At 41.5% G+C, this 288,004-nt stretch overlaps 5 protein-coding genes, 1 long non-coding RNA gene and 2 pseudogenes across 9 annotated transcripts; 5 read left to right on the forward strand and 3 right to left on the reverse strand.

Moving 5' to 3' along the window:
- Positions 1–8,765: 8,765 nt before the first annotated feature.
- On the reverse strand, positions 8,766–85,541 carry PPME1 (protein phosphatase methylesterase 1). The gene is made up of 14 exons (XM_068554915.1): positions 85,201–85,541; positions 51,206–51,300; positions 50,397–50,488; positions 40,934–40,991; positions 40,432–40,483; positions 34,064–34,218; positions 33,080–33,170; positions 28,678–28,743; positions 23,029–23,152; positions 17,058–17,187; positions 16,111–16,155; positions 12,027–12,091; positions 11,328–11,395; positions 8,766–9,990 (listed from the first exon to the last, which is right to left on the reverse strand). The coding sequence occupies exons 1-14, from the start codon at positions 85,299–85,301 to the stop codon at positions 9,972–9,974; spliced, it is 1,161 nt and encodes a 386-aa protein (XP_068411016.1). The 5' UTR covers positions 85,302–85,541; the 3' UTR covers positions 8,766–9,971.
- Positions 85,542–85,733: 192 nt separating this feature from the next.
- Positions 85,734–210,641, forward strand: C2CD3 (C2 domain containing 3 centriole elongation regulator). The gene is made up of 33 exons (XM_068556350.1): positions 85,734–85,975; positions 88,704–88,973; positions 91,481–91,638; positions 97,660–97,883; positions 98,485–98,732; positions 108,256–108,388; positions 108,828–108,956; positions 127,179–127,326; positions 130,561–130,715; positions 131,894–132,100; positions 132,646–132,758; positions 135,919–136,037; positions 137,925–138,047; positions 141,943–142,437; positions 144,146–144,297; positions 146,548–146,794; positions 148,529–148,709; positions 150,463–150,646; positions 151,620–151,792; positions 152,888–153,011; positions 155,711–155,979; positions 156,482–156,571; positions 159,524–160,126; positions 162,192–162,530; positions 173,515–173,653; positions 175,976–176,040; positions 176,892–177,097; positions 178,505–178,638; positions 183,241–183,402; positions 187,464–187,684; positions 189,647–190,568; positions 194,703–194,814; positions 209,854–210,641. Exons 1-33 carry the CDS (start codon positions 85,921–85,923, stop codon positions 209,992–209,994), a joined length of 7,041 nt encoding a protein of 2,346 aa, XP_068412451.1. The 5' UTR covers positions 85,734–85,920; the 3' UTR covers positions 209,995–210,641.
- An 8,382-nt stretch (positions 210,642–219,023) lies between these two features.
- Positions 219,024–224,874, forward strand: UCP3 (uncoupling protein 3). 4 transcript variants are annotated; one of them, XM_068554902.1, is made up of 6 exons: positions 219,024–219,149; positions 219,676–219,881; positions 220,146–220,339; positions 221,490–221,591; positions 222,085–222,265; positions 224,760–224,874. In XM_068554902.1, the coding sequence occupies exons 1-6, from the start codon at positions 219,024–219,026 to the stop codon at positions 224,872–224,874; spliced, it is 924 nt and encodes a 307-aa protein (XP_068411003.1). The 4 variants fall into 4 exon arrangements, with proteins under 4 accessions (XP_068411003.1, XP_068411002.1, XP_068411004.1 ...); XM_068554901.1 differs by having other exon boundaries at positions 219,676–219,877; positions 220,139–220,339; XM_068554903.1 differs by lacking the exon at positions 221,490–221,591 and having other exon boundaries at positions 219,676–219,877; positions 220,139–220,339.
- Positions 224,875–232,657: 7,783 nt separating this feature from the next.
- On the reverse strand, positions 232,658–248,084 carry LOC137772438 (uncharacterized). Its single transcript, XR_011075474.1, has 4 exons — positions 247,806–248,084; positions 246,530–246,598; positions 244,655–244,758; positions 232,658–232,835 (listed from the first exon to the last, which is right to left on the reverse strand). It is a non-coding gene; the product is annotated as an uncharacterized lncRNA (long non-coding RNA).
- LOC137771328 (protein FAM91A1 pseudogene) lies at positions 233,659–235,460 on the forward strand (annotated as a pseudogene).
- Positions 235,820–237,203, forward strand: LOC137771332 (protein FAM91A1 pseudogene; annotated as a pseudogene).
- On the forward strand, positions 247,526–254,260 carry UCP2 (uncoupling protein 2). Its single transcript, XM_068556351.1, has 8 exons — positions 247,526–247,675; positions 248,481–248,637; positions 251,039–251,258; positions 251,416–251,626; positions 252,572–252,766; positions 252,848–252,949; positions 253,290–253,470; positions 253,818–254,260. The coding sequence occupies exons 3-8, from the start codon at positions 251,133–251,135 to the stop codon at positions 253,930–253,932; spliced, it is 930 nt and encodes a 309-aa protein (XP_068412452.1). The 5' UTR covers positions 247,526–247,675; positions 248,481–248,637; positions 251,039–251,132; the 3' UTR covers positions 253,933–254,260.
- A 1,748-nt stretch (positions 254,261–256,008) lies between these two features.
- Positions 256,009–281,898, reverse strand: DNAJB13 (DnaJ heat shock protein family (Hsp40) member B13). Its single transcript, XM_068556085.1, has 10 exons — positions 281,868–281,898; positions 280,554–280,602; positions 266,638–266,741; positions 265,404–265,565; positions 262,019–262,176; positions 260,867–260,980; positions 259,659–259,772; positions 258,607–258,683; positions 257,876–258,057; positions 256,009–256,071 (listed from the first exon to the last, which is right to left on the reverse strand). Exons 1-9 carry the CDS (start codon positions 281,896–281,898, stop codon positions 257,904–257,906), a joined length of 963 nt encoding a protein of 320 aa, XP_068412186.1. The 3' UTR covers positions 256,009–256,071; positions 257,876–257,903.
- Between the last annotated feature and the right edge of the window lie 6,106 nt (positions 281,899–288,004).

The raw sequence follows: 288,004 nt of genomic DNA on the forward strand, positions 1-288,004 counted from the left end.
GGGAAAAAGGAACCCTCCTACACTGTTGGTAGGAATGTAAATTGGTGCAGCCACTATGGAGGTTCCTTAAAAAACTAAAAATAGAGTTACCATATGATCCAGTGATCCTACTCCTGGGCATATATCCAGAGAAAACTCTAATTCGAAAAGATATATGCACCCCAACATTCACTGCAGCACTATTTACAATAGCCAAGACATGGAAGCAACCTAAATGTCCATCAGCAGATGAATGGATAAAGAAGATGTGGTATATATATACAATATAATATTACTCAGCCATCAAAAAGAATGTCTGTCTCTAAAGATCTTAACTAGCCCTCTGTTGTCTGAATTACATGTTATTTTGCTGTGGTTGCTTTGCTCCCATTAGCAATTAGGTCTTTTGGAGCCAACAATTTTTGAAAGGAGTCTCCAGCCTTTTCCCAGGCATTGAAAAGATCTATCCTTTGTGCCTCTAATGCCTAATGGCTAAGAGCCCTGTCAGATGTAGGTACTGAATACACAAACAAATCACCTCAATTCCACAGATATAAAGAGAACACCTATGTGTGACCAGCCCCATGCTTGGTGCCCCATGAGATTCCAATAAAATGAGGAGGTCTGCTCACTGCCCTTAAGGCAAAATTAGCACATGCCCAAATATAAGGATAGAGAATTATATATAATCAAATAGAAAGCTGTGGGCTGCTCACCCTAAGGATCACAGGAGTTGGGAGAAAGGGGAGAACCCTATGGCTGGAGTGGGATGAGAGGGCTTCCACACTGGGACCCCAGGAACACAGAAAGAGTGAGAATGTGCCTGTAGAGGGCGGGGAGCAGCTGCCACCTCAACTGTCCCCCATTCACGCACAAGGGGGCAGGGAGAGCTGTCTGGAAGGAGGAAGTGAGAGGGTGTTGATTCTGGGGGGCCCTTGTCCAGCAATGCCAAGAGGAGCCAGCACAAACTGCCCTTTCATGGAACCACTCAAAGAGTCCCCTGTTCGGGGGCCTTGGTTGCTCAAGCTGGGAGAAGCCAAAGGAGAGGGGGTGAGGTGGGGACAGAGGGACATTTGCCTGCAGACTGCTGTATACTCAGAAAAATGAAATCAGCTAAGGGCTGGGGGAGGAGACAAACATTTATGCCTACTCTGTGCCGGCTATTTTATCTCCCTTATCTTATTCACAACAATTATCATCCCTTTTGGCAAGACAGGAAAGGAGGCTCAAAGAAAAGACCTCTGCTAGAAGCAGAGCCGGATTTGGAGCTAGGGAGGTCTCCCGCCATCAGCTACTTCTAACCTCTCCTTCCTCATGTTGGGATCCCCACAACTTTCTCCCCCTTAGGAAGTAGAGCCTGCCTCTTTCTCTTCTTCCCCTCTGCCCCATCCTCTTTTATTCCCTTTCTTCATCATGTGACCCTTCCCATCAAATGCTTGATAGGCCTGCTCCCCCTAAGGTCTGAGTGACAGGGTCCTTCTGTCCCTGCCAGGGGCATATTTGCATTTTAAATGGGTAGCCCATGGTGAAATCAAATATAATCTCAAAGGAATGAGGTGTCTTCTTGGTTAAGGATTTAAGGGCATGGATCAGATGGCTCCCCATAGACTACTGTCTCTCTCACCACATTTTTGAGATGGGGCATAACTAAAATAATGACCATCACGCCTCCTGTCCAACTGCTTATCATCTTATGGGACCAGAGGGCGGCAGTTACTTTTCCTGGCCCAGAAAGGTGAAGTGACTTGTCCGTAGTTAAACAGTGTGTCAGTGGCAGAGCCAAGACTAGAAGGCAGATTTCTGGGCTCAGAGACCCGTGCCTGTCCGCTTCTTGGAACAGGAGCACAGTGGGCAGATGATGGAATCAACCAACCCCTGATGGTGTTTTCATGGGCACAGATTTCATGTGTGGCTGTCACTCATTCATTCAACTAAGCTTTACTGATGTTGCCTCTGTGCCTGGCCCTTTGCTGGGGCTGGAGACGGACTCTGACTGTCTATCCTTGAAGAGCTCCCAGAGAAGAAAACCCACACAATGACGATACTAGTGGAAAGGGGACACGCAACATGTTATATGTCCGGAAGGGGTATCACTACATCTCTGGTATGATGGGCTCATGTGACACTTGATTTAGGCCTTGAACAATAAGGAGGTTCGTGTGTGTGTGTGTGTGTGTGTGTGTGTGTGTGTTATGGAGATGTGGGAGCTTATCTCCCTAACTCACAAGTGTATAAAAAAACTCAAAAAATCCATACCCTTCTGATAAATCTAAAAATTTCTTTAGTCTTGAAAATTCAGACACATCATTCAGGAGAGATTTTCTCTCACTCTGTGTTCTTTAATCTGTTTCAGAAAACAGATTTTTTTCCCCCTTACCATATCAAAAATTATATTAAATATTCTTTTAAAAATTACACATTGTCCCCTAGGGGATGCCATCAGCCTAGAAATTCCCACAATGCTCTCCAGGTTCTAGAGTTCTGGAATTTCTATTTTTAACCCTCTTGCAACAAAAAAGGAAATAGGAATTGTCAGTGGGCTCATCCTGGAGGAGCAAGGCAATCTATCCTGCTGCCTCTGCTCAGTCAATTCTTTTCTCTGGTTGCCACTGAGCCTGTTAGTCCTCTGGTGCTTGAGGCCAGAGAAAGCCATCCTCTCTATCAGTTCCCTGAGTCCCTCTGGCTCTTGGGGTTGTGGGCCTGGGGACAGGCAGGGCCAGCCTCCAGTGCCTGGGCCAGCCAGCATCAGCCCACATTCCTAATTCCAGAGCCCTCTATGGGGGCTCTGCCCGGGGTCACCCCACGCACTCTCTCCCGCATCTAGCTGTTTTGGAATACAAAAACTACAGAATCACAATGAAGTACCACTTCACACTTAGTAGTATGGCTATAATTTTTTTTTTTAAAAAAAAGGAAAAATACTAAGTGTTAGAGAGGATGTGGAGAAATTGGAACCCTCATGCATTGCTGATGTTGCAGCTGCTGTGAAAAATGGTTTGTCAGTTCCTCAAAAAGTTAAACATGGAAATACCATAGAACCCAGTAATACCTCTCCTAGGTATATACCCAAAAGAACTGAGAGCAGGGACTTCAAAATAAATATTTATAGACCCATGCTCACAGCAGCATTATTCACAATAGCCAAAAGGTGGAAACAACCCAAGTATGTATAACAACAGATGAATGGATAAACAAAATGTGGCATGTACATGCGATGGAATACTATTCAGCCACAAAGAGGAATGAAATTTTGATACATGATTTAACACGGATGGATCTTGAAAACATTATGCTAAGTGAAATAAACCAGACACAGAAGAACAATTATTGTATGATTCCACCTATATAAGGTACCTCGAATAGACAAACTCACAGAGACAGAAAGTAAAATAGAGGTTCCCAGGAGCCGGGGGCAGGGAGAAAGGGGGAGCTGTTGTGTGACCTTGGGCAAATCACTTTCCTTACCAGAGCTCTCATTTCCTCATCTGTAGGGTGGCATTGCTAATCTGTCTGCCTTACCCACTCCACAGAGTTGTGAGGTCTCAAATGCTGTAAATGTGCTCTGTAAATGGCACATACTGTATTGTGTCAATTATTCTAAGTTTACATTTGATTAGCCATTGATATGCGGTATCATCATTGATCATCAGGAAAAAACTTTCTCCTCCCATTGCTCAGCTAACTACCCAGTTAACTGTTCCCTCCATCCACCTGTAAGAGGCCAGCCACTTGACTAGTCTCAGGTTCCAAGGTTTCACCTGGCTACAGGCTGGGGTTTCTAGCAAACTGCTGGGAGAGGAAGCCAGCTCTAGGAATATCGGAGCCTCTTGAGTTTACATAACTTTCTGAGCCCGGGACCCAGACTGAGAATGTGTTGACTCTGGCCGCTGATGGGGCAGCCAGCTGGGGCAAGAGAAGAGTTGGCTCGAAGATTACAAACAAAACACTGTCTCTGCAGGAAAGAGTATGATTGCTGTTTGCTTTCTCTACTCCTGTTGTAGATTCTCTTCTTGCTTTCCCCTTGTTAAAAGTCGTGACCTTTTAACTCCCCACCCCCAGTTCTGATGGCAGGCCCTTGAATCCAGCTTAAGGGTCCTTGGAACCTCACTGTCCAAATCAGTTTGTCTTGTTCATTCCATCTCTAAAATACTGAGCCTTTCTCCTTCTCTCACCCTGCAGCCACTGTAAGTATACCTTTGCCTTTTACCTAGACGACCACTGCCTCTTTACTGCTCTCCCTGCCTCTAGTCTGGTGCCTGCCAGTCCCTCTACACGGATACCAGAGTGACTTTCCTTAACTTCTGGCAACTCCCCATCTTGCCACTCAAGGCCTTTATATCCTGCCTCCTGCAGCCTCTCCTGTTACAGCTTTTACTCCAGCCATACTAATCGTACTAATCTACCAGCTGTATCAGACTGACTTGCAAGTCTCCTGGGCTTGTGTACGCTGCCCCCTCTTCCTGCAATGTATTTCCCTTCTTTCTCCACCTCCATTTTGTGATGATGCTTCAAAGCTCAACTCAGATGCTACCTACTTTGTGAAACTATCCCTGACCTGTTTCCAAAGAGGTTTACCTGTCCCTTTCTCTTTATACAATGTGGGCAGTGTTTCTATAATGGTCTCTCTAGACTATGAGCTCACTTGAAGGGTCTCATTATTTATCTCTGTCTCCAGAGTCCACTGGAGGCTTGGCACAGAATAACTGCTCAGGTTTGCTTAATCAGCAAATAAATGTTCATAACTGCAGATTTAGAAGAGGATAACACCAACAAGTCATGCCCAGCTCTCCTCATGCCTTTGAGTCTTCTCAATCTCAAGATTCTCCGACCTCAACATTAGATCTGTGTCTACCCATTTGCCTACCTTCTTCTTTCGGGCATTTCTCCTTGGACACTCTTTAGAGTGTGTGTCTGACAGAACGGCCCCTGATTTGACCGAAATAAGTTCCTTCTGGCTCTGTAGAACTCCTTCATTCAAAGGGTCCGAGGGTCTCCTTTATTTTCTTCCTGAGTATGGAGTGCTGATCTGTAGGCTTCACAAGGATGTTGTTACATCCAGAACATAGCAGGTGCTCCTTAAAGATACGTTATGTGAACATATGAATGGTCCCTTCTCTGCTGGGGTATAGTGGACCACTCAAAGATGCTGCCATCTCCTAGCCATGTCTGTGGGCAAGTCATTTCACATCTCTGAAATTCAATTTCCTTGCCTTAGAGGGAGGAGATATGGGGATATATGTATATGTATAGCTGATTAACTTTGTTACAAAGCAGAAACTAACACACCATTGTAAAGCAATTATACTCCAATAAAGATGTTAAAAAAAAAATTTCCTTGCCTTTAAATTGGGGAAAAACTGGACACCTACATGTAAAAGACTGAAATTAGAACATTCTCTAACACCTCAAAATGGATTAAAGACCTAATAAGATAAACTCAAAATGGATTAAAGACCTAAATGTAAGACCAGATACTATGAAGCTCCTGTAGGAAAACATAGAACACTCTTTGACATAAGTCACAGCAATATTTTTTTGGATCTGTCTCCTAGAGTAATGGAAATAAAAGCAAAAATAAACAAATGGGGCTTCCCTGGTGGCACAGTGGTTAAGAATCCACCTGCCAATGCAGGGGACATGGGTTCGATCCCTGGTCCGGGAAGATCCCACATGCCGCGGAGCAACTAAGCCCATGCACCACAACTACTGAGCCTGCGTGCCGCAACTATTGAAGCCCGTGCGCCGAGAGCCCGTGCTCCACAATGAGAAGTCACCACAATGAGAAGCCCACACACCTCAACGAAGAGTAGCCCCTGCTCACGGCAACTATAGAAAGCCCGCGCGCAGCAACAAAGACCCAATGCAGCCAAAAATAAATAAATAAATTTATTAAAAATAAAATAAACAAATGGGACCTAATTAAACTTAAAAGCTTTTGCACAACAAAGGAAACCATAAACAAAACGAAAAGATAACCTATGGAATGGGGAAAATATTTGCAAACAATGCAACCGACAAGGGATTAATTTTCAAAATATACAAACAGCTCATAGAGCTCAATATCAAAAAAACAAACAACCCAATCCAAAAATGGACAGAAAATCTAAATAGACATTTCTCCAAAGAAGACATACAGATGGCCAACAGGCACATGGAAAGATGCTCAAGGTCACTAACTATTCGAGAAATACAAATCAAAACTACAGTGAGGTATCACACACCAGTCAGAATGGCCATCATCAAAAAAGTCGACAGATAATAAATGCTGGAGAGGGTGTGGGGAAAAAGGAACCCTCCTACACTGTTGGTAGGAATGTAAATTGGTACAGCCACTATGGAAGACAGTATGGAGGTTCCTTAAGAAACTAAAAACGGAGTTACCGTATGATCCAGCGATCCCACTCCTGGGCATATATCTGGAAAAGACAAAAACTCTAATTCGAAAAGATACATGCACCCCAATGTTCACTGCAGCACTATTTACAACAGCCAAGATATGGAAGCAACCTAAATGTCCATCAGCAGATAAATGGATAAAGATGTGGTATATATATATATATATATGTGTGTGTGTGTGTATGTGTATACAATGGAATATTACTTAGCCATAAAAAAGGAATGAAGTAATGCCATTTGCAGCAACATGGATGGACCTAGAGATTATCACATTAAGTCAGACAAAGACAAATATCATATGATATCACTTATATGTGTAATCTAAAAAAGAAAATGATACAAATGAACTTATTTACAAGACAGAAATAGACTCACAGATATAGAAAACAAATTTATGGTTACCAAAGGGGAAAGGTGGGGGTGGGGAGGGATAAATTAGGAGTTTGGGATTAAAAGATACACACTACTGTATGTAAAATAGAAAATAACAAGGACCTACTGCATAGCACAGGGAACTATATTCAATATCTTGTAATAACCTATAATGGAAAAGAATCTGAACAAGAATACATATATATGTGTGTATAACCGAATCACTTTACTGTACACCTGAAACTAACACAATGCTGTAAATCAACTATACTTCAACTTAAAAATATAATTTATGTGAACTTTAAAAAAATAATAATAATAATAAATAAACTGGGGATAATGCCCATACTTCACAAGGATACAAAGGACAAAGATGTAAGTAACTAGCACAGTATCTAACACAAAGCTCAATGAACATTTCATTCATTCTCAGTCTCCATCCATCAAGGCTGGTCATCATCCTCTTGCCAGGTATCTGCACCAAAAAGAACTCTGACCAGGGTCCCCTATATTGTGTGAAGCGTGAAGAGGAAGCAACCTAGGTTTGAATTCTGACACCACCACTTCTGAGCTATATAAATTTGGACCTAATGCCTACCTGTAAAAGGAACATAACATCACTTACCTCATAGGGTTGTCATGAGGATTAAATAGATATGTGTAAAGTGAATTAGCTGATGATCAACTTTGATGACTATTATGACTTGCCTGGTGAACAAAAGTGTCTGATGTGTGTCCCTGAAAACCGTGCATTTGACTATGCTGCCCCCCTGTAGAGAGTGCACACAGCCCAGCAAAGAGACCTTGGCCCGCTCCTTTCCCCACCCCACCCCCACAGGGCTTGGTGGGAGGATGCAGATCACACACAAGGCACTTTTCTTCTCTGCTAGGGAGCTCATGCTTTACTCAAATATTTAGTGAACATCTAAACCAGAACTTCTCAGGATTAATGTGCCTGTTGGAATGCAGATGAGTACCGACTCAATAGGTCTGGGGTAGGGACAAAATCTTTAACAAGCTTCCAGATGATACTGATGCTACTGGCCCACAAACCACTCTGAGTAAATAAGGTCTTAAATATAATATGGGATTGACATGACAGGAACTATTTATTAAGTGCCTACCCTGTGTCAGTTACTGAGAGAGCCACTTAACCTATATTTACTTGCATAGTCCTCAAGACTCCCTGGCGTAAATACTATTGATCTCCATTTTTCCCATGAGGAAACTGTAGCACAAAGAGAGAGAGTACGCAGCTATCTCATAGAGCCAGTAAGGGATGGGCCTTAGGTTCTAATTTAGGCAGCCTGGCTCCAAAGCCTACTAGGAAGAGGACTCCAACAGTATGTAGAGGATAACCAGGGGAAGGGCTGAGGCAAGGAAAGGAGACATCATAGAACAGAGAATGGACAGGGTTTGGTCGTAGACTGGATATGGATGTAAGAGAGGGTGCCATCTAGGGCACTTTGGCTGCCTGGTTTGGACAAGTGGAGAGATGGTGGTATCTATCACTACTGAGCTAGGAAACGTGGGTGGAAGAACAAGTTTTAGGGGGAAGGTGAGTTCGGTTTTAGGAATGGTCAATATGAGTGGCTTTTGGACATCTGGGAGATATGGAGAAGTAGATGGACCTAGAGTATCTAGGTATCTAGTAACTCTAGAAGTATCCAGAGTTCAGGAGATATCTAGGTTGTAGACAAAGTTTGGGTGTTGGCAGATTTGAAGCCCTGAGTGCCTGAGGTCATGTGGACGGTGTACAGACTGTCCTGTTCTGGGCCAAAGTCAACACAGCAAATAACTGGAAGAGATGGGACTGGCATATAGTCTCCTGGGCTGCAGTGGAGGCTGGTCTGTCCATTCCACTGGGCATTACGGATCTGGGGAGCAGGCAGAGCATAAGATGTTGATAGGCTGCAGGAAAGAGGTTTTTCTGGTGCTCTATGGTGACTAAATCCAGTGAAATGTTCCCTGCCCCCAGATCAACAGAAATAAGGACAACTCCATAAAGACCAGATAGATAAAGGTTAGGAGATTTATTTTCTTTAAACAAGATCATAAATAACAAAGAAACAAAGTAGGTCCCAGACTTCAGACCCTGCAGCAGGACAGGGATAGGAAGTTGTTGGGTCGAAAGGTGGAGGGGGCTACGCATCACCTAAGACAGTCACAGAAAAGATGGGCTGCAGGAGACTGCCCCTCCCTGCCCTTGGGAATGGCGTGCCTGGGCAGCAGGGGGAGGCTGAAGTGCTGTGATGAGGCAGCTGGAAGAGGGCAAATATTGAGGATGCTGGGCTGTACTGTTTCTATGAAGAGTAACATGGAAACCACAAATGGCTAAGATAAGCTGTGGGTCTAGAAAAGGCAAGCGGGCACTCTGCACACCTCCAGGGACCAATTATGAAAATGGTTCAATTTGATTCTTAAAAACAACTCCACGGGCCTTAGCCTGTGGCTTTGTGCGTGGGCTGTGTTCAACCTGGGTTGCCCTGTGGCAACCAGATGAGGGCTCAAGAGACCCCTGGAGCAGCCTGGCCTCAGCCCAGGGCAGGTGCCCAGACATGTGGGAGAGGGACCGTGGGCCCTCCCCAGATGGGAGGCCATGTGCTTGGACTGGCTGGGCCTGATTTTCAGGCTGGTTTCTTGTGATGCTATCCACCCCCAACCCCTGTACCTAAGGATGAGATCCTGGCCTCTCTGGGTCTTCCAAGCCTAGAATAGTAAGACGGGGATAAAAAGGTACCTGACTGGTATTTTATTTAAAAGGGAAAAATAAGGACCATCCCGCACGTGGTCCATCCCCATGAGGTAGGGCAGGACCATGGCAAGAACAATCTCAAGGAATGGAGGTCCCTGAGCCTGGGAAACATATGGACGCAGGTGCATTGCCTAATGCCAGGAATAGGGGCCCAGGGTGGCAGTTCTGATGGAGGCTTCACCCTAGGCAAGGCAGGGAGGACAGGCAGGGGCTACCCCTGAACAGGGAAGGGATAGGAGCTGGGGAGCCTTAAACTGGGGAGACCAATTTTGGTCAAAGGCCCTGGAAAACAATGCTTTCGGCAGGAATACACGAAAGGGTTTGTACATCTGGGGATGCCCGTCTATAGGGAGCCGGTGTCACATGGTCGGGCAGGATGGTGAGGAGGAGACAGCGGCATCACAGTGGCCTCTGGTGCGATGTATTTACAACAGAGCTCAGTGTTGAGGGAGGGAAGGAGAGCAGGTCACTAACAGCCAGGAAACACACTGTGAAGAGTAGAAAGAGAATGGAAAACAAATGTGACCATCACTAGCTTTCCCCCTGCTTACCCTGTCTCATTCAGGAAACCCTCCCTAATGATCACCAAGGCCTTTGTAGATCTCTCCCACCTCTTCTCAGCCCCATCCAGGGCTAGACACAGGGTCTGCTCTCAGGATACTGCCGATTTGACCACAGCTCCAAATGGGCCAGGGGCCCCAAACACTGCTTATTAAGCGAAACTAAGTCTTTATTTTGATACCTGGGATCCATCAATGGTCAGCTGCTTGAGGGGTGGTTTGGCATAAGGGAATCACTTGTGTAGCTCACTGTACCAGGCTCCTGTCCTCATTTCCAATGCCTACCCTGCTCTGTCATCCACACCTCCTAGGCCCTGGCATTCAGAACTCCCTAATGCAGAAACCCTTTCTTTTTCTTCAACATTTTTTCTTCTTCAAACTTCCTGAGGGTGGGGAACAAGTTCCCCTAGACCATCATCAAAATCAGATAAGAGACTTCCCAACTGGCAGGTGTGACTCTTCATTAGGACTGTGGGCTGAGGATCAGGGGCCTTCTGTAGCAAAGACTGGGAGCTCCCTGAGGTGGGGCCGGGACCGTGTGGTTTGGGTCACCATGCCTCTTTTCCTCCTCCTCAACAAAGAGACCTACTATGTCTGCCTAATCACACGGAGAGCTTCCCAGGATGAGGGGCATCCTTGTTCCTCTAGACCCAGTGGTTCTCAACTGGGAATGACTTTGCCTCTCCTGAGACACTTGGTAAAATCTAGAAACATTTTTGCCTGTCACAGCTGTGTGTGTTCGGGGGTGCTACCGGCTTCTGGTACGTAAAGGCCAGGGATGTTGTTCAACATGCTACAGTGCACAGAACAGCCCGCACCACAAAGGATTACCCACCCCAAATGTTACTAGTGCTGGAGTTGGAACCCCTGCTCCGGATCTCTACACAGCCTCAAGGCCTGCCCCACCTTCCTTGGCAGCAGGGCAGGAGAAGGCATATAGAACTTCTCTAAGAGCCTGGAAAAGGACGGATTCCCATCCCAGCCTCCACAGGAAGGGGCATCTCAAGAAGAAGTACGCATCACAGTGAGGGTGGGGGACTAGGCATCATTTGATGTCAGCTAGGCAACAACTCACTGAACCAGAGCACATGGAAAGAACCAACCATGGCTTTGCAGAAACACACACGCTGGGCTCTGTGTTGAAGAGGAAGAAGAAAGGCAAGGTGACCTAAACCAGGCAGGGGTAAGGCAGAGATATCTAGAACCTCGCAAATATCTCTTTGTTGGAGCACTGCTGGGCTCCTTAAACCTTTGTACTTCCTTACCACTGGAATCCACCGATGGGCTCTGCAAACCTGTGCCGAATCAGGAAAGTGGCAACAGCTTCAGCTACCTGGAAGAGGGAGAGATATTCCAGGCCATGTTAAGGGTAGCAACGGGGTTCATCCTTGGAGGTCTGGTGGGCTTCTGTTGGAAGGTAAGGCTCTCTGGTGGACTCATGGGTCCTACCTACAGTTCTGAGGAGCCTGAAATCAAAAGGACCTGGGTCCTGGCAGGGCTGGGAGACTCCTTCCCACCATTTGCCAGGGATGGGTCCAGAGAAGTCAAGAGGAATGATATGAAGGCTTATTTATCCCCTTAGAGTTACAAAGCACTTTTTTCCTACAGGAGGAGCACATATTAATTCCTAACTGTGACTGTGGTTTAGGGAGCAGTTTCTACCCCAATTATCCCTTCTACCATCTGGCTTTCGGGGGCAATGGAGAAGTAGAGCTTAAGATCTTAACCATAGGGCCCTGGGTGAAATAGCAGGGTGCCAGTAACTCCTCAGCCCATACACACAAAGCCAAGACCAGAAGCAGCTGCCAGGGAGAGGTCTGGGGAGCTGGTGGAGTCCCATCTGTGTAGGCCCCACAGCAGCTGCTGCAGGCGACAGAGGCTGACTCAGAGGCTGGTTCCATCTTCTGTGAGATCCACAGTTATTCTCACGTTGTCCTTTTACAGTCATCAAGCACCAGACTCACCTTGTCTGGAGCGTCCTCATGGACTGCATGGCCACACTGGGGTAGGACCTGCATCTGGAACTTCCCTGGGGAAGATACAAACCAAAGCCACCTCAGGGACTAAAATGGTCCTCTCCTTACCATCTCTGCAGCCTCACAGGTCACTCCAGGAGGCCAGGACTCCCCCATCCCCTCCCTGCCAAAACTCTGGACCCAATTACACCTAGCCTTTGAGGAGGATGGTAATACTTGAAATTGTAACCTTGAGCAAATCATTTTCCCTTCACTTTTTCTTTCTGCATCTATTTAGTATGCATTTACTTTGGGCCAGACACATAGAAACAGTTCCTGTATACACTACAGTCTAGTGGGAGAGCAAAACATAAAAACCAACATTTTAATGCAGCATGCAGTTCCTATGATAACACAGAGCATATGGAACTGGAAAAACACAGGAAGAGGGGCTTTGCAATCAAGTAGGGATCCAGGAAGGCTTCCCACACAGAAAAAATAACTTACACAAAGAAAGAAGGATGAAATGGTATTTGCTCCTGAAAAGAAAAACTTTGGCATGGTGCTCATGAGAGTTAACAATGAGGCTGGAGAGGTAAGCAGGGACCATACCATTAAGGGGTTTGTAGGCTATGTTAAGGACTTTGAGATTTATTATTACAATAATAAGTTACCATTTGAGTGCTTAACTATGTGCCAGACATGGTACTAGGCACTTTCTCACACTGTCCTGTAGAACACTGTAAGCTCACAACTAATGTGATAGTTATTAAGAATGAACAGAAATGATTGATAAAGCAAGATCTCTAAGGAGACTAAAGAATATGGGACCCAGAGCTCCCATAGGTAGAGAGAGCAGACTCTCAGAGCCTCAGTGTCTCCATTTACAAAATAAGGGAGTAAGCTCTGGAAGTCCTTCTGGTTTTCACATTCTGGGATTCTTACCCCAGTTACACAGTGCTTTAAAATTTTTTTTTCAAAATACTCACCTATCCATTTTTTAAGTTGATTCTCAAATTTACCCTATAAAATTAAGCAGGACAAATACTGAAATTCTTTTTTGAGATGATGAAACCAAGGCCATGATTAGTGAAGTGATTTGCCCAAGGCCACTTAATTAGTCAGCAGAGGAACTAAGACCATTCCCTCCAGTAAGGTCCTGCTTATGCCCCTCTTCCTGCAGTAAGCTGCCTCTGGGTGCTCCAGCCTAGTCCCCTCTCCACTGTGTCTCCTAATGTACTACTGTTAATGCATTTAATGGATCCAAACACAGAGCAGCTTGTGCCCCTGTTGTTCTGTAAGCTAATATCTATATGCCACTGGTGCTTGCCTCCCCAGGAGTGTGTCATTTCTGTAAGAACAGGGCTAATATCACTACTTGCTCTATATCCCTAATAGGGCCCAAGCCAGGGCTAGATATTAAATAAGTGCTTAGTAAGTCTTGGATGAATGAACGATTGAGCAAATAACCTGATAAACCTTACAACTCAAACCTTGATGACTGGCGGTGCATTTTTCACTCCTCTTTGGAAGAGTGGGTATAAGGAATCAGGGAGAACTCACATATACTAACAATACTGTACCCAGTACACATAAAATAACATAATCATGGGTAATCCTCACAATTATTCTATGAGGTGGGCATATTTCCAACTCCCTGACAATTTTTTTTTTTTAATTTATTTTTGCCTGCGTTGGGTCTTCGTTGCTGCACGCAGGCTTTCTCTAGTTGCTGCGAGCGGAGGCTACTCTTCATTGCGGTGCGTGGGCTTCTCATTGCGGTGGCTTCTCTTGTTGCGGAGCATGGGCTCTAGGCACGCGGGCTTCAGTAGTTGTGGCATGTGGGCTCAGTAGTTGTGGCTCGCAGGCTCAGTAGTTGTAGCACATGGGCTTAGTTGCGATCTTCCGGGACCAGGGCTCGAACCTGTGTCCCCTGCATTGGCAGGTGGATTCTTAACCACTGTGCCACCAGGGAAGCCCCTCCCTGCCAATCTTACAGATGAGGAACTTTAGGTTCAGAGAGCCTAAATCATTCACCTAAGTTGCACCATAAATGAGTGCTGGATTTCTAGGATTCAGTAACTAATTCAGCTGGTTTAAACAGTGCTGGGAAGGCTGTGGTTTGGAATCCGTGGTGATTTAGCCATTTCCTTTTGTTTTATGGATGTCATCCCTCATCCCAGCCATTTACTCTCTATACATACTCATGGGATGCTTTGAAAGAGAAGGTGGTCTTGGCATAAACCTTACTGGGGAAACAGGAGGGATTTAATGAGGTATCAGGAGTGCCTCCTGGACACAATGAAGCCATCATTTATTTTACTTCACCCACATTTTCTCATTTAAACCTCACACAGTTGAATTGAGATATTTCATTATCTCCATTTGATACGTGAAGAAACTCAGAATTAAGGAAGTTAGCAATCCACTCAGGCCACAAAACCAGTAAGAGTGATTCAAACCCAGGACTGTCTGCTTCCAAGGCTGGTGATCAACACTGATTCCAAATGCTATTCTAGTCGAGATTAACTGCTTTCAGATAGTATCAAGAGCTATGTCTGATTCTTCTGTGTGCCCAGCATCAAGCACAGGTCTTACACAGAAAGAGTGCTTAGAAAAGGTTTGCTTAATTGAATTTAAGGAAAAATGTCTAAGCTCAGAATAACCAACATCAGGACTTCTCTGGTGGCACAGTGGTTAAGAATCCGCCTGCCAATGCAGGGGACTGGGGTTTGAGCCCTGGTCCGGGAAGATCCCACATGCCGCGGAGCAACTAAGCCCATGCGCCACAACTACTGAGCCTGCACTCTAGAGCCCATGAGCCACAACTAGTGAGCCCACGTGCCACAACTACTGAAGCCCACGCGCCTAGAGCCCGTGCTCCGCAACAAGAGAAGCCAACGAAATGAAAAGCCCATGCACCACAACGAAGAGTAGCCTCCGCTTGCCGCAACTAGAGAAAGCCCATGTGCAGCAACAAAGACCTGACGCAGCCAAAAATAAATTTAAAAATTAACTAATTAAAAAAAAAAACCAGAATTACCAACATCAGTGCCAAAAAAATTATATAGTCCCAGCCCATGGTTCTGCTCAAGGCCTCGGGACACTATGTAGTTGGGGGAAGGGAAGGGTATGCTATGAGGGTCTAAGGCCAGAGTTTGATAAATCATTCAGAGGCCTTTGAACAACTATTATCAAGGAAAACAGCCCCCTTCTCTGTGGAGAGCTTGAGGACAGCTCAAGGAACAGTTTGAGGGGCCCATGAGACATCCAAGTAGAGATGTCCAGCAGGTTTGATACATGGAGAGGTATGAGTCAGATGTTTAGCTTTGGGAGTTATCAGGGTATAAATGGGAGCCATGACACTGCCCAGGAAGAGTAAGTAGAAAAGAAGGAAGGTCAAGAACAGAATCTGCTTAAGCTCGAAACCTTGGCCTTGGAGTTGGCACCTCTTCTTCCTATATCCCAAAGTTGCCAGTGCCTACTGACTTCACCTTCACCAGGCCTTTCATCTGTTCTAAAGCCAAAAGCTTCCATGAAATTGGTTCCACTACCTCCACAGTCATCTAGCCAACACACCTGGACCTAAGCACAACATGTCACTTTCCTACTCATTATACCTCACGATCCTTGTGAGGTTGCCATCAATTTTCTCATTTTATATATTGAGAAAACTAAAGCTAAGGCAGGTCAAGTAACTTGCCCAAGGTCAAAAAAATTAGTAGGAAGGAAGCAATACTGAAACGCAGTTCTCAGAGTCCTTGCTTTTACCACCTCATTATGCTGTCTTCTAAATAGAGTTCAACCTTTTTGTATCTGGGTTATCTTGGACCTTTCACTTTCCTAAGAATTCTAACAATAATAAAAATACTGATCAGTATTCAGAATATCTCCTTTCACAATATTGTATATTTACACAGAGTACTTTATAGTTTATAATGCCTCTTTCAAAGACATTGCCTCACTTTAATCCTTACAACTCTGAGGCATATGTGGTAGTATAATTCCCATTTTTAGATGGAAAATTTCCACATGACTCTGCCCATTCCTCTGCCCTCAGGGGACCTAGGAACATAATTTCTTCACGGTTTACCTTGCATTTGGCCAATAGTCAGATCTTTATCCAATCTATCAACACCTAGAACAAAATAAGAGAATCCATAAGTAGCTTACTAGAAAAAAGCTGTGTGAAATAGGCTTTGCTGTTCAATAATGAAGTAAAAATTGCTACAGAGTTGTAAACATGATGACATTCTCAATTCATGTTAATGCCAATCCTAACTCCCTGAGGGTATATTCTCACCACATGAAGCTTTCTAGGCTGAGGTTCCCTATAACCACTTTGCTTGTTTAAGCTGGTTTCTGAAAATAGGGTTTTACTTTTCAAATTTCCATTATACTCAGAATATCCTTATACCACTCAAGGAGAAGGACTTGGGCTTGACCAGGCAGAGGCCAGGCCAGAATTCGGCCATCCCAGGTGGATGCTTATGCTTAGTTAGGTTTAGGGATTTGGCAAAGGGAGGAGAAAGGGCACAAATGAGTGAGGATGGTACTTCACTTTGGAAGTCGCTACCCATTTGGTAAATAGTTTTAACAAAGACATGCTGAGATGACAATATACCTACACTGCTAGGGACTCAACTGTGTTCCCCCAAAATTTATATGATGAAGGCCTAATTCACAATGTGACCATATTTGGAGATATGGAAGTAATTAAGGTTAAATGAGGAAGTAATTAAGGTTAAATGCAGTCATAAGGGTAGGGCCCTCATAGGACAGGATTAGTGTCCTTATAAGAATAAACACCAGAGAGCTAGCTTGTTCTCGCTCTCTCTGCCATGTAAGAACACAGTAAAAAGGTGGTTGTTTGCAAGTCAGTAAGAAAGCTCTTAGCAGAACTCGACCAGTCTGCAACCCTTATCTCAGACTTCCAGCCTCCAGAACTGTGGGAAAATTAATCTGTTGTTTAAGCCACCCAGTCTATTGTATTTTGTTATGGCAGCCCAAGCCGACTAATAAAAACACATACACACTTACCAGCCAGGAGCAGCAATTTAGGAATAGGACAACTAAGAAAGAGATTGGATAAGCCTCGGAACCAGCCATCCCAGTATTTTTCTGTTTTTGCCAGTTCAATTCTCCAAGTGTAAGGATGGTCTTTCTTGGTCTGGAGGAATAAGAGCAAGTTTTGAGTCTCTGAGAGCAACCCATGGAGGAACAGGATAAAAACTAGGTCCCTGGGAAAAGGAAAGGGAAGGAAACTAGCACATGTTAAGAGCTTACCATGTCCCTGACATTTTAATATACATTTAATCCTTATAACAGCCTTGTGACAAAGGTTATTGTTGTAATTTCCATGTTTAGATAATTAGAAGTTTACTTTTTACTTCTATTTGTTTCAGTGAACCTAGGAAACTTTCTTAAGATCACAAAGCTAGTAAATGGTAAGGCCAAGATTGAGCTTCTTATACTCATTTGGCAAAAAGAACACATCATCAGAAGAAAAACTACAAAAACTCATTGTAGTATGAAAAATGCTCACAATATAATATTAAGTGAAAGAAGCAGAGTACAACATGTCATCTAAGTTAGGATTACTACTGGAAAAATATGGTATACTTTGGGAAAGAACTGGAAGGGAAAACTGAAAATATGTTGATTTGTTCGTAGAACATGTTTTCTTATATTTTTATTTATGACAATGATATAATGTTCCTGCAACAGTAATTTAAAAAAGGAAATCTGACACAAATATGACAAAATGCCAATATCTGTTAAATCTCGATATAAAAGTAGATGGCACAGAGTATGCACTCATTAAATACAAGCTGAACAAATAAAAGGTTCTCTATACTTTTCCGCATCAAAATTTTGAAATATTATAACTGAAATAAATAATTAGACGACCACATATCAACCAAAATATGAAAATCTAGAAGTGAGCATGAGACAGCATATATTGTATTAAAGATCACCACATGGTTAAGATGTTCATACTACCCAAATGATCTGCAGATTTAACACAATATCAAAATCCCAATGGCATTTTTTGCAAAAACAGAAAAATTATTCCTAAAATTCATATAGAATCTCAAGGGACCCCAAATAGCCAAAACAATTTTAATAAAGAAGAACAAAATTGGAGGACTCATGCTCTCTGATTTCAAAATATAGTACAAAGTTACAGTAATCAAAACAGCATACTACTGATATAAAGACAAATACAGCAACGGAATAAAAACTTCGAGAGCCCAGAAATAAACTCTCACATATATAGTCGAATGATCTTTGATAAGGATGCTGAGACCACTCAATGGGGAAAGGACAGTCTTTTCAACAAATGGTGCTGGGGAAACTGGATATCCACAAGCAAAAGAATGAAGTTGGACCACATACAAAAATTAACTCAAATGGATTAAAACCTAAATATAAAAACCTACAACTATAAAACTTCTAGAAGAAAGCGTCATGAAACTTTTCACGACATTGGACTTAGCAATGATTTCTTGGTTATGGAACCAAAAGCAGAGGCAACAAAAGTAAAAATAGATAAATGGACTACATCAAACTTAAAAACGTTTGTGCATCAAAGAACTCAATCAATAGAGTGAAAAGGCATACCACTGAATGGGAGAAAATATCTGCATGTCATGTATCTCATAAAGAGTTAATATCCAAAGGATATAAAGAATTCCTGTAACTCAACAACAAAAAAATCAAATAACCTCATTTAAAAATGGGCATAGGACTTGAACAGACATTTCTCCAAAGAAGATGTACAAACAGCCAATAAGTACATGAAAAGATGTTCCAACAGCACTTATTAAGAGATCAGCTGCTATGAACATGGGTGTGCAAATATCTATTCAAGACCCTGCTTTCATTTCTTTTGGCTATATACCCAAAAGTGAGATTGCTGGATCATAAGGTAGTTCTATTTTTAATTTTTTGAGTAACTGCCATACAATTTTTAATAGTGATTGTACCATTTTGTAATCCCACCAATAGTGCAGAAGTGTTCCAATTTCTCCACGTCCTTGCCAATACTTGTTGTTTTGGGTTTTTTTTTTGGCAGTTGCCACCCTAATGGGTACAAAGTGATATTTATGGTTTTGATTTGCATTTGATTTGATTTGCATTGATCATTAATGATCACAAATGCTATATGAGTCCACTTATATGAGGTATCTAAAGTATAGTGAAATGCACAGAAACAGAATGTAGAATGGTGATTATTAGGGGTTGGGGGAAGCAGGAAAGGGGAGTTGTTGTTTAATGGGTACAGAGTTTCAGTTTTGCAAGATAAGAAAATTCTGGAGACTGGTTGCACAACAGTGTGAATATATTTAATATTACTGAACTATACACTTTAAAATGGTTAAGATGGTAAATTTTATGTTTGTGTGTTTTTTTACCACAATTTAAAAAAAAAGAAAAAGATCACTGGATGGGGAGTCAGGAAACTTGGATCTTCCAGATCTCATTAAACAACTCATTCTATTCTCTTCTATTAATATTTTCCAGGCACAGGACACTTTGAAATGAACACTAACTGTCATTTCAACTTGGAACCTCAGCCTGTCCTATTGCATGCAGTGCTTCCCATTTATGAGTCATTTATAAGAGATCAGCTCCACAGAGACAGCATAATCTCACAAGCCCCTCCCAAATGCATACTAGATTTCATCTGCAAAAGCAACTCAATAATAAAAAGACAAATAACCCTATTTAAAAATGGGCAAAAGATATGAAGAGATATTTCTCCAGAGAAGATACAGAAATGGCCAATAAGCACATGAAAAGATGCTCAACATCAATAGTCATTAGAAAAATGTAAATCAAAACCACAGATATGAGATTCCACTTCATACCCACTAGGATGGCTATTATCAAAAAGAAAGACAGTAACAAGTGCTGGCAAGGATGCAGAAAAACTGGATCCCTCATACACTGCTGCTGCAAATATGAAATGATGCAGGCACTCTGGAAAACAGAATGGCTGTTCCTCAAATGAGTTACCATCTGGCAATTCCACTCACAGGTATACACCCAAGAGAATAAAAACCTATGCCCACGCAAAAATCTGTACTCGAATGTTTATATCAGCATTATTCCTAATAGACAAAAAGTGAAAATAACCCACATGTCCATTAACTGATGAATGGATTAAAAGTGTGGTCTATCAAAGTGGTTACCAGGATAGGGGCTGGAAGGTAGAAGAATAGATAGAAGTTGGTAAAAGGGTATAAACTTTCAGTTATAAGATGAATAAGGTCTGAGGATCTAATTAATATAAAACACAATTATAGTGACTACAGTTGAAAATAATGTAATGTATAACTGAAATCTGCTAAGAGAGTAAACTTAAATGTCCTCAAAAACACACACAAAAAAGGTAAATCTGTGAGGTGATGGATGTGTTAACTCATTGAGGAGTATCCTTTCACAATGCATCTGTTCATCACATTGTACACTTTAAATATCTTACAATTTTAATTGGCAATTATACCTCAATAAATCTGAAAAAAAAGTCTATCTATACAATGGAATATTATTCAGCCATAAATAGGAATGAAGTACTGATACATGCTACAGCGAGAATGAACCTGGAAAACACTATGCGAAGGTGAAAGAAGCCAGTCATGGAAGATCACATATTGTGTAATTCCACTTATATTAAACGCTCAGATTAGGCAAATCTGTGGAGACGGAAAGTAGATTAGTGATTGCCTAGATCTGGAAAGGTTGGAGAGAAATGGGAAGTGACTGCAAATGAGTATGACATTTCTTTTAAAAGTGACACAAATGTTCTAAGGTTAGATTGTTGTGATGGTTGCACAACTGTGACTGTACTAAAAATCACTGAATGGTATACTTTGGATGAGTTACCTTTCAATAAAGCAGTCTGAAAAAGAGAGAGACTTAGGCATAAAGGAATATCTCCTGGACAAGTGAAGTTTATTCCTTTAAGGATCAAAGCTTAAATGTTTTCCCTTTCTTTTCTGTATTTTAACCATTTTGTATTAGATTCTCCCTATCCCCAATAAAAATGTATAGCTTGTTTTCTTTTACAGAGCAGAGTGGATGCAACTGACCTCTTATGTATGCCTCAGGGTCATTTGAAACACAATTTTTTGTATTGTGCTAAACAGAGATGCCCCTACGAAGCTGTGCCCGGTTTTTTTGTGTTGTTGTTGTTAAGTTTAATTGGCATTATTAACATTTTCTCCATCATTTTTATTTATTTATTTTTCCGTTATTGAGATATAACTGACATACAACATTGTTTAAGTTTACGGCGTACAACATGTTGATTTGATACATTTATATATTGCAATATGATTACCACCATAGTGTTACCTAACACCTCTAACATGTCACATAATTATCATTTTTTTGTGGTGGGAACAATTAAGATCTAGTCTCTTAGCAACTTTGAAGTTTATAATACAGTGTTGTTGCCTATAATTACTGTGCTGTGCATCAGATCTCCAGGACTTATGTACTAGTTGCAAGAAGTTGTGACTACTGGAGTGTCTCTGTGTCCTTCCTCAGGTGGAGACTGTTTAGCTATGCCCCTCACTGACTGATATGCCTCAGTCTGTCCTCCTAACAAAACTGCTGGAGTTCATAAAACCCCATATAATAGGCCCTATAAAAAATTATACGGAAAAAATGAGTTGGAATTAAAAATCAGAGGATCTAGATGTGTTTCAGCACTAACATTTATATGTGACCATAAGCAAGTATCTGCATCTGAGTTGTAAAACAGTGCTAATATCTACAATGCAGAGGCAAAATGAGAACCAGAGATATTAATGTGAAGCATTCAGTATAGATCCTAGCACATAAAAGGTAAAACGTAACTGATAGTTTGTATCAGTCTCAAATCTACTAAACACTACTTGATTACCTTGAACAAATCTCTGAGTCTCAGTTTCTATAGTGTTAACATGTGAGAAAAGGTCTCCCCTCGCCTCACAGAGTGTTGGAGGGCAAATTGATCATGCATTATTTATAATTTTGTAAACTCCAAAGAGGTACAAAGTATTATTCATTGATCTTAAGGATGACAAGAAGATCCTCATTAAATTAAAAATACTGTTTAAAAAAAATGCACTCTCCTCCTTGCTAACACTAGCATCTCCAAATGCAAAGGAATATGTGGTATACACCAAGTATACATAAGTAAGATTAGTAACATCTTACTAATTCCCTGTCATTAGTAAGATGTTCATAATCCATCCCAGAAAGTCTGTGGCTCACACTCACTCATCATTTCCCAGAAAAAGCACCCCTTCCCACTGCTGTCCTCAAATCAGTTGCTCAGCAAGTTCTCACAGAACACTCACTATGCACACAACCCTGAGCTATACGCTGAAGGAAATTCACACAGAACATCAGTTCCTGCCCTCAAAATACATAGATTATTTTTGTTGGGAGACAATTCTTATGTTATTAGAGGTCACTGAATCTGTATTCTAGGGATGACTATCAGAAAACCATAATATTTTGAATGTGGCTTATGAAAATCAGTTCTATGACTTGGTCACAACTTCAGAAAAGAAAGTGCTAAGGTGTGTCCTACAGACTCTCAGTGCTGTACTGCAGAGGGACTAATATAAACTGGGGTCAGAAAGCTTCCCCAAGGAGATACACCTTGAAAGATGGGCAGGATCTGGATAAGTTTAGGGTAGACTGGTACGAAATGGGATCTTCTCATGAGATAAATCACAGGAACAGAAGCACAGAGGTGAGAAAGGGCCTGATGAGAAAGCAGTCTGCTTGAGGGTAGGGTAGTACTGTAAGTTTTATGTTCCAATTTGTCAGAGCCATCAACAGTGCTTTATATCTTATAGTTAAATCTAAGTATCTATTACGATGGTATCTTTGTCTCCTAAAATATCTAACGATGGACAAAAAGAACAATGTTACCTCCCTTTCGCACCTTACACACTTTTGAACCATTCCCTACCCCATCCTTCCAAGAATACAGGCCTTCACCCACCTCCATGTCATCTTCCTTTTTCCTTTTGTTTACTGACTCACTTCCTTCTTCGTCTTCTTCTTCTTCCTCTATGATTCCTTCTACTATAGATTTTGAGCCTTCTGGACTTGTAATTCCTTCACACCTATGTTTTTAAAAAAAAAAAAAGTGTTATCACACACCTCTCTTCTACACACAAATTACCTTAGAGATGCTGATATTTATGGCCTTTTATAATCAAATATTAGTTAAAACTTAACAGTGCTCCTGGGAGAAGGAGGGTGTGAAGAATGTGCATTTTAAAATGTACAAAAGTTGACCAGGACTGTGGAAGTCATCACCAATGTTTGACTATACTCCAAGGGCTGGTTTCCAGTTCCTGCAGCGTATATACTGACCCACAGAAGGGAGTAACCGTTTCCTGAGGCATGGTCACAAGAGTTTTATTGGCGTTATCTTATATAATCCTCATAGTAATCCTATAAAGTAGCTCTGAAGAGTTAAAAAACTTGTCCAGGATCACTTAGCTCATGAGTAGATGAGGCTGGGAGGCAGATCCAGGCCCAATTAACTCTAAAGCATAGTGCTTTTCTACTGTACCCTGCCTGTAGTAGAACAAGGCTCAAACAGATTGGTAAAAGGCCCCCACTTTTAATGAGCTGACAGAAACTGGCAATTACAATAACCAGGGCCACTGGTGGTGCAGTGGTTGAGAGTCTGCCTGCCAATGCAGGGGACACGGGCTCGAGCCCTGGTCCGGGAAGATCGCACATGCCACGGAGCAACTAGGCCCATGCACCACAACTACTGAGCCTGCGCTCTAGAGTCTGCGAGCCACAACTGCTGAGCCTGCATGCTGCAACTACTGAAGCCCATACTCTGCAATGAGAAGCCACCACAATGAGGAGCCCCTGCTCGATGCAACTAGAGAAAGCCCGTGTGCAGCAATGAAGACCCAATGCAGCCAAAAATAAAAATAAGTAAATAAATTAATAAAAAATAAATAACCAGGGCCAGATAAACCTTAGAGATTAGCACATCTGATGCAACCAATTATTGTTGTTTTTCATCTAAAAATATTATCTCTATTATGTAATTAGGTAGAAAAATTATTATAGGAATAGCTGGTACCATAATTCCTTTTAAAGAGAACTCGGGGCTTCCCTGGTGGCGCAGTGGTTAAGAATCTGCCTGCCAATGCAGGGGACGCGGGTTTGAGCCCTGGTCCGGGAAGATCCCACATGCCGCGGAGCCACTAGGCCCGTGAGCCACAACTACTGAGCCTGCGCATCTGGAGCCTGTGCTCCACAACGGGAGAGGCCGCGACAGTGAGAGGACCGTGCACCGCAATGAAGAGTGGCCCACGCTCGCTGCAACTGGAGAAAGCCCTTGCACAGAAACGAAGACCCAACACAGCCATAAATAAATAAATAAATAAATAAAAATAAATTAAAAAAAAAAAAAGAGAACTGGGAAAAAAATACATTGACAAGTGTTAAAGGTAAAGCCTCAACAGCCTATGCAGCAGCTAGGGCCAAGGTCTGCTCTGCATGATAATTTGTTATTTTGCCCTTGAAAAGGGAGAGAGAAGGGAGGAAAGGAGAGAGAACAAGCAAGACAAAAAGAGACTGGGATAAATTCAAGGGTCAGTCAAGCTTCAGTGGTGGATTTTTAAGAATAACTTCTCCTTCTCTCTCTCCTCTACCAAACCTTCAGTGACCTGTATGTTCACAAGTGTTTTGTTAAGTGGGGGTTTTCTTAGGAACTTGGGGTGTCAAGTTTCACATCTAGGTCAAAGTATCAAAGAAACAACATGTGCTTTGGGAGTGGATTGGGAGGTCCAAGAGAATTATACCTAGATCAAGAAGGGCAAGAAGGTTCCAGCAGATATCTATGTCACAATTAAAACACAGAGACTCTTACATACATAGGTTTACATATTTAGAGAAAACACCACTTGAAGTAAAAATTTACAAATCAGCGAACTACCTGCATACAAGCCATGTAAATTAACTCCCTTTCAAAATGCTTTACCACTGCTTAGACAAGTCAGATCTCAAAATATTTAAGCATTGAAAAGTGAGCAGCCTCACAGCTTATTTAAAACCTCTGCATTGTGCCTGCCAGATATTACTACTCAAATTTCCCTTTCCCTTTTTATATATTATGGATATAAAATCCGTAATATAGGCCTTGAAGTCAAAAACACGGGAATTTGAATATGAGCTCTATCATTCATTAGCTATGTGATCCCGGGAAAGTCACTTTACCTTTCTGAACTTCCATTTCCTCCCCTATAAAACAATAGTTACCTTGAAGAGGTATGGTAAGGATTAAATGAGATAGTGCAAATGAATGAATGAATGAATGAATCTAGGTAGTGATCATCAATGGCTACTAACATTAAAAAAATAAAAGAGACAACCAGACCATTATGTGCCTCCTGATGGCAGTATACAATATCACCTATACTTGCAAACAAATAAAAAAACCAAAATAACAACAAACAAACCTAAGAATGATCAAACCTCTGATCTAACAATTTACAGAAAATACAGGGAATAAAGGAACATGTTAAATTACACCTTGAGGAATCAATCAGCAAATCCAGATTGTGGGAAGTTCTACAGGGCAAACAACTAGATTTCCTCAACAAATAAATTGCCAGGAAAAAAAAAAGAGAGAGTGAGAAGTGGAACCTATAGATTAAAAGATACTTAAGAGATTTATCAATCAATTGCTATGTATTTACCTTATTATAATTCTGGTTTGAACTAAAAAAATTTATGAGATAATCAGGTAAGTGAATACTAAAGACCTTTGATGATATTAAGGAAATGTTAATTTTTTTAGGTGTGACAGCGGTCTTGTGACTGTGCTTAAAGTGTCCTTACCTTTTAGAGCATACCAAAATCTTACAGAGGAAATTATGTTTATCTGAAATTTCCTTCAAAATATTTTGTCCTTAGGGGAATAGGGGCACAGATGAAACAAGACTTTCCGTGAGTTCATAACTGTTGAAGATGGGCAATGGGTACATTGGGGTTCATTATATTATTCTACTTGTGTACGTTTGAAAGATTTCCATTACACAAGGTTTTAAATTTTACATAGTGTATATAAAATACCTTGCACAGTGCCTGGCAAATAGCAGGCATTCAATAATGCCATTATCATTTTCATCAACTCTTGTGCTGTTTGTCCTGGTGGGCAACATTTTCCCAATTCACCTAAAGTTTATTTTGTGACTATATAGCAATACCCAGGACTGATGTAACCCTATCCAGGAGGATCAATTGGGCTAAATAATCTTAGCTCACCCTTAAAATCTGGCTTTCACTCAGGCTATGCCAAAGCTTTTATAATATAATTTCCTCACAACCAGGTTTGGCTTAGAAGGAGACTCTTATCAGAATAAAACCATATACTGGCACAAAAAACAGAAATATAGATCAATGGAACAGGATAGAAAGCCCAAAGATAAACCCACACAGATATGGTCACCTCATCTTTGATAAAGGAGGCAAGAATATACAATGGAGAAAAGACAGCCTCTTCAATAAGTGGTGCTGGGAAAACGGGACAGCTACGTGTAAAAGAATGAAATTAGAACACTTTCTAACACCATACACAAAAATAAACTCAAAATGGATTAAAGACCTAAATGTAAGGCCAGACACTATCAAACTCTTAGAGGAAAACATAGGCAGAACACTCTATGACATAAATCACAGCAAGGTCCTTTTTGACCCACCTCCTAGAGAAATGGAAATAAAAACAAAAATAAACAAATGGAACTTAATGAGACTTAAAAGCTTTTGCACAGCAAAGGAAACCAAAAACAAGACGAAAAGACAACCCTCAGAATGGGAGAAAATATTTGTAAATGAAGCAACTGACAAAGGATTAATCTCCAAAATATACAAGCAGCTCATGCAGCTCAATATCAAAAAAAAAACCCAATCCAAAAATGGGCAGAAGACCTAAAAAGACATTTCTCCAAAGAAGATATACAGATTGCCAACAAACACATGAAAGGACACTCAACATCACTAATCATTAGTGAAATGCAAATCAAAACTACAATGAGGGCTTCCCTGGTGGCACAGTGGTTAAGAATCTGCCTGCCAATGCAGGGAATACGGGTTTGAGCCCTGGTCCGGGAAGATCCCACATGCCGCAGAGCAACTAAGCCCGTGTGCCACAACTACTGAGCCTGCGCTCTAGAGCCCGCGAGCCACAACTACTGAGCCCACGTGCCACAACTACTGAAGCTTGCGTGCCTAGAGCCTGGGCTCCGCAACAAGAGAAGCCACCCCAGTGAGAGGCCCGCGCACCGCAACGAAGAGTAGCCCCCACTCAAAGCAACTAGAGAAAGCCCGTGCGCAGCAACGAATACGCAACGCAGTCAAAAATAAATAAATTAAAACAAAACAAAACAAAACTACAATGAGGTATCTATCACCTTACACCGGTCAGAATGGCCATCATCCAAAAATCTACAAACAATAAATGCTGGAGAGGGTGTGGAGAAAAGGGAACCCTCTTACACTGTTGGTGGGAATGTAAACTGATACAGCCACTATGGAGAACAGTATGGAGATTCCTTAAAAAACTAAAAATAGAACTACCATATGACCCAGCAATCCCACTACTGGGCATATACCCTGAGAAAACCATAATTCAGAAAGAGACATGTAACACATTGTTCACTGCAGCACTATTTACAATAGCCAGGACATGGAAGCAACCTAAGTGTCCATCGACAGATGAATGGATAAAGAAGATGTGGCACATATATACAATGGAATATTACTCAGCCATAAAAAGAAATGAAATTGAACTATTGGTAGTGAGGTGGATGGACCTAGAGTCTGTCATACAGAGTGAAGTAAGTCAGAAAGAGAAAAACAAATACCATATGCTAACACATATATATGGAATCTTAAAAAAAAAAAAAGTTCTGCAGAACCTAGGGGCAGGACAGGAATAAAGATGTAGACGTAGAGGATGGACTTGAGGACAAGGGGAGTGGGAAGGGTAAGCTGGGACGAAGTGAGACAGTGGCATGGACATATATACACTACCAAACGTAAAACAGATAGCTAGTGGGAAGCAGCCGCACAGCACAGGGAGATCAGCTCGGTGCTTTGTGACCACCTAGAGGGGTGGGATAGGGAGAGTGGGAGGGAGACGCAAGAGGAAGGAGATATGGGGATATATGTATACATATAGCTGATTCACTTCGGTATACAGCAGAAACTAACACACCATTGTAAAGCAATTATACTCCAATAAAGATGTTAAAAAAAAAGAATGAAACCATAGCTGCCAGCACTGGAGTGAACACTTAATTTAACGTCCTTTCTCTGGTATTCTTCACCTTTTAACACCTACAGTTGTGCTAATAAGGTAATCCAGTATTATACAGAAGACATTATTTGGCTTTGGGATTTCTTCAAAAAAGAAGAAAAAAAGAAAATCTATGTAGCTGGCCCTAATGAGCTCACTTATAAAAATTATCTAAAATAATGAAGGCATTCACCAAGATGGTAGAATAGGTATATGACAATAAAAGCAATCTGGATGTTAAAAAAAAAAAAAGCAATCTGTAATTCCCTCACCATGTTTCAGCCTCTAACCAGCCCAAGGGGGCAAAATAAGACCTACTGTTTGACTTGGCCAACCATTGAGACACGGGCAGACTCCAGATTTCGAATCTGGCCGCTCTTCACACTAGAAGAGAAAAGTGAGACAGGAGAGAGGAGGTTATTCAGCATCCATCTTATCATGTCACCAGTGTCAAATCAATAATTCTGCAGATTCTGTGCGATCTACTAAAAAGGTGTGGTTACCAATGTAGCTTACCATGGAGACTACCACTACTTCTCACTTGGTTATTATGGCTATAAGCCAAGCAGTAAAAATTAAGTAAAGGCATTAAAATCACTTCAGTTCTGCAAATATTTACCAGTAGGATACTATGTGCCAGGCCTGCGCTCAAGAAGCACATAATTCAGTGGGGGAAAGAAACACAACAAATAATTTTAATATAATAAAGCAAGGTTCAAAGGAACCACTTTATTCTAAATGAGGTTAGAGAAAGCTTCCCAAATGTCTTGCCTAAACTGAGGACTGAAGATAAGTTAAGCGGAAGGTAAAAGCTGGGGGTCAGAGCAAAACAGGCAGAAGGCACGTTGTGAATGAAGACACCGTGATGTGAAAAAGTCAGGAGGAGGATGATTTTAGAAGGCAGAGTGCAAGGAGGAGCAGAGGAGAGTAAAGGAGTAGTGTGACAGAATAAGGATAGGCATGCAGGGGCTAGCTCCTAGAGGGTCTTGCATGCCATGATAGAACTTAGGAGCTTTGACTCTATAAATATAGATTAGTCTTCTCAGAGTTGGCTAAGGCCCAAGCAAAAAGACATGTCCCAGGGGGAACTGAAAACACCACCTGAAGCAGGCCCACAAGAACACATTTCTTCAAATCTCATTTTTTAGCTTAAAACAAACAAAAAAAATCACATAAAATTTTAGTGTACCCCCCCTTAGATAATGACTTTGTTTCTTATTTTAATGATAAACAGAGGCAATGAGAACTACTACGTCGTTTTTCCACCACAAACTGAATCTACAAATCCACTAGTATTTATAATCATATACTCTGCCTTTGAAGACTGTTTAATAGGTGAAATATCTCTGTTCCTATTCAAGGCCAATGTTGGGCACTGGTTTCCCATCCTCTCTTGTTTATGAAGACCTCGTTTCCTTTACTTATCCTGTCTCTTTCTTATGTTGTTATTTCTTTCTCTAGTGAATACTATAAAACATCCTTTAAAAACATCCTCTAGGGGACTTCCCTGGTGGTCCAGTGGCTAACACTGCGCTCCCAATGCAGGGGGCCCGGGTTCCATCCCTGGTCAGGGAACTAGGTCCCACATGCCACAACTGAGAGTTTGTATGCCGCAGCTAAAGATCCCGGCACAGGTAGCTAGCTAGCTAAATGAATGAATGAATTTTAATGAATGAATGAATATTTTTAAAAAATGATCCACATCAAAAAATAAATAAAAATAAAAACCTTCTCTAGCCTTTTAAAAACATTTTCAACCCCATATTCACTTCTAGATACTACCCCATTTCTCTGCTCTCCTATACAACAAAACTTCTCAAAAAAGTTATCTTACATGCTTTCTCCACTTTGTCACCTCCCATCCTTTCCTCAACCAATATCCCCAACTTATATCAGGTTTTTATCTCCTACTTTCTGAGATTTCCTTTGTCAAGGTCACCTCCATCATGCCAATCCTAATGGTCATTTCTTAGTCTTTACCTTACTTGATCTCTCAGCAGCATTTGACCTAGATCCCCTCTCCTTCTTTCTATAAACACTTGCTATGCTGCTCTCTTGCTTTCCTTCTATCTCACCAACTGTGTCTTTTCAGTTTCTTTTGTTGGATCTTCCTTTCCTTCCCAAGCTCTCAATATTGTAGAGTAACCCAAGGCTCAGTTCTTGGATCGTTTTCTATCAACTAGGTAACTGCATTCAATATTTTGGCTTTAAATGTTATCTATGTGATGATGATTCTCCAATTTATCTCTAGCTCAACCTCTTCTAACTAGTGTATACAAGTGCCTATTTAACATTTTCACTTAGATGTATAATAAGCATTTCAGCTTATCCAAACAAAAATCCTGATACCCTGCCCCTTGCCTGCTCTCAAATCTGCTGTTCTTTGTCTCTACCATTCACCAATTGCTTAGGCTAAAAACCTAGAAGTCATCCTTGAATACTGCATCTCCCCCAACCCCCTCTCCCAACACACTATCCATAAGGTAGTTCTGTCAGCTCTACCTTCAAAATACATTCCAAATATGACCACATAACTTCCTCTGTTGCCATCATAGTCTATGATTACCATTGTTACTCTTTTCTACAACTATGATTATATCCTAACCAATTTCTCACTTTTGTCATCACCCCTACTCTCCCCACTCCTTCCCCTATTCTGTCTTCCTCAGAACAGCCAGGTGGTGGAACCAAGATGAAATCCATATGTGACCTCAAAGCCCAGGCTCTTTTTTTTTTTTTTTTAACTTTTTATTTTAATTTGGGGTATAGTTGATTAACAATGTTGTGTTAGTTTCAGGTGTACAGCAAAGTGATTCAGCTATACATACACCTGTATCTATTCTTTTTCAAATTTCAAAGCCCAGGCTCTTAATGACTACACCCTACTGCCTCTCATTTGGATGACCAAGAGGGCAAAAGCAGAAATTCACTTTGCTTTAAATCTTTACTGAATTTAAATAGATTGGTCTTGTATTTCAACACCTTTTTTTTTCAAAAGAAAATTATCTAGAATAACCAAAATGGCCATGAGTCATAAACTTGATTCAGATATCCAGCAGACACAAAACAAAATTACCAAAAACTTCACTGTATTCTTTCTGATTCTTAGGCTCAGAAAGTATCTAGAAATCAGTGGCTCTCATAGAACCCAGAATACTTTAACATTCAACAAATGGAATGCCTATTCTACCCTACATCTGGCACTAGAATCAAGACTCTATCTCCCCTTAACAAAAGGTTCATCATGACCCCTGGGCTGGTTTGGGTGCCTGTCTTCTGTACCTTCTTCATTGTATTGTGTTTATGCATTTACTTGTATGTATGTTCCCAGTTTTTTGATGACAGGAACTAAGCCTGATTCATCCCCAGTTCTTAGATCAGACACTGACACATCTTAGGTACTAAAAAAAAAAATGTTTACTGAATAAATTTTAAGTTATTTGGAATAATTTTCTCACTAGTTGTTACTGAGGAAGCAGGCAGAGTGCCCAAGGTTCATGCTGAGCTGGCAGCAGCCGCATTCTCAGTGTGGCTGCTCAAGATGGAGCGATTTTTGGTGCTTCCAAGAGTACATCTTGCATCACAGTAGTGAACAGGGGAGGCAAAAGCAACCATATCAAACACAAATATCATTCTGGCAAGCCATATTTGGCATGAGATCCTCTGTCCTAGGAGGAATCCCTAGGATATATTTACCAGGTCCTTAATTTCCACTTGATATCTCTGACTCAGTAAATAGATACGTTCTGCCTGCTAAAGCAGCCAGCAGTATGCTATATGCTATATGAAAGTACAAAAGAAATAGAGAATAGCTTCTGACCTTATGATGCAGGAAGGGCATTAAGACAGAAATGAAAATTAACTATATAAGCATATCCCTTAAAGGAGGATTAGAAGACTTAAGGGGTAAACAGTACAATATAATACAGACTTAAAGGTCTTTAGCAATTTTGCTGAAGGAGGGACCTGGGTGGTTTGTAGGAGTTATAGGAAGGGTTCTGGAGAGGGGACTAGAAATGGATTTTGAGGGATAGGTAGGAAGACAGGACACTGAAGATATTTTATCCCAAGACTGATATCCTAGGGGGAGGGACAGTGCTTTACTCATCTTTGAATCACTACCCTTTAGCACAAAGTGTTCAATAAATATAAACACATTTAATAAATATTCAAATAATTGATTGAATTAGTGTATAATTAATGACTGAACAGCCTTTACTTAAGTGGAAGCCATAGCCAATTCTGTCAGTAATTTTTACGAGAACCATTTAGCCAAAGGGTTTTTATTTATGCAAAAACCAAATAAAAACTGAGAAGGGAACCCACAACCATCTGTTTCTCCATCTTCTCTGGAACACAGAAAGTGAATCTAGAACCATGGAGTGTCAGAGATGGAAAAGGCCTTAGAATCTCATTTAGTCTAAACTCCCACCTCAGAGATGGGAACAGCTAGACAGCAGATGATCCATAATTATTAAGATTCTAGGAGGTACTACAGTGTATTGGAAAAAGGATGGGTTTTAGAGAACTGAGCCAAGTCAAACATTTAAAATATATTTTTAAAAATCTGCTCCTTATGTAAATGTTTCCATACATGATACTACAATAAAGCTAAGGCATGGGAACTAAAATATTCCTTTCAACTTGGTGCTTGAGCTGATGAAAAAGGAAAGCTACAATCTAACATTTAAAATATAGACGATATAGATTTGTGGGTTACCTCCATTCAACGGCATTCTCCAGAGACTTGAAGGTTTTAGGACGACCACGTAAGAAATTCTGCATGCTATTAAGTGCATCCATGGCTGTACCTAGATGTTAAACAAAAAAATTTAACCACAGCACTTAAGATATTCTGAGCATTTATACTTAATGAGTCAACTGTATACATCTCCCCTCAATGACAGCAGAATTAAGTGGCACTTGGGGGGAAAAAAAGAAGCAGTTTAAGAAAATTCAGAAGACTGATGTGATAGCCAGCTTCCAAGACGGCCTTCAATGGTTTTTGTCTCCTGGTATTCAACAGTCCCTCCACACTGAATAGGGCTGGCTGACTTATATGAGCAATAGTGTGACTTCTGATGCTGGGTCATAGAAGACATGGCAGTTTCTTTTTAGATGTTAAATAAAATTATGGGTCATACATACAACTGAAATATTATGCAGCCATAAAAGATGTTTATGAAGAGTTTTTGATGACATGTAAAATTATTACATAATGTGGGGTGTGGGCAAAATGGGTGAAGGTGTGAAAAGTACGAACGTCCAGTTATAAAATAAATAAGTCCTAGGGATGTAACATACAGCATGGTGACTATAGTTAATACTGTACTGCATATTTGAAAGTTGCTAAGAGAATAGATCTTAAAAGTTCTCATCACAAGAAAAAAAATATGTAAGTACGTGTGGCGATAGATGTTAACTAGACATATTGTGGTGATCATTTCACAATATATACATATATCAAATCATTATTTTGTACATCTGAAACTAATGCAAAGTTATATGTCAATTGTATCCCAATAAAAAAATACTGGGAATGCCTCTGCCACAAAATAACATTAAAAAAAAGATATAAAAGACAGAGGAACATACTTCGAGATGAGAGAAGTCAATAATAAATAAAAACAAGATAACAATAATCTACCATGGATGTCTTTGGTAAGTCAAAGATTTTGATTTGCTCAGCACTAACAAAACTTACCTTCCACAACATCGATCATGCACAGACCCAAGAGGCTTGGCACCAGGTTGGATGATGCTGTGTGGACTGCAATAGCACCACCCATGCTATGTCCAATGAGCATAATTGGAGGAGGAAGGTCCCCATACATGGCTTCAACCACATTGCCAACATCTCTGCAAAGAGAAGGAAAAAAAGCATGGAATGTACTCTGACAACACTGTAAAGATAGTTTTCTTTCCTAACTCTCTCCTTTGATCTGTAACTAACAGTCCTAGGACTGTAAAGGTCTACTGGACCATCTTGCAAATGTACCTATGTAAACCTCCTAACACCCCCCGCGCAGGGTAGCCTCACAGCTAGCTCTTCTGATAAATGGAAGTTTAAGGACTAAGAACCAAATGTTCTAATTTTCCTTTACATCACACCTTCACTATTCCACACATTTAGTACAATTACATAAACATATACCTTTATTTTAAACCTAAGCTTGAAACTCTGGACAAATCATTTAACTGCTCTATGCCTCAGTTTCCCCATCCGTAAAACAGGAAAACAATTTTAAGCATTATAATGTAGTGAAGTTTGACATCACAAGATGAATTGCAGCCCCAGTTTATTATTTACTATGTGGACTTGGATTAGCTACTTAATCTCTCAGATGAAGTTTCAACATCTATAAAATGAAGATAAGAATATCAGTTACTATTCTGGATTGCTCTGAGGATTAACTGAGACACTGAATGTAAAACTACTTTGAAAAGAGTAAAGTGCTATTCAAACGTTAACTATTATTTACAATTTGTTATGTAAAGTTGTTTGAAGTATGAACACAAATTTAGTGTTCTGAGAAACTAGAAAGATGTTCAGAGCTAATTTTTATTGGCTTCTGTTCCAGTCTTTATGAGTGGATCTATTCAACAAAGTCAAACCTCAAAGCTTTGAAAATGAGAAGTAAAGCAGGAACTTTGGTTTTTATTTGCATACGGGCCTTCTATGCTATAGCAATAGGTAAGTAAGGTGTGTTTCTACAGACCACTGCCTCTACTGTCTTCTTTTGTGAGTGGGTGAGTCAGTCAACTTCAAAAGACAGTTTTGTCTTGCTGAGTGTCACTACATATCTCAGGCACTCACACAATGTTAGCCAAATACAGCAGTTGTGAATGTAGGGACACAGCCATTCAGATATGGTCTCCACAGTATTCAGAATGGCAAAGGTAAATGTTATTAATTATTTATGAAGGAATTAATCTTAAAAATCTCATACAACAATTACAGATGTGAATAGGGTAGTGTTAGCATCTGCAGACAATCTAAATGGGAGATAAAGCCATGCAATTTTATAAGCGAAAACAAATAATAGTTTAATATTCCTTTGGAGTTAAAGTTAAGGCTAAAATTTTTGGTTCATAACAGAAATAATGAGTAAAATAAAAGGATGCTATGAAAGATTATCTAGTCAGTAACTGAATGTACCACAATTTTGGTAGATGACTTCTAGGGGGATTCTATCATATTTATTAATACTAGCTCATTTCCTGAGAAGCAGTATAGCATATCACAGACATAACAGAAAAAGGAGTATCAGAGTAACTCAAATCTTGGCTCTTCCACTTTCAGTGGAGTTGCATTTTATGTAGGGTTTAGGTTCTGAAGTTGATGTCAAAGGCAAAAATCATGCTGTCAGTGCTACTTGAAAACCCCTCTAATTGCCCATTAAGATGTCCATTTTGAGATTTTTGTTTCACAGAATGATTGAACTCAGAAACAATATAAATGTTTTATTGCTTCAACTATTTCAGCAAGAATCCAACTTGTTGGCTCTTCTGATTCTTAGTAATTATCTTCATCTATTATAGAAGTTTTAATCATTTATTTTCTTTTTAACTTTTTGTGTGAGTTAGCAACTTACTGTCTCTTAGCTCTCATTCACCCTTTATTTCATGTTCTGCAAAACTGGATGAGGCCTTTAAATAGTTTTCCTTTGCCAGCCAGCAAGATGTTAAGCTATGCCAACAGAGGGCAAAGGAGAGATACTGCAGAAAAAGAGGGTTTTGTTCCTGGTTTGCACTGACTCCACAAGCTCCTGTAGTTTGTCTAGCACCCAAGACCTGAAGCACACACAGCTTCCCCAGGGCCCAGGTCCTGAAACACAGGAGGCGTCTCCAAGCACTCCAGCCTTCCATCCCCAATGTTCCTTTCTCTCCTCTAGCTTTTTTTTTTTTTGTAGTAGGACTCACTTCCACTTATTAAGTCACTGTCTGTTGAGTTTCTACACAGGCCAGGTACTGTGGCAGGTCTGGGGGTACAGTGGTAAAAAGGGCCGACAAGTCCCCTTCTTCATGGAGTTAACATTTGCAGGGAGGGAAAGTGAGCAAAGAGGTACTGAAAATCCAAGTATAAACTGGGATAAAACTATGAAGGAGGGGTATAGGGAGCTGTTCGAACCTAATGGGAGGTTCATCTTTGTTTTTGTTTTTTTTAACATCTTTTTTTTTTTCTAACGTTTAGCAAAATGTCTTTTTTTTTTTTTTAAACATCTTTCTTGGAGTATAATTGCCTTACAATGTTGTGTTAGTTTCTGCTGTATAACAAAGTGAATCAGCTATACATATGCATATATCCCCATATCTCCCCCCTCTTGGGTCTCCCTCCCATCCTCCCTATCCCACCCCTCTAGGTGGTCACAAAGCACCAAGCTGATCTCCCTGTGCTATGTGGCTGCTTCCCACTAGCTACCTATTTTACATTTGGTAGTGTATATATGTCCATGACACTGTCTCACTTCGTCCCAGCTTACCCTCCCCACTCCCTGTGTCCTCAAGTCCATTCTCTATGTCTGTGTCTTTATTTCAGTCCTACCCCTAGGTTCTTCAGAACCATTTTCTTTTTTGAGATTCCATATATATGCGTTAGCATATGGTATTTATTTTTCTCTTTCTGACTTACTTCACTCTGTATGACGGACTCTAGGTCCATCCACCTCACTACCAATAGTTCAATTTCGTTTTTTTTAATGGCTGAGTAATATTCCATTGTATATATGTGGCACATCTTCTTTATCCATTCATCTGTCGATGGACACTTAGGTTGCTTCCATGTCCTGGCTGTTGTAAACAGTGCTACAGTCAACACTGTGGTACATGTCTCTTTTTGAATTATGGTTTTCTCAGGGTATATGCCCAGTAGTGGGATTGCTGGGTCATATGGTAGTTCTATCTTTAGTTTTTTTAAGAAACTTCCATACTGTTCTCCATAGTGGCTGTATCAATTTACATTCCCACCAACAATGTAAGAGGGTTCCCTTTTCTCCACACCCTCTCCAGCATTTATTGTTTATAGATTTTTTGATGATGGCCATTCTGACTGGTGTGAGGTCATACCTCATTGTAGTTTTGATTTGCATTTCTCTAATGATTAGTGATATTGAGCATCCTTTCATGTGTTTGTTGGTCCCTTCTAGCTTCATTGAAGTATAATTGGTATATTAAAAATGGTGCATAATTGGGACTTCCCTGGTGGCAAAGTGGTTAAGAATCCTCCTGCCAATGCAGGGGACACGGGTTCAAGCCCTGGGCCGGGAAGACCCCACATGCCGTGGAGCAACTAAGCCTGTGCACCACAACTACTGAAGCCCACGTGCCTAGAGCCCGTGCTCCACAACAAGAGAAGCCACCGCAATAAGAAGCCTGTGCACTACAACGAAGAGTAGCCCCCGCTCACCACAACTAGAGAAAGCCCACGTGCAGCAACAAAGAACCAACACAGCCCAAAATTAAATAAGTAAATAAATTTATTTTAAAAATGGTGCATAATTAATATATACAATTTGGTAAGTTTGGGTATATATATATACACTCTTGTCACCATAACCACGATCAAGGAAATAAACACATCCGTCACCTCCAAAAGAGTCCTTGCATTTCTTTTGTGTTTGTGTGTGTGTGTGGTGGGGGGGTGTATGTATGCATGGTAAAAACACTTAACATGAGATCTACCCTCTTAACAAACTTTTAAGTACACAGTATCTTATCATTAACTATAGGCATTATGGGGACGTCCCGGTGGTGCAGTGGTTAAGAATCCGCCTGCCAATGCAGGGGACATGGGATTGAGCCCTGGTCCAGGAAGATCCCACATGCCGCAGAGCAGCTAAGCCCGTGCGCCACAACTACTGAGCTTGCGCTCTAGAGCCTGCAAGCCACAGCTACTGAGCCCGCGCGCCACAACTACTGAAGCCCATGCACCTAGAGCCAGCTCTGCAACAAGAGAAGCCACCACAATGAGAAGCACTCGCACCACAACGAAGAGTAGCCCCCGCTCACTGCAACTAGAGAAAGCAGCAACAAAGACCCAAAGCAGCCAAAAATAAATAAATTAAATAAATAAAATAAAAAAAAGAACCAAACTGTAGGCATTATGTTGTACAGCAGATCTCTGGAACACCCCCAATATTTTTGTTGCAAAGTGCCACTGGTGAGATACCTCCCTGTGAACAGCTTCTCCTGCACCCTAAAGGTCAGATTTCTGACAAGTTCTGCCATGTAACATAGTATCCAAGTGACTTCTCTGCCTTCAGTAAGCCACCATTGTGCCCTCTCCAACAAGGTCTGGATCTCAACCTCTTCCACTCAGGTTCTATCTCAGTCTGAGGGGAAATATGAAGTGGCTGCTTCTTACATCTGCTATTCCTAGTCTTCTCTCTGTTTTTCAAGTTTTTTTCCAGCTTTCTGAGATATAACTGATAAGTAAAATTGTAATATATTTAAAGTATACAGTGTGATGATTTGACATACGTATACACTGTGACATGATTCCCACAATCAAGTTAATTAACCCTGTATTCTTTACTTCTTACTAGCCAATTCCTCATTACTCCAATCCCGTGTTACAGTTAACAAATCTTTATATTAAACTTTCCTTGCTTAAATTACTATGTGGTTTCTCTCTCCTGATTGTCCCAGACTGATACATTATTAGGCAATGTTTCCTTAAGGTCATCAATTAATTCTTTAATTTCTTCTTGAATGTCAGTCAAGCCATCATCACCCTTGTCTGGCTGCCTGGCCACTTAGATGATGTATTTCACTTTTTTGTCAACAGTCAAGAAATGCTTTAAAAATTATTCACAAATCTTTCTATAGGTACCACTAACAAGCTTGATTATTTTGGGGCTTTATTGTTCTTACATTACAAAGGAACAATTGAGGGAGCAGATTCTTGGCTCTCTTTTCATGGTTTCTCAGGCACATGTTCATTGAGTGGAATGGTCCTCCCACAGTGTTGTTTCTCTCTCTCTGCCAAGCACTATGGTTGAATGATCACAATTCTGGTCTATTAACTGTGTGACCTCATGCAGTTATTCACCCCATCCGAGCCAGTTTTCTCATTGGTAAAAAATAGTGATAATATTTACACTACAGACTAATTAAAATAATTAATTTATTCTTAACAAATGTTTAATTTACACTTAATGAAGCACATAAATAGCACCTACTATACAATACATAAATAACACCTACTATAACAATACAATTATGGTCATATGACTGGGTTCTGAAGGAAAAATAGTTTACTCATGGATTAAAGCTGCTAAAGTAAAAAGGGACAAGATATTTTTGGTGCCAAAAATACACTTGAGAGAGCATGCATTAAGCACATGAGAGAGTACGTATTAAAAGCAGGGTAGTTGGAAAAATCCTGTTTACAATATAGAATAGTGGTCTCCAAACACCAGTCATGGGACTGGCTGCATCAGATTCCTTTATAGAAATTTATCAAAATCTAAATGCCCAGACCCACTGGTAGAAGCACTAATTCAATAGGTCTGGGGTAGGGCCAAATCATCTGTACTTTAATCACTTCTCAGATGATTCTGATGAGTGGCCAGGTGTGAGAGCCACTGCATGTGCTATACTCATCTTTTACTTTGAGGCCCAGGGTATAATCAGTTATTCTTTAATACCCTGTTTTTGTCTTACTATAATGCTTGACAAAGAATGTGGGCAGGATATCTTAAGAACATCTTACAGAGCCTTTTGTATACAACTACTTTTCAAGCATGGGTCCCCAATAGATATTCAGATTTTATTCAACTCTGTCAACAGAAGAAAACTCTTCAAAAGCCAACACAAACTAAACTGTGCCTTGAAGAATTTTCAAGTGCTTTAAGTGATGACCATCACATTGAATATACCAAGGAAGATGGAGGTTTCTTTCAATATTAAATAGTAAAGAAACACCAGATATAGAGGAAAGAGAAAAGAAGTAAAATTTTCTCTGTGTTACTTGTTGTTCAACAATCTCACCAGGAGAGCGATAAAGATATACTATTATTTATAATAGTAATGGAAGCCAGGTGATTGTATAAACAGTATTAGATTACTTACTTTGCCATGGTTTCTGCAGACAGGTCTTCAGAATTCTTGACTTTTGTTTCACCTAAAAAGAAAGTATTTTAAAAATAAAATTCCCATGAAGATAAATCATAAAAGCAAGAGTACTTGCTTTCAAAAAAATCTCACCTTGGGATAATGAAATTGGAATTTTATAAAGGTATATGATGGGCATAGCAAGGATTTTCTGTTACAGACATATCTTTATAGTTGGCCATCTGAAGAAGGATAATTACAGTAGCAAAGATTTTTCCACATTCCTCATACATCACCAGCATCAGAATTTGGTTACGTTAGTGGACATTTTCTTAGCTAAACAACAATAAATATATATGTGTGTGTATAAAAATATTTATGAAAACTGAAAGCTAGGACTTCCCTCCAAATGCACAAATGGAACAGCCCAGGACACAATGAAATCTGTAATATTTAACACTATTCAAAGGGCTTGGCAAATATATCATTGAATCAGTGACTAATTAAGAACTTCACTCACCATGACCTCGAAGATCCAAAGCCACAATCCTACATTGAACCCTACTAATGATTGCTGCCTAGGAGGAAGAGGAAAAGGAAAAGTATTCAGATACATCTGGGTTAGCAAACCTTTCCCCATTACCAATAACTTTGTCGGATGAACTGCCATCAGAATTCAAGGATCTCAAGAGAATCAAGAGACTTTCCACTTTAAAGCAAAATTTTAAAAATAATGATTCTCTGCTTTTTGTGTGCATATTATGGTTATATCCCAACTTCAAAATATGGCTTTCTCCACCTAAATCCCTCTTTAAAACTTAACTCTTCCTAGCTTTTCATAAAACAGAATAAGCACCTTTATACAATGACCCTCTGAGCTCTGCTATTACTTATGATTTTCATCCATACTCACTGGTTATCTTTTCCCTAATCTGGAAGGGAAATTCTCTAGATAAGGACCATGAGTCAGTTTATATCTAGGCTCAGGATATCACACAAATGTGACACTCAGATCATGAAATAACCTTGAAAGCAGCACAAGTCATGAAATCTACCAAAGATTCACTTAAGCCAGAGAAGGAGTACACATAAGTTTGTACCAGTTAAACAAAAATATATTGAAAAAGAAATCATAATATCATGAGGAAGTATAATTTCAGAGGTTTAAACAAACCTGAAATAATTGAGGATCTTCTTCCTCAAATGAACTAGCTTCTTTGACAATAATATATCACAATTAGTGTTAGTAAATGTCATCAACACTTTTTTAACTTTTAAGAATAAGATAGGAAAACTAGGCTAACTCTTACATTTTATGAATGAGGAAACTGAAGTCAAGAGAAAGGAAATTATTTGCTCAGGGTCATGCAACTAGTAGCAAAAATAAGACCAGAATCAAGGTAAGTTACTAACATAACAGTCAATGTATACCATGAAACAAATCAGAGCTCTTAAATCACATTTTCCCCTCATTTTATTTTTAACTGATTAAACATATTTTGAATACATTCACATTATAAAAATGTTGAACATTTAGAAAATTAATAAGAGAGGAGAAAAAACTCCTCTGATTTGCCATCCGTATGTCATCTCTTTGGATATTTCCTATGATCATTTTCCCCAGCTCTGTCAAAATATTATTGATTTATAACATATGTAAGTTTAAGGTGTTCAATGGGATAATTTGATATATGTGTATATGCAAAATGGTTACCACAATAATCTCCATCCCCTCACAGAATTACCATTTGTGTGTGTGTGTGTGTGGACACAACATTTAAGATCTACTCTCTTAACAACTTTCAAGTATTAATACTGTATAATTAATTACAGTCACCATCCTGTACATTAGATCCCCAGAACTAATTCATCTTATAGCTGGGAGTTTGTACCCTTTCACCGACATCTCCCCATTTCCCCCACCTCCCAGCCCTTGACAACCACCATTCTAATCTCTATTTCATGAATTCAGCGTTTTTAGGTTCCACATATACATTTTAGATTCCACAATAACATTATTTGTCTTCCTCTATCTTATTTCACCTAGCATAATGCCCTCAAGGTCCATGTTATTGCAAAAGGCAGGATTCCCTTTTTCATGGCTGAATATTCCAGTGTGTGTGTGTGTATGTGTGTGTGTGACATTTTCTTTATCCATTCATCCACTGATTGATGCTTAGGTTGTTTCCATGTTGTGGTTATTGCAAATGACACTGCTGTGAACATGGAGGTGCAGGTATCTCTTCAAGGTCATTTTTTCATTTCCTGCGGATATACAGAAGTGGAATTGCTGGATCTTATGGGAGTTCTATTTTTAATTTTTTGAAGAAACTCCATACTGTTTTCCATAGTTTGGCTATACCAATTTACATTCCCATCAACAGTGCAGAAGGGTTCCTTTTTCTCTACAGGCTCATCAACACTTCTTTCTTGCCTTTTTAATAGCCATTTTAATAGGTGTGAGGTGATATCTCATTGTGGTTTTGATTTGCATTTTCCTGATGATTAGTGATAGTGACCATCTTTTCATTCACCTGGTGGCCATTTGTATGTCTTCTTTGGAAAAATGTCTATTCAAGTCTTGTGTCCACTTTTAAATTGGATTGGTTTTTTTTGCTATTGAATTGTATGAGTCCCTTATATATTTTGGATATTAATCCCTTATCAGATAAATGGTTTGCAAATATTTTCTCCCATTCTGTAGGCTGCATTTTTATTTTGCTGACTTTTTCTTTTTTCTTTCTTTTTTTTTTCTGTGCAGAAGCTTTTTAGCTTGATGTAGTCCCAACTTGTTTATTACTGCTTTTGTTGCTTGCACTTTTGGTGCCATATCTAAAAATCACTGCCACAGGGCTTTCTCCTTGTTTTCTTTCAGTAGTTTTATAGGTTCAGGTCTTACATTTATGTCTTTAATCCATTTCAAGGTAATTTTTGTGAGTGATGTAAGATAGGGGTCTAATTTCATTCTTCTGCATGGAGTTATTCAGTTTTCCCAATACCATTTATCTTAGAGATTATCTTTTCCTCATTAAGTCTTCTTGGATCCCTTGTCAATTATTAGTTGATTGTATATGTGTGGGTTTATCCCTGAGGTTTCAATTCTGTTCCATTGGCCTATGTTTCTATTTTCATGCCAGTACAATATTATTTTGACTACTATAACTTTGTAATAAAGTTTGAAATCAGGAATTGTGTTGTCTCTAGCTTTGTTCTTTCTCAGGATTGCTTTGGCTACCTGGGGTCTTTTGTTGTTCCACAGAAATGTTAGGATTGTTTTTTCTATTTCTGTGAAAAATGTCATTGGAATTTTGAAAGGGATTGCATTGAATCTGTAGATGGTTTTGGGTAGTACAGACATTTTAACAATATTCTCATGATCCATGAACATGGGCTATCTTTCTATTTGTTTGTGTCTTCAATTTCTTTCATCAATGTCTTATAATTTTCAATGTACAGATCTTTCCCCTCCTTGGTTAAATTTATTCCTAAGCATTTTATTTTTTGATGCTATTGTAAATGGGATTGTTTTCTTTATTTCTTTTCCAGATAATTCATTGTTAGTGTATTTAATCATATTTTAAAAATCACCTAGAAAATCAAGTCTGTTTCTACTTCCATTACTCTAACTAATGAATATCTTTAAAGAGAACAAAGGACTAAAATTCTAATATACTTTGCTATTTGCTCCTGAAAGCTAATTTACGGGAGTTATTTAATGCATTATGGTGGTACTAAAGCTTTTAATGCCAAAAACAAATATGTATTTTGGAAATAAAATTAAGTGGCAAAGATAGTGTCAAATTTGCTTGATTGCTCTACATTTAAAAAAAAAAGGTGAAACTAGGTCCAGAAAACAGCAACAAAATATTCAATTGAAGGCAGTAAATGTCAATTCCAATTTTAACTTGAAAGCAAGAATTCACAATCTTATGTGCCTGTCAGAAAACACTGACAATAATACTAAAAACAGATTTTTCACTCACTTATTTAACAAATCTAAAGTACATCTGCTAAAAGTCTGGCACCAACTGAGTAATGGGGTTACAGTATGAAAGAGACAGTCAATGTTCCTGCTCCCATGACGTTTACATTCTAGTTTGGTGGAGGAAGACTAGAAACCAATAAATGAGCAAAGTAAATTCAGAAAGTAATAAATTTTATAGAAAATTGTGAGAGCATGTCTATGGTGGGTAGCCACTCTAGATCTCGCTTCAAATAGTACAACTTTGCCACTTCTGGAATGGTTGAGTAAAAAGCAGCTATTTAAGAACTAGACTTATCCAACCATTTTCTCAATAGAAGTTGCGGTGTTAGCAATAACAGTAGCACATAATTTTTATTAAATCTTACTATGTATCAGGCACCAATCTAATCGCTTCAAATGAATTATCTTTCTCCTCACAACTCTTTTATTTAGATACAATTTTCATCATGTTACAAGTGAGAACATTTTACAGAGAGGTTTGGTAACTTGCCCAGGGTCAAACAGCTAATAAGTGGTGAGGCCAAAATTAAAATCCAAACAGCCTGATTCCATGCGGTTCACAACCCTGGCTGCATAACAGAATCACATAAGGAGCTTCAGGAAATACTGCTCCCCAGGTACTAACCCACCAGAAATTCTGATTTAAGTGATCTGGGTAGGGGTCCAGGATATCAACGCATTTTAGAGTTCCCCAAGTGATTCTAATTTACAAAGTTTAGCCTAGCTCTAGAGAATAAGAGTCAAGACTGGAAGTTAGATCTGGGTATTCTGTATCACTTTATTATCTCACTAAATTATCTCCCTGAGAAGTAGGCTGGGAAAATATTAGCCCAAATTTTGTTGCTGACAAAACAGGTTCTGAGAGGTATTGGTAAAGGTGTGGAGAAATAGGTAGCCTTACAAACACATAAAATCCTCAAACTTTATAATGTTGGCTAATCTGATAAGTGAAAAGTGGTATTCTTTTATTTTAGCTTATATTTTACTCATTAATAGTAAGGTAGAGATATGGGGATATATGTATATGTATAACTGATTCACTTTGTTATACAGCAGAAACTAACACACCATAGTAAAGCAATTATACTCCAATAAAAACATTAAAAAAAAATAGTAAGGTAGACCCATTTTTATAAGTTTATCAGTTATTTATATTTCCTCTTCTGTGAACTGCCACTTCATATCTCTTGCTCATTTTTCTACTGGATTATCTTTTTCTTACTGCTTTTTGGGAGGGTTTTTTTTTTTAATGTTTATTTATTTGGCTGTGTGGGGTCTTCGTTGTGGCGCGCAGGCTCTTCATTGCGACGCACGGGCTTCTCTCTAGTTGTGGCGCGCAGGCTCTAGAGAGCGCGGGCTCAGGAGTTGCAGCGTGCGGGCTCTCTAGTTGTGGCACACGGGCTCCAGAGCATGCGGGCACAGTAGTTGCAGCGTGTGGGCTCCAGAGCACGTGGGCTCGCGGGCTCTCTAGTTGTGGCATGCGAGCTCTAGAGCGCACAGGCTTAGTTGCCCCACAGCGTGTGGGATCTTAGTTCCCCGACCAGGAATCAAACCCATGTCCCCTGCACTGGAAGGCGGATTCTTAACCACTGGACCACCAGGGAAGTCCCGGGAGTTTTTTTTAATATAATGAAACTGTTAACCCTTTGTCTGTTATTCATATTGCACATATTTCAAATACTTTTTACCTAGCACATAGCTTGTGTTTTAATTTTAAGATATCTTGTCTAGGAGTTTTTCATTTTGGTAAAGTTGAATTTATCAGCCTTTCTTTTATGGCTTTTTCTTCTTCTGGATGCTCCAAGGTCATATATGAATGTTCTTACAGTTTGTTTTTTAAATTCAGTAGTTTAATCCATTTGGGTTTTTTTATATTAACTTATTTTTTAACATGGGCCTATTTCTTGATTCTTTCTGCCAATAACCATACTATTGATAGAGTTTTAGAATATGTTCTGATATATGAGAGGGCAAGTCTCTTCCCTCTTGCTCTTTTTCAAAATTATCTCAGCAATCACTGGGCATTTATTCTGTGTGAATTTTACAGTCTCATGAAAAATCCCATTGAGATTTAGGGGAGTTAGTCAGATTCATACAGGAACATGATTTATTTCTCTATTCAGGTTTTCCTTTATATTCTTCTGTACTATTTCCTCCATAAATGTCTTATAAGTTAAAAAAAAAAGACTTATTCCCAGTTATTTTATAGTTTTGTCACTTTTATGGATAGAATAATTTTTCCTCTTATATTTCCAAATCTAGTAAGTGCTAATATTTAGGAGAAGTAGATTTTTTAATATTTACTTTGTAAACTATGGCTTCGCTAGTAGTTTGCCAGTTGATTTTCTTTGGTTTTCTAGAGAGACAGTATTTACAAGTAATGACAGTCCTCACTCTTTTCAAAACTTTAAAACTCATTTTTCCTTCTTGTTTTATTGTTTGGCTAGAAGCTACAGTATACGGTTGAAAATAGCACCCCTATCTTGTCTCTGACTTTAAAAGTGTCTGTTTTACCACTAGGTATAGTTATGTAATTTTCTGGTATATAAACTTAATAAAGTTAAGAAAGTTTTTCATCTATTCCTAATTGCCAAGAGTTTTCAACATACTCGGTGTTGTACTTGGTCAAGTCCTTTTTTCGTATCAAATGAGGCGAGAGATTAATTACACTGATAGATTTTCTAATGCTGGACCATTCTCACATTCCTGGGATAAAACGTAGTTGGTCAATGTATTACTATTTTACTACACTACTGGAGTCGATCTGCTGTTATTTTATTTAGGATTTTGCATCTATTTTATAACCGAAATTGGCTCACAGTTTTCTTGCAGTCATTGCCTGGTTTTGGTATTAGACTGATGCTACCTTCACAAATGAATTGGGTAACTTAAAACGGTACTACTCTAAGTAGTATTTTTACGTGGTGAAAAATTTTAATTAAACTTTCTCCTTTGGAGAAGAAACTAACATTCCATAAGATATCAAATATTTAGAATTAAGTAATAAAAGAGACAGCCTTTTAACTAGTCTCGCTGTCTCCATTTGTGTCTCCTGCCCAACCCATCATCTATACTAGCATCCTGATTATTCTAAAGCTCTTCAATGACTTCCCATTGCCTAAAACAGTGACACTCAATTACACAAGTAGGTAGATGTGTATCATAATGCTCAGTTTCCCAGAACTTTACAATCTGGGTGTGTCTGCAATTGTTTCAAGCAAATCAGACTTTCCATACCCCTTCTCTAATTCTGACATGCCTAAAATCCGTTTATGGACAGGAGAAGTTTTGTGTTAAAAAATAGCTCCCTCTACTATTACCCTGAACTAAAGGATAGGGGTGCAATTCCCTAGCCAGGCATACAAGACCCTCCCATAATTTTGTTCCTGTGATCTCTCTAGTCACATCTTTCCCTGCTCCCTACCCTTATACTTTATACTCGAGCTACTTATAACTTCCAAAACATACTTCACTGTTATACTCTTCACTGCCTTTGTACTCATCTCTCCTGGAAATGCCTCTCTACTAATCTAACTTCTATTCAGTCTTTAAAGCCCAGATGTCCCTTCTCTTATGAAACTTTCTTTAATCTCCCCCCTCAACCATCATCAGAGTTAATAATTCCCTCCTCTGTTACTTTTGTGTCTTGTACAGATGCTATAAACTCATCTAACAACTGAGTGCTTTTTTAAAAAAATATTTATTTATTTGGCTGCGTCGGGTCTTAGTTGTGGCGCGCTGGCTCCAGAGTGTGTGGGCTTAGTTGCCCTGTGGCATGTGGGATGTTAGTTCCCTGACCAGGGATCTAACCTGCATCCCCTGCATTGGAAGGCGGATTCTTAACCACTGGACCACCAGGGCAGTCCTGACAACTGAGTGCTTGAGTCAAGCACTTTATCAAGAACCTCACATCTTTTGTTCATTCTCATAACCACTCTATTAACTAGGTAGTATTATATCCATTTTACAAATTAAGAAACTAAAGCATGATAGATTAAGTTGTGTTGAGATTCAAATCCCAGTCTGTCTGAGATAAAAGCTTCTTAAAATTTTTGCTGTATTATCTATATATATGTGTTACCTCCATTTTTCCTATTTTCCCCATTAGACTTAAAACATCATATAAAAACAAGAGGATACATTTAATTCTCCAATGTATCTATAGCACCTAGCATAATGCCTGGCACAAAGTAGCGGTTTAAGTATTTGCTGATTGGCTGATCTTATTAAAGAGTGAACTCTCATTTCTCTGTCCTTAGTAACCCAGCACAAAACCTGAAATACAGAATACATTCATAAATATTTGCTAACATGAATTGAATTAACTGGGAAAAGAAACAGAAATCAGCAGATACTACAGATTCAATTCTTGGCTTCAATCAGTTCATACTTGGTCCCAGGTCCTTCAGAGGTACCAAAACTGAAAAGGACTGAAGGCTGATTTTCACTACTTTTTAAATGTTTACTATTGATACTATAGTTGCTACATTAGGAACAGGCACATGTTGCTGTTACTTGTTCACTCAAAAAACATTCCTTGAGTATACAATATGTTCCCAGAATAAATAAACCCTGGTCTTTGCCTCCAAAAAAACTCACAATCTAGTTGAGGGATGTCAATGACTAAAGCCATGCTACTAAGGACTTGAAATGTGGCTAGTCCAAACTGATATGTGTTATAAGTATAAAATACACACTGGATTTCAAAGACAGTACAAAAAATAATGTGAAATATCTCAACAGTAATTTTTATATTGATTATCTGTTGAAATTATAATATTTGGGGTACAATGGGTAAAATAAAATATATATTAAAAATTATTTCACATGTTTCTTTTTACCTATTTAATGTCCCTATTAGGAAATTTAAAATTACATGTGTGGCTCACATTATATTTCTACCGGATAACACAGGTCTACAGACATGAAAGAGTCTAGCACTTACGGGCAAATCATACAGCTACATTCCACAGTAAGAGAAAGGAAGTAGCAAACAAGACAAGGGCCAAATCATTCAATAATTTAATAATGGTTAAGTAAGTGCCTATGTGTCAAGAACTGTTTCAGGAATTTGGGAAACAAAAGAAGTAAGACATTATCCCTGTTCTCAAGGAATTCATGGTCTAATAGAAGACATGAGAAGGCACCTTTATACTTAATTCCAATAATCCTGCTTCCAAGAACGAAATGATATATTCAGAGCCCTCCTCAACTCCACAGCTATCTGGCTCCAGGTATATAGTGCTGCATTCCCACTTGCTCCCACTTTCTGTCCTTCAGACTCACTAGTGGTAAGTAGAAGACATATGTATATCTGCTTGATACATACAAGAAGAGATGACAATTTCATTTTAGATAGGAATGTTGCCAGTATCTTCCTCAACAGTATCTCCCCTTATATATGGGCTACCTTACCCCAGAGTCAAGAATATCGGGAAGATCTACAACTGGCAGTATTCACATAGACACATATTCTGTACTCTAGACCAGGGTATCATCAACCAAATATTACTTCCTAGTAGCTCACTAGTACCATTAAAATATAAACATTATTTAAAAAAGAAGGAACACTTTCCAAATATATATGGGACATTTCGATGTGTTAAGTACTACAGCAGGCTCTATTAGGGAGGCAAAGGACAGACATTATCGAAAGCACCCAAATAGACTGTCTGCTTATCCATTACTTAAATCACTGAGACACAGTCCCCCACTTTGGAGAATTCCATCCCCTTCATCCCAGTGCAATATATATAGAACATTTTATAAACTGAAGAATTCTTGTGCTAAAGCTCACTCCAGTTAAAATCTTCTAGTTTAAAGAACACATGATTTTGGCCTACAATGATAAATGTTTGAAATCGACTTACATCCCTAACCATCTTATATGAAGCTAAGTGAGTGAGCACAGAAGAAAGTTAGGCTAGTCAAATTCATCCCCAAGTAAATAATGATTGTGCTAACTAACATTAACTTCCACTATCAACTGCTTACTTACCGTGAACACAGCCCAAGAAAGGGCAGAATGGCCTCCTCCATGCAGAAGAAGTAGGACTGGACCCTCTGAGCCACTCTTGTAAACTCGAAAAGTGTATGAATAGTTAAAGATAACATATCTAAGCTTTTGCTCATTGAAGTTTTTGACTACTTAGTCATAATGACTGGATCAGAAAACTCAGTCAGCACCAAGCTATAAGCAAAGCTGCAGACTTCCAAATCTAAGAGGCACTCAAGCAGAAGTTTCTGAGACACCAAACCTGTTTTTGAGGCATGGAGCCAATATGACCACGTTTTTTTTCCCACTTTTTTTTTTAATTATTTTTTTTTATTTTGACCGTACCACACGGCTTGTGGGATCTTAGTTCCCTGACCAGGGACTGAACCCAGGCCCTCCGCAGTGAAAGTGCTGAGTCCTAACCACTGGACCACCAGGGAATGCCCATGACCACTTTTTCAATGGGAAAAAAAACTATTCCCTTTGCCCTAATGAGGACACAGTCCCTGGTTTCTAGACACTAAACCGGTTCAACTCACTTGACTCATGAAACCTTCCCCTCAAAACCTGGGCCCTCAAAAGATGTATCAGTTTTAAGAATTTAATTCTTAATCCCTTCCCCATGCATGAGACAACTATAGCCAAATAAGATATTGGCACAGTCTTACAAGAAATATTCCATGTTGTACAAGGAACAGGTAGAGAATGAAAATGAAATAAATAGCAGGAATAAAGAACATTTTAGAAACTACACAAATCTTCTTAGACAACGTTATAAGCCTACTAAAGAATAAGCCATTTTACAAAGGATATATCCTTGCCAGTTTCATTCTCTACTTCTACATCTTCCATGGACTCAAAGTACTGACTCCACGGAACAGGAGAAAAGTCCCGCTTTCTTCCAGGGCTGAGGGAAAAAAAAGAGAGAGATTTCAAGTAAAAAATAGTTATGCATGAAAAGGTAAAATCTTCATCAACAAATCTTAAACGTAAATCTGAAATGAAAATAGCAAGATATTTTCTCGTAAAGATATGAAGAGTTTTCATACACAAAGTATTACATTAAACCGTTTTAAAAAGCTCAAATATGTATAAAATTTTAGGATTTTAGGAAATTCATTAGTATGTTTTAGTCACAAATATATTGTGTGTATATACACACAACAAAACCTGCTAGTTCTCTCACCTTGTTGTTGGCTATAGGCTCATTCCTATCCTCTCAATCCACTTTAATATTGTTCCTGCTACAATAATTTTTGGTCACTATTGCTTCTTCATACCTTTAATCCTTCACATTTTTTCATGCTTCTTTGTCATTTCCCAACCAATCAATATACAAGCTTCATAGAAGGCAAACTGTCCATATCAATACCTTGAATTTCTGGGCATTTATCTGAAGAGAAGCTCACACAGAAGTGAAATGACTTATCTATTCAATGTAGCATTGCTTGTAATAGAGAAAAATTGGAAATAACCTAAATATCAACAGGTGACTAATTAAAATAAATTTTGGTACACAGAGAAATAATATTTCGTTGTAAAAAGAAGGAAGCGATTATGTATTGATAAAATTCCTTATTTATGGATAAGATACACTGTTAAGTAAACAAAGGAACAAACATGATGCACATAGTACCATTTGAGTAAAAATGAGAAATATGCATAAATGTAATTGCTTATATATATTTAGAATATCTCTGGATGAATACTGATATAACACTGATGGTAACCTGGGAGGGGAACTGTGACTGGGAGGTGAGAGGGACAATTTTCATTGTACATCCCTTTCTATCTTTTGATCTTTGAACCATGTATTATTTTAAATTATTATTTAAATTATTGTTATTTTAAATTATTATATTAAATTATTTTGAAACAAAACAAAAATAATCGATAAATATCTGTTTACAACCTATGTCTTCAACCTTGGATGGAACACAAGAAAGAAACCCTGAGTCTTCCTCTATTTCCACACAGATTCTTTCCAGTAATGTAGGAAATTTAGAATTCCATCAGCAGCAAAACATTAACTCCTGCCTGACAACTTCTTGTATATGCTATGGGACCGAATTGAGACTATGTACAAAGCATAATACAAAGCTACTTTTAAAAACTTAAGTTAAGGGGCTTCCTGGTGGCGCAATGGTTGAGAATCCGCCTGCCAGTGCAGGGAACACGGGTTCGATCCCTGGTCCGGGAAGATCCCACATGCCGCGGAGCAACTAAGCTCGTGCGCCACAACTACTGAGCCTGTGCTCTAGAGCCCGTGAGCTACAACTACTGAGCCCACATGCTGCAACTACTGAAGCCCACGCGCCTAGAGCCCGTGCTCTGCAGCAAGAGAAGCCACCGCAATGAGAAGCCCGCGCACTGCAATGAAGAGTAGCCCCCGCTTGCCACAATTAGAGAAAGCCTGCATGCAGCAACACAGACCCAACACAGACAAAATAAATAAATAAAATTAATTAATTAAAAAAAAAAACAACTTAAGTTAATACAAAAGCACTCTAGGTTGACTATAATACTGGAAAGAATTACAGTGGGGCAGCTGGGCAGTAAGGAATGTATTCTCTCAACAGTCAAGTATTTATTGAATATCTACCTTCTACTAGGCATTGAAACAGGTCAGTAGGTCTCAATCCATGTAACAATAAAATCACCTGGGGAGCTTTTAAAAATACTGATGTTTGGATCTCACCTCTAGAAATTGATTTAAATGGTCTGGGATGTGGCCTAGGTACTGATAATTTTTAAAGCTCCCCAAGTTGAGAGAGAGGTGCTAGAAATACAAAGGTAGAGTATATGATTTGGAATGAGAGAGGAGTTCAAATTCCTCACAGTTCATACCATTTCCCTATAATTCCTAACACTTGCGGTATGGACTTGGGCAAATTCAAATTATCTAAATTCTTTCTGCCTTGGATTATAATGACTAAGTAAAATAAGATATCCTTTAAAATAATCTAATACATCTGGCATTTGGTAGTTGCTCAGTAAATGGGTAAACCTATCTTCTGATAGAAAAACTCCCTCTGTGGAAGTAAACTACTTTAGCCTAGACCTATTTTTTGGTTTGCTGGTTGTACTTGAATTCCTACTGCAAAACTAAAATCAGACCTTTTTTTTTTTTTCAGTCAGTTATTTATTTTTATTGAAGTATAGTTGATTTACAATATTAGTTTCAGGTGTACAGCATAATGATTCAGCATTTTTGCAGATTATACTTCATTATAAGTTATTACAAAATAATGGCCATAATTTCCTGTGCTATACAATATATCCTTGTTGCTTATTTATTTTATACACAGTAGTTTGTATCTGTTAATCCCATACCCCTAATTTGTCCCTCCCCCTTCCTGCTCCCCTTTGGTAACCACTAGTTTGTTTTCTATATCTGTGAGTCTGTTTCTATTTTGCATATACATTCATCTGTATTATTTTTTAGATTCCATATATAAGTGATACCATACAGTATTTGTCTTTGTCTGACATTTCACTAAGCATAATATTCTCTAGGTTCATCCACATTGCTACAAATGGCAGAATTTCATTCTAAAAGCAGAACTCTTAATTCTTCTTATGTCACTCACAAACTCATCTATGCATATACTAAAATCTGAGTACATATAACAATCATAACATAGCATGCCAAACCTATTATAATAGATTCTAAGAATCCATGCATGAAATTTTGATGTCTAGAGCTAGGATATCGTCGTAATAGTACCTAACATTTACTGTACGCAACAGTGAGTCACTGTGCCAATTTACAGGCATGATTCTATTTAATTCTGACAAAACTTTGAGTTGTTTTTATCCCCATTTCTCAGATTAAAAAACAGATTTAGAGATACAAAGCAACTTGCCAAAGGTTCTACAACTACTAAGTGGCAGTGACAGGACTCAAATCCAGTTCCATCACTCTTCAAAGTCTCTGTTCTTTACTCCAATGCTACATTAATTCTCAGATTTTTTTTGTCTCTCCCTCTCTCATTTATACTTCTGAAAAGTAATAAGGCTTTATGTAGGGCATATTATCAGAGGTCTCCTTTTCAGAGTCTAAATATGACTGACTTTGCCAAGGCCACAGAAACTTTCCAAGTTGGCCAGGCACTAGTTAAAGAAAAATTACTTCCTACCATCAGCAATCATTCCTAGGAAAACAGCCTCCACTTCCAATCTTCATTTAAAAAAAAAATTTTCAGGGACTACCCAACTTATACAACATATGAGTAATTCCCATTTAGTTACAAAACCAATAATCTGTACCTCAAACTGTTGCTCCTACTCCCACGGAGATTTTTCTGGCATACTCCTAGCATCTGCATTTGAACACATAATTGTTTATACACTCCATGACTTCAGGAAATTTTTCACAAGGTTAGATAAGAAGTAGAATATCTTTATATTCTAGTCAGAAAGAATACTCTGTATTTTAGAGATGAAGTTTTGGTTCTTTTAAAAAATAGTTTCTTATTCTTTTATGCCTAGCTACTTTATGGTCATTACAGCCTGTGTAGGCTCTTTTTAGTTATAATTTTTTATTTTATTATTTACTTATTTATTTAGCCGCACCACATGGCTTGCAGGATCTTAGTTCCCAACAAAGGGTTGAACCCAGGCCACGGCAGTGAAAGCGTTGAGTCCTAACCACTGGACCACCAGGGAATTCCCTACTTATAATTGTTTTAAATGAATTAATTACTGACTTTTTTCTCCATGGAGTCATAATGAAAGAATTCTGAAATAAGAAAAGAACTTTCAAAAGCATAACAAGGTTAAGTTATACTTTAAAAATAAGGATTTATTCACCAAGAACCTATTATATGTATCAGGCTTGTGACTGAGGTGGGGTGGTAGGAGATGCTGGGATTACCATAAAACTAGTGAGACAATGCCTCTGCTCTCAAGAAGCTAATATCAAATACCTAAATATCTAACATAATGTACAGATAAATACTTTAAATAGCCTAAGAGGTACAGCTACAGTGCTGTGAATGTTCAGAGGGAATAAAGATTACTTTCAGCTTGGGAAATAGAGACTTCAAAGAAAAAATAATATTTAAGCTATGCATTAAAGGACAAATAGAATTTGGACTGATGATGGAAGCAGGGAAATAGGGAGGGGTAAGGCAGACATTTCAGGGAGCGAGAAGGGCACAAATAAGGAGCCGGTATGATGCCTATCATGGGGATACTATTAAAAAACAAAGTAAAAAAATAAATGCAATAAGGTGGGAATAAGTATAGCAGTTTTGAAAACTAAGAGCTGATACAAGTAAAAGCAGATAGTGGAGAAAGAATAATAAAGTACAAAATATATGATCTTTTTCTGTTATTTGTGTGTTAGGATCCCAAAGGCCAGATAGGGTTTGAATGGTATTGTAGAAAATGAGCAGCCAATAAAATGCACAGATTAAAGTATTTCAGAAAGATCAATGTGGCGAGAGGTACAAGATGGACTTGATTCTGGAAAAAAATATGTTGCAATAACCTGGGTAGGAAAAGATGGGAGTATAGACTGACAATGGAATTTAAAAGGAGGAAAACACAGAAAGAACTTTCAAAAAGGCAATCAACAAATCTCAGGAATGTTCAAGATCTGGAAGATGACTGACAGTAGAATCAAAGTCAGTTCTAAAGTTCTGAACTAACAGATGAATTATTAAGTCCAACAATTTATAAATAAAAATCTACTTTGGGGGACTTTGCTGGTGACACAGTGGTTAAGACTCAGTGCTCCCAATGCAGGGGGCCCAGGTTCGATCCCTGGTCAGGGAACTAGACCCCACATGCATGCTGCAACTAAGAGTTCACATGCCACAACTAAGGAGCCCGCATGCCGCAACTAACGAGCCTGCTGGCCGCAACTAAGACACAGCACAACCAAATAAATAAATAAAAATAAGAAAAAAATTTTTTTAAAAAAATCTACTTTGGGAGGTAAATGTATACAAAATTTTTGATGTCAGAAAAAAGTTTATTTCAAACCTAACAAAATAAATGTATCATTTCCTCCCATCTCCTGCTACCAGAGGAAGGAGTTCGGCAGCCAAGGAACAAAATAGTACTATAAGAGACACACAGGAAATATGGCTTCTACCTAAACCACATGAATCAAGTGTGTTTATGGACCCTTTGCTATTCTCATAGACCCTGTTCGGAATCTGATGACCGATGAGCCCTCACTCTAGAAAAAAATGCATACACATATATTTCGTATACAATTCCCTAGCTTCAAGAAACCCATCTATGAATCTCAAATTAAGAACCCTTGGCCTAACATGAAAAGATGCTCATCATCGCTAATATTAGAGAAAAGCAAATTAAAACTACAGTGAGGTACCACCTCACACCAGTGAGAATAGCCATCATTAAAAAGTCTACAAATAATAAATGTTGGAGAGGGTGTGGAGAAAGGGAACCCTCTTACACTGTTGCTGGGAATGTAAATTGGGACAGTCATTATGTAAAACAGTATGGAAATTACTCAAAAAAGTAAAAATAGAGGTGCCATATGATCCAGCAATCCCACTCCTGGGCATATACCCGGACAAAACTATAATATGAAAAGATACAAGCACCCCTATGCTCACAGCAGCACTATTTACAATAGTCAAGACATGGAGACAACTTAAATGTCCCTTGACAGATGAATGGATAAAGAAGATGTGGTACATATATACAATGGAATATTACTCAGCCATTAAAAGGAATGAAATAATGTCATTTGCAGCAACATGGATGGACCTAGAGATTATCATACTAAGCAAAGTAAGTCAGAAAGAGAAAGACAAATACCATATGATATCACTTATATGTGGAATCTAAAATACAACACAAATGAATATATCTATGAAACAGAAACAGACTCACAAACATAGACAACAGACTTGTGGTTGTCAAGGGTGTGGGCCTGGGGGAGAAAAGGATTTTCAGTTTGGGATTAGCAGATGCAAACTAGTATATATAGGACGGATAAACAACAAGGTCCTACTGTATAGCAGAGGGAACTATATTCAATATCTCATGATAAACCATAATGGAAAAGAATATGAAAAAATATATATATTTATAATTGAGTGACTGCTGTACAGCAGAAATTAACACAACACTGTAAATCAACTATACTTCAAGAAAATTTTTAAAAAAAGAACCCTTGGCCTATATGTTGACCTTAACAATCTATTTCCAGCAGAAAGAGGAAAATTTTTAAAGAGGAAGAAAAGAATGAGGGGCTACTCCACCCTTAAAACTTTCTAAATCTAAATTAATTTTCCATTTGCTAGAGACTAAAGATTTGTTTTCATAACCTATTTCTGCCTTTATTAATTGTGTGACCTTGGGCAAGTCACTTAACTTCTCCAGGCCTGAGTTTCTTCACGTCAGATAGGGTTATATCATCAGTTTTACACGCTTTGTTATGAGGATTAAAGTAGTCTTCTTATCCCTTGGTTACCCTCAAATTAGCCTGTTCTATTTTTGTCACAGAACTAGTCATTGTCTAAAATTAGTTTGTTCCTGTATTTGTTATTATCTTTCAGTCACTCCACCTAATTTGCTATTGTTTGAGATCCATGAGAGCAAGAATGTTCTCCATCTGTTCACCAGTGTACTCTCAAAGCCTGACACATTGATGATTATCTGTTGACAGTACGAAATAAGCTAATGTGCATAAAGTACTTAGCTTGGTGTATTATTATTATTATTACTATTATTATTATGCTTTGAGGCTAATAAACAGAATCCTCCTTACTGAATCCTGACAAGGCTTCCAATGAAAGGAAATAGGACACTACAAAGCTACACTAATCAAGACTGTAGTACAAGCATGAGAGTAGACATACAGATTAACTGAACAGAATTCAAAGTCCAGAAATAAACTCTAACCTTTACATCAATAGTGGTTCAACAAAGGGGCCAAGACAATTCACTGGGGAAAGAATAGTCTTTCCAACAAATGAAGTTAGGACAACTGCAAAAGTATTCATGCAGAAGTATGAGAATCTAGACCCTTTTCCTCTTACTATATACATAATTAAATCAAAGTGGATCACAAACCTAAATGTAAGAGCTAAAACTATAAAACTCTAAGAAGAAAACATAGGAGTAAATATTGTGATCTTGGGTTAAGCAACAATTTCTTAGATACAACACCAAAAGCAGAAATGATAAAAGAGAAGATTTGGATTTCACCAAAATTAAAACTATTTATTAAAACTATAAGGACTGGGCTCCACTGGTGGCGCAGTGGTTAAGAATCCGCCTGCCAAAGCAGGGGACGCGGGTTTGAGCCCTGGTCCGGGAAGATCCCACATGCCACGGAGCTACTAAGCCCGTATGCCACAACTACTGAGCCTGCACTCTAGACCCACGAGCCACAGCTATTGAGCCCTCGTGCCACAACTACTGAAGCCCGCACGCCTAGAGCCCATGCTGTGCAACAAGAAAAGCCACTGCAATGAGAAGCCCGCGCACCACAACGAAGAGTAGCCCCCACTCGCCGCAACTAAACAAAGCCCACGCAGCAACAAAGACCCAATGCAGCCAAAACAAACAAACAAACAAACGAACTATAGAGACTTTCCTGGTGGTGCAGTGGTTAAGAATCTGCCTGCCAATGCAGGGGACAGGGATTCGAGCCCTGATCCGGGAAGATCCCACATACCGCGGAGCAACTAAGCCCGTGCGCCACAACTACTGAGCCTGCGCTCCAGAGCCCACAAACCACAACTACTAAGCCCACATGCCACAACTACTGAAGCCCGCGTGCCTAGAGCCAGTGCTCTGCAACAAGAGAAGCCACTGCAAGGAGAAGCCCGTGCACTGCAATGAAGAGTAGCCCCCGCTCGCCACAACTAGAGAAAGCCCACATGCAGCAACAAAGACCCAACGCAGCCAAAAATAAATAAATAAATTTAATTAATTAAAAAAACACTATATATATTTTTACAGTATGGCTATGTACAGATTACCTCAGGTTAAATTTTATTTCCAATAATTATAAGCTTTGTGACCATTATTAAGTTATTTCTGCCTTAATTTCCTCAACTGTAAGCTCTGAAATGTGATTACAAGCAGGCATATAAGTACTTCATAAATGTTAGTTATTATAGAAATACTGTTCATAGCTAAGCCACATAGTATACTGATATTTTCTTTTCTTGTAAAACTTTTGTCCAGAATTAATAACTGTCTTTTATTTTGTTTACTGAGGTTTCTATTAAACTATCACTAATTGCTTCCCAAAACCTTTTAATAGACAAAAGACATTAATAGGCATTTCACAAAAGAGGAAACACAAATAGCCTATAGACACGTTAAAAGGTTCCCAATTTCATTCATAGTCAAGAGACATAATTTTTTTTAAAACAGGAGAAAATCAAACTTTAACAACATGTATATAGAGGAGAGACCAGGAAAACTGACTCACTCCAAAAGACATAAAATTTTAAATCACAGTAAGGTATAATTTCACACCCAGCATGTTGACAAAATATAAGAAGCCAAACATTACCACATCCTGGGGAGGATACGGATCAGATGGAACTGTCATCCACTGCTGGTGGGAGTGTAAATGGGGAAAACTGTTTGGAAAACAGTGAGGCATCACCTGGTAAAACTGAACAGGTGTCATTCAATCTAGTAGTTTCAGTTTACAGAGAAACGCCTGTACTTAAGTACTAAGATACACATAAAAGGATGTTCACAGAAGCATTTCCATAAAAGCAAAGAATAACAAGCAAGCTAAATGTTCACTATCAGTGGAATATACAAATTGTAATATATTCAGACAGCTGAATATGGCACTGATGTGAAAATGGATGTGCTAGAATCATATGCAATAACATGGATGAATCGCAGAAGTATATTTGGAAAACGATATAAGCACAGAAGAGTAAATGCAGTATGATTCCATTAGTAATAAAGTTCAAAAACAGGCAAAACGAAATAATACATTTTTATGAATATATGAATAGGTGGTAAATATATAAAGAAAAGCAAGGGAATGATAAACATGCAATTCAAGGCTGTGGAGGTGGAAATGCTCTTGCGGCGAGGCAATGAGCTTCTAAAGTGCTGACAAAGAAACTAACACAACATTGTAAAGCAATTATGCTCCAATAAACATGTTAAAAAAAATTTTTTTAATTAAAAAAAAGGTTCTATGTCATAAGCTAGGTGGTGAATACATGGGAATTTATTTTATTCTTCTTTAAACTGTACATATTTTTTAAACTTTACATATTTTTTAAACTTATATTTATTAAACTTATATTTTTTAAACTGTACATATTTTTTAAACTTATATTTCATAATTAAACATTTAACTTAAAAGAAATTTATAAATCTATAAAATTTATATAAATTTACAATTTGAGAAATCTATAAAACTTCTCTTAATATGGTCAACCACATTAAATGATCAGGTTCATTTTTTTCTTTGGAAACTCCCTTTTCTGGCACCTTTTATTTATCTGCTCCAAATGGGACTGCTTGCTCCCTGGAAAGAATGAATTCCTGTCATTTCATCATCATCCTGGGAATTCCCCTTGCCTTTCTTCTGTGTTGAATCCCTGATTCCCATATCCCACATTTTTCTTGATGCATTTTTTTTTTTGTTAACTCCATTTTCGGCTGTGTTGGGTCTTCGTTGCTGCATGCAAGCTTTCTCTAGTTGCGGCGAGCAGGGGCTACTCTTTGTTGTGGTGCGTGGGCTTCTCACTGCAGTGGCTTCTCTTGTTGCGGAGCACGGGCTCTAGGCGTGCAAGCTTCAGTAGTTGTGGTGCGCAGGCTCAGTAGTTGTGGTGTGCAGGCTCAGTAGTTGTGGCGCACAGGCTTAGTTGCTCTGCGGCATGTGGGATATTCCTAGACCAGGGCTCAAACCCGTGTCCCCTGCATTGGCAGGCGGATTCTTAACCACTGTGCCACGAGGGAAGCCTGATGCACTCTCTTATTTGATGGAACACATCCTCCATTAGCTTTCTGAGAAAGACGGATTAATTTTGAAACTCTGCATGTCAGGAAATGCTGTTACCCATTTTTACACTTGACTGACAGCTTTCTCTGGTATAGAAATTTTGTCAGGGACTGTTTCCGTCAACGATAACTAGGTGCCTTGGTAGATCCAACTTGGGAAATGTTAGCTAAAATTATATGTATGTGTGTATAAAAATATATGAATATATAAAAATAATTATATATATTTATATAATTATACTAATTATATTTTTAAAATATACATAGGGAATTTCCTGGCAGTCCAGTGGTTAGGACTTGGCAGTTTCACTGTCGTGGCCCAGGTTCAATCCCTGGTCAGGGAACTAAGATCCCACAGGCTGTGCAGCCAAAAGAAAATAAATAAATAAATGGTCTTATATTCATTCCTTCTTTTTAAATGCATAGATGAGGCTGGCAAGAAAGTAAGGAATATGGAACACTGAGGCCAAAAGTTAAGTGTAGGTGGGAACTCAGAGAGGCATTCAGTCCATTAAAGCTGGCTTTTATCTTGATGGCATTTGCCAACCAGCTGAACCTGAGGTTTTGGGGGTTTCCTGGGGCACACAGAACAAGACACAAAGCACAAGGTGGGAATCCTTGGTGGAGAGGCCAGTAGAAGTTATTTTTCCCATAAAGCTGAGATGTCAAAGGATCGTATCGTCAGTGAAAGGGTAAAATAGTAATGCTCTCCTCCCTACTCTGATCCCAGGACTAAAAGAAAAAAAAAAATACATGTCTTGAAACTTGGCATTGAATGAACGGGAGAAGAGAGAAAAAAAAAACAAAAAGTCCTTCTCTGATGAAACTGTAGCCACAGACAACTCTTAAACTGATTTTAGCTAAATTCATACACTTAAATATTCAAATAAGTTTCAAGTTGAGAATTTAGTTTAAAGTAAACCCAGACCAGCAGTGCCCTCAGGAGCCCAACAGAAACAAAGGCAAATCCTCTCTGAAGGAATCAACCTTCATTCCAGGACCAAGAACTCCCATGGATAAAGTTCCAAAGCACATGACCATCTCACAGTCAAAAACCATAAAACATGTGAGGAAACAGATGTATAAAGGCTTCATATATTGAAATTATAAGGTAGAATATAAAATAACTGTTTCATATGTTTAAAAAATAATAGAAACTTGAAACAAATACAACTTCTAAAATGAAAAGAATAGAATTAAAAAGAAAATGATCAGTTTAACAGCTAAGGAGAAAGGTAGACTAATACATTTGTTCAGGTATATCTGGATACATCTAGAATGCAACATAAAAACAAAAGATGAAAAATATGGAAGAAGTTAAGAGATATGCAGGAAACAGAAATACGTTTTACATATGTCAAATCAGAGTTATAACAGGAAATTAGAGAATGGATAAAGGTTTGAAGAGTAGTAGCTGAAGTTTTCATAACTGAAACTACCAATCACAGATTCCTGAAGGTCAACAAAACACAAGATTTTAAGAGAATTACCATATTATGGTAAAAGTACACAACATTAAAGACAATTATGTTAAAATCAGTCCCTACTCCCCGAAATGCAAAATGACGTATACATTAATTTGTTCATTTCAGTACTATTTGAAATAGAAAACGATAAAAAGAACCCAACATCCATCAATAGGGAAACTGGTTGAATAAACTGTGTTATATTCACACAATAGAGTTCTATGCAGCTGCAGAAAAAAAAAAGAATAAGAAATCTTTATATACTGTTAAGGAGTGATTAGGATATATTAAATTTTAAAAAGTAATATGCAGGGACTTCCCTGGTGGCGCAGTGGTTAAGAATCCGCCTGCCGGGGCTCCCCTGGTGGCACAGTGCTTAAGAATCCACCTGCCAATGCAGGGGACACGGGTTCGAGCCCTGGTCCAGGAAGATCCCACATGCCGTGGAGCAACTAAGCCCGTGCGCCACAACTATTGAGCCTGCGCTCTAGAGTCCACAATCCACAACTACTGAAGCCCGCGTACCTAGAGCCCATGCTCTGCAACAAGAGAAGCCACCGCAATGAGAAGCGCATGCACCACAATGAAGAGTAGCCCCCACTCGCCACAACTAGAGAAAGCCCGCACACAGCAACAAAGACCTAATGCAGCCAAAAATAAATAAATAAATAAATAAATTAAAAAAAAAAAAAAGTAAAGCAGAATGGTATATATGTTATCTTTTATCTAAGAAAGAAGGGGATATAAATATATACACTTTTTTTAAGTGGAAGGATTAAATAAAAAATAATGAAAATAGTTATCTGTAGGGTACTGGAGGGAAAAAGGACAGATGCTATACTTTTCTGAATACACTATTATAGTTCCAATTTTGTAGTCATGTAAATAATTTTACTTTTGTTTTGCAAATATGTTTAAAAGTTTGTAAAAACCAATCACCACCAACAACAAAAAAGGGAACAAATTAACCTAATGGTATACTAACAATTATTCCAAGTGACTTTAAAACATAATTATTTGACTATGTATCTCTGGTGGGATATACCTTAAGGGAAAAAAAACAACTGAATAGAAGTCTTAAACAGTATTCAGTAATCACATTGTTACTAGCTTTTTAAAAAATTTAATTTAATTAATTAATTAATTAATTTATTTGGTTGTGCCAGGTCTTAGTTGCCGCCGGCAGGCTCCTTAGTTGCGGCTCGCTGGCTCCTTGGTTGTGGCATGCATGTGGGATCTAGTTCCCTGACCAGGGACCGAACCCGGGCCCCCTGAACTGGGAGCGAGGAGTCTTAACCACTGAGCCACCAGAGAAGTCCCTGTTAGTAGCTTTTATTGGTGGTATAATTGGTTATTTTGAACATCACATAAGTGCATATTTATATACATATATAAAGCAAGTAGGTCGTTAGGTTAATATCATGAGGAACCAAAATTCCCACTGTAAGAGAAAAGAGATGATATAAAGTCAAAGAATTTAAAAACCCCGTAATTTTTTTTTTTTTTTTTTGACCATGCTGTGTGCCTTGCAGGATCTTAGCTCCCTGACCAGGGATTGAACCCACACCCTCAGCAGTGAAAGCACAGAGTCCTAACCACTGGACCACCAGGAAATTCCCAAAAACCCTGTAATCTTAATTTTGAATCGGAAATATCAACATGAACTAATGATTCCTTTTGTGTTAAAAAAAATATGCTACCTCTGCCATTGTAAAGGCCTATAGCAATAATCAACCTAGTAGCAATGAGTTCCTCTAGTGCCTAAACTGAGATATTTAAATACCATTTCCAGCTTCTAGAAGCTGCCTGTATTACTTGGCTCACAGGTTCTTCCTCCATTTTCAAAGCCAGCAAGCAATGCGGCATCTTCAAATTTCTCTCAGATTTTGGCCTACTCTTCTGCCTCCCTCTTCTTTAAACAGTTGTGATTACATGGGACCCACTCAAATAATCCAGGATAATCTCTTTATTTTAATGTCAGCTGATTAGCAACCTTAATTCCATCTGCAACCTTAATTCTCCTCTGCCATGTAAAATAATCCAGTCACAGGTTCCTGTGATAGGACTTGAGCATCTTTGGGATATCATTGTTTTGTCTGCCACAGATTTCTAAAGTCTTTGTATTATTTCAGAAGAATGGCAGAAATATTGATTCAACTTGCACTTTTTAAAAATTTTTATTTATTTATTTTTGGTTGCATTGGGTCTTCATTGCTGCACACAGGCTTTCTCTAGTTGCAGCGAGCGGGGGTTACTCTTCATTGCGGTGAGCTGGCCTCTCATTGCGGTGGCTTCTCTTATTGCACAGCATGGGCTCTAGGCGCACGGGCTTCAGTAGTTGTGGCACACAGGCACAGTAGTTGCGGCTTGCGGGCTGTAGAGCACAGGCTCAGTAGTTGTGGCACATGGGCTTAGCTGCTCCACGGCATGTGGGATCTTCCTGGACCAGGGATTGAACCTGTGTCCCCTGCGTTGGCAGGCAAATTCTTCTTTTTTTTTTTTAATTGGAGTAAAATTGCTTTACAATGTTGTGTTAGTTTCTGTTGTACAATGAAGTGAATCAGCTATATCTTTACCTATATTCCCTCCCTCTTGGTCCTCCCTCCCACCCCCCCATCCCAGTCATCACAGAGCACCGAGCTGAGCTCCTGTGCTATACAGCAGGTTCCCGTTAACTATTTTACATTTGGTAGTGTATTTATGTCAAACCTAATCTCCCCATTCGTCCCACCCTCCCCTTCCCCATCTGTGTCCACATGTCCGTTCTCTACATCTACATCTCTATTCCTGCCCTACAAATAGGTTCACCTGTACGATTTTTCTAGATTCACATATATGCATTAATATACGATATTTGTTTTTCTCTTTCTGGCTTACTTCACTCTGTATGACAGACTCTAGGTCCATCCACATCTCTACAAATGACCCAATTTCGTTCTTTTTTATGGCTGAGTAATATTCCACTGTATATTATGTACCACAACTTCTTTATCCATTCATCTATCATTGGACATTTAGGTTGTTTTCATGTCCTGGCTACTGTAAATAGTGCTGCAATGAACACTGGGGTACAAGTGTCCTTTTGAATTATGGTTTTCTCAGTGTATATGCCCAGTAGCGGGATTGCTGGATCATATGGTAATTCTGTTTTTAGTTTTTTAAGGAATCTCCATACTGTTCTCCATAGTGGCTGTATCAATTTACATTCCCACCAACACTGCAAGAGGGTTCCCTTTTCTCCACACCCTCTCCAGCATTTATTGCCTGTAGATTTTTTGATGATAGCCATTCTGACTGGTGTGAGGTGATACCTCATTGTAGTTTTGATTTGCATTTCTCTAATAATTAGTGATGTTGAGCAACTTTTCATGTGGCAGGCAGATTCTTAACCACTGCGCCACCAGGGAAGTCCCTCAACTTGCACTTTTATATATTAAGTATGCATGTTAAAATGTCTAAGGCAAAATCCTACATTATCCGTTAAAAAACTATAAGAACTAGTACATGTCAGTAAAGTTGCAGAATACAAGATCAATATACAAAAATCAATTGTATTTATATATACTTGAAATAAACAATCCAAAAATGAAATTAAGAAAACAATTCCATTTATAATAGCATTGATATAACATTGCTGAAAGTAATTTAAAAAGATATACATAAATAGAAAGGCATCCCATATTCATGGATTAGAAGATTTATTATTACTAAAATGGCAATATTCCCCAAACTGATTTACAGATTCAAAGTAATAACTAACAAAACTGTATCTAACTTCCTTGCAGAAATTGACAAGCTAATCCTAAAATTAACATGGAAATTCAAGGGACACAGAAGTGTCAAAACAAATTTTAACAAAAGACATGGTTGTAAGACTCATACTTCCTGATTTCAAAACTTGCTACAAAGCTACAGCAATAAATAGTGTGATCCTGGTATATAGGCAAATATATAAATCAATGGTATAGAATTGAGAGTTAAAAAATAAACCCATACATTTATGGTCAATTGATTTTTGACCAGAGTGCCAAAATAATGCAAGGAGGAAAGAGGAGTCTTTTCATTAAATGGTGTTGGGAGGGCTTCCCTGGTGGCACAGTGGTTGAGAATCTGCCTGCCAACGCAGGGGACACGGGTTCGATCCCTGGTCTGGGAAGATCCCACATGCCGCGGAGCAACTAAGCCCGTGTGCCACAACTACTGAGCCTGCGCATCTGGAGCCTGTGCCCCGCAACAAGAGAGGCCCCCACAGTGAAAGGCCCACGCACCGCGATGAAGAGCAGCCCCCGCTTGCCTCAACTAGAGAAAGCCCTCACACAGAAACGAAGACCCAACACAGCCATAAATAAATAAATTAATTTAAAAAAAAATGGTGTTGGGACAATGGATATCCACATGCAAAAGAACAAAGCTGAACCCATTCCTCACATCATATATAAAAATTAACTTAAAATGGATCATAAACCTCTATGTAAGAGCTAAAACTATAAAACTCTAAGAAGAAAACATAGGCATAAATCTTCATGACCCTAGGTTAGGGAAAGGCTTCTTAGATATGATACTAAAAGCATGAGAAAAAAAATAAATTGAACTTTATCAAACTTAAAAATGTTTGCTTCAAAGGACACCATTAAAGGGAATTCCCTGGCAGTCCAGTAGTTAGGACTTGGCACTTTCACTGCCCAGGCTGGGGTTCAATCCCTGGTTGGGGAACTGAGATCCCACAAGCCTTGCTGCGCAGCCGAAATAAAAACAAAAACAAAGGACACCATTAAAACCATGAAGGATAACCCACAGAATGGGAAAAAATACCCACAAATCATAAATCTGATAAGGAACTTGTATCTAGAATATATAAAGAACTCATAACTCAATACAAAGACAACCCATTTTTTTAATGAGCAAAGGATTTGAATAGACATTCCTCCAGAGAAGGTATACAAATGGTCAATAAGGACATGAAAAGATATTCAGCATCATTAGTTATTAGGGAAATGCAAATCAAAACCACACAAAGACCCACTTCACACCACTAAGATGGCTATAAACAAAAAGACTGGCAATGACAAGTGTTGGCAAGAATGTAGAGAATTAGAACCCACATACGTTGCTGATGATAATATAAAATGGTACACCTGCTTTGGAAAACAGTTTGTCAGTTCCTCAAAAGGTTAAACAGAGAGATGCCATATGATCTAGCAATTCCACTCCTAGGTATACCCAAAAGACATGAAAACATATTTCTACATAAAAACTTGTATACGAATGTTCATATCAGCATTGTTCATAATAGTTAAAAAGTAGGAGCAACTCAAATGTCCATCAATTGTTGAATGGATAAATAAAATTTGGTATATATCCATACAATGGAATATTATTCAGCAATAAAAGGAATGAAATATTACAACATGCCACAATATAGATGAACCTTGAAAATATTATGGTAAGCAAAAAAAGTCAGTCACAAAAGAGCACATATATTGTTTAATTCCATTTATTGTAAATGTCCAGATTAGGTATATCTATAGAGAAAGAAAACAGATTGGTTGGTTTGGGGGAAAGTGAGGGCTAACTGCTCATGGCTATAAAGTTTCTTTCTGGGGTGCTGAACATGTTCCAAATTGTGGTAATGGTTGCAGAACTCTGGGAATATGCTTAAAAAAACATTGATTGTACACTCTAAATGACTCAGTTGTATGGTATGTGAATTCTATCTCAATAAAGTTGTTACCAAAAAATGATGGGCAACATTCAAAGAATAGATTATATCATTAGTACACTAATAGAGAAAAAAATGGAATGAGAAAAAGGAACACAGGTCAGATGAAACAAAATACAAAATAAGATGGCAGAAATAAATCCAAATATATCAAGGGTAGACTAAATACTCTAGGTCTGAAATACCCTCAGATGAGATTTTTTTTTTTAAATTCCAGCTATATACTACTTAAAAAGAGACAAAAAGTTCCAAAATTTAAAAAATGGACAAAGACACAGTAGGCAAATATTAGCCAAAACCATTTTAGGTTAGATGTTCTTTCTCAAACTTTAGGGCATTCTTCTATCAACTTCTAATTGAGGTACTGCTGTGGAGATGTTTTTTTTTTAATTTATAGGGGGTTTTTTTGTCATCTCTTACCACTTTTAAAAAATTTTTATTTTATATTAGAGTATAGCTTTTGAGATTTCTTTTTAAGAATCTTTTTATCCCTCATATTTCTAAATTTTAATCTTAATGTAGAACAAGCTTCTTCCTAGGAGAGTCCTTAAACTTTCTCTTCTATTGAATTTATATCTACTATACATGTTTTCATTCCCAACATTTACATTTTGTTCTCTGAAACAAGGTTCCTTTTTTTGTAAAAGAGCATCCTGTTCTTGTTTCACAGATGCCATACTGTCTCTTGTCTCTGACGAGAGATATTAGGTTTTTTAGTATTTTCTTTTGTTCTACGCATTATTGTTTCCTTTTCCCATTTTGTTTTTGCCTGTCTTTTGTGTTAGAGGATTTCCCTTGATGGCTGGTGATTCTATGAAAAAGCAGGGTTTGTTGACTATTGAATATCCCTGTACAGTTATCAAGTAGAGACCCAGCCTTTTAAATGGGGGACTCTTCCACCAAATATCAATATCTGCGTGTCTTTTCTCTTAGGCCAGTCATTGCTCCAGAGAGGAATCCTCCAATCTCCTGCCTGGGGACATAAGACTAGCTGTGAGCCTTCGGGAAAAGAAACTGAATAGTCTCATTTGTTCATTCACTCAACAGATACTCACTGAGCACCTATGAGATACTATTTTAGGCACTGGGAATACTGAAGTGAACAAAAGACAAAACCCGCTACTCTTGTGTTAACACTCAGTAGAAGGAGACATAGCAAAAATTTTCAAGGTAGCAATAAGTGCCACGCAAAGCCAGGAAGGGGGACAATGAATATCAGGTTGGGAAGGAATGTAATTTTAAATCAGTGATCAGGAAAGGCATCTTTAAGCAAAGACCTGAGGGAGGTAAAGGAGAAAGCCATGAACATATTTAGAAGACACAACACACACCTTCACTTAATACCTGTTTCATCCAGTTGCTTTATCTTTGCCCGCATAAGCCTACTGAGTCCAGAGCCATCTGGTTCAATTCCTCCAAAAGTTAACCTGTCTCCCATTACTGAGAAATTTATTTTCAATAAATTGAGGGAAAGGAAAAAATCTGGGAGTCTAATAGTCAATCAATCCTCCTGTTTTTAGTGCCCTTTCAGAGGTACCTAGCACCTATTATTCCTGAGCATTTATGGGGCTGTGATATGGATTAGTCTGCACTTTCTCCTTCTGCGGGTAGTTTTCAGTTTGCTCTTCTCTGTTAGTGAGTTAACATTCTTCAACTTGCTATCTTCCTAAATCTTGGTATCTTATCTTCCCTCCTCTTCTTTGTCCTTTGATCATATTCTTTTTTCCAAATTACTTTACTATAATTTCATGGGGTTTGGGGAGAAAATGGAGATGAATTAATGAATTAATTTCAACAACAACTCTCTAGGGTAGCTACTATTATTCCTTTTTTGCAAATGAGAAAAGTAAAGCCAAGGGAGGTTAAATATCAATAACTTATCCAGCAGCATAGAAGGCAGATCAGCTAGAATCTTATTCTTAGGGTCACTTCCTTATCAGTTTTCAATACTACCCTCAAAATAATACTAGGTTCTCTCTCCATTCTTAAAATCATCAAAGCTAAGAATGAGCACCCAGAAAACCCCAGGAAGAGGTGAAAGAGGATTGGTTCCTGCTGTAGGGAAAATGATTGGTAGAGGACCCTTACAGCAAGCCGAAGTACCATGGAGACTAAGAAGAAAGTCAAGGTTTACAACTGTAATGAATGATGGGAGAAAGCAGAAGGGCGGAGTGGAAAGGAAGAATCAAAGACAATTCTTAAGTTTTTCTGATGTCATTCACAAAGAAAGAACAGAGGAGACCTTTTAAAAGAGTTCCAACTTACTATATACTGATTTACCATGTGCTTGAAAATCCTACATCCTATCCCTAACACTTTTCTCTGTTGGCCATTGATGAGAGTGTTAATGTTAATTGGGCATCATGGAATCCAAAAATGGAAATAGTGGCATTTCACACAGTTCTGCATTAGACATTGGCCCAACATACAACGTGGTTTCAAGCAAATGAATGAAACCTAACCTCACTTACAACCATTTTCAGATAAGATACTTAGTGTATGGGAACTTCCAACCTGCTGAGTCAGATCACACAAAAACATACTTTGTTTTATTTTTTTATTTTTATTTTTCTTGGAATTTTATTTTATTCAAGATAATACAAGAGAAGAAGGGTGAACAGAAATGAGCACTGGCAGGGGTTGGGAGGATGGTGAGTGTTAAGCCATCATTATTTTGGAGTTAGGTTTAATCTTAGTACCTCTCAAACTTTTCCCTCAAAATAACATCCATGACAAAGGAGCATGTTTAAATATCTAGGCGTGTGGTTACCAAATTTTTTAAATCTGTAGTGGACACCATATTCTCTATGCTTTTTCTTTACTGTTGGCCTCTCCCCATGAGAATATCAGCTCCATAAGAGGCACATGATTGTTTTATTACTATATCCCCATGCTTTGTTTTAAATGGATGTGGACAGACTGCTGCAGCACAAGAAGAACTGTAATCTTATACCTCCGATAATAAAGAATTCTGCTTTACTCAAGTTAGAAAATTTTATAAATTTTATTTCTACCATTCACCTAACATCAGAACAGCATAATTAATAACTTCTTCTTCCAAAACTCTAAAAGTAAATAGAAAAAAGGATATAATGACAATTCTACTAAAATGATCTGGCCTCAAACAAAAATACAACCAGTGAGACATCAGTAATGAAAGCAAAAAAGCAGACAGAATACAAGGTTTTTTGATATTTTGCAAGGACCAAATGGAGCTGTTCACTCTCTTAATGTGTGTGGCGATATTCAGTCATCAGAACGCATGTAAGTTACTATAGTGCTTAGACATATCACAATAGGAAGCAAGCAAGCAGGTTTGAGGTCAGAGTTTAAAAGCCAATAAAATCCATACAGAAAATCCTAATGAAGTATATTTCAGAACCAATGGCCACATAACACCTTCCCCAGACTCATCTGAATGCCATAATGATCCAGGAAAAAAGACAAAGAGCAAATATCTTTAGGGCAATTATTTGAGAGATTCTTTCCAGTCACAACTTGCTTATATATAAACAGGTAACTTAATTCCAATTAAACAGACATTTGGCTATGCCCTGTATTGTAGGCCCTGATACACTTCCTAGGCACTAGGGAAATCAGCAGGCCCGAAATTCCCATTGATGAATAAAACTTGGTTCTTGACCTCAAAGAGCTCATGTCTGGAGGGAAATAAGAAGTAAACAGTCACTGTATACTATAGCTATGACAGAAATAAGCCTAGCATACCATGAGAGCTCACAGATGGGACACTCAATCTTGCTCAGGACACTTACAGGGAGGGAACCAGGTCAGAGAAGGATTCACAAAGATTATGTCTGGTGTGAAGATTTTGTTAAACCAAATGCTATAAAAATTTGAAGTACTATTTTTATTAAACAATGACCTGGATAGGGAAGAGGCAAAAGTACAAATCCTCTAATTACCAGTAAAGAATACAATTTCCCAATATTCAGTGAAAAAACAAATGTCAGCACATTCTCCAACTTAAAAATGGGTTTATATTCCAAACGTTTGTAAAACAGGTTGTTGGAAAACTGAAGTACATTTCCCCTGATTAACAGTATAATGAAATATTGGTAGATTCTCTGGGAAGTTCCATTCCCAAGTCTATTTAGCCATAATACACTAAAATGCTATTTGTGATGAAATTCAGCTAATAATAATGATGTAGTTCAGGTGATTAACACAGAAAACTAAATTTAAAGTGATATTGGGCTTCCCTGGTGGCACAGTGGTTAAGAATCCGCCTGCCAATGCAGGGGACACGGGTTTGAGCCCTGGTTCAGAAAGATCCCACATGTTGCGGAGCAACTAAGCCCATGTGCCACGACTACTGAGCCTGTGCTCTAGAGCCCGTGAGCCACAACTACTGAAGCCTGAGCGCCTAGAGCCCGTGCTCCGCAACAAGAGAAGCCACGGCAATGAGAAGCCGGCGCACCACAACGAAGAGTAGCCACCGCTCGCCACAACTAAAGAAAGACAGCGTGCAGCAATGAAGGCCCAATGCGGCCAAAAATAAATAAATAAATAAATAAATTTATTTTAAAAATAGTAAAAATAAAGTGATATTAATATATCTAGAACCATGGTTCTTATGCTTAAGGAAAAGCTGGTTTAATTAAAAGGATGAGAAGAATTAAATGAAACAAACCAGACACACATGTATTTATGCTGGGCACTTTACAAGCATTATCTAAATCTAATCCTCACAACAACCTGGGCTATATTTTCTTAGTAGGATAAAGATAGAGGGATATAAATATGGAATCACAGAAGGATATAAATATACTGTTAATAATCACAGTTTTAAAATTTCACTTCTGGGGACTTCCCTGGCGGCACAGTGGTTAAGAATCCGCCTGCCAATGCAGGGGACACGGATTCGAGTCCTGGTCTGGGAAGATCCCACATGCCGCGGAGCAACTAAACCCATGCGCCACAACTACTGAGCCTGTGCTCTAGAGCCCGTGCTCCGCAACAAGAGAAGCCACCGCAATGAGAAGCCCGCGCAATGCAACGAAGAGTAGCCCCCGCTCACCGCAACTAGAGAAAGCCTGCGCGCAGCAACGAAGACCCAGTGCAGCCAAAAGTAAATAAATAAAATAAATAAATTTTAAAAAAGGAATATATATATGTATTATGTATAACTGAATCACTTTGCTGTACAGCAGAAATTAACACATTGTAAATCAACTGTACTTCAATAATTAAAAAAAAAAACTAAATACCGGCTCATATGCTGACTTTACCATTATGTAGGAAGACCTATCTTACTTTTGACTCTCACTTTAGGAATATTATTTAACTCATCTGATTGAACACCCACCCTCCTCACAGCCATTCAGCTCTTAGTGATTGAAAGAGTGCTCCACTTTTGTCTCCAGGATTTTCTTCCAAGCTGCCAACACCTATTTTGTAAGTTTTGATACTGGTCTTGGTGTTCCCTCATGTACAGGCAATGAGAACCAAGTTACAGCTTACCTGACCAAGAGAAATTATTAAGAAGCTATCATTTCAAATATGAAAAGAAATGTATCTTAGAATTTATGAAAAACAGTAAATAAGTTTCCACTACACAGCTTTACTATTTAAATAATAATTCCACATATGTATATCTTGCTCCTCAAAAACAACACTGTGAGGTTACTATTACACACATTTTAATAATAGTCAAGCTTATAAGCAGTATGTAGTAAAGCCCGGAAGAGAATTTTATTTTGCTGATTTAAAACCTACATTCTTTCTACTACAAGACAACAGAAGTACAGAGCTAATCATACTGACATGGGGTTGGCAAACTATGGCAACTATGGGGTTGGCCTGTGTGCAAATCCAGCCACCCCCTGTTTTTGTGTGGCTCATGAGCTGCAAATGGTCTTTATATTTTTAAAGGTTGTGGAGGGGAAAAACAAAGAAGAGAGGAGTATTTAAAGACATGAGAAAATTACATAAAATTCAAATTTCAGTGACACCAAAAAAAATGTAGTTGGAATACAATTACATTCATTTACATATTGTCTATGGCTGCTTTCACCTTACAATGGCAGAATTGAGTAGTTGCCACAAAAACTATGGCCTGCAAAGCATAAAATACTTACAGAAAAAGTTTGCCAAGCCCTGGTATAAATGATAGGTGCTACAAAAGGACAGAAAATGGAAAGATCAGTGCAGGCTGGATGATCAGGAAAAGCTTCAGGATCTCATTTTATATGAATGTTGTGTGCCACATGTCTATTAAATCAAACCTTATGAGAACATTTTTTAAACTGTGCTACTGTAGAATACACAAAGAAATAAAAACAAAGGTTCCTGTACTCTGGGACCTCCAATTTTATTGGGGAAACTAAAAAAGACCAAAAACACAAAAACAAAATAAAAACATGAAATATAAATTATGATGTTTATGGTAATCACCCATTTAAATTACCATAATAAATTTGACATAACAATTAAAAAACACAATACCAAGTAGTAACGCACAACAATTGGCAAATAAGACGAAATGACATAAAGTGCTACAGATGCTCAGAGGAGGGACAGAGCAAATGAATGAGCTAGAATAGTCTGAAAGAGCTTCATGGATTTTAGAGGATGGGAAGGACTTGAAAAAGTGATATGGGAGGCCTCAAAAGTAAAATAAACTTGGCAGTTGGTAAGTACAAGAAACATTTAGAAAATTGACATTGCCTGGGACATGACTATGGAGAACTTTTAATGCTACTTTTAACAGTAGACTTCTTGCTCTCATCCCCACACTTGTTAGAGTCACCAGCGTGTAGATACAGCCTCATTGGAAAATAGGCTTCTCTCTTAGGGAGTAAGAGAGAAATTGAGTAAGGGCAGAAAACCCCAATCCTATAAAATGCAGCTGGTCTGAAAATAATTACTAATTGACATTTGCTCTCTTATAGTAATGGACTTGCTTTCAGGTTTGGGGAACGAGAGAGGAAGATATGGATTGTCAAATTTTAATTAAGTAAAACTAAGCAACAGGCATGAATATGCACATACAAGAGACTAATTCCAAGCATGAGTTTCAACCATATGAGTATTTTAAATCTCAAACTGGACAATGTATTTGTAAACACTCACAACACACTCTGCCTAAATGTTGATGTTGAAATAAAGTACGGATTCTATTATTTTATGAAGTGAAAAACAGCTTTCAGAAGAAAGGGAGTATAGCTTTAGTTATGCCACCTTAATGGAACTGGTAAGGAAATAAGATTTTCCTTATAGAATGAGGCTAAATAGGTCTAGGCTTTCGGTTTCTCATTCAGTTAGCACTTAAGTAGTCAGCATGTGAAACACCAGGGAAACTAAGACACAATTCCTACCCTTAAGAAGCTTAAAGTCTTGAGGAGTAGACAGTCAACCAATAATTATAGTCAGAGGGATAAGTGTTATATCTACAGAAGGTTATGGGGGCATAGAGGATGTACTCGTTGACTACTATGTGATGATGCCTACTAGGCGATAATAAGCAAAACCAACAAAATTATATGACTGCTAAGGAAATAAGGGAGGGGAAGGATGAAAGGAGGGAGGAAAAATTTTCCCTGCCTACTTAGAGAACAAAGGATAGGAAATATAAGTTGTATGTTTTTAAGCGAATGTCTCAAATTCAAAGACATAATATACTTCAACATCTACTAAGCTGCTTAAGTCTGATAGGAGAGTTATTAATGAGTCATGAGCTGCACAGTAGCAGTCCTAGTCACTGTTGTCACAAATTCTCCAGTTTAGGAGTCTTGTAGTGGAGACAAAATAATGAAGTTTAATTGCAGCCAGCTATTTAAATCAAGGCACCACTGATTTAAAAAAAAAAAAAAAAAATCCTCATTAGCAACACTGAAGAGGATGGAAAGAATGGAAAGAAGGCCACCAAATGGCTGTCTGAGGTCATGATAGTTTGGTATGTTCATTACTATTGATAAGGGCATCTTATTAAAGCAGCAGACTTAGATTCTAAAAACTACATACTGGATCATGCTATTGGAGATCATCTAACCCAAATCTTACTTTATGGAAGGGAATAATTAGCTGTCTATTATGTATCAAGTAGGATTTTGAATTCTGCAAGAAAAATATTCTCTTTAAAAATGAGAAATACAGGCTCAGATACATAAGATACATTGCCCAGAGCCACTTCCCATAGCCCTGGAGCTTGGATTTAAACTCAAGCATGTCTGGTGCCAAAGAATTCTTTCTACTACACCTCAGAGTTCTTTCTGAGGCCCAGGAAGAGGAAAACTTGACCAAGCCACATGGCTTATTAGTGGCAGAGATAGGATTCCCACTTACACCTGGAAAAAGTCCATGGCAAAGGACACACACAGAGGCACGGTGGAAAAGGACTGATAGTAAACAACTTCAGCCTTCTGCTATGGTTTGGAATGACTAGAATTTTCAACTTAATCTCTTATTCAATCTTCAAAATATAGAGTTGACCCTTGAACAACATGGGAGGAGGAGTAGGGTGTGCGTATGTGAGACCCTCCGAGCAACTGAAAATCTGTGTATAACTTACAGTTGGCCCTCCATATCCGTGGGCCCTCTGTATTCAAGATTTCAAATACATTAATTCAACCAACCGTCAATTGTAGTAGTGTAGTACACTTGACCCTTCAACAACACAGTATGAACTACATGGGTCCATTTACACAAGGATTTTTTTCAATAGTAAATACTACACAATTGTAATGGTAAATACAGCACAATTGGAGGTTGGTTGAATCCACAGACATTGAACCATGGTATATGGAGGGTCAACTGTAAGTTATACCCAGATTTTCCACTGTGGGAAGAGTGGGCACCCCTAACTCCCTGTTGTTCAAGGGTCAACTATATTGGTAGTATGTGCTTGGGACTGGTTGTCAATACTGTATTTGAAGAACTAAGTGTAGTATATAAGTGGACCATCCTCTTAATTGTGCTATTACTTAAAACTTTCTTCTCTACAAGAAACTATTTCACATCATGAAGGAAAAAGTTTTTCCTAACTAACCAGAGGCGTTTCCTCAAATCTGACATCAAGTAACATGACAAGAAAGGCTCATTAGGTTAAAAAAAATTCCAATTACCCAATTTTGGAGAAATAGATTTGCTGGCAATAAGTCTAGCAAAATGGAAAAACGGACATTCACTCAGAAGTGCTCAGGTCAAGCGGCTCAAACCTGGCATAAAGAGGAAATGGTGGGGGGAAGGAAAGAAAGAAATCACTTCCTATACCTGTGCAGCAATGAAAACAGTAGGGAATCTGAAGTCAGATTAGTCTCCCCCACTTGTTAATGTCAGGACTCCGAACAGATGCTGTTTACTCTCTATTCCAGACATTCCTTTCCCACTTCCCACCACTCTGTATTCCCTAACAGAATTCCAAACTGTTTTGGTAGCTAGTAGAGATCTTTTGTTATCTTTCCTCCAGCCCAGAGGAATAAATCAGAATTGGTCTAAACCAGTCACAGTAATCCCATTCCCTACTGCCAGTGATTGGTTTTAGGATGTACATGTGAACCAGTTCTGGACCAAGAGATTTAAGGGAAAAACCTGCTGGGGAGTTTCCCATTCTAGGAAAAAAAACAGGGACAAGCTAAGTTAGGAAAAGGTCTTTGCCCTTGTTCCTTCCTTTTTATTTAGAAAGACAGAATAAAGGTAAGGTGCAAGTGGAGTTGCAGCAGCCATCCTGCAACCATAAGGTGACAAGCAAGAGAAGGAAAAGCCAACATTTCTAAGGATGGAAAAGAAAGGATACAAAAAGCCTGGGTCATGATTGATACAGTTGAATAACTGAATCAACTCTGAACTTCTTATTTATAAAAAATATTACTTATTTCAATAAATAATATTTCCATTTAAATCACAAGCTGTTAACAGAAAATTAGATTATTTCACATTAATGTAATATTGCTAATCTGAATTTGAGGAATTTTGTAGGTTTAGCTGTATTTAAATAGTAAATCTGTTGAGTTTTATAATTATATAAGAGTAATATGGAATTTACTCTTATACACAGAAATTTATCCCTAGTTTTATTTTGTACATATTTAAGTAACATTAAATACAATGTTAAACATTATGTTTACATAATATAACATAGAACATTAAATATAACATGTTAGTACTTGGGATCTGAAATAGTTTTCCTTCAAAAGCGATTATACAAATTGAAAAACATATTTCTTCAAGGAAGACTCAACATCATAAAAATGTTTATTCTAAGTTAATTTACATATTTAATATAATGCCAATAAAAACACTATTAGGCACTAGTCTAGTTGATTAGAAAGTTTATTTGTAAGAATAAACAAGTAAGAGGAGCCAGGAAAACCCTGAAAAAGAATGAAGGGGAAGCTACCTCTACCATTTACTAAAACATATTAATAATGCCTCTCCAATTTAAAGCATAGTAGTGGCACATAAATAAATAAGCTGAGGGAAAAGGAAAGAAAATTCATAAACAGACCCAAATCTATGCAGAAATTTGGTGTATGATAAAAATGTCATTTTAACTAGTGGGGAAAAGGACTAATTTTTATAGAGGAGAAATTCACATAATGGGAAAAGGACTTTTTAATAAATTGTGTTACAACAACTGGATAGCATATGGATAAAGGTAAAATTAGACCTGTTCCTCACTTTGCACATCAAGATAAACAAGATGGATGCAAGAAAAGAAAGCATACAGGTCCTAGGGAAAAAAAATATATGAATCGTTTTACAACCTGGGAGAAGGAAATGTCTTTCTGCAATCCAAAATCCAGAAGCAATGGATTTTGCTAGATAGATCTGAGTACATTAAAATTTAAAAACAACTTTTTTACATGGCAAAAAATATCATAAGCAAAGTAAAAAGGCAACTTGGAAAAGTATTTTTAACACTTATAAGGAAAAAAATATCCCTGATACATAAAAAGCTTCAAAGAGCCACTCCAGAAAACAATTTGGCAGTTTCTTAAAAAGTTAAACATAATTTACCATATGGCCCAGCAATTCCTTTCTTAGGTAATTATCCAAGGAAAGGCAAACATTATTTCCACACAGAGCTCTGCATGTGAATATTCACAGCAGCATTATTCATAATAGCAAAACAATGGAAACAACCCAAGTGTCCAGCAACTGATAGATGATTAAATAAATTGTGGTATACCTATACAATGGAATATAATTCAGCCAAAAAAAAAAAAAAAAAGAATGAAGTACTGATACATGCTACAACATAGATGAAACTTGAAAACATTATGCTAAGTGAAAGAAGCCAGTCACAAAAGGCCACGTACTGTATGGTTTTATTAACATGTCTCCAGAATAGGCAAATTCATGGAGACAGAAAATAGATTAATGGTTGCCAGGGGCTGGGGGAAGGTGATACTAGAAATCACTGAACTGTATACTCTGAAAGGGTGAATTCTATGGTATGTGAATTATAACTTAATTTTTTGAAACTGATAATCAACATAAACAGATACACGAAGATTTAATTCTTTTAGTAACTTAATATGTGACCTTGAGCAAATCACTCCACTTTGCCCTTTATTTGTCCATCTGTGTGAACAGCCCCTTAAAGCCTTCCTAAGAGGCCTGATATCCGTAATAAACTTAAGAAGTTGAATGAAAAACTATCTGATCAGATATGAATAAATACACAGCTTGAGGGAAAAAAGAGCTGACATTATAAGATACTGAAAGGAGTGCTTCTACTTCATAAAGAATGAGCCTTTCTCATTGTTCTCAACATATAATAATTTACTAGTTATCATTCCTTAAGAGCTTATGTGTCAGGAGGCATAACTGCTTTTCACATATTATCTCATTCTCACAGCCCTCTAAGGTAAGCATTAAGTATCCCAGTTTTAGAGATAAGAAACAGACTATGAGAGGTTAAATGACTTAACTAAAATAAATACTCAAGCTAGCCTTCAAACTCAGATCATTATCACTTCAAACACCAGTCTCTTTGCACCAAGGAATAACAAGAACAACAACGGACTACAAATCTAAAGTCTGGGTTTCTGAAGTCTTGTTTCTGCCACTTCATGATTCTGTGATCCTAGGCAAGTCAATGAACATTTGAGTTTCCTCATTAAGAGAAAATATTAACCCTTGCCCTAACTTACCTCATGGAATAATACAAAACAGCACTAATATATGTCAGTTAAAGCACTATAAAAACGTAAGAGATAATTATAGAGACAGAGTAGAATTATAGAAACTATTGATGAACCAAAAACATGTTGGAAAATGGTCAAATGATTTTAATAACTTACAGTCTCTCAAATGGTCATGGAATGTACTAAAGTAGTGATTTTAAAAACACCCTCAACAAAAATAAACAAATGGGACCTAATGAAACTTCAAAGCTTTTGCACAGCAAAGGAAACCATAAACAAGATGAAAAGACAACCCTCAGAATGGGAGAAAATATTTGCAAACGAGTCAATGGACAAAGGATTAATCTCCAAAATATATAAACAGCTCATGCAGCTCAATATTAAAGAAACAAACAACCCAATCCAAAAATGGGCAGAAGACCTAAATACGCATTTCTCCAAAGAAGATATACAGATGGCCAAGCACATGAAAAGCTGCTCAACATCACTAATTAGAGAAATGCAAATCAAAACTACAACGAGGTATCACCTCACACCAGTTAGAATGGGTATCATCAGAAAAATCTACAAACAACAAATGCTGGAGAGGGTGTGGGGAAAAGGGAGCCCTCTTGCACTGTTGGTGGGAATGTAAATTGATACAGCCACTATGGAGAACAGTATGGAGGTTCCTTAAAAAACTAAAAACAGAATTACCATATGATCCAGCAATCCCACTACTCGGCATATACCCAGAGAAAACCGTAATTCAAAAAGACACATGCACCCCAATGTTCATTGCAGCACTATTTACCATAGCCAGGTCATGGAAGTAACCTAAATGCCCATCGACAGACGAATGGATAAAGAAGTTGTGGTACATATATACAATGGAATATTACTCAGCCATAAGAAGGAACGAAATTGGGTCATTTGCTGAGACGTGGATGGATCTAGAGACTGTCATACAGAGTGAAGTAAGTCAGAAAGAGAAAAACAAATATCGTATATTAACGCATGTATGTGGAACCTAAAAAAATGGTACAGATGAACCGGTTTGCAGGGCAGAAGTTGAGACACAGATGTAGAGAACAAACGTATGGAAACCAAGGTGCGAAAGCCGCTGGGGGGGGGGGGTGGGAGTGTGATGAATTGGGCGATTGGGATTGACATGTATACACTGATGTATATAAAATTGATGACTAATAAGAACCTGTTGTATAAAAAGTAAATAAAATTAAATTAAAAAATTAAAAAAAATAATAAAAAATAAAATAAAATAAAATAAAAACACCCTCAAGCACACCAGGTGTTATAGACTGAAAGTCTGTGCCCCTCAAAATTCACTTTAAATCCTAATCTCCAATAACCTCTACAGTATTTGAAGGTGGAGGCTTTGGGAGGTGATAAGGTCATGAGGGTGTAGCCTTCATAAATGTGATTAGTACCCTTATAAAAGAGATCTCACAGAGCTCTCTTCTTCCTTCCCACATGTAAGGACACAGTGAGAACACTGCCATCTATGAACCAAGAAGTGGTCCTCACCAGACACAGAATCTGCTGGTGCCTTGATCTTGGATTTCTCAGCCTCTAGAACTCTTGCAAAAAAAAATATGGTATTTTTGTTATGGCAGCCCTAACAGACTAATATCAGTTGCAAGTAGGGCTCTAAAATCAGAGTAGTTCCAAAAGCTTTAATTAAAAAGTTCAAAACCACTGTTTTGGGTATCATCTACTGGCATCTATCAAGGAACAATAAAACCAGGATTTCAGGCCTTACCCGAGAAATAACATACATAAAGCTACTATCACAATGCCTGGCACATAGTACTAACTCAAAAAAAAAAGAAAAAAAAGAAAATAAAAAAGTAATTGTTATTATTGCTTTATCCAGCCATACTCTGGAATTACTAAATCCATTTGGAAAAACAAAACTATGGAAACTCAGGAAAAACCAAAAACTCAAAACCACCCTGAATATGCAAACACATCTAAATAAGGTTTACTGAAACTGAAGGCAAGAGATTATGAAAAATAGTTGAAAGAGTAAGTCATATAAGAAACTGTCAAAGGAACAGGTCCAACCTGAGAGTAAGAGATGGACTGGGGAGTGGAAAAGATGGAAAGAGTTAAAAAAAAAAAAAGCAAGTGAGAAGAAGTTAGAAATAAAGAAGGATGATGTAAAATTGGTAGGAGTGAGACTTCATAAACCAGGACTGACTGAGGAAAAAGGAAGACTGAATCCTAGAGTATTTGCAAAGGAATAAGATATACAGCTCAAATTAAGTATTGCCAACGATAACAACTATGAATCCAAAAAACACAATAGGTCTCAGAGACTCTCTTCCAGCTTTACGATTCTAGGGGAGGAGACAGTCTATATTATCATTAACATTAGGCTTACATGAGGCATGCCTATGTTCCAATAAGGAAGTAGAAAATAAAAATACAGGAAAATAAGCTACTTGAGGACCACATAAAATTCACCAATATATGCTCTTCTCTTCACAGTGCTATAAAGAAGCATTTTTCTAAAGAACTTTATTTTCCAGGATAAGCAGTTAACCTAAATTAAGAGGACCAAAGCATCTATTTAAAGAGGTTAAGTTACTAATAATCTAATCAGTAGATTTTATTTTTTCTTAGTATTTTTCTTCAGTTCTTCATCTTCAGAGAACTTTTGATAAAGTGAGAAGCTAAGCTCTAACTTGTCTGAAGGATATATGGTTATTAAAAAGCTAGTATTTTTATATATATTTTAGAGAAGAGTGATGGAATACTGAAAGATCAAAGTTTAGTTTAAGAAAGGTGGCAACTAAGATACATATCAACAACAAACGTTACATTAATTTTATAGTCCAGGTTAATTTTCCCAAATAATCTCCTATGGATCAGCTTCCAGATCCTCCTTAATCATGTCACAGTCCTACCTTTGTCTTCCAAAGCCAAAATGATATTCATTTTACCTTACATGTAGGCTTCTACCACCTCTTTGTACTGTGCATCCACTGACCTATCTTCACTTGTCAAGGTTTTCTCAGTTTTCTACTGTGTCTCATAGTCAGGTCTCCACTTCAATTCTTAGTTTCCTTCCCCAGTTTTTCCAACCATTCTCACCACCCCTCTACGCCACTGTTTTAATTTATAGGATTCTCCTTTCTCTTCATTCCTAGGACCTGCTTTCACAGTATTGTATCTCCTATCTAAATCTCCTTTTCGATCAGTTTTTGTACATATTAATCTTCAGAACCTAAGGTATTTCTTCTCTAGTCCTTATCCCAAGAATGTCTACCAACCCATCTCTAGAATCCCAAACACACACTCTTGACTACCACATACCTAAGTATTTTTCCTACCCCTTTTCTCTTTTCAGTCACTAGTCTCCAGAATCCTATCTGATACTACAAATACCCCTCAAAACCAACAGCCTGTTCAATTACCTCTGCCTTCTACTTCTCCCAGGTTCAACTCATTACACTCTCTCTCCTACACCTTAGTATCCCCCAACCTGGCCCAAGCCATTCAGCAACCTAAATTCCAAAAGCCAACACAGCTCCTCCCAATTCCAGTAAACGACGGTTTCCCCCAAAACATTTTAAGTGGCTCCTCTCAGTGCTTCATTAATTGAATCTTATCAGATCAGTACATAGCTTCCACCAGACCTATTTGCCCAGCAAAAATCAATTTCCCAAATCTTCCTCTTCAAGCTTCCCAGACCTTACCTCTGCAGCACGCCATTCACTAGACCCTATTCCTAGTCATTTCTCAATCTCTGGAGCCCATGGTTACTCTCTAAGCCCCTCAGCCCTCTCCCTCCTCACTCCTCCCCTTATTCCCTACCCTCCCTTCTCAGTACATTCTTATCACCCCTAACAGTCTTCTTGGCTGTGTTCTCCATCTTTCCTTAGGCCTGTTCCCCCCACTTTCTCAGTACCCCTTAAGAGACTTAATCTCTAAGTCACTTCCTCACTCCCAGAATCTGCCTCTTACACCCCTAGGAACTCTCTCTAGAACCTTCTGTTCCCTGGTTGTCTTTTCCGCTCCAACCCTGCCTCAGGTGTTCTCTGTTTCCCCCAGCTTTTTTCTATTATCTAGTTCTCAGAAAAACTAGATAAAGATTTACTCTCCCAAATCTTTTCCGAATTCTTCTCCTAATTCCCCTAAACTTTTCTCTCCGTCGTTTCCCACTTCCCTCAACCATCCCTGGCAGATTTCCCCTCCACCTTTGTCACCGCTCTTCTCCCTTTTCTCAAACCTCCTCCACCCCTTCTTCTGGAGGTACCTCCTACATGTCTTAAACTATCCTCTCAGCTTCCTCAATCTTTGCCTCATTCCCTTCTCCCTCCAATACTATTTATCCTCCAATTTCCATTGACTTGGCGCCTCCCCTAGTCCCCAGATCTGCCTTCTACTTCATCTAAACGTCCCCAGGCCGCCGCCAACATTCTCTCCTATCCTTAGCCTCCCTTGACGTGCCGCTCTAAACGCCCAGAGACACCATTCTCCAATGGCCGGGCCCTGGCCTCTAGGGAGAAGGAGTACGGGTTACTTACCCCATTCGCATCTTGGCTCCGCTCTGACTGCTCCCGCTGCCGGGTAGAGGAGGGCGAGGGGGCAGGCGGCCGAGGTGCATGCTCTTCTCGAGGGCCGACATGAAAGGGAGGCCGCAGGCAGTCGAACAGTAGCCGAAGCTTCGTCCCACGCTAAGTGCGGCCCAACCGGTCACACGGCTCGCTCCCCTAACGACGCCCCGTCGCCTTTGGATAGCACCCAGCTACCAGCAGCACCGCCCACCGGCTCCGTAAACTCCACCCCCTCGCCCCAGAGCTTCCACCGGAAGTGCGCACCAGCCTCCACAGAGAGAGCTGGGTAACGGAGTCTCTGTGATCCCTCAGACCCCAAGCGGAGAACTCGACGACCCTCGCCGGAAAGAGAAGCGTTACTGAAGGCAATGCACCCTGGGCAATGGAGTCCTCAAAGGGCTTATCCCTTTGCGCTTGCGCAGCTGGAGGCGACCGCGTCCAACCCCGCAGAGGTAGTGTAGCAAAGCATCCTGGGTGTTGTAGTCTATTGGCGGGAAGGAGTCTTGGCGCCTCCCTTTCTCATGGCTTCCTAGAGGCTGTTAAAGGAAGAATCGCTTTCTTCCTGCCTCCCAAGCTGCCCAGCGGCGCCGGTTGCCGGGGAACGCCAGCGCCGTGGGCAGGGATGGCTGGAGGCTACGGCTTAGGTGCTGGGCCCGGAGTTGAGTTGGTGAAGAAGAGCTGGGGCTCGTCATGAAACAACGGAAAGCCCAGGGGCCTATGGGCGGCGGTAGCCGCCAGAAGAGAGGTAATATGAGCGACCAAAGGTTGAAGAAAGCGTAGTTGGGCGGAGTTGGGGGAGCAGGGCGCGAAGCATTCTAGGGAGACCTCCCACAGCCGCCTGTTAAAAGAAAAAAAAAAAAAAAAAAGGGGATTGAGGAGGGAGAATAACCAGGGAATCAGAAGGTTAAAAGAGAGGGCAATTGGCCCTCCCGCGAATGGAAAGGATATAGGGGCTGGAGTAGGGGGCAAAGTGGGTGAATAAATGGGACGAAGTGAGGGCTAAAAGGGGACCCTTCCAGAGGAAGGGAACAAAAAAATTGTAGTAATGTTTTGGTTTTACTTTTTAAAAATTGAGGTATAATTGACATATAACATTATGTTAGTTTCAGGTGTACAACATAATGTTTGTATATATTTCGAAATGATTACCACATGTCTAATTAGCATCCATCACCATACATAGTTACAAACATTTTTTTTTTCTTGTGAAGAGAACTTTTAAGATCTACTTTACAGCAACTTTCAAGTATACAGTACACTATCATTAACTATAGTCACTGTGCTGTACTTTAAATCCCCATGACTTAGGGGTGTTTTTGATAAAAGTTAAATGTGTGGGGATGGGAGGGGGGAGGTATAGCTTTGCAGGTCCACATAGAACTGGAAGAAAAATAAGTTGGAGAGTATGTCAATAATCCTAATAGGCAGGGATCACGTTTTACACATTACTGAATCCCCAAGAGCTAACATGAAGCAGGACTTAGTAAATGTTAATTGAATGACTGAAGCGTGAGACAGTCATGAATCATGAAGGGCTACAGGTGGGAGTAGGGAAAAGATAGTTGTGGAGGAGAGAGGAAGAAAGACTGCGGAGTGACGGTGTGGTAGGGTTGGAGTGGGGTGGCGGGGGTTAGGGCATGAAGATCTCTGAAGGATTTGAGATGATGGAAGAGTGTGTAGCAAGAGGATCTCATCAGGTTAGTCTGCTCAAAAAGAAGCAAGCTTATGAAGAGACCAGGGAAACGTGAGCTGCAGCAAGAACAGTCACCCTGGGAACCCAGGGCAGATCATGAAATGAAATGGAATCTCTACAGGGCTGCCTCAAAACAAAACAAAAACTGGGTGACTGCATTTTATAGTATAGGCAAAGAGGTATTAGGAATAATGATAGTGCATTAGGCCATTGGATTGAGGACTGAAGGTGCAGTCTGGGAATAAACCTTATCCAAACTGTTTAAAGATAACTAAGGCAGTTTTGAGGCAATGCCTTTCCTTCCAGGAATGATGGGAGGATATGAAACAGAAGTGTGGAAGTGTTCAGTGCTGGTGCTGCCTATGTCAAACCAGTCAAGCATATTTGGTTGATAGGAGGAAAATCAAAATAGAAATAACGTAAGAATGTCCTTCTCATTATACCACATGCATATACAGTAATACTCATGTATACACCTGTGTGAAATTTTTATATTGAAACTAGTTATCCATAAAGATTATGGTGGGTCTTTTCTTCACTAAAGAAAGCAGAGAGGCTGTTCACTTTAGAAATCCAAAGAATTAGTTATAGAAATTCCTGATCTGATAGACTCCAGTATATTTTTTTCTTGTGAGGCATGACCACTCCCCAGGGAAAAGTGAGAGGAGTAGAAAGGTGTGTGTAGTATTGGAATGACTTCTTAAATCTCCTCTAAGTCATGGTTAGAAGATACCGTGAATAGAAGACAATCAGAGTCATTAAAGGAAAGCTTTATAGAAAGCCATGATTAATTGCCTAATTTACATTTTATTATCTGTCTAAAAGCCATAAATATTATGAACCCAGCACTGTGCTAAAAGATAATGGCATAATCTGAAGATGATAGTTTCTGTCCTCATTGTGTGATATCGGCAGGAAGAAAAGACACAGTTTAAGGTGGTCTTTCTTGAAGTGCTGAGTTGTAAGGTGTAGACTTCATTTGAGAACTGATTGACAGGAGTTGTTGCTGTTTTATGTTTAGTGATGGTTTTAAAGTAAGAGAATTAGGTAAAGATAACATATCTTCAAAACTGTGGGGCTTCCCTGGTGGCACAGTGGTTGAGAATCTGCCTGCTAATGCTGGGGACACGGGTTCGAGCCCTGGTCTGGGAAGATCCCACATGCCGCAGAGTAACTAGGCCCGTGAGCCACAATTACTGAGCCTGCGCGTCTGGAGCCTGTGCTCCGCAATAAGAGAGGCCACCATAGTGAGAGGCCCGCGCACCGCGATGAGAAGTGGCCCCCGCTTGCCGCAACTAGAGAAAGCCCTCGCACAGAAACGAAGACCCAACACAGCCAAAAATAAATTAATTAATTTAAAAGCAAAAACAAAAAACTGTAGTCATTGCAATAATCAGAATAACAGTACTTGGAAGAAAAATTTCAACTACTTAATAGATTTTTTTAAACCTGTATACTGTATCATTGTATTTGTATTTTTCATTTAATATCTTTCAGTTAAAGAGGAGTTTGTATTAGCGTGTCTTAAGTTGGTATGTTCTTTACTTACAATTACCTGAATCAAATCCTGAATACTAACTAGTTGTCAGGGTGGCTTAAGTGACCAGATAGGTTATTCTGTGGTCTGGTTTGCTAGTTACTTCTCATGTATTAGAATAAATAGAATAAGCCTTCTCTCTGTAGAGACTAAAATGTTTGTGTGTTTTCATTCTAAAAGCAGATTATGTATTTTCTGTATTTAGACTAAATTTCGACTTAGTATTCTTGGATTCCTCCACAGGTTTAAGTGACATTTCTCCATCTACAAGCCTACCACCCCTGGTTGAAGGCCAGCTACGCTGCTTTCTGAAACTTACTGTTAATAAAGTCATATGGAAGATTACAAAGCCTCCTGCTTGTGTACTTGTTCGAGTGAGATGGTGGGGAGAAACATCAGAAGGAACACTCTTTTGTCCCAGGAATGCATTGCAGACCGAACCAAAAGCTGTGAGAACAACTACACGTTATGCTATTCGCTGTGGTCCAAAGCAGTTTACCTCTTATCTAACAGGTATGTTTTTGTCTTATCATTTCACCTGTAGGCCTAATAAGAAGCATGTGATTATGTTGTTAACAATAGGTATTATTGTGTACTTAGTATCTATGGCATTGTTAATTATTGAGGAGTCAAAGAGGTTTTATAATAGCCACCATTATTGAGGGTATACTATGTGCTACCAGTTGATACATATTATTTCTAATCCTTAATAACCCTGCAAGGTAGATATTTTCCCTGTTTTATAGACAATGAAACTGAGGTTCAGAGATAAAATGAATGCTCTATAAGGTTACATAGTTGACAAATGGCAAAACTAGGATTTGAACCCACTTCTCTCTGACACCAAAACTCATGCACTTGGGCTTTCCTGGTGGCGCAGCAGTTGAGAGTCTGCCTGCCAATGCAGGGGACAGGGGCTCGAGCCCTGGTCTGAGAAGATCCCACATGCCGCGGAGCAATTAGGCCCGTGAGCCACAGCTACTGAGCCTGCACGTCTGGAGCCTGTGCTCCGCAACAAGAGAGGCTGCGATAGTGAGAGGCCCGCGCACCACGATGAAGAGTGGCCCCCGCTTGCCGCAACTAGAGAAAGCCCTCGCGCAGAAACGAAGACCCAACACAGTCAAAAATAAATAAATAAATAATTAATTAATAAAAATAAAGGAATTCCTTTAAAAAAAAAAGAGCAGACTAGATTTAAAAGAATAAAAAAAAAAAACTCATGCACTTGTCACCACACCATGCTTCTTTAAGGAATAACTGTAGTCTCTACTCTGGGACTTACATTATGCTCAAGCAAAGATGATATAGATATAAAATTTACCAATAATACAAGATAATACATCCTAAATACCAACTGAGTGGTTTAGTGAGTTAATAGTACAGGTTTTCAGAGAAGGGAGGATCCCTCTACTGGAACCAGGAGCCAAAATTTCTTCATTTCTGTTAAAGGAAAGCATTCTAAATGTACTGTGTTATTTCTCTATTCAGGTCAAGTTTTCATATAAACACATTTTGGATGGTGGACTTATCAAATCAATTCAGTTCAAGTCAGTAAAAATTAAGCATTTATCATGTAAATATTGTTGGGCTAAGAATACCGGAGAGCCAGAGGTGAATTAAAGATTAACTTGTCCTTAAGTTTGCATTCTTTCAAGAAGAAAATTTTGAAGACATCAAAATATAAAGAAAAAAATTCAGTCATTCAAAAAATATGTATTGAACACTTAACATGTGCTAGACGTTGTGCTAGACACTGTGGAGATTACAAAAATGAATCAAAAAATTTAATCAGAATAGTATCTAATTCTAACTAAATGCACAAAGAAGTTTAGTTACAATAGTAGGTAGAAAGTGATAAGAACTTTTAAAAGATACACATAGATATTTCATTAAGAAAATAAATGAGACACAGGTGAGCCTGGCTGTTAGTAAAAAACCAGCAAATGTTGGTACATTTCCCTTATTCTATATATGCACGTTATTTTATAGTCTACAAAGCACTTTTACACCTATTAGCTCATAGAATTTTCAGAGAACTTGCATGATTAGGTAAGACAGGGACGGTGATATGTTAAGTAAGTTGCCTAAAGTCATATAACAACCATTAAGCAACTGCCATGTAAGAGGATACTGTGCTATGTGTTTTACTTGCAATACTCCCATTCCTCACACAGCCATGATATAGTTATTATGATGCCTATTTTATAGACAGCTGTGGCTTACACAGAAGTAGCTTGTGAATGTTGGAGCCACAACACAATCACAAATCTTCTAATTGTAAATCCAATACTCCTTTCACTACAGCATTGAACAAAGGGTGAAAGTGAACCACTTTCTCAACTTTGGTAAGAAAATATTCAGAAGTTACACTGTCCTGAAATAATCTCAGATTGCATATGCATGCATTTTATTTCTCCTGCTGTAAATTAGGACCATGAAGGTGTTAAGTCTAAGCAACCAATTGATGAATACAGTTAAGGAGTTTATTTCCATTCCTTTTAGTTCTAAGTGCTCTCGACCTTTCAGTGTTCCAGATATTATTGAGAAATAAGCAGTAAAATACTCCTGAGAGGCAGGGACCAACCCATGCATCTATACAAGAGAAGCCCTTTGTCCAGTTCAAAACTAGAAATGGTGAGAATTTAAAAACTGAGAACTTTTTTATTGTTGCTTTTTTATTTCAAAACTAAAGTCTGAGTCCTTGCCAAATATGTAAAAAAATATATATATACTCTCTTAAAGGTATTTTCCTTATCAAATACTTGATATTCTAAATATTTTTATGTAATTTTTTTCTCCATTTGAGGTATTTGTCATTGCTCTTCTCTAAAACTTTGTTGTTCTATTGATCTTGGGTTCACTCTTCCCCACCCCCGAATGATATGGTAAGTGCATAGTTTATTTGAAAATAAAATGATTTTTTTAAGTAAAAAAATTTTGTAATGTATATTCCTCTTCCCACTTCCAAAAAAAAAAGTAAATGAAAACTGTCTGCCTATGTTGTAATTGTTTCTGATTAGATATGGCTGTGCTGGTGCTGGAAGTAATCACCAAACTTGAACATCTTCCGGTTGGTAGAGTTCAGATCAGTGGACTAGCCCAGCTTTCTCCAACCCATCACATCAATGGATTTTTTACCATTGTTTCACCAACATCTAAGAAACTTGGAGAACTCCAGGTAAAAATATTATAATTCTCTGCTACATAGAATAAAACCTTGGGGGCACAAATAGTTGAGTCTGTTTGTAGAATGGGTAGGTACGTGACTCCCACATACCATGCAAATTCCCACTTCATGCTTTTGTTCATGTTTTTACCCAGACTGTCATGTACTTATTTCCCACTTATCCATATCCTCTTAGTGCTTTGCTGCCCATCTTAAGTTCCAAGAGACCTTCGCAGCTCCTACTGCACTCATTCTTCGCTGTACTCTTTATGAAATTCAGAATAACATGAATTACGTAATCATTGTTCAGTTATAATCCTACATAGTCTCCAAAATTTTGTATTTGTAGTTTCCCTTTAATTTCCCTTCCTTTTAGTTTCTATATTCCCTGGGAGACAGGACAGTGTTTTCTATTTTCTTTGTTTTTCCCACAGCTCCTAACATAGTGCCAAGCAGTAATGGCTTGTTTGACTCATTTAAGTGGTATCTTAAATGAGTCAATAGACTACGATTTTAATATTGTTGAATAAACTGTTTTCATATTTTTCAGTATTAGAATTGCATCTCCATAACCAGTTGTTGATTGTTCATTCATTGATTCAGCCTACATTTTTTTGATATGCTGTTATGTGCCACTAACTTAAGATACAAAGATAAGAGGTGGGCCTTTCAGTTAGTTTTCCAAAGTCAGGTAGGAGGAAATAGAAGAGAGTAACAAGTATAACGCAGTGTGATATTGATACACATATACTATAGATATGTACAGGATCGTGGGAAAGAACATAGAAGGGTCTCTTTCTGAGGGAGACTCTGGGAGTTCTTCCTAGAGAATTCTGAATATTCAAATCCTTGAGAAATTTATACCTTGTCAAATGTATTCTCAAATATGTATAGAAATTTAAGCAGGTATTTAAGAAAACAGTTCAAAAAAGATGAGGAAAGAACATATAACATTACCAGATGTAAGAACCTATTATAAAACCACAAGCACATAATTGTCAAAGGAAGAGAATAAAGTCCAGAAATAGATTTAACTAAGTAAAAGAACTGAACATTTTCTATATTCTATTTATCATATTTTTATTTATAATATATTGAAAGATAGTGACACCTTATGGTGGTAACTTCATGGTAAAATGGGACTGGTTTACTCCTCCTTTTCTGATAATGGTACAGATTTGCATCAGACCTGCAAAAACAGTTTGGCATTATGTTTCAAGAGCCATAATAATTATCAAATATCATTTACCTCAATAATTCTACCCCTGGGGTCTTATATTAAGGAAATACCATAAAAAGAGAGGAAAGTTATATGCTTCGGACTGGTTATGGAAATGCACTTTTAGTATTGAAAAAATGAAAACAGTTTATTCAATGATATTTTAACTTGTCTATTAGTGGAATATTTTGTTTCCATAAAAGATAAAATTATATAGTTATGATTGTGTAGCAACATGGAAAATTATTTTGGATTGATGACAAAAGAGAATTAAAATTATACCCACATATATGCATATGATTAATGACTGGGGAAGAAAAAACAAGGGAAAATAAAAACAGTTGGAGTGTAGAATTCTAGGTAGGTTTTTTTCCCATATTAAAAAATGAGATATAATTCATATGCCATAAAATTTACCCTTTTAAAGTATACAGTTCAGTAGTTTTTAGTGTATTCACAAGATTGTACAACCATCACGCTAATTCCAGAGCATTTTATCATCCCAAGAAGGAACACTATACCCATTAGTAGTCATTCCCCTTTTTACCTTTCCCCAACCCCTGGCAACCACTAATCTACCTTCTGTCTCTATATATTGTCTATTCTGGACATTTCAAATAAATGATGTAATATAATATGTGACCTTTTGTATCTGGCTTCTTTCACTTGGCATAATGTTTTCAAGGTTCATCCATGTTGTAGCATGAATCAGTACTTTATTCCTTATTATAGCTAAATAATATTCCATTGTATGGGTATATTATAGCACATGTTGTTTATCCATTCTTCAGTTGATGGACATTTGGATTGTTTCCACTTTCTGACTTTTATGAATAATGCTGCTATGAACATTTGCATACAAGTTTTTTGTGAACAGATGCTTTCAGTTCTCTTGGGTGTATACTTAGGCGTAGAATTGTGGTCATATGGTAACTATGTTTAACTTTGAGGAACTACTGGACTGTTTTCTAAGGTGGTGCATCTTTTTTCCCCCCTTATTTAAATGTCAGTTGATACAATAATACTTGTATGTTTTTTATTTAAATGCCATTGTGTTCTTTAGAGAATTGTTTTAATAGAGCCTTGGAGACAGAGGTCAGATTTTGAAAGATTATGGAATAAGTAAATAAGTAGTAATTACAGTGAAGAAGTAGAAATAACAGAGATTTCTTTCTGTTTCCCAGATAAATGGCAGCGAAGAGAGGGAGAGGTAGTGTGACCTAATGGAAATAGCACAAGACTTGGACATGGAAAAACTGGTTATGAAAACATTTCTGGTGTTCATTTGTACTCTCTGAGCTTCAGTATCCTATTTTATAAAATGAAGATAATAACTTTTACCTTACAGCATTGTTGTAGGGATTAAATGATATGAAAAAAATATGAAAGCACTTAACATGGTACTTAGGCACATGACAGGGACGTGCCAAATTTACTTGAATTGGAGAGGAAAGTATTGATAGTGGGTAGCAGAATTAAGAAGTTTGTTGCTACTTTAGAAGAGGAGTTGGCAAACTTTGCCCAGTGGACTAAATCTGGCCTTCTAACTAAAAATGGTTTTTATATGTTTAAAGGGTCACTTTAAAAAAGAAGAATGTGCAATATAGCCTAGAATATTTACCCTCTGCCCCTTTACAGAATGAGTTTGCTGAGCCTTTTTTAGAGTATTAGAGACCTGATTTGTTTTGTAGACCAAGAGAAAAGCAAGTGAAGAAAGATATTGAAAATAAAAGAGGATAATTGAGCAAGTAAGGTTTTGAAGAGAATTAGATGGGAATGAATTTCTATTAAGAACACAACTGATAGGGGTTACCTTTGGAATGGAGGAATTACAACAAGGAGGGAAAGAGGAGAAACATTTTGAGATGGATAACATTGAAGGAGTTCATGCTGATAACTTTTTTAGCAACATTTATTTTTTATTTTTTTGGCCACACCACATTGCTTGTGGGATCTTAGTTCCCCAACCAGGGATTGAACCCCAGGTGCTTGGCAGTGAGAGCACGGAGTCCTAACCACTCGACCGCCAGGGAATTCCCATTAGCAACACTTATTATATGCATGCCTACCACATGTTAGGCACTACGTGTTTTATTTCATTTAATTTTTTTGTTTTTATTAAATAGAGATAGATATGCAAAAGAATATCTTAGATGTATAAGATATAAAAATAACCATACAGTGAACACCCATTGGCTCCTCAACTAGGTTAAGAAATGTTAATAGGAAAAAAAAAGAAATATTAATAGAATAACGGAAAGAAGCCAGGTTTAGAGATTCATCCGTATTACTTTGTGTATCAGTAATTCCCTTTTGCGGAGTTGTGTTCCATTGTATGGATATTACACAATTTTCATCCATTTGCCTTGGATGAAACCAGGCAGATAGCCTTGCCTTGTTCTTGTTCTTGAGAGGAAAGCATTTGGTCTTTTCACTACTAAATATGTATTAGATGCAGGTTTTTCATAGATGCCCTTTATCATTGAGAAAGTCGAAGTTTTCTGAGAGATTTGATCATAAATGAGTATTGAATTTTATCAAATTCAACTGTTGCTAGAGGTTAGAGGTGAGAAGAGGGCATGACCACAAAGGGAGTTTTTGGGGGGTGATGGAAGTGTTCCATATCTTAATTATGGTGGTGGTTACATGGATCTAAACATAGATTAAAATTCATAGAAGTGTATATTTACAAAAATGTCCATTTTACTGTATTAAATAATTTTTTTTTTAATGTAGCAGATCAAATGTGATGATAAACAGAAGTTGTCCCTCTACCTCATGTTGGGACGTGGCTGGGGACTTCGCAAGCTGGAGCACATACCCTGACTAAAGCCACTAGTCTACTCCAGCTAATTTTTGCCACAATGGGATGGAAACCCAGCATTGCTGGATCTTCTGATTTTTCAAGAGAAGCCAGAAATTCAAATTTTTACATAAAATCTGTTTTCTTAATCACTGTTAAATAATTTTGAAATCTTTTAAAATGCTATATTGACTAGCGTAAGTCTGAAAAATAGACATACTAATATGTTCTCTCCAATATCAGATGTTATAAATGTAGTAGATAATCCCAGAACTCACCATTTTATACTAAAATTACTTCTTTTTAAATTCCCCTACAAGATACTCTGATCCTTTGGGTCAGGTTCCATGTTTTATTCATCTCTTTGCCCCAGGCAGGTAGCACAGAGCCTGGCACTGAACTAGTATCAACAAATATTTGTTAATTGAACAAAGGAGTTAGGCCAGCACCTATATTTTGATTGTAAGGTGGGTGTGGCAGATAACTGGACTTTCCTTTTCTTTCTCACTGGTAGTAAAGGCCTTTGAGTTGTTTTGGGACTAGTTCAAATTTGCTTAGGGCAAAAGCAAAACTCTGGCCAGCCAGCAGGTTATTGTTAAGGCCAGGGACGCAGCCTTTATTCTCAGTGTCTCCTTTGTTTCTAGAATAAAGTGGCAGTCTTTTGGCAAGTGATGAAAGGCAAGGGACGATTTTCTGACACTTATATTCGGGCAGCCAGGATTTTATGTGATCCTCTTATAGCAGTGACTGCACAAAGTATTTATCCCACTGCATTCCGGTCATTTGTCTTTGTAGAAAATCTTAATGATGAATAGATTTAAAGGACTTTATGCTACCTGGTTCATGAACAAAATTCTCCTCATCAAGACTCAAGTGTGTTTATTGAGTCTGTGCCTTGGCAGTTTCTCCACGTAAATTATTCCATTGACCTTCCCAGAGACTTCTTAAAATATTTAACTGCAATCTTTCATTTTTGTCTTAGGCCATTCATCATTATGTGACTCTCTTTGGCTACTTGAACAATTCCTTCTGCTGTCTATGTCATTGTAACTGAACTTTCAACACTGCTCTTCTTTTCTTTTGGAGTACATTCTTCAATTTCTAAAGTTTTGCTTTAGGCTCTGTTTTATTTTTTATTCCTACATTAGGCTTTTCTCCATCAGGCTTTTCAGAGACCTGGAAAGCTTTTTAGTAGAGTGCCTGAATTCAGAGGAGTTGGACGATAAAGGAAACTTCAAGTAATTACTTTTCATCTTAATGTTCCTCCCTCTTCACCCTGCCTCATCCCCAGCATAGAACTAGGGCCTTATTTTTCTCAAATAGCTAGCAATAAGGATGCAACAGGTGCTATGTCATTCTTTTATTTTTCAGACCATTAGTCATTATTATGCATACTTGTACACTAAGTGTATTCTTACACTGATTAGTCGACAGAAAAATGAATAAGACAGTTCATGCCTTCAAGGAATTCATAATCTGATCAGGATGACAAATAAACTGGAAGTACAAATACCTCCTTTAAGTCTCTGCTTTTTTTTTTAATCTTCAGATTAGGATAATATACTTTCCTGACAGTTATATCATCACTTCAGCTTCTCTATGTGAGGAACATAGCACAGTTTCTGGCCTTTGGTGAAGTGTTCAATAAATGGTGTTTATATTAATGGATAGATACAAAGTAAGTAGAAACATGAAAAACGGAGTGACCATAACATGTCTGCCTGGACACAAAGAAGTTTTCACAGAGGAAGTAATGCTGGAGGAAATTTGCACATGAAGGCATAAGGGAATGAAATATAAGGTACATTTAGAAAACTCTAAGTAATTGGTATATCCAGGAGAGAGAGATGGAGGAGGGGAACACAGAGATGAGGCTTCTGAGGTAGGCAGGAATCTGAACTAGATCCTATAAGGAACGGGGCCATTAATTTATATTAGAGAGTCTTAAAATTAATCAATGCTATAAAAAAAAAAACAAAAAAACTTCTGATACATTACCTGTCCCTTTCAGGTCTCACTTGCCCTGGAGCCTTTGTCAGAAACTTACGACAGCTACAATCCTCTTCCTACCACTGACATGACAGAAAATGTGCTTTTATCTGAACAAGGATTCAGAGAATATACTGAAGCAGGCAATACTCAGTTTCTGGTTCCATCAAGGCCTCAGAGGATCCCTACCACCAAAATTGATGGAAAAGAGTTAGCAGCCAACAGCAGTAGGTCAACCACTCCAAGGTAATTACTACACCTAATACCAGTCACTGTCTGCTAACTCCCAGTGTACTCATAATTTCCGTCTTTCATTTGTGGTTGTGTAAAAGGTTAAAGGTAGTCATTCATTCAGCAAATAAGTATTAAGTACTCACTATGTTCCTGGTCCAGTACCAGGTGCTAAGCATAGAAATTAATAAGACACAATTCCTACTTTTGAAGATTGCTCACGATCTAGTGAGGAGGCCAATATACAGATAAATAAGTATGTCTAAGTCACATAGAGATGCCATGATAGGTGTACATGAAGGGAAGGAGGGAAAAAGCAGTGTTCTGTGAAATGGAATGAAGTAAGAGAAACAGATTTTGATTTTAAATAATTATCAGGCGTTCGCTTTGTGTCAGGCTCAGCACTGAGCTCTTTATTTCATTGTCTCACTTTAGCCACAACCATACAATGATAGGTAAAACATCTATTATTTATTTAATTTGGGAAATGAAAAACATATTTACAAAGTCTGAGCTACACTGCTGTACACCACTGATCCACTTTCTTTCTCTGACAAAGTAGAATGTTACCATAATGGATAATACACTGCTGAAGTTCTCCTTTATTTTAAAACAGGGGAAAGGACCACTTGTACTTTGCAGAGAACTCTGATACAATAAAGGACTCTTTCTTTGGACTACAGCACCATCTTAATTCAGGACAGAGTTTAGAGTCTATGACTCTGAAAGGCAAAGCCCCACAGAAGCAGATGTCCCTTCTCAACAGTTCTGAATTCCAGCCTCAAATTAGGACAGTTGCCAAGAGTCACAGTGACTCATGCATTCTTTCTTCAAACAACCCTCCTACCAAGGACCTTCTTTTAGGTATGTATATATTTGTGAACTGAGACTAAGCTATATTTATTGGGATCACTCTGCTTATTAGGCAACCTACAAAGAGAACCAAGACTTCTGTTTGAACTAAATAGCCAAATAAAAGTGAGTAATCTTACTAGAATCCAGAATTTCTAACCATTTAAGGGCAGCTCTATTGAACCACTGAGTTTCTTCTAAATAATTACTGGGCACTTATAATTTTAAGTTTAGGGAAGGAACCATTTAAAGTGAACCTGGGTATGGGAGGAAAGCCTTTATCATAGAAAAATATTAGTCCTGATTTTTTCCGAGATAATTCAAAGCAAATAAGATTTTTGTCTCATCATCAGAATTTACTTATACCGTTGTGCAGAGGCTAGTACTAAACCTGTTTCATATTCTGAAAACTGTTGGTTTCAGTGGGAACATTCAGTGCACAGAAACTGCTGATCTTACGCCTGGGTATTAAATATGACTGACAGCCAAACAAGTAGAAAGGAGTCAGTTTACCTGTGTAAGGGCTTACACTGAAATTTAAAAAGGAAATAGGAATGAGGTTGGATTACCTCATTTTAGGTAGTGGTATTATATGAAAAGCAATTTTGGTACCTTATGTTACACTGTAATGGTCAACCATATATCTCTGTGACATCAAGAGCATGACATAAATTTGTCTCCATCCTCACAAGTAAAATTTCCAAAGTAGAATATCTGCAGCGTTAGTAGAAAAGTCTTTTAAATTAAAACTACTTGGACCTCTGTGGGGTCATGATCCATAGACTTAGCAAGTCTTGTCTTATCTGTGGAGCTGGATGGGGGGAATGTGACCATTGTCTGATGTCCATAGTTCATTTCCTCCAGAATGTTTCTTTCCTCAGATTGTGTTACTCTGAACCATTTTATTTTTTATTTAACAAAGTACTGTACTTGGCTATTTACAGTGTTTTCAAAACCTAATGTTTCTTTTTGTGTGTTTTTAATCTTCAATACTTGGTGCAATAGAAGCTGCAAAGATGTGCCACTTTATCTATGAAATGGAGTTTTGTATACCAATAAATTCTAGTTTAAAGACAAAAAAAAAAACCTACTTGGATACAAAATTTACATTAGTAAGGATTTTTTTTTAATGAAGAAAGACATTGTGTTAATATTTTTTCAACTAAAATGTCTATGATCCCCTAGTTTAAAAAATATACTCTGATTATGTATGTTAATTTTATTTTATTTATTTTTTTACTTTTTTTTTTTGGACGCATTGGGTCTTCGTTGCTGCGCATGGGCTTTCTCTAGTCGCGGTGAGCTGGGGCTGCTCTTCATTGTGGTGCGCAGTCTTCTCATTGCAGTGGCTTCTCTTGTTGCGGAGCACGGGCTCTAGGCGCGTGGGCTTCAATAGTTGTGGCTGGCGTGCTCTAGAGCTCAGGCTTAGTAGTTGTGGCGCACAGGTTTTGTTGCTCCGCGGCATGTGGGATCTTCCCGGACCAGGAGTCAAACCTGTGTCCCCTGTATTGGCAGGCGGATTCTTAACCACTGCACCACCAGAGAAGTTCCTATATTAATTTTAGACTTTAATGCAACCCTAGGCTACATTAACAAGAAAGAAAATTGTCTGACTATACTCAGCACTTGTCATTCCCACACCTGGAGTATTTTGTGTAGACCTGGGCACCAGACTTTGATAAAATATTTGTTCACTCATTAAGCAGTTATTTATTCAGCACTTACTAAATGTCTGGCAGTCTTCTAGGTATTAAGAATATAGCAATTAAAAATTTTTTTTTTAAAAGGCACAAAATCCTCCCCTATGGATCTTATATTCTAGATAGGAATACCAATGATAAACTAGATAAATAAGTAAGTATGTAGTGTTAGATAGTGATAATGGCAATGGGAAAAAAATGAAGCAAGGAAGGAGGATAGAATGCTGTTTTATGTATGTTGGCAAAGGAAGGCTTCTTTCTTTTTTAATTTTTTAAATTTTTTTAAATTTATGTATTTTATTTTTTATTTTTTTGCTTTTGACTTAAGTTAGAGTTCTTTTTTTTTTTTAACATCTTTATTGGATATAATTGCTTTACAATGGTGTGTTAGTTTCTGCTTTATAACAAAGTGAATCAGTTATACATATACATATGTCCCCATATCTCTTCCCTCTTGCGTCTCCCTCCCTCCCACCCTCCCTATCCCACCCCTCTAGGTGGTCACAAAGCACTGAGCTGATCTCCCTGTGCTATGCGGCTGCTTCCATTTTTACGTTTGGTATTGTATATATGTCCATACCACTCTCTCACTTTCCCAGCTTACCCTTCCCCCTCCCCGTATCCTCAAGTCCATTCTCTAGTAGGTCTGTGTCTTTATTCCCATCTTGCCCCTAGGTTCTTCATGACCATTTTTTTTTTAGATTCCATGTATATGTGTTAGCATACAGTATTTCATTTTCTCTTTCTGACTTACTTCACTCTGTATGACAGACTCTAGGTCCATCCACCTCACTACAAATAACTCAATTTTGTTTCTCTTTATGGCTGAGTAATATTCCATTGTGTACATGTGCCACATCTTTATCCATTCATCTGTCGATGGACACTTAGGTTGCTTCCGTGTCCTGGCTATTGTAAATAGAGCTGCAATGAACATTTTGGAACATGACTCTTTTTGAATTATGGTTTCCTCAGGGTATATGCCCAGTAGTGGGATTGCTGGGTCGTATGGTAGTTCTATTTTTAGTTTTTTAAGGAACCTCCATACTGTTCTCCATAGTGGCTGTATCAGTTTACATTCCCACCAACAGTGCAAGAGGATTCCCTTTTCTCCACACCCTCTCCAGCATTTATTGTTTCTAGATTTTTTTGATGATGGCCATTCTGACTGGTGTGAGATGATATCTCATTGTAGTTTTGATTTGCATTTCTCTAATGATTAATGATGTTGAGCATTCTTTCATGTGTTTGTTGGCAATCTGTATATCTTCTTTGGAGAAATGTCTATTTAGGTCTTCTGCCCATTTTTGGATTGGGTTGTTTGTTTTTTTGATAATGAGCTGCATGAGCTGCTTGTAAATTTTGAAGATTAATCCTTTGTCAGTTGCTTCATTTGCAAATATTTTCTCCCATTCTGAGCGTTGTCTTTTCGTCTTGTTTATGGTTTTCTTTGCTGTGCAAAAGCTTTTAGGTTTCGTTAGGTCCCATTTGTTTATTTTTGTTTTTATTTCCATTTCTCTAGGAGGTGGGTCAAAAAGGATCTTGCTGTGATTTATGTCAAAGAGTGTTCTGCCTATGTTTTCCTCTGTGAGTTTGATAGTGTCTGGCCTTACATTTAGGTCTTTAATCCATTTTGAGTTTATTTTTGTCTATGGTGTTAGGGAGTATTCTAATTTCATTCTTTTACATGTAGCTGTCCAGTTTTCCCAGCACCACTTATTGAAGAGGCTGTCTTTTCTCCACTGTATATTCTTGCCTCCTTTATCAAAGATAAGGTGACCATATGTGCGTGGGTTTATCTCTGGGCTTTCTATCCTGTTCCATTGATCTATATTTCTGTTTTTGTGCCAGTACCATACTGTCTTGATTACTGTGGCTTTGTAGTATAGTCTGAAGTCAGGAAGCCTGATTCCTCCAGCTCCGTTTTTCTTTCTCAAGATTGCTTTGGCTATTCGGGGTCTTTTGTGTTTCCATACAAATTGTGAAATTTTTTGTTTTAGTTCTGTGAAAAATGCCAGTGGTAGCTTGATAGGGATTGCATTGAATCTGTAGATTGCTTTGGGTAGTATAGTCATTTTCACAATGTTGATTCTTCCAATCCAAGAACATGGTATATCTTTCCATCTATTTGTATCATCTTTAATTTCTTTCATCAGTGTCTTATAATTTTCTGCATACAGGTCTTTTGTCTCCTCAGGTGGGTTTATTCCTAGATATTTTATTCTTTTTGTTGCAATGGTAAATGGGAGTTTTTAATTTTTTTTTAATTTTGTTGTTGTTGTTTTTGCTGCATTGGGTCTTTGTTGCTGTGTGCGGGCTTTCTCTAGTTGCGGCGAGTGGGGGACTACTCTTCGTTGCGGTGCGTGGGCTTCTCATTGCAGTGGCTTCCCTTGTTTCAGAGCACAGGCTCTAGGTGCACAGGCTTCAGTAGTTGTGGCACATGGGCTCAGTAGTTGTGCCTCACGGGATCTAGAGCACAGGCTCAGTAGTTGCAGCGAATGGGCTTAGTTGCCCTGCGGTATATGGGATCTTCCCAGACCAGGGCTCGATCCCGTGTCCCCTGCATTGGCAGGCAGATTCTTAACCACTGTGCCACCAGGGAAGTCTCAAAGGAAGTCTTCTTTAAGAAGTTAATATTAAAGATCTGTAGAAGATGAGTTTCTTCTAAGGAGAGTACCTAGACTGGGGAAGGGACCACCAAGAGATATTTAGCCTCAAGAAAACAGCTACCATTTACTTACCATTCATTATGTGCTACCTACTATGCCAAGTGCCTTATACACAAAAACTTAACAAAAACCAAGTGAGGTTGGGATTGTTATCCTCATTTTAAAATGAAGACACAGGCTCACAGTTAGGGAGCTTCTGCCCTATCAAACGGGATAGCTGCTTCTCAGCTCCAGTTCATCATTATCTTAAACTGTACAGCAAAGTCCTTTGCTTCATCCTACTGTAGCTTCCTTGTTTACCTAGGCCTGCTTTTTTTAAAAATCAAGACTATGCTGGCCAGCTGTTCAAGCCAAATAAAATATGCCAGGTGCAACCCATGGGCTGCCAATGTGCAAATCTCTTCCATAAGAGGTACTAGGATCATTGGGTTTAAAGATAAAACAAGACAGATTGTGACTCAGTCTGGGTTAATATTTCTACCTGGCAAAAGTGGGAAGGGATAGCTTCAAGAGATAGTGAATTCTGTATTACTGGGAACGGTCAAGTATGGGCTGGATAACCTTGTCATGGGACTCTTACAGATGGGATTAAATCATCAAGTAGACAGATATGATCTTTAAAGATCCCTTCCAACCACAAGACCGTGGAGCACTAAGATTAAGTGGGTCATTTTAGTAAGTAGGTCTAAAGCTAGTCATGGAGGTTTATGACAAATACATAAACCTAATTATCTTCCTTGTCTTTATTATACTGACATCATACCAGTAAGGGGGGTACAGAGCTGAATTAGTCATCGAGCTAGTATTTATGAAACACTAACTACACACCCTGCTTATAAGAGTTTGCGGTTTTTTTGTTTTTAACTTTTTATTTTATATTGGAGTATAGCCGATTAACAGTGTTGTGATAGTTTCAGGTGCACAGCAAAGGAACTCAGCCATACATATACATGTATCCATTCTCCCCCAAACTCCCCTCCCATCCAGGCTGCCACATAACATTGAGCAGAGTTCCCTGTGCTATACAGTAGGTCCTTGTTGGTTATCCATTTTAAATATAGCAGTGTGTACATCTCAATCCCAAACTCCCTAACTCTCCCTTCTCCCTATCCTTCCCCCCCTGGTAACCATAAGTTTGTTAAGTGTTGGGGTTTAGAATAGATAGCAAGGAGTAGGAAAAAAACCCAGAAGCTGTATACCTCCCTGTTTAGCAGGGGCTGTGCCCATGGCATGTAGGAAATAAACAAGGGAAACATTTGTCATGAACTCAACTAAGTGCCCTTCCCTTGTGTTAAAAAAATAATTATTGAGTTGAGGTGCAGGAAGATGCCATGACAGCTCTTTTAGTGTGGAACCAGCTTCTTCTTAAGAAGGGGAGTTAAGGTGTTGTTGTTGCCATGCCTTAGACTTTAGAGAAACTATTCTAAGAATGGCTGTTTCAAGGAAGAAACCACTTGGAGGTCAATGAATAGACCACCCTTGCTCAGATTTGTCCGACTTGTTGTCTTCAATGTTTATTTCTTTTTTAAAACCTGCTATTGTAAAGTATCTTAAGTACCTATTCCTATTCAAATGTTAATGACTAATTAAGTCACTCTTAAAATATTACTATTCCCAGGGAAATTTTATTTAGCAGGGATGAAAACTTTAAGCTCAATTCAATTCAGCAGATATCTTTTGAGTGCCTATTTTGTGTCAGCCATTGTTTTGAGTATTGGGATTACAGTGATAAATAAGATAGTCCCTGACTTAATGAATGCATTGTAGTAAAGGAAACAGACTCTAAAGCAGATAGAGTACAATTTTGTATGATTATGCAACAGTGGAAGTATTTATTGAAACATTTAATCAAATTCCTGATATATACTAGGCACCGAGCATACAAAGACCAACAAAAGCCAATCTCTCCTCTCAAAGTTGTTTGGGTGAGATAGACAGTTTTAATACTGCATGGTAATTCTTTGATGGAATCAGATACGCAGAACTTTGAGAGCACAAAGGATGTATTGTGGTTAAGGAATTAAAAATAGTTGTGTGTGGTTAGATTATAAAGTACCAAGTACCAAATATCTCTAGAGACATTTTGGGTATCAGTAGAAAAACTATTTTTCTACATGGCCCTGAAATCAAATGAAGTTTATTATTGACACTGCTTGTCATTAACTACTTTATTCATAAAGCATTTATTGAGTGTGCCCACCTCATTAAAGAACTTTAAACCATATCAAATTAAGCCAAGTATTAACTAGAAACTAAAAGGAGGAGGGCTTCCTGTCACATAGCAAGCTTCTTTAACCAAATTTCCAATGCTAGCAGACCATGTTTTCCTCACCCTTTCTCACTGAATAAACAAGACAGCCATTTTCTGACTGAATCCCAAGGAGATTTTTTTTTTAATAAGTAAAAACAAAAATACATACTTATATAGCCATTATTTACATAGAAAAAGTTAATGCATATTATTAAGTGAAAAAGCAGTTATAAAACAGTATACATAGTTGGGTCATTTGTAGAGATGTGGATGGACCTAGAGACTGTCATACAGAGTGAGGTAAGCCAGAAAGAGAAAAGCAAATATCGTATATTAATGCATATACGTGGAATCTAGAAAAATGGTACAGATGAACTGGTTTGCAAGGCAGAAGTAGAGACACAGATGTAGAGAACAAACGTATGGACACCAAGGGGGGAAAGTGGGGTTGGTGGTGTGATGAATTGGGAGATTGGGATTGACATGTATACACTAATGTGTATAAAATAGATAACTAATAAGAACCTGCTGTATAAAAAAAATAAAATAAAATTCAATAAAAAACTGTATACATAATATACCATTTTTGCAAAAGAAAAAATTTATATATATATACACACACACACATACATATACAGGTGTATGTATGCATAGATTAAAAACTATCCGGGGGACTTCCCTGGTGGCACAGTGGTTAAGAATCTGCCTGCCAATGCAGGGGACACAGGTCCGAGCCCTGGTCCAGGAAGATCCCACATGCCGCGGAGCAGCTAAGCCTGTTCGCCACAACCACTGAGCCTGCGCTCTAAAGCCTGCGAGCCACAGCTACTGAAGCCCGCACACCTAGAGCCTGTGTTCCACACAGAGAAGCCACCACAATGAGAAGCCCGTGCACCACAACGAAGAGTAGCCCCCACTCGCCACAACTAGAGAAAGCCCATGCACAGCAACGAAGACCCAATGTAGCCACACACACAAAAAAAATCCGGAATATATCAAAATGTTAATCAGTATTTGTGGATAGTGGCATTAATGGAAATATTAGTTTTATATTGCTGCATAACAAGTAACCACAAACTTAATGGCTTAAAAGAATACCCATTTATTAGTCACAGTTCTGTGGGTCTGAAGTCCAGCAAGGTATGGTTCGGTTTTCTGCTTAGGGTATCATAGGCTACAATCAAGGTGTCAGCCAAGCTAAATTCTCATCTGGAAGCTCTGAGGGAAAATTCACTTCCAAGTTCATTCTTGTTGACAGAATCCAGTTCCTTGCAGTAGTAGGACTGCGGTCCCATTTCCTTGCTGGCAGTCAGCCAGGGTCCACTCTCAGCTCCTAAAGGCCATAAGGCCACATGCATTTCTTGCCACGTGGTCCTCTCCATCTTCAAGACAACAATGAAACATTACATCCTTCTCATGCTTTAAATCTCTGAGTTCATATCCTGCAAACAGCCAGAAAAAACTGCTTTATAAAGGTTTGGGACCACCAAGATAATCTCCCAGTCTTGAGGTAGACTGATTTGGAACCATAATTACATCTGTAAAATCCCTTTATGGCAATACCTAGATGACTGAATCACTGGGAGAAGGTATTTGTATACCAGTGGCTGGAAATTTGGGGGGAACTATCTTAGAATTCTGCCTACATCGCTTTTTGGCCTTTTGGCTAAGATCAAGTATAGAATTCTGCCTACCGCAGATGGTGATCTTTATTTTCTTTTACTTATACTTTGACATAACACATTGAACATATGATATTTCAGGGTTTTTTGGGTTTGTGGTTTTGAGTTTTTAAGCTATATTTTGAACTCTTTATGCTAACAAATGTTGAACGTTTATGGATCTGTTTGGCTTATTTTTTTCTTGGCCTGACTGCCATATCTTCTTTATTTTTAGAAGCTATAAAACTCTAGACCAAGATAGACAGGCATTTGGTATCTAGTCTTACCTACCTCCTAAGCAACTGTGGAACCTCAAGAAAATAATAATTCTTCCCAGTGTTCCTTGAAATAATACCACTGGTCCTAAGCTTTTAAAAAGAAGTCTAAGAAAAAGTGGGGTCATATATGTATAGTGGTTAAATCATAGGATGTAGAGTCATCCTGGTTATACTGCATGCATAACTTGGGCAAGTTACCTATCCTCTGTGCCTCAGCTTTGTCATCTGGAAAGGGAAGGAAATGATAGTACCTATTTCAGAGGATGGTTGGGAGGATTAAATGAGTTCCTATACATAACATACTTAAGAGTAGTGCCCAGGAAGTGGTAAGGGTTCAATAAATGTTATCCTCTGTAATTGTTGTTGTTGTTGCTTAGGGATGAGAGAAATTTTACCTATCAGAAAGTTTAAAGACTTTATCCTGACTTTTCTGTTAACCTGATGTATGATCTTAGACAAGTCATAGAAATGTTTTGGTATTCTTTTCTTCATCCATAGAAGTATACATTTGGACTAGATTATCACTATGACTCCTAACAGTTTAGCTGATATAGTTGTTAGTGTTCCTCAAATAATAATGACATTAAAACTGTTACAAATAAGAGAATTCAGTAAGATAGCTGGATACAAAAATAATATATTATGTAGATATTACTAAATTTATTATGTGCAAACACCAGTTGGAAGAGTCAATGCATGTATATAATGGCTCCAGTAAGGCGGTCAGTCTCTAAATAATGGAGACTTCATTCACTGCTGTAATGCCAACATCTAAAACGGTCCACGTGATAGAAGCTCAGTAAACGTTTGTTGTAAGGTGAATGTCCTAAAGGGATTCTCAAGCTAGTGGGGAAGGCAGACAAGTAAGCAATTATAGTACACTATGGTAAGTCCTGTGAGAGAAGGAAAGGTGCTAAATATTTCAAGTATTTCTGTTGGATTTTAGATTTTCTGTGTTCTGTTTTGCCCTCTTCAGCTCTGTTAGAACAAGGCAATAAACTGCGTAATGCCATGGTGATTTCTGCAATGAAATCAAGCCCAGATACTAGCATGTTGTTGGAAGAAGTTCATCCTTCTATGAAGGAAGATTTTCTTGGAGCATCAACACAGTAAGTTACCGGATAAACATGAACCCCAATAGTTAATTTCTTGATAGTTGTTAACACGTGTTTTTTGTCAAGATATGGACTGAATAATCTTGGAAATGTTCAGCAAGTAATTCTTAATGTGGTGGAAAAGAAGCCTAAACTAGGAGTTAAGATACCCAAAATCTAGACCTAGCACTGACGCTTGCTAAATATGTAAGTGGCTAAATTCTTAACTCCTTCTGAACCAGCATGCTTATATAAAAAATGGGTATATTCTCTCCTCCCTCTCTTACATAAATGAAATGAGATTCTAATATAAGAAAGGGCTTTGTAAATTGTGAAGTTTTATATATATTTAAGGTGAAGGCTGAAGTATGTTAAATATTCCATGTTCAATTAATTCTGATTTAGATTTTTCCCATATGTTAGCCACTAAAAAAGTATTTTTTTCATTCCTTAGAATCAAAGCCTTGTCTAGGAATCAATTTAAAGACCACATTGAAAATCACCTCCTGCCTCCAACTGAGAATACATTTTGGAAACATGACACAAAAGCTGATACCAGAGCCATACAGCTGCTATTGGGCAGGTAAGAGCTCTTAACTAGCTTTCTTTCCTTTTAAATTATTCCTCCAATTCATTGTGTACATTGTTAACAGATTTATCTTCTTAAAGCAACACTTCCTTAGAATAACCAAGTCATTCCCTTGGTTATTCACTACCTACTAAATAAAAATACAATCTTTAGCCTTTTAGTCTTAGCTTCACTTACAGAATGGTCTCCAATCTACCTTTCCATTCTTATTTTTCATGTCTCTCCCCAACACCAAGGTTAGCTAGCAGGTTATAATGAAAAGAACATGGATTTTAAACAGACACAAGTTGAAATTTGAGGTCTGTCTCTTACTACCTATGTGGCCTGAACAATTAGGCAGGAAAAAAATATATAAGGGTTCCAAATTGGAAAGGAAGAAGTAAAACTATCTTTATTCACAGATGACATGATCTAGTATGTAAAAAAATCCTAAAGAATCCTCTAAGAAACTATTAGAACTAATAAATAAATTCAGACAGATTGCAGGATATATGTTCATTATATAAAAGTCAATGGTACTTCTATATACTTGCAATGAACAATCAAAAAATAAAATTAAGGGAATTCCCTGGTGGTCCAGTGGTTAGGACTCTGCTTTCACTGCTGGGGCCCAGGTTCGATCCCTGGTCTTGATCCCTGGTCAAGGAACTAAGATCCTGCGAGCCACGCAGCATGGCCAGAAAAACAATAATAAATAAATAAATAAATAAAATTAGGAAAATATTCCATTTATAATAGCATTGATAAGAATAAAATACTTAGGAATAAATTTAACTAAAAGAGTGTAAAACAACTCTGAAAACTACAAAACATTGTTGGAAGAAACTAAAGAAGATCTAAATAAATGGAAAAAACCCCATGTTCATGATTCAATGCAATCCCTGTCAGAATCATGGCTGGCTTCTTTGTAGAAATTGAAAAGCTGATTATAAAATTACTGTGAAATTACAGGGACCCAGAATAACCAAAAGAATCTTGAAAAAGAAAAAATAGGATTCACACTTTGCTATTTTAAAACTTACTATAAAGCAAGAGTAATCAAGTTAGTTTGGTACTGGCATAAGGATAGACATATAAATAAATGGAATAGAATTGATAGTCTAGAAATAAACCCATGTGTTTATGGTCAGCTGATTTTCAACAAGAGTGTCAAGACCATTAAATGGGGAAAGAATTGTCTTTTCAACAAATGGTACGGGGACAGCTGGCTAGCCACATGCAAAAAATGAAATTGGACCCTTACCTCAAACCATATAAAAAAATTAACTCATTATGGATCAGATAGCTAAATGGAAGAACTAAAACTATAAAATCCTTAGAAAACACAGAGGTAAATCTTTATAACCTTGGATTTGGGAAAGGATTCTTAGATATGCATCAAAACCACAACCAACAACAATAAAAAATAGATAAGTAGATAAATTAGATTTAATCAAAATTTAAAATGTGCTTCAAAGGATACTATTAAGAAAGTGAAAAGATCACAGAATGGAAGAAAATATTTACAAATCATATATCTGATAAAAGATTTATATCTAGACTATATAAGGAACCCAACAACTTAATAATTATGGCACAAATAGCCCAATTTAAAAGATGGGCAAAGTATCTACATAGAGATTTCTCCAAAGAAGATAGTCAAATGGCCAATATGCACATAAAAGATGTCAACACCATTAGTTATCAGGAAAATGCAAATCAAAACTATAAAAAACTTCATACCCACTAGGATGGTTAGAATCAAAAAGTCAGATTAAGTGTTGTGAGGATGTGGAAAATTTGGAACCCTCATACACTGTTAATAGCAGTGTAAAATGATGCAGCCACTTTGGAAGATAGTCTGTCAGTTCCTCAAATTGCTACACATCAAGTTACCATATGACCCAGCAATTCAACTCCCTAAGTATATACCCAAGGAAAATGAACATATAAGTCCACACAAAAACATGTACATGAATTTCCATAGTCATAATAGTCAAAAATGTCCATCAGCTGATTACTGGATTTTTTTAAAGTGGTATATCCACACAATGGTGTATTATTTGGCCATAAAAAGGAATAAAGTACAGGTAACATGCTGCAGCATGGATGAACCTTGAAAACATCATGCTAAATGAAAGAAGCCAGTCACAAAAGAGTACATATTTTATGATTACATTTATATGAAATGTACAAAATAGGCCAATCTCTAGAGACAGAAAGATTAGTGGTTCCTTAGGGCTGCGTGTGATGGATGAGGGGTAAGTGATGATAGGTCTTGAATACAGAGTTTCTTTTTGAGGTGACATAAGTGTTCTGAAATTGACTGTGGTGATGATTGTTCATATTTGTAAACATACTGAGAAGTATTGAATTGCTCGCCTTAAATGGGTGAATTGTATGTTATGTGAATTATGTCTAAATAAAGCTGTTTAAAAAAAAAATAAGAATCAAGAATCCAGCACAGTGAATGAAAAAAAACTACACCAAGATATACAATCATGAATTTTCAAAATAGTATAAATAGGCAATCTTAAAAATGTCCAAAAAGAAGGAAAAAAGGTCATGTATACAATATCAGGAATTGGAATAACATCACATTCCAGAGAGTTGACCAAAATGGAGACATAGGAGGCTTCTGAGCTCGCCTCCTCCCACAGATGCACCAAATGTACAGCTGCACACAGAGCAGTTCCCTCTGAAAGAGATCGAGAAAGTAACTGACCAACTCCTACACATCAGAGGAATGGGAAAATATCATCAAACGAGTAGGAAAGTCTGAGAAACACTCTCACCATAAACCCCACCCCCAACACGCACCATACAATCAAAAGGGAATCCCCAACTCCTAGCTTCTCCTTGAGGAGCAAAGGACTTGAACCCCACATCTAGCATTCCCAACTTTTAAGATTCCTACCAGAGAGATGAGCTCCCAAAACATAATGGGTGCAGGAGCACCCTCACCCTCACAGCTGTACACCTGGACCCAGCACAGAGGAAGCAGGCAAAAACACCCATCTCCCAGTTTCTCCCTGGAAGGTGCTGCTAGTGGGGGTCCAGCTTCTAATCAGCCTACATCTAGGTGTTGGCTGTGATCCTCCCCTTTGGGACACTAATGGGTCTTAATACACCCTCCACTACTGGGAGCCACTAAGAACAAAGAAGAAGGCTTAGAAAGTCACAAAAGCATATGAGGCAACTAAGATCTTGGGCTGGGCTGATCAATGAGGTTCATCTCTTACACAAGACCATTCTAACAAGACTGAGACGGGTGACGGTTTTATCTAATAAGCAGAAACCAACACAGAAAGGCAAGGAAAATAAAGAAACAGAGGAATATATTCCAAAGAAAAGGACAGGATAAACATCCAGAAACAGATCTTAATGAAGCAGAGATAAGTAATTAACCTGATAGAGTGTTAAAAATAATGTTCATAAAGGTGTGCTTACTGAGGTCAGGAGAACAATGCATGAACCAAGTGAGAATTTCAACAAAGAGATAGAAAAATTTTTTAAATACCAAACAAATCACAGAGCTGAAGAATACAATAACTGAAATGAAATATTCAGGAGGGGTTCAACAGCAGACTAGATCAATGGGAAGAAAGGATCAACAGACTCAAAGACAGGGCAGTGGAATGCAATCAAAGGAGCAAAAAGGAAAAATTTTTAAATGAAGCAGTTAGATAGCTTAAGGGATGTTGGGGAACCAACAAACAGACCAATATACACATTATAAAGGCCCCAGAAGAAGAAGAGATAGAGAAAGGGGCAAAAAGCATATTCAAAGAAATAATGGGGACTTCCCTGGTGGTCCAGTGGCTAAGATTCCACACTCCCAATGCAGGGGGCCCGGGTTCGATCCCTGGTCAGGGAACTAGATCCCACATGCCACAACTAAGAGTTCACATGCCACAACTAAGAGTTCGCAGGCTGCAACTAAGAGTTCACATGCTGCAACTAAAGATCCCGCATGCCACAATGAAGGTCCCACATGCCACAACAAAGAAGATACCACATGCCACAGCTAAGACCCGGCACAGCCAAAAAAATAAATAAATATTTTTTTTAAAAAAGAAATATTCAAAGAAATAATGGCTGAAAACTTCCCTAACCTGGGAAACAGACATTCAGATCCAGGAAGCCCAGAGAGTTTCAAGTAAGACAACTCAAAGGAGACCCACACCAAGAAATGTTATAATTAAATTGTCAAGTTACAAGGAAAGCATCTTAAAAACAGCAAGAGAAAAACAACTTGTTATGGACAAGGGAACCTCCATAAGATTATCAGCAGATTTTTTCAGCAGAAATCTTGCATGCTAAAGGGGAGTGCGATGTTATATTCAAAGTGCTGAAAAAAAAGAACAGCCAAACAAAAATACTCTACCTGCCAAAGCTGTCCTTCAGAACTGAAGGAGAGAGAGAGTATTTTCCAAGCAAAAACTGAAGGAGTTCATCACCATTAGACCAACCTTCCGTGAAATATTAAAGGGAGTTCTTCACACTGAAGCCAGAGGACACTAATTAGTAACAAGAAAACATGAAAGTATAAAACTCACTGATAAAGTTAAGTATACAGTTAAATTCAGAATACTCTATTACTCTAATGATGGTAGATAAATCACTTACAAATCTAGTATGAAGGTTAAAAGACAAAAGTTATAAAAATAAATATGACTACAATAAGTTGTTAATGGACATACAATGTAAAAAGATGCAAATTGTGACATCAAATACTTAAAATATGGGTGGGAGGGGCTTTGATATGTGTTCAACGTTAAGGTATCACCTTAAAATAGACTGTTAAAAATGTAAGATGTTTTATGTAAGCCTCATGGTAACCACAGGGCAAAAGCCTATAGTGGATACACAAAGGAGAAAGAGAAAGGAAGCAAAACATACCACTACAGAAAGTCATCAAATCCTAAAGGAAGAGAGCAAGAAAGGAACAAAAGAATTACCAATCAACCAGGAAGCAATTGCCAAAATGGTAGTAATAAGTTCACTCCTATCATTAATTACTTTAAATGTAGATGGACTCAATTCTCCAATCATAAGATAGAGAATAGCTGAATGGATTAAAAAACAAGACCCAACTATCTGCTGCCTACAGGAGACTCACTTCAGCTTTAAGGACACACACATGGGCTCAAAGTGAATGGATATGAAAGATGTTTCATGCAAGTGGAAACCAAAAGAGAGTGGGGGGGGCACCTATTCTTATATCAGAAAAAAATAGACTTTAAGCCAAAGACTATAACAAGATCAAGAAGGTCATTATATAATTATAGTTGGTCAATTCATCACAAGGATACAACACCTGTAAATATTTAGGTACCCACCCTAGGAGTACTTAAATATATAAAACAAATGTTAGTAGATCTGTAAGGTGAAATAAACAGCAATACAGAGGACTTCAGTACCCCACATTTAACAATGAATAGATCATCAAAACAAAATCAGTAAGGAAACGTCGGACTCAAATGACACATTAGGTCAGATGTCCGTAACAGACATATACAGAACATTCCATCTAACAGCAGCAGGATACATACACTTCTCAAGCACACATGGAACATTCTCCAGGAGAGATTATATGTTAGGCCACAAAAGAAGTCAGTAAATTTAAGAAGATTGAAATATAAAGCATCTTTTCTGATTACAATGGTATAAAACTAAAAGTCAATAACCAAAACTAGAAAATTGACAAATATGTACAGATTAAACAACAGCCTCCTTAGCAACCAATGTGTCAAAGAAGAAATCAAATAAGAAATGTAAAAATATCATTTAAGACAAGGGAAAATGGAAACACAACATACCAAAACCTATGGGATGCAACAAAATCATATCTAAGAGGGAATTTTATAGCAGTAAGCATGTACATTAAGTGTAAAACTGAACCACTTTGCTGTACACCCAAAAGTAACACAACCTTGTTAATCAACTATGGTCCAATATAAAATAAAAATTAAAAAAAAAGAAACATGTAAGGTTTTGTAAGACATAACATGTAAGACATTAAAAAACACATACATAAAGAAACAAAGAGCTCAACTAAAAAACTAACTTTACACCTCAAGGGACTAGAAAAAAACAACAAACTAAGCCCAAAGTTAGCAGAAGGAAGGAAATAACAAAAATCAGAGTGGAAGTAACAAAGATCAGAGCAGAAATAAATGAAATAGAGACTAAAATGACAATAGAAAAGATCGATGAAACTAATAGCTGGTTTTTTGAAAAGATAAAGTAGACAAACCATTAGCTGGACTTACTAAGACAAAAAGAGAGAGGACTTCAATGGAATTATAAATGAAATAGGAGATATTATAACTGATATCACAGAAATACAAGGAATTGTAAGAGACTACTATGAAAAATTATACACCAACAAATTGCAAAACCTAAAAGAAATGGATAAGTTTATATCCAATCTACCAAAACTGAATAATGAAGAAACAGAAAAATCTGAACAGACTGATTACTAGCAAGGAGACTGAATCATAATTTAAAACCTCCCAACAAAATAATTACAGGGCTTCCCTGGTGGTGCAGTGGTCAAGAATCTGCCTGCCAATGCAAGGGACATGGGTTAGAGCCCTGGTCCGGGAAGATCCCACATGCCACAGAGCAACAAAGCCCGTGCGCCACAACTACCAAGCCTCTGCTCTGGAGGCCGCGAGCCACAACTACTGAGCCCTTGAGCCACAACTACTAAAGCCTGCACACCTAGAGCCTGTGCTCCACAACAAGAGAAGCCCGTGCACCGCAATGAAGAGTAGCCCCTGCTCACCACAACTAGAGAAAACTCGTGCACAGCAACAAAGACCCAACACAGCCAAAAAGATAAATTAAATAAAATAAATTTTTAAAAAAATTTCAGGTCCCGAAAACTCCAGTAGTGAATTCTACCAAACGTTTAAAGAACTAATACAATCCTTCTCAAACTCTCCCAAAACACATAAGAGGAGGGAATGCTTCCAGACTCATTTTATGAGGCCAGCATTACTCTGACACTAAAGCCAGACAAAGACACTGCAAGGAAAAGAAAATTATAGGCCAATATGTGCATCGGGACCCAGGGGAAAGAGCAGTGACCCCAGGGGAGACTGAACCAGACCTACCTGCTAGTGTTGGAGGGTCTCCTGCAGAGGCGGGGGTGGCTGTGGCTCACCGTGGGGACAAGGACACTGGCAGCAGAGGTTCTGGGAAGTACTCCTTGGCGTGAGCCCTCCCAGAGTCTGTCATTAGCCCCACCAAAGAGCCCAGGTAGGCTCCAGTGTTGGGTTGCCTCAGGCCAAACAACCAACAGGGAGGGAACCCAGCCCTACCCATCAGCAGTCAAGCAGATTAAAGTTTTACTGAGCTCTGCCCACCAGAGCAAGTCAGCTCTACCCACCACCAGTCCCTCCCATCAGGAAACTTACACAAGCCTCTTAGATAGCCTCATCCACCAGAGGGCAGAAAGCAGAAGCAAGAAGAACTACAGTCCTGCAGCCTATGGAACAAAAACCACATTCACAGAAAGATAGACAAGCTGAAAAGGCAGAGGGCTATGTACCAGATGAAGGAACAAGATAAAACCCCAGAAAAACAACTAAATAAAGTGGAGATAGGCAACCTTCCAGAAAAAGAATTCAGAATAATGATAGTGAAGATGATCCAGGACCTCGGGAAAAGAATGGAGGCCAAGATCAAGATGATGCAAGAAATGTTTAACAAAGACCTAGAAGAATTAAAGAACAAACAAACAGAGATGAACAATGCAATAACTGAAATGAAAACTACACTAGAAGGAATCAATAGCAGAATAACTGAGGCAGAAGAACGGATAAGTGACCTGGAAGACAGAATGGTGGAATTCACTGCTGCAGAACAGAATAAAGAAAAAGAATGAAAAGAAATGAAGACAGCCTAAGAGACCTCTGGGACAACATTAAACGCAACAACATTCGCATTACACGGGTCCCAGAGAAAGAGAGAAAGGGCACGAGAAAATATTTGAAGAGATTATAGTTGAAAACTTCCCTAACATGGGAAATGAAATAGCCACCCAAGTCCAGGAAGCACAGAGAGTCCCATACAGGATAAACCCAAGGAGAAACATGCCAAGACACATATTAATCAAACTGGAAAAAATTAAACACAAAGAAAAATTATTGAAAGCAGCAAGGGAAAAACAACAAATAACATACAAGGGAACTCCCATAAGGTTAACAGCTGATTTCTCAACAGAAACTCTACAAGCCAGAAGGGAGTGGCGTGACATATTTAAAGTGATGAAAGGGAAGAACCTACAACCAAGATTACTCTCCCCGGCAAGGATCTCATTCAGGTTCAATGGGGAAATCAAAAGCTTTACAGACAAGCAAAAGCTAAGAGAATTCAGCACCACCAAACCAGCTCTACAGCAAATGCTAAAGGAAATTCTCTAAGTGGGAAACACAAGAGAAGAAAAGGACCTACAAAAACAAACCCAAAACAATTAAGAAAATGGTCACAGGAACATACATATCGATAATTACCTTAAATGTGAGTGGATTAAATGCTCCAACCAAAAGACACAGGCTCGCTGAATGGATACAAAAACAAGACCCATATATAAGCTGTCTACAAGAGACCCACTTCAGATCTAGGGACACATACAGACTGAAAGTGAGGGGATGGAAAAAGATATTCCATGCAAATGGAAATCAAAAGAAAGCTGGAGTAGCAAAACTCATATCAGATAAAATAGACTTTAAAATAAAGAATGTTACAAGAGACAAGGAAGGACACTACATAATGATCAAGGGATCAATCCAAGAAGAAGATATAACAATTATAAATATATATGCACCCAACATAGGAGCACCTCAATACATAAGGCAACTGCTCACAGCTATAAAAGAGGAAATCGACAGTAACACAATACTAGTGGGGGATTTTAACACCTCACTTACACCAATGGACAGATCATCCAAACAGAAAATTAATAAGGAAACACAAGCTTTAAATGACACAATAGACCAGATAGATTTAATTGATATTTATAGGACATTCCATCCAACAACAGCAGATTACACTTTCTTCTCAAGTGCGCACAGAACATTCTCCAGGATAGATCACATCTTGGGTCACAAATCAAGCCTCAGTAAATTTAACAAAATTGAAATCATATCAAGCATCTTTTCTGACCACAATGCTATGAGATTAGAAATCAGTTACAGGGAAAAAAACGTAAAAAACACAAACACATGGAGGCTAAACAATACGTTACTAAATAACCAAGAGATCACTGAAGAAATCAAAGAGGAAATCAAAAAATACCTAGAGACAAATGACAATGAAAACACGACGGTCCAAAACCTATGGGATGCAGCAAAAGCAGTTCTAAGAGGGAAGTTTATAGCTATACAAGCCTACCTCAAGAAACAAGAAAAATCTCAAATAAACAACCTAACCTTACACCTAAAGGAACTAGAGAAAGAAGAACAAACAAAACCCAAAGTTAGCAGAAGGAAGGAAATCATAAAAATCAGAGCAGAAATAAATGAAATAGAAACAAAGAAAACAATAGCAAAGATCAATAAAACTAAAAGCTGGCTCTGTGAGAAGATAAACAAAATTGATAAACCATTAGCCAGACTCATCAAGAAAAAGAGGGAGAGGACTCAAATCAATAAAATTTAAAATGAGAAAGGAGAAGTTACAACAGACACCGCAGAAATACAAAGCATCCTAAGAGACTACTACAAGCAACTCTATGCCAATAAAGTGGACAACCTGGAAGAAATGGACAAATTCTTAGAAAGATATAGCCTTCCAAGACTGAACGAGGAACAAATAGGAAATATGAACAGACCAATCACAAGTAATGAAATTGAAACTGTGATTAAAAATCTTCCAACAAGCAAAAGTCCAGGACCAGATGGCTTCACAGGTGAATTCTATCAAACATTTAGAGAAGAGCTAACACCCATTCTTCTCAAACTCTTCCAAAAAATTGCAGAGGAAGGAACACTCCCAGACTCATTCTGTGAGGCCACCATCACCCTGATACCAAAACCAGACAAAGTACAAAAAAAGAAAATTACAGATCAATATCACTGATGAATACAGATGCAAAAATCCTCAACAAAATACTAGCAAACAGAATCCAACAACACATTAAAAGGATCATACACCATGATCAAGTGGGATTTATCCCAGGGATGCAAGGATTCTTCAACATATGCAAATCAATCAGTGTGATACACCATATTAACAAATTGAAGAATAAAAACCATATGATCATCTCAAAGCATGCAGAAAATGCTTTTCACAAAATTCAACACCCATTTATGATAAAAACTCTGCAGAAAGTGGGCATAGAGGGAACCTACCTCAACATAATAAAGGCCATATACGACGAACGCACAGCAAACATCATTCTCAATGGTGAAAAACTGAAAGCATTTCCTCTAAGATCAGGAACAAGACAAGGATGTCCACTCTCACCGCTATTATTCAACATAGTTTTGGAAGTACTAGCCACAGCAATCAGAGAAGAAAAAGAAATAAAAGGAATACAAATTGGAAAAGAAGAAGTAAAACTGTCACTGTTTGCAGATGACATGATACTATACGTAGAGAATCCTAAAAATGCCAGCAGAAAACTACTAGAGCTAATCAATGAATTTGATAAAGTTGCAGGATACAAAATTAATGCACAGAAATCTCTTGCATTCCTATACACTAATGATGAAAAATCTGAAAGAGAAATTAAGGAAACACTCCCATTCACCACTGCAACAAAAAGAATAAAATACCTAGGAATAAACCTATCTAGGGAGACAAAAGACCTGTATGCAGAAAACTATAAGACACTGATGAAAGAAATTAAAGATGATACCAACAGGTGGAGAGATATACCATGTTCTTGGATTGGAAGAATCAACATTGTGAAAATGACTATACTACCCAAAGCAATCTACAGATTCAATGCAATCCCTATCAAGTTACCAATGGCATTTTTTACAGAACTAGAACAAAAGATCTTAAAATTTTGTATGGAGACACAAAAGACCCCAAAAAGCCAATAGTCTTGAGGGAAAAAAACGGAGCTGGAAGAATCAAACTCCCTGACTTCAGACTATACTACAAAGCTACAGTAAGCAAGACAATATGGTACTGGCACAAAAACAGAAACATAGAACAATGGAACAAGATAGAAAGCCCAGAGATAAACCCACACACCTATGGTCAACTAATCTATGACAAAGGAGGCAAGGATATACAGTGGAGAAAAGACAGTCTGTTCAATAAGTGGTGCTGGGAAAACTGGACAGCTACATGTAAAAGAATGAAATTAGAACACTTCCTACCACCATACACAAAAATAAACTCAAAATGGATTCAAGACCTAAATGTAAGACCGGACACTATCAAACTCATGGAGGAAAACATAGGCAGAACACTCTTTGACATAAATCACAGCAAGATCTTTTTGATCCACCTCCTAGAGTAATGGAAATAAAAACAAAAAATAAACAAATGGGACCTAATGAAACTTCAAAGCTTTTGCACAACAAAGGAAACCATAAACAAGATGAAAAGACAACCCTCAGAATGGGAGAAAATATTTGCAAACGAATCAGCTGACAAAGGATTAATCTCCAAAATATATAAACAGCTCATGCAGCTCAGTATTAAAAAAACAAACAACCCAATCCAAAAATGGGCAGAAGACCTAAATAGACATTTCTCCAAAGAAGACATACAGATGGCCAAGAAGCACATGAAAAGCTGCTCAACATCGCTAATTATTACAGAAATGCAAATCAAGACTACAATGAGGTATCACCTCACACCAGTTAGAATGGGCATCATCAGAAAGTGTACAAACAACAAATGCTGGAGAGGGTGTGGGGAAAAGGGAACCCTCTTGCACTGTTGGTAGGAATGTAAATTGATACAGCCACTATGGAGAACAGTATGGAGGTTCCTTAAAAAACTAAAAATAGGATTACTGTATGATCCAGCAATCCCACTGCTGGGCATATACCCAGAGAAAACCATATTTCAAAAAGATACATGCTCCCCAGTGTTCATTGCAACACTATTTACAATAGCCAGGTCATGGAAGTAACCTAAATGCCCATCGACAGACGAATGGATAAAGAAGTTGTGGTACATATATACAATGGAATATTACTCAACCATAAAAAGGAACGAAATTGGGTCATTTGTTGAGACATGGATGGATCTAGAGAGTGTCATACAGAGTGAAGTTAAGTCAGAAAGAGTAAAACAAATATCGTATATTAACGCATGTATGTGGAACCTAAAAAAATGGTACAGATGAACCCGTTTGCAGGGCAAAAGTTGAGACACAGATGTAGAGAACAAACGTATGGACACCAAGGGGAGACAGCCACGGGGGGTTGAGGATGGTGGTGTGATGAATTGGGCGATTGGGATTGACATGTGTACACTGATGTGTATAAAATTGATGACTAATAAGAACCTGCTGTATAAAAAAGTAAATAAAATAAAATTTAAAAAACCAAAAAACAAAAAAACGACTAATACTAAACTTTCTTTGGGTTATTTGTGTGGAAATATGTTAATATAAATGTTTCAGACATTACATGAAATTCCTAAAAATCTTATATGTTCTGGTATAGTGTTATAAGTCATAATTCTAGTTATTATTTTAAAATGTTTATCTTAGAAATAACTAAATTTCCTTGTCAGTTGCATTATTATGAACTTCATCAAATCTTTAACCGTGGTCATTTTTAAGTCTTGTCATTTACAGACAGTTCTGGGTGTACTCTCATGCTTTTGCAAAAATGTTCCTATAAAAGGGTTTCATCTTCAAGGAATTCATGGAAAAGATTGTGACAAGCACGGGTTTCTGGTAACTGACTATACTGCTGAACTGAATGAATAAGCATTTTCAGAACTCTAATGGAAAACTGATGAATTCATAAAAGTGCTAACAAAAGATCAAGATAAAAAAAATTTAATTACATGGGACTGAGTGAACTGATGAGGATGATTATAATTTTTGTGACTTTCTGTTTGAATAAAAAAATAAATTTAAAAAATAAATCCAAAAAAAAAAAAAAAGAATGAAACTGGACACTGTTTTACACTGTACACAGAAATCAACTCAAAATGGATTGAAGACTTGAGCATAGACTTGAAACCATAAAACTCCTGAACGAAAATATAGTGGGGGTAAGCTCCTTGACATTGGTCTTGTCAATAATTTTTTGGACTTGACACCAAAATCAAAGGGAGCAAAAGCAAAAATAAGTAAGCGGGACCACATGAAACTAAAACACAGGAAAGTAAACCATCAACAAAATGCAAAGGCAGAAAATATTTGCAAACCACGTATCTGATATGGGGTTGATATCCAAAATATACAAGGAACTTATACAACTCTATGGTAAAAAAAAACAACAAACAAACAAATAGCCCAATTAAAAATTGGGCAAAGGACCTAAATAGACCTTTTTTCCAAAGAAGACATAGAAATGGCCAAGAGGTACAAGAAAATGTGCTCAACATCATTAATCATCAGGGAACTGCACATCAAAACCATAATGAGATATCACTTCACACCTATTTAGATGTCTGTTACAAAAAGAAAAGAGATAACAAATGCTGGTGAGAATTTGGAGAAAAAGAAAACCCTGTACACTGTCAGTGGGAATGTAAACTGGTATAGTCACTATGGAAAACAGTATGGAGGTTCCTCCAGAAATTAAGAATAGAACTGCCATATGACCCAGCAATCCCAATTCTGGTTGTATATACAAAGGAAATGAAATCATTGTCTGGTTTTTTTTTGAAATTTAAAAAAACATTTATTTTATATTGGAGTATAGTTGATTTACAATGTTGTATTTCAGGTGTACAGCAAAGTGGTTTTGTTATACATATACATATATCTATTCTGTTTCAGATTCTTTTCCCATATAGGTTATTACAGAGTATCGAGTAGAGTTCCCTGTGCTATACAGTAGGTCCTTGTTGTTTATCTATTTTTTTTTTGTTGGAGTATAGTTGCTTTACAATGTTGTGTTAGTTTCTGCTGTACAGGAAAGTGAGTCAGTTATATATATACCTATATCCACTGTTGTATAGATTTCCTTCTCATTTAGGTCACCACAGAGCATTGAGTAGAGCTCCCTGTGCTATACAGTAGGTTCTCATTAATTATCTGTTTTATATATAGCAGTGTATGTATGTCAATCCAGTCTCCCAATTCATCCCACCCCCCATCCGCCCTTGGTAACCATAAGTTTATTCTCTATTCTGTAACTCTGTTTCTGATTTGCAAATAAGTTCATCTGAACCGTTTTTCTAGATTCCACATATAAGCAATATTATACGATGTTTGATTTCTCTTTCTGACTTACTTCACTCTATATGACAATCTCTAGGTTCCCCCATGTCACTGCAGATGGCATTATTCATTCCTTTTTATGGCTGAGTAATATTCCATTGTATATATGTACAACATCTTTATCCATTCCTCTGTTGATGGACATTTAGGTTGCTTGAAATCATTATCTTGATGAGATATTTGTACTCCCATGTTCATTGCAGCATTATACATAATAGTCAAGGTATGGAAACAACCTAAGTGTCTATCAGTGGATGAATGGATCAAGAAAATATGGAATGAATATTATTCAGCCTTAAAAAAAGAAGGAAATCCTGTCATTTGTGACAACATGGATGAACCAGGAGAGCATTATGCTAAGCGAAATAAGCCAGACAGAGAAATACTACATGGTATCACTTATATGTGGAATCAAAAATAAAGTCAAATTTATTGAAACATTGTCAAAAAGTGGTTTCTGGGGGTTGGAGAAAATAGGGAAGGGTTGGTAAAGTGGTACAAATTTTCAGTTATAAGAATAATAAGGTCTGAGGATCTAGTTATAATGTGACTATAGTTGATAACACTGTATTGCATAACTGAAATTTACTGAGAGAGTAGAACTTAAATGTTCTCACAAGAAAATAAAAAGGGAAGGAAAGAAGGAAGGAAGAAAGAAGGGGAAAGGAAATATGTGAGGTGATAGATGCATTAATTAACTCAATGAGAGGAATTCTTTCACAATGTATATCAAGTCATCAATTGTACACTTTTAATATGTTACAATTTTATTTGTCAATTATACCTCAATAAAGCCGGAAATAAAAAAAGACTTTTCTACCAGCTCCATGGAAGACAGTGGAAAATTGCTTTCAGGATTCTGAAAATTCTTTTTTTTTTTTTAATATTTACTTATTTATTTATTTTTGTTTGTTTGTTTAGGCTGCGCCAGGTCTTAGTTGAGGCACGTGGGATCTTTGTTGCGGCATGCGGGATCTTCGTTGCAGAATGTTTAGTTGCAGCATGTGGACTTCTTAGTTGTGGCATGCGAACTCTTAGTTGCGGCATGCATGTGGGATCTAGTTCCCCAACCAGGGATTGAACCTGGGCCCCCTGCACTGGGAGCATGGAGTCTTACCCACTGGACCACGAGGAAGGCCCCAGGATTCTGAAAATTCTTAATTGTTGACCTCAAATTCCGTTTCCAATCAATCACGTGTGAGGGTAGAGTAAAAATATCTTCATACATGCAGGGACTCGAAAGATTGCCTCTCTTGCACTAGTTCTCAGGGAACCATAGGGTATTCTCTACAACAGAGAGAATATAGGAATAAAGAGCAAGGCATGGAGTCCAAGAAGTAGGGGATGTAACAGAGAAGAAAGAGAAAAGGAGCTTTATGGCCTGTGTCATATTTAGAGAGCAAACACTTCTTATGGAAGCAGGACAGGGCTTCAGTAGGGATATTTCCAAGGAGGGGAAAGGGTAGGTGGAAACACATTTCTCCTGTGTTTGAGCAGAATGAGAGGAAATCTGTCCATTCTCTTGGAGAGTTCAATAATGAAATAGTAATAGGCACGTAGAAAACTAAGTAAATGAAAATTAAGACAGTTATTAAAACAAGGAAAACTAGAAGTTGTAAAGAAAGTATAGTAAATTATACTTGGCTCTGATATGATGTTAACCCTGAAGATTAACAACAAAAAATTGTAATATAAATTGAGAAGATGGGGGAAAGGGATATCCGTTTCCAAGAATAATGGTATAAGAGAGTGGATCTTTCATTTTTCATACTAGAAAGTCCATAAATCATTTAGAAAAGTGAAAAATCAGAAAATAGCAGTACACATGTGTTACTTAGAAATATGAAGGTAAATACCAGAAGAAACATCTTAAGGAGTTGAAAGTGATTCTAAGGAGGCAGGCAGCTACTGATTTTCATTATGTCTTGGTAGTCCTATTTGACTTTTAAAATAGGTACGTGTAGGGACTTCCTGGTGGTCCAGTGGGTAAGACTCGGGGCTCCCAATGCAGGGGGCCCGGGTTCAATCCCTGGTCAGGGAACTAGATCCCGTGTGTATGCCGCAACAAAGAAGCCCGCATGCTGCAGACTAAGACCTGGCGTAGCCAAAATAAATAAATTTTTTTTAAAATAAAAATATAAAATAGGTACATGTGTTCTTTGATTAAAACATGATTAAAAAGAAAAAGAAGGAAGTTCTGAGAATGGACTTGTCTTGTAGCCAAAGAATACAGGCAAATTCCAACCCCCCCCCCCTTTTTCTTTTACTGTTATATCTCCTGCCCTCCCAACAGGAACCCCAGGCCTCTGGCCTGTGCAAAATATCTCTGACCTCTCCCCGTTTCTGGTTATAAGTATGTCCTAAATATTGCATGGAGGGAAATGGCATACCTTTTTCTGTGTCAAAGACAGAAGAATAAATTCAAAGAAATGTTAATTTGGGGTGGGGGGAAGGTAGAGGACTATATACTGAACAGAATTCATAAATTTAAGGGTGTGCAAAGAGGGGAGAAAAGCAACTGGTGGAGGGGGGTGTGCTGGGGAGGGCGCTGGGAAGGGGAACCATAAGTGGCAAATGAGAATTGTGTAGAATACCAAGAAGTAGAGCTTCAAAAAGGAGCAGTGCTCACAAGCTGCAGAGAAGCTGTGTGGATTGGGAAGTTGTTAGTTGGATTTTGGCAGTTAGGAAGTTGTTCTTGACCTTTGAGAGAGAGATTACTATAGATCAGTGGTTCTCAACTGGAGGGCAGTTCTCCCCTACCCCTACCCCATGAGACATTTGGTAATGTCTGGAGATACTTTGGGTTGTCACACCTGGAGGAGTGCTACTGGCTTCTGATGAGTAGGGTCCAGGGATCCAAAATGCACAGAGTAGCTCCCAGTGACAATGAATTATCTGACCCAACATGTCAGTAGTGCTAAGGTTGAGAAACTCTGCTATAGATTAAGGAAAGGTGAAGAAAGGAACATTTATTGAGCATCTATTTGTTGAGCATTTCTTTGTTCCAAGAATTATAGGAACACGATCTAATTTGAAGGTAGTGATCACGTATTATTGGGAAACTACAGAAGGGAAAAAAAGTATAGTAGCTAGCTTGAAAGGGAAGCAAAGTTGAAAGAATAATTGAAATGCTTAGCACAGTGTTTGGCACATATTAAGTACTTAATAAATATTGTTTTTATTGTTAATAACATGTTCATTAAGAATCAGTAAGTTCATTTACAGATGTTCATTAAGTGCTAGTTACTATAGGAGAAACAAAAATGAATGAAATATACACATATTTGTATGCTTATGTTTATTAGTTTACAAACTCTTTATAAGTAGAGTATCTGTTTTACTTATTTCTCTATCCCACATAGAACAAATCTTGCCATAATTAACCTAAATACACATATTTTTGCTTAATAGAAGAAGGCATATTTATGAATTAGCCATTCTTCACAAAAACAGTATATAACATTTAACTCATTGAATTATAGTTAATTCTTTGTCTTTTTTCCTCCCTACTAGACCATAAGCAGCACAAGAGTAGAACAAGTTAGGTTAGCCATCTCTGTAGCATTCAGGACCTAACACCATGCCTGGCACATAATAGTTACCCAGTAAAATGTTTGTTAAATAAATGAATGCGATCACAATCTCTGTCAGTAGTGTATTTTTTGAATGCTAGCTGTTGACACCCCAGAGGAGGGGGAATATAGTATGAAACTATTTATCAGATAATCTTCTGTTTAATGTAAGTCTTCTGTTTAACATATTTTCTTCCATGTTTAGAACTTCAGAACGTTTAATAAAAAAAGAACAGCTCAGCTGAAACTTAAAGTCCTGCTTTGTTTTTCTTATCTCTGCAGTGCTGAATTATCCCAAGGTCGTTACTGGGACGGGCTAGGCTCTCCTCCAGATTCCCCATCTCCTGGGAGTGATGTGTATTGCAGCAGTGAGCCCAATGACCCTCAGTATGACCAGAGTCTCCTGGAGAACTTGTTTTACACAGCACCTGTAAGTCACTGAATCTGAAACTTTAGCAATTGGAGAACAAGAGTATTAATAATATTAGTGGGTGTAGGCATGTTACCACTTGCCAGACAGAAAGCTATCCATTTTACATACCTTATTTAATTATAATCACAATCTGAAGAGGAGAGTATTATCCTCATTTTACAGATGAGGAGATAAGCCTACTAAGATTAATTATTTTGTCCAAGGACACATCATAACAAGTAAGTGTTAGAGCCAGGATTCAAATTCAAGTTTACCTGAGTCCAAAGCCTATAATCTTAATATATTATATGACTTCCTAAGAGCTCTTTCAAGGAAGAGCTAATGTAGGTATACTCTCAGAACCACTGTTGACTGGTATCTTTTCTGATACAGGGGTTCCAGAAACACCTCTACTCATGGCGGACAAATACCTCTACTGACCCTTAAGACAGAACATTCTCTTTTCAAGCAGTTTTAGCATTTTCAAAGTTCTTTCTTATGTCAAGCTGTATGTTCTATTCATTGGTTTAACATCTTCTAGAGTGTATACAAAATGAGTTCATTCACTGTTCCACAAATAATCATATTTGTGAAGATTGCTGTCATATTCCCTATTTTCTTTTTCTCCAGGTCAGCAAAGATACCTGAAATACAATGTAGTTTATAACTAGCTCAGTGGAAAAGCAATGAGGGCGACCAGGGTGCAGAAGAAGCAGGGAGGACTTTTACATGAGATTGTCAGGAAGGAGCATCATGAGGGATAAGGGATTTTAACTGAGACTTGAAAAGTAGTGTTCAGAGAGATAAACGATATGAAATAGGAATAGAAAGAATGACCTACTTAGAGAAGCAGTTTGTGTACTACAAGGCATCTAATTTGACTGGGTAAGAATTTGTGTGGAAGAGACATTGACGAGGCAGGCTAGCGCATTGCAAGCAGTCTGTAACAGCGTTTGAATGTCGAGTGAGGAAGAAATGACATGACTGAAATAGTGTTCTAGGAATGTTAATCTGGCAATGATGTAGGAGGTCAACTGAGGGGAGAATAATGGGAGCAGAAAGGAAGCCATTGTGTTATTGGAGGTGTGAGACAGAGAGAGAGAGAGAGAGAGCATGCCAGAATGAGAGTGGCAGCAGTGGGATTGGAAAGGAGGAGATGGACTTAAAAGATACTGTGAATTGTTAGGATTTCATGACTTTCTACCTTAAAAGTCATCACTGAAACTATGTTACCTGTAGGAGAAAAGAGAAAGGGAACTTACATTTAGTACACATTTTCTGTGTGCCAGGGAATTTACGTTACCTGTTATTTATTAAGTACTGTGCCAAATGTTTTAAGTTCATTATTTCATTTAATTCTTTTACTAGCCCCATGAGATAGTGTTATCTCCTTTATATATCATGAAATAAAAGCTTAGAGACATTAATTACTAGTAATTAGGCAGAACTAGAATTCTTACCCTAGTCTGTCTGGCAAAAAGCGCATGTTGTTCCCACTAGAACACACCATCTCCTAAGTCTTGAGCATAGCATTAGAATCTGATCTTGACAACCTCCCTAACATCATCTCCCACTTTTGCCCTGTAACCACTGGAGACTCCAGTCATACTGATTGTCTCACCACTCCACAGTCTAGCTTTTTCCATCCCCATATCTCTTGCTCATACTGATCCTTCTACTTTAAATGTTGAAATGCCCTTATACATCTGGTAAACTTCTCTTCATTCTTTAAAAATCAACTCATCACCTCTATGAAGAAACCATCCCAGACTCCTCTAAGCAGAGTTTGTTGCCTGAATGTCCACAATATCCTGCACATACCTCTCTTAGAGCCCTTATGTTGTATGATACAGTTCCTCATGAACAAAAACATGTCTTCATTATCTTCTTATTACCTGTAAAACAAAGCCTGATAGAATTTGAGTACTCAGTGAATTCTTAATGAATAAACGAATGAATGTGTGAATGGTACTAAGTAATCCCCCATGCTATCTGAACAAAATAATTTTAGAAAATGTTTGTTTACTGGAAGAAGGAGTGAACCAATTGGCCTTGAGGCACTGGGAAGACCAGGGAGTTAGAATGCTCATGTCCTTCCCTGGGGTCAGTGTTTAATGTTCTTAATATTGAATAACATCCACAGCTTAGAAATTCAGCATTACCTTGTGGTTTTGTTTCCTGAAATTATGAGCTTTTGAACAACCTGGTTTATATTTACTCTAATTTTCTTCAGGCTATGGACCCATCTAGCTTTTGATCACCTTGTCAAAACCATTTTTAGAAGCTGCCACTTAACAAAGAAAAAATTAAGAGCAAAAAGCTTTGTAATTTCACCTTGGAAAAGTTACATTGCCTCCTAGAAGGACATTCTGATCATGCCTATTTAACTATTAATTTGTTACCCTTATGACAGGTCAATACGTTATACACCCTGAGATGCTGAAAAAAGGGAGTTGGAGGTGATAAGCTTAAAACTACTTTGGATTGGTCTCCTGCATTTATAACAGCAAGATTTTTTTAAAATTGGAGCCAAATAACTGTAACGCTGTCTTCTTATTTTGCGTTTGTGTTAGAGCTGATTAGTCAGTTCCAGCTGCCTTTTCTCACGATAAAATTACAGGGGGCTAACCCACCAGTTCTGCCATTACGAAAATTTGTGACGTATAATAAACAGTTCATCTTAGCAAGATTAAAAGCAGAATGAGTCATTAGGAGTATAGAGTGCTGAAAAAAAGTAGAATCTTTGCACCCATATAGTTAGGTGATATTGTGCCATCATTTTCCCTCAAACTGTGGTAGAAATACAGGCTTTGGAACTCATGGAGATCAAGATCTGCCTTTACCATTTACAGCTGTGAATCGTAAACAAAGCTATCTAACTTCTCTCAGCTTTCATTTTCTCACTTGTAAAAATTGAGATGGGGAGACCTTACAGGAATGTACTAAGTATTAGAAATACACATGCAGCATTTAACATAGTACCAGATACATAGAAGGCAGTCAGTAAATAGTGGTTGTTATTATTATTGAGAATTCGAAAGAAGAATCTATTTTCATTTATTTTCTTTGAACTGAACTTGTAGGTTATTTTTGTGAACTTCATATTATTTTTGTATAGCCAGGAGAAACAGGATTTTCTCCCTGGTGTCAGTTATCTCTTTTGATTACTGCTTTTAGAGAAATGTTTTCATTACCACTATCCCCAAAGCAGTTATCTTTTAGTGCCTCTCTTTTTGTTTCTTCCCCCCATAGAAATCTGATACCAGTGTCAGTGATGTCTTCAGTGGAGATGATGATGTTGTCCCTTCTAAAAAAATGAGCCAGTCAAAAGCTCTTGCCAGATCTTCTAAGGTTCTAGAGTCAAATGATCATAAGTTGAAGAAGAAGGCGGTGGGCAAGAAAAATAGGTGAGCCTCTTTATGAATGCTTGTTTAGAGTCAAAAGCAAAGGAAGATTATTTTCACAAGATCTCTTCAAGTGAAATCACCTGTGTTTGCCAACACTGTCAGACTGGTTGAGTTACAGTAACTCATTAAGTATTGCAGTCCTTAAACATGCAGTAACATGAAAAGATGGATGTGATAAAATAGTTAAGGGAGAAAGCAGAATTCTAAGTTGTATGTATGCTCTGTTACACTTAATGTAGAAAATATGCATAAAGAAAGCAAATGAAAAGGAATACACAAAAGTGATGATAGTAGTTATATTAAAGTAGTGAATAACTGAAGTAAAGTCTGTATCCCTTGTTGAAAACCTAATTCTGTTATATCAGTTTCTGTACTTGTGTGGAGATAATAAGCCTTTGGATTACAAGAATGTTTTTACTTTTTTTTTTTTTGGCTGCACCGTGCAGCAACCAGGGATTGAACCCACACCCCCTGCACTCGGAGCAGTCTTTTTTTTTTTTTTTTTTAATTTTATTTATTTATTTATTTATGGCTGTGTTGGGTCTTAGTTTCTGTGCGAGGGCTTTCTTTAGTTGTGGCAAGCGGGGGCCACTCTTCATCGCGGTGCGCGGGCCTCTCACTATCGCAGCCTCTCTTGTTGCGGGGCACAGGCTCCAGACGCGCAGGCTCAGTAATTGTGGCTCACGGGCCCAGCTGCTCCGCGGCATGTGGGATCTTCCCAGACCAGGGCTCGAACCCGTGTCCCCTGCATTAGCGGCAGATTCTCAACCACTGCGCCACCAGGGAAGCCCTTTACTTTTTTTTTTTTGGCTGCATGGGTCTTAGTTGTGGCACACGGGATCTTTGTTGCCGCATGTGGGATCTTTGCTGTGGGATCTTTAGTTGCGGCATGCAGGATCTAGTTCCCTGACCAGGGATCAAATGCGGGCCCCCTGCATTGGGAGCGTGGAGTCTTAACCACTGGACCACCAGGGAAGTCTCTGTTTTTACATTTTTTGAGATTTCTTTCATGTAGATTAGGACCAGAATTATGATTAAAGCCATTTCCCAATCCTTGATAACTTGTGAAATAAGATGCCTGCTGCCTTTCCTCCTTCCTCCTCTTGCCTGTACCAACTAGATCGTTTCATATTTGGCTTCTGACGATCTTCCTCACTGTCTATATGAACTCCTTTCAGAAACTTGATTGAACAACAGATGCTATCAGAAACTCCAGAAGATGCCCAAGTGATGACCCTAAGTGTGGATAGACTGGCCCTTCTGGGCAGAACACATTCAGTCAGAATCATCATTGAAACAATGGGAGTTCCTCCAGATAGTCCTCAGGAGACGCCTGGCAAAAAAAGCTTTCCTGGGAGACCACCTAAGCTGACAACAAAAAAGCGGTATGTCTCTAACATGGGAAAACTAAATTTGACATTTCTGGAAAGTGTGTCTGGTAGTAATAATAAATAATTACGTAGTACTTTATGATTTGTAAAGTGCTTTCATATGCTTTATTCAATCAACAAAAATGTAGTGAATCCCCCACTAGGTCCCAAGCGTTAAAAGTACGAGAATAAAGAAAATTAAGACTGAGGCTCCATTCTTCCATGCCTTACAGTCAGCAGGAGAGAGAAACATTTAAATGGCTATCTGTTGGTTGGCCAAAAAGTTCGTTCGGGTTTTTGTAAGATGTTACAGAAAAAGCCTGAAGGAACTCTTTGGCCAACCCAATATGATAGGGCTTTAGGGGCCAAAAGAGATGTTCTATATGAAAAGTGCTGTGGGAACGCAAAACTGGTGAAGGCTTTGAAAAGAGCAGGTCGGTCCTCTGAGGACCTGAGGTTCTAAAAATAGGACCTTGAAAGATATGTAGGATTTATCAGAGAGAAAATAGGTTTATTATTTGGTTTGTTTTTTAATTACTTTTCTTGTTTTGATTTTTTAGCACCTTCTTTGTGGAATATCACTTTCCTGTGGGCTTTTCCAAAAATGGATTGACAAAGACAGCTTTGATCACTGAGGTGGTTCGACTCGCATCCAGTAAAATTACAGATGGAAGTAAGAGAGAACTTGATTTCTGCTCCTTAGATATTTTGGCTTTGGAAGAATTTTTGAATCCCTAATTATTCATATACTCCTGTATTATCGTAGAATCTTAGAGGCAGAAAGAATTTTGAAGTGAATCTAATTCCTTTACTTTACAAGTGAGGAAACTGGCCCAGAGGTCCTATGACTATTCTGATGCAAGGCAGAAAGGCAGTGACATAGCTGAAACTGTAACTCAGAACTCCTGATGCTTAGATCATGTTCTTTCAACTATTGACGTTTTTCTTTTCTTCCCTTTTTAAAAATAGCTTTATCAAGGTATAATTCACATACCATACAATTCACCCATTTGAAGTATACAACTCAATGATTTTTAATATATTTATAGGTTGTATAACCATCACCACAATCTAATTTTAGAACATTTTCATCCCCCCTGAAAGAAATCCCGTACTTATTAGCATTCTTTCCTCAATTCTCTCTTTGCCCCCTTTCACTAAGCAACTCCTAATCTACTTTCTGTCTCTCTCAATTTTCCCGTCCTGGACATTTCATATAAATGGAATTATATAATATGTGATATTTGTGACTGGCTTTTTGGACTTGCTGTAATATTTTCAACTTTTAATATTTAAGTTGTTTTCAATATTTCTCTATTAAAGACAGTGCTTCAGTGAATAACCTTGCACATGTATCATTTCTCATTTGATGTGAGTATATCCAGCACAAGCGTTTAAAATAAATACTTATTTACCCTTAAAAACAGCACCTAAAGTAATTTAATATACTCTTTTACTAGAGTACATTGTTTCACTTTCCCCATCACCGTAAGGAAGAATTAGGGCATTTAAAATTTTTCATATGTTTATTTTCTGTATGCTTAAATTATCGATAGCAACAGAAGGTGCTCTGGAGGTTTGTTAAAAGCATTCGAGAATGTATACTTCATTCTGCTGGCTGAAGTCAATGTGTTTGAGGAGCTTTAATGCAATTAAACTGTTTTTATCAAACCCCAATGCAAAGAAAAATGTTGGATTCTTTTGTTTTTTTAACATCTTTATTGGAGTATAATTGCTTTACAATGGAAATGTTGGATTCTTTTCTCAGGTCTTCCCCCTCTACCTCCTTCTACCTACAGGACATTTATGAGTTCCTTAAAACTTCTCTGAGCCTCAGATTCCCCATCTGTAAAATTGAGGTACAGCAAGGACACAGTTCTGATATGCACGAGTTTCAGTTAACATAGTATCTACAAAGCAAGGACTGCCTGTATTACACAGGGGCTTAATGGACAGTCAAATGGGATAATGAATGTAAAAGCATTAAACTCTAAAGTCGTATGTAACTAATACTAGCTCACATTTATTGGGCACTAAATTATGTGTCAAGAACTCTACTCAGTGTTTTATATATATTAATCATGTAATCCTTTAAAACACATACACACACACACACACAGATGAAGAAAGAGGAAGCTGAGGCATAAATCAGTTAAGTAACTTGTCTAAGATAACACAACTGGTTTATGGTAGAACTAGAATTTGAACTAGAACCTTTTTGATTCCAAATCGTGTGCTCTTAATCTATATTGCTTCTCATGCATTATTATTATTATTGGCCACAGCGATTGAGTTCTCCCTTTGTCCTTCTGAGAAAGATAGTATGGGACATGTGGAATAAGCATCAAGCCAGGAATTGGAAGAGTTCTAGTTCTGGTTATACCACACAGTTAATTGTGTGACCCTAGACACAATGACTTTTCATCTCTGGGCCTCTCTTAACAATAATATGGAATGGACAAGTTATTTTCAGGATCCCTTCCAACACTTTAAAAAAGTCTTCTTTGGCATATTGTTAGCAATTTATTTACATGAATTTCTTCTTCCATTATTGCCTTAACTTACTTTAAAAAAAAATAAGCTTAAGAAACAGAGAATTATATGACAAATACAATAATATAGTACCAAAACATACTTAAGTAGTAAGGAGAAATCTGAGTAGCACCAGGTTGAAATACAGTTCTGTTTGTACATAAAAGATTTTATAGTGTTTTAAAGTGCTTTTTTATCTGTTACCTCAGTTGATCCTCTCAGCACACCACTGAGGTGTAGGTGTTGTCTTACTTTTCTTTCCGTGGTGGGATAAGCAGGTAAACTGGTCTAGTGGGTGTGCGCTTGCTGGGCCCAGACCTTTTGTTCACAGCTCCTGTGGATGGATCCAGATAGCAAGACCCAGATCCTGTCCATGAGTACCAAAAGAAATAAAAAGAGTCAAGAAGTAAGATGGCAAGGATAGAGATCAGTAGGTCAAATGGGCAGTTTGAATGAATATCAGAGATAGTGGATTCTCTGTAAATGGGCCTTTTTGCGTGGGTTCTTCAGATCCATTTTAAGGGTCTAGAAGTGAATGGACTGGAAGATCATTTTACAGGTGATAAATTGTGGCTGAAGTGGTTCATTAGTAAGTAACAGAACTTATTCATATCAAATGATTCTAGCCCCAAATTCCTTTTTTTTTTTTAAACCTGTTAAATCCGCATAGCAGTGAGCACAGACTCAGATACTACCATCACTTTATCCCATTTACACTTGCTATTACAGCAGACACCCCTTCCTTTCCATCTATGAAAAGACAGACTCCGTTCTGCCTAACACTGCAAACTAAGATCAGTACTTAGAACCTTGTACAAGTGTGACAGGAGAAGTCCCCTAGTCTTCAGCCAGAAAATAAACTCATTTTCATTATTACAGTTTTTGATTCAGTTCTTCTCTTCATTTATCCCTCATTGTCCCACATCCAGCCAGCCCCCTTCTTTCATTACATTACCTATCAACTTGTCTTTTAAAACACTGGTCATACCTTACACCCAGTGAAGTGTATGGTATGTCTCTTTACACATCCTGTGCTCCTATGCTTGACATTCATTTCTCATAGCAAAGCAGAGCAACATAGCCCTGCTTATCTTCTCTGTGCTGTACCCAGGATTTTCTCTTTGTCTCTGTTCCTTCAGTCCTAATAACCCTAACACTTTTGTGAAATTACACTGACTGGATTCCTGAAAGAGATCTTAGTTAGATTTGAAAGGAAGGTGGGTGGTATCAAGGCATGGATTGATGAGATAGCTCTAGTTGGGTGGTGTGACATGTGCTTATGTGTCTGGTTCTCCTTACAGTGGTGAAATTCCAGCAGAGATTTGTGTTTCCGGTACAGTTTGGTGGCCCAATGATAGAACACTGGTGGAATTCCAATCTTACTTTCCAAATTTACACAAAGAAAACCCCACAGTTAAAGGTACTTCAAGTGATTTTGACCTTTGCCTTACCATTTATTCACACTAGGGATTTGGAGCATACTTAAAATTATATTCCTACCTAAACTAGGAAATTCTCCAGGCTCAAACGATATTAATACTTATGATTATTGTTTATTATTATAATTTTAAATTTCTATTTGATATTTGTTATAGGCTAGATATTATGCTAAAGGCTCTACGTGAACAACACTATCAAATTTAATCATTAAAACAATTTGTGAATTAGATACCTTATTATCTTCAATCTACAGATGAAAAAAACCAAGATTTAGTGAAGTAACTTGTCTAAGCTCACCCAAGCTAATAAAAGACAAAGCCAGGACTCTATCCCGAGTCTTTAGATCCTAAGTTCTTAACCTCTTTACTATGCTCCCTGCTATAGAGGGTTTGGATTGATACAGGATAGTAGCCTTAATTTGAGGCTCTACTTTCTTTTTTCAGACAGAATACATAAGTTATCCATCCCATATCCAAAATAATATAATGTGGGTAGCAGTTTTATCAGCTAATTCCAAGTTTATAAAATCCACTTGCAACTGGTACAACAGAAATCAAACTATGTCATGAGCAGTTTTTACTTCCTTCAATTAAAAGAGTAGTTTTTATAATCTTTGACCTCCTCTTTGGTATGGATAGTATGAGGAATGCATCTTGTTTACTTTTTGTTTGTATTTTCAGGAGATCTAAATAATACAAGTTCATTTTGGAAAATATAGCAAAATAGGAAGAGAAGGAAAAACACATAATTTCACAACCTCAAGACAACCTCTATAAGCATTTCAGTATATTTGCATTGAATCACGTAGTTAAGGCTTTTTTCTAATTATAAAAGAATTATACATGTTTTTAATAGAAAAATATTTTTAAAACACAAAAATCACCTTTAATCTTATCACCGAGAAATAACTATTGTTAATATTTATGTGTATCTCTTTTATCTTTTTCAAATGAATACATTATATATGTAAATCTTTTACAGTATTAGGATAATTTTATATGCAATTTTTATCCTGCTTTTTTTTAATTTAACATTGTCTTGAGGATTTTTATTCATTTTTTTCAAAAATGTAAATCTTTTCCACGTAATTTTATAAATATGTGAAGGTTTACTATATATAATTTAATACCCTATTTCTAATAAACATTACGAATATTTTCATATTATTTCTAATTTTAGTAAACATCATTTTAATAGCTATATATTATTCCATTCTAGGAATGTGCTATAATTAATAATTCCTGATTTTGAACATATAGTTATTTCTCATTGTTAACTTTTAAAATATACATTGTATATAAGCTTCTTATGTATTATTTATTATTTCTTCAGTATAAATTTCCAAAAGTGAAATTACTGGGCAAAAGAGTATGACTATTAAAAGCTTTTTATATTTATTGCTAAATTTCCTGTCCAGAAGTATGTTGCCAGTTTATATTCCCAACTTCAGGCATATGACAGCCCCTGTTTCTCCATAGCCTTGATAGCATCGGGCATGTTTTATAATTCTCCCAGCTTTAATGGCAAACATTTGCATCATCTTAATTGCACTTTTTATTTTTAAGCGTGAAGTTGAACATTTTTTGTAAGAACTAACTCTTAAAAATATAAAAAGATAATCTTCTGACCTCTTTGTGACTCATGAAACCCTCTCTAATCTTCCAGGGAGAATTGGTAAAACCCAGAAGGGAGAACAAAATGACAGAATATGGGCTCCCACTTAGAGTTGCCTCAGTCAAATAATTAAGCTACTGACTTCATAAAGCATGGATTCCTTTATAAATCATCATATGTTGTCACTTCAATTAAAGTCCCTTGTGGCTTCTCTTTACTTTAACCTAAACTTTTTCTTTCCTTCTTTTCTCAGCCTGAAGTCATTGGATCTGCATCACTTCCTTTGAGATCTGTCATTCAGTCTGAGCTGCTTTCTTTCAGTGACCAGCTTCCAGTGCAACAGGAAAATGGTCAGACTCCACTTGGCCCCCTCAAGGTATGTAGATTCACATTCAGGTAGTCAAGTATTTATGGAGCATGTGTTACTGGCTGGCCCTGAGATTATAGCAGTGAACAAGAAAATCAGCATCTTTGCTCTTGCAGCTTATATTAAAACAGGACAACAAAAGTGCTGGGAAGGGGGCTTCCCTGGTGGCTCAGTGGTTGGGAATCTGCCTGTCAATACAGGGGACACGGGTTCGAGCCCTGGTCCCGGAGGATCCCACAAGCCGTGGAGCAACTAGGCCCATGTGCCACAGCTGCTGAGCCTGCGCTCTAGAGCCTGTGAGCCACAACTGCTGAGCCTGCGTGCCACGGCTACTGAGGCCCTCGCGCGTAGAGCCCATGCTCCGCAACAAGAGAAGCCACCATAATGAGAGGCCTGCGCACCGCAATAAGGAGTAGCCCCCGTTTGCTGCAACTGGAGAGAGCCCACACACAGTGATGAAGACCCAGTGCAGCCAAAAATAAAATTAATTAATTAATTAATTAATAAAAAATAAAAATAAGTAAATGAATGAATTTATTTCACGTGTATAATAAAAAAAAAAAACTGCTGGGAAGGAACTAAATGGTACAATGTGATAGTAAGTACCTGGGAGGAAGTAGGAGATGGGAAGGTCTCTCTAAGGAGGTGACATTTAAGGTGAGATTTGAAGAATGAGAGGAAGAGGCCACCAAGTAAAAAGCACAGGAAAGATCGTTCCAGAGAAAAGAATGGCACATGCAAAGGCCCTAAAGTGAGAATGGGCTTCACTTCATCAAGGGGCAGAATGTTGCCACAGGATAGTGAGCCAAAAGGGAGATTGGACAGGCAGGCGGGAGCCATGTCGCTCAGACCTTTGTAGGTCAGAGTAAAAGGTTTAGCTTTTATCCTAAGAGCCAAGAAAGGACATTGAAGCATGGAAGTGACATCTGATTTACATTTTAAAAGATTACTGGGTAGAGAATATTGTAGGGTGCAGGAGGGAAAATGTTGCGTTCGTCCAGAAAAGAAATGATTGATAGTTTGGACTAGAGTAGTGGCAGTGAACAAGGAGAGAAGTGGCTGAGTTTGTGTGTGGTGGGATGAATGCTATGTGTAATTCATCGGAGAGAGGGTTCTTTATTCAGAAGCATCAGTTTCTTAGGTGGAAGAATTTTTTTTTTAGAGCTTGCCCTAATCATTTTCTTTTAATTGAAGTATAGTTGATATACAATATTATATAAGTTACAGGTGTACAATACAGTGATTCACAATTTTTAAAGATTATCTCCATTTATAGTTATAAAATATTGGGTATATTCCCTGTGTTGTACAATGTATCTTTGTTGCATATTTTATACATAATAGTTTATATCTCTTAATCTGCTACTTCTGTATTGCTCCTTCCCACTTGCCTCTCCCCACTGGTAACCACTAAGTAGTTCTGTATATCTGTGAGTCTGTTTCTTTTTTGTTATATTCACTAGTTTGTTGTATTTTTAGAGTCCATGTATAAGTGATGCAGTATTTGTCTTTCTCTGTCTGACTTGTTTCACTTAGCATAATACCCGTAAGTCCATCCATGTTGTTGCAAATGGCAAAACTTTTATTCTTTTTTATGACTGAATAGTATTGCATTGTATAAGTACAACGTCATCTTTATTCATTCATCTGTTGATGGACACTTAGGTTTCTTCCATATCTTGGCAGTTGTAAATAATGCTGGTATCATTGGGGTGCATGTATCTTTTTGAATTAGTGTTTTTGTTTCTTTCATATATATACCCAGGAGTGGAATTGCTCATTCATATGGTAGTTCTATTTTTAGTTTTTTGGGAAACCTCCATACTGTTTTTCACAGTGGCTGCACCAATTTACATTCCCGTTAGGTGGAAGAATTTGAATGTGTGGCTTCACTATAGCTTTGTCCTGTTGTACTGGCGAGCTTTTGAAATCATCACAGCCATACATAAAACATTTCCATGACTCCTCATCACCCAGAGGATAAAATACAGGGCATACCATATGACCCCAGCTGACCACTGCAGCTTTCTCTGTTCCAGCTTCCCTACCAATAGCCATGTCAAACTATGTAAAGAATTGCTAAAGTATTGTGCTGGGTTATGCATCCATGCTTTTGTTCTTGATTTTCATGCTGCTTCCTCTTCTTGGAAGCCCTCTCTGCCCTCTTCCTGGCCTTCTTAGTAATAGATACCATTTAATTTTAAAAACTTGTTCGACTACCATTGCAAAAAATTAACATCACATTATTCTTCCACTACCAAAGTTTTATTTCTTGCTTTCCTAGTTCATTCTAGACTGCAAGGTTTATAATCAGAAAGGGGTAATAAATAGAGTTGATGGACTGGAAATTGTTTCTGTCCTGGCTTTGTTGAGAGAAGTACTGTTCTAAATAGATTGCTGTCTATATTCAGTAGAGCAAAAGAACTTTGCTGTGGGTTTTAAATAAAAGGAGCTGCAAGTCCCCTTTATCTCTAGTAATTAAGTCTCGTAATAGTGACCACTTTCATTCTTCATCATTTATCCCACATCCTTTTTTACTTTTTAACATTTTAAACTTTTAAAAATAACTTCAAACTTAAAGAAAAATTGCAAAAATACTACAAAGAACTCATATACCCTTTACCTGGACTCAGCAATTATTTGTCATATTTGCTTTATAATTATCTACCTCTTCTGTCTCTTTCTCTCTCTCTTTTTGTCTCCCTCCCCACTCTCTCTCTATACACATACACACACAATTTCTTTCTGAACTATTTGAGAATATGTTACAGACATTAAACCTCTTTGTCCCTAATTTCTTGTGTGTATTTTCTAAGAACAAAGGCAACGTTATACATAATGCTGTACAGTTATAAAGATCAATTTAACAGCAATAGTATATTCTGTCTGTAGTCCATACTCAAATTTCGCCAACTATGCCAATACTTCCCTTTGTAGCATTTTTTTTCCAGTCCAGGATCATGCATTGCATTTATTTATTTATTTTTAATGAATTAAATTTATTTTATTACCTTTATTCATATGATATGTGATAGAGCTAAAGATCATAGGGTAGCTAATTCTGAAGAAGGGATGAACCTTTAAACAATTAATTAACCTCAATTTACATAATGGTCTTATTTGCATAGCTAATGGATAAGGTTTGATTATAGGCCATTAACAGTCATTAATAAGTGAAAGTGTGTCAGAAATACTACACGGATTTGTATCTTAGACTCAAGAAGCAAACACCCATTGCATTTAAATGTCATCTCTAATCTCCTTCAGCCTAGAACAGTTCTGCCGCCCTTCTTCGTCTTTTAGTACTTTGATATTTTTGAAAAGTAAGGCCAGTTACTTTGTAGAATGTCCTCTATTTGGGGTTTATCTGAATCACTTATTACTATGATATTTGAAAGAATATGATTTTCTAACTTCACCATTAACTCCATCATTCCCTGTGCATTTATTATTTGGCATTCTACTATATAGAAGAGTTGTCCCTTCTCCCTTATTTATTTATATTGGTATGGACTCATGGATTCTTATGTTATTAAAAAGGTTATAATCCACTACTATTATTTTTCATTTTGAAACTCAACTTGTCCTGGATTTGTCCAGTGGGAGCCCCTTCAACTGGATTCTGTGTCCTTTAAATATGTCTCCATTCTCTTCTGAGCACTTACTTACTTATGGCACAAGATGATGTTTTAGGCTCATCTTGTATTATTAATAAATCATCGGCCTAGCTTTTCTTAGTCCTGGTAAGGTGATGTATGTGCAGTCTATTAATGTTCCTACTATTGTGGTATTTGAGGATGAATTAATTTATATCCTAACAATCTGATGCTGCTCCTAGCTCCAAAATTCTGATTCTGATTCTAGAAAATATTCCTATTAACTCTCTTCCTTTTATGTTCTATAGGTAACTGTGGAGCTTGTTATAGATAACAAGGATTTCGCTGGTGTCAATACAAAGTTAAGTAGCAACACCCAACATAGCCCACTTTGTGCTCTTACAAGTCCAGATAAGACACTGCCAGAACCTAGTCAACATGTTACCTGTACCAAAAATCCACAGAACCGAAATCAAATTCATGAAGAAACTGTAAAGAAAACACAAAATTTGGTGCTCCCCACCCCGAAGTCACCAAGCCCTGTTGTACTAAGTCCTTCAACCTTCACGGCTGTGCCAGCCTCTCACGATTTGATAAATCAGATAAATGTGTCAACAAAAGAAAGTGCTTTGCTGTTGCATGTGCTATTGATGGTGCCGGATGGGAAAGACTTCATTACTGGAGAATCTGAGAAACAACCATCATGCAATGTTTATTTAAATTGCAAGCTCTTCAGCACAGAAGAAGTCACCAGATCTGTCATTGCATGGGGCACAACAAAACCAGTCTTTAACTTTTCTCAGGTAACTTTGTACATGTCTTAACATTCCATATGCATTAAGGATGAAGGCAGGAGTTGGGGAGGGGAGAGAAGTATGTTTCCCAAATCATAATTCCATTGTAAAAAAAAAATGAGAATTTTCAGACTGGAGGGACTTTTATAATTATCTGGTATGCAGATCCAATCCCACTATTGTATGGGAAGAGGAAAAGACGTTGCCAACATTTTAAAACTTTTTGTGTGTCTATTTCTTTCTATTCTATCTCAGTTGATATGGTTTCCCACTGTTTCTTTTGCCTGAATTCTGAGTTCTGTTCCTTTCTGCTTCCTCTAGGGCTTTGATCAGTTGAACTTCCTTCTTTCTTTTCTGTTTCTCCAATCTCTCCTTCTTTATTTTGTTTATTTATTTTTCCTCGATCTCATTTATTCCTCCACTGATTTCAGTACTCATCTTACTTGATTTCTCAGTAAAATTTGATGCTATCACTTAAATTGTTTCCTTTCTTGATTTTCATAACTCTCTCCTCTTATTTTCTTCCTGACTCAAGAACTGTTTTTTTTCAGTCACTGGGCCAGTAGGAAAACTAGGAAAAGAGTTGTGATCCCAGTACTTCTTCCTCTCTCCTACTTTTAATTATTAGTGTTCCTATTCATTACTCTATCCTTGGCATTCTTCCAAACCAACCCTCTTTTCCCCATGGTCGCCACATCTACTCCCATAGCTTCAGTTGTGTGAAGATGACTTCAAAATCCACACTTCTTTCAGGCCAGGCATTTCCCTGTAGTTTCAGATCTCTGTGTCTAACTGCTTGTTGGTCGTCACCACCTGGATATCTCAAAAGCACTTTCCTCTTGGCACCTAACGCATCACCTGGCAAATTGCAGGTATCCAATAAAGATGTGTAAATGGAAGAAGAAATTCAGATGTATTCAAATCTGAATTTATTATTCCCTCCAAATCTCTTCCTCCTCCTCCTCCTGTCTGCCCTAATTCATATTATAATTTACTCAGAAACCCAAGCAGAACCTAAAAGTTGTCCTTGAGTCTTTCTTACATAAAGATTCACCAAATCCAGTAGATGCTGCAAACTTAATTATCTCTGTAATAAATTCTCTTATCTCCACTCCATTGCCACTGCTTTCCTTCAGACCCTCACTCTCATTCCACCTAGCCTTCAGACTGTCCTGTTTCTTGTCTCTCCCTGTCCATTTCTTCTTCTGTGCACCAACAGGAATGATCTTTCTAAAACACTAACCTGAATATTTTACTCTCCTGCTGAAAGCCTTTCAGTGATTACCCGTAGCCTTCAGGATAGAATCCAAACCCTAAGTTTGGACTGCAAGACCCTTTAAAACTACCTATACTTCTCCAGTCTCAACTCAGGCCACTCTTCTCTTCACACTAGGTAGTCCAGCTGTGCTCAGCTACTTGCATTTCCTGAATATCCTCTTTTCCTACCTGTGTCCCAGAAGCCCTATCTATATGAGCTTTGTCCTCAGAGAATTCATGCCATTTTGTATTTGGCCCTTATGTGTTTGTCTCTAACACAAGACTGTGGCTTTAGACCGAGGATAACAGAGTGGGTTTTATTTTGACATCTTCAGCTCCTAGCACTGTGCTTGGCACACAAATAGGCTTTAGTAAATGCTTGTTGAATAAAAGTATAAATTAATACTTTGTCTCAGATGTGGGGTTTTGTTTTGTTTTTTTCGGCTGTTCCTCTCCCCAGGTGATTCCTGTCTCTCTGTCTTCCAAATGCCTGGAAAGGCTTAAGAACAATGTGATGATAATTGAAACTTGGAACAAGGTGCGGAGCCCAGGAGAGGACAAGCTGCTCGGGCTGGTGAAACTCCCCCTCCATCAGTTTTACATGTCATTCAAGTAAATAGGACCTTTTGAAGTATTCTTTTTTTACATCTTTAACTTTGTATGAACTGAAGAGGAATGTTTGTGGTTTGCAAACATGAACAACCCAATAATTCCTTGGAGGACTTTTCTCAATTTCACCACAGTTGCTACTTTTTATCCTATGTTATAGCAATATTACAGATACTGCTTTCCATGTTTTAGGCCCTAAGCTAAGAACCTTACATATATCAAGTCATTTTAATCCTCACAACAGTCCTTCATGAGGCAGGTAAATTTTATTTCCCCTATTTTACACATGAGTTAACAGAGGCACAGGGAAGTTAAATAAGTTGTCATATATATTGTAAGTAGTGGAACCAGGGTTAGAACCCAGAGAGTCTGGCTCTGTAGTCCACTCTCCTCACCAAGAAACTCAACTGCCAAGTTATCACCTCAAAAAACTGATGGTGTATCTCTCTGTTCCAAACTTCAGTTAGTATTGTTCACATCAGCCATTTGCAAGATTTCCGTACTGAGCATTGTTTCTTAGACCTTCAGATTTGATTGCTGTACCTCACTTATCACTACTCAAAACCTAGATGGGGTATTGATTTATCTGAAGATTATTTCTATCCTCAGTACAGACTGTTCATTTTTTGTTTCAAGGCAGTGATTTTTAATTATTTTAGAACTGACCTCTTTCCTAACAGCCTTCTCATGGTTCTGTGTTTTAAATGCTGTATTTTACATTTTGCAAAGAGCACTGTTGTGGGCACTGTCTCACTGTGGCTCACTGTGATGTGAGCCTTTCTATAACCCCAGGAAGTATTGTCATTATTCCCATTATACAAATGAGGAAACTTATTTAACTTGGAGATGTCAGCCTCTCTGGCTTTGTTTTCATCATCTGTAAAATGAGGGTGATGACAGATCTCCTATCTCCCTCTTGGAGCAGTTGTGAGGATCCATTGAGAAAATAAACGGGTAAGCCTTCAGTGAACAGTTAAGTACTTATACGATGGTAACGTTGGGAAGCCTGGTCAGGCTAAGGAGTGCTGCTGGAATCATGGATGTCATTGTCAGCTGTAAGCTTTTGGCTTTTTCCCCTTTTTTGTTGTAGTATTAGTTTGGTCTGGTATTCCCCTTTCCTTCTCATTTCCTTAGGCCCCATTCATTGCCGAGAGAGCATAAAGCGGTAATAACTATCAATTACTAAGCACTTATCATGTTGGTATTTTATATTTGTTATCTCTGTTTAGTCCTAACAACAGCCCTTTGATGGAAGTTTTATTACCTACATTTTACAGATGTGGAAACAGACTTTTAAAACTTATATTGATTACTTAGAGTCATAGAGCAAGTAAGAGGCAGATCTGAGGTTCAGCATGGTGTAATGAAGAGCACTTGGACTTTTTTCTCATCTGTGAATAGTGGATAATAGCAACCTTTGCTGTGTTAGAAGGATTATAGAAACATTGTAAAATGCTTACCACATAGTAAGTACTCAGTAAATGGCCGATATTATTTGTAATATTACTCAAATCTTATCTGCCAGACTCTAAAATCTATACTTTTTCTAGCTGACCACACTGCCTACCTCTAGAATAACGCTATTCAGCAAGCCTTGGGGCCATGATGATACAGAGTAAGTTAGACACATTCCCCCCACCTGTCAAATTGCTGAGTTTAGAACTTATCTGCCTGGTCATTTTTGTTTGATAGATTATCGATAGAATCATATATTTTTTTTGAACCACCATTACTTTTCTAGTTGTAGATCCTTTTTTTTTTTTTTTAATTTTTTTTGAGGAATTGGTATACTGTTTCCTTTGGTTTTTTTAAATTTTTTTTTTATATTTTATTTATTTATTTTTGGCTGTGTTGGGTCTTCGTTGCTGCACGCGGGCTTTGTCTAGTTGCAGCGAGCAGGGGCTACTTTTCGTTGCGGTGCGCGTGCTTCTTATTGCAGTAGCTTCTCTTGTTGTGGAGCACGGGTTCTAGGCGCACGGACTTCAGTAGTTGTGGCTCGCAGGCTCTAGAGCACAGCCTCAGTAGTTGTGGCGCATGGGCTGAGTTGCTCCACAGCATATGGGATCTTCCCGGACCAGGGCTCGAACCCGTGTCCCCTGCATTGGCAGGCGGATTCTTAACCACTGCGCCACCAGGGAAGTCCCTGTAGATCCATTTTAACAAACTGAGAAAACAAGCCAAGTAAGAAATGAAGCAACTCTATGACATGATTGATGATTGTTACTTACTCGTGCACAATTTCTCTCCCTTTAGAGATCCCAAGATTTCTCTCCTGCTGCTTGATGCTCAATATCCAGTTGTTGCTGTCGACAGCTACATGCCTGTGATTGATGTGTTCTCAGGCCACCAAAATGGGAGTCTTCGAGTCTTTTTAGCTATGGGTTCTTCAGATCAGATAATAGCACTGCAAAGATTAAAGAATGAAGAAGGAACACTTCCTCCCTTCAACCCCAGGCCAGCCCATTTCCTGGACCAGCCATCTGTAGCATCTGTTGCTATGGTAGTGACTAAACACTTGATTGTTTACAAAAAACATAATCTTATTTTAAGGCTTAAAAGGTGATGTTTTGATAACATGCATATGCTGTGAAATGATTATCACAATCAAGCTAATTAACATATCCATCATTTTATCTAGTTACCTTTTGTGTGTGTTTGGTGAGGACACTTAACATCTACTCTCTTAACAAATTTCAAGCACCGTAATCTCATTTTATCTTGCGTGTTTTAATGAAACCATTGCCCCAAATTCTTATTTCAATAGTGAAAGGCTCAACAAAAGAACATACTTGCACTTCAGTGCTTGCTGTAGCTCAAAAGAATCATTGGTATTTTTCTTTCTTTGTTTAAATGGATACCTGTGTCCCTCTGAGCTCCTTGAATTTATAAAGAAAATGTAATTGGACAACCAGATCTTAATCCTCTAATTTACTAACTTAATTGCCTTTTTAAAAAAATTGAAGTGAACATAAATCTGCTCTAAAAAAATAGTCTCAATGAAAAAAAAAGAAAAGGTAATCTGGGGGAAAAAATGGGGATGGAGATGAAGAGTGATCCCAAATGTAAACCAGCAAAATATTCTGTTTCTTGACCAAATCCATGTTGGAAAGTTAAAGTGAAGTTCCTTGCTTTTCTACTAATAACTTAAAAGTTATTTGTTCTGTACAGTGCTGTTCAGTTGAGAAAGCACATTGACATACTTTATCATGTTTATTCCCCTAACAACTACATGAGGTAGGTCATTGTCAGTCTCTTTTTTAGGTGATGAAACAGAATCAAAGAGGTTATGTTACTCGTCCAAGGTCACACAGCTGAGAATGGGAGAATTGGTGTTCAGACACAGGTCTTCTGACTCTTTAAGTCCACTGTATCATGTCCTCCTCTATCTTACATTTGATGTCTTTATTAGTATAGCCAAGTCTCAGTGTCCACACCATTTAAGTATGTTATGTTTTTTAATCTGAATGACAAATTTAATGTCTCTAGCAGAGAAAGAACTATTAAGAAAATACCTATTAGTAGGTTATTGGTTTTGTTTTTGTTTTGTTTTTTTTTTTTTGGTTATTTATTTGTTATGAACTCTAAACTTTTTCTATTATATATTTATCATATTAGTAGTAGAAGTGCCTTCAGTAACAGTGTATTCACTACCTCCCCATTAATAAACAGTCTCAGTGTTATTCCTAACTTCATTAGAAATAATAATTAAGGACTTCCCTGGTGGTCCAGTGGTTAAGACTCCACGCTCCCAATGCAGGGGGCACGGGTTTGATCCCTGGTCAGGGAAGATCCACGTGCCATGTGGCATGGCCAAAAAAATAATAATAATAATAAAGTAAATGAAAACTTGTTTCAAATATGTGTTCTTTATCCTATTAAGGAAATAGCCTTCTGTTTTTAGTGTACGAAGAATCAGGAACATCTGATTAAATTTTATCAAATGCCTTTTTAGCCGTATTGAGATAGTCACTTTTTTTTCTTCCTCTGTTAGTGCACTCTCTTACATTTATGGATTTCCTGATATTGACCCAGTCTCACAGCCTAGAGTAAGTCCTGCCTGATCTGATTACAGTGAACAGTTGTGAGATTTATACACAGTGAAAATTAAGTATCTGTTTTAGTATCAGCCAATTATGCTTATTTCTTCATCTATTCTCAGACTTCATAGAGAAGCATGAATACGCTATACAAATTACTCTTTAAAGCTCCCCAGTATCTCTGTTTCATTTAATAGGCAGGGGACCAAGGAAATGGATTGATGGAGCACCACTTTGAACTCCTTATAGACAAGATTAAAGGGCTCGCCCCTCTTCAGGCAACAGTCTGGGGAGAAGCAGATTGTTATGTCCAGTACTACTTTCCAGTTCAAGACTCGCAACCCAGTGTGCTGAAAGGACCTGAGTTCCTTGAAAATGGTAGGTTTGGGAGATTAGGCTTTCTCATTCTTGTGTGGCTCTTTTATTGAGTATGCTTAGGGATTTTTTTTCCTGAGTCAGTTTTATGTTCGTCAGTATTTCCAGCCTTACCTGGGCAGTACAGGAGATAGCCTGAGTTTTTACTTTTCTTAAATTGTTTTTTAATTTTATTTTGATTTGATTTCAAATTTATGGAAAAGTTACAAAAATAGTACAAAGAACTTCTGTATACCCTTTACCTAGGTCCATCAGTTATTTACATTTTGTCTCATTTTATATCATTTACATGCCTACTCACTCTTATCATCTATTAACATACAGTTGATTCTCATTATCCACTGTAGTTATAGTCTATAAAGTCATCAAGAGCACTGAATTAAGAGAATACCAAACCATTGCTCCTGGGGGAAATATGTACATATACATATCTCACATAGATCATAATCTTAAATCCTAAAACAATTCATCCTCATAGATTCTATTTTCTTTATTTTACAGAAGAGAAAACAAGGTTCAGAGTGTTAGTGACTGAGGCCTCCCCACTACCAAGTGCCAAGGTTGGCATTCAAACCCTGTCCAACCGGCCCCAGAGCCAGAGCCCCTGCACTACATTGCACTGTCCCTTGCCATCTGATCCTCTGGCCATCTCTGAGAGCTAAAACAAGAAGACAGAGTGTCACCTTGTTTGATCTCAGCTGGGAATGAGCAAGTTGGGTGACTCAAATTTTCTGCTATTCTGAGCATGTCCTTGAATAACCGTGAAAGTGCTGCCAGTATTGGTTTTGAGGTTCAAATAATGGACTTGTATCCAGGATATATTGATATAAAGAACTCTTACAAATCAGTAATGAAAAGACAACTCAATTTAAAAATGGGCAAAGGATCTGAATGGACACTTCCCTAAAGATATACAAATGGTCAATAAGTACATGAAAAGATGCTTAACATCATTGGTCATTTGGGGGATAAAGATTGAAACCACCACAAGATACCACTTCACACTCACTGAGACGGCTATAATTTTTTTTAAAAAATAAGACTAATAAGTGTTGGTAAGGAAGTGAAGAAGTTGGAACTCTTACACGTTGTCTACCAACAAAGGAATCTCTTCTGTATTACCATGGCATCTCAGGGGACCAGAGCTGCTAGGGAAATGGACCTTGGTAGGAGTAATACAGTCAGAAGATACAGATTCCGGTTCCAGGTCTGTGACCTACTAGCTCTAAGACCTTTGAGTTGACATGTAACATCAAGGTATCATATCCTCATCTGTGTAGTAGGAGAAATAATACCTACTTTGTTTTCTTTACAGGAGTATTGTGAGGACAAAATTGAACAATACTGGATATTAACATACTGTAAAACTGCATATAAAACACTTCTTTTATTTATTTATTTATTTATTTATTTATTTATTTATTTATTTAGGCTGCGTCCGGTCTTAGATGCAGCTTGCGGGATCTTGGGTTGCAGTATGTGGGCTTCTCTCTAGTTGTGGTCTGCAGGTTCCAGGGCATGCAGGCTCTGTAGTTGCGGCATGCGGGCTCTCTAGTTGTGGTGCATGGGCTCAATAGTTGGCAGTGCGTGGGCTTAGTTGCCCCACGGCATGTGGGATCTTAGTTCCCCAACCAGGGATCGAACCCACGTCCTCTGCGTTGGAAGGCGGATTCTTAACCACTGGACCACCAGGGAAGTCCCTGTAAAACACTAAATGATGTGTTGGATTATTCTGAACTGCTTTTCTTTTCCAAAGGATTCACTCTGAAGCCTTTCAGATCTGCAACCACACTCTGCGTTCCAGACCCCATCTTTAATAGTGAGCACCGTCACTCTCTCCTGTTGCCAGCTGAAATTCCAGTGCAAAGGCTCCTACTCGGTGCCTTCTCTGCACATGGGCTTGTACCTGGAGGTGGAGTCCAGTTTGAAATCTGGTGCAGGTACAGTGTGGAGAACCCATGCCTGTGCCTAGGAAGGAAGTGCACAGTCACAGAGCATCCTTCCCTTAATTAGCCCAGGTTGAATTATAAGCAAGCAAAGAGCCCCCTTCTGCCCTGTTTAATATTATTTAGGTTTGATAATGACTCTTGTCCAGATTTTACTGAAATCTGTTCAGTTATTAGGCTCTTGGGAGCAGTTGTATCTCATATTTCTAACCATTACTTATATTTGGAAGAGAAGTTTTAGTTTTATCTCCTACTGTCACTTAAATGTATCAGTCACCTTTTTTCTGCTTCTCTTTCTGCCTTATATAGTTCAGGCCCTCACTATATCATGCCTAAATTATTGTAATACCCTCTTAACTGGTCTCCCCACTTCTAGAATCGTTTCTTGTAATCCGTTCTTCCCACCACCAGAAGAGTGGCCTTTGTAAAATATAATTCCACTCATGGCACAGACTTCGGCAGATTTCCAGGAAAGATAATGGCATGAATACAGATGTTTAACCTCCCCCTTTGCATCCTCACCCCCAATAAACCAACTAAAATAATTTTAACGTGAGGAGGAAATAGAGTAGGTACTAACAGATCCTCATCGCCCCTTCAGATTTGAGGGGCATGGGCCTGAAGCCATAGAAGAGATTGGAACTGCACTACTTAGAACCACTTGTGCTGCAGGATGGATGCTCTCAGGAGTGGCTACTCCCAAAGGGCCAAGCCAGATGCAGATTCCTCAAACAGAAAACCTGTGAGAAGCTGGGCTTTGTCTTAAACACAGGGTATAATTTATGGGGTTCTTCCTCCAAGTAATGGACAGTAAATCCAGCCAGACACAGCCACAGCTGTATACCAGAAATACAGAACAATCAGGCGCCAAAGATAACTAGATACTGAAAGCTGATCCCTGGGGCAGAGTGAATCATTCATCCACCTTATTCTTTCAACTGACAGCTTGTGCTTTTGTGGCTTACAGGTACTATTATCCTAATGTGAGAGACCAGATGGTCGCCAGAGGAACCTTGCCATTATCGAGGATCTGTGCCACTGTAACCATGCAGCGCCGTGAGGATGTGGGAATGCAGACCTTTAATCTCCCTTTAACCCCCAGGCTTGAGAATAGGAATGAACTAAGGAACCAATCATCAGGTAACTGAAGACTAGTTTTTCTTTCCCTAGTATATATAAATATCCATTTTCTCTCTAAATTAGTGATTCTTCACATTTTGTGGTACTTACCCTTTTAAGAATCTGATAAAAACTAGGAGACACCTTCTCTTAGAAAATGAGTGTAGAATATACACTGCAAATTTTGCATATAATTTTAGAAAATTCATAGTTATGTAGACTCTGTATATAAATGTTGCTTGTCTCATCTCACCTCTAACTTCAGCAAGTATTTGATAAGCCCTCATGGCATAAAACCTAAGTATCATATAGATGTACTCAGAGAATTATTATTCTAAGGCAACATGATGTAGGATTGGAAGAATATAGTCAACATGAACTGGGAATTCACTGTGAGGGAGGAAGAAGTCAGGATTTAAAGTTAGAAGGGATTAGTTAGAATTTGGAGTTTTGAATTATATCCTAATGGTTCCATCTGGATGACCCACCCTCCAAATACATCATGAATAACTAGAATTAGCCTTCTAAATCAAATTACTGTTCATTCTTACTGTAGAGTATCTGCCCAAACAAAAGGTTTTATCTTGCTATGATTAAGATTGAGTTGTTCCTCCTGACCCTCACTGATCAGCTTGTTCTATTGTTCCTTAAAGCTTTCCCTGGAATGTGATAGGAGAATTTTTATAAAAAGATGGCATGTGAAGGTGTTTAAGGTGGTGGTAGTAGGAGGGTGACAGAAATATATGAGTGCAAAAACCTTTTAAAGGTTTAAAAAAGAAGAAAGGTTAGAGTCCATCTCAATTCTATAAAAATAACTGGGATTAAGTTCTGCCTCTGATAGTTAATGTGATTTTGGCAAGCAGTTGAATCTCTGAGCCGTAGTTTCTTGGATATAAAGTGAAAATAGTGACGTCTGTTCTGCTGTATTAATCCTAAAGTACAATAATATAATGTGATTCTGACCACAGATTGTTTCACTGCTAAGGCCCCATATTGTTCATCAGGATTATAGTGTTTATCCTCTTCCTTCCTTCCTGACTAGACTTGGGGTTTGGTAGAACAGAGATTATTCCAACCAACCTTCTTTTCATTTTTCCTTTTGCCCTCATTCTTTAGGTTTACTGGATGTGGGCCTAAGGTACAGGTGTACTCCAAGGACAGCGGAGGGAGTTGTTGCAGCCCGAGCCGTCTGCATCTCAGTCCAGATTATCAGAGCCTGTGGTTTGCAAGCAGCAGCCAAGTAAGTTCACCTTAGAAAAGCAGTTCTCAAAGCAAACCTTTCTCCACTGCAGTCCACATGATATGTGATGCCCAAATAACGTAAAACTTTCTTGCGTACAATTTCCAGTTTATTAAACACAACTCTACTCTTTTTCTCTTAAGAAAACATATAGGAATATAAGTGAATAAATCACTTGCAAATTTTGCTGTTTTAACTGTTATTAGCAATTTAGTTCCTTGACCTTGTCCAGCGATTTTATCCTCTACCCTACTTACCCTCTTATTCCCAAGGTCAGACCCTATGCCCACCAACCATGCCAGGACCAATCACCACTACACCTCCTCTATAGTCTCTCATGTTCAATCTCTGAGTGCCACCTCCTGTTTTTCTAGCTTATTCCCCTTTAGTCTGTTCTCAGTACAGAAGCCAGTGATCTTATGGAAACTTAAATCAGGTCTTGACACACATCTACTTAAAACCCACCAATGCCTTTCCATCTCATTCAGAGTAAAAGCCAGAGTCTTTAAAATGGCTGTAAGACCCCACATGATCTGACCCCGTTATCTTTATGACCTCCTCTCTTCCTGGTAGTTGCTGCTCTACTCACTCCATTCCAGGCACTGGCTTTCTTATTACTTCTGAACACACCACGCTCTTTTTCCCCTCAAGGCCTTTGTCTTGCTCTTTTCTCTGCCCGAAACACTGTTTCTATATATAAACAGCATGGCCCTCTCTTCCCTCCTTCAGGTCTTCACTCATTCTTCTCTCTAATTTGGATGTTCTTCCTCCTTTTGTCCTCTAAACAAGCTTCTGTTTTCTTCAAGACTTTGCAGCCTTCCTCTGTCTCTCCTACATGTAGATAGAATCGGTGCTTTGTCCTTTGTCTATTAGCACCTTGGTTAGCACATATCACTCTGTTTCAATTATTTGCATACATGAGTTTTCCTCACCTAGGCTGTGAGTTCCTGTAGACACAGACACTGCCTGAACTCCTCTCTGTCCCCGCCACCACATAGCATAGTTCTAGCACGTATCAGGTGCCCAGTAAGGAGAACTAGATCACGATCCTGAGGCAGGCTAGCTCACTTTGGACATGAATTCAAGAAAGAGGCAAGTGCTCCTTAACATTTTTTTTTTTTTTAAATCACATCTTTATTCTCAGAAACTTCTATCTTTTTTTTTTTTTTTTTTTTAAAGACTTTATTTATTTATTTATTTATTTATGGCTGTGTTGGGTCTTCGTTTCTGTGCGAGGGCTTTCTCTAGTTGTGGCAAGCGGGGGCCACTCTTCATTGCTGTGCGCGGGCCTCTCACTGTCGCGGCCTCTCTTGTTGCGGAGCACAGGCTCCAGACGCGCAGGCTCAGTAATTGTGGCTCACGGGCCCAGTTGCTCCGCGGCATGTGGGATCTTCCCAGACCAGGGCTCGAACCCGTGTCCCCTGCATTGGCAGGCAGACTCTCACCCACTGCGCCACCAGGGAAGCCCTTAACTTTTTCCCTTGTTACAACTTAGGGTCAGATTATTTACCTTTAACTTCATAGTTGCTAAATAACTAATGGGATTACTTCCATGTGAGATCTGACACTGAAGTAGCTGGTAAAATGTTCAGTCTAATTAATATTTTTCCTCACTAAATTCTCCAAATAGACTTTTCCAATAATTGCTTGAGAACATCTTAGTGTTAGTGAGATGCCAGGGCAGTTTTTTAATCATGTTTTCTCATATATTCAAACTCTTGATGGTTTCTCATTGTCAGTAGCAGTGGTCTCCTAATTTTAATTTTACATTCCTATTAATAAAAAAATAAAAATTTAGCATACTCTCTAAATATGTGTATACTTATTCATGTATAAGTCATCTTCATGTACTACTACACTAATATATACACTATAAAATATACCAGAGGGTAGTAAAACTTTAATATATGAGATAACAACTCTAAAAGTTTTAATAATTTTTTTCCTATGCCCAAATAGTTTACCCTATGAACCCCCTAGATTGTACTCACTCCACTTTAGGGTAGTGGTCCACAGGATAAGGTCCAACCTGCTTGCTCAACGTGGCATTCAAGACCCTTCAGAATATCTTAATCTGAGTCTTGAAAGAAGAGTAGGAGTTAATCATAATGCCCAAGAGAGCTGAAGATTATTCTGGTCAAAGAGAAGAACATGTGCAAAGGCCATGGAGGCATGAAACTTGTGTATAATGGAGTACCTGTTGTGGGTAAGACCCAGCCCGGGTCAGAATTCTTAAACATGGTGTTAAATTAACTACTGTTTAATTGACAGAGAAGGACTTGGAATTTCGATACTCAGTAGACCTCAGAGAGACTGAGTAATAGATAAGAAACTCAGTTGCTTTTCTCTCTGGGAACTCACAGGGAAAGTCAGATTAGATGGCAGGCACTTTTTTGTAAGTCCCGCATTTGGTCTGTGTTGCGCTTTCAAGAAAAAAGGGCAAGAAGCCAGACCAGTACAATGGAGTGTCCTTGTAGTATCACTCTAGTAGGCAGATGAGTATTGTCTCCCTCATATACACATACACTGTGATATCGAGATTACTAAGAAAACACATAGTGGCATTGCCAAAAACCTAAATAGGAAACACATGGCTGGTTAGTGTTCTTGGTGGCCTTGTGGAAATGGTGATGTTTTCTAGGCAGTCAAGCTGATTTCTGATATTACCTCCTTCTCATTCCCACCCTTCTCCCCTACAGGGCTTTGGCTGAGCAGGAACCTGCTCTGCAGTTTAGTGCCACAGTCGGGGTCAATGCCTTTGTCACCACTCATCTGTCCTTCCTGCCCAAGGGAGAACAGCGCCAAACCCGCCCTGTGGCCTGTTCCTTCTGCCCTGAGTTCTCCCATCACAGTGAATTCTCATGTAACTTGGTAACTCAGCACTGCAGTGGAGAAGCCTGTTTCCTGGCAGAGTTGTTGGAGTTTGCAGAAGTTACTTTTGCTATTTATCATGAAGATACCAAGTCAGGTGAGCACCAAATGACTCACAATCAAAATTAAAAAGGGCTCTGTTTTGAATGGTATAGCACTTCCTAGGAGATACATGCTGAAGTGTTTAGGGGTGAGGAGTCATATTCTCTGCAACTTACTTCTGAAGGGTATAGCAAAAATATGTAGAATATGTATTGAGTGTGTTTGAGAGAATGTAGAGAGAGGTAAAGCAAATGTGTCAAGATGTTAGTGGGTGAATCTAGGTGAAGGGTATATAGGAGTTCATTGTAGTATTCTTTTAACTTTTCTGTATGCCTGAATTTTTCAAAATTTAAGTGTGTGCATACACATACTTAATGATTTAATTAAAATGATTTAGAGGGCATTCAAGTTTTGACTGGAGCAAGATGATCTCTAATGCATCTTCCAACACTGAAATTCACTGAGTGTAAGTGGAGGATTATATGGCTATATTGTAATACAAGCCCTTTGGTCAGTAGACCACCAAGTAATTTCTCTTTCTTTGTTTGATTTAACAGCCAGTGATATAACCAGTATCCACTCATTCAAAGATTATCTGCTTGGAGTAGTAAAGATTCCAACAAAAGATCTGCTGATCAAGAGATCTGGTAGGGATCCTGGATTATCACTTTCTCATCCTACCCTTTCCCGTTCACTTCCCTGCAAGAGATCATCTTGTCTGGCTCTCTTGCAAGATATGCAAAAAAAAAAAAAAAACCTCTTAACACATGCTTCTGAATTCTCCCAAATACCTCAGAGGTTTTCTCAAAAACATTTTAAGTCCTTTCCTAATCATTTCAAAGGCCTTCTAATAAAGCAAAGAAGCTCAAAACATTGTACTGTCATCTTACTCCAGGAAAGATAATGATGGTGATACTACTTATAATAAATATGGCAATACCCATTGCATTATATAGCACTTTGTAAAATATTTTCTCAGATCTTATTTGAGCCTCATGGTAACTCTTACTGATGGGGATACAGGATTATCTTCATTTGACAGATGAGAAAACTTAGGCTTACAGAGGTTAAGTGATTTGTCAACCACACAGCCAGGTAGTAGAGTACTAGAAATCAAATCCAGATTTGCCTGTTCTTTTTCACTATACTCTCCTCTCTCACTGAAGAAGGAATAAGGGTATGAGGTAAAGACACAAAAGAAGGCACAACCACCAGGGCAGTAGTCTGGAAATATTGGTCCCGTCCTACATTTTACTAGCTCAGTGACCTTGACAGAGTGACCTTGACCTCTCTGAGCCCCACTTACCTTATGGATGGAGACTGTTAATGCTGACCAGTCTACGAGGTAGGAATCAATGAAATAGGATATATAAAGTACCTGACACATAGTAGGCACTCAGTAAATATTAGTTTTCCTTCTCTTGCCCATCTTCCTCCCTAGCATTGTATAATCTAGTTTCCACAATTTTATCACACGTCTCCCAAATTTAATTGTGAATTGAAGTTTGAGCAATACTCAATAAACAGGTACTATGTGCCTGCCAGAGAGAAGTCTCTACAACTTGATATAGGGTTCAAATCTCACTTCTGTCACTAACTGTTTGTGATCTAGAACAAGTCATTTCATCTCTCAGATCCGTAGTTTCCTCATCTCTAAAAATGGAAATAATAAGATCTTTGCAAGATTATCGAAGCATTCAATGAAATTATACACGTGAAAGATCTTTGCACAGGACTGGGCACATAGGACACCTCAGTCTCCTTCCTTCTGAAACTTACTACAGAGTTTGTCAGAGAATAGGCACCATCTGAGAAATCCCACCTTCACAAATTAAATTTAACCCCTTGGAAATAAACCTTTTAGACAGTTTGGAATGTATCATTTGTCTTTATATTCAGTTATTCTACATTGAACATTCTATTTTGTTTCTTCCTGCCAGTAATCTCAATTACAGAATCACAGACCAAGAGGAATGATCTAATCCACTTACATGCTGAAGTGGTGTGAAATTTTTTATGTATTTGTACATTTTTCTGGAGATAACTTTCATTAGAGCCAAAGGGGTCTGTGACCAAATAATGTTAAGAAGCACTAGGTTGTGAGGAAATTAATACCCAAGTGATGAGAAATTACTAAAGCCAAAGCCATAGGTTCTTAGACCAACCAAGTCAAATGGAGTCAATAGAGATCAACCTCCTCATTTCAGTGTCCTCATTTTATAAATGAAAACTTGGAAGGCCCAAAAAAATTAAATGCCTTTTCCAAAAATCGTAACACCTTAAGTGGCCTTTGGCAAATTAATAAGTCTGAATCTTCCCATCTATAATTTTAATTAATACAAAACCTTTCTCAGAAAATTGCTGTGAATATTATACCAATCCACAATCTGTTTTACGTAATTATGAAATCCAAAAAGCTCAGAAAGTCAAAAGTTTTTTATTAACTCATTAAGCAGCCAAACCTGACCTCAACTGACATGAGACTATTTAGTCTTTATTTTCTGACTTAGGCCACTGCCTGATTATATAGCTTTATTGGAACACATTGTGCCCATTCATTTACATATTTTCTGTGTCCACTTTCTCACTACAACAACATAGCTGAATAGTTGCAACAGAGACCATATGGCCCAAAAGCCTAAAATATTTACTCTCTGGCCTTTTACAGAATAAGTTTACCAACCCCTGACCTATGTGACCACTGACTAGTACATAATATTCAGTTTATGTACCATTATCTTTCTAAAATCTGAAAATTTTTAAATTCAGAAACAAATCTGACCCTAAGGGTTTTAGGTAAGATATTGTGAACCTATAATAGGTGGTGTGTAGACTTTAAAGCCAGCTAGGCCTGGGTTCAAATCCTGGCTCTAATTCCTGGTAGCTATAACGACTTGGGCAGGTCTCTTCCATTTCCTCATCTGCAACATAGGGATTATTATCCCATTTAATCCTCAGAACTTCACAGGGTTATTAAGAGAATTAAATGAAGTAATATATATAAAGCATAAGAGAATTTCTGACACATAATAGATGCTCAGTAACAAGCAGCTAATATTTTAAATTGTTATTTTGAAATCTAGTGCCTGGTCCTTGGTTTGTGTTCATTAAGTGGCAATTCCCTTGGTGAAAGACCGGGGGCTAGACCCCAGATCTCCTGATCTTGTCCCATGCCTTCTCCATTGTACTCATAGTACCATAATAATATTTCACATTTTTTATTTTCTTTCAAAGCTCTTCCAAAATCATTATCTCATTTGACAATTATAATAAGGTTGTCTGGTAGGCAAGATCAGCACTATTTTTCCCATTTGTCAGGTAAGGAAATAGGGCTGAGAGAAATTAATGGCTTACCCAGACTGAACCACTAGTTTTGGGCTGAGCCAAGAAGAAAATGCAGGTCTTCCAGCTCCTAGCCTTTGTTCTTCAACGTGATCTCATTGTCTTTCAGTGGTCAGATGAAACAAACTTCAATGCACTGTGGATATATGTTTTCTCTTCTGTCTTGGGCCAGGGTGATAGTGGCTGCGGGGTGGAAAGTGGCTAAGTCTTTTTACTTTTAAAACAATAATTGAAAAATCTTCCTTTTCTTTCATAAGGGATCACAGGATGGTATCCTATCATTTTACCAGAAGAGGGGGCCCTGCCTCACGGCTTGGAGCTCATGCAGAAGATTGTGGGTGGTCTGGAGCTTTCCATTTCCTTCACCCATCCTGGAGACAGAGAGCGGGTGTTGGAAGCTGCTGAGCTATTGGGCTGGAGCTTTGAGAATAATCTGAAGGATTTTGTCAAGATGGATGAAGAGGAGCCAGCCACTGTTACCATCTCCACCCCGAGGCTCTGGCTGCCCATCCATTGCGTGCTGCTTGCTGGCCAGAAGCACATTCATAAGAATACATATTGCTACCTCCGCTACAAGCTGTACGATCATGAAGGCTTTTGGACCCCTCTCAAGAAGCCTAAGGAATCTACAAACAAAAAGCAGGTCATGGTTACTTTCAAGGCATCCAAAAGAGCAGAAGTCACTAGGAGCCCATCACTGCTCTGGTACTTCAGAGAGGAGAGGTTAGAGATCCAGGTGTGGCGGGCTTATGGCAATGACAGTGTGGAGAGGCCCCATCAGACAGACAGCTGGATTGGCTCAGCCTATGTGGACCTGGCCAGACTTGGGGAGAGGTCAGCAAGGACACTAACTGTCAGTGGTAAGTGAGGAACCAGCCTTAGCACTTGTGGTTTGAGCACCTGCTGTTCCATGACAAGCACTGTGTGAGACACCCTCTCAGACATTTTTTTATTTGATCCTCCCAGCAATCCTGTGAGGTAGGTATCAAACCTGTTTTTCAGTCATGAAAATGGAGGCTCAGGTAGGTTGGGTAACTGCCCAGGGTCACATGCTAGTAAGTGTTCTTTCCATTGTTGCATGTTGAAAGATTAATAGTAATTTAGTAATGCTTCTTAAAACTGCAGAGATTTCAGAAGGAGGTTCGCTGGATGCTTTAAGAAGGGCATTATCTAGTGACAGTGTACCTTAGTGGAGTCTAAGGTATACTGTCTGAGATCTAAGAACTGGTGCTGAACTTTGTAGCCTTAGACTACATCCAAATTCATAAGGTTGTTGCACCTAACATAGTGGCTAGAACATTGTAAGCCCTCAGTTAATACATGTAAAATAAAAATGAGTGCATTTAGGAGACTACCTTTAACCACCTGTATAAGAGCCTATATTATAATCTAGAATGTTGGTTTTTAAATACACTGAAAAGAGTACCTGCTAATGAGATTAAGATATCCTGTCTCTCTGGTCAGCACATCTTGGAATCATAAAATCTACGTGGTAATAAACTGGTTTGAAAGGAGAAAGGTAACATTTTGCAAGTGGCACTATGGGTGCTTTTCTTTCAAACATTTGTTCAGTATTTGCTACATGTACTTGGCCCTGGGAATTCAAAGATGAGTCAGAAATAGTTAATGAGCTTATAGTCTAATGGGAGAGTGGAGTAGTAAATAAACAATTACAGCAAAGTATAAGAACTATGAAAAAGGTATTCTCAGTGGCACTATGGGAGCACAGGGACACAACATCTCTTTGGTTCAAGGACAGCATCTCAGTGGAAGTGATGATGCTTGACCTGAATTACAGAGGATTTAGGAGTAAGTCACGAAAAGGGGGAAAGAAGGGTTTTCTAAATGGGAACAGCGTGGGTGAAGGCACAGAGGCAGGAAGCAGTTTGATACGTTTTAGGCGCCATAAGTAATTTGGTACTGCTGGGTCACAGGATATATAGTTTGGGAAATGATGGGAGATGAAGCTAGACAGCTGGGCAGGAGTGCTATGTTGAAGGCCTCTTCTAAGCAGGAGAGTTTGGACTTTTTTGTGAGAGCTATGGAAAGCTATTTTAATGGCTTCTGAAGAGAAGAATGACACAGCTTTGCTTTCTAGATAAATAAGGCTGGCAACTATAGTACAGATTGAATTGGAGACGGCCAGACTAGACTCTTTACAAACGTCATATTTATTCATCTTGACGTTCCTGTAAGGTTAGTTATTTCCCCCACTATACGGTTGAAGAAACTGAGTCACAACCCTATTTTAGCTCTGTTAGCCTTGTGCTCTGACCCTGTTGTTGAGCGGGTGACCCAAGCTAAAGAGGGAGAACTGAGCATCTGGGTGATCATCCCGGATTCTCTGGTTCTCTCTGGACCCAGCAGGTATAATTCTGGCTCTGTTGAGCACCTCATCAAATGCCGTGTGCCCTATTTTATCTGGGCTGGCCTAGAGTCACTTCAAAGAGACTACAGAAAAAGTCCTCGAAGTGTGCAAGTCTCACTTGAACTAAAGTTCTTAAAGACAGGCTTTTAACTTCGCTCTGGTGGAACAAGTAGCTTTAGGAAACTGAATATAGATTTAGGGATCAGAACTCAAACACAAATACCTCTTTTTATTGAGGGATACCAAAGGCAGTATTCAACTTTTCAGATTGTCCATTCCCTCATACTTTTCCACTCCCACCAGCTTTTTATCCTCTTGCCTTGAAATCAGACCTCTCACTACTTTCCATTGTTGCAGGTAGTGATGGGCGGCGGGGGTGGGGGGGGCAGTAAAAACTCTCACAGTGTGTGTTAACTTCACAGTTTCTTTGCAAATTGGTGTATTAGGGCCTGTAGCCCTGCCAGAGGAGAGAGGGCCACAAGCAACCTCAGAGAGCATCTCCAGGTTTAGAGAGTGTCCCTGCTTGCCTAGGCTTATCCTCCTTCATCCTCTTGCAGGTGTGTATCCTCTATTTGGACGAAATGCTTCCAACCTCTCAGGAGCTGCCTTGAGAGTTCATGTGGTTCTCTCCTCTCTTTCTTCACACCCTGGGCCCACTAATGAGCTGGACTCCATGGACTGCAGCAGCCACAGTGAGTCTGAGCAGCTCCCCAGAGGAAATGATGAGCTCCAGCTCTCTCCACCACATGACCACCAGAAGTCTCCGGCCTCCACCCAGGTCCCCTGCAGCAGCACCACAGCTGAAGTCTGCCTGGCCCAGGAGGGCCCTACTGCATTGGATGGAACTTTTGCAGTCAGTATCCTGGTGGAAAGAGCAATGCACTTGAGCTTGAAAGGTATGTTCTGCTCACTTATCCATAAACAGGTATCTGACTCCACAAGCTATGGTCCTGTCTTCACAAATCTTTCTAATCATGACAGGGTCTGGAAGAATTATTAATCATCTTAATCATAATTATATTTCTCAAGCCTAAAGGTTTAAGCCAAGTGAAAGCCTTTCTGAGGCCCTAAGTGGGCCTTGTCAGTTATCCTAATTTTGCATATCATAAATTCCCCAGTCCAGAAACCTGAGTATCAACTTAGATACTTCTCTTTTCCTTCTCCACCATCAAATCATCAGATCCATTAAAATTGTTGTATCTCTTAAATTTCTCTTAGATCTCTACCTTCTTCTCTATTCCTTCCAACTCAGGCCCTCTTCATTATGTACCTAGGGCCAAGGGTTCTTAGCATTGGATCCATAAGCCCACAGGGATCCAAGGATTAAAGTCAGGGTAGGTGGACTTGGATAGGAAAATAATTACATCTTTATTAATCTCTAACTAAAATTGAACATTTCCTCCAGTTGTGAGTGTAAGCAATAGACCCTAGTAATATTAACAGTACCTGTGATGTTGTCAACAATAGAAATCACAGGTATTTTCATATCACATTTTAGTTACTGCAGATATCTTGGAATATCATTTATACCTGTCATTACTTCAAAATTACAGTAGTTATTAAACCTACAGTTAGATCTTGTTATGCATTAATAAAACTATAGTGATTACTATGTCACTGTTTTTTAATGTTTTGATAACTTATGCCAATATAATTTCATTTCTTTGTAATCTTATGTATTTTACAATAAGAATTAAAAAAAAGAATATATATATATTAGAAGAGGCCCATAGACTTCACCAGACAGCCAAAGTAATCCATGGCACAAGGAACCCCTGCCTTACTTTTTATTCAGCCTTGTAATCTCTCCTAAAATTTTCCCTTTTGCCATCACCCTTCTCTTTCACCTGCTTAATTCCCACTCCTCTCTCAAGACTCAGCTCAAACATCACCATTTACCAGAGTTTCTCTGACATAAAGGCTGCCTCCTGTTTGCTCTCCTAGCACTTTTGCCCTTTTTAATCATAGCATATATCACATGTACTAACATTGTTTGCATGATTTTCTTCTCCACTAGGTAGGGGCTGTTTAAGAGCAAAGACCTTATCTCATTCATTTATTCATTCATTATTCATTCATTCAGCAACAAAACTTATGTCGTATTTGCTCTATGTGAGCACTGTCCATGGTGCTGGGGATAATAAAGCAATGAACAAAACAGACAAAATAGTGCCCTTGTGGAGCTTACATTCTAGTAGGAATGTATTCAGCCCTGTATTTCCAATAAGTTGTGTGTGTTTGTGACTTTGAGCAAGTTACTGTCTCTCTGTATCTTGAATTTCTCATCTGTAAACGGCTGTGATTAACAGTTCTGAGATGTATGATGGTTCTGAGAGCCAGAAAACCATAGCTTTATGAGTCCAGAAGGTTTCAATATACATCTTCTGGTTTGGCCTCCCTCCTTGGTTCCTATCAATTCTGTGTTGCCTCAGTTTTTCTGTGTATCCTTATTACTTTGGAACAGAAACAAAATTCATGCTCCTAGTAACTGTTGTCTGTCTTTCATTTCTATTTCTCCATATACACACTACTAACAGACGTTACTTCCAGGATTATAAGCTTCTACAAAGACTCTGAGGTTCTCATCCTTCTCATAACCTTTGTGTGTCAGAGACCCTGAAACATTCTATCCCAGGACAAAGTCTTCCCCACATAGTCTTGCTGTGCTGTATTAGAGATACTGAGGTCCATACTGTATGAGTCACAAAGTTGGGAAACAGTTTTTGCTTTTTTACTGCCCTACCAAAGCAGCCCATTTGTGACAAGTCTGATTTGTAAAAACTGAATTTTTTAAAAAGAGAAAAATAATACATGAATGAATTTAAGGAAAGCACAAAAAAAGCTTTGATTTTTTGCAAGAACTGTTTTGGTTTTTTGTTTTTGCATTGAAAATAAAATTTAATGTGCAAAAATATGGTTATAGTCCATTTTAGGGGTTGCCCCCATATTGCAAAAAGCAAATATACTTGTAACTTCTCAATTAGACAGAGTTACATTTTTAAAATACAGCTTGACAATTGACAATAGTTTATTGAGCATCTCCTTGTGCCAAATTTTATTCTCTTTTTTGTACATTAATTATCTCATTTAATCCTTACCACAGTGGGGTTATTTTATGAACAGATTACAGTACATACCCATTTTATGAATGAGGAAACTGAAGCTCAAAAAGGTAAAATGACTTGAGTTACACAGTTAATAAGCTCTACAGAGCTGGAATTTGAATCCAGCTGTGTCTGGACCTAAAACCCGTGCTCTTTCCTCTATACCATCCTGACTCTTAGGTATGAGATAAACTGTGTTTACCAGTTAGTCCTGTTTACTCTCTGTATTTAAAAAGGTGCCTATGTACTATACACCCAGTCCTGTGCTTATATTGCAAGAATGGTGGTTCAGTTCATCAAGTAGTAAATCTGTGCCAGGCCAGTGCCAGGTACAGAAAGTGCAGAGCAAATGACACATGGTTTCTGTCCTCCAAGAGCTGATAACCCAGATAAGGGGATTAGCAACTACATGATTATTGATGTATAAAGCAGAATGCTCTATGGACCAGAAGGATAAGTAGTACAATATCTAGTCTCTAGACACGCAGATGGCCAAGAAGCACATGAAAAGCTGCTGAACATCACTAATTATTAGAGAAGTGCAAATCAAAGCTACAATGTGGTATCACCTCACACCAGTTAGAATGGGCATCATCAGAAAATCTACAAACAAGAAATGCTGGAAAGGGTGTGAAGAAAAGGGAACCCTCTTGCACTGTTGGTGGGAATGTAAATTGATACAGCCACTACGGAGAACAGTATGGAGGTTCCTTAAAAAAACTAAAAATAGAATTACCATATGACCCAGCAATCTCACTACTGGGCATATACCCAGAGAAAACCATAATTCAAAAAGACAAACACACCCTAATGTTCATTGCAGCACTGTTTACAATAGCCAGGTCATGGAAGCAAACTAAATGCCCATCGACAAATGAATGGATAAAGAAGTTGTGGTACATATATACAATGGAATATTACTCAGCCATAAAAAGGAACGAAATTAGGTCATTTGTAGAGACGTGGATGGATCTAGAGACTGTCATACAGAGTGAAGTAAGTCAGAAAGAGAAAAACAAATATAGTATGTTAGCGCATGTATATGGAACCTAGAAAAATGGTACAGATGAACCGGTTTGCAGGGCAGAAATAGAGACACAGATGTAGAGAACAAACGTATGGACACCAAGGGGGGAAAGTGCCGGGGGGGATGGTGGTGGTGTGATGAATTGGGCGATTGGGATTGACATATGTACACTAATATGTATAAAATAGATAACTAATAAGAACCTGCTGTATAAAAAATAAATAAAATTCAAAAAAAAAGAAACACACAAAAAATATATATCTAGTGTCTAGAGAGTTTAGAAACAGAGAAATCAGACATATCTAAGAAATCAGAACTTTTTAGAATGAATATGATTTCAGAAAGGTGGGAATGAAATTCCAGGTAGTTATCTCTACTTGAACGAACATATTGAAGTGGGAAAGTGTATGTTCTAGACCTACTTGGAGCAAACATGGGGAATTGTGGTGGCAATTGATCCTCTTTGGCTGAAGTTCATCGTCATTACAAGGGATCTATAGAGAATCATGAAGATATAAATAAGAAAATTGCTGAACTGCAGCAAGGGCTCAACTAAAACTAATTGACACGGTTTTAGAGTGGCAGTGGACATACTGGTGGCACAAGGCTTACTTTTTCCAGCAGTGCTTGGCTTCCTTTCCCTTCCAATCATAACATATGGCAAGCCATTCCCTGGGCCTTTGCTCATGCACCTTTCTTAGCCAGGATTCCTTTCTCCCTTCCCCAGTTACCAAATTCTCCCCAACATCCTGCACTTCCTCTTAGTCACCCTGTTCCAGCCACGCTGGCCTCTTTGCTTTTTCTTGAATGTATAGGCAGACTCCTGCTTGGGGCCTTTGAATCTGGTGTTCTCTCTGTGCCTGGAATATTCCCCACTCCTGGCCTGTCTTTACTGAAATCACTGGCTCAGCAAAACCTTCCTTGGTCACCCATCTAAAATTACAGCCTTTCTCCAACAATACCTGTCCCTCTTTCCTGCGTTATTTTTTCCTATGGCCTTTAAATAGTGTATTTTGTTTATTTTCTGTCTTTCTAGAAAAAGATAAGTCCTACAGAGACAGAAATTTTTTGTTTTATTTACTGCTAAATCCCCAACACCTAGAACTGTGTATGACACATAATAAGCAGTAAATATTTGTTAAATGAGGGAGCAGATGAATATGAGACCTTGCTCAAATGCCCTTTTTCTCCTTTTAATACTTTCTCTGATTTTATGCTTTGCCTCTCCTGCAGGAAAGTTGCTTATGTGGAATTTAGCAGAGGAGAAGTTGCAGGGATTAATAGATTCACTCAACAAATAGTTATTAGGGTTCCGCTATGTCTAATACAGGGTATAGGATCATGTCCTCTTACACAGAAGGTTTCTGTCACCTTTTCTCTATTCTCACTGCCTCCTTGCTTGTTCAGCCTTCAGAAACTTGGACTAATGGGGTAGCCCTTTCAATGATTGCTGTGAACAATATTCTCTTTCAATATCTTTTTCATTATACTACTGAGGTTATACTTATTACTTTGTACTGAAAATGTTTCTTAATGTGTCTCTCCACTAGGCTGCCTGTTCCTTGGGGACAGGGACTGTGTGTTTATTTCTGTGTCTCAACACATGGGTCTTCCTGATGCAACTAAGCAAGCATAATGTCCTCTTGTTTGTGAATATGATGCTCAACACCTCTCATATTTCTGGTATGAGTTACAAATCTGTAAATCACTTGTTATTTGGCCTCTTTCCATTTAGCCAGGGCAGATCAAGCTTCGGAGTGGACACTTTCAGAGGTCTCTTGTCTCCCAAGTCCTACCCTCGCAGTGATAGGCCCATATAGTCAGTCCTTCGCCCCGCAAATATTTGTGCTTCGGTCAGACCCTGTGTTGGGCCCTGAGTGTACAGACCGGCCCATCATATCTCTGAAATTGCCTTCCGAATGATGATATAATAGAAAGACTTCTGGAATGGGAGTCAGAAGACTGGCTTCTGGCCCTAGCTAAGCCATTAACTTGCTTAGTGACTTTGGGCAAACCCAGTTCTCTTTTCCTCAGCTGTGAAATGTGATGGTCATATAAGATCATCTCTAAGATTCTCTTCACCTCTCATCTTCTAAGAATATGGTGCTGAGGGCAGCATATCCCACACTCTGTGAGTCAGCTATAAATTGCCAAGCTTTTGTGAAAACCATGTAGATGCTTCCTTAATATCCACGTTGGCTGTCCTCCTGCCTTCAACAGTGTTCTCTGTGTGTCTGTCCCTCTCACGCCTTAGAAGCTTCTTCCTTGAGGAAGGAAACGAATGATTCCTTAGTGCAAAGCTGCATGCAGAGGATTCACTAACAGCCCTGAATTATGCCTTAAACCTGAGGCAGCATAGTCCCCACTGTGGTCCTGGTTCTGAAATACAAGAGTTTCTTGGGTACTTTTGTTAGAAAAAGCTCTAAGGAACCTTCAAGAATCAGCTTCAGTACTCATAAGACTTGTGTACTTACACTCAACATGACCGGTATCTCTAGCCCTGTCTTACAAATGAGGCAATCAAGGAACAGAAAGGTAAAGTGATTTGAGGTAATCTAAATTATACTCAGTGAAAATCAAAACCGTCTTCAGTATCATCATCTTTTAGAGGCTCTCTTCCAACTACCCAGGCAGAGTTACGGGTCCTTCTGTGTCCCCACAGTCCCCTGTGCTTTTGGCATAGTCTTTATCTTATTGTATTATAATTATCTGTGTGTCTGCCTCCAGATCAAGAATCAGATCTGACTCATCTGTGCAGGTGTGCCACAGAACAGCTGTCAGTTAATGTTAGCTTAACAAAACTGAACTAGGTTTTTATTAACATACAAATTTGGGCATTGCTTGAGGGAAAGTTTCCATCTGTTCACTCCAGGCCAGAGGGAGAGCTTTTCTCTTAACCAGGTAGAATTAATTAGAACTATTGCAATGGAATATCCCTGGAATAGGAGTTAGGAAACCTGGCTGGATCTTCCAAATGCTAGTTTACCAGATGTGTGACAAGCAAGCCACTTTACCTCTCTGTTCCTTGGTTGCCTTATTTGTAAAATAGAGATAGAGACACCCATCTTGTGCGATTATCAAGGATGTCATCAGCACAAGTTTAGTGCTGATAAGAAAACTGTAAGCTGTAAAGTGTTAAAAATAAGGGGTTGTTATTTTAATCTCATTGAAGCAATCATACCATTTTTTGATGCATAAAACTACTACTTTTCATACTTATGTAAAACACAGGAAATCCAGTGAAAACTCTTAAAGTGGTAAAGCTGGCTCATCTCAAGTCCTCTTAACTGCTCTCAATGTGTGTCCCAACCCAGTAGGAAGTATAGCAGTTTTCATCTCGGCTGCCTCCAAAAGTATATCAGAACTTGACCTTTTCCAGGAAGGTAAACAGGCCCAGCTAAATTTCCAACCACAAGGGGAGAGCCAGGGGAAACCTGATAGACCCAAGCAGATTTCTTTATCACCTGCCTCTTTGGCTGAAAGGAGTATTTCTGTTCAAGACTGAATAAGGAACACTTTTTTTCCAAAGTAAAAATAGTACTTCTCTTTCAGGGACTTTAGCAAATAGCAGCCTCAAAATTAACGAACCTTAAAAGGGGGGTTGAGGTATGAGAGAGAGATCTGAGCAGTATTGGTATATATCTAGAATCATAGAATTTTATCGTAGGAAGTAATTTGAGAGCACATGTTTCTGATGAAGAAACTTGATGCCCAGAGAGCCAGAATGAAGTACCCAAAATGTCACACTAAATCAGTGGCAGAGTACACCAGAACCGAGGGGTCCTATCTCTCAGAACTACAGTTGGTCTTCTCTGCTGATCTCTCTCAGAGCATTCGGCACGCACACAAGGCAGCTTCTCTCTCTTCTCCAACCCTGGCAATCATCTGTAGACAAAGGGCAGCAGGGAGTCTGCAAACCTTTAATAAGGGCCGTGGGCCTACTCTGTGCATTAGTTTAGTGAGGGAAACACAGACACACACAGATTATTGTAGAATACTATGGAAGCTGCCAGTATAGAGGCAGATTATCTCTCCCTAGCTGTGAGGATTTATGACATTCTATTGGAAGAAATCAGTTGAGAAGCTTGAGACCTATTAATACTAAGGAAAATGGGAGACAGAGAGAGAGAGAGGTGAGATTGAGAGAGATGGAAGCTGTGTCAGGGAGAGTCCAGTTACAGGAAACAACTCCCTCCAGCCATTTTATTTATTTATTTTTATAAATTTATTTATTTATTTATTTATTTTTGGCTGTGTTCGGTCTTCATTGCTGCGCACAGGCTTTCTCTAGTTGCAGCGAGGGGGACTACTCTTTGTTGCAGTGCGCGGGCTTCTCATTGAGGTGGCTTCTCTTGTTGCGGAGCATGGGCTCTAGGTGTGCGGGCTTCAGTAGTTGTGGCACACGGGCTTAGTTGCTCCACAGCATGTGGGATCCTCCCGGACCAGGGCTTGAACCTGTGTCCGCTGCATTGGCAGTCAGATTCTTAACTACTGCGCCACCAGGGAAGCTCCACTCCAGCCATTTTAAACAGAGAGGAGTTTAATATAGATTATTAAGGTACTTCAAATTATTGGAAGGGCTCAAGGAGTGGGCTCTAGGCTAAGCTTTCAGGAGAGAACCAGTAGATCTTTTAAGTTTGAAATACGGTGCCAACACTGCAGTCCAGTGATCGGAAACGCTCATCAGCACTATTGACATCGGGCCTCTAGGGCCTCAGGGACCAAACCCTGGAGCAGAAAACTCAGTGTCATCCTTGCTAGTAGCAAAAGCAAAAGGGAAAGGAACATGTCCTTTGCCTCACGTCTGCCTTCCAGATCTGTTGTAATGGCATATAACAGATAGAGACCTCTTTGTATCCATACTCTAGCACAAAAGAGTCTGTGACCCTTTCAGTCTCTACAGTAAAGGAATACAATACAGTAAAAGTTAGTGGGGGTGGATGCTGAGCAAGTCAGTCCATGTAATACTGTTGAGTTTCACAAAAATAAAACTTTTTTAAGAAGATAGCTCACTAGATGAAGGTACTATTAGTGCTATTCTGTACATTTTACATTAGTAACGACAGGTGCTATATTACTGATTTCCATTAACTATTCTTTGCTTACTACCATTTTATTAGAATCACTTTTTCCTGCTCTTTCAAGAATATGCTTGTAAACTGGTTTTGCCAGGTTGTAGCCAATGGTTTTTTGTTTTATTTTGTTCCTCCTGTAGTTCTGTGTATCTTAGTGCTTCTCTGCCTCCTGGTTAAGCCTTTCTCCAGGTCCTGCTTTGTTGGCAACTCTTGCACACGCCTCAGCTCCCTCCTGCCTCGCAGCTACTACCAGCTCTCACTTCTAAGGCTAGCATTCCTCTTCCTCCTCTTCAGTTCTCTTTCCCAAGGCCTCGTTGCAAAATCTCCACTCCTTTGTCTCTGTTCATCACCCATTTTCTTTCTTTATTAATTATCCCCAGTAAGAGGGACTAAAAAGTAATGCCATCTGATCTGGTTGTTAGAAGTCACGAGATTAAATAACATGATGTAAATTTTTTACCAAGATTTGGAGGGGAAATATCATTTTTAGTTTAAACAAATAGGGCTATATTATGGAAGATAATGTAAAATCCTCATGAAATTTTAGATAAAATACAAGCCTGCTAATAGATGTCATGTGTGTTGTTGCTCTTTCAAGGCAACAAGAACCCCAATGCTCCAGATTTTAGTATTTACTTGTCTCTAAAAGTTGTTACTTTGGTGGGAAAATTTGAAAAGAATTGGTCTACTGTAATGGAAATTAAAACAGACTTGTGGTTGCCAAGGGGAAGGGGGGTGGGGGAGGGAAGGACTAGGAGTGTGGGCTTAGCAGATGTAAACTATTATATGTAGGATGGATAAACAAGGTCCTACTGTAGAGCACAGGGGACTATATTCAATATCCTGTGATTAAACCATCATGGAAAAAATATTTTTAAAAATGTCTGTGTGTGTATAACTGAGTCACTCTGCTATACAGCAGAGATTGCCACAACATTGTAAATCAACTATACTTTAATAAAAAATAAAATAATTTTTTTTTAAAAAAGCACTTAATAAAACTACAAAAAAAAAACCCAAAAACTGGTCTACTCTAATGGAAATTCTTTTGGTTGAGGAAAACACAGCAAAGCAAAATTGCAGGCACTTCTGTTTCCCTAAAGAACGTTGAAGTTGGAGAGATCTAATGATGGGGGTATAACGTTCAGAGTTTCTGCCTAGAGAGTCAAGAGAGGCTTCTCAGAGTAGAAGGTGCTAGAGTCTGTCTTTTAAAGGCTACTTATTAAATGTTACACTGCTTGTGGAGGGGAGTAAAATCAGCATTCCTGAGTATAAATGTGTTCATCGGATTTTCTGTCCACAGGGACAGCCTGGGGTCTTTGGAAGAGTAGTTACTGAAAGGAGCAATCAGAGAAGGAGCAGGGTGGAGCCTCAAAGATTAACTTCACCTACAAAGTAAAGTGGTATTATGCATTTGGGGAAGCCTTGAGCTAGTCAGGTAGAAAGAAGACAAACCATTTAGAATCCACATACAGAATTTGTTCCTCTGGATCACATAAATAATATTTAAGACATACTTATTTTCTTCTCTTCTCTTTCCTTCATCTGTAATCCTGAGTCATAGCATTTTAGAGCTGAAAGGGATCTTATGGAATGTATAGAGTCTACTACATTATATAGAATCTGTGTTACTCATCACTGTTGAAAAGAACTTTGTACTATGATGGAAATGTTCTATATTTTTACTGTCCAGTATGGTAGCCACTAGCCACATGTAGCTATTGAGTGCTTGAAATATAGCTAGTGTAACTAAGAAACAGAATTTTTAATCCTATTTAATCTTCACTAATTTAAAGTAAAATAGCCACCTGTGGTTAGTGGTTATCTTGTTGGACAGCTGAGTTAGACTATCTAGTATGTCATCCGTCTTCATTTTACATTGTTTTAAGAGAAAATAAATGACTGAGTCTCCCACATTGGAAACCTGATCTTGTAAAATTAGCATCAGCACAGTACTCAGTGTTTTACATTCATTTAACTCTAGTGGAGGCAATACAGGCAATGGCTGAGAGCTTGGACTCTAGAGCCAGAATGCTTGAATTTGACTCTCAGTTTACCATTTAGTAAATGTGTGACCACTTAATAAGTGTTTGATCTCTCTGTACCCCAGTTTTTTCATCTATATAATGGGAATAATAATAATATCTTCCTCATAGGTTTGTTGTAATGATTAAATGAGTTAATACATGTATAGTTCTTAGAATAGTGCCTGGCACATAGTAAGTGTTATATAAGTGTCACCCACTATATTATTTATTTTTAATCTTTACAACATCTGAGGAGGTGTAAGTATCATACGCCCCATTTGAGGAAGCGGTGGCCTAGATAGGCCTTGCCCAGGGTTACACAGAATGTGTATGGCAGAGCTAATCATTGATCATCTGACTTGTGAGTCCAGGCTCTTTGCAGTTCTGTCTTTTTTCTCTTAATCCAATATTTTCCATCATCCCACAGAGTACAAGGAGATGGGAGAAGTTGTTTCTTGCTGGGTAGTATTTATGAACTGAACCTTTAAAGGACAGTTTCAGTAGCAGACACAGGGAATAGCTCAAAGAAGGACCCAAAGGTAGGAGAGAGCTAAGAATGGTTCTTCTTGTACCTGCATAATGAGAGGCTTCCAACACATTCTTTTTGGTACCCTAAAGTATAGTCACTCCACTCTTTTCTATTTCAGGGAGCCCCTTGACACAGAGGAAAGTATCAATACCCAGTTGTTGTGTATCCTTCACAACAGCTGATGAGCCATCTCCTATCTACACCTCAGTGGTTGAAAACACAGATTCCCCCATCTGGAATTTTCAACAGCAGTCAAGGTTTGTATTTTATGATGTTCCATCAGCCTTCCAAAATCTGCTTTTTGTTCCAAGAGACAAACTCAGAGTGAGGAATGTAACAGACACAACAATATTGAGCAGAGTTGGAGAATGCTTTCCTTATCAAACAGTTATTTAATCCTAGTGCTTATGAATTCACAGCTAGTGGTGGATTAAAGGTTTTGTTGTGGTGTTTTTTAACTCTGCTCAGTACAAGTCAAAAATTATTCAGTGAAGACCTCTTATATGCTCTGCTCTGTTCTGGGCAGTGTGAATTAAAGATAATCTATTAAGACAGTCCCTGAAGACCCCTCAGCTAGGTGTGGAAGAATGTATACAAGCTATCTAGGTGAAGAAGGCAGAGAGGACTGATCTCAGGAAAGGCTGTGGATTATACATCCTTGGAAAAGATTTCTGTTGCAGTGGAAAGAGCCAGGGCTTGGAACTAGAGAGACTTGGCCTCATACCCCATCTCTGTCATTTACTAGCTGTGTGAACAAGTTACATAACATCTCTGAGCCTCAGATTCCTCATCTGTAAAGTGGAGGTAATTTTTACAGGGTTATTAGGAGGTCCAAATTACATGACATTTAGGGAAATTACCTCCTGGTACGTGGTAGGTACATAACAAATGACAGATCTTCTTTGGAAGCTCAAAAAAAGGGGGCGATGGAGTCCTTTCAACCATGTGGCAGTGCAGCTTGGAGGTCAGGGGCTGGTACAGAGGCCCACTGCTGCGGTACCGGGCTCTCCTCCCTTTTCTTCTGTTACCTGTTGCATTATCATTAAAAGTGGGATTCTATTACTAATTATTGTTACTATTATCTTTACACTGCATCACCTTTTGCAAAGTTTAATTCTTGTCCACCAACACCAGCCATGCCACATGGTATCTGATCTGCTGTTTTCTCACAGTGTTTATGTACCTACTCGAGTCTCAGCAGTTGCTCACATGTTCAGTGTTGTGAAATCTGAGTGGTTGACTTGAGTCAGGAGCTATAACTGCAATGATAACTCAGTACTGTCTATGGCGAGCTACTGGAAATTATAGGTATTCTGGCCATAGTGGCCAGTACTGAAATATCAAATCTGCCTCAAAAGATAGGCGACCAGAGGGCTGAGCTTCTAAGTGAGGGTGATTTGTTCATTCAGAACCTAACTTTACTAACTTGTTAAAACAACATTAACAATCACCTCATTTCATCCCATTACTATACAGTTGAGACTGTGGCCCAAGGAGGTTACATAGTCTGTTGGTAACAGAGGCAAGATTAGAAGAAAAATGAATGATGGTGCTGTTTGCAATTTCTTTATCACAAAATTGTTTCATTTGATCCTCCTAGAAACCTTGTAGGTAGATAATAATATCCCGTTTAACAGGTAGGAAAAGCAGGGCTCAAAGAGACTGAGTGCTCAGGGTCACTCAGGTGATACTAGGAGAGCTAGACTTCAGAGGTGGATATTTTGACCCCCGGCTAGAATTCAAATCTCTGACACAGTATTTGTTCCAAGTTAGCACAGTGCCTCTCACTGGTCTTGAAGTCGGCTCTCTTTAGTTCCCCAGTGGAGTCTGGAGAAGGATATTAAGTCTCTTAGTTTTCTCTGGTTCTCCATCTTGCTCACCTGGAGCAAGGGTACCTGCTTTGTAGTTTAAAACTATATAATTCACTTCATAGAAAATATATTAGAGGTGCTCAGTGAGTTCCACATTGACTTCTTTAACCTGGTAAGAAAGTTGGGTACTTTCTTATTTCGGTGCCTTGCCTCTGCACAGTGTGGCTCTGGAGTCAGGCAAACTAGGGTTCAAATCACAGCTCTGCCACTTACTGACTCTTATGTGACCTTGAAAAACTGACTTCACATCTTTGAGCCCAGCTTCATCATCTGTAAATCAAGGATAATAATGTCCATGTCATAGGTTCTTGTGCAGATTACATGTATAAGAAACACTTGACACCATGGCTGGCCCAAGGTAGGTACTCAATAAACACTCTTTTTCCTCTCTTCTCACCATCTCCACGCACCACCACAAGGCATAAGAAGAATCCTTACCTGCTCCAATAAAACGGGGTAGGGGGAAGAATACTACATCACAGTTGCTTGTTTTTAGGTCTTGACAAGTTCCGAGTTACTTCACCTCTCTGAGCTTCCATTCCCTCCTTTTAACTGTGAAGATAAAAATATATCCTAGGAGATGATCATAAGCATGAAATTAAAATGTTAGAAAAGTGTTTTGCAACTATAAGATGTTCTTCAAGTCTAAGTTTAATACTAGAGGAGCTTCCTATGCAGTTAATTTATGGTGGTTGTTTTTCTTAATAGGCTATCAAAAGAGCTTCTTTTGGACCCACAACAAACTCTGGTCTTCAAAGTTTGGCATAAAGGAGGTATGAACTCTATATTACTTGGTTGTAAAAATAAGTTCACATCATGTTGACAATTTGCCAATCCTTTTCTTTTTTTAACCAAGTAAAACCACGGCACTGATGGTTCTGGGAACACATATGTATGTTAGGGGTAATCCCACAGATTACCCGCTCTCTGTCATTAAGAGCGGCCTGAGGGAATTCCCTCGCGGTCCACTGGTTAGGACTTCAGGTAGCTTTCACTGCTGTGGCCCAGGTTCAATTCCTGGTCAGGGAACTAAGATCCCACAGGCCGTGCAATGCGGCCAAAAACAAACCCAAAAAATGAGCGGCCATAGCCCAAGCTCATTTTGCACCCTGTACTGGTTTTCTAGGGGGGTATTTGTCCTTTTTTGTGTGAATTATGTCTCTTTTGTTCTTAATTAAATATAATACAAGTGTATGTTATAGAAAATTTGGAAAATACAGACAAGTAAAAATAAGAAAATGTAAATCCCTCATAATTCCAAGGGTGATGGTCTTTCAAATGATTTATTTCAAGAGCCACTGCCCTAAGGAAAATCAGTGAGACGTGATAACATAGGGAAAAGAACAAGTGTTTTTTATGTTTAAGGGGTGTTTTCTAGTGGCCTATATCAAGAGGACAGAACTCAACCCTGCCAGTTTTTCCCTACCATACAAAAAGGGAACTTACAGTAGTTAGAAAGCAGGCTGTGGTTGCCAGTCTCTCATCCTCATTATCTGTCTTCTCTGTTGATTGTGGAATCACTGAACCTTCCCATCCTCTAAATCAGTTTCTCTGTGTGCCACCTCGAATCTCAGTGGCAGGACATGCCCAGCCACATTGCCCAGTTCTTCTCTTTCCCCCACAGATGAGGAGAGGGTGATTGGCTTTGCCTCAGTGGACCTCTCCCCGCTTCTCTCTGGCTTCCAGTTTGTCTGTGGCTGGTACAACATCACAGACTTCAGTGGAGAGTGCCAAGGGCAGATAAAAGTTGCCATCTCCCCTTTGGAGAGTTTGATGCACTTCAGAGAAGAAAGGCAAGCAAGACGTGGGATGGAGACCTCAGGATCACTGGTATGTATCCTGATTCACATCCTTAACCAATAAGGGTTCTACTGAGCAAAACCTATAAGAAGATAATTTACATGTGTTTGGTACTTTCCAGCATACAGAATACATTTGTGTCTCATAATGACCTCATGACCTTTTTGGGGTGAAAATGTTCTGGAATTACATGGTGGTGATGGATGCACAATTCTGAATATACTGAAAACCACTGAATTGAACACTTTCAAAGGGTGAATTTTATAATACATGAATTAAATCTCAATTTTTAAATAAAGTAAGATGAGTTGCAGTGTGGAATCTGAAACCACACTGGATGAACTTTTTAAAAAAAAACGCTGTTACATTAAAATCATTGGTCTATTAAAAAAAAATTAAAAGAGAATGGGAAGAGGGGAATTGATGATAGTAAGTACAGACAACTCTTTCAGGGAGTTTAACTGTAAAGGAAAGGAGAATTTTCCAGACTGTCCCAGATAGGAGAGCTCTATCAAGGCAAACACTGTGTTTTACTCATCTGTCTGTCACGCATGCCTGGCCCAGGGTTTGGTAAAGTGGGCATCAGTAAATATCAAATGAATGAATGAGTGAATAAATGCATGCGTGAGAAAATGACAAAGAGTTTAAATAGTCCCCATATAGGAGGGTCTTTTCTTTACATCAGCCCTGGTAATCATGAGACAAGAAATATCACAGCCAGATTATCCTCACATGTAAGGAAAATGTAAGATGTCCAGCCAGGAGTTCACAAACTAATGGAGGAAACAAGAGCATAAATAAAAATAAAGCAGCTTTTAAAAAGCAGTCTGAGGGCTTCCCTCGTGGCACAGCAGTTGGGAATCCGCCTGCCAGTGCAGGGGACACGGGTTCGATCCCTGGTCCAGGAAGATCCCACATGCCGTGGAACAGCTAAGCTAAGTTGTGCACCACAACTACTGAGCATGAGCTGTAGAGCCCACGAACCACAACTACTGAACCCACAAGCCACAGCTACTGAGGCCTGCGTGCCTAGAGCCCACGCTCCGCAACAAGAGAAGCCACTACAATGAGAAGCCCGCACACTGAAACGAAGAGTAGCCCCTGCTCACCGCAAGTAGAGAAAGCCCATGCGCAGCAACGAAAACCCAATGCAGGCAAAAATTAATTAATTAATTAATTAATTAATTAAATGTTTTTTAAAAATTAAAAAAAGCAGTCTGATAATGTAGTCTGTAAAATGGGGATAATAATAGTACCTACCTCATAAGACTGTGATGTTTAAATGAGAAAATGCATGTACCTTGCTTAGTACAGTGTTCAATACATAGAAAATAATAAATTATATGCATACAATAAATTTTACAAATTTATTTATACTGCTTTTTTCCAAAAGGATTTGTGGCAACAAGTGTGCCATTTTTCTCTTTGCTTCTACAGATCCCAATATACAGTACCTTTTCCTTCCCTGCCTCTGATATGTACGGTGCCTTCCCCGGCTGCATTGCAGGACAGACTCCAGAACAACTTGTTCACACCTCATCAAAGGAGGTTGATTTCTCCTCTCCTGGGAGGTGAGTGATTTCGTGATGATAGAAGGAAATGGGGTCAAGAGTGGAAGTGTGCAAACTAGCTTGTCATTTCTCTCTTTCCTTTATTAGAGGAAGAAATGAGAGACAGGGAAAGACAATTGACCCTCTTTCATAACCCCTGGGAACCCCAAGATCCTATGAAAACAGTTTTTATAAGATAGAAACTAGGGACTTCCCTGGTGGTCCAGTGGTTAAGAATCTGCCTTCCAATGCAGGGGACACAGGCTCGATCCGTGGTCGGGGAACTAAGATCCCACGTGCTGCAGAGCAGCTGAGCCTGTGCGCTGCAACTACAGAGCCCACGTGCTCTGGAGCCCGCACACCACAACTAGAGAGCCTGCGTGCTGCAATGAAAGATCCCACATGCTGCAAATAAGACCCATCGCAGCCAAAAATAAATAAATAAATTTTTTTTTTTAAAAAAAGGAAAGTTTTACTGCTATCAAAAGGGTAGCTTCAGTGCAAGGGACTCTTCTCTTTTCCTCAGAGGCCTTTAACCTTCATCCCTAAAATCAGTCATCAGCTGTGTGAGAAACATATCATGACCTTTCCCCTCCCAAACCTACATGCCAGGTTATTTTGTGAAAAGCAGTTGGCCCACCTTTATCACCTAGCCAACTGTGAATATGCATATGGATATCAGGGCTAGAGCATATTCCATCCTGTCAAAGGGTAGAATCTAAGACTAAGATTGCTTCTTTCCACCCCATTCCCCTCAGGCCCTAGTGTCATTTGCATCCCCCTGCCTCCATCAGTCTTTTCCTTGTCTCTCTCTCCACCTCAGGGAGAAGGCAAGGGATCTTATACGAGATACTCCTACAGCAGCAGTTACTGAGTAGACCCTTTATTCCAAGAAAGATACTCTAATACTGCTTAGCCACTCAAAGACCCATTTCAGTGCTATGTAGCTTTCCTACCACATGAAGAGAGCCTCTGCCCTCTGCATAAAGGGAGCCCATGTGTATGTGAAATCCTAGATCCCAATATCTATTCTATAGGTGTTACGTTGACCATAGCCAATCAGTGAGACAAAGGAATCTCAGAATAATTATGCTGAGAGAGAGAATAATTATGCTGAGAGAGAGAAGCTAGACAAAGAGTACATTGTATATGATTCCATTTATATAAAATTCTAGAAAATATGTACTAATCTATAGTGACAGAAAATCAGTGGTTGCCTAGGGATAACGCAGGATGAATGGAGCGGGAAAGAGGGAGGAATTACAAAGGACAGGGGGAAACTTCTAAGGGTGATGGATATGTTGATTATCTTAATGTGTGTGGTAATGGTTTCCTTAGAGGTACATATATGTCAAAATACATATTGTACACTTTAAATATGTGAAGTTTATTATATACCGGTTATACTTTAATAAAGCAGTGGTTCTCAAACATTTCCACTTCAGAACTCCCTTATACTCTTAAAAATTATTGATGACCTCAAAGAGGTTTGTTTCTGTAGGTTATAACTATCAGTTTTTACCATATTAGAAATTTAAATGGAGACACTTTTTAATTTCTTACAATTTTTTTTAATTTTTATTTTTATTGAAGTATAGTCGATTTACAATATCATGTTAGTTTCAGGTGTACAGCACAGTAATTCAGTGATATATATATATATATATATATATATATATATATTCCTTTTCAGATTCTTTTCCCTTATAGGTTATTACAAAATATTAAGTATAGTTCCCTGTGCTATACAGTAGGTCCTTGTTGGTTATCTTTTTTTTTTTAAATTTTTTAATTTTTTCGGCCATGCTGTGCAGCATGCAAGATCTTAGTCTCCCAACCAGGGATCAAACCTGTGCCCCCTGCATTGGAAGCACAGAGTCCTAACTGCTGGACCACCAGGGAATTCCCGGTTATCTGTTTTATATATAGTAGTGTGTATATGTTAATCCCAACTTTCTAACTTATCCCTCCCTGCAACCACCCCCAAACTGAGAAACTTTTAAAACATAATATACAAAATCAATTGTGTTTCTGTACATCAGCAATGAATAATCCAAAATGAAATTGAAAAGATGATTCCATTTACAATAGCATCAAAGAGAATAAAATACTTAAGAATAAATTTAACCAAAAAAGTACAGAACTTGTTCTCTGAAAACTATAAACCATTGTTGAAATAAATTAAAGAAGTTCTAAATAATGGAAAGATATCCCATGTTCATGGATTGGAAGACTTAATATTGTTAATATCAGTTCCCCAAATTGATCTGTAGATTCAACATACTCCCTATATCACAGTCCCTGCTGGATTCCTTATGGAAATGGGCAAGCTAGTCCTAAAATTCATATGGAAATTTAAGGGACACAGAATAGGCAAAACAATCTTGAAAAGGAAGAAAAACATTCCCAATTTCAAAACTTACTACAAAGCTACAGTAAACAATGCAGTACTGGTATAAGGATAGAAATAAAGATCAATAGAATAGAATTGAGAGTCCAGAAATAAACCCATGTGCCAAGGATGCCAAGATGTCAAAGGTGCCAAGATGGTTTAATAGAATAGTCTTTTCAAGAAGTGTGTTGGAACAACTGGATATCCGCAAGCAGAAGACTGAAGTGGGACCCCCTTCCTCAGACCATATACAAAACTAACTCCAAATGGGTCATATATCTAAATATAAGAGCTAAAACTATAAAAACTCTTAGAAGAAAACATAGTAAATTTTTTATAACCTTTGATTAGGCAATGATTCCTTAGATATGACACCAGAAGTAGAAGCAACAAAGGAAAAAATAAATTGGATTCATCAAAATTTAAAACTTTCCTTCTACAAACGATACCAAGAAAGTGAAAAGACAACCCACAGAATGTGAGAAAATATTTGCAAATCATAGATCTGATAAGAGACTTGTATCCAGAATATATAAAGAGTTCTTACAACTTAATAATATAAAGCAAATAACTCAATTAAAAATAAGCAAATGATCTGAATAGATATATCTCTAAAGAAGATATACAAATGGCCAATAAGCACATGAAAGGTGTTTGTCATTAGCCATAAGGGAAATATAAATGAAAACTATAATGACATACCACTTCACATCCACTAGGACGGCTGTAATCAAAAAGACAAATATCACAAGTGTTGGGGAGGATACGGAGAAATTGGAATCCTCATACATGGCTTGTGGGAATGTAGAATGGTGCAGCTGTTTTGGAAAACAGTCTGGTAGTTCCTTAAAAGGTTAAACATAGAAGAACCTTATGATCCAGTACTTTCACTCCTATGTATATACCCAAGAGAAATGAAAACATATGTCCACACAAAAACTTGTACATGATTGTTTGTAGCAGCATTATTCCTAATAACCAAAAAATAGAAACAACCCTAATGTCTATCAACTGGTAAGTACATAAACAAAATGTGATATATCTATACAATTGAAAATTATTCAGCCATGAAAAGGAATGAAGTACTGATATATGCTACCACATAGATTAAGCTTGAAAACAGTATGCTAAATGGAAGAAGCTAGTCACAAAACATCACATATGTATGATTCCATTAATATAAAATATCTGGATTAGGCAAATCTATAGAGACAGGAAGTGGATTAGCAGTTGTGTGGGGCTGGGAGGTTTGGGTGGAGGGTCAGGGGAGAGGAGGAAATACGGAGTAATGGCTGTTAGGTATAGGATTTCTTTTTAGAGTGATGAAAATATTCTAAAATTGATTGTGCTGATGGTTGCACAGCTCTGAATATATTAAAATCCATTGTATTGTACACTTTAAATGGGTGAATTATTTGTTATGTGAATTATATCTCAATGAAGCTGTTATTTAAAAAGAAGAAGGGACTTCCCTGGTTGTCCAGTGGTTAAGAATCCACCTTCCAATGCAGGGGATGCAGGTTTGATCCCTGGTTGGAGAACTAAGATCCCACATGCCGCGGGACAATTGAGCCCACACACCATGACTAGAGAGCCCATGTGCCACAACTATAGAGCCCATGCACTCTGGAGCCCACGCGTGCCGCAGCTAGAGAGAAGCCTGTGCGCCGCAACAAAAGATCCTGCGTGCCACAACTAAGACCCAACTAAGCCAAAAATAAATAAATTAATTTTTTAAATAAATAAATAATTTAAAAAGTAAATTAGTTAATTAAAAAACAAAAAGAAGATGATTATTGCTGGGATCAAGTTCTTGAATACCATGCTAAGGAACTTGAAATTTGTTCTAAAGATAAAAAAAGAGAAGCCAAAGTTAGAAAGGAATGATAGTAATTGAATAGGTTAGTACATGTTGAATGCTTAGAACAGTGCTTGGCACATAATAAGGACTCCATAAATGTTGTTGTTATTGTTATTTCAGTTCTGTGTTTTTAAAAAATCACTGAGGCTATAATGTAGAGAATTTATAAAAGGGGAATGAATAAGACTGAAGACAGAATTATTCAGGAGATAATTATAATCCAAGCAATTGAGTCGATGAAGCCAGAACTGTGGTAGTGGGGATGGATTTGCAGTACCATGTCAGGAGGGTGATTTGTTTGTTGTCACAAATTTATTGTTTGTTTTCTCATTGGTTGGGAATTTATTTTGCCCCCATTTATTCCTGATAGAAGCAGTACCACAAGAAGCAAGGCATCACGCCACGAAGAGCATGTGCAGAACATCCGCCGATTCCATGAATCCCTGCAGCAGGGAGAGGCAATCTTGCCAAGTGATGACAAACTGACCACATCACCCTTGTCCTCCCATACTTCCATTCTGACTTCTCTCAGGTGAGGCTCTCTGCTGAGTAAAGACACAGGGAACCATAGTGGAGCACAAGGTGAATGGGCAAAGGCAACCTGCAGTACTGCTTTCTATCAGCTACCACCGCTCCGGGATGTTTAGCAAGGGCTTTCGTGTATGTTAGCTTCAAAGTGGACCTGGAGCCTCACAGGATTCCTCACAGATGAATCTATCGCAGCTTGGGGCCTTCCAGTCCTTCAGGGGGCTATATTTCTGGTCCACCTATAAATATAGAAACTTTAGATTGGTCATCAGACTTCATAATAACCACCCTCACATCTACTCTACAATTTACAAAGCCTGATCCTGCCTACTGTCTCACTGTCTTTATCCTCACAGCCACTGGATTCTTCCAGACCAGCATCTGTCCTGTTAATGCTTCCCTGTCTCTTTCTTAGTTTAGTCAGCATCTGAGCCAGAAAAGCACTGTGAGAATTGAAAGGACCATTAGAGATCATTTGGATCAGCCCCTGGATTACCTAGTAAGAAGTGTGGTGCAGTGGAAAGGACTTGGCTCCAGAGTCAGATAGACTTGATTTCCAATCCTGACTCTGCCATTCCCAGCAGAGGAGACAGCCATGTTGCCATTATAATTATAACCATGTATGATAAGAGTTCCAGGTTTCCTGGCCAAGGGTACATGAAGGAATGAGTAACATTCTAGGTTGGTCATGGAAAGATATAAAGAAGTCACATTTGAACTGGTCTTTAAAGGAACAAGTCAACAAATATGAAGGGCATTCTGTGCAGAAAAAAAATGTGCTAAGGCCCAGGAGCATGAAACAATAAGCCCAGTTTGGGGAGACACCAGCAGTGCAGTTAGGGTGAGGCTGAGCATAAGATGTAGGGAGCAGGGCAAGTTGTGTGGGAGTCAGTTCTCGAAGGGCCTTGAATGTCAGGCCAAGAGTTTGCACTTTTACATCAGTGATTCTCAAATGGAAAGTGATGGGGCCGGGAGGAAGAGAATGTGTAAAGTTTGAGGAAACAAATATAAAAAAGGATTTTACTTTTTTTTTTTTTTTTTAATTTATTTATTTATTTATTTATTTTTGGCTGTGTTGGGTCTTCGTTTCTGTGCGAGGGCCTTCTCTAGTTGTGGCAAGTGGGGGCCACCCTTCATCGCGGTGCGCGGGCCTCTCACTGTCGCGGCCTCTCTTGTTGCGGAGCACAGGCTCCAGACGCGCAGGCCCAGTAGTTGTGGCTCACGGGCCCGATTGCTCCGCGCCATGTGGGATCTTCCCGGACCAGGGCTCGAACCCGTGTGCCCTGCATTGGCAGGCAGATTCTCAACCACTGCGCCACCAGGGAAGCCCAAGGATTTTACTTTTTAAAAAAACTAATCTATTATTTGATTTCATAAAACAAGCTCAGAATGAAAGATTGGCAAAATCTTTTTTGGTGGGACATGGGTTAGAAAGGACTGAGCAGTCGTGCTATAGACGGGGAAATTGCTCAAACTTATAAGGAAGTAATATGTTCAGATTCTCATTTTAGGAAGATGCTGGAGATTGGAGGCTAAGTAAAACCATCAACAGTGTGGCTGCATTTTATTGGATCATTCACATGGCATACTTTAGCACCCACTGAGGAAGGAGAGAAAGAAACTCTCCTTCACCCTAGAGCAGTTTCTCTCAACCTCAGCACTGTTGACATTTGGGCCAGATATTTTGCCTGTGGGGGCCTGTCCTGTGCATCCTAGGATATTTAGCAGCATCCCTGGTCTCTATCCACTAAATATTAGTAGCACCCCTCCCCCAGCTGTGACAACCAAAAATGTCTCCATACATTGCCAAATGTCCCCTTGGAGCTAAAACCATCAGGCTAAAAACCACTGCCCTGGAGGAGTGGTTCTCAAAATTTAGTGTGTGTCAGAATCACATGAAGAGCTTATTAAAACAGTTATTGCTGGGACCCACCCATACAGCTCTTGATTCAGTAGGTCTAGGATAGGGCCTGAGAGCTTGCGTTTCTAACGACTCCTCAGGTGACGCTGATGCTGCCAGTCCTAGAGCCAGGTTTTGAGAACCACTGCCGTAGACAAATTCCCTACGAAACAGATGAAACAAGATGATGTCAATTTTGCATTACTTCCTTGGGTTCATGGAGCCCTAAAGCAGTGTTTCATTTGAGTCACAGCAATCCTGTGAGGCCTGCAGGGCAAGTATTACCAAACTTTTCCCACAAATGAGGAATTTGCAGCTAGGTGTTAATAGGTTCTATACCCAGAACCTCTGACAAGGCCAGTTGGGTTTGCATATTTTCTAAAGCTTCACCAAGTTGACATTTGTCTGCATGTTCCTGCTACAGGTATTTATCTATGTGGCATAAACCCAAATATAGACACCTAAGTAAATCCACTATGATTTGATAGAGTTGTGGCTTCTAGTGATAGAATAAGGATCAGCTTTGTCCTCTCATTTAATTTACGTTTGACTCTAAGATATGCAGACTGTTCTTAACAAAAGGATAGAAAGACTTTCTGTTTACTTCACAGTTATTTAGTGTCTGTGTTGTGCCAGTTGTGCCGGGCACACTGAGTATACTAGAGAAATAGAGAAGTTTGAGATATTATCTTCTATTACCAGACGCGCATGGCCTAGCTAGGGAAACTAAACTAACACATAATGAGAAAACTAAGGGAAAATCTAAGGCAGAAGGTTAGATGCCAAGAGTGAAGGAGTTTAAGGGAGAGGTGGCCTAATGACTTGGGACAATAGACTTTTAAAAGGAGAAATATGAGCTGCACCTTAAAAAGTGAATAGGACAGGGACAGAGCAGGGAGCAGCTTGAACTCGGGTTCTAACCTGCAGGGGTGTGAGGCAGAAATGAACCCAGTTGGGACAGAGCCCATCTACTATAATGGAAAAAGCATAAGTCTTGGAGTTACAATTTCTGAGTAGCTGCATGCTACTACTTACCCTAGACAAATCACTTAAATTCTCTGACCTCACATTCCTTATTTGTAAAACAGTAATTACTGATCTCATCTGGTTGGATGAGAATTAAACAAGGTAATGTGTTTGAAAGCATAAAACGTAAAATCCTATGCAAGTGAAGGTGGTAATAGTTGGTGTGATTTCTCTTTGGAGTAGTAAGAATGAATGTGCCCCCATTAAAGGTTTTTGAACAGATTTTTTTTTTAAATTAATTAATTAATTTATTTATTTATTTTTGGCTGTGTTGGGTCTTCGTTTCTATGCGAGGGCTTTCTCCAGTTGTGGCAAGCGGGGGCCACTCTTCATCGCGGTGCGTGGGCCTCTTACTATCGCGGCCTCTCTTGTTGCGGAGCACAAGCTCCAGACGCGCAGGCTCAGTAGTTGTGGCTCACGGGCCTAGTTGCTCCGCGGCATGTGGGATCCTCCCAGACCAGGGCTCGAACCCGTGTCCCCTGCATTGGCAGGCAGATTCTCAGCCACTGCGCCACCAGGGAAGCCCCCAGAAGATTTTTTTAAAGGTCATTTATTCATGTCTATTTATCCATTCAGCATTCATTTATTTTGTGCCAAGCACTGTGCTGGGTGCAGTAGATATAAAGGAATCAGCACAGAGTTCACATCACATCAGGGGAAATTGATGTGAAACAAACAAATGATATGGTTGAAGAGTACAGAAAGAACTAGAGCACAGAGGAGTGGCCCTTAAACCAACTTAGAGAGTCAGGGAAGGCTTGCTGGAAGAGGTCACTTGCTTGAAGGATCAGGAATGGTTAAAAGGTAGCAGAGGTCAGTGCTAGACCAGAGTAAGGGGAAGTGAGGATTGGAATGATGATAAGAATTGTTCCCTATAAGGAGGTAGAATACTTGCTGGACATCAGAAGAGGAATCCCATTAACCAGACAGAGAGGGAAAATGTTGTCCCCGGCAGTGGGATTGTAGTCAGAGAGGTGAAGGATGAATTGGTGGATTGGAGAGAGAGGGGCCCTGCTGTTAATAGACCAAGTGAGAGATGCTAAGGTCCTAGCTCAAGCAATGGAAGGTCAGGGGAACATAAAAGATGCTCATAATCACAGTGAATGACCCTTTTTTCTTCTCCCCTTCTTCTTTTGCAGGAGGAATCTGAGTGAGCTAGATCAGATCCAGCGGTACTTCAGCCAGAAGCTCACCAAGCCTTTACTTCCCCTCAGTCCTCAGACCCATCCTGCCATCTCGCAGTGCCAAGAGAGTCAGAGGGACCATCTTCGGCCAGGAGCCAGCAGCCTAGACCCCGAAAACCATTGCATCCTGGAGAAATCCAGTAACCTGGTGTTGCAAGTCAGCTCCTTAATCACGGGTATGGCTCAGGGCCGCTCTTGTTGAGGAGTTATGGTCATGGGTGCTTATTCAAAAAGCATTTGAATGTGTGCCTTCAGACAAGTCTTTATGGCAAATAGAGACCAACAGCTTTCACCATCTCTCTTACTTATTTACTGTCTTCCTTTTGAAAGGAGAGACATAGTAGTGTGGCATTGGAACGTGTGCAATGGAAAGAACATGGGACTGAGAGGCAGGGGACCCGAGTTGAATCCTTGGTGGGTTTGTGGCACAGACTTACTGTTTGACTCTGAGCATACCCTTTCTCTTCTTGAGCTTCAGTTTCCCCAACCAGAAAAAGAGGGGAATGGATTAGATGAGTTCTTCAGTGGCAGTTCGTGAACTCGTGCCACTCTATTTTCGGAAAAACTCAACTACAAACATATTTCAGATTTTAATTCTCAGAGGCCAGAAGACTGCATTTTTATCAAGCACCCCAGATGATTCTAGGTGTTGGTGGTCCATAGTCTACCCTTTGAAAAGCCCCCTTAACTGGTGGTTCTCACTTTGACTGTATTTATATCATTGAGGGAGCTTTTTTTTTTTTCTTGGCCACACCGCTATCGTAGCTTCCTGACCAGGGATTGAACCTGGGCCCTTAGCAGTGAAAGCACGGAGTCCTAACCACTGGACTGCCAGGGAATTCCCGGGATCGTTTTTCTCAAGCAGAATGTGTAGATTCTACACAGGGATGAATAAGTTCAGTTTTTTCTCTTTAAAGGGAAAAAAAGCCACCATGGTTGATATTAGGCACAAACCTTCCTACCCTCTTCTCCCAGATACCTAACCTGTTGGTAGCCAGGACCACAGAAGTGTACTCTGTGTACACTGTGTACTTGCTTGGAAATAATCAGTCAACTGTTTATTGAGCACCAGCTGTGCCAGGCATTATTGTGTCACTAGTTCTGGCAGGATACAGTGGTGGACAAGACAGGCATTGTCTGTGCTTTCATCAATCATGCATGCTGTAGTCAACCAAAGAAGCTGCCCCCCAGAAAGAAAGCATAAGAGCAAAACAGAGGGAGGCTTGTTTGGGGTGGAGGTGAGAGTGGATAAGGAGAATCCCTTTAAAGGTCATATTAAAAGAGGAGAGTGAGGAGAATCAAAGGCTTGAAGCCGAAGGGCCTTGAAGGCAAGCTTAGGAGTTTAATCTTTATCCTGGAAGAAAAGGGGGAGTTCTAAGCAAGGGGATGACAGAAGGAGAACTGATTTTCACAAGGAGAGGATGACTTTTGAAAGGAGTTACTGAATGCCTATATATGTGCTACACAATGTATGCCCATTTATCTCATATATTTTTCACCATAACGCTGTGAAAAAGGTGGTGTTTTATCACATTTTAAAGATAAACAGACTCAGGATAGTTTGCTCGTAACCACAAAATTGACAAGTGACAGTAGAGATTTGAACCCAAGACTGACTGGCTCCAAAGCCTGTGCTCTTTCCAGCACACCATGTTGCCTCCATTTTCTTCACAAATCTCCACAGCCTTATCATTTGGGTGATGGGTATTTCTTTGCTTTTATTTTCCAAATAAAATAGTTCTAATAACTGTCATCAAATAGGTAAATAAGTGGATTCTCATTTTGGTTTTTAATATAGGTAATTACTGAAGTAAATGGAAGCATGGACGTTCCCACCAGGACTCCCAGCTCCCAAGAATTCCTGAGCATGAGCAGATAGTCTCTGAAAGTGTTTCCACAGACGTAACCACAGCTATAAATGGATTAGATTTTGGTCCTCTGATATTAGAATAAAATGCTAGAAATTGTACTGCCTTGAAAATAGTTTCACTGACTCTCGGGGGCAAATTAACTATTATCTTTAAGGTTTGTTCAAAGGTCTGATTGCAAGACTACATCTGAAACTAGAAGCTAATGTGGGAAAGTTGAGTGGTCTGTGGCCCTACCTTGTAGTAAGAGTGATATCTGTTACTGTTTAGATCTGCAGACTATCACCCGGAGCTCTCAAGGATCTTTGCGTTCTCACCAAGTGAGGAGTAGAAGCAGAGAAGTCACCACCCTCCCAGATGCTCAGGACACAGTAGCCATGGAAGAACGAAGCACAACTCCAGACCTGCCATTGGCAAGAGCTCCAGATGAGGGCAGAAACTCCCCACTTCCCTCTACTCTTGAAGAGACTTCAAGTGGAAGAGGAATGCTTCATGAGGCCCTGGGGCACACGGTACCCATCACAAGAATGCAGAGCAGTGAGGACACCAAGGCAGGCCCGGCCTACAGTGATGAGGACTATGAAGAAGACATCATTGAGCCCAGGACCCTCAATGAGATCACCACCGTAACAGACAAAACTAGCCCTTGGTCCAGTTTCATGTCAGATGCAAGTGAGATCATCAGCCCTCAGCCTGATGAGGGGCAGAGGGAAGGCCCCTCTTGTCCTTCAGAGCCTTTCCCCAGAGAGGAGCTCAAGGTCAGAAGTAGCTTTCTGTCCAGCCCGGAAAGGACTGTTAGCCCCCACTTGCATAGGCAGGGCTCTCCTAGCCACAGTATTGTTCCTTGTGAGGGTGTGGCCTGTAAGGCCAGGGTTGGAGAGCCTGCCTCAGCAGGCCCTCAGCTCAGCTCCCATGTGACACTCTCAGGAGCCCAACAGAGCAAAACCTGTGTTGGGTGGCACTCACCAAAGGCAGACCAGGACCAGGAGCCCAAGCCAGAGGCCCAGGCTGAGAAGGAAGTGGTCTCCGATGAGCTAAGTGACTCTGCTGATAGCTCTGAGAAGCTCCCTCTACACCCAGCCTCCCAGAGCAGAAGGGAAAACCATAAGCAGCCACCCATCAACTGCCCTGACATCAGGCAGAAGCAGGAGACATCTGGGTCAGAGGTGTCCACGAAGCAGAGCATCCTCCTGTATCCTTTGGTGTTTCCCCCAGGTAGCCCCTTAAGCCATCTCTAGGCATTTTGGGTGCTGGTGCTTAGGCCAGCCGCATGAGCGTGAGCAGTGGCCCCCCTCATAGAATGCACTCAGGGGCTTGGGGAGCCCCTTCCTGCTGAAGACTCACCTGTACTGATCAGGTGCTACGATTCTACCATTATCATCAGGCCTCTGAAGCATAATGCTTTGAACTGGGTTTAGATGTTGGTAGTACATTCATTAGCCTATCCTAGCCTGATTTATCTGATTAATCTCTGGGTATTTTACACCTGAAGGCAAGGTTCTGCATCTAAGGAATGAGACCATTAATCTCAGTTGAAATTCCAGGGGAGGGTGTAGAGAAAGAAGAGTCCTACCACGGATTGAGCATTTAGCATGTGCCAGGCACTTTACGTACATTTTGCATTCGGTCACACAAGTCTTTAAAGTTGGTATCATTTCTATTTTGCATGTAACGAAATGGAGACTCAGAGTTTTAGTGACTTGCCTAATTAATTTTTTTTAAAGGCAAGTGATGGGGCCAAGGGGAGGGGAAAGTGGGCAGTGTTGAAATGGTCTTACCCAAGCCCCCCCAGGATGGCAGTGTTGATGGGGAGAGGGGCGTCTGACATTCCCCCTCTTCCTCCTTTGAAATGCAGATGGGCATGTTATGGGGAAAGGAAACCACTTGGGACCATCAGTAGCCCTCACATCTGTAGCCTAACCAGCTGATCACATCAGCTCACCTGATATCCCAACAATAAGCAGGGGTTATTGCAGGGCTGGTGGGTGAAGCAGGCTGCCTTTGTAGTGCTTTGCAGTTCTTTCTCCACTAGAAATCAGGGGGCCTGACTTTGACCATTCGGACCCAGCTCTTACTACTTGTGTAACGTCAAGCATATAGTTTAACCTTTCTGAGCCTCGATTTCTTCACCTGTAAGATGGAGGTAGTAATCCCTTACCCACCAGACTGTACACTCGCAGGTAGGTCAAGGACCTTGTCTTTCTCCATGTCCCCAGACATGACACACAGAAAGGATCAGTAAATATAGATTGAAATGAGCTATCAGTTTCACAGGATTCTTGAGAAACTCAAATGAGTGGGAACATTTGTACATACCACACAGATGTGATTCTTGATGTAAGGCAGAGAGAAACCTGAGGGTAGGGGGTATGGGCTCAGGAGAGGCTTAAAGCGTGAAATGGCTGGAGGCTGAGCACTGAAAGCAGAGTGCCTCGGTGTTCTTTCCTGGCCTCGTTCTTCCTGGCTTCTGATGTTTCTGCCTCTACAGTCGATTTAGTTGTGCTCAGAATTTATGGTCAGTGGAGGAGCAGTCACATGTGCCAGGTGCTAAGGGCACTGCTTTAATTCGGGCCTTCCCAACTGCTCATTCTTTCAAAAAGTGAGTATTGCCAGGCCCGGTGCTGTGTAATGAGGACAGAGATTTGAATCAGCCCTTACCTCGAGAAGTTCCCATTATGAGGTAGGAGACAGGTAATGACAGTAACAGTAAATAGGCAGTGATAAATAGCCTTTGTTGTTCTAAGGCATGGACAAAATGCTAGGGAACAAGAGGAGGAAGCTGCCATAACTCTGTTTGGAGGTACCCCAGAAAGAGAGCCAGTAGAGCTGGACCTCAAAGATGAATAGCCATTCTGTAGGCAGGGACAAGAACGTTGTAGTCACAGCGAACTGTGTGCGCAGAGGCGTAGCCACTTGAAGGAGCCTGGCCTGTGGGCAGAAGTCACTGTGGTTAGAGCCCCCGGATAAGAGGGGTGGTGAGGGGTGAAGCTGGGCTGGATCTTAAGGGGCCTTTTATATCTGGCTAAGGTACTTGGACTCTGTCTTGTTAGCAGATTAAACTTCAGTTTCCTTATCTTTAAATAAGTAAGTAATAACAGTAGTTTTCTTGTGGGGTTGTTGTGAAAATTAAATTAACAATGTAAACTACCTAGCATAGTGCCTGGTACGTAAATAGTGTTCAGTAAATGTTAAGCAAGCATATGATTGGTCAGATTTACATATTAGAAAATTCTCCCAGTGCCTTGTAGAGGGTGGATTAGGTCAGGAGAGACCAGAAGCAAGGAGACCAGGTAGGAAACTTGCAGTAATAATGAAAGATGAAGAAAGTCTGACCTAAAGCATAGACTGCTTTATGATGAGGAAAAGGAGGAGGGATCTGAGAGGATTAGACAGGGGCAGGGGATGAGAAAGAGGAAAACAGAAAGTATGACTGAGAGATTTCTGTCACAAGTTAGGTCATTTACTAGGTAAGAAATAGCACATAAAGACAGACAGTTTGGAGGGAAGAGGCAGATTGCTGTTTTGCACATGTGCCTGTGAGACGTCCAGGAGGAAATGCAGGCCTGGATTTCAGGATGAGATCAGCTATGAAGGTAGATACCTCTGGAAACAGACAAGAACAGCAAGGAGACAGAGAAAGGGAGAGCCACACAAGACAGAGCCCTGAGGATCACCAGTACGTGAGGGCAGGGGGAGCAGACGCGCCCACAGAGGAGGTGGAGGAGAGCCGGTGAGAGAGATGGGAGCAGCAGGGTTTCGGGGAGTGGTGGTCAGCACCCTGATGCTTAAGACGTCCAGCACAATGTGGACTGACATGTATTCGCTGGCTTTAGCATCAGGAGGACAGTGCAGAGGTGGGGATGGAAAGCAGATTTCAGTAGGTGTGAGGGAACCAGTGGTGACTTTTCCCCCTCAGCTGGGGAGACAGGAAGGGCTGACATTTACTGAGTACATGCTATGTGTCAGGCACCATTCTAAGCACTTTGTATATATAATGTCATTTAATTCTCAAAAGGTACAATTATTATATCCATCTTACAGGTGAAGGAACAAGCACAAAGTGTGAACTTTTGTGAAGGTACCATCTAATAAGTGACAGAGGTTACTGTTGGAGCAGGACCCTTAGAAAGACAGGTGGTGCTGGGCTGAGCAGGGGAGTTTGGTGTTTCAGCACACCCTGGGCACCTCACAGCCAAGCTGACTGTCAGGCTGAGAGTCCTCAGCAGTCAGAGCGGCAACAGCAAATAGGCCTTACCTCACCGGGGTCTCTGAGGAAGGCTGAGGTCAAAGGGCTCTTTCCCTTCAGGATCTCCAACTCCGTCCCCACCTCTCTGTAGAAAAATCAGGGACTTGAGCCAAAGCAGGAAATGATGCATTTCATTCATTCAGTAGATATTTATTGAACATTTATTGTGTCTCAGGTACTATGCTAGGTGACAGGAATATAGTATGAAAAAGAGCTCATCTTTGCCCTCCTGGAGTTCAAAGTCTAGCATGGAAGAACAGTGATAGACCAATTTGCATCAGAACCATACTTAGCTTATTGAACAGAAACAAATAGACCATCAAAACAGTCCCCTCCTTCCCCTCCCAAACTGAATCATTGCTTTGACTGAACAAATTTGTGGAACACTGTGTTCTCAACACAGTACTGGGTACCTCCAGAGGATATGGAGAAATGCAAGATACAGCGCCCAACTTCTAGGGCTCACGTCCAGGTGGTGGATCAGCTGTGCCTACTTATGCAGAGCCCTCGTTTCTGGATGTGAGCACAGAACACCCAGGAGGACAGGCCCTCCTTCAATGCCAGGCAGCACCTTCCAGCCTAAGATGCTGCCCTGGAGCCACCTTCCCACCCCTATCCTGTCTGTCAGGTTTTGGCCAGCAGGTCCTCGGCAAGTATCATCCAGTGCTTGCTACCTGCCAGCCTCATGGAGCTCTAGGGAAGTAGTGAGGTTACTGAAGGAAATACACCACCTCTGCCTTTGAGAAGCTTAGGGAATATTGAGGGAAACAAATTGAGAATCATATCAGACTAAATAAGCATTAGCCTGTGTTTCAGACTGGGCTCTAGACTAGGAAAGGAGGGATCACTGTGGCTGAGATTTAGAGGAGGCTTCCGGGAGGACGCAGGATCTGAAGTGACCCATAAAGTATAGACCAATTTGTTAGGAGTTGCAGGGCCTTCCAGGCAGAGGGAACCACTTGAGCAAAGGATTCATGGGCAGGAATAAATTGGAAGGAAACAAAGGGGTGGTAGATGTCAGAGGAGATGCTGGTCTGGGGAAGATTTCTAGGTATTTGTGTCCCTTAACTACCTTTATAGCCCAGAGCCCATTGTGGTGCCCAACTTCTTTTTACCTCCCCAGCAGTTGGAGGCCTCCCTGCGGATGCTCTCTCTCTCTACAGCTTTGCCACCACCAGCCACAGCAGATCAGGTAAGAGGACACCTGGCCGACCTCCTGTTTCCTATAGAGTCGTCATCTCTTTCATGAAAGCATACAGAATGCAGAGTGGCCCCGGCCATGCTCCTGGAAAGGCAGCAGCAGTGGTCACTCTCCAAGCTTGTGCTGAGCGTATCCTGTGGGCCCAGCAGTGGGAGGAGCTCGGGAAAAGTGAGGCAGAGCAAATGTGTTAAGAGCAAGGGCGTCATCAGCTGAGGTAGAAGAAATAGCACAGAAGTGTAAAAACAGGACTCAGCTAAGAAGCGCATACTGAGTGCTGTGGGAGCTCCAACTAAGCAAAGATGGGTTTGAATGGAGGAAGCTTCAAACAGGAGATGCCACCTCGGGAGACCGTGGCAGATGAGTAAGGTCTGGATGAAGAGAGTAACAGAGTGTTAGACCTATTTGTTGTTTACAGAATACCTCATAACTATTCGTCATGCAGCTGAGTTAGGTGGTTGGAACCTTGGTGCAAATCCTAGCTGTGCCCTCTTCTGCCTTGACACAGCACCGGACCTTTCTCGCAGGTGGCACGGAAATAATATCTGCTTCTCTAATCATTCAGCATATATTTACCGAGTACCTGTGCTGTATCAGGCATTGTGCTAGGTGCTGAGCATGCAGTAGTAAATAAGGCAAATTCCCTGTCTTAACGGAGTACAAACAGTAAACAAAAAATATTTACAAATTGTGATGAGTCCTAGATGCTCTGAGAAAGAACAGGCTTTCCCTGAGGAAGCAGTGTTTAAGCTGAAAACGATGATCATGGTGGTGCTTGCCAGGTACCCAGCACTGTTTGAAGCACTTTAGGTTAACTCCTTTAATTCAGCAACCTGATGAAGTACATACTTTTATCCCTATTTTAAGATGAGAAAACCGAGGCACAAAGAGATTAAGTAACTTGCCTCACACAGGTAGTTAAGTGGTAGAACCAGAATTGGAACCCAAGCAGTCTGGTTTCAAAATCTGTGTTTCTAACTACTGTGCTATATGGAGGAGGAGACACAAAGCCCCTGCCTCATGGAGCTTTTATTTTATTTTATTTTTAATTCCCTTTTTTATTATTTGGGCACGCAGTTTATAAGAGTAAATGAAATCTTGGAGTAAATTTCTATTGGTTGTACAGTTGCAGTGGTTAGGCTCATCTCATCTCACCAACAGTCCAATGAAGACTCTTTTTCTTTTTATTTAATTTTTATTTTATATTGAATTATTGTTGGGGTTTTTTTTAAATGTATTTTTATTTATTTATTTATTTATTTATTGGCTGCGTTGGGTCTTGGTTGCTGTGTGCGGACTTTCTCTAGTTGCGGCAAGTGGGGGCTATTCGTTGTGGTGCGCGGGCTTCTCATCACGGTGGCTTCTCTTGTCGCGAAGCACGGGCTCCAGGCATGCGGGCTTAGTTACCCCGTGGCATGTGGGATCTTCCCTGACCAGGGATTGAACCCGTGTCTTGTGCATTGTCAGGCGGAGTCTAAACCACTGCGCCACCAGGGAAGTCCCTATATTGAAGTATTGTTGATTTAAAATGTTAGTTTCAGGTGTACAGCAAACAGAGTCAGTAATACATATACACATATCCATATTTTTTCAGATTCTTTTCCCACGTAGGTTATTATAGAATATTGAGTAGAGTTCCCTGTGCTATACAGTAGGTCCTTATGGATTATCCATTTTTGGTTTTTGGGGTTTTTAAAAATATTTATTTATTTATTTGGCTGTGCCAGGTCTTAGTTTCAGCACACAGGATCTTCGTTGCTGCGTGCAGGATCTTTTAGTTGAGGCATGCGGGATCTTTAGTTGTGGCATGTGAGATCTTTAGTTGCGGCATGTGAACTCTTAGTTGTGGCATGTGGGATCTAGTTCCCTGACCAGGAATTGAATCTGGGCCCCCTGCATTGGGAGCACAGAGTCTTAGCCACTGGACCACCAGGGAAGTCCCGATTATCCATTTTATGTATAGTAGTGTGTGTACGTTAATCCCAAATTCCTAATTTACCCCTCCCCCTCCCACTTTTCCCCTCTGGGAACCATAAATTTGTTTTTGAAGCCTGTGAATCTGATTCTGTTTTATAAATAACTTCATTTGTATTGGTTTTTTTAGATTCCACATGTAAGTGAAATCATATGATATTTGTCTTTGTGTGAGTTACTTCACTTAGTATGATAATCTCTATCTATCTATCATGTTGCTGCAAATGGCATTATTTCACTCTTTTTTATGGTTGAGTAATATTCCATTGTATATATGTACCACATCTTCTTTATCCGTTCCTCTGTTGATAGACATTTAGGTTGCTTCCATGTCTTGGCTATTGTAAGTAGTGCTGTAATATATATATATATTGCAGCACTAGTTACAGTTGCACTATACATTGATATATATCTCCAGAGAAAACCATAATCCAAAAGGATACATGCAACCCAATGTTCATTGCAGCACTACTTACATACACACACACACACACATATATATATATCCAGGAGTGGGATTACTGGATCATATGGTAGTTCTATTTTTAGTTTTTTAAGGAGCCTCCATACTGTTCTCCATAGTGGTTATACCAATTTACATTCCCACCAGCAGTGTAGGAGTGTTCCCTTTTCTCTACACCCTCGCCAGCATTTGTTGTTTGTAGACTTTTTGATGATGGCCATCCTGACCGCTATAAGGTTGATACCTCATTGTGGTTTTGATTTGCATTTCTCTAATAATTAGCCATGTTGAGCATCTTTTCATGTGCTTTTTGGCCATCTGTATGTGTTCTTTGGAGAAATGTCTATTTAGATCTTCTGCCCTTTTTTTGATTGGGTTGTTTGTTTTTTTAGATGTTGAGCTGCATGAGCTGTTTGTATATTTTGGAGATTAATCCCTTGTCGGTCGCTTCATTTGCAAATATTTTCTCCCATTCTGTGGGTTGTCTTTTCGTTTTGTTTATGGTTTCCTTTGCTGTGCAAAAGCTTTTAAGTTTAATTAGGTCCCATTTGTTTATTTTTGTTTTTATTTTCATTACTCTAGGAGGTGGATTGTGGAGCTTTGAAAAAAACAATTTCAGAGAATAATACATGCTATGAGCAAAATGTATTAGCTTATTTGTTAATTATAGTAGCCAACCCCTATGTAATGCTTACCGTGCACTAGACATTATTCTAAGCATTTTCCATGTGTAAACTGAATTAATTCTTCCAAGAACCCAATAAGAGGGGTACTATTGTTATCCCCATTTAATAGACTAGAAAACTGAGGTTCCCATACAGAACTTCCCATACAGACTTACAAGGTATTATAGTTTCTATTCTGTAGAAACTGAGACACATAAAGGTTAAGTAGGTCGTCACCTACCCAGGGTCTCCCAACCAGTATGACTCCAAACTCTGTGCTTTCCGTTGCACCACTTTAAAATCATGACACTTGGCTTACGGTATATTTTTCTAGCTAATTTGCCTTCTTTATATAGGTTTCATTTTGCAGTTAACGTTTAAACATTTTTTTATGTTCTTCCGGAGCCTACTTTGATGACAGATGGGGTCAGTCCAGAAGTATGCTGGGAGCCTAGGGGTATAGTTCTAAAGAGAAGCCATAAGATGTCTAGTTCTTTTACTGGTTTCCTTCCCAACTTCTCCCTCAGCTTCCCCAGCACCATTTTGAGGACACCTCATTTCTTTGGCACATTGATAAGTCTGAATTCCCACACATCTCAGTTTTTATCAAATTTGTATTCCTGTCCTAGAGGAGGGGAGGTGCCAGTCCCCACCAGAAGCTCTGCATTTCCGTGGCCTTATTTCTCCTCTGGTTCAGGTCACCAGTTCATCTCCTGCTCTGCATCTTCCCTTGCATGCCCCATGTATTCACGTCAGCACTTATGCTAGGGTAGCAGGGCTGTGTCCAGCACCAAGCACAAGCTTTTGAACAAGACATCTATGACATGAAATACTGAATCTGCTACGTGGCTAAGTGATCTTGGGCAAGTGACTTGACCTTTCTGAGTCTTGGGTTTTTTTTAAAGTAACATCAGGCTAATAGAATTCTTACCTAATAAGAGGACGACAAGAATTACCCTAGAGGAAAAAAGCAGACACTGTTAGTTTCCTTTCCCTCTTCCCCTCCCAGCCAAGTGGGTGAAATGTGAGTGAGATGTGCCTTGTAGGAAGGGAGGTCTGTGAGTCACTGTGTCCAAGCTGTCAGCTCTCAACTGCCAAACGGAACTGCTGTTCCTGCTTTTGTGCTGTTCCTGCTTTTGTGTTTCTGCCTTCTTGATGTGCCAGCTTCTGGGGGGACTTATTATCTTTGATCTATTAAACATAAGATACAAAGGGTGGGAGAGGGATGTAATAATGTTTACTTCAGTTAAAGGGCAAGTCTAGTTTTGAGAAGATAAAGTCTCATACACTTTGTAGCCTTTTTTCTTTCTTGCCCACAGCAAAACTCCATTGTTTGTCTGCTGCTCTCAGGAACACCTCCCTCCTTGGGACCTTATTCTGGGTCCTAGTTAGGGTAGCCAGTCTTCACAGTTCACCCAGAGCTGTCTCATTTTCAGCATTGAAAGTCCCACGATCCAGGAAACATCAGGGTGTTCATCGTCCTCACTGGTGATGAGCCTTTCTCACTACTTGATGTGTTTGTAGCAGCATGTTTTCTGCAACTTATGCTCTTGGCTTCATTCCTTCTTCACACCCTGGTCTCAGTTTATTACCATTTCCCTTCAGCATGAAGAACTTCCTTTAGAATTTCATGTAGTGCAGACCTACTGGGAACTGATGCTCTCAGCTTCAGTTGGCTGAAATGTATTTTGCCTTCATTTTTCAAAGATGTTTTTTCACTGGATATAGAATTCTAACTTGAATTGTGTTTGTTTTAGCATTTTATTTATTCATTCATTCATTTATTTTTAATTTTGGGCATGCCACGCAGCTTGTGGGATCTTAGTTCCCCGATTAGGGATTGAAACCTGGCCCTTAGCAATGAAAGCTCCGCATCCTAACTACTGGACCGCCAGGGTATTACCTGTTTTAGCATTTTAGAACTATCACTCCACATTCTACTGACCTCCATTGTTTCTGATGAGAAGCAGCTATCATTCTTATTGCTCTTGCCCCGAATGTTATGTGACCTTTGTTCTTTGGCTACTTTTAAGATTTTTTTCTTTGGTTTTCAAGAGTTTGACTACAATGTTCATAGTTGCAGAGGCAGGGAATAGGATGGGGGAGGAAGAGCACATAGGTCTATTCAACAGTATTAACAATGTTTTAGTTCTTAGGTTGGGTTGTGGGTTTATTGATGTTCATTTTTATCATGCTTCATAATTTAAATATGTTAGTATGCTTTGGTATATTACATCATGAAATCACAAAATCGTATGTAATTTAAATTTTAAGAATGATTGAATGGTGACAAAATGGAGACACCAAGTCCTTCCATAGATTTGGCTGTGAATATGGATCAGAAGTATAGGATAGCGGGTGGGGTAGCATCTGAGATAAGGTAAGATTTTTTGGTTTTTTGTTTTGTTTTTTTTATATGGGAAAGGCTTCAGTTTTTTCTGTACGGCAGTGCAGTGACCAGTAGAGAAAAGAAGAAGGGGAAGATGCAGGAGAGGGAGAGAATAGAAAGACTAGTCCCTGGATCCAGAGCACGTGGAGATATTAGCCTGTTGAGAAGAAAAAGAAAACTCACCCTGTAGCATACAAGCATACAGGCAGACAGAGAAGATGGGTGCTAAAGCAGATAGGATTAGATTTGGTGATAGAGTTTCCCATTTGATGGAAGCTTCTATTTTCTCTTATGTCCATTTATTTATTTATTTATTTTGGCCATGCCATTTGGCATTCGATATCCTAGTTGCCCGACCAGGGATCGAACCCATGCCCCCGGCATTGGAAGCACAGAGTCCTAACCACTGGACTGGCAGGGAAGTCCCTGTTTTCTCTTCTGTCTTCTATTTTTGGTTATGTTTCAGGCACAGTCAACAGCTCAAAGTGAGAGGTGGGCAGGGGAGGGTAGGAGCCTTGTCCTGTACCCCCAACTTGAGGATTCCATCTATTTTGCCTCTTCCTAAGGCTCTGAAGGCTGAAGAGGAGCATTTTGAGAGGCTGACTCTTCTCAACCAGTGTCCTGGGACAGCTATACTTAGCTCACCTGGCTTCACCACAAGATCTAAGGGAAGGCCTAATCCTTCAACCACACTGAAAAAATGCACCTGAACCCAGGAACCTCCCAGACAGTCTCTATTTCTAGCATTTGTGAAACAGGCGTTTTCCCCTCTTTTCCCCACAGTATAGTGGATACAGTTCTCTGTGTGACCTTCATCAAGTCTTCTGATTTTTCTGAGTCTGTGTCATCTGTCAGATGGGGTTATCAGGCCTCAAAGCATGGTTGCACTGAAGAGCACCAGGTGTCACACAGATAGGGAATAGAGGCCAGCTCTCAGCCCCCCTTCCTCATGACTGTTTCATCTTCTGGTTGTCACCTCTTCAAGAAGCAAAGGAGGGAGGAGGATGGCGGGTCTAGCAGGACCATCGAACAGCCATCCAGTGGCACATTTGAAATTCCTTATGAATCAGTCAGGTTCTGCTGCCTCTGCTTTCTCTTTCCTCTTTGTGATAAAGTAACTCTTCAATGGGACAGCTCCCTGATTTTATTTATAGTTACTTCTGATTCTGTTTGCTTAGCTTCCAGGGGCAAACTAGTTTTATCAACTTCTCTAAAAGGGGAGGTAGAGGATGAGACAGCACTAATGTACATGTTTTCCCCAGACTTAAGTCTTCTGCTCTTGTAGATGCTTCTTTGGGAAAATTTCAACCACTTCAATTATTTCAGTTATTATTACAGTTTGATGACTCTCAAATCCTTATCTTCAGTCCAGACTTCTCTGCCATGCTGCAGACACACGTGGATCCAGCTACATCCTAGAAGTCTTTTACTTGATGTTACAAACAATTCAGCACATCCAAAGCTTGAGCTTGTCATCTTCCTTTGCACACCCCCTCTACCGCCGGCATTCCTTATCTCAGTAAACACGACCACGGTCATGTAGTTACTCCTGCCAGAGCATGTGTGTCGTCTTCCCCTCCTCCTACGCCTTTATCCCCCACAACCCACCATCACCAAGGCCTGTGAATTCTGTCCCCTAAATATCTTTGAATCCACTCACTTCTCACCATTTCAGTAGCTAGCCCCAGTCGTCTCCCCCATAGCTGTTTCTAACTACTCTTACTCACAGCCACACTTTCCCACCACCATGCATCTCCATACTGCAGCCAGTGTGATTGGCCACTGTAATCCGACTCTTACCCCACTCTACCACCGGAGGAGGGAGGGACTCTTCAAGGTTGTCAAAATCCAAAAAAACCCTCCATATTCCTAAACCAGTTATTAAATCTGAGTGCCCCGTTTCTTTGATCTCTCCATGGCATGTGACACAGTTGATCTCTCTCCTTTAAACATTTTCTTCACTTGTTTCTAAGGCATCAGTGCTTCTTGGTTCTCCTCTTCCCTTGTTGGCAGCTCCTGCTCAGCCTCCTTTGCTGGTTCTCCTTCATTTCCCCTACTTGTTAATAGGGGTGACCAGTGTGTGGTCTTTAGACTTCTCTATTTACACTTACTTTCTAGATGATCCTGTCTGATCTCAAGGCTTTAAATCCCCTCTATATGCCGAAGACTCATAATGATTATCTTAGCCCAGACCTCTCCTCTAACTCTAGGCTCGTATGTCCAGCTGCCTACTCAATATATCCAAACTCAACTCCAGATTTTATTCCTCAGATCTGTTCCTTGGTCTTCCCCATCTCAGTTAATAGATATTCTATCCTTCTAGTTTAGTTGTTCCTACCAAAACCCTTGGAATCCTCTCTGATGCCTTGATTTCCAATCCACCAGGAAATTCTGGCAGCTCTACCTCTAAATTCAGTTCCATCCACTGCTCACCACTCCCACCATTACCTGGTCTAAACTGTCATTATCTCTCGCCTAGATTGTTGCAGGAGCCTCCTAACTTGCCTTTCTGCTTCTACCCTTGCCCCCATTCCCCATACAGTATCCTGTTAAGTTTTTAAGATGTTAAGTAAATCATCAAATAAATCATGTGACTTCTCCACTCAGAACCCTCCAGTAACTTACCATCGATGACTAGGAGAGCCCGAGGTGGGTCTGAGGACAGGCAGACCAAAGAGTAGGAAAGTAGTTTGGGCCTCAAACTTGAAATGTACATCTTTCAGCAAGTTACAAAGCCATAGGCCTGAGCTAGGTGCAGAAGTAGACAGAGAAGGAGCTGTGGTCCCTTCCCCCGCCAAAGCTCACAGTTCCCCAGGGGACTAAGCTTTATATGTAAGTTCCACCAACTCCACCAAGCGTCCGTCGTGCTTAAAGTGCTAGACGTGGTGCCATGGACGCTCTTCAGGGAGGTCACAGTTCCTTGAGAGGCACTGGCCACCAAACCACTCACTAACTTTCTCAAATGACATTAGCCTATATTAGTACTTAAGTAAAACAAAACAAAGAGAATGCGTACAGGGAAAGGAAGACAGAGCCATGTAGGGTGGCATGAGTAGAATTCAGCAAAGATGAAGGAAAGGCTTTGAAGGCTGTGGATTTGGAGAAAAGAAACCTCTCAGAGAATCAACAGAATCTGGTAACTGGGAAGTACAAACAATATGTGCTAGAGAGGAGGTCAGAGCTGGGGAGAGATCAGCCTGGACCAAAGCAGTCAGGATAGGAATCAGAAGTAAAGAGCAAGAATCCACCTGTCATCTGAGCTCCTGGACTAACCACAGGCCTGGGGCCAGATGCTACTGTTCATGAGGCGTGCGTGTAGGAGGCAGGAGGTCGGCAACAAGGCCAGGCACGAGTGTCCCCTTGAAAGCCTTGAGTTGTCCAACCCCCCCACCTTAGAGTTCTCACCTCCACTTGGCCAGACCACAGTGTTTCAGACATCATCGGGATCGAGGCACTCCAGGAAGCTGGGGAGCTGAGTCAGCAAACCTGGTTTCTTTTTTTTTTTTAATTTATTTATGGCTGCGTTGGGTCTTCGTTGCTGCGCGCGGGCTTTCTCTAGTTGCGGCGAGCGGGGACCACTCTCGTTGCGGTGCGTGGGCTTCTCATTGCAGTGGCTTCTCTCATTGCAGAGCACGGGCTCTAAGCGCGCGGGCTTCAGTAGTTGTGGCACGCAGGCTCAGTAGTTGTGGTGCACGGGCTTAGCTGCTCGGCGGCATGTGGGATCTTCCCGGACCAGGGCTCGAACCTGTGTCCCCTGCATTGGCAGGCGGATTCTTAACCACTGCACCACCAGGGAAGCCCAAACCTGGTTTCTTGCCCTGGCTCTGCTGCTGGCCGTCTGAGGAGGCAACACGGACTTAATTTGTGGCTATACGTCCCTCTTCTCTCCTACCAGGCAGTTTTGTATAGCGGTTAGGCACATGGCCTCTGAATCCAGACAGCCTAAGTTCAGAGCTCAGTTTTGCCACTTTCGGGCTGTGTAACCTGGTGCAAGTTACCTACCTTTTCTGTGCTTCAGTTCCTTTATCTGAAAAATGTGTGAAACAGTACCTGCCTCCTAGAGCTTGTGTAGGGTTAACTGAGTAAGATGTTAAGTGCTTAGAGCAGTTTTTAGCACATGACATAGTAGGAACTATATGAATGTTAACTATTGTTATTTTTATCATCATTATTATTGAGACAACTTCCCCTCTTGTGCTGTTACACTCTGGGGGGACTAGTAGGAAAAAAATGCTAAGGGATAGGGACATCATCAAAAGCTTAGCACCGGGCGCAGGGAGCCGCAGGGAGCCAGGAAGTTAGACCCCACAGGGCAGCCCCAGAAGGATGGAGAGCATTGCTCAGGGCCCTAGAGTTGATTGTGTGCTCAGTTCAGACCCTGAGTTAGAGGCCCAGGATGACCCACTGCCCCCACCTAAGGATGGTAGAGCCCTAGCCTCAGAAGTCCGTGGCCTGCCTGCCTTTGAGTCCTGAGGCTGCTGCTTTTCTCTGAGGAGCCCAAAGAATTCTTCTGTCCCTTGGTTTCCCTTCCCCAAGCCCAGAGCCATCTAAGAGAAACACAGTCTTGGTAGAGGAACCCAGTCCTCCACAAAATCACCAGACCAGATGGTTGGAGTCCAAGAGAAGTTCCTGAGCCTGGTGTCCTCTTCTCAGCCTGTGGTCCAGGCCTGATGGCTGAGCTGCCCATCTTGGGGCAAGAAGCCCTGACCTATTACCTCACCTCTTTTAGCTACCAAGTCCCTAGCCCTCCGCAGAGCCCCAGGAGGAGTCCCAAAGGTCAAAGAGCTTCTGATTAAGGCCACACAAAGCTCTGAGGAGGAGATGAGCTCTCTGGCCAAGGGTGTACAGAAGTCAGCGGAAGCAGCCAGAATTGGCTGGTGCCCACCTTGGCCCAGATGCAGTTTGGCCGGCACCGCGAGGGAAAGGGCCTACGGGTCTGCTGGGCAGGTGCTAGGCTCAAGTTGCCTGAGCGCTGAGGCCAGAGTCTGGGAGGAGCCAGGAGTTCCAAGAGTGTCACTTTAACCCTTCCCTCTCACTGGCAGGGAGTGGGTTCAGAAGGTTGAAGAGCCTTGATCTAGTCTGGCGTCTCCACGGTGTAGATTGGGAGACTGAGGCCCGGGCTGAGGGGGTGACCCAGACCCTGCGGAATAGGCCGGTTGTCAGGGAAGCCTTCTCGGAGGAAGGAAAGGGAGGCATCGGGGGGTGGGGAGGAACAGAGGCAGCGTGTAGGTAGTGAGAACCACATGACCAGAACTCTAAGGCAGGAATGGAGGGTGAGCTCAGAGCGTGGAGCCCAGCCACACTGCGGCTGGGCTAGGTGGTCAGATGTAGGATTTGCCTCCCAAGGCTGGGCCCCTGGTCTGCGTGTCTTATCCTCGCTTCCCCCTTGCTCCTAGTTGCAGCTGCTGAGTTTGCTACTCTCTTTAGCACAAGGAAGTCCTAGTCCCAGCCTTTGGAGAGGACTCTGGGAGCCACCACAGGGGAAGGCAGCAGCCAAGGAGGTGAAAGTTGAACAAGGCAGGTGGCTCTACCGAGCCTCACTCACCTCTGAAGCAGCAGTCTGCTGGCAGCCCTATCCTAGCCAGCCAGAGCCAGCCGGCTGTTTACTTTCTGTTTTCAGCTCTTTGGAAAGTTTTGCTTCCAGCCCCTGAGGCAGTGTTTATGTCATGTAAGGGATCTGCTCTGGAAAAAAAAAACTTCAGTCCTGATGCCTGGCCCAGGGGTTCATTGGGTGGGGGGCAATGGTAGGGGGAGAGCATGGCCAGTCCTGGCCTAGCCCTGGGCATGCCTTTGGGGGTGCTGTACCCCACTTCTACTCCAGCTGAAGTGAGGTCTCAGAACAGCAGGGCTTCATTTTGCTCTCCGCAGCTGGTGTCTCCAGCTTATTTAGCCCCTGTGCTTTTGTATCTGGCCAGAGCCTTGGTCACATCTGAATGGTATTTCAGCTTCACGGTAGACCTGGGGCAAGGAGGCAAACAAGTTCTCAGCTCCACTTGGTAATGAAGATACTGAGACCCAGAGAGACAAAGTGTCTTGGCCTCAAGCAAGTGGGGCAGTTGGGCTGGGCCACAGACCAGTGTTCCTTCCACTCCACCCCACTGCCTCCCCTCTGAGAAAGTCCCAGGGACACCCAGAAGCAGGGGTAAATGGGGGTACCTGCACCTGCCACCCTCCTGGAAACATGTGCCCTATGTAGGGATATCCATCTGGGGACTGGATGGAGGGAACCCAGAACACAGTGGCTTGAATCAGCTCACATTTCGAGCCCAAAGAAGAGGGCTGGAGCCTCCTGAGAGAGCGTTTGGAGAAGATGCTATCACAGGGAGCTGGCCAAAGAGGGAGCCACGGGCCGGGAAAAGTCCCTGGGTTACAGGGCACCTCCTCTTGTATTATCTGCTCATCCTGATCTGTTTTCAGATGAGGAAACCAAGACCCAGAGAGGAAGTGACTTGCCCAAAGCCACTTGGCTAAGAAGTGGTAGAGCCAGGACTAGAACCAACTCCCCCACCAGGGTTAGCCTCTTGGTTTGAGGAACCCCTGGAAGCCCCATATTTTGCTGCCACCACTGCTCCTTACTCCTCCCCTGATGCTTTATTTTCTCTCTGGTGGAGTTCTACCTTTGACATTGAAGGCTCCTTTGAGACGTCTGTCTCAAACAATAGGCCAAGAAGCCTGGGTGTCCAGGTGCCCAGAAAAGAGTAGGTCCCCATATTTGGAAGTGGGAGAAGTTAATGGGAGAGCTGGATGGATTTAATGGGACAATCAGAGCCCCTCATGTACTGCCAGGCTTAACACCCAGACCACAGTAAAGCCTGTTCTGTCCTTCACCCCAGGACAGTGGTCAGCCCCACGCCCCCAGATCATTGGAAAGTCCAAGGGGGCTATGGTCAGTTCCTCCCCAGACGTTCAGGAACTTGAGCGCCTCCCTCTCTGGGTTTGTCTTCTGCTCTCCATACCTGCAGTCGGCCAGTCCCATCCCCCTGGCTTTCCCAGCAAATAAATTCCTTCTCCGCCCCTTTGCTCAAGTACGTCTCCACCTGGAGCATCCTCTCTCATATTCTTTGTCCAGATTCCACCTTCATGTTGTTTCAAGTCCATCTTCTTGAAAGTACCCTTCCAGGGACTTCACCCCATGTGTGACACCCACTGTCCAGACTCCAAGGCCCCTGCAGCCCCTCAGTCTGATGGTCCTGCTTCCATGTGGGCTCCTCCTGCCTCCCCAGGAAGGCCGAGGCTCCTCAAACCATAAGCTACGGTGACAGTTTGCTGGTGCCCCCAGAGCTCCAGCAGGAGCATGGGAGTATTTTCAGAGGAGTGGTGGGTACATGGAGGGGTGTCCCTGCTGTGGGCAGCTACACCTCTGCCCAGCCCCGCCAAGGCTGTACGTCTCGGGATAGCAACGCTGACGAAGAAAGAGACTTTACTACTAGTCAAGATGTTTTTTAGACCCTTTTGAGGTGAACAAAAGCCACATGCTGCTGACCTTCCACAGCTCTGCCCTGCCCAGTACACAGAGCCAAACCCCGTCCTGTCCCTGGGCCTGGGCCATGCAGATAAGGCCCCCTAGGTTGCTGGGCCCAGGTGTGGGTACTGGGAGGCTGGCTGTGGCTGGTTCACAGATGTCAGCCCAGCTAGCAGGTGCAGGCCCGTCCTCATGCTGCCCCTCCAGTGCAGTGACCTCACCCCACACACAGCTCTGCTGAAACCCTGTGCGTCTCAGATCCCACCTCTGCGTGAAGCCGCCCTGTCCTTCCCAGCTGTCATGAATTGCTCTTTCTCTGTGCTCCCGGGCTCTAAGCGTCCTCTTTGTGATTGCTGGGTAGGTCAGCATTCGTCTCCCCTCTAGCTTGAGCAATCACTGGTTCTGGAATGAATGAAAGAATGACTGAATGAGATATTTGCTACAAGAGGCAGTCTCCTCCCCAATTAATTTAAGCCTCTGGTCACCGTGGCTTGACCCATTCACTGGTCTATCAGCTACCAAGCTCCCATCTTGGACCTGTCTCAGTAGGAGTCACAAGCATCAGGGTCAGGCCATGCCCTGCAGGAGCATCCAGTCTGGAGGGAGAGGGCCTCAGGCAGTGGCTGGGTGGCTGGCCTCCCCAGCCTGAGGCATTATGGGTTGCAGGTGCCTCCCATGTTTTGAAAGGAAGAACTACAAACACCAGCACAGGGTGGGTTTCCTTTCTCCCCTTTTAGCCTAGGCCTGCCTGGAAGATGGGGAGCTGTGTGTGCTCACCTCTGCTGGGCATGTCCAGCCTCCAGCTCCACTTTGCTCTTGGTTCTCCGCAAAGAGAACCTGCCTGTGGGCTGTCAGTGCTGAGAGCTTGTCAGGCTGTATGCACTCCCTCGACATTTAGAATTCCAGATTGGCAGGGGCCCTCAAGGTTGCCTGACTTCCATTCCCCCTATCACTTCCTGGCTGCTATTCTAATTCTTCGAATAGCTCTCTCTGTCTCCCCAGCTTAACTCTGAGCTATGGAGATCGAGAACTGTTCACCTCTATCTCCCCCTCACAGTAGGCCGTAAGAAGGTTAAAGAAGTGAAGGAAAGAAGGAATTACTGAATATTACTGATCCCACAAGCAACTCCACTCCCACAAGCAATGGGCCTCAGTTTCCCATTAGCAGAATTACTAAGGGGCAGGGAAGTAGTCTCAATCTCTAGGGTCTCCACCAAGCTGATTCTTGGTGCCTAGGGAGTGGTGCGTGTGCCTTCAGTATTTGGGGACAGGCTGCACGCTGTGGAGTCAGCCAAGGTTGCCTGTCGGGGCAAGTCCCATGTCCTTTCAGCACTGCCTCTTCCTCTACCAGGCCTCCATCTCCTCCCTGGAGCCTTGCTTGTCAGCCACCTGCCTGGGGTGGCTTTCCTGTATCCTTTGAGCTCCTTCAGGGCAGGAACCTGGCACAGAGTAAGCACAGAAACAAGCAAGCAAATGGGTGAGTCATAGAGGAGTCCAGAGGACCACGATGTCATAACCCAAATGCACACACCTTAAAGGGGAAATTCGTGATACCCAGTCAGCCCAAGACAGGGAGATGTTTGGTAGCAGGGCTGTGGGTATGTGCTTCGTGTCACCTGGCAGCTCCAGGAACTCCCCAGGGCCATACGGAGAGTGTATTATTCACCAGCATCTTCTCCCTGGCAGGGTCACATGCGGGACAGTCACACTTCGAGGACAAATGACTTGTCTAGACACATGCAGCAAGAGAAGGGATGTCCTGGAGGAGACTGCCCCTCCTTCTCCAGAGGCATAGAAGGAGTCTGAACAGGGGTTTACATCTTAGGTCTGCTACTCCGAGCTGTGGGACCTTGAGTTTATTTCACCTGAACTGTAGTTTCCTCATCCATGACATGGGAACCATGTACCAACCTGTGGGGTCGAGGTGAGGGTTAAACACACTCAGGTATGTAAAGTGCTTTGTAAATCAGTCAGCTCTATACCAGTATTAGCCAAAGGACCAAAAGACGAGAAGAGTCAAAGTCATCTTTAGGCAGTGCCATGTGCGCAGTGCTAACCTAGCTGACCTCTTCCTCTCCAGGGCAAGAGCGAGACCACCAGGGGAGCCCTGTCCCAAAGGCCTTGTCGTCCCAGACCTAACTCGCTGCCTCCCAGCCTGTCTGAGGAAGAAACTCGCAGGATTGCACGGATATTTTCTTCCCGATACTCCCAGAAAGACTAATGCAGCCCAAGAGACTGAGGGAAGGACCACCCACCCACTCACCCTCAGCTTTGTCTGGCTTGCCTCAGGGCTATGAAAGCCCTGAAACCACCACCAGCCTTGTCCCTGGACACCAGTCAGCCCAGACTAGAGGAGCGTCACAGACCAGCCCAGTGTCCACCTGCCAGGACTTCAGCTTCCTCCTCTGATGGTGAGGCAAAGGCTAGAAATGGTGGATTCCAGTGCCCAAGTGGCCCACCCGTCTTTTGACCAAGGGACCCAAGGGGGCATCTTTCGGCTGGGAAACTCCTCCCAGTGTCCTTGACCAGAGCCTCCTGCTGACACAAGCCTACCCTCTGCCTGAATATGATAGGCCCTTTTGCCTTAAGGGTTGGGGAGGGTGGGTGGAGATTTTGTGCATCGTGCATAGCCAGGGAAATCCTAGGGCCGACCTCCAGTTCATTTGCTTGGGAATAAGGGTATTTTACAGATAAAATTATTTTTATGCTGTGTTGAAATAATCAGTAGGAGAGGAGGGGGAAATTACCTCCTTCAAACTTTTTATCTGATTGTCTGAAACTCTAACCATGCTTTTAACTTATTGTTTTTACCCAGCTCTGAAGGTCATTGTTCCTGCCTGTGTTTGAATAAAATCATATTGGTATTTGTATTCTGTGCACAAGTGTTTCCCGGGTTGGCCACTAGACTGCAGTGTCAGAAATTTGCTTGTGCTCTAACAGCCAGAGAGAAAGCTTTGCGACCATATAATCCCTTGGAGAAGCTCATCTGGAACGGGGGGGTCCACGGTCACCATGAGACTTCTGACTCCTCCAAAGATTAGGTTGATCCAGATTAGGGTGACACCTAGTATTTCCTTTGCTGGTACCTCAAATCTATCAGCACAGTAATGGGGCTCATGGCACAGGCCCGCTCAGAATGCGCCATCTCTCTGGGATGAGTACATAGCTCTGGCTATGTGTTTGTGAAAGTGCTTTGCCAGCAATTGGCACTTCGTGGAAGCATAGGAAATGTCAGCCCCACCCACTCCTCCCCCGCTGACCCGGAGCAAGTCAGTAGATAGGCAGGCTCACCACTAACTGTGAGGCAGGACATGCCCCAGAGGGTAGAGGGTGATGCAGGGTGCCCTCCTCATCGGTCAAGTGCACTCAGACCAGCATGTCCCCCTTCATCTGTTTGTCTCGGCCCCCTAACCTTCGGCCTGCCAGCTCACCTCCTCCCCAGTGTCTCCCTCTCAGCTCACCAGCTGCCTGTCTGCCAGGAGCTTTCAAGGCCCAGGTCTCTGCCTCCCTTGAGGCCACAGAGAACCTAGGGGCCCAGGCCTGAGGGGTTAAGCCTCAGGTGAAGAATATTCCTTCCCAATCCTGCTGCAGCTCCTGTAAATAACTTGATGGGGTCGAGTTAGGATAAGGACGTGCATGACTCCTACCCAGGCTGAGGGCGGCCTCTGATAACACAGAGGCACCCTGAGGGTCTGAAAACCTCCCCCTACACTTACAGAGTGTGTTATTTACCAGTGTCTTCTCCCCAGAAGTTGGACCTATTTTGCGGTAACAGCTCAGACGAGAAACGCCCTGCCAAGCATGCAGCACCGGGTAAGGGCATGAGGTACATGTTTGTTCCACCACCACCAACAGAACTAGCCAGTGTCTCCCTACTTCCCTTTCAGCACTCCCTCCACAGAGCCCTGAAAATGGGTGCTTCTGATCACCCCAGAGGTTGGCTGATCTCAGCCCATGGCAGCCAGCTTTGGAACTTCTAGCACAGACTGGATTCTGGGGACACGGAGCCAAAGCAGACAGACCTGGCCCTGCCCTCGAAGAGCTCCCAGGCCCACGTGAGCTAAGCTGCCCTCCTTCTGGGTCTCACCAGGGCCCACTGCCCCCTTGTTTGGGTTCCTACTATTTACCCCTCCCCACCTCCCGGCTGCAATTCACCCACCACCTCCAGACTGCCATTTTCAGGTGGAGCCAAGAACCTACTTCCAGAACACTCCCCCCACCTCAGCAGCCCTAGCAGCCCCTTCCCTTCATAGGACTAACCCAACCGCCTGTTCTGCTGACACTAGGGCAGGGCCTGCTCCAAGGAGGAGGACCTTTGCACTTGAGTGTCTGGACTTGTGACCGTGGCCATGGCTCTGCGCCCAAGTCTAGAAGTGGCCTCTGCCTGCTCCTCTGCCCCACCCAGTTACCTCCCTTCCCTTCCCACCTCTCTCCCTTTTTCCTCCCCTGCCCCCTGCCCCTCCCTCCTCTTTCCTCAGTCACCTGGATCCCAGGTTCAGATTCGCCCACCCCTTACCCTCCGTGTCTACCAACGGGGCCTCAGCGGCTGCTGCGAGGGACCCTTCCCGCCCCACCACTCACACCCTCCCCAGAGCCCTTTGGCTTCAGGGGTGTCCATGATGAAGCCCCCAAGTGTCATATCATAGAGAACAGTGGTCCAAAGTACATGACAGTTTGCAGGCTGCAAGTCAGGCCCTGCCACATACTGCGACCTGGGGGAGTCACTGTCCCCGCCCTAAGGCTGTTTTCCTCTCTGTAACCTAAGCATCAAAATGCATGGATCCTCAGCCATAGAAAGGAATGAAGTGCTGACACACGCTCCAACATGGATGAACTTGGAAAACATTGTGCTAAGTCAAAGAGGCCAGTCACAAAAGGTCACATATTGTGTGATTCTATTTATGCAAAATGTTCAGAATCAACAAATCTATAGAGACAAAGTAGATTAGTGATTGCCTGGGGTTGTGGGGAGGGGAGAAAGGAAGTGACACTGTTGATGTGTACGGAGATATTGGGGAGGGTAATGAAAGTATTCTAAAATTGATTGTGATGATTGATGGTTGCATAACTGTGAATACACTAAAAACCGTTGACTTGTACCAGGTAAATAGGTAAATTATATGGTATGGGAATTATATCTCAATAAAGCTTTTTTTTAAAAAAAAAACCTTAGACTCCTAATTGTACCTACCTCATAGGGTTGTGAAGAGATAGAAATAATGTATGTAAAGTTTCTAGCACGTGGTAGGCACCAAGAAGTGAGTTATCATCATTGCTATTACTAAGAGGAGGCCCAGGAGAGCCCTGCCCAGCCTATCATGGAAGCCTTGACCTTTGGACTCTCAAAAGTGACAAGTCCAAACCCCCCACCCCATATATACCCTCATCACCCGAGGGAGTTCTTCTTTCATCAGCTGGAAAGGGCTAGTTTAAAGAACCCCAAGTCAAGGGAGCTGAAGCAGATCTGGAACTCCGACCTTCCCCCTCACCTCCCTGCCCCTCACCAGCCGCCTCTGGTCAAGTGACCAGGCTGTCAACTAGCTTCTCCAGGATAAGGTTTCAGGTCAGCCAGAGTGTATAAAGACAGGTGCCAAGCCAGAGGCTGCAGGGACGACAGCAAATGACAGAGGGTGATCAGGTCCCTGCTGCCACCTCCTGGGATGGAGCCCTAAGGAGCCTTAAAGAGACCCTATGCTTCCCCCACTTTGGCTGGACTCACAGGTAAGACCCCACTCTCCACCCCACCTTCCTCCTCCATGTTCTCCCCTCGCGGCAGCCTACGGAGAGCAGCCAGGAGCTGTCAGGGGTCGCTAACCATAGCAGGACAGAGCCGGTAGAGGTGGAGTCAAGATGAGGGAATGGCAGCCCTGATGAGGGCACTATGGAGGGGCTGGGACTCCACCCCAACTCCTGTGTCACTCACCCAGGACTCACTTCCCCCTTGCCCTGCTGGCTGCCTCTGCTGTGATTTTGCAAATCCCCATAGATAAAGAGGTGGCTTTCTCCTTAGTCTGGCCCAGAGTCCCCAGGATTCCCCCAGAGCATAAAGCCCTTTCCCCATGAGGCCCCCCTCCTGAGTAGGGGGGGCACCCCAGCTCTGCTCAGACAGCTTCCTCAGCGGGGATGCAGTAGAGGCTTTGCCAGGAGGGTGGAGTCAGGCAGCGTATCTCAGAAAAGGGGCTTCTGATCCCTGCTTCAGAGCCACCACGGAGAACTTGTTTCTAATGCAGATTCCCAGGCCCCAGCTCAGACCTGAATCTCCGGTGCTGAGGGCCAAGAATCCACTCTGTAAACAAGCAGCTCAGGGATCCTGAGCTCTCCCTGAACTCTGAGACTCTGGGTGGTGGAACAGGAACAGGTGCTAGACAGACCTGTGCTCTAATCCCAGCTCCATCCCATTAGCCTTATGATTAGCTGAAGCCCTCAAAGCCCCAGGGCCCTTGTTTATGCGGACAATCATAGCAACTACCTTGTATGCCTTATAAAGGGGTTGAATTAGTCAATGCCTGTAAAGCCCTCAGCACGGTGCCTGGTGCAGGAAGCACTCAGCAGATGTTAATGGGGCACCACGACTCTGGGCGTGCAGGCTGAAATACCCCATCCCTCACGTGCCCCAGCAGAGCACAGGAAGGAGGGTCTGCTCTACGCTTCACCTTTGCCAGTGGGAAAGTTCTTCTGGCTGCTAGGGCTCCCTGGGTACCAATTCAGGAGGCTGCAGTAAAGGGGGAAGGAGGTTAAGGAGCACTGGCCTCAGGGCCCCTGCCTGTGCCCAGCATCGTGGCCTCCCCCCTGCCCTGCCCGCACTTGATCAGTGACAGTCTAGAGCCCTCCCCACCTGAGTCCACGCCCATCCACTCCACCTCCCGTGGCGGGCTCAGGACAGCCTCTGGAATAGGCTCCAGCTTCACCCTTGGCCGCTGCTCTTGACCAAGTTCAGGCTCCAACACCTCTTGCTGCACCATCCCTTCAACCTCACTTGTCTCTGAGCCTCCAGTTGCTCCCTTCCAGTCCATCCTTGACACCTGCACCAGCCCGATCCAAACACAGGTCTCATGGTGTCATTTCTCAACTTGAAGACACCAACCAGTCCCTGTTCTCGCTAGATTAAGTACAGCTGTGGCATTTGAGGCCCTCCACCAAAGAACACTGTGGGCATCTCAGATCTTGTTGCCCATTTCCCCACCTCAGCAAGTGGGGTCCCTTGGTCACCTGGTCCTCCCTGGACCCCTCTGGCCCTGGGCCATCCCTGTACCAGGCTGCACAGAGAACCAAAATAAGTAGCCCCAGTCCCTGCTTTGGGACGCCCCCCCCACCCCCCATCTAGGCAGGAAACCATTGCAGTTAATGAGTTAATTCTAGGGACTTCCCTGGCAGTCCAGTGGTTAAGACTCCACGCTTCCACTGCAGGCGGCACAGGTTCGATCCCTGGTTGGGCAACTAAAATCCCGCATGCCGTGCAGCGTGGCCAAAAAAAAAAAAAAAAAAACAGAGCTAATTCTAAAGAAGGTGTGGGACAGAGGCAGTTGAGGACAAAGGAGGTTCAGAAGGGAAGCCATGCCTGATGGTTCAGCCCCTCTGGCCAGAGGACACAGGCTCCCCCTGGGACACGGACCCAGCCCATGAGGCAAAGCCCACGAAGTGCTCCCTGCAGGGCCTGGCCCATCGCAAACACTCCATGCCAGGGGCCCATGGCAGGGAATGCACTGAGTCACACAGCCCTGGGGGGGATCCCACCTCTGCTCCTCAGTTCCTAACTCTGAAAGTGGAATTAAGATACCTAACTTGCAGGACTCTTCTATTAGAGCCTGGGTGGCCACCAAGGTTTTGAAAAAGGGACACTTGTACAACCAGCCAGAGACACTAGAGAAAACAACTCCCAAGGGCCTCCCCGCCCCGAGAGTCGGGCCCTCAGATTCCTGAAGCCGAGGTGCCCAGCAGCATAGCCCCTGTCAGAGGAGGGGAAAGGCCAGGGCTTGAGGGAAGGGAGGCTGACAGGATGCAGGCACTGGCAGCTGTTCCCACACACAACCAGGCACCTTCATTCCAGCCCCAGAGGAGCCAGAGCCTCCCTGCCGGGACTGAGCCTGCCTGGCAGCTGCTGGGCTTCTGCAGGCCAAGGGGAAGGAGGACAGTGTCCCCCCCGCACACCTGCAGTGCTGTCCCCTCAGCCAGGCTCAGCTCCACGCCAACCTCCCGAGGGGCCAGATCCTCCTTGGACCTTCTCAGGGAGGCAGCACAGAAAGGCAGGCAGACGGGCTGTGGGAGGAGCATTGCAGAGGGAGCCTGAGGCCTGACTGCATGCCGTGCACCGGTCTCAGCCTCTCTGGGCACATTTTCTCCCTCTGCCAAGCTGGACACCGATGCCCACCCACCCAGCCCTCCTCGCCAAGCTCTTGTTCTATGTGCTTAGCACTTAATTCCCCAGAGAGGGGTTTTGCATGTAATTTAAAGGGCTTTGAATGCCCTCAACAAAAAAGCAAGACGGTGGATATCCACCCTACCACATCCACTGGGGCCCCTGAGTGGAAGGAACGGTGAAGGGGGCCTTATTGCCACCACAAGAACCTGGCTGGAGTTCTGTGAATTTGAGGAAGTCTCTTTCCATCTTAAGCCTCTCTTTTCTCACCTGTTAAATGGATTTAAATGCTGTCCTGGCCTCTTTCCAGGGCTGTTTCAAGCCCAGTAGAGCAGAGTGAACCAGGCTCTGACACTGGTGGCTGGTAACACTGAGCAAGCCAACACCTCTGAGCCTCCATTTGCTCATCCAAACGCAGGGAGAGGAGGGGGAAGCTACCTCTCAGGAAAGCTGTGAGAATTCAGTGAGATTGCGTGTAAAGCTCCACTGCAAGAGCCTCACGCCCCACAGCCATTCCCTCCTCCTACCCTAAGCGGTGCCCTGGACTCTCGCACAAGCGCACGCCCTTCCCTGCACCTGGAACCCCCCTCCCACTTCTCCAGCTGCTGAAATTCTGCCCACCTTTCAAGGCCCTCCTCCCACCCCCCACCATGAAACTGTCCTAATTCCACCTCACAAACAAGAGAGAGGGTTTCTCCCTCCTTTGGGTCCCTTCCTGATGGTTCCTTCCTTCCAACATTGATCCAGCCCATCTTGCACTGCAGTTATGTGTGGGTGTGTCTAATGCCCCCACAAGACTCCTTGAGAGCTCCCCACGGGCAGGTCACACAGACTGTTTTTACTCATCTCCAGATTTCCTGGAGCGCCAAGCACATAACTTAGCATGAGCTGGGTCTTAGGGAGGTCCATAGGCCACGACAAGGACTTTGGACTTTGTTCTGAATAACTAGGCGGGGCGAGGGCGGTTGGAGAGCTTTAAAACAGGGGAGTGACATGATCTGAATTATGCTTGGACACTAGGTTAGGTCCCCATCCAGAAAATCTCCTCCTGCATTTGCTGTCCAGGCCTAACATTCCAGAATTGGTGCACAATTCCCTTTATGACTCAGTAACCGTCAAAATGCATACAATCCTTATATGTAAGCTATATCTCAATTTTAAAAGTTTTAAAAATAAAAGTAAAATGTTAAGTGCAATTTCATGCTGGGAGAGATCAAAATAAAAGCACCCCCTTCCCCGGGGCAGTATTCAAAAGTTGTCCCTCCACACTATGACCCAGGCTTCCAGACTGGGATGCAGTGGCTGGTGAGCTCCCATCTCAACCCATCCTCCATCTCACCTCCTTCGTTCCCTTTGGATAATTCTACACCTATCTGTGTTCCTGAATGTAAGCTCCTTGGGGGCAAGGGCCAAACATGATTCATTCCATATCTTTCCTTCCCTAGTACCTGCCATAGTGGTCAAGAAATAGCTGATCATTAAGATAGTCACTTACACCTTAGCATGAATTAGAAACATCAGCTCCTTCTTAAGAACAGACTTTTCTAGGGAAAGGCGACAGCAAGCATAAGAGTCCAGGGAGCCATGTGGGTTGAAGAGACAGGACAGGGAGAACCAGAGTTGTAGACCACAGTCCTGAAAGAAGCCTCAAGTGGTCACCCCTATCTTTTGGAATCCATTTCACCACGGGTGAATAGGTAATATATCATTCCCATTTACCCAAGAGAGGTTAAATAATGTATCTAATGTCCCTCACCCATTAGTAAGCCATGAAGACAGGGCAGGAACTCAGGTTTCCTCACCACAGGACGAGAGTTTTTCCATTACTGTAGAGAAGGGGGCACACACTCCGCCCACTTAACAGTTAACTCTGTGGGACTGGCCCTGGCTCCAGGGGTGACAATGCTGAAGGGTCCAGGATCCCAGCACACTGGGGGGCGCCGAGTGTGTGAGTTGGGGTGCCCATGGGTATGAACTGCTAAGAGATGGCATCAGTACCAAAGGCCTGTGCCAGCTTCCCAAGGTAACCAAGGCTAAACCAGGACCCTCATGTACACATGCCCCTGGTCCACCAGCAGTAAGATGGGTGCAGGCACAAGTGCACACCTGGGGGCAGGGAGGGGGCACAGTCCCCCTCAGAGCCCTGGGGAGGCCGAGCAGCAGAGGGGCCCAGGGTCTGTCACCGCCCCCCCTACCCCGTCCCTCCACAGCAGAACACCAGCCCGGGAGTCCTACAGTGTCGGGAGGAAACATCTCTAGTCACAGGCTAAATGTCTTTAGTGACAGAGAAGCAATCACAGGCTGAGAAGGACTGTGTTTGTTTTAAGTAAAGAAGAGTACATTCAGGCAGGCTTGGAGGAAACAACAACTACAACCCCGCATCCAAGATGGCTAGCAGTTTAACTGAGCCACGAGGCACATTTATTTTGTTGATTTGGGACGGCAGGGCCTAAAGTGATGAGACTTGGCAGGCTCTCTCTCCATACACCTCAGGGAGCAGGCCTTTCCCAGGAAGCAGCCTGAGGCTGGGGAAGGAGAATGGGGTTGGGGGGTTGCCTGTCCCTGCCTGAGCCTTTATACAGTGAAGATCCACCTCCAACCGGGAGGGGAGAGGGGGCAGGGTGAGGATGGCAAGAGATAAGGGAGGAAAGTGACCTGTTCGTATAAGTCAAATCCACACAGCTAAGCACAGCCATGCACAGGCTTTTCCCTTATAAACACCCTCCTGATGCTGAGGGGGGCCTGGGGACGGGCCCAGAGGGCATGGGCTCTATCCCCTCCTCTGGCCTGTCTCCTGCAGCCTCCTCCATGCACTGAAGCCCAGGGCTGTGCAGCAGCCTCTCTCCTTGGACCTCCGCTGGGCCCTGGAGGGACCGGGCAGAGCCCCTGGGACCATGGTTGGACTGAAGCCTTCAGAGGTGCCTCCCACAATGGCTGTGAAGTTCCTGGGGGCGGGCACAGCGGCCTGCTTTGCTGACCTCCTCACCTTCCCACTGGACACGGCCAAGGTCCGCCTGCAGGTAGGCGCCCTTTGGCCGAGGGTCATTATTCCCATCAGCGGAGGGGCTGAGTTCTCCACCGGGGCACCTGCAGTGTCTGCCCACTCGCTCTTCCTCACAGCGGACCCTGAGCAGGCCACTCACCCCACTGCCCACGACCCTGCCTCGCCACCTCCCCATCGCCATCACCCAAGACCAAAAGATCTTAATTCCTTGGCAGGACGTGCCAGGGCCCTTCATGGCCTTGCCCTGCTTTGTAAGCCAAAAAGTGAGAAGTAGAAGTAAGGAATTACTGGGTGAGCTTGGGCAAGCCACTGACAACTTGTACCAAGAAAAACAAACCACCCTCTGTTTTCCCTGAGGATCCAACACCACACTGTGTACAACAGTTTGTGGGCTGGAAACTGCTATGCAAAACTGTCACTTTTACTGGGATGTGACGCTGTGATCATGCTTGTTCCGAGGTCCAGCCCCAAGCAGGCCCCCGTGCACACAGCCCCGTCCACCCCCCACCCAGCTCCTCACACCGCTGTGGGGTGTCCCTCAGATCCAGGGGGAGAACCAGGCGGCCCGGAGCGCACAGTACCGCGGGGTGCTGGGCACCATCCTGACCATGGTGCGCACCGAGGGCCCCCGCAGCCCCTACAAAGGCCTGGTCGCCGGCCTGCAGCGCCAGATGAGCTTCGCCTCCGTCCGCATCGGCCTCTACGACTCTGTCAAGCAGTTCTACACCCCCAAGGGATCGGACCGTGAGTGCCGAGGGGGTGGGCGGAAGCAGAATCTAGGCTGTGGGTCAGAAGACCAGGGCAGTGCAGACTCAGAGGCAGAGCTGGGGCGTGAGAAGTTGGTAACATGCCCATGAGGAGACTCTGAGCCTCCGTTAAGGAGGCTCTGGAACCTTGGCCCAAGAGAGGAAGGCATCGAGCAGGGGAAGCCCCCCGAGATCAGCATCAGGCCCAGAGAGGTGCTGGGTGGCGGAACACTGGCCCACTCACTCTCCTCCCCTCCAGACTCCAGCATCACTACCCGGATTTTGGCAGGCTGCACCACCGGGGCCATGGCAGTGACCTGTGCCCAGCCCACGGATGTGGTGAAGATCCGATTTCAGGCCAGCGTGCAAGCTGGGCCCGGGAGCAATAGGAAGTACAGCGGGACAATGGATGCCTACAGGACCATCGCCAGGGAGGAAGGGGTTCGGGGCCTGTGGAAAGGTAGGTCTGGACTCCAGGTTCAGGGGGTCTTGGGCAGTGATTTCCCTACCCTAGGGCTGGAGCAGGGAACTGGGCAAGGGGGGAGCTCCCAGCACGTGTATTCCAGCGACTCTAAAGGAACATCCCAACCATTGCAACATCCCAGCTGACCCGCCACCCTGCCCCAAATTCAGTTCAGTTTGCCAACTCTTCACCACGCGCAGGACTGTGAGGGAGAGAGAAATGAATAGAAGACATCCTCGTGGTTCTCACAGTCACACAGAGGAGAGGGGACATGTCAAGGAGCAGCCATTCCACAGGGCAGGATGTGCTGGGTTCACGTGGAGGGGCAGGGTCGGAGGCAGGAGAGGCCCTGTGGGCTAGGGGTTGGGGCAGGGGGAGGTGACGCACAATCTGGGCCTCAAAGGCTCAGCCGGCTCCCGGTGTGCAGAGAGGGAGGGAAGGGCCTCCCCAGCAAAGGCCTATGAGGGTGACTGCAGGGCATGGAGAAGAAACAGAGGCCACTGGGGGAAGCAGCCATGAGGAGGGGGCTTCCTTGGGAACAAGGCTTTAGGGTTCCCTACGTGTCTGAGTGGTGGCCACCTTGACAAATGCTGTTGTCTCTCCCACGTGCGGCCGGGGCTCACGTGAATCTTGCAGAGGAAACAGTGACCCAGTGAAGGTTAAAGGCAGGACACCTGGGTCACAGCCTCACTTGCTGTGTGCCTTCCTGGAGCCTGGCCCTCATCTGTGAAACCAGGAGGTGGTCTTGATGCTCTCCAAGGGCCCTGCCAGGGCTACATCCTGTCACTGTTCCAAGAGCCCAGCCTCCCTCTCCCAAAGAAAGGCTTCCTTTTCTGGCTCTAGCCAGGTCTCAGGAAGGCATATTTTAATTTTGATAGATATTGCAGATTATCCTCTGAAATGTGGCCCAAACAAACACAAGGGGGCCTGTTTTTTGTCTCTAAGATGGACACGGATAACCTGAGAGTTTTTAAACATCAGAAAGGAAAGTATGGAATCTGCCCACCTGAGGTGGGCTCCTCTGAGACCTCTGGAATGGGGCACCCCCCACCTGGGGCCTGTCCCCCCACCTGGGGCCTGTGGCCTTGCAGCCAGGGGGTCCACTTCTCCTCTTCCCCACTCATCAGCCCCACCCCCTCCCTGACAGGAACTCTGCCCAACATCACGAGGAATGCCATCATCAACTGTGCTGAGATGGTGACCTACGACGTCATCAAGGAGAAGCTGCTAGACTACCACCTGCTCACCGGTGAGGCCCTGGGCTCCAGGCAGACGGCCCTCCCATAGCAGAGAGGGAACCCGGGACTCCAGAGAGTGGGCACCACCCACAGGCAACTGGGCTTTAGAAAGAGTAGAGGGAGGTGCAGTGCCCAGCAAAAAGTGCCCAGTACATCATTATGAGGAGTAGGAAAGAACCCCGGACAGGAGGCCAGAGACCTGGCTTCCAGCCCCGTGCCACCTCTCCCCGTGCACCTTTAAGCAAGGGTCACCTTCTCTGACTACAGTTTCCTCCAACTAGGTGGTTGGACTGGATTACCTTCCAACTCTGGGACAGCCCAGTTCTGTTTTACATGTCCTTACCAAGAGGTCCGCGCTGGGCACTGTGAGAGATTTGGAAAACACTATCCTTACACTCAGGGAGTTCACAATTTCATGAGGGACAAACAATGGACACATATGAAACAGAAAGCAAGGGCACTCATCTCACAGCCCAATGTTTGCTCTTCCCTAACCTGCGACAGACAACTTCCCCTGCCACTTCATCTCTGCCTTTGGAGCTGGCTTCTGTGCCACAGTGGTGGCCTCCCCAGTGGATGTGGTGAAGACCCGGTATATGAACTCACCCCCAGGCCACTACCGCAGCCCCTTCGACTGTATGCTGAAGATGGTGACCCAGGAGGGCCCCACAGCCTTCTATAAGGGGTGAGCCTCCCCTCCTGCTGCCAGTACTCCCTTTTAGAGAAGCAGGCCTCCCTCCCCACCTCCCTTCCTTCCCCCCATGTGGATTGTGTCTACCATGGGTCCACCTGGAAACACACTGGTGAACAGCACAGGTGTAAATGCCGCAAAGGACAAGTGTAAAGACCTACGGAAATGATTTTTAGAAAGAGTGGACCAGATCTGATTTGGAGCGTCAGGGAGGCTTATCCGAAAAAAACGTGTCTAGGCATAGGTCAAAGTGCCATCCCCAAACGTCCTGGGCAGGGGAGGAGGAGGGAAAGGTGGTTGGTAATCCTGAGACTTTTCCCTGACCCACTGCCATCACTGTGGATCACCACAGTCAGCAGCCCAAGTGCCCAATGTGCTTCATGTTTTCTTGCTTCTCTGCCTTGGCATTTACTGTTCCCTCTGCATGCAATGCCTTTCCTGCGCCATCCACATGCTCTACATCTTAGCTGTCCTTCAAGACTAGTTCAAATGCCACCTCCTCCCTAACACTCTCAGGTGTAAATTTTCCCCCTCTGTGAACTTCAGCGATACTTCCTCCACACCATTTTTATGGGATCTACCACTTCCTACTTTGTATCAATATTATAGCATTTGAAAGTTTAAATTATCCCCCATGCTAGAGTGCAGGCTCCTTGCAGCCAAGGACTGTGGCTTATACAGTTGACCCTTGAACAATGAGAGGGTTAGGGGCACGGACCCCATACAGTTGAAAATACGTGGACAATTTATAGTCGGCCCTCCATACATGAGGTTTTTCCGTTGCCATGGTTCCTCCATATCCCTGGTTCCACATCCACAGATTCAACCAACCACGGATCCAACCAACTGCAGATCATACAGTACTGTAGTATTTAATATTGAAAAAAGATCTGTGTGTAAGTGGACCCTCACGGTTCAAACCTGTGTTGTTCAAGGGTCAACTGTATACATCTTCCACATCCCAGAGTCCCCAGCACCAAGGCAGCACTCTATAGTGTAGTTATCAACAATCATCATGACTGCTAAGTCCCTAAGTATGAGGCCTTTTGCTAAGCACTTCACAAATATTATCTCACCCCCATGAACTGGGCCGTGTTTTCCACATTTACTGGGGAAGAGACTGAGACTCAGAAAGGTCATGGAACTTGTCCCAGCTCACAAAGTTTGAACGGCAGAGCCACGGCTCAAACCCTGACCATCAGATACCACCCACATTGTCCGTCCCACGCTAAGCTCTTTGCTTGGCCCTCTTACCTCCCCCACTCAGAAGATACTCTTCTGACGCCCAGCGTTAGATTGGGCCCAACAAGCAACCACGTTCTCGACCCTGGGATGACGTCACAAAACTGAGTTCCAGCTGACAGTTCTTTGCCTGTAAGTGCCTCCATCATTTCACTCTTCAGCTGTGGCCACTTGTCTCGGTTTGTACTTTCACTTGGCAAACATTCACTGAGCATCTTGCGGGTGCTGGGCCCTGTGCTGTGCTTCCTTTGAAGAGCAGCCAACCAGTAAGGGACATTTATTGAGGATTTACTAATACCGAGCCCGGTGCTATGTGCTGTACCTTAACTCATTTAATCCTCTCGACAACTCTTTGCGGTAGGTGGTGTTGTCCTCATGTTACAAGTAAGTAAGCCGAGGCTGAGAAAGATTAAGTTCAAGAAGCTGGTCCAGCTAGGATGTGAATCCAGGTCTAACGCCAGAGTGCACATTCGTTGTCCCCATGCTATACGCCCTGTGAGGGGCCCAGGCTGAGGGTTCAGGAGAGGCCTTGGTGGGAGGTTCTGGTGCCCAAGCTGAGTCCCGCGGAGCCAAGAGCGAACAGCCCGGCAAGGAGAGAAGGAGATATTCCAAGCAGAAGGAGCAACATGGGCAAAGCTGTGGGAGGAAGCGTCTGGCAGGAGCTGAGGACCAGGAGGGGATTAGCAGAGAGAGAGGCTGAAGAAGAGCGGGGGCCGGGCCGCTCCCCGAGTCTGCGAAGCACAGCCGAGGGGGGGCTCTCGCCCGGCCGCGCTACCTGCCGCAGCACTGGCAGGCTCTCCGCAGAGTAGCTAAATTTGGTGTCACGTTGTTTTCGCCCTGGGGGGCCTCCAGCTGGAGGCCGGGGTCTCCGCAGGGGTGGCCACTCAGCTTGTAAATGAGCCCAGAAACACCCAGCAGCAGAGTGGAGTCAGGTGGTTTTAACTGAGCTACTTAACCTCGGTTTCTGAAGAGAAAAAACTGGCAACAATCATAGCTACCTGATAGAACTGTGAGAATTAACTGCCTGACACAGTAACACGGCTCAAAATGTTAGTTTTCTTTCCTTTCCCAACTCCAGCTTCTGCCTAAATTCCTTCAGCAGAGAAGAAAATGACTGAACAATCTCAGAAAATGCTCGTGACAAACAGAAGGCTGGTCCTGTGGCACCAGCGCCGAGGGGGGAGCACATAGATCCATGCGGGACTCAAGTCCACCCACCTGACCATGTGGTTGTTTCTCTCATCAGATTTACACCCTCCTTTTTGCGTCTGGGAGCCTGGAATGTGGTGATGTTCGTCACCTACGAGCAACTGAAACGGGCCTTGATGAAAGTCCAGATGCTACGGGAATCTCCGTTTTGACTAAGACAAGGCCACTTGGTACTTAACTAGGACAAAACCAGTTAAGGATGGAATAAAGCAGCGGGTCCACACACACATGGACGTAGACCCACACATGTTTACAGAACTGTTTACTTGCTGCTGACTCAAGAAATAGAAGAGGAGGAAGGACTGTGGTCTTCAGTGCTTTGTCTTAAGAATACCTTTGTTTTGCACTGACAAAATGGAAAATAAATTACATTAATTTGTGAAACCCATCAGGTTGGATGCCTAACATTTAGGCAAGGAAAAACAGATCCATTTGGATAAAACGGAAGTTTGCAAACTTACGTCCCCTGAAAAATCTGATTAGACGATGAATTATAAACAGGAAAGGGACAGGCGTGGCATGCGATTCACTTGGAAATCAGCTAAGAAGTCTAGGGGGCACCGCCAAAGCAACACAAGGCTTTTGACTGCAGCCTTCGGTTAGCCATGGATCATCAGCTATATTTGTAGCGTGCCTGCTGTGTAAAACCCACTGGGATTCCAGGAAACGTGAGAAGAAAAGGAGAAAACCTAGAACCTGTGTCAAAGGCGCACTGCTGAGCCAGTGTGAGGCTTAGACCCATAAATGTTTGCTGATGACACTGGAGAATCAAGAGGGCAGCCTCAGTCTTCTTTCCTGTAAAATGAGAGTAATAATCCCTTTCCTCCTACCTCACTTGGGGTGTTTATGAGGATCAAGTGAGAAGCTGGGCAGGAAAGTACATTATAAAAGCAAAAGCTAAAAAAATAAAAAAATAAAAAATAATAATAATAATAATAATAAAAAAAAAAGCAAAAGCTCTGTACAAATGTAAATATAAGGACCACGCCTTGGGAAAGATTTTGTCAGTCAGTGAGGAAGTGCCAGGGAAGAAGTTTTTGAAAGTCACAGTGGTCTAGAGGTGAGACCAAAGGAACCAGGGGTTCGGGGGCCAGGGGTGACAGAGAATGATGTGCAGCTGCGGGAGCCCCCCACTCCCTGCTGGACTGTGAGGCACCTTGAAGGGTGTGGAGTTTTGGGACAAAGAGATAAATACTGGGCTGAGAGCCTAAAGTACCAGGACTCAGAATTTTTGGAAAATTACTATGACTCAATAAAGGAATTCACACCTTGAGTGTGGGAATGAGAATAGCCACTTTTCTGCCTTCTCTTTCTTGGATGGAATCACCCTTTCTCACTTCAGGCTTCCTGTGTCAGCGCTGGGCCACACCTGGCCCACACACATACACTGCCTTCTGCCCTTCTGCAGGCTGGTTGCTCTGTCGTTTAGGGGTTCGGCTCCTCCATCTGTAAAAGGCAGGCTTGAACCAGATAACCTCCTTCTGAACTTAACTGGCCGTATCTCACATTGATAACTGGGACCCAGAATGCCAGACTTTCTGCTTCTTAGCAGCCTGTGTGGCTCTGATGACAGAACTGGGTTCAAACCACACACACACACACACACAACTATTAGCAACCTAACCATGGGGAATCCTTGCACCTCAGAGTCCTACAGAGAAGTGGGAATGACAATCCTCACTTTGCAGGAGGTGCTCAGTGATGTCATCCTTCCTTCCCTACTCTGACTCCTCTGCACCCTGGGGAAAAACGAACATCCACTTTCCGAAATCAGCACTTTCCTAAATCTAAATCATAATTTTAGAGCATCTACATATACGAAGTGGAAAGTCCAAGCAAAAGCAAAAAAATAAAAATTATTTTGATTTAATGTCTGGTTCGGCTTTCAAATAAAAGCTATATTTAAAACTTTCTCTTTCTTTTGACTTGACGGCATGTGCAAATCATTTTTAAACACTTGGTCTTGATTTTTAAGTTCCTAGAGGCCAAGCACTATGCCTTCCATGAGTTTCTATGTAGCAATATTAACCCATCATCTATCCAGAGTATACTATTCAGATGATGCTGCTGAAAGAGAGGGGATAAATGCTTCCGAGAGATATTTTGATTGAGATCAGAAGCCTAGTGACCTCCAACTTCAGGCTTTTGGGAGAGGGAAAACAAGATTGGTGGGAGGTCTTCTGAGGTTTTTCTGGGCAAAATACTAGATCTCTTTCCCCACTTCTTAAAGGCAGAGGTTGAACCAAATGACCTAAGACTAAAGTTCTGTGATTCTAAGAACTAAGAGCTTCCTCCAAGCCACAGGCATTCCCTTCCTAGTCCTGCCTCCCAATTTCTGCCACCAGGAAACCAGGGATGCAAACTCCTGAGGTCAGATCACCAGCTGAGGCCAATACCCATTCCCTCACTGCACCCTCACAGACACCTACCTCCATCAAGTCATTCAAAATGTTACTGAACCAAACTTGAATCCTCTCGCCCACACACAGTAAAGCTGATCTACTGACACTGGGTTGTGGTGAAGGAAAGTATAGCACTTATTGCAGGGCACCAAGCAAGGAGTTCAGGAAAGCTAGTACTCAAAACATGCGAACTCCCTAATGGTTTTTGTTTTGTTTTGTTTGTTTTTGGCTGGGTAGAGTCTTAGTTGTGACACGCTGGATCTTTCATCGCAGCACACAGGCTTCTCTCTAGTTGTGGTGCACGGGCTTGTCTTTAGTTGTGGCACACAGGCTCGGTAGTTGCAGTGCATGGGCTCTCTAGCTGCAGCACGCGGGCTTAGTTTCCCTGTGGCATGTGGGATCTTAGTTCCCCAACCAAGGATCGAACCCGCATCCCCTGCATTAGAAGGCGGACTCTTAACCACCAGGGACCACTAGGGAAGTACCCCCCCCACCACCAGGTATTGAACCAGTGCCCCCTGCAGTGGAAGCACAGAGTCTTACCCACTAGACCACCAGGGAAGTCCCAGCAAAGCATTTTTAAAGGCAAAGTGAGAGAGGGGCATCCCAGGGTCTGTGAACAGCTTGTGCACAATTCTCTGATTGGTTGATGGTGAGGTAACAGGACGATGTCACAGGGGTAACATTATCAATCCTTAGGCGCCAGTAGGTCTGGGGACTATGGGCTCATCATCATCAAGTAGTTAATTTCTTCCATTTGGTGGGAGTTTTAACAACTGTAAAACTACTCAGGAAGTGTGCATCAGATACGATTATCTAGGTACTTTACAGAGGAGCTAAAGCAGAGACTATAGGAGAGGGGTCTGTCCCAGGAAGGCCCCATAGGGTCCCGCTGGGTTATAGAAAGAAATCTGCTTTTTCACAAACTCTTCTAGTATATCAGGAAAAATGAGATAGTTTGACCCCTGACTCAGTCACATTGGTGACATAGTGGATTATTGACTTCACAGAAATCTTGTTAGTAAAAGTAATATTTTTAAAGGAATATTTTATTCAGGAGGAATGAATGTTAAGTAAGGAAATATAATTATACCTCTATAGATGAGTTAATTTGTGTCGGGACACTCTGAAAACTACAGAGCGCTATACAAACCAAAGCATTCATTGTGCATACATCGTTAGCCACACATTGTACAAGGTGCTGAGGTGAACGAGGCCCGTCCTGCCTTCAGGGAGTTCACTGGGGTGGTGGATGGTGGGGCAGGAGAGACAACGATATAGTGTGATGAGAGCCACTGTACGGAAATGCACAAGGCACTCGAGAGCAGAAACCCAGATGAAGGACACCTGACCTGGTTTGGGGCCCAGGAAGCTTCTTTGCAGAGGACACCTAAAGGACAAATAGGAGTTATCCTAGCAAAAGAGGGGAAAGTCATTCTAGGTAGAGGGAATGGCTTGTACAAAGGCCTAGAAAGAAGCAAGAACAAGGGGCATTCAAGTATTGCCAGCTATCAGCATGGCTAGGTTGCAGACTAAAGGGAAGCAGTGAGAGAGATGGGGATAAAGAGGAAAACAGGGGCCCTGAAAGGCTGGAGAAGCCACATATTATGGACTGAATATTTGTGCCCCCAAAATTCATATGTTGAAGCCCCAACACCCAACGTGATGGTATTTGGAGTGTGGGCCTTTGAGAGGTAATTAGGTTTAGATGAGGTCATGAGGGTAGCACCCCCATGATGGGATTAGCGTCCTTATAAGAAGAGGAAGAAAGACCAGAGTGCTCTCTCTCCACCGTGTGAGGACACAGTGAGAAGGCTGTCTGCATGTCAGGAAGAAGGCCCCCACCAGGGTACCTAATGGATGGGCACCTTGATCTTACTTCCCAGCTTCCAGACCTTAATGAGAAATAAACTCCTGTTGCTAAAGCCACCAGGTCTGTGATATATTGTTATGGCAGCCTGAGCTAAGACACCACATTAAGGAGTCTGGAGTATTCTGAGGGTAATGTGGAGCCACTGAAGTGTTTTAAATAGGGATGACTGACTGCAGTGCAGAGAATGAATCAGTGGAGTGGACTCTGGTCATAGGAAGATGAAGCTGTTGTCATAACCCAGACAAGAGTATTGGAAGTGGGAGTTGAATGAATAGAATAGTAATAAAATCAATAGAAGATTCCATCTGGAAGGAGTAGTGAGAAAAAAGGACAGTGCTCACATGTTCTAAGTAACTTAGAAATACCCTCAGTAATAGTCCCAGCAAATCATTTTTTGGCCTCTGAACCAAACCACTTGGGTAGTAGCAGACTCACCATCTCCAGCTCTGCCTAGGAGAGAGTTTTCTGATAATGAATCAAAGGCACAGATCTTGTAGCATTTATTGCTTTGCCGACTTCTGTTATTTGTTAAACATATGCTGGGTCTGACATACATAGGGGACTAAGGTGCCCCTCTGACAGGCTCCCACAACCCTGGTCACACTGTGCCCACCTGTCTGATGGTCACACTAGCCTATAAGTTCCTTGCAGGCATGAACAGGGTATTGTTTACATCTGTATCCCTCGCCCTTAGTAGAGTGCCTGGAATATTGCAAACTTAATGAGTGAATGAATGAATGTTTTAATTTTTAAAAATTGTAATAAAAGTCACATAACATAAAATTTACCATCTTAACTATTTTTATGTGTTCAGTGACATTAAGTTCATTTATAATGTCGTGCAATCATCCAACCCGAGAACTCGTTTCATCTTGCAAAACCGAAATTCCATACCCATGAAACAATAACTCCCCATTTCCCTCTCCCAGGAAGCCCCTGGCAACCACCATTATACATTTTGTCTCTCAATTTTACTGTTCTAGGTACCTCATATAAGTGGAATCATATAGAATTTATCTTTTTGCGACTGGCTTATTTCACTTAGCATAATGTCCTCAAGGTTCATCATATAGCATGTGTCAGAATTTCCTTCTTTTAAAAGGATGAAAAATATTCCATTTTATATATATATATCTGTATGCCACATTTCGCTTATCCATTCTTCCATCAATGGATATACTTAGGTTGTGTTTACCTTTTGGCTATTGTGAATAATGCTGCTATGAACATCGGTGTACAAATATCTCTCCAAGACCCTGCTTTCCATTATTTTGGGTGTATACCCAGAAGTGGAATTGCTGGATCAATTGCTGGATCATTCTGTTTTTCAATTTTTGAGGGACTGCCATACTGTTTTCCATGGCAGCTGTACCACTCTACATTCCCACCAAGAGTGCACAGTGTTCCAATTTCTCCACATCCTCACCAACACTTATTTTCCATTTTAAAAAATAATAACCATCCTAATGAGTGTGAAGTGGTATCTCGTGGTTTTGATTTGCATTTCCCTGATGATTAGTGATATTGAGCATCTTTTCATTTGCTTATTGGCCATCTGTATACCTTCCTTGGAGAAATGTCGATTCAAGTCCTTTGCCCAACTTTGAATTGGGTTTTTGTTGTTGTTTTTGAGTTTTAGTAGTCCTCTATATATTCTGGATATTAACCTCTTATGAGATATGTGATTTGCAAATATTTTCTGCCATTCTGTAGGTTGTCTTTTTACTCTGTCGATTGTATCCTTTGATGCACAAAAGTTTTTAATTTTCATGAGCTCCAATTTGTCTCTGTTTTCTTTTTTTTTTAATTAATTAATTAATTAATTTTTGGCCGCGTTGGGTCTTCATTGCTGCGCACGGCCTTTCTCTAGTTGTGGCGAGCGGGGGCTACTCTTCATTTCGGTGCACAGGCTTCTCATTGCGGTGGCTTCTCTTGTTGCAGAGCACAGGCTCTAGGCACACGGGCTTCAGTAGTTGCGGCACGCGGGCTCAGTAGTTGTGGCTCGCGGGCTCTAGAGCACAGGCTCAGTAGTTGTGGCGCACGGACTTAGTTGCTCTGTGGCATGTGGGATCTTCCCGGACCAGGGCTCGAACCCGTGTTCCCTGCATTGGCAGGTGGATTCTTAACCACCGTGCCACCAGGGAAGTCCCTGTCTATGTTTTCTTTTGTTGCCTGTGCCTTTGGCATCACATTTAAGAAATCATTGCCAAATATAATGGTATGAAGCTTTTTATCCTGTGTTTTCTTCTAAGAGTTTTATAGGTTTTTTGGGTTTGTGGTTTTTTTTTGGTCACGAGGCACGAGGAATTTCCCCAACCAGCGATCAAACCCGTGCCCCCTGCATTAGAAGCGCAGAGTCTTAACCACTGGACCACCAGGGAAGTCCATATAGTTCTCTAGATCTTATATTTAGGTGTTTGATCCATTTTGAGTTAATTTGTGTGTATGAGGTTAGGTAAGGATCCAAGTTCTCTCTAAAATAAATAAATTTTTAAGAGCTAAAGAAAACCCCTTCCTAAAATAGAGCTTTGCCTTTGAGAGCAAAAAACAATGAATAATCTATTTTGGCAGAGGGGGTGGGGATCTCTTGAGTATTCAAATATACATCTCAATTCATGTCAATGGAATGAGTATGAACCTTGTAACAAAAACCAAAGTTAGAATCCCAGTTCTGATACTTATTAGCTATGTGACATGGGTCAAATTCTTGGTCTCCTTAAGCCCCAGTTTATTTACCTATAAAACATGGGTAATAATTTGACAGAGAGCAAAAATCCACAGCTTTGTCCACTAGAAGTGGTAAACTTTGTAGGAAACAAACTGGATTCCTCATGCATTGTTGGTGGAAATGTAAGATGGTAGAGCCACTTTGGAAATTTTTGAATTTTTTAAAATATTAAATATATATTTACCATCTGATCCAGCCATCCTACTTTTAGGTATTTACCCAAGAGAAATGAAATCATATGTCCACACAAAGATTTGTACATGAATGTCAATAACAGCATTATTCATAATAGCCCCAAACTGGAAATATGTAATCCAAATGCCCATCAACTGGTGAATACACACAAAATGTTCTATATCACTGTGATGGAATACTACTCAGCAATAAAAAAGGACCAGACTGCTGATTCATGCATCAACATGGATGAACCTCAAAAAACATTATGTTAAGTGAAAGAAGCCAGACACCAAAGACTACATTGCACTTATATGAAAATTTTAGAAAATGCAAAGCTGTAGAGACAGAAAGTAGATCAGTGGTCATCCAGGGCTGAGGTGAGAGAAGGAAATGACTGCAAACAGACACAACACAACTTTTGGGGGTGACGGAAGTGTTTTAAGACTGGATTGTGGTCATTATTGCACAACTGTATAAATTTACTAAGAATTAATTAAATCATACACTTAGCAATGAGTGAATTGTATGGTATTTAAGTTGTACCTCAATAAGGCTATTAAAAGTGCAAAAGGTTATGACAGTTCATGGCAGTACTACTGTAATAGACAAAAATTGGACACACCTGAAATGTCCCATCAACAGTAGAGTGAATACGCTGGATATACTCATACAGTAGAGACTATACAGCAACGATAATTAAAGATCTACAACTTCATGTAACTTGGCTGAATCTCACAAATTTAATGTTGAGTGAAAGACAGAAAATAGTACAATTCCATGTATATGATGTTTAAGAACAGGCAAAACAAATATTTGATGTTAAAAATCAGTATAGGGACTTCCCTGGTGGTCCAGTGGCTAAGACTCCACGCTCCCAATGCAGGGGGTCCAGGTTCAATCCCCGGTCAGGAAACTAGATCCCACGTGCTGCACCTAAAAAAAAAAAAAAAAAAAAAAGATCCTGCATGCCACAACTAAAATCTGATGCAGCCAAATAAATAAATAAATATGTTTTAAAAAATCAGTATAGTAGTTATTCTCTGGGAAAACAGTGACTGAGAAGGGACATGAGAGGTTGTTTCTGTGGTGTTAATAATGTTTCTTTTTAAATTTTTTTAGCTTTATTGAAGAATAATTGACAAATAATGTTAATGTTTCTTGATGAGTGCAAATTATATAGAGGCATTCACTATATGAAAGTTTATCAAGCTGTACACTTATGATTTGTGCACTGTTTAATAAGTATGTTATACTTCTATAAAAATTTTACTTAAAAGTGCACTCAAGGCTTCCCTGGTGGCGCAGTGGTTAAGAATCCACTTGCCAATGCAGGGGACCGGGTTCGAGCCCTGGTCGGGGAAGATCCCACATGCCGTGGAGCAACTAAGCCCATGCGCCACAACTACTGAGGCTGCGATCTAGAGCCTGCGAGCCACAACTAATGAAGCCTGCACGCTTAGAGCCCGTGCTCTGCAACAAAGAGTAGCCCCCGCTCGCTGCAACTAGAGAAAGCATGTGCACAGTAACAAAGACACAACTCAGCCACAAATAAATAAAAGAAAATTTAAAAAAAAAAAAAGTGCACTTAACTTGAAGAAAGGACTACTGGTGATCTCCAAGAAGTGTGTGTGTGTGTGTGTCTGTATCTGTGTGTTTGTAGGGATGATGAGAGGTGCTAGCCACGTAAAGATCTGAGGGAAAGTGTTCCAGGAAAAGGGAACAAGCAGTCCACAGGTCCTATGGGAAGGAGCTTGGCATGTTCAGAGAACAGAAGAAAGACCTGTGTGGCTGGCGTAAAGTGAATGAAGAGATGAATGTGAGATCATTCATTTATTCATTCATCAGATATGTAAGAGTTGTGCCAGAAGCTGAGACATCAGAGGACAGCCAACTGTTCAGAAAGTTTGGCAGAGAAAGAAAGGAGAAAAAATAGCCCCTGTAAAAAGAGTAGGAAAGTCCTGAGGGTATCTTTTAATTTATACACATACACACACACACACACACACACACACACACACACAGTAGAAGAAAGGAAAGATTGAAGATAGGAGGAAAGGTCCTAGAGAAAACAGAAGAGCATAGAATAATGGGTACAGGCAGAAGGGATCACTCTGGAAAGGATATGGTAAACCTAGAAATAAAACAGAGTCACATAGGCAAGAATTTTGAAATGGAGAGAAGCAAAATGAAGGCATTCTCCAATCCTTTCATTGAAATTTGAGGAACGGTCACATATGAGAGTAGATTAGTGAACCTGCATAATTATTTACAAGAATGATGATTTTAAAAGCTCTTTTTTCCTTAAAGTATAATTTAATGAAGAAACTGAGATCCTCTGATGCACCCCTGACACTGTTCTCTGCCGTGCTGAGCTGTCTGGAGCCCTCACCATGGGGCAGCCCGGGCATTCTAAAGTGTAAGGCACCAGGCCTCCAGCAGGCTCCCCACCAGCTGTCCCAGGGCCCTCGCACCATGGATAGGAAGTTCCACATCAGGCACAGCCACTCACGGAACAGGCTGCCCACCAACATGTGATAGGGTCTTGGAAATTCACAGAGGAAATACGCAAAGCAGATTGTCCTCTATATACCCACAGTCAGTTATGATACAGAAATATAACTTAAATACGTCAAGAAAGATTGAATGCAAATACTTTGAGGAACTATTACAGTCGAGATTATTTCACGCTGTACGTTTACCATTCATTGGGTATTATGCTAAAGGGTCTGAGGATAACACCATTATCATATTATACTGAGATTACAGAGGACATTATGAACAATGAGAAAAGTTATGCTTTAGGAGTTCCCTGGTGGCCTAGTGGTTAGGATTGCAGGCTTTCACTGCTGTGGCCCAGGTTCAGTCCCTGGTCTGGGAACTGAAATCCCACAAGTCGCCTGGCGTGGCCAAAAAAAAAAAGGTATGCTTCATTGCCCAATCTTATTAGGGCTGACGGTCTAAGTTTTCTTGGCATAAAAAGATAGCAGTACATTGATATTATGGATCAGTGTAGATCATCAAACTTTTTCTTTTTGAAATTTGAGGAATGGTCACATCTTCTACCAATAAAGCCAGTGGAAACTGCCAAAGAGGCATGGTGAGTGGTCTAGGCTGGTCAGATCTCAAAAATGACATAAAGATGTGCATTTTGCCTGAGAAATATACTCAACTCTCTGAATCCCTATATTACAATATGCTACATAGTTTATACAACAAAGGATTTATTTGAACGTGTCAATATCTGAATTTTATTCTCCTGAAGGTTTTGTAATGAATTGAGTTCAAGATGACTAGGTGAGTACTTTGAAACTTTATATTTCTTTCAATAGATGAGCATACTAATGTTGCAGAGCTTGCAAATGTCCTTGAGATAGACATACCACTGGCTAAGGATGTTTCCATGTATTGCTGTTTGGGCTTTGCTCCTAAGAAGAGACATAAGTAATAAATGTGCAGCAAGTACCTTCATCAAGGTGCAATATTCCATCTGCAAAAAGATTTAAAAGTACTTTCCATCCACAAAAGATACTCTTTTTATTCGATATAAGATGGCAATGAAAGGGACTCCCCTGGTGGTCCGGCGGTAAAGAATCCACCTTCCAATGCAGGGGATGTGGGTTCGATCCCTGGTCGGGAAATTAAGATCCCATGTGCCGCAGGGCAACTAAACCCGCGCACCACAACAACTGAGCTCACGCGCTTCAACGAGAGAGCCCACATGCCGCAAACTACAGAGCCCACGTGCCCTGGAGCCCGTGGGCCACAACTGGAGAGAGAAAACCTGCACGCCACAACTAGAGAGAAGCCTGTGCACTGCAACGGAAGATCCCGCGTGCCTCACCAAAGATCCCACGTGCCACAACTAGGACCCGATGCAACCAAAATTAATTAATTAATTAAATTAAAAAAAAAAAAAGATGGCAAGGAAAGTAGGAGTCCTGAAAAGAAGTTTTGTCAGCTCTGGTACTGATAGAAATAGTCAAGATCCAGCTGACACAGCCAGTATAAGCAATTTGGATCTGTCTACAGGACTCACAAAGCATATTGCTTTCCTATTTGACTCAACACTTTCCTTTGTAATGATGAGAGATCTCGTACCAAAAGTTGGCAGACTTTCACATAAGTCTCTGGACAGCTTCCTTACAGAACTAGAAAAGGTTCAAAACACTGATGAAGAAAAAGTGCAGACTGCAGAGATATTTTGATCAGGCACTCACTCTGAGAAACACCATACTGTCTCTGCATCATAATAATGATATAGTCACACAGCTACATAGCCAGAACAATCAATTATGGTTTTCTTCTGAATCTCTTAAAAGGTGTGAGAGCCTTGTTGATTCGGACCCTGTGACTCGCAGCAGAGTTCTAAACAAAATTACACATGGCTTGTTTCCATGGCTCTTCTCATTAATGAATACAGCCCATCAGCAATAGTACTCCTTAGAATATTAGACCAGTTATCCAGAAGCCACTGCTCAGAAGTCAGATCCCTATTTCTTTTACTGGCCAAAGGTAGAAGACTTCAAAAACCATCAGATATATTTCAGAGCTAATACTGAGTATTAATAATGTTTTGGAGTCATAATCCTGAAGTAATTCCTACTTCAGATTAGCTCAGATGTTAAATGATGGGATGAGAAAAACCTTTTTCATTTGATTAAAACAGAACTATAAGGAAAGTTTGCGGTATCAATATGGATGTTCATAAAACATTGAAAATATTAAGGAATAAAGTGGGCTTGCAGGGATTTCTGTGAATGTGTCACCATATCTAAGCTTCTAGTCAACGTGTAAACAGAAAACTTGATGATGCTTCTGATGAGAAAGGAGAACCTTATTTACCGTATTTAACTTCTGGCTCAGAGCAAATGAAGAATCCTGTGAAATGGTCACTGAGGAAGCAACAACGGATTCAACAACAAACACAACTCTGATGTTGCCAGAACAAAAGTGACTGGCTTTCTCTTAAGCTGTGCTTTGAAATTCCACCATTTAGCTCTGAATTAAATGAGAAGTTTGTAGGAAAACTGCTACATACAACTTTTGCAGAGAAGAAAGCCTTCAAAGACTCTTGACATTCCAGCATAAAATACTCTCTACATGTCCTTAACTTTGTTCACTCATTCAGGGAAGGTGCTTCAACACTGGATATTCACACTGAGGCCAGCTTTTTCAAGTCCACTTTACCATCTTATGCTGATACGGGAGTTCTACTTCTTGTAAATTAGAGATGCCATCATATCAGAATGGTTTAGAGTATCACCTTCCTCACTTCTCACTGCTAATCTTCATTTGCAGTAATTTAGTTACACCATTTGTTATTTACACTTGGTGTCTTTTTTTCTTTCTAAAAGTTAGCTTTATAGTGCCAGTCAAAAAAACTATTCTACTGGTGCAGTATAACTTACACTTAATGATGTTAAAAGTGTGTTGTAGGGCTTCCCTGGTGGCACAGTGGTTAAGAATCCGCCTGCCAATGCAGGGGACACAGGTTCGAGCCCTGGTCTGGGAAGATACCACATGCCGCGGAGCAACTAAGCCCGTGTGCCACAACTACTGAGCCTGCGCTCTAGAGCCCGCGAGCCACAACTACTGAGACCTCGTGCCACAACTACTGAAGCCCGCGCACCTAGAGCCCGTGCTCCACAACAAGAGAAGCCACCGCAATGAGAAACCTGCGCATTGCAACGAAGAGTAGCCCCCGCTCGCCGCAACTAGAGAAAGCCTGCACGCAGCAGCAAAGACCCAACACAGCCAAAAATAAAATAAATAAAATAAATAAATTAATTAATTAAAAAAAAAGTGTGTTGTATTGTAGTTTGGCAAACATTTAATTTTGTCTGGAGTCTTGCTCATTATAGCACATCCTAATGCAACGAAGAGCTCCTTTTTTTTTTTTTTTTTAATTGATCCCTAGGTTGTTTGTTTCTTTTTAACAAAGAACTTTTTAGTAATCAGCACTGTATTTTTATTTTAAGGCAAATCTACATTTCTGGGGTATTTTTGTTTTGTTTTTGTTTTTTGGGGGTTTTTTGGCCACAGCAAGCAGCATGCGGTATCTTAGCTCCCCGACCAGGGATTGAACCCAAGCTCCCAGCAGTGGAAGCATAGAGTCTTTTTTTTTTTTTTAATTGGGGTATAATTGTTTTACAATGTTGTGTTAGTTTCTACTGTACAGCAAAATGGAGTTTCCTGTGCTATACAGCAGGTTCTCATTAGTTACCTATTTCATACATATTAGTTAGTGTATATATGTCAATCCCAATCTCCCAATTCAGCCCACCCTCCCTTTCCCCCCTTGGTGTCCATATATTTGTTCTCTACATCTGAGTCTCTATTTCTGCCTTGCAAACCGGTTAATCTGTACCATTTTTCTAGATTCCACATATATGCGTTAATATACGGTATTTGTTTTTCTCTTTCTGACTTACTTCACTCTGTATGACAGTCTCCAGGTCCATCCACGTCTCTACAAATGACCCAATTTTGTTCCTTTCTATGGCTGAGTAATATTCCATTATATATACGTACCACATCTTCTTTATCCGTTCATCTGTCGATGGGCATTTAGGTTGCTTCCATGACCTGGCTATTGTAAATAGTGCTGCAATGAACACTGAGATGCATGTGTCTTTTTTTTCTTTAATTAATTAATTTATTTATTTTATTTATTATTTATCTTTGGCTGTGTTGGGTCTTCATTGCTGCGTGCAGGCTTTCTCTAGTTGTGGCAAGTGGGGGCTACTCTTCCTTGCGGTGCATGGGTTTCTCATTGCAGTGCCTTCTCTTGATGTGGAGCATGGGCTCTAGGCACGTGGGCTTCAGTAGTTGTGGCACTTGGGCTCAGTAGTTGTGGCTCGCGGGCTCTAGAGCGCAGGCTCAGTAGTTGTGGCGCACGGGCTTAGTTGCTCCGCAGCATGTGGGATCTTCCCGGACCAGGACTTTAACCTGTGTCCCCTGCACTGGCAGGTGGATTCTTAACCACTTCGCCACCAGGGAAGTCCGCATGTGTCTTTTTGAGTTATGGTTTTCTCTGGGTATATGCCCAGTAGTGGAATTGCTAGGTCATATGCTAATTCTATTTTTAGGTTTTTAAGGAACCTCCATACTGTTCTCCATAGTGGCTGTATCAATTTACATTCCCACCAACAGTGCAAGAGGGTTACCTTTTCTCCACACCCTCTCCAGCATTTATTGTTTGTAGATTTTTTAATGATGTCCATTCTGACCAGTGTGAGGTGATACCTCATTGTACTTTTGATTTGCACTTCTCTAATAATTAGTGATGTTGAGCATCTTTTCATGCATCTCTTGGCCATCTGTATGTCTTCTTTGGAGAAATGTCTATTTAGGTCTTCTGCCCTTTTTTTCTTTTTTTTCCATATATTTATTTATTTATTTATTTTTAGCCGCATCAGGTCTTCGTTGCTGGGCGCGGTCTTTCTCTAGTGGTGGCGAGTGAGGGCTACTCTTCGTTGTGGCGCACGGGCTTCTCATTGTGGTGGCTTCTCTTGTGGCAGAGCACAGGCTCTAGGCGCTTGGGCTTCAGTGGTTGTGGCACATGAGCTCAGTAGTTGTGGCTCACGGGCTCTAGAGTGCAGGCTCAGTAGTTGTGGCACACCAGCTTAGTTGCTCCGCGGCATGTGGGATCTTCCTGGACCAGGGCTGCAACCCATGTCCCCTGCATTGGCAGGCAGATTCTTAACCACTGCACCACCAGGGAAGTCTTCTTCTGCCCATTTTTTGATTGGGTTGTTTTTTTTGATATTGCGCTGCATAAGCTGTTTGTATATTTTGGAGGTTAATCCTTTGTCAGTTGCTTCATTTGCAATTATTTTCTCCCATTCTAAGGGTTGTCTTTTCATCTTGTTTATGGTTTCCTTTGCTGTGCAGAAGCTTTTAAGTTTCATTAGGTCCCATTTGTTTATCTTTGTTTTTATTTCCATTGCTCTAGAAGGTGGGTCAAAAAAGATCTTGCTGTGATTTATGTCAAAGAGTGTTCTTCCTATGTTTTCCTCTAAGAGTTTTATAGTGTCCAGTCTTACATTTAGGTCTTTAATCCATTTTGAGTTTACTAGAAGTGCAGAGTCTTAACCACTGGACCGCCCGGGAAGTCCCTACATTTCTTTTTATTAATCTAAGGATAAACTTTATAGGCTTTATGATAACTGGTAACATTTATAAGCAGTCACTGAATATTGTTATGGAGATTTTATGTTACTTTAACAAATCTTATTTAATTTTATATTTTGTTACCTACACTTTTGGGGATACTGGAAAGTGATTTAACTCTCCCTGTGAAAAGACTTCTTGGTATTTAGAATAGAAAGAGTATAAAACAATAAACAACAATTACTGAGAGAAGATATGATGAGACATTAAGAATTCCTATGGAGGGAATTCCCTGGCAGTTCAGGGCTTAGGACTCCGTGCTTTCACTTCTCCCTGATTGGGGAACTAAGATCACACAAGCCGAGCAGCTGCACAGCATGGCCAAAAAAATAAAGTTAAAAAAAAAAAAGAATTCCTGTAGATACCCATAAATTATGTATATCAGCTGAACCTTGTTGAAGGTACGCAAACCAGTACAATTTAACCTTGTTTTATATGTGGAAGTTATGCGAATCAGCAAAATTATGTATAATTTAACCTTGTTTTATAAGGTCTTAATTCAGACTATAAAGTTTCACTGACACTTCACGAGAAATTTTAGAAAACATTCTTTTTTTTTTTTTTTTAAACCCATTTAGAATTTATTCAGAGTGCAAGAACAGTCCTTGAAAGGATGTTAACATGGTCTGATTTGCATTTTGTTTTGTTTCTCTCTCTCTTTTTTTTTTGGTAGCAGCATTATTGAAATATAATTCACATATCACACAATTCATCCATTTAAAGAGTAAAATTCAATGCTTTTTAGTAAATCAGAGTTGTGCAACTATCACCACAATCAATTTTAGAACATTTTCCTCATCCTCAAAACAACCACACCCCCTTACCTGTTATCTGTCATGCCCAAATCCCCCTATCCTCCCTAGCTCTACTTTCTGTCTCTATAGATTTGCCTATATAAATGGGAACATACACTATGTGGTCTTTTGTGACTGGTTTCTTTCACTTAGCATAATGTTTTCAAGGCTTATCCATATTGTAGCATGTATCAGTACTTCATTCCTTTTTATTGCTTTTTATACTGTTGAATATTATCCCATTGTTTGGGTATACTACATTTTATTTATCCATTCAACAATTGGTGGACATTTGAATTATTTTCCATTTTTGGCAAACATCCTATTTTTAAACAATGTTTATGTGTAGACTTTGTCACTCACTTTGGGTTTTCTTTTCATAGAATCTCTAAGGAAAAATAGAACTTTTCCATTTTGGTAGCAATGGTTGCTGCATGCTATCACTTTGATTTAAGAATTTTTTGTTTAGTTTCTATATCAACTAACATAAAATTGAATTTGATGTTTGCAAACCAAGGATTATGACTTTAGGTTAAAGCTACACATTAGAAGCACTGAGGCTGTACTTCCCTGGTGGCGCAGTGGTTAAGAATCCTCCTGCCAATGCAGGGGACACAGGTTCGATCCCTGGTCCAGGAAGATCTCACATGCCACGGAGCAACTAAGACCATGCACCACAACTACTGAGCCTGCACTCTAGACCCCACGAGCCACAACTACTGAGCCCGTGCGCTGCAACTACTGAGCCTGCATGCTACAACTACTGAGCCCACATGCTGCAACTACCAAAGCCCGCACGCCTAGAGCCCGTGCTTCACAATAAGAGAAGCCACCACAATGAGAAGCCCGAGCACCACAACGAAGAGTTGCCTCCATTCGCCACAACTAGAGAAAGCCCGTGCACAGCAACGAAGACCCAATGCAGCCAAAAAAAAAAAAAAAAAGAAGCACTGAGGCTTTCAAGATCAAAATACTCTAGTGATAAATCTACTATGAAAACATTATTTTAGGCATTCTAGATATTAAATTATACCAGTATAATTTTAAAGATAATTGAATAATTTCAAAGGGTTTCTTAATTCATTTGCTCTTGTAGTATCTCAAATGTTACTTAGAAAAATTGGAATCACTTTTTATATTTTTCAAGTTACCTTCCTTAGGAAGTTTATGTCATGTTATAGTTTAGTTCCTCTAAAGGGTAATTATTTACAGTTTAAAATTGTGACCAAATTAACCAAACAAGAATGTGGAAAATAGACTCTGGGAATATTATAACCTAAATATTTTTACTGATTGTTTTTTGTTCTTTATAAAACTATATGTGCATTTAACTTACTTCTAGAAATATACGTCTTTCTTTGAACTGTTAACACGACCATGTGTTCAATACTATGGCCTATTTATAGGATTAAATATTTTAGACCAAGTTACCTGTGGTTCAGTCAGTGCTGTACTTGGAGTAAATGTAATAATGTTTAGTTTTCTAACTTGTCTTACATGAACTAGAAACTAAATATATGCTATGCTTATCTATATAAGGAAAACTAATACATACTGTGATGGTTAATTTTGTGTCAACTTGGCTGGGTCACAGTGCCCAGAAACTTGGTCAAACATTCTGGATGTTTCTGTGAAGGTGTTTTTTGGATGAGATTAACATTTAAATTAGTGGACTTTGAGTAAAGCAGGTTACCCCCGCCCCCATACCTAAGTGGGCCTCATCCAATCAGTTGAAGGTTTGAACAGAACAGACTGACCTCCCCCAAACAAGAAGGAATTCTACCAGAGGACTGCATTTGGACTTGAACTGCAACTCCTCCTTGGGTCTCTAACTACATATGCAGGTCTATGCTATATATTTTGGGCTTGTCAATCCTCCATAACTGCACAAGCCAACTCCTTTTAAAAAAATCTCTCTTTATGGGGACTTTCCTGGCAATCCAATGGTTAGGACTTGGTGCTTTCACTGCCATGGCTGGGGTCAATCCCTGGTCGGGGAACTAACATCCCGAAAGCCACGCAGCATGCCCCCCCCCACCCAAAAATCTCTCTTTACATATACACACATATCCTGTTGGCTCTGTTTCTCTGGAGAACCCCACTAATATACATATTAATGTGAAAATAATTTCTAATCACTGTGATTCTTTCATTTATTCCCTCAATAACTGTTACTGAATTATTGTATATTCCTAGTGCTTTTCAATATATAATTTCTACAGTGTTTCATTTGAAAGTTGTAAGTATTTCATTTGATCAAGGCTCTTTAATTTTCTTTTCATTTGCTTTGTTTTACTAGCTATAGTTATTTTATTATCCATGTATTAGCACCCTAAGCCTACTGTAATGTTATGTACCTTAATAAAGGACTGAATATTTGTAATGGTTGGCAGTGAATGAATTTGCTGCTATATTTCCTTTGAGAAATAATGGAGGAAAAAATAGAATCTATTAACAATCATGGATTTTAGGGAAGGCACTGAAAAACCATGTGATCAAGTTGTTTCTTATATAAAAATGGAAACGTTAGCCATCTGATCACCAGCTGAAGGCCTATCATGCTGTAAAGAAACTGGGGGAGAACTTGCATTTTCAGAGGTATGAGCAAAATGTGAACAACTGCTATGTTCATGCTCTGCTTTATGAACTGAGCTTTATTTCAATCACACATTAATTCACACAAAGAAGCATCTTTTAACTCTTAACAGTGTTTTCCCAATTTAATATTTAAAATGTAGGGTTTCTTACTTGACAACAAAGATTCATTAAAGAATTTAATCCAGTTTTGTTGTTGCAAATGTTCAAAGTAATTCTATCTCATTTTGTGTGGCCATTTCCCCCACATTTTCTTTCTTTTTTTTTTTTTTTAAGAAACCAAGAAAGAGAAGAACAAACAACAAAAAGACATGGACGGGGGTTGGGGGGGTTGGGGGGGGGAGGGGGGAGCTTCCCTGGCGGCACAGTGGTTTAGAATCTGCCTGCCAATGCAGGGGACACGGGTTCAAGCCCTGGTCCGGGAAGATCCCACATGGCGCGGAGCAACTAAGCCCATGCACCACAACTACTGAGCCTGCGCTCTAGAGCCCGCGAGCCACAACTACTGAGCCTGTGTGCCACAACTACTGAGCCCGTGTGCCACAACTACTGAGCCTGGCTCTAGAGCCCGCAAGCCACAACTACTGAAGTCCCCGTGCCTAGAGCTTGTGCTCCACAACAAGAGAAGCCACCGAATGAGAAGCCCAGGAACCGCAACGAAGAGTAGCCCCCACTCGCTGCAACTAGAGAAAGCCCATGCACAGCAACGAAGACCCAACGCAGCCAAAAATAAAATAAAATAAATAAATTTACCAAAAAAAAAAAGACGTGGACGTTTTAAAAACATGTATGGGTCAATTTCACCTCTTAAATGTTTTTAAAGAAATTCAGCTTTATATCATTTTTTAAAAATGTATGATCATCAAATTTCCTTGATTTCTTTTTTTAAAATGCAATCAGATAATTTTGTATTTGTTTTGGGGGGGGGTATTAACACAGCCAACTTACTCAATATTTTTAGCAAAAAAACACCAGAGACATTTGAATGTTTAATTTTTTTCTCATGTTGGTTTTCATTACCTGATGTTTTCAGTTTTCTCTGTCATTCTTGTGTCTTTTTCATTTTCAGTGTTTCAAACAACGTTTTCAAAATTTTAAAGTTCCAAAACTATAAGATATATATATATATATATATATATTTTTTTTTTTTCAGTGAGCTAGATGTGAAACAGGTTTGTAAAATGCACTTACCTGTACCCATTGTGGACAAAGAATGTCTGCCTGCCGTGTCAGTAAACAAAGGATGTTGAGACCATCAAGCCATCAGCCACTGCAGCCACCCCCAATGGTGCACCCTAAGGGGATTCATGATGGAGAAAAACAGGATATAATTTCATTAAGCCCAGACTCTTGCATCTTCCCATACATAGAAGAGTGCTAAATTCATTAACTTGAGATATCTGGTTTTTCTTTAATTAGCAGTAATCTTTTGATGTTCAGCTACCTGGTTTTTTTGCAGAAACTCCTATATACCCTGGCTCCTCCCCTACCTCTTCAGAACAGTCCTTCAGAGATATCTGAGAGGCTGTTTCATGGGCTTACGGCCTCAGTAATGCCCCAAATAAAACATAATTCTCAACTTTTAGGTTGTGCATTTTTTTTCAGTTGACACCAAACATTCTTCACTTTCTCCATAAGACATCTTATGATTTGGATGAGCTGTATCTCTAAAAATCCAGAGGGACAGTGTCTGTAGCATCACCCTGATCTGCCTGGCTCCATCCTAAGGAAAAGAGAATTTAACAGGACTTCTTAAGACATCCATGTTGAATCCTGGTGATATCTACTTCTCTTTTTAGTATCCACACATCATCCTTTTAACAGTCCCTTGAATTTTGCTAGGGATGAACAAACATCTCACAGGTATACAGTCTTTGAAATCCAGATTCCTCCCTGTTTGGCAATCAGGACAACACATTTATTTCCAAGCCTTTGTTTTACTCTATTTTTCATGTCTCCTCAAAGATCACCGACCAGTTCAGCAGTCTCACCACAAACTTGCTGAGCATCCTGGGAATCCGTTCATCACAGCCAAAGACAGAAGCTTACATGCAAAAGCTAGGCCAGCAGTGGATGGGAGACTCCACAGTGCCAGAAATAAATTTTTGGCTTGATTTCTCAGTTTCCACTTTGTTTCTGCCAGGATCATAGGCTCAGTGTGTTTCTTCTTTTCCGCTATAATTATCCAATCCCATTCCAGCTATAGTCTCCTGGCTGACAACTCCTTCTGCTTGTGGACAAAAAATACACACACTGAGCTGATTAACCAGGGCTTAAGTCATGGCGCACCATTCCTAACCGTGTGACATTAGGCAGATGATTTAACTTCTTTGGCACGCATCTGTAGATCAGAGGTTAATACCAGCCTCACAGGGTTATGTGAAGTATCCACACTGAACCTGAACATAGTAACTGCACTCACTAAATGTTCATCTTCCCAGATCCTCCCATTACACTTCCCAAGGGCACTTTCAACAGCAGCCCAAACAGCATGCACTGAGCCTCTACTATATGTCTGAAGAAAAACACACGACCTAAAAGTAGCGACTTAAGTTTTATTTGGGGATCTTACTGAAGACAATAGCCCAGGAGACGGCCTCTCAGAGAGCTTTGAGGAAATGCTCGGAAGAGGTAAGTGAGAAGTCAGGATAAATAGGAGTTTTTTGCTGGAAAAAAAATGTAGTTGAACATCAAAAGATTACTGTCAATCACAAATAACAGACATCTCAAATTAATCATTTTAGTGCTTTTCTGTATATGGGAAGATGCAAGAATCTGGGTTCATTTAAATTATTCTTTAGGTATGCATCTTAACTATCTAGGGCCAACAGAATCCAAAGCACAGAATACTTCCTGTTTTTCTCCACCCTTAATTCCTTTCAGGGCTCACGGTGGGTGGAAGGCTGCAGTGACTAATGGCCAGATCCTTATAGAACTGGAATGGTGGGCAACATTCTTTGTTTACTAGAACGGCAGGCAACGGTCCCTGTCCACATCTAAAGCGGGTCTTAGAGGGCTGTGATACTAAAAATATAGGAAATAGCTTCCTGTTCTAGAAGAGCTTACAATGTAGTCAACGATATGGCTTCCACGACCTCCACGAATTCTTACAACAGTCCCAGGCAGTCGACAAGGCTGAAACGAGGTAGAGGGGGTCAGAAGGTACACAAAAGTAGGGACATAGAGTCCAAGGGCGAACATAGACTATCTGCGTCTACACTCCACGTGCACGTGTTTGTCCGGCCACAGGACACAATTACCGGTTGTTTACGTGTCTGTCACCCCCATAAGACCACCAACCACCTGAGGGCGACCCAGTCCCGGTTAACTCCTACCATCCCTTTCTCATGCCGGGGCCCAGACACGCAGCAGGTCCACGCCCTGTTCGGCCTTCTCACTCGAGGGGCGCCTGACCATTGGCTCTTCTGTAAGTGGGGGCGGGAGCGTCACGCTTCATGCCCCCTCCCAGTCCTTTAGTCCCCGGAGAACCCAGGACAAGACCCGGAGGCAGGGGGAAACCCAGCCGCGCCCAACGGCCGTTGGCGGTGATCTGCCACCTGCTGCTGCAACCCAGATTGGCTCCTTCCTCTGGCCCCACGGCTCCCTTAACCAATCGCCAGCGAGGCCGGTCGGGAGGCCCCGCCCCGCGGGGGCCTGCGCTGGCACCTGGGGAGAGCGAGTGGTTTGCGGAATCACGGGTGGCTGAGTTGGGGCCAGCGGACTGCGTCCCTGAAAGGAGAGAGTGCTCTTCTACCCGAGCCTCTGGGCGCTGTTAAAAAGAGCCCTGGCTAGGGGCCAGAGGCGTGTATGACCCTGGGCAGCCTCTGATTCTTTCCGGGAGTCAGTCTTGCCATCCTCACAATGAAGTTGGCGGGGCGAGGGGTAAGCCTATGGGGAGACGAAGGGTCAGACGCTGGGATCGGCTCCCGGAAATGGAAGTGGAGGAAGGCGCGGAGAAAACGCTGGGCGTGGCGGTCTCTGCGGAAATGCGGCAGCTAAAGCGCCGCCTCCCAGCCCTCGGAGCCCGCAGGTCCCGCCCCCGCCCAGCAGGCCCCGCCCCATAGATCGAAGTCGCGCTGCACTCTCTACCTACCTCTCTGCAAGCCCGGCCGGCCGCGCCTTTGGGTCGAGTACAGCCTGCTCTCCGTGGATGCGCGCTCCGCCCGCCGACAGACATATCTGCCAGTACTCGCTTGTTCTCCCTGCGGCCCGGTGAGCCCGGCCCCGGCCCGCCCCAACCCTGCGCCCGCTATACCTGCCCTACTCCCGCTACCCCGGCGGAAGGGACCCGCGCGCCACCTTTAATTTCACTCCTAGCTTCCCACCCTATTTTGTATTTTACCTTTTGTTGTTTTTCTTTATCTCTCTTCTTTCACTCTTTTCGTGTCTTGCTTTTGTTCTTTACTTCTCGCGTTCAAATGGCTGTAATATAAGCCTTCACCCTTCCACTTCCTCTCCTCGGCCGGGGTGGGGGACCTTCAGCGAAGACCAGAATGACCTCTCCCACTCCAGGCGGCCCCAGGCCATTCCTGGGGCTCTTTCTGCTGGCAGGAGGCTTTGAGCTGCTTGATGCGGCCTCAGCAGGGCCCGCTCCAGGCCCCTCTAACCTCCTCGCAGCCCCGCTCTGGTCCCTAGTTGACTCAGCGAGTCTCTGACCCATCATGACTCCTCCCCACCCCCCGCCCCACTCCCACTCACCAGAGTCTGCTGTGTTGCGGGACGCTTCTCCAGAATACTGAGTTCCACTAAAGGAGAAATCTGCAACAGAGCAATGTGTGATACTAAGAGAGCAGACGGGGGAGGGAGGACTCCTGGGTTCATCCCCTCCTCCAGTGTGTGCACTTAATTAGTCCCCAGCTGCCCTGTGGGAAATGGACCCTGTTCTCTACCCTCACACCCACCGATAAGGACTGAGTGGGCTTATGTGCCTTGGACAGATGGCCCTTTCCTTGCTGGGGTGTGGTCCTTTAAGGTCCATTTCCCTTTCTAAACTCTCCTCCTCTGCCCTCACCTGCAGGACACATAGTATGACCATTAGGTGTTTCATCTCCCAGCCATTTTCTATGGAAAACCAAAGGGATCAGGCCATGATAGCCACTGGCAGCTTTGAAGAATGGGATGCCTTTAGAGAAGCTTGATCTTGAAGGCCTCAGCGTGAAATCTAACAGAGCCGGGTAAGAGTCCATTCTGAGGGGTCTTCTACTGCCTCAGCCCTGTGGTCTGGGGGCAGGTTTAGCAGGACATTAACACAAATAACTAGCACCACCATCCCAGTAAAGTCACTCTTAGCGTTCACAAAGCACTTTCATATATCCCTGGTCTCGTTCTGGCCCTTAAGCTGAACTGACAATCCAAGGATGGTAATCCCCATTTTACAAAGGAGGATATTGAGGCCCAGGTGGGACAGTGATTAGCCCCAGGTCACCCTAGGAGTCAGCAGCAGAGTTAGGACAGGAACCTATTGTTCTAACTACATATTGTTGACTCAAGCTTTTGACTATCCTTAAGATTGCAGTTAGTAATCAGGTGAAAGTGGTTATTTGCTGGGGATTGTAATATATTATTAACTATTTCTCGTTAGGCCTGAGTTTAATCTTCTTGGTATGGTCTTTAGCACAGAGACCTTTGCCTTCATACCCATGCCTCTGAAGGACCTGACTTATGGCAAACCCAAGGCAACATTCAAAATGGCAACTTAGCCTTTGCACTTGTCTCTGAGGTGGGCAGGGGCTGAGCCTTATTCTTCTCTGGCCCTCACAACACGTTGCAACCCAGATCAAGGTCAGGACATGACTGACTCATGTCATCATGTCTCTGATGCCCAGAGAAGGGATGCCGTTTGCCTGAACCTTCTCAGAACTGTCACATTGTCATGAGAGAACTTGGGTGTTGGACCTCCTTGTGAAAGGCCTGGGGCTGAGAAAACAGCAGGAAAGAAATGAGCTGGGCACAGTGCAAAGCAAATAGCATAAGCTTTGGAGCCTGCAGACAGGACGCTTACTAAGTTCCCTGTTCTGAAACATGGAAGTAAGGGCAGCCACCTCACAGGGCTGCACTGACAAGTAAGTGAGCTAATAGAATGTGCCAGGCAGAGCGGGGAGGAAAGGTGTGGAGCACTTCCTGGGGAACGAGGATGTCAGGGCAGGGACGCTGGGGGTTCTGGAACACCTTCATCAACCCCTTCTGCTGCTTGAGTGCCAGCCTTCACTGAGCCTCATGTGGGCCAGGCTCCAGGGAAGCATGAATAAGGCCAGGAACTGAGTGGTGAGTAGCGTTTAGACTTCCCTGTCTGCCCAGCCACCTGGGATGAGAAGCCCAGGAGGAAGAAGCCTGGTGAGCATTTTGTTTCTATGCGTCTGTGTGTTCACAACTGACTGCCACCACATCATTCCTCTGCTGGCCAGCTCTTTCCTCCCGGCCCCAGCAATGGGGGCAGCCAATTAGGTGAGGCTCAGAGCAGCCACTCCTACATAGTGAAAGAAAGAAACTCAGGGGAGAGAAGCAGGTCACCCTCCTCCACTGGGGTGCTGGGCTCACTTCCTCCTAAGGCGGGGGAGGAAGGTGTTGTTCCAATTCTGAGAACAAAATGGAGGTTTTGGTTTCCTTTGTCACTATAGCTCTGACCTGCACTTCCCCATCCCCACCTCTCATGAAGATGTGGATCCCTCTATATTATAGGAGGAGAGGAAACTGGCCAGAGAGGGAATAGTTTTCCCTGCATTACACAGTAGGCCCAGGGTGGGGGTGGGTACAGCACCTATGCACTTACTCTCAGCCCTGAGAATTGCTCAGTATCCTTCAAGGCCCAGCTAAATGCTACCTTTTCTAAGTCTTTTCTGATTACCCACCCTTTCTTTCCCAGTGGAGTTGGATGTTCCCTCCTTTGCACTTTGAGACTATGTTCTGCAAGCCCAAATGCAGCTTGAATCACCTGTCCATCCCCCGTGCCAGACAATAAGCCCCCCTCTAGGGTAGATATTATCTCCTGCGCCTCAGTGAGCCAGTGCCCAGCAAAGCAGACTCCTTGAAAGAGTGACTCTAGAGAGCCCAAGCTGTGTGCGGGCTGGTGGGGAAGAGAATTAGACTGAATTGAAGGAGCTGAATAGGTCTTGTTCACTCCTTTTCTTCTAGACTAGTTCAAGACCCATAGGAACCTCTCCTTCTTAAGACATCCAGGGCATAAGCCTGTGGGTTTGTGCCTGTCAGGCCTTGGTCTGGCTGAAACCTTTTCCCCACTTCTGTCTGCCCTCTAAACAGATCTGCAGAATCAGGAATGTGGGCATCAGTGAAATTTCTGCACCCAGCAGACAAAGGGCTGGGCCAGTGCCTGTGAGGTAGTACTAGGATAGCTGTGATCCAGACACTCCCTGTGGTGAAAGGGAGGACTTCTCAGGAATGAATTGCTTCTCCAGCCCCTGTTTGGGTGCCTGTGGAGCTCACTCCTGTTTGCCCTCCAGGGGCAGCTCTGGGTCCTTGCTTAGGGAGGTGGTGCTATCAGGGGAAGTGGGGTGGGGTAGTGAGAAGGGGGGGTCTGGAGCTTCGGCTTGTGATGGACCTTCTCTCTCCTTGGCTTAGATTCCAGCAGAGTTCCTCTGTCTCGTCTTGTTGCTGACTGAAGGTGCCCCCTTCTTTTTTCTTCATCTCCTGGGAGGTAGCAGGAATTGGCATTATGGTTGGGTTCAAGGCCACAGATGTGCCCCCTACTGCCACTGTGAAGTTCCTGGGGGCTGGCACAGCTGCCTGCATTGCAGATCTCATCACCTTTCCCCTGGATACTGCTAAAGTCCGGCTACAGGTGAGGAGATGAAGCCTGGGGTTCTGATGGTGGCTAGTCTGCTCCCTCCCCAAGACACAGACTCCTCAAGGGCCAGTGGGGTTTTTGGGGGCTGTAAATTTTAGAGCATAGGGATGGAAGGAGATGGGGTGGGCAACCACCTGCCTTGGCCTTGCAGATCCAAGGAGAAAGGCAGGGGCCAGTGCAGGCTGCGGCCAGTGCCCAGTACCGCGGGGTGCTGGGCACCATCATGACCATGGTGCGCACCGAGGGCCCCCGCAGCCTCTACAAAGGGCTGGTCGCCGGCCTGCAGCGCCAGATGAGCTTCGCCTCCATCCGCATCGGCCTCTACGACTCTGTCAAACAGTTCTACACCAAGGGCTCTGAGCGTGAGTGTGGAGCTGGGCCATAGGCCTCTTGGCCTCTTCTCAGTGATGGTTGATCCTAGTTCTTTTAGCTGCACAGTTCCTTTAGGCCCCAAGACCTCTAGGAGGAATTTCAGATCAGAGGAACTGAGAACTAGAAGGGTCCCTGATTCTTCTAATGATTCCTGAACACCTGGGCTGTGCCAGGCTCCGAGTAGGGCATCATCTCATGACAGTCCTCACAGCCGCCTCGGGAGCAGGTGGTTTCATCCCCATGTTACAGATGAAGAGGCTGAGGCTTGCTGGGGTGGGAGGGACTTGGCCAAGGGCACATTAATGGGGAGCCAGAAAGAAAACACACTCATGACTTGTGCCTCCAAGGCCGGCACTCTTCCATTTCACCTTCTCAGCATGCCATGCCCACCCTCCATTTTACACGTGAGAAAAATGAGAACGCAGATCAAAAGGTTGACTTTTCCCAAGATCACACGGCAAGGAGAAGTAGATCAGGGATGAGAACCCAAGTCCTATGAATCCCAGTCCTTGAGAAAAGCCGCTTCTCTCGGAGCCTTTCATATTTGTCAAATTTCACTGCCAGGGCCCAGGTTTGATCCCTGGTCGGGAACTAAGATCCCAGAAGCCACGCAGCGCTGCCAAAAAAAAAAAAATGATTCTGATTTCTCGGGGCTGTTGAGTAGGTAAAATGAAGTGAATGAAAATGCTTTATGAAAGAAAGCATTAAGTCTCATTTTGTCCTGCTCCTCGCTCTGTCCCAGTGCCCAGCACGTAGTAGACACTCCCAGTGATACACTGTATGATGCAAAAAGTTCTTAGAGCAGAGCTAGTCTGGGTCTTATTACCGAAAGGTTACAGTGAAGACAGGAAATGACAGTGACGTGGTTTTGGTGAGGAGAGGTGGAAAATGAGTGTAAACCCAGCTGGCCACTGACCCCCATGGTTCTCCCACAGATGCCGGCATCGGGAGCCGCCTCCTGGCAGGCAGCACCACAGGTGCCTTGGCTGTGGCCGTGGCCCAGCCAACAGATGTGGTAAAGGTCCGATTCCAAGCGCAGGCCCGGGCTGGAGGTGGCCGGAGGTACCAAAGCACCATTGAGGCCTACAAGACCATTGCCCGAGAGGAAGGGTTTCGGGGACTCTGGAAAGGTGTGTACCAGGTGTTTTCCCTTCCCCATCTTCCTCTTCCCCTATTCCTTGGTCTCACATAGGCACCCTTTCTTTCTGCAGGGACCTCTCCCAATGTCGCTCGTAATGCTATTGTCAACTGTGCTGAGCTGGTGACCTATGACCTCATCAAGGACACTCTCCTGAAGGCCAACCTAATGACAGGTGAATTAGGGTAGATGATGCTGGGTCTCACCTTCCCCCAAACCAGGAGCCAGTGTGGGTCTGCCTGGAGACCATATCTTTTCATCCCATTTCCCCTTTGCTTATGGAGTGAGTTTCTCTTTCACTGAATTGAAGCCAACTGGGGTGAAGTTTCCACTTTGCACGTTGAGGTGCTGAGGCTAGATTGGCAAAGTGACTCTCAGAGACACTGGGAGAGGTACCAGCTGCAGTCTCTGTGTCTCTAAAACCACGAGACCTTAGCTACTTAAATCATCTCTTTCCTTCTGGAATTATGGGGTGAGGAGTCCTGACTGCTTCCCCTGCTCCTCCTCCTTGGCAGATGACCTCCCTTGCCACTTCACTTCCGCTTTCGGGGCGGGCTTCTGCACCACCATCATCGCCTCCCCTGTCGACGTGGTCAAGACGAGATACATGAACTCTGCCCTATGCCAGTACCGCAGTGCTGGCCACTGCGCCCTCACCATGCTCCAGAAGGAGGGTCCCCAAGCCTTCTACAAAGGGTGAGCCTCTGATCCACCCCACCCAATTCTAGGCCTCTTGGCCACCTGTACCTATCACACAGGTTAGAGAGAACCACCCAGAACTGAGCGGTTGCCGTGGCAACCACGTGTCAAACTATTTCTGATCCCGGTCCTGGCATTCTCATGCTCTTAACTCCTTCCTTTCAGAATTGCTATCATGCCTACTTTGTGGGTGTTAAAATGGAGACTCACAGGGGACTCTTGCTCACAGGCCACAGCTCCATTACCTGGGCCCTCCCAACTTCCTTGGGACAGAGCATCTGGGTTGGATTGGATGCCAGGGCCCAGCAGGGTGAAAGAGATGACCTGTGTTTTCTCCCCTCTAGGTTCATGCCCTCCTTTCTCCGACTGGGTTCCTGGAACGTGGTGATGTTCGTCACCTACGAGCAGCTAAAACGGGCCCTCGTGGCTGCCTGCGCTTCCCAGGATGCTCCCTTTTGAGCCTCCCCTGCTGATCACCTCTGGCTTTGGCTGCAGCCTGGCCCTGCTTCCCTTTTCCTCCTCCCCTCATTCCCTTCCCTCTCTCCCCACCCCTTCCTTCTGCTCCCTTTCCCACCACCTCCCTTCCCTCTCCCCACATTTTCACCCCTCAGCTCCCCGTTGCCTCTCACAGTCCCAATGGAGTTGACCCCAGCTGACACCGTGGGAAGCCTGGCACCAGCCAGCATCTCAAGCCCTCAGTCCCTTGAGAAGTTCAGCCTGACTCTTCGTCCTGCCTCCTGCCCCTGAGCCCGACTAGCAGGTCACCCATAAAACAAGCTCAACCTTGGCGTCTCCTCCCTCTCTCTTTTACCAGAGGTCTTGGTCTAATGGGCCCTTTTGGCACCTGGTAGGCAGGGGAGGAGCCACCTGACTTGGAAAGGGGGGTGTGACCCATCTTCCTCCAGCAATCTGGGTGGAGGTCATCCGGTCTGCTTCTCTTTCCAGACCAGGCCAGGGCTGAGGTGGCAAGTAAAGGAGCGGCCTGGAGTCAGCAGTGGCCTTGCTCTCTCGCCAGACCACTCGGCTTTCACTCACCAGTGTCTGGTACTCCAGTACCTGCCTTTCCAACCCCCCAGCTGGCCCTGGGCCTGTTAATCTGCAAAATGAGTGTTCCTGTTTGCCCTGCTTCTCCTGTGCTGCTTGGAAGATTTAGAGGAACTTAGGAACCTTAGATGCTGTAGGCTTATTTTATTCCATTTTACAAATGGGAGATCCACCTCCCCCAAGTCCCGGGCTTAGTGAGGACAAGTCAGGTTGCTTCCCATCCTCCACAGTCATACCCTTAGGAGGCGGTATAACTGCATTGGGTGGGACAGGCTGTAGAGCAGACATCCAGCCTCAGCAGGAGTCTTTCCATTTAGAGTCTCACCCTCACCCCAGGCTAGAGATCCCAGGGAGGTGGTGACAAACCAGGGCTGTCAGCCTCCCTGTCCCTCTTCCTACCATCTGTCTCCAGTCAGGAAAGTAGGTGGGCAGGGCTACTTCTGTTTCAAGGGTTAGGGGACTCTGTGAGGTGCCAGAATCCTAAGGCATCTCGTGAAGGGCTGGGCCCTTAGAATTAAGCCATCCAGGCCCATTTTATAGATGTGTGAAGAAACTAAAGGCTGAGACAGGTCATGCAGGCAAGGACACACAGGAAATCAGCAGCTGAACTGGGACTGGGACTCAGACTCCTCCCTCCCCCTGTGCACTTTTCCCCTAGGGGCTGGGGTCCTTCAGGAAGCCTGTTGGGCAGCTGTGGAGCCAAGCCCAGAGAACATGACCTTACTGTTTAAGTCAGATGGTGCTACTGTGCCTTCCTCACCGGTCAGAGCTGGAGGCTGGGCCCTTCAGTGCTTGGGCAAGGGGTCCAGGATATTAGGGCTGTAGAGAAGTAAAGAGGGCCCAGGATTCCTCACCTTACTTTTTATTTTTATTGAAGTATAGTTGATTTACAACCTCACCTTACTTTTGAGCTGAGGTCTCATGGTCCCCAAGAGGGACAGGGTTGGGGGCCATGAGTCAAGCCAGGGTGAAAGTGGCAGGGAGTCAGCATAAGTGGAGGACCCGGTCAGCGTGCTTAATGCACCTTAATTCTCACATTAATCCTCTGAGGCAGGATTTGTTTTGCACCAGAGGAAACTGAGGGGCAATTTGTTGCCTTAGGCATTGTCAGCTGGCTCATTCACCAGCCTTGTGTTTCAGACACTGGCATGGACATGAGGCCGCCAGACTTCATCATGGTTTTAGGCATGACCCTGAAACAATGAGGGGCTGGGCAAGGTGGTAGGAACCACTGGACAGCATACCAGGAGGCCTCAGTAACTCCTCAACCCGTAATGCCTATAAAATACCTGACTCACAAGGTAGCACTGAAGACCACACTGAGGTAATAACAACAATCTCATAAATGGCTCTCACAGGCCTGAGAGTCTCACCATGAGGAAGAGGTTAAGAGCAGGCCTTGCTGCTGCCCTAGAGGAGAGCTGGAGCACCAGAGTTTCACAAGGCAGGCCCTCACCCACTTGCTAGCTCTCAGAACAGGGCACCTACCACCACCTCGCCACCTGGGTCCTGCCTCAGGGCAGAGTCGGCTTCACTCCTCTGGTTTCCACAGCCCTGCAAGATAGGGATTGTAAATAGCCTCAGAGGTGAAGCGATTTGCCCAAGGGTACACAGCTGGTTAAGTAGAACACCTGAGGTGCATCTAACTCCAAAGCCCCCATTCTTTAGTGAACCCTGGGTCAAGACTCTGTCTCAAGGTCTGCTGCTTTCTCCCTGACGGTTTAAAAATGGCTGACTGGTGGTACTGAGCCCCCATTTAAGAAAAAAACCTTAAGCTAATATGATGCTTTGAATGGTGGAATCCAAGCAATATGGATATTATGGGGCCCTTTTCCGGCACCTCTTTTTTTTTTCTTTTGGGGGCGGGTGCCGCTCTGCGTGGCTTGCAGGATCTTAGTTCTGTGACTGGAAATTGAACCCGGGCCCTCAGCAGTGAAAGCGCGGAATCCTAACCAGTGGACCACCAGGGAATTCCCTCTGGCACCTCTTAAGTCACTTCACAAAAGTGGCCACCCTCTCTGTCATAAGCTTGGATCTCTCCTAGCCCAAGTCCAGACTCAAGTGAAGGGCACCTCCCCGGCACAGAAGAGGTGCGTGCTGCACTGTCGACGGAAGGCAGGCTGGGGAAGCAGGCGTGGTCTGCAAAGGCCCAGCTGGGCTTGGAGGCTGGCACTCCCGCAGGCCACATTGGTAGCCATGCTGTAACCCTGATAATCTAAGCAGTGAGTTCACTAAGCACTTTCACACCAATGAGCTGCCTGAGGAGGGTTATGGGTTCTGCTTTACTAACACGACGGATAATAACATCCAAAGGGTCAGTGGCAGGATTGGGAGCAGAGCCCAGTTCTAAGACCCTGCCTAGGGCTTCCCTGGTGGCGCAGTGGTTAAGAATCCACCTGCCAATGCAGGGGACATGGGTTCGAGCCCTCGTCCGGGAAGATCCCACATGCCACGGAGCAACTAAGCCCATGTGCCACAACTACTGAGACTGCGCTCTTGAGCCTGCAAACCACAACTACTGAGCCCTCGTGCCACAACTACTGAAGCCCGTGTACCTAGAGCCTGTGCTCTGCAACGAGAGAAGCCACTGCAATGAGGAACCCACGCACTGCAATGAAGAGTAGCCCCCGCTTGCTGCAACTAAAGAAAGCCCGTGTAGCAACAAAGACCCAACACAGCCATAAATTAATTAATTAATTAATTAATTAATTAACAATAAAGTTCCCTTTAAAAAAAAAAATAATAAGACCCTGCCTAGAGGCAGCCCAGGCAAGGCAGAAACCAAAGCCATTTCCAGCACTTGTGTCCTTCGTGCTGCCTCTAATCTAAGCAGAGTGAGGCTGTGGGAAGTGGCCTTCAAGGTTCTGATGACAGCTTTGCCACTGAGCTCTGTGTGACCTGAGACGAGTGTTTTGTTCTCTTTGTGCTTTGCTTTCCTGAGTACAATGTGACTATATCACACTAGAGACTGCCCTTCCAAAGGTCATGTGTCATGAGAAATAGAGCTGGGGACCCTCAGAGACGATGCAGCATTGCCCCAAGCTATCAAGGTGGGAGCACAGAGGCTCTGAACCCTCAGGGACCTGGCCAGGCTCACACAGCCAGGCCAGGGTCCCAGGTCCTCAGCTTCTTGAGCCCTGCCCTTCCCTCTGCTCCACAAGAAGGGCTGTATGAAGCTCTTCTCCCTCCAACACACACTCTCTTGGGTGTAGCTGGAGGATAGGAAATAAAACTTTATTGTATCAGTTTAAAATCCCAGGCCATCTGGTCCTCACGTCATGCCTGCAGTGGGCTGGCTCCCGTGCACACCCCGTGCTGGGGGTAGGGGTGGGGTCAGGCCCAGCTAGCCTTCTCTTACCCCTGCTCCAGTCTGCAGCCCACCAGAGTTATGTCAGCAACGCCTGGCGCAGCATCTGCTTCTTCTGGGGTGTGAGGCGGGTGGGGAACTGGATGTCAAAGAAAATGAAGAGGTCCCCCTTCTTGGTGGGGTCCTCTGGCAACGGCATCCCCTCACCTGGCACCTTCTTGAAGTACTTGGGGCTGAGAGGGAGGACGAAAGAAGGGGGCTCAGAGGGCACCCCAGAGCAGCACAACCGCCCCTGCCCAGAAAACCTCAGGCGTGGGGCGGTCAGCAGCTTCTAGAACTAGTGGGAGGGGAGAGGAGACTGGCTTGTTCCAGACAACTTGCTCCCTGAAAACCGTTTACACTGAGGCTCTGATGGTGGATTCCAGGAATCCCAGTTTAGATGGGAAACAGGACAAGGAGCACACCCTGGGTTGGGTTGGGGGAGTGCTGGGCTGCTGAGCTTCCCATGCAGAGGGCCTTGCTTGGAAAAGGGGTTAGGGGATGCAACTCAGAATTCTAGAACTTCTAGAGGATGAAGGCAACAAGGATTTCCCAACACAGGGGGCCTCTGGCCTCCACAATGGCGGCCCGCAGCTTGGCCAGAGAGGGGGCTGGATTTCAGTCTCTCTCACCCCTTTGTGCTGGGTACAACCTGAACAACTATACCAGGCCAGCCTGTCCGACACACCCTCTAAAGACCAGGCAGCCCTTCTGCGTACTGGGGCCCAAGCAGATGGACTCACTGGACGATGTCATTGATGGGGATGTTGAGCAGACGGTCATCTAGGGTCTTCACCTCCACGGTGCAGCAGGTCAGAGCCTAGGGGACATTAAGGCCAAAGGTGGGAGTGGGGGAGGTCCCCATGTCCATTCTGTTTAGAAGGCACTTTATGAGACTATTCAGTGCCAGGCCCTACGCACTGGAGACAGAAGGATGTTCAAGGACTAATAGGTGAGTGAGCCAGGCTATTACCTGCCCTCAAGGAGTTCACAGTCTGGGAGATAAGAATGATATTGATACATGTTATGACAGAGGGAAGTAAAGGGGTCGGTGGGAGCCAAGGTGGCGGGTCCACCGAACTATTCTGAGGGCTCCATAGTGGTGGTAGCAGTTGATGAGGGCCTTAAAGGGTGAGGAGGAGCCTGCCAGTTAGACAAGGTGGGCAGACAGCACTCCAGGCAGAGGGCCCAGCATAAGCAAGAGAACGAGGGTGTGAAAAAGAATGCACCCAATGGGCAGGAGCTCTAAGTGGCAGTGGCTGCAGTGCAGGGGATGAGATCAGCAGGGGCCAGACAGCAGAGGGCCTTGAATGCCATGCAAAGATGTTTAGACAGGAGTGTGGCAGGGTCAGATAACTTTGTGGAAAGACCCTGGTGGGGAAGTGCCTGAAGGAGATGAGAAGAAAGGCAGGAAGGCCACTGAGAAGGCTGCTGCACACACCCAGATGCACAGACCTGGACAGTGGGGCTGAACAGAAGTGGACCAAGTGGAAAGAGATTTGGAGGTGGAATTAACAGGACTTAGTGCCTGACCGCAGGTGGGGTTGGGGAGGTGTGGCAAAGTCTAGGCTGGTGCCCAATTTTTTGCTTGTGTTGTGAGGGCGCAGAGGGGCCACTCACACTCAGGAGTGAAGACAGCCACAAAGGTTTTGTGTGGCACTTATCACGTTCTGAAGGCCTGCGCCATGCACCGGGGGGAGTGGGGAGTGAGGCCTGCTTGCCTCAGAGCCTCCCATGAGGTGGGGGGCCTCACTCTGATCTGCCCACCCCTTGTTCCTCCACTTTGCCCACTCACCTTGCCCAAGGGGATGGAGTTCACAAAAAAGAGGTTGTCGTTCTCCCTGCGGAAGCGAGGATGTAGCTTCTCCTTTACGATGAAGATGACGTCGGCTGGGATGATGTTGGGACCCTGGGCAGGGGGAGCCAAGGGATGACAAGGCCTAATTGGCTGTGTGACTTTGGCCAAGTTTCTGCCTCTATTGTCCCCACGTCATCCTCTGAACAATGAGGAGATTAGACCAGGTTTTCTGGAAGGGCCTTTCCAGTCTGGCTTCATAGCCCCTCCTCTGAGAAGCCTACCCCAAAGAATCCTGCTCTACCCCGATTACTGTCCTCTACTGAGCAGCCCAAGTAGATGCACGCAGCTGGAGGGCAGAACACTGTACTGGGGACAGAGAACTGCCTGCAAGTCTATTCTGCCAAGCTTCATTAAGTTCCAGAACTCTGCTGGGTCTCTTCTGGGCCCTAGTGACAGAGGGATCAGACTGGCCACCACCCCCAAGGGCTTCCAGTCTAGTGGAGGAAACAGGCACACAGTGAATCCTCAGCAGGCTCAAGAAAGTGATAAAGGGAACCCAGAGGCGGGAGCTCAGAGAGGCGCTGATCCAGGGGGGGAGGTCAGGGAAGGATGCCCAGAGCATTGGAGCTGGGTCTTGAAGTGGGTTTTTCGGAAGTAGGTGTTTCATAAGTGAGAAAGGGGGCAAGAAGTACAGGCAGAGGAATTCATCATTCTGGCTCCAAAGACACCATCATCCTGCCTCTTCTCAGGACTTGAGGATTCAGCATGCCTTGGACAATAATTTTATATTTTTATTTAAGTAAGTATTTAATTTAAAATTATTATAAATAAATGGTTTCTGCGTAGCTCCTATAGTTGGGCTTTACTCAGAGAAACACTAAAGAAAATCAGGAAGAACACTGATGTTAGGACTGGATTCTCCTTTCAGCTCTGGTGCCCTTGCCCAGGGAAAGTCCCTTCCCTCTCTAGGCCTCAGTTTCTCACTCTGCAAAATGGGGAGAAGCCCTGGGCTACCCACTCCCCGAGGCATTGTGTGAGGCTCTGTCCCTCGGAAGGGACATTAGGGATCAGCTCACCCACGCTGCAGACCGGTCTCCCTTCCAGACCAGGGCTCACAGGGGCAAGAAAAAGCATTGCCTCCTTCTCCCTCAGTCTTCCCACCACATGAACCCATGTGACTGTCCCTAGGCAGCTTCCCTGCTCACCTGGTCCCCTTCCTTCTCGAAGGTGATACGTGTGCCCTGCCTCCAACCAGGCTTCACGTCAATCGTGAGGATCTTGTCCTTGATGGTAGAGGAGTACCCATCCTCGTTCAGCACCTGTAGCGAGATGACAGGGGAGGGAGATTTGCTCAGGATTTCCCAGCTGGCCTTTACACACATGAGAGATGCTCCATGGGATCTGTGCTCAGCTCAGTTCTCTAGCAATGGGGAGAACTTGCCCTGAGCCATCCCCACTCCCACCCTATTCCACTGGAACCAAGAGCTTATGATTCCAGGATGGCAGGGCGTGTCATGGGGTTAGGGCCTGAGGTGCCAAGCAGTCACCATGAGTCGATCAAGGCTACAACTCCAGCCCTAGAAATTACGTGGCCCTGGCTTCTAACAGACACATGGTGAACACGCACTCACTTCCTCTCCCACCCCAGAGGCTTTGGCCCTGAGCCTCTGGCAGGTCTCTTAATCCCGAAGGGAGAAAGACCACAGAGGGCAACATATCTCAGCCTCACCCAAAGCATTCCTCTGTTATGTCATCCATCTATTCTCCAATCACGTACCCAGATGGGTGCCATCTGTGGAAAGCATGGCTACAGCTGGCATCTCCTCTGTTGGGCAAAGGTGTGAGGTGGCCTTGCTCATGTGCCTAGCACAGGGCTGGACCATGGGACAGGGCCAATGCAGGGTCTGGACCCTGGGGCACTGAGGGTCTTCTTCAACCAGTCCCCTTGGGAACTGTCCCCCAGCCCACCCCTCCATGCCCACACAGCTCCTTCTTACTCATGAGGCGGACACCCAGATGAAACCCAGAGGGTATGGTCTGGTAATGCCCAGAGAGCAGAATTCACAGGAGACTCCTCCCACCCAGAGCCCTCCCTCTTCCCTCAGGGATGGGGCTGAACTGAGAAGAACGGAAAGAGCTCGTCCCAGTTAGCACACAGAGGGGATTCCCGCACTAGGGAAGAACCAGGCTAATACCCTCAATTGTCCCTTCCAAACTTCAGATTTTAGAATTCTACCATCTCCAAATCCAAGATTCCATGATTCTGTAAGAGACCATACCTGAGGTCTCCAGTTAGGGTCAGGGAGGAGGTGACCAGTAGGGTTGGAGGGGACAGAAGGTGGCTCCCAAGTACTCACCCTTCGGGAGATCTTAATTTTCTTGGTGCAGCCAAAGAATAAGTCCTCCAGGGACAGGTAGAGGTCTCGTTCGATTGGGGGGTCCTGTTTCTTGACCCCTCGGCCCCGGAGTCCCCCAAAGTTCAAGTCCACCTCATTTCCTTCTGCATCAAAAAACTCTGCAGGAGGTGGGGAGAGGCAAGGAGTAGGAGAAATTGTGTCCAGGAACTCGGATTCATAGACAACCCCTCCATCTCTTCAGTCCCCAAGTGTAATACCCAGACTCCCATTCCCACCTCGCAGACTCAGACTGTTTGGCCGGGCCAACGAGCTGTCCTTGTAATAGGGAAGAACCTTTGTACTCTATTACAAGCTAATCACTAAATGGATGTTACCTATAAGCTTAAATTATATGTAATGGCCCATCTCTGGGAACCCTACCTCCCAGGTAATAAGCATTAAGCTAAAATACCCTTGTTTAGCTCACAGGAAACATCCTGACCAGGCTCACCTGTGAATGACTGCAGGAAGGAAGAAATTAACACCTCCCCTCCTGAGGCTGACCGGAGCTAGGAAATGTGACTTTACTGCCTCCCCTTTTAGTATAAAGGAAGCCTGAATTCTAACTCAGGCAAGATGGTTCTTTGGGACATAAGTCCACCATCTTCTTGGTTTGCTGGCTTTTCAAATATAGTCGCTATTCCTTGCCCCCAACAACTCATCTCTCAATTTATTGGCCTGTCCTGCAGCAAGCAGTAGAAGCTTGGACTCAGTAACATCCTCAACTGTAGATCCAAGGATTACCATCTCTTGATGCCCTCTACTGCTTCATCCCCCACTTTGGACTCCCTTCACCCACACTTCCCTACCTCCCTCCCCCACCCCACCCCTACCTCTGGGGAAGTGCTCCTCAACTCTGGCTGCCTCAGGAGAGGAGTGTCCTCTGTTGGCAGTGGCTGGTAGTGCCAGAAATGATGTGCTGTTAGCTTTTGTGGAGGAGGGTCACAGCATGCCAGTCCTCCCTACCCTTCCCCAGGCTCCATTCCTCCTCCCTGTTCAGCCCAGCCCGAGACCACTAGAGACCCCAGACTCAAATTTCTATGAAGTCAGCAGCTGAGATGGGGAGAGACAGGGTTAATCCCTAACAAATTAAGAGGTGTCACCAACATGTTACCAAACTCCTCTTTCCTCAACGTCTTCTAGCCCTTCCCAGCTCTACACCCATAACCCCTCTTGCTGCCCCACCTTCCATCCTAGTGCAAAGAGCCCCTGCCCTTGAGGTGCACTGCAATAGTCCGGGCTTCAGTTTCTCAGTCTGTGGGATGGGGTAACATGCTTGACCTGCCTTCCACCATTAGGATCAGATAACAAGATGATGATGAGCTAAAACTAGCTCAGAGGGACCTCCTTGGTGGTTCAGTGGCTAAGACTTTGCCTTGCAATGCAGGGGGTGCCAATTCGATCCCTGGTCGGGGAGCTAAGATCCCACGTGCTTCGCAGCCAAAAAAAACAAAACATAAAACAGAAGCAATATTGTAACAAATTCAATAAAGACTTTAAAAATGGTCCACATCCAAAAAAAAAATCTTTAAAAAAATAACTAAAAACAAAACTCTCTGAGAGCTTACTACGTGTCAGGTGCTGTTCTCAAATCTTTGCGATATTATCTTATTGGCCCAGAGAGGTCAAACAAAATGCCCACAGTCCCACAGCTAGTGGTGGTAGAGTTGGGATGTGAACCCAGGAGGATTTGACTACAGAACCTGTGCCCTTAACCACTATGCTTAATGAAGCCCTTTGTAAACTGCAGGGGTCACTATCATAATTAAGATTTTTCTGTACTCTGCCCCTCCTGGTTAGTGTCACAAAAAGAACTTTGCAGGCTAGAATGACCTTAGGCTAGGGAGGGCAAGGTGGTGTCACACTCTGTCCCCTTAAGATGTGATGAGTCATCGACACAGATGTAGAGAACAAACGTATGGACACCAAGGGGGGAAAGTGGTGGGTGGTGGTGGTGTGATGAACTGGGAGATTGGGATTGACATATATACACTAATATGTATAAAATAGATAACTAATAAGAACCTGCTGTATAAAAAATAAATAAAATAAAATTCAAAAATTCAAAAAAAAAAAATGTGATGGGTCATCGAGAGGCCTGTGAATTACCGGGTCCCCTCTTGCATGGTTGAATTCATTTGTTCTCCCAGCACCTATGGTGTGCCAGGTCTCAGACACCCCAAAAGCCAGGTCACAGGAAGCCAAGCCCCTCAATTCTGCAGGGAGATGGGACACAAGAACCCCTAGGGTGAAGCACTATAGCAGTATAACTCCTGGGCACTGCCTGAGGGACCCCCATACCATGAATCTGACCTTCCCTAATGAGCAATGCCCCTGTAAGCTCTGGTTTGGCTCCTCTGAACAGCTTCTCCATGCACCTGTCCCTGGGAGAGATAGGCCCATTGTATGGCATTTTTCTGACTCCAAAGCCCATTTTCATAAAGATCATCTCATTTGATAATGACCTGTGAGGAACTGGCTGTTTAACAATGAGGAAGCTGAGGTTTCAGAGAGGTGAAGAGATTTGTCCAGAATCACATGGCTCACAAGTGGTGGTGCATTGATGTGAAACAGGCCCTCTGACTCCAAGTCCCTTGCTTTTCCAGTTTCACCTGGAGTTTATAAACTCAGCTTCCTCTGGCAGACAGGTGAAGGCAATGCACAGTAGGAGGGGCTTCTGAGCAGGCTGTAGCCCACTTAACATATCAATGTGGAGAAGAGGAAGAGGAAACCTTTGAAATGCAGACAAGCTGTAGTATAGCCAGGGAGAAGGAGCTGGGGAAGCCAGGCAATGAAAATCTAGACTCTGTGAGTTGCTTAACTGGAGCCAGGAAGGAAGACAGGTCTGAAGGTGAACTGTCCTTGCAAGATGATTCGGAGCCTTGGAAATCAACTCTTTGTCAGTTTGCCTTGAACCTGGAATCATTCACACATCCATCCCTGTATTCATCTCACTAACACACGCTTGTACGTTGAAATCTTATGCAGCCATTAAAATGAATAAAGTAGATCTGTTTATAATATAATGTATAATAAGATAATCTCCAAAATATAAGTGAAAAAAAATCAGTGTATATAATGTGGTCCTTAAGAAAATAAAAGGCTATGTAAAAATAAATATAAGCTCATAAATCCATAGAATATTTCTAGAAGGATACAAACACTGTTAACAGTGAGTGGCTGCTTCTGGGGAAGGAATGGAGGACTGGAATTTCTTTTTCAATAATTTTTTTTTTTTTTACCATGGACTATATATTTCTTAAAGTAAACAAAACTACTCAGAGAAAAGCATCTTCTATAGCTATGTCCTTCCCAGTAAGGCAAAGGGGCAGGCAGGACCTCTTACCATTAAAGGGGTTATCTCCCCCGAAGAACTCATGGAAAACCTTTTCTGGGTTGCCGTGGAAGACATAACCAGTTGTCCACGGGGTCTGCGATCCAAACTCCAGAGGAATTCCACCCTTCAGGCCTTCCTCTCCGAACTTGTCATAGATGCCTCTTTTCACAGCTGTGGATATGTGTCACCTTGAGGAGGGATCCAGCATAGGGGCTAAGAGAGCTGGAGGGCTGGGAAGCAGAAGGATATGGGGCAGAGAGGAAGGGGCGGGGCGAAAACAGCCTTATTTCTAAGGTGCCTGCTGTCTGGCAGTCTTTGGAGGGAGACTCTAGAAGTTAGGGATTTCATTTCATCTTGGGTGGACCTAGGTATGATCCCCTAGCCCAGAGGAGAGATGACAAAGACTGAAACTTGCTGGGGGAGGGATGGGGATCGGAGAAGACAGTGAGAGACTGAGGGTCGGGCTATCATCCTGGGGTTTGGCTTAACTCAGTCATCACAGCTACTGTCTTTTGTGGGGTAAATAGAATCCTAGAGCCTTGAGATTGTAGGATGTAAGAATTCTAGAGCTTCCAAATTCTAGAGCTTTGAAATCTTAGAGTCTGAAGTCCTGAAAACTTGGGGCTGGAGAAACATTAGTGATCTTCTGGCCATTCTTCTGCACAGTATCCATGATTACAGTCTACAGAACAAGCCCTTAGGGAACCCATGTGGGCACTGTCTCAGGCAGGGGCGGGGGATCTCTTTCCCTAGGCTTCAGTTTTCCATAGGAGAGAGATTTCCTAGTCACAGACCCCTCTCTGTCCCTTCGTACATATGCTGTCCTCGGGGAGATGGAGATGTAGCTTCTTGGTAATCAGGGAATAACCAGGCGTGTCTGCCTCAGCCTTAGCCTTCTTCCCTGGGCAGCAAGCATCTCACTCGGCAGTTCTGCAGGGGACGGGTGGGGCATGGGGCATGTGGGGGGGCCCTGCCCCAGGTCCTGCACTGCTGAGACTAGGGGAGCACATCAGCCTAATCTGGGGGCTCTCCACACCACGTCCTCCACCTTAGTTTGTGTCTACTGAGAAAGGCAGTTCATTATGTTTTCTTTCTCAATTTGTTTAGTTTCTGGGCAGGGAAGAGGAATGCTTACTCTCTGTTGGGCCCCCTCAGAAAGCCCAACGCTCAGAGACGTGAGGATGATGTTAACAGAGACGCGGGGCGGAGGAGCCGCCCTCCATGCTCAGTCCCAATCACTCACGGTCGCTCAGCACATCGTAGGCCTCCGCTATTTGCCTGAATGCCTCCGCTGCGGATGTCTCAGTGGACCTCAACGGGTGGTTCTTAAGGGCAAGTTTCCGGTACCTAGAGCGAGGAGGGTTAATATCCTGAGGCACAGACCAAGGTTCAGAGCTGGCTCTGCTGTCTGCTGCCTGGTGGTCTCTCGGAGCTTTGATGTTCCAGCTATAAATCAGGGCTGTGGTGGCCAGGGAGGCACATCACTCAGATCCCCTGGAAGAGAACCCAGTGTCGGGAGCATGGTTGACTGACAGTCCCAGTAGCTGCCCCACTGGCCATTTGTGCTGAGGCTGCATTGGCCCCAAGCTGCTCCCAACCTATGCCTATGCTTGTTGGGGTATCAGTGCTGCACCAGCCCTACAGGACCCAGGTCTCCTCCAATGCCCAACCTCTGCTTGAGGCCTCCCCATCAGCCTGGCTGAGATTTTCTCTGGACGACGCCACAGCCCTCCTTACCCAGCCCTTCCTTCCCTCTCTCCTTTCACAAGCATCAGACCTGCACTATGGTCTGAAGGCTCCCCGGCACATTCCTAGTCCCGCTTCATCCTCACAGTTGTTTCCCTCAAACACTTCTTGCACATCTAATTCTGTCTTGGTGTCTGAACTGACACACAGGCTTCTTGGGAAGATTAGATAAAATAAGGTGTCAGAGGGCCTGGTACAGAGATGCACTCAGCACAGATCAGGTCGTCTCGCTGTCTCCCCCCCTCTGTGCTCATTCTTTCCCCTATTTCTTTTTTATTTATTTATTTGTTTGTTTATTTATTTGCCTGTGTCAGGCAGGTCTTAGTTGTGGCATGTGGGATCTTCGCTGCGGCATGCAGGATCTTTTGTTGCGGCGCTCGGGCTTCTCTCTAGTTGTGGCGTGCAGGCTCCAGAGTGCGTGGGCTCAGTAGTTGCAGCATGTGGGCTTAATTGCCTCGCAGCAATGTGGGATCTTAGTTCCCCGACCAGGGATCAAACCCGCGTCCCCTGCATTGGAAGGTGGATTCTTAACCACTGGACCACCATGGAAGTCCCTCTTTCCCCCATTTATGTGTCTGCCCAATCCCACTACACAGTGATGCCACACCTGCAGCATCTGGGGATCTGTATCATTACATCCCAGGAGGAAAGACATGGCACGAGCTGGTGATTTGTGGAGAGTTTAAGACAGCACAATCCCTTAAGGTTACGAGTCCTGAGGTGCCCTGACTACCCATGAGCCTGTAGCAGTGAGGGGAGGGAGAGGTTACTGAAATCCCGCAGGAGAGAGTGTGTGGACAGGGCCTTGGTAAAAGCTGTGATCTTTGATTCAGGGCCATAGCCAACCTGAACAGATCCCATAAGAAGGGAGCTGGGAATAAATACCCCTGCCCCACCCTCCTCCCTCCCAATCTCCTGCCTTGTGCTCGTTTTGCAGGATGCATCTGGAAGCCTGAGGGCCAGGAGGTCTACTGATGCGGTTCATAAGGGCCAGTCTCCCAGAGCAGAGAGCAGGGTGCAGAAAGGTGGGGCGGGGTTCTGCAGGAGCAAAAGGAGGGCATCCGCACAGCCTCCTCAGTCACTCAGTACACATGTGGTCCCACACACGGTCCGCCGGTCATGGGGCGTCTCCTCAGCCCTGCTCACACCTTCCATGCCGGTGACCCCAGAGCTCTGCCGTGCTCCTTACTCCACTCCACACACTCCGTGGACAAGCTCAGCTAGCCAACGGCTTTGAGCACCAGCTACACGCTGGTGATTCCCAAATCTCTATCTCAAACTACTGCACTCCCTAGGCTCCAGACCTCTGTACCTAGCTGCCTACTCGGTATCTCCTCTCCAGTGTCTCACGGGCCCCACAACCTCAATGACCCCAAATGTGCACACATTTTCATTCCCTAAACTTTTCCCCATTTGTCCAGACCCTGAAGCGGAAAAGCTGAGTATCTTCCACTCCAAGTTCTCCTTCGTCCCCTCCACCCCCATCCCATCAGTCACCAAGGCACATCAGCTTTTCCTTCTAAATGTTTTCTTGCTGCTTCTTCATCCCTACAACCATTGCAGAACCATGTCTTCCTGTTTCCAGTTTCCCCCTCTCCAGTCTATTCTGTGTGCTGCCACCAGTTTGATCTCTCTCTCTCTGTTTTGTTAATTTGATGTTTTTAAAATGCTCCCTGACCAAGTCACTCTCTTGCCTGAACCCTTTACTGGTTCCCCCTTTGTCTTCAGCATAAAATTCAAATGTCTCTGAGATTCAACTTCCACTTCTCTCTCTGCCCTTCTCACTCACAGCTCTCCCTCCCTGCTCCCACGACCTCTCCTGTCCTTCTCTCCAGGCTCCAAACTCCGCACTCTGCACTGCTCATGGCTTTGACATTCTCCTCCCTTTACCTGGAATGCTCACCCCTCTCCAGCCCCTTTCATCTCCTCCTGGCAAATATTTATTCATCTTTCCACATTCAACTCAGGGGTCAACTCCTCCAGGATGTCTTCCCTGACTGCAGTTTCCAGTCTAGATTAGATACTCTTTCCCACATCCCCAAGTGCCTTTGATCCTCGTACTTAGCACGTGGTGTTTCAGTTGTTTGATGGATCTGTCTCTCCCACCAGCCTGTGAGTGAGTCTCTCCAGTTGCTGTGTCCAGTTCTCTGTGTCCTCAGTGCCTAGCACCAAGTGCAGTGAGTAAACGTTGTGAAATCACTGTCCCACAAGGCAGCCCATTTCACTATGGGGCCAGCCTGACTTTTAGGCAAAGCTTTCTCTTACTGAGTTGGGTCTGCTGTCCTGTGACTCTGCCTCCATCCACGAGGGTCCTGGTCCTGGCTCTGCCCTGGGGGGCCTTACAGACAGAATCTGCTCTGTCTACCTTGACAGACTTGAAGGCAATTTTCACACCCTCCCTGAGACTTCTAAACCAGCCCTTCTCAATTACAAAGGTTGTAGTCAGGTGTGAGAATTGCAAGAAAACTCTAACAGTGAGTAAAAGTAACGAGGTTTGAGAAGAGTTCAGTTTTCCATATAAACTTGAGTGGTTTTAAGCTCTGCAGTAACATCACTCTCATTCACCTGCTTTCCTGAGTGGGAGAGAAAGGGGTGAAGTCACAGCCCAGATGTGGCAGCCTAGGATGAATGAGTGAGAAGTTAATAGCTGGGCGATTATGAATCATCGTGGTGCTTGTCTTCATTACATAAGTTTAGCCTTTTTTGGGGGGAGGGGTCAAAATCTAGGTACTCCCATGGGAGAGTGTGTCAAACATGTGACTCATGCCTTAAGAGTTGTTTCAGGGGGACTTCCCTGGTGGCGCAGTGGTTAAGAATCCGCCTGCCAACTCAGGGGACATGGGTTTGAGCCCTGGTCCAGGAAGATTCCACATGCCGTGGAGCAACTAAGCCCATGTGCCACAACTACTGAGCCTGCGCTCTAGAACCTGGGAGCCAAACTACTGAGTCTGCATACCACAACTACTGAAGTCCACGTGCCTAGAGCCCGTACTCTGCAACAAGAGAAGCCACCGTAGTGAGAAGCCTGCGCACCGCAACGAAGAGTAGACCCCGCTCGCCGCAACTAGAGAAAACTCGCGTGTAGCAATGAAGACCCAACGCAGCCAAAAATAAATTAATTAATTAATTAAAATTTTTTAAAAAGAGTTGTTTCAGGGGAGAAAGGTTAAGGACTGTTGTTTGGAACATATATGGTTCTTTTAATCACTCTTTATAAGACATGGTTTCAGATGCAAATGATTGCTGGGCATTTTCATGCTCATTATCTCATATAATTCTATTTCAATACCACAACAATTCTTATTTTTCATTTTATTTTTTTTAAGAGATGGGAAAACTGAGGCTCAGAAAGGTTAAGCAATTTGCCCAGGTCACACATCTAGCAGATAGGAGAACCTAGGTTCAGACCTGGCTCTTTCCAGTGCTTAAGTTGGGCTTATCTTTCTGCATTCCAACTGCCCTCCCTTCTTGTGACCTTTCCCTAGACAGGTCTCACTGGCCAATGAAATGCTATGAACAGTGAGTGACATCACACACTGTCCCGAATTGTCCTCTAATTGATTAACGAGTTTGTGTCTTGTTTCGCCAGCCACACTATAGACTCTCTCTACTTACCCCACTGAGATCCCCTATGGGACTTGGCCTGTGGTAGGCAATTAGAGCAGGCAAGGTGTCTGAATACCGGCTCTGCCGGTTACTAGGCACATAGCCTGGGGATAATAATGGTACCAACCTCTCAGGGCTGTTGTGAGGATTAAGTGAAATAATGATGGAAGGTTCTCAGAACAGCATCTGCACAATTCAGTAAGTGTAGCTGTTATCATACAACCTTAATTAATTAAATTGTCCTAGATTCCTCCCTTTTTTCTTTACCCTGCAATGACCCAACTTATAGCTAAGTCCATTCTCTCTTCTCTCTCCAGCCCACTGCCCTGCTTCAAGCCTCATCTTTTGCCTTGATTATCATGACAGCTTCTGAAGGGGTCTCTCTCCTTCCAAGATAGCTTCCACATGCCCTGTATGTCCCCTTTTGTAACATTCATCAAGCTTGCTGTGACTTATTCAACATCTGTATCCACCAACAAAGTTAAGCTGCACATCTGATTCACGATATCTCTAGCTGCTGAGACTGCACCGAACCCATATAAGTAGGCGCTCAGTAAATATTCGTCAAAAAATATTTTTTCAGAAAAATGTGCTGATTCCTGTCTTAGACACACCACAAAGTCCCCAAGACTTGATGGAACTATTCAGAGATGTAATTTATTCAATGCCAAAACCCCACATGGACAGCCAGAATAAAATATGTAATACATCCATCTGGTCAGGTCACTCTCCAGCTCACAATACTTTGGGTCTCCATAATATTAAGCATAAAGTCTCCATTGTTCCCATTTTATTGCTAGGAAAACCAGGGTACCCAGGAGAGCAGACAGGGCATAGAGAGTAAAGGATGATGGATTGGGAACCCTGACCCAGCCCAAAGCCAGGAAGTAGGTGTGCAAGAAGCAAGAAAAGGAACAAGGTCTACCTTGCCTGCCCTAAGCTGTGCAGGAAAGCTCAGTTTGGAAGAGATGAGGGTGGGCCTGTCCCAGTACAACCCAAAAGCCTCGCTCCTGCCCCCACTCACGCATTCTTGATCTGGGTATCTTCTGAATTGCGAGTGATCTGGAGCACAGAGTAATAATCCTGGCCCATGGCTGGCTGGTTGTCAGTCGGTGGATAGTCCTGACTCCAGCGGATCTGTTAGTCTGCATTCAGTGGTTGCTCCTGACAACCGCACAGGGGCACTCTGGGAGTTGTAATCCTTCCTGCCTAAGCAAACTGCCTTCTCAGCTGTGCCCGTAGAAGAGGGATTGAGAAAACTGCGACTGATTCTGCGAGCCTAAGGATCACTCAACTCAGAAAACAGAGTTTTTCGTATGGACACCAAGGGGGGAAAGTGGCGGGGGGGTGGTGGTGGGATGAACTGGGAGATGAGGATTGACATACACACACTAATATGCATAAAATAGATAACTAATAAGAAACTGCTGTATAAAAAAAATAAAATTCAGAAAAAATAATAATTAAAAAGAAAACAGTTTTTAAGGAGAGTAGCAATTGGTTTTAATTAAAAGTTTTCAGACAAATAAATAAATCTTTATTTTAGAATGCTTTTAGATTTTCAGAAAAGGTGTGAAGATAGTAGAGCTCTCATATGCCCCACAAGGTTTCCCCTATCATTAACACGTTACATGAGTATGGTACTTTTATCACAAATAATAACCAATATCGGTACATCATTTATAACATAACTCCATCCTTTATTCAGATTTCCTAGTTTTTACCCTAATGCCTTTTGTTTGTTTTGTTTTTTTAAATGAATTTATTTATTTATTTTTGGCTGTGTTGGGTCTTTGCTGCTGCGCGTGGGCTTTCTCTAGTTGTAGTGAGCAAGGGGGAGCTATCCTTCGCTGCGGTGCGTGGGCTTCTCATTGCGGTGGCTCCTCTTGTTGTGCAGCATGGGCTCTAGGTGTGCGGGCTTCAATTGTTATGGCACGCAGGCTCAGTAGTAGTGGCGCATGGGCTTAGATGCTCTGCGGCATGTGGGATCATCCCAGACCAGGGCTCGAACCCGTGTCCCCTGCAAGCCCGTGTCCCGTGCATTGGCAGGTGGATTCTTAACCACCGCGCCACCAGGGAAGCCCCTAATGCCGTTTTTTGTTTTGTGTTGTTTTGTTTTTTCCTGTTCCAGGATCCAATCCAGGATATCCCATTAAACTTAGTTGTGGGGATTTCCCTGGCAGTCCAGTGGTTAAGACTCCACACTCCCAATGCAGGGGGTGCGGGTTCGATCCCTGGTCAGGGAACTAAGACCCCACATGCCACATGGCGCCGCCAAAAAAAATAAATAAATAAATAAAAATAAACTTAGTTGTCATGTCTCCTGAGGCTCCTCTTGGCTACAGCTGTTTCTCAAACTCTCCATGTTTTTGATGACTTTGACAGTTTAAGGAGTACTGGTCAGGTATTTTGTAGACTGTCTCTCAATTGGGATTTGTTTGATGTTTTTCTTATGATTTAGATTGGGGTTGGGGTGCTTTGGAAGGAAGACCACAGAGGTAAAGTGCCATCCTCATGCCATCAGGTCAAGGGTACCATCACCATGACTTATCACTGTCAAGGTTGACCTTGATCACCTGCTGAGGTAGTGTTTGTCAGATTTCTCCCCTATAAAGTTACTTTAATTTCCCCATTTCTGGATTGTACTCTTTCGAAGGAAGTCATTTCACAGTCCACCCTTAAAGAGTGGGGAGTTCCGCTCCATCTCCTTGAGGGCAGCAGCGTAGTTTTCCACCCACATCCTACACCCAGTCACCAAGCTCAGACCATTTTGCCTCCTAGACGTCTCTCGAGCTCCTCCTCTGCTCATCCTCCTCCTAGCCATGGCCTTGCTTTGGCTTTCATCTTTCAGCAAGGTCACCACGACTTCCTCACTGTCCTGCCACCTTGTCTCTACCCTGCCGAGACCTCGCTCCACTTGTAATAAGGGCAGGGCAGGCGCAACCAATAGCAGTCCCGCTCAACCATTGGTAGGCATCGCAGTGGGTCCCCACTCTCCCCTTCCTCTGTGTAAAAGGAGCCCAAATTTGTACTGAGGAAGATGGTTTTTTGAGACACTAGTCTGCCATCTTCTTGGTCTGCTGGCTTTGCAATTAAAGTCGTTATTCCTGCCCCAACAACTGGTCTCCCCATTTATTGGCCTGTCGTGTGGCGAGCAGAGCGAGCTTGGGCTCCGTAACACTGCCCAGAGTTAATGCAAGCCGTTCATCCTGGCACACAGGTGCTCAGGGATCTGCTCCCTCCTGTCTGCTCTTACTTCTCACACTCCACCCGCTCGGCAGAATTCACTACAACACTTGCAAATGCCCAGCTAACCATTCTCTCCCATTCACCTATGCTGCCACCTCTACCCAGACCCTCCCCACCAAACCCACCACCAACCCTCGCTTGGCCCAGCTGACTCCTACTCATTCTTTTGTTTCTTATGAAATAGTTTACATGCAAGAAAGAGCAGCATTAGAACATTTGTTATTGAAGGACTGCTGCCCCTGTGTGCCCCTCCCTACCTGTTTATTATTCTCTTGGATTTCTTTATCATTTTACTACTACGCATGTATCTGATGGTGTACTGCTAAATGTTTAACAGGCTCACCAGAAGGAAAAAAATAGCTCTGATTTGTAGCATTTGCCAATTTCTCCCAAGTTGGCACAGCCAGCTCCACATACCACTGCATGTATCCCAAACAACATATTTACCTTTTCATATTTTTAAACTTTATATAAATGGTATCATTTATGCAAACGGTATGTGTTTGTGCGTGTGTGTGTGTGTGTGTGACTTGTCTTCACTGAGGTTGTATCGCATTCTCTGCTGATCCTGAACATTTGGGCATGTGTGTCAACTCTGCAAGGTAATATCAGACAGTTTTCTGATGTGGTGATTCTAATTTACAATGGCAAAATAGCAGTGTGTGAGAGTTCCTTTTTGCTCCACATTCTCACCAATTCTTGGTGTCAAATTTTTAAATGGTTGCCAATATAGGTGTGAAATAGCATCTCTTTGTGGATTTTAATTTGCGTTTCTTGGTGGAGGTCTTTTCATTTTTATTTGCAATTATTTTTCCTCGTTGTGAAATGCCTATTTACATCTTTTGTCCATTTTTCTATTGGGCTATTCTTTTTTTACAAATTCATTCATGACTCTTCATGTTTCTTTGTTGCTAATATAAAATACAAACCCCTTCCACCTTGGAGCTTGTCTTTTTACCATTTTTTTAAATGGGGTCAAATTTATCAATCTGTTCCTTTTTGGTTGTCTTTTTGTGTCTAGTTTAAGAAATATTCCCTATACAAGGCCATAAAGATCTTCACCTACATATTCTTCCAAAAGTCCATTTTACTTTAAAATCTTTAATCCACCTAGAACTTATTTTTCTGTATATGGTGCCAGGTAGGTATTGTTTTTTTCTTTTAGACATCCCACTATCCCAGAACCATTTACTCAACAGTCCATTGTTTCCCCACAAATCTGTATGACTGCTGTGTTATATACAAATGTTACATATATGCATGGGTTTGTATCTGGACTATTGTTCCACTGGTCGATCCCTGGGCCAGTGCCACACTACAGCCCTTCCTCTCCTCCTCCTTCCTCAGGAGTATCTTCTCTAAGTACTTAGCTTCTTACTCCTCTCAAATGGAAACGTATTCTTAAGAAAGGATCAAATATCAGTCATACAGGGAAAAGAGGGGTGCTACATTTTAAACCTCATCTCTAATTGTGGATGGAAAATCTTGATAGTTCCCTGATGGCACTTCAGATACTAATGACTGAGATATTTAAGAACTTTCCTGGGTCCTCTGAAGCCACACTATTACAGAGGAGGGCCTGCCTTAAAGTAGATCTTTCATATTATTTGAGGCAAAAGATCTATTTTAGGTATATTTAGGTATATCTGGAAGTGGTAAAACACACTTTTGGAGTTGGGCCAAAGGACAGAGAAATCAATTAAAAAGCTAAGAAGTAAAGTGTAGGTTTTGGGTGAGTTGACTGGTCAGATTGACCCTACCATTTTTTTTCTTTTTTTTTTTTCTTTTATTTTTTTATACATCAGGTTATTAGTTATCCATTTTATACACATCAGTGTATACATGTCAATCCCAATCTCCCAATTCATCACACCATCACCACCACTGCCCCGCCACTTTCCCCCTTTGGTGTCCCTACGTTTGGTCTCTACATCTGTGTCTCTATTTCTGCCCTGCAAACTGGTTCATCTGTACCATTTTTCTAGGTTACACATATATGCGTTAATATACGATATTTGTTTTTCTCTTTCTGACTTACTTCACTCTGTATGACAGTCTCTCGATCCATCCATGTCTCTGCAAATGACCCAATTTCGTTCCTTTTTATGGCTGAGTAATATTCCATTGTATATATGTACCACATCTTCTTTATCCATTCCAGAGTGACCATATCTTGATGTTGCTGTAGTCACATGCCATTTGTGTGACCTGAAGCAAGTTTACTTCATGGTCCCAAGTCTAAGTTTCCTTGAATAAATGGGGTTATTAACATGAACTCCACCACAGGGTTGGTGTGAAAGTATTAAATAAAACTATACAAAAGCACGCATCACATAGAAGATGCTCCCTCAGCATTGAGGCAGTAGACTCAGAGCCAAATCCTATCTGTTAGCTACTAGTTTTATGCCCTTAAAACAGTTATTTCTTAGCTACAATTGCCTAGTTATAAAATGAAAATATGGAATTACTCTTTATATTTTTTTGCATTTCTGAGCTTTCTTATGTATTTAATTTGCATTTTTATTTAATTACTTAAATTGAACATTTTTTCTTGTGTATTGGCCATTTGTTTTACTCTCTCTCTTTTTTTTTTTTTAGCCACACAGCTTGCAGGATCTTAGTTCCCCAACCAGGGATCAAACCCGGGTCCCTCGTGGTGAAAGTGCTGAATTCTAACCACTGGACTGCCAGAGAATTACCTGTTTTACTCTTATTGCCAGAAAAAAGTGTTGTTAAAAATCAAACTCAGGGCTTCCCTGGTGGCGCAGTGGTTGAGAATCTGCCTGCCAATGCAGGGGACACGGGTTCGAGCCCTGGTCTGGGAAGATCCCACATGTCGCGGAGCAACTGGACCCATGTGCCACAATTACTGAGCCTGCGTGTCTGGAGCCTGTGCTCTGCAACAAGAGAGGCCGCGATAGTGAGAGGCCTGCACACCGCGATGAAGAGTGGCCCACGCTTGCCGCAACTAGAGAAAGCCCTCGCACAGAAACGAAGACCCAACACAGCTATAAATAAATAAATAAATAAATAAATAAATAAATAAATAAATAAATAAATAAAAATCAAACTCAGAAGGTTGGGGGAAGGCCTTGCTTAGTCTGGGACTGGCTGAGGTGAATGGAGAGGAAGGAGGCGACTCTGAGGGACACCAGGTGTGCAAGGGCCATAGTAAAAGGGGAGGAGATGGCCTGGGTGGCCTGTGTGGTTGGAAGATTGGTTACTCACAGCGGTATTGAGCAAATAAGTGAATATACTAAGAATTATGAGAGTGAAGCTTCTCATTGTTGGAGAAAGGAGGTAAATATGTAAAAGGTGGAGCTGGATTGGAACTGGTGACAGTGTGAATGCATGATTTTTAATATATATACAGAATGATGGATGTAGAAAGAGAGATGTGTATATGTACTATCTACTGATAGGGCCAAGAAGCAATAATACCCCACTAGTAAAGAGTATATTATTGCCCAGATTTTGGTTTCTGAATACTATTCTCGGGCTTCCCTGGTGGCACAGTGGTTAAGAATCCACCTGCCAATGCAGGGGACAAGGGTTCAAGCCCTGGTCCGGGAAGTTCCCACACGCTGCGGAGCCCGTGCGCCACAACTACTGAGCCTGCGCTCTAGAGCCCGTGAGCCACAACTACGGATGCCCGCGTGCCTAGAGCCCGTGCTCCGTAACAAGAGAAGCCACCGCAATGAGAAGCCCACGCACTGCAACTAAGAGTAGCCCCCGCTCGCCGCAACTGGAGAAAGCACGCACACAGCAAGGAAGAGCCAACGCAGCCAAAAATAAATAAATTAAATAAATAAATAAATTTTAAAAAAATACTCTTCTCCACTAAAAGGAACCAGGGCTATTTAGACAAACAACTGATTCCAGGGCTGGGATGGGAAAGTATAAGTTGAGGTTTGAATATCTTGTGGTATCAGAGAATATGGAAGTGCTCAAAGAATGATGGAAACATGTCAAAAGGACACAGGATCCAGCTTGAAGGAGCCCCCATTGGCCCCAATGGGACACTCTAAATAGCAAAATAAATAATAGTAATAACGGATTATAATCCATAGAATAAAAGATGAATCCATGAGTAATCTATAATAATATATCTGATGAATGAATGAGTGAATGAATGTATAAATGAGGGAGAAGGGAGAGTTCTTCCTTACAGTAGAATGCTGATTATAAATGTAAAAAGAATAATGGAATTAGAAAATCACCATTTGGCAATTATCATAGGAATAACTGATTCAGACAGAAATCATTAAAGAATGCTAAAACTAGTTCATACAAGATTGATGAGGAATAGGATATTTATACTCTCAAAGTAGCTCCCCACAAAATACTTATTAACTTGGCTGTGGAGAAACCTGGTAGATACCATTTTAACTGAGTTAACACTGCCTGACTAAAATAAAAAGGATGGACAAAAACAAGCATTGGCAAGGACATGGAGAAATCAGAACACTTACACATTGCTGGTGGGAATGTAAAATGGTGCAGCCACTTTGGAAAATAGCTGGCAGTCTCTTAAAACATTAAACATAGAGTTACCATATGACCAAGCAGTTCCACAGTTAAGTATATACCCGATAGAACTAAAAATATATGTTCACAAAAAAACTTGTACACGAATGTTCACAGCAGCATTATCCATAATAGCTAAAAAGTGAAAACAATCCAAATGTCTATAATCTGATGAATGGATTAAAAAACTGTAGTATATCCATACAGTGGTGTATTAGGGTTCTCTAGGGAAAGAGACAATGTGTGTGTGTGTGTGTGTGTGTGTAGAGAGATATTTATTTTAAGGAATTGGCTCATGCAATTATGGAGACTTGAAGGGTCCAAACTCTTCAGTGTAGGCCTGTGGTACAGCAGGGGACCCAGGGAACAGTTGCAGTTTGAGTCCAAAGGCAATCCTTTGGTAGAATTCCTGCTTGCTTGGGGGGAGGTCAGTCTTCCTCTATTAAGGCCTTCAACTGATTGGATGAGGCCTTACATTATGGAAGGTAATCTGCTTTACTCAAAGTCCACTGATTTAAATGTCAGTGTCATCCAAAAAACACAGAAACATCCAGAATGCTTGACCAAAAATCTGGGAAACATGGCTCAGTCACGCTGACAAATAAAATTAACCGTCACAAGTGGGCTATTACTTGGCAACAAAAAAGAATGACGTACTGATGCATGCTACAACATGGATGAACCTTGAAAACTTTACGCTAAGTGAAAGAAGCCAGACACAAAAGGCCACATATAATATGATTCCATTTATATAAAACATCCAGAATAGGCAAATCCACAGAGACAGAGAGTCAGCTGATTAGTGGTTGAGAGGGCTGGGGTACGGGGAGTGACTGTTGAAATATATGGGGTTTCTTTCTGGGGTGATGAAATGTTCTGGCATTGGTGGTGATGGCTGCACTACCTTGTGAATATACTAAAAACCACCAAATTGTATACTTTAAAAGGGTGAATTTTATAGTTTGTGAATTATATCTCAAAAAACAAAACAAAACAAAACAAAAGGTTAACATCACCACTAATGAGACAAGTCGACATTGTGTGGCTCCCAATACCATGCTCTTAGGATGGAGAATCGCATCGGGAGTATTCTTGCCCAAATATATAACCTAAAGCTAATCATGAGGCAACATCAGACAAACCCAAAGTGGCCTACATTTCAAAAATATCAGGGTTATAAAAGGAAAAACTGAGGAAGCACTCCAGACAGAAGGCAAATAAATGCAACGTATGATCCTGGATTAGACCCTGGACCACAAAGGAAAGAGTGATTATAAAGGACATTGTTGGGACAACCAGCAAAATTTGAATGGGGCTGGCAAACTGGATGATAGTATAGTATCAATGCGGGTTTCCTTGTTTTGACAGATGTGCTGTGGTTATGCAGGAGTGTCCTTGATTTCAGCAAATGCATACTGAAGTATTTAAAGGTAAGAGGACATAAAATTTGTGTATTACTCACAAGTGATTCAGAAAAAATATATACAGCATATATAACCTGTATAAAAAATATATCTGTATATATATAAAGAGAGAGGGAGAGAGCAGATGATAAAGCAAACATAAGAAGTTAACAACTGGGAGATCTGGGTGGGGATATACTGGAATCCTCTGAACTATTCTTACAGCTTTTCTGCAAGTTTGAAATTATTTCAAAATAAAAAGTAAATTAGAAAAATATATAAAATATATCCACAAAGAGACTTGTTCAAGAAAAATAAACCTTTGCTTTACAACGTTATTGTGAGGACTGTGCCTGGCACACAGTATATGCTCAATAGCTGCTGCCACTGCCAACTTTTCTGAGAGGACTGAGAAATAGAGGCACTTCTCACAAGAAGCCACAAGGGGGCATCTGAAAGCCAAGAAACAAGGTCTAACACAGAGCTTCCCTGGGCCTGCAGTGCTGCAGATGGGGGTTGTCAACCTTTCCTTACCCAGAATGCATTCCTCAACCCAAAAGGAAAAAAAAGCTTTGCCTGATACAAACTGGGGATTATTACATTCACAGTAGATAAGGCTTTGGGGTACCTGAGAGCTAGCCTCTGCTCCTTCTGTATGGGTCTGGACTTCAGGACAGCTGTCAAGGGTTACTGCATCTATCACAATCAGGATATCAACTCTGGAGACCTGTGAAAAGGGGCTTGTAAATATGATGGCAATGGAGAAGAATGAGTCCTGGAATGGAACTCAGAGTCATACTTGTGTGAACTCAGCTATATTCTTCCTCATCTTTTTTTGTTAGTCTGACTTCTTAGAGGTTCCCCCTGGACCTTCTAGGATTCAATGTTTCTGAGCTCTGGAATATGCCCTTTTGGGTCTACCTGACCCTATCACAAATCACTCCTTGAATGAAACTGCTCTAGTCCCAGAGGTCTTGTGACCACATGGTACAGTGGAAGGAGCATGGGCCTTGGAGACAGACTGAACAAGGTCCAAATCAAGGCTCTGGTACTTAATTCCTTGAGCCTCAGTTTCTTTTTTTAATTTATTTTTGGCTGCATTGGGTCTTCGTTGCTGCATGAGGGCTTTCTCTAGTTGTGGCAAGCGGGGGCTACTCTTCATTGCAGCGCGCAGGCTTCTCATTGTGGTGGCTTCTCTTGTTGTGGAGCATGGGCTCTAGGCACGCAGGCTTCAGTAGTTGTGGCGCACAGCCTCAGCAGTATGGCCCGCGGGCTCTAGAGCGCAGGCTCAGTAGTTGTGGTGCACAGGCTTAGTTGCTCCGCAGCATGTGGGATCTTCCCAGACCAGGGCTCGAACCTGTGTCCCCTGCGTTGGCAGGTGGATTCTTAACCACTGTGCAACCAGGGAAGTCCCTCTTTATCCTTTAGACAGGAATAATACTATTTTCTTTTTAAGAGCGTTATGAGGATTAAATATTTACATACAGTACCTAGAACAGAGTAGATACCCAGTAGATACTCAATGAATTATAGTATTTTATTTTCGATTTGGTTTAGGCAAAAGCAACCAGAAGGAAAATATGGGATTTAAAGTTAAGATAAACTGTGTTCAAGTTCCTACTCTCTATGACCCTTGGCAAATCACTAGATCTCGTTGAGTCTCACCACTAGCCTTTTTTTTTTTTTTGGCTGCACTGTGTGGCTTAGAGGATCTCAGGTCCCTGACCAGGGACTGAACCTGGGTCACAGCACCAAAGGCCCGGAATCCCAACACTAGGCCACCAGGGAACTCCCTACCACCAGCCTTTAAGAACTCTGTAAACCATAATATTACGCCAGCTAGGAATTACCTTCTTTTTTAAAATAAACCCTGATCTTAGCCTACATGGCCCAGCGCAAGGGTTGCTTTTCTCTAATAATGTAATTGATATGGTATTCATACTCTGGAAATAAATGACCACGCCGCACAGCATGCGGGATCTTAGTTCCCCGACCAGGGATTGAACCCATGCCCCCTGCAGTGGAAGCGTGGAGTCTAGACCACTGGACCGCGAGGGAAGACCAAACTTTGGAAATTATTAAAAAGAATGAGGGACTGAGCTCTGCCCACCAGAGCAACAGTCAGCTCTACCCACCACCAGTCCCTCCCACCAGGAAACTGGCACAAGCCTCTTAGATAGCCTCATCCACCAGAGGGCAGACAGCAGAAGCAAGAAGAACTACAATCCTGCAGCCTGTGGAACAAAAATCACATTCACAGAAAGATAGACAAGATGAAAAGGCAGAGGGCTATGTACCAGATGAAGGAACAAGATAAACCCCAGAAAAACAACTAAATGAAGTGGAGATAGGCAACCTTCCAGAAAAAGAATTCAGAATAATGATAGTGAAGATGATCCAGGACCTCGGAAAAAGGATGGAGGCAAAGATCGAGAAGATGCAAGAAATGTTTAACAAAGACTTAGAAGAATTAAAGAACAAACACAGATGAACAATACAATAACTGAAATGAAAACTACACTAGAAGGAATCAACAGCAGAATAACTGAGGCAGAAGAACGGATAAGTGACCTGGAAGACAGAATGGTGGAATTCACTGCTGTGGAACAGAATAAACAAAAAAGAATGAAAAGAAATGAAGACAGCCTAAGAGACCTCTGGGACAACATTAAATGCCAACAGCGGGCTTCCCTGGTGGTGCAGTGGTTAAGAATCCGCCTGCCAATGCAGGGGACACGGGTTCAAGCCCTGGTCCGGGAAGATCCCACATACCACGGAGCAACTAAGCCCGTGAGCCACAACTACTGAGCCTGCGCTCTAGAGCCCGCGGGCCACAACTACTGAAGCCTGCGCACCTACAGCCCGTGCTCCGCAACAAGAGAAGCCACTGCAATGAGAAGCCCATGCACCGCAACGAAGAGTAGCCCCTGCTCGCCGCAACTAGAGAAAGCCTGCACACAGCAACGAAGACCCAATGCAGCCAAACATAAATAAATTAAATAAATAAATAATAATAATTTAAAAAACGCAACAACATTCACATTATAGGGGTCTCAGAAGAAGAGAGAGAAAGGACCAGAGAAAATATCTGAAGAGATTATAGTTGAAAACTTCCCTAACATGGGAAAGGAAATAGCCACCCAAGTCCAGGAAGTGCAGAGTCCCATACAGGATAAACCCAAGGAGAAACATGCTGAGACACATAGTAATCAAACTGGCAAAAATTAAAGACAAAGAAAAATTATTGAAAGCAGCAAGGGAAAAACGACAAATAACATACAAGGCAACTCCCATAAGGTTAACAGCTGATTTCTCAGCAGAAACTCTACAAGCCAGAAGGGAGTGGCATGACATATTTAAAGTGATGAAAGGGAAGAACCTACAACCAAGATGACTCTACCCAGCAAGGATCTCATTCAGATTCGATGGAGAAATCAAAAGCTTTACAGACAAGCAAAAGCTAAGAGAATTCAGCACCACCAAACCAGCTCTACAGCAAATGCTACAGGAACTTCTCTAAGTGGGAAACACAAAAGAAGAAAAGCACCTACAAAAACAAACCCAAAACAATTAAGAAAATGGTCATAGGAACATACATATCGATAATTACCTTAAACGTGAATGGATTAAATGCTCCAACCAAAAGACACAGGCTTGCTGAAGGGATACAAAAACAAGACCCATATATATGCTGTCTACAAGAGACCCACTTTAGACCTAGGGACACATACAGACTGAAAGTGAGGGGATGGAAAAAGATATTCCATGCAAATGGAAATCAAAAGAAAGCTGGAGTAGCTATACTCATATCAGATGAAATAGACTTTAAAATAAAGAATGTTACAAGAGACAAAGAAGGACATTACATAATGATCAAGGGATCAATCCAAGAAGAAGATATAACAATTATAAATATATACGCACCCAACATAGGAGCACCTCAATACATAAGGCAACTGCTAACAGCTATAAAAGAGGAAATCGACAGTAACACAATCATAGTGGGGGACTTTAACACCTCACTTACACCAATGGACAGATCATCCAAAAAGAAAATAAATAAGGAAACAGAAGCTTTAAATGACACAATAGACCAGATAGATTTAATTGATATTTATAGGACATTCCATCCAAAAACAGCAGATTACACTTTCTTCTCAAGTGCGCATGGAACATTCTCCAGGATAGATCACATCCTGGGTCACAAATCAAGCCTCAGTAAATTTAAGAACATTGAAATCATATCAAGCATCTTTTCTGACCACAACACTATGAGATTAGAAATCAATTACAGGGAAAAAAATGTAAAAAACACAAACACATGGAGGCTAAACAATATGTTACTAAATAACCAAGAGATCACTGAAGAAATCAAAGAGGAAATCAAAAAATACCTAGAGACAAATGACAATGAAAACACGACAATCCAAAACCTGTGGGGATGCAGCAAAAGTAATTCTAAGAGGGAAGTTTATAGCTATACAAGCCTACCTCAAGAAACAAGAAAAATCTCAAATAAACAATCTAACCTTACACCTAAAGGAACTAGAGAAAGAAGAACAAACAAAACCCAAAGTTAGCAGAAGGAAAGAAATCATAAAGATCAGAGCAGAAATAAATGCAATAGAAACAAAGAAAACAATTGCAAAGATCAATAAAACTAAAAGCTGGTTCTTTGAGAAGATAAACAAAATTGATAAACCATTAGCCAGACTCATCAAGAAAAAGAGGGAGAGGACTCAAATCAATAAAATCAGAAATGAAAAAGGAGAAGTTACAACATACACCTGAGAAATACAAAGCATCCTAAGAGACTACTACAAGGAACTCTATGCCAATAAAATGGACAACCTGGAAGAAATGGACAAATTCTTAGAAAGGTATAACCTTCCAAGACTGAACCAGGAAGAAACAGAAAATATGAACAGACCAATCACAAGTAATGAAACTGAAACTGTGATTAAAAATCTTCCAACAGGGCTTCCCTGGTGGCGCAGTGGTTGAGAGTCTGCCTGCCGATGCAGGGGACATGAGTTCGAGCCCTGGTCTGGGAGGATCCCACATGCCGCGGAGCAGCTAGGCCCATGAGCCACAACTACTGAGCCTGCGCGTCTGGAGCCTGTGCTCCGCAATGAGAGGCTGCGAGAGTGAGAGGCCCGCGCACCGCGATGAAGAGTGGCCCCTGCCTGCCGCAACTAGAGAAAGCCCTCGCACAGAAACGAAGACCCAACACAGCCAAAAGTAAATAAATAAATAAATTTAAAAATTAAAAAAAAAAAAAATCTTCCAACAAACAAAAGTCCAGGACCAGATGGCTTCACAGGTGAATTCTATCAAACATTAAGAGAAGAGCTAACACCCATCCTTCTCAAACTCTTCCAAAAAACTGCAGAGGAAGGAACACTCCCAAACTCATTCTATAAGGCCACCATCACCCTGATACCAAAACCAGACAAAGATATTAGAAAAAAAGAAAATTACAGACCAATATCACTGATAAATATAGATGCAAAAATCCTCAACAAAATATGAGCAAACAGAATCCAACAACACATTAAAAGGATCATATACCATGATCAAGTGGGATTTATCCCAGGGATGCAAGGATTCTTCAATATACGCAAATCAATCAACGTGATACACCATATTAACAAATTGAAGAATAAAAACCATATGATCATCTCAACAGATGCAGAAAAAGCTTTTGACAAAATTCAACACCCATTTATGGTAAAAACTCTCCAGAAAGTGGGCATAGAGGGAACCTACCTCAACATAATAAAGGCCATATATGACAAACCCACAGCAAACATCATTCTCAATGGTGAAAAACTGAAAGCATTTCCTCTAAGATCAGGAACAAGACAAGGATGTCCACTCTCACCACTATTATTCAACATAGTTTTGGAAGTCCTAGCTACAGCAATCAGAGAAGAAAAAGAAATAAAAGGAATACAAATTGGAAAAGAAGAAGTAAAACTGTCACTGTTTGCAGATGACATGATGCTATACATAGAGAATCCTAAAGATGCTACTAGAAAACTACTAGAGCTAATCAACAAATTTGGTAAAGTTGCAGGATACAAAATTAATGCACAGAAATCTCTTGCATACCTATATACTAATGATGAAAAATCTGAAAGAGAAATTAAGGAAACACTCCCATTTACCACTGCAACAAAAAAGAATAAAATACCTAGGAATAAACCAACCTAGGGAGACAAAAGACCTGTATGCAGAAAACTATAAGACACTGATGAAAGAAATTAAAGATGATACCAACAGATGGAGAGATATACCATGTTCTTGGATTGGAAGAATCAACATTGTGAAAATGACTATACTACCCAAAGCAATCTACAGATTCAGTGCAATCCCTATCAAATTACCAATGGCATTTTTTACAGAACTAGAACAAAAAATCTTAAAATTTGTATGGAGACACAAAAGACCCCGAATAGCCAAAGCAGTCTTGAGGGAAAAAAGCAGAGCTGGAGGAATCAGACTCCCTGACTTCAGACTATACTACAAAGCTACAGTCATCAAGACAATATGGTACTGGCACAAAAACAGAAATATAGATCAGTGGAACAGGATAGAAAGCCCAGAGATAAACCCATGCACCTATGGTCAACTAATCTATGACAAAGGAGGCAAGGATATACAATGGAGAAAAGACAGTCTCTTCAATAAGTGGTGCTGGGAAAACTGGACAGCTACATGTAAAAGAATGAAATTAGAATACTCCCTAACACCATACACAAAAATAAACTCAAAATGGATTAGAGACCTAAATGTAAGACTGGACACTATAAAACTCTTAGAGGAAAACATAGGAAGAACACTCTTTGACATAAATCACAGCAAGATCTTTTTTGATCCACCTCCTAGAGTAATGGAAATAAAAACAAAAATAAACAAATGGCACTTAATGAAATTTCAAAGCTTTTGTACAGCAAAGGAAACCATAAACAAGATGAAAAGACAACCCTCAGAATCGGAGAAAATATTTGCAAATGAATCAATGGACAAAGGATTAATCTCCAAGCTATATAAACAGCTCATGCAGCTCAATATTAAAAAAACAAACAACCTAATCCAAAAATGGGCAGAAGCCCTAAATAGACATTTCTCCAAAGAAGAAATACAGATGGCCAAGAAGCACATGAAAAGCTGCTCAACATCACTAATTATCAGAGAAATGCAAATCAAAATTACAATGAGGTATCACCTCACACTAGTTTGAATGGGCATCATCAGAAAATCTACAAACAACAAATGCTGGAGAGGGTGTGGAGAAAAGGGAACCGTCTTGCACTGTTGGTGGGAATGTAAATTGATACAGCCACTATGGAGAACAGTATGGAGGTTCCTTAAAAAACTAAAAATAGAATTACCATATGATCCAGCAATCCCACTACTGGGCATATACCCAGAGAAAACCATAATTCAAAAAGACACATGCACCCCAGTGTTCATTGCAGCACTATTTACAATAGCCAGGTCATGGAAGCAACCTACATGCCCAATGACAGACGAATGGATAAAGAAGATGTGGTACATATATACAATGGAATATTACTCAGCCATAAAAAGGAACGAAATTGGGTCATTTGTTGAGATGTGGATGGATCTAGAGACTGTCATACAGAGTGAAGTAAGTCAGAAAGAGAAAAAACAAATATCATATATTAATGCATATATGTGGAACCTAGAAAAATGGCACAGATGAACCAGTTTGCAGGGCAGAAATTGAGATGTAGAGAACAAACGTATAGACACCAAGGGAGGAAAGCGGCGGGGGTGGGTGGCGGTGTTGGTGTGATGAATTGGGAGATTGGGATTGACATGTATACACTGATGTGTATAAAATTGATGACTAATAAGAACCTGCTGTATACAAAAACAAATAAAATTCAAAAATTCAAAAAAAAAAGAATGAGGAAGGTCTGGACTTCCCTCGTGGTGCAGTGGTCAAGAATCCGCCTGCCAATGATGGGGACACGGGTTCGAGCCCTGGTCCGGGAAGATCCCACATGCCACGGGGCAACTAAGCCCATGTGCCACAACTACGGAGCC

The sequence above is a fragment of the Eschrichtius robustus genome, chromosome 11 (genome assembly GCF_028021215.1).
Source record: "Eschrichtius robustus isolate mEscRob2 chromosome 11, mEscRob2.pri, whole genome shotgun sequence".
Taxonomy (NCBI): Eukaryota; Metazoa; Chordata; class Mammalia; order Artiodactyla; family Eschrichtiidae; genus Eschrichtius; species Eschrichtius robustus.

Bases quoted from the DNA above. Each gene is read 5' to 3' on its own strand.
- PPME1 (XM_068554915.1), bottom strand. From the start codon at position 85,301: ATGTCGGCCCTCGAGAAGAGCATGCACCTCGGCCGCCTGCCCCCTCGC. The intron at 34,219-40,431 runs GTAAGTAATCTA...TTCTCTTTGCAG, and splicing joins TCTGCAGAAACCATGGCAAA to AGATGTTGGCAATGTGGTTG. The intron at 28,744-33,079 runs GTAACCCACAAA...TTTCTCTTCTAG, and splicing joins GAGAATGCCGTTGAATGGAG to TGTGAAGAGCGGCCAGATTC.
- C2CD3 (XM_068556350.1), top strand. From the start codon at position 85,921: ATGAAACAACGGAAAGCCCAGGGGCCTATGGGCGGCGGTAGCCGCCAG. The intron at 136,038-137,924 runs GTACTTCAAGTG...TTCTTTTCTCAG, and splicing joins AGAAAACCCCACAGTTAAAG to CCTGAAGTCATTGGATCTGC. The intron at 178,639-183,240 runs GTGAGTGATTTC...TATTCCTGATAG, and splicing joins GATTTCTCCTCTCCTGGGAG to AAGCAGTACCACAAGAAGCA.
- UCP3 (XM_068554901.1), top strand. From the start codon at position 219,024: ATGGTTGGACTGAAGCCTTCAGAGGTGCCTCCCACAATGGCTGTGAAG. The intron at 220,340-221,489 runs GTAGGTCTGGAC...CCTCCCTGACAG, and splicing joins GGTTCGGGGCCTGTGGAAAG to GAACTCTGCCCAACATCACG. The intron at 222,266-224,759 runs GTGAGCCTCCCC...TTCTCTCATCAG, and splicing joins CCCACAGCCTTCTATAAGGG to ATTTACACCCTCCTTTTTGC.
- UCP2 (XM_068556351.1), top strand. From the start codon at position 251,133: ATGGTTGGGTTCAAGGCCACAGATGTGCCCCCTACTGCCACTGTGAAG. The intron at 251,627-252,571 runs GTGAGTGTGGAG...GTTCTCCCACAG, and splicing joins CTACACCAAGGGCTCTGAGC to ATGCCGGCATCGGGAGCCGC. The intron at 252,950-253,289 runs GTGAATTAGGGT...CCTCCTTGGCAG, and splicing joins GAAGGCCAACCTAATGACAG to ATGACCTCCCTTGCCACTTC.
- DNAJB13 (XM_068556085.1), bottom strand. From the start codon at position 281,898: ATGCTGTGCGGCGTGGTCATTTATTTCCAGA. The intron at 280,603-281,867 runs GTATGAATACCA...AACCCTTGACAG, and splicing joins CGTGGTCATTTATTTCCAGA to CTGTCCTGAAGTCCAGACCC. The intron at 260,981-262,018 runs GTGAGTACTTGG...ATCTCGCTACAG, and splicing joins AAATTAAGATCTCCCGAAGG to GTGCTGAACGAGGATGGGTA.